At 47.3% G+C, this 288358-nt stretch overlaps 1 protein-coding gene across 1 annotated transcript; it reads right to left on the bottom strand.

Annotated features, from left to right (window-relative positions):
* Positions 1-83363: 83363 nt before the first annotated feature.
* Positions 83364-266613, bottom strand: LOC138529320 (phospholipase A2 inhibitor and Ly6/PLAUR domain-containing protein-like). Its single transcript, XM_069640824.1, has 5 exons — positions 266475-266613; positions 201078-201197; positions 151317-151466; positions 110274-110396; positions 83364-88223 (listed from the first exon to the last, which is right to left on the bottom strand). Exons 1-5 carry the CDS (start codon positions 266521-266523, stop codon positions 88102-88104), a joined length of 564 nt encoding a protein of 187 aa, XP_069496925.1. The 5' UTR covers positions 266524-266613; the 3' UTR covers positions 83364-88101.
* Positions 266614-288358: the final 21745 nt, after the last annotated feature.

Here is a 288358-nt window from a genome sequence, read left to right as displayed (position 1 = left end):
TGCAGCAGAGAAAAGATACATGAGGACCAGGAAAGAGCTGCCAGACTCTTGTCCACTCAAATGGCGCAGATGAGGAAGCCTGCACCATGGACCAGGATACCTGAGAACCCTCCAGCAAGAAAAAGCCATACAGAGGCATTCAGAGATGTAGTTATCACAAACTACAGGAAAACCTTAAGAATCAAGAGAAGCATGCATGAAGATAATAATGAACTAAACAACTACCTGGACAGCACAGCACATCTAGGAAACAACATTTGGTACCAGCACGTGAAAGAAGTTGGAAGACGAAATTCAGAAGGAGAATGCTTTGTTTGTGCACTTCTACCGTACAGCATGGGGAAATCCAATATCTTCGTGGCTGTAGAAATCGATGTGCTGACAGCACACTGTTTCTCACACATAGCAATGTGCAACACCAGAGGCCAGTTCATGGGAAATGATGCCTCATCGATATGGGCAACTGAAACAGCTTATCCCGATGAAGATGATTATGTCCAGGACATTAAGACGAGAAATAGAGCCCATACTAGGAATCACGTGATCAGGTACGAGAAACCTGAAGTTAAAGGAGCAGAAATAAGATGGGAAATAAACCCGAGACTGAATGTCCAAGGAAAAAATCCAGAAGAGGCTCAAATTTGGAAAAACAGAGGCCAAATGCAGATTTGGGGAACAGTGCTTTCACCAAACGGACGGGAAGAAGGAGAAGTGATCTGCCGAGCATGGATGGTCCTTGGAGCCTGCAAGGAAGCAATAGAAAACTCACAGAGACTGTGCAAACCACTATGGCCAAAGCTTACAAAATGACTGACATGGGTCAAAGACAGAGGAGGACCCTTGCAGATAGTACCACTAGAAAGCCCGAAATTGTGCTTCAGGAACAATGGCACAAGGAAGATGGGAGAGAATCAGAACTGCGGATGAATTTTTGAAGCTCCGGGAATGACTCATGGGACTGCAGTAATTATGGATCATTATTGGGCATGTGGATCCAAAGCATACAGCAGACTGCCGAAAAACTGGGGAGGCATATGCACAATAGTGAATGTCCACATTCCGTCACTACTGATCCCGAAAAGTGACCCAAATATTGACAGTTTCCCGAAAGCAGATGCCCACCTGAGGAAGAGGAGATCTGTGGAACTGATAACTTGAGTGAAGAGAGAAAATAATTTTTCTGCCAAATCAGAAGAAGCATTTCATGCAATCCCATATGAACACAGGCTGTTCAGCCTCACCTCATCAGTGTTTGCGACTCTTCATGCCAAGATTCCAAGTTGGAGCAAATACTAAATGGTTACAGATAACCAGATGGGAGTTACTGCAAACCATCAACACAGCAATAAAAGGATTCAATGCGATCAAGGAAGAGTTAAAAGCCATCCGACTGATGACTCTGCAGAACAGATATGTACTTGACATGACCACAGCTATGGATGGAGGAGTTTGTACAAAAATTGGAGAATCATGTTGCACATTTATACCTTCTCACGACGAAGAAAATGGAACTTTAACAGAGGCTATAGGTATGCTGACAAACATAAAGAACCAGATGATCAATGAAACCGACAAAGTTGATGATGACAGCTGGTTTGGATCGCTGTTTTCATGGGTTCCGCAATGGATGGCGGATGCATTCAAGTTCCTAGGAGCCCTGCTAGTGATGATATTACTAGGATTTTGTGTTATCAAAGAAAGTGAAGAAAGCCATAGGGATGAAGATCATGATTGATGTCAAACCATGATGGAAGCCAAGAGATCTAACTGATGATGAAATAAGAGACTTTGTGAAGGCCAGCGAGCATGTGCCAGAAGGTACGAAGTTTCTTTATCCCAGGAAACGCAGAGATTATGAAGTAAAATGGATCTATTGCAGCCCAAATGGACAATGACAGCTAATGACATGGAATAAAGAGGAACATGTAAGGACAGCAGAAAGCCTGAAAGGAGTGATAAAAATATGGACTCCAAAGAGACACTCCTTCAAACCATCATGTACAAACCCAGAAGATGAAGAAGAAATGAATACAGAAGAACCAAATAAGATGACTCCAAAAGGGGAAGCGGAAGTGGTCGATCTATCGACCTGAGGGGGGAGCGTAGAGGAGGTCCCAAATATAGCCTGCTCTCCAGTTACCTCTTTTGAAGTACCAGGAACGTTCACACTGAGATATGTGACATATGATGAGCAAATAAACCAGCAGAGAGCTGCAATAGGGCTCTGCCCAGTGCCTATCAGAAGAACAAAACCTATTGAAGTACCAATAACCAGACAACCATCGACAGTAAGTTATCCATTGAGAAAACCCTACCAGCAAATGAAATGAAATGAAATGAAGATTGCTTAAACATTGTCCCGGAAGGAAACTCAAAAGGCCTTAATTGAAGACGAATGGTGACGACACGAGGGCATGGACAGACTCACAGATGAAAGAAACGACAACCAAAAGATGACACACAGAGACGAAACGCCTTGAATAAGGATATCAGGAACTTAGAAGGAGAGACGATGTTGAAATAAAAAGAAGCTTAAGCCGTAAGCAGGATGTAGATATTCAACCAGCTAAACGCTTGTACATATGCTTGTAAACGCAAAAAAGATAAGAAAACAGTGCAGCTTGCTATGCTAAGTAGAAGAATAGAGCGGCAAGCGCCACCTATACATATCTACCTCAACGAAGCACACTATATAAGTGCGGGTACACTTTACAGAAAAGCAGAATTAACTCAGGTTACTAGGGGTCAAACAGGACAGGATTCGTATTCCAGCTAAAAACGAGAAGAGATGGCTGAATCGAAACTCAGCAAGAGCAGCTTGTGCCTGGGAAGCTCATGTCAGACCAAGAGAAGGAGCGAACAGTAGCTTCGCGGAATCGAAACTTAAGAACGGAACAGCCTATCTGAGGAAGGCCGAGATAAGGAGGCCCAGGCAGGTGGCAAGCTGAATAAGAATGTCATGCGCAAATAGAAAGAAAACTAGGCAGATTCACGGTGTGCTAGCACGTGACCAGCCGAGCGAGAAGAGACACAGTTTCACACCTATGCCTGGCTGTAACTTTTTGTGACAAGAAGATACAGTTTTGAGGCCGACCACAGCCAACTAATTGACACATAGCCACTAAAGTAATGATTGAATGAAGGGAGGCCGGGTGAATCTTGGGGCATCCTGCACCTGGTTGACCATTCTGCGTGCTGCTAATTAAAGTGGAGATTTATGCATGGGTTTGAAGCCAACCCAATCACAAAGGACCAAATAATCTAGGGTCCTATAGATAGTAAAACCAATGGAACATCGTACTTTTAGTGACGTCCACCATAGTCCTTTGTGAAGGGTTTAGACGCCCACCTGATAGTGTTTATTCAATCCCCACACTCCGTTACCATATACAGATATAGCACCTATATTTAAGTTACCTTTTTCCAACCAATAGACTTGCATGTTAACTTTTGAGTGTTACACATCAATGATGACGAGTTTTGGGTATAAATGTTACTGTTTGCATGAAGTTTGTGGGAGTTTGCATCACTGTTGATTTCCATGTTTCCCCGTTTTTTGTACTTGTCATTAAACAGACTCCCCTTTCCAAACCATTGAGTTGTTCTTACTGATTGGTGTTGGAGTAAGAAAACCTGCCCCCCCATCCATCTCAAGGGGCAGCTATCTCGTCTTAAAGTACTGCAGAGCAAAACCCCAACTCTCTGGGCCGGCCAGGGGTCTCTCTGTACAACGGGACACAGGTGATGGGTGGCTGGTGAGTCATTGTTTGCATGTGTTACATGTCACTCAGGGGGACACTTGTTGCTGTATGTTTGGGTGCATGGATGTGTTGCCTGCCCTCACATTGTTTTGCCTTTCTCTGCAGAGGCATTCTGCATTTGAATATGGTTGCTGCGATTGAAGGTGAAGCTGCTGCTGTATGCGTGTACAGGACACAGCATCAGGGCTTAGTGGTTTCCAGGCCTACAGAGGGGGACATCCATGGATTGCACAGTTCAGCTGGTGCAGGCACACAAGGCATAAGATGAGATGTGCATATTTCTTGCAGCGCACTTGCATTTTTCTGAATCTACATGACAGCTTTAATGCGACTGTGTTTTGTGAGCATAGTTTTGTTGGAAATGGGTTAGCCACTGAACCTGTTTGTTGTTGTGGAACACGCATACTGGGTCCAGGGCTGTCCTCACATGTCTTTGTAGTTTTCATCAATTTTTTACTATGCCTTCCTACTTGTGGTCTCATGTGTGTGGTTTGGTATCTACGTGCGCAACAGTTGTTGTCCATATTACGGTGGTCAGGGACTTTGTTGCTTGTGCTGTGTGCTTTTGGGAGTACTACATGGACACAGTTGGTTCAACCTGGTATGCCTGTGTTGGTGATTTGTGCACAGCCATACAGATTGGGGCACGATTCTCAGGGCTTTTACCTATGGGATTGCACCATTATTTGACACTTCTATGAATCAGGCCCTTGGGGTGTATCAACCACTTTTGCTCATTTACAAATTGGCTAATACTAGGTGGTCATTTTTATATGGGGTGTTAAGTCTCCCTATTGACAGTCTGTATATAACATGTGCAATCTTGCGCCCCTGCTCACAGCAACATGGATAGGTTTGAGCCTGCAGTGCCCGTAGTACAATAGAGTTTTGAGTGGCTGATTGGAATTAGTGAACATGTTGCTTTGTTTTTACTTGGTTATGTATTTTTGAAATTTGTAAATTTGTTTTGACTCCAGAATAATTTTACTCCTAACTTTACAAAGAGGGAGTGGTATTCTCCCACTTACAGTTGTAAGTCCTAGTGGGCCTCCAGTCACCCATGTGTCTCTCACATTCCAATCTGTGGTACATATCAGCAGTAAAACAGGCCGTGTTCTAGCCACAACCCAACCTCAGTGGTTTGCCCCGGTCACCAGTGTGCTTCGGCTGATCAATCTAATTGCTCTTTTATTTCCTCTCCACTATACACTTACTGCCACAGCCCTTTAATGGCACCACAAGGCACTAAGCAGTTGAGGAGGGTCATTAAATTGAAGATGGTTCGTATTCACAGCTTATTTCACCAGCCCCTAAACGGCCTCTGGTCATCAGTATATCGGAGATGCACACAAATCAGAATCACTCATAAACTGGCAAAGTTACAATTCACAACCTATTTCATCAGCACTAGGCCTCCAACGGGCCCCTGGCTGCCAGTATACCACAGGCAAATCCACTTTCAAGTCACTTACGAGTTTGTTCTTCATTTTATCATTCGATTCCTCAATCTTATAACATGAATGCATCTGTACTTCTGTCAAGTGGCGCATCAGAACCTTTGAGGCAGTACTCAAGGCATTTCAGGCATACTCTGAAGGCTCCTCCTCAGATTTCTTTCCAGCTCTGTACTTGGCGCTTGGTGCCACCTTGTGGAATGCCTCCCACCTGCACAGTGAGTCTGACTTGGGTGCCAGGCTACATTTCAGCACTCAGTATAACCATGGTATTTAGGCAACAGTCTTAGAGGCCCAATTTCTGCCACCATGTGTCAACTCTAGCCTCAAAATTCCAAGTACTGCATTTTTTTGCTGTCAATTAAATCCTTAAAGACAAGGGGTCCATGCATTGCATGTTACAGGATGATTTTACAAAATAACTTTGCTAAAAAACATAGCCATCAATAATTTCTGAAGACGACTATGAACAATTCTACTACTAACACTTTATGTCTCCACAGCTTCGAATCTTCACGTAGCAGGAAAAAGATGGGCTTGATAGAACATTGGACGAAGAGCAGGCAAATGAGTGCCACAGGAGAAGCAGGACTTGTGTGGTACATTGTGACACTATAACTGAATGGCAAGAGAAAAACAACCATATAAAATACTGCTACTGTTTGTCCATGCCTTTTCTAATCACAATTCTCTACAGTATTTAGGGTGGAGTGACCAGGACTACCGTAAAAAAAGGCCACAAATGCAGACAAATCAATGTTCCCCCAGGTCTGACGCTCTCCACATATGCATTGCAACCCATACCTGCAGCAACTATTCTGTTTTGGTGCTAGAACCTCTGTGCAGTCCAGCATAGACACAGCTGCATCTATAGTCTCCGGACAGAGTTTCAATGAAGTTATGTTATGCTGCTCTGCTTTTGTACAGTGCAAGATCGCCATCGTAAAAAAAGGAAATGTTGCAGAGTACCCCACTGGTGGGAGAGGTGAACGAGAGTTTAGCACAGGAACCTGGCTGCATTTAGTTGAGCCACGATCTGTATGGATGATTGTAATATTTTGGAATTCTTGGCCAGTGTGGCTGAAATAAAGGTTCATCCCACCATGAATGGGTCCAGGGCTTTAAGTGGGCTGGCGCTAGATGGGGGACCCCGACAGGCTCCAAAACATTTTCTGAGATGGGGTCATGCCGGAAATAAATAAGGCCACCTGCTAACCCAGCTCACCAACTTGCTAGATGCCGAGGCTTTTTTTCTAAAGCATGAAGCTCTAGCATGTAAGCGAGAGCTTCAGACTTTAGAAAAAAAAGCCTCTACTTTTGATTGAGTCGCTGACTCCCTGCCAGGAACCCCTTTCATTAAAGATGCAGGGCTAATGATCTCTGCATCTCTAATGAAAGAGGTCTCTGGCAGGGGGTCACGAGTGCGTCAGTCAGCCTTTACAAAAAAAGCCTTGCCTTTTCATTGTGTTGCTATCCTATGTTGGGCTCTCACTCACTCGTATGCATACACACGCAATTACGAACCGGAGCCTTGCCTGCTGTGAACTATCTTTATTCACTCCTACAATCATAACTAACCCTTTTCCCCCCTTGGCCCCTCCCCTTCCGCCCTCTTCCCACTTCCCTGTGTGTATCCGTTCTTAAAGGGGCTGTGACCCTTTTCAACCACGTACAACACCTCCCCCGTACTTTAACATGAAAGTCCAGTTACATCTGTTCGATGAGTCTCACTGGTCTCTTTATTGTCCTGAGTGGCCTCCCTGGGGATTCCCTGCTTTCACCATTCGTTTCCACCGGGGGTTCTGTTTTGTCTTCTCCGCTTAAATCTTCAGCTGCTATCTCTTGTGTCTCTGGCTCTTCGAGATATAGCCTCTTAAAGGCTTTCTGGGTGATGTCCCCTGGTTCTCCAGTCTCCGTGATCATGGGTCCCTTGATGGCTGTGATGACCCGAGGCTCTGGGCTGTAGCGCGTGTCTGTCTTCTTGCGTTGAGTTTGCCGGACTAGGATGGTTTTGTCCTACCTCTAGTTGGTGTTCCTTCGCTCTCCTCTTCTTGTCAGCCCACTGTTTGGCCTTTCGCTTCTTTTCGACGTCTCGTTCTCTGATGGTCGCATCCTCTTCTGGTGTGTAGTCTTCCCACCGTGGAATGCGTGTTCGGGGTTAGTATCTCACCATGAGTTCAGTGGGTGGCTTTCCCGTTGCATCATTTTGAGTGTTTCGATAGCTTCTGAGCATACTGCAGATAGCCTGCGAGTGAGGTGTCTGCTCCGCTGCAGCCTTCTGTCTGGTCAGTTTGATGGTGGCCATAAATCGTTCCACCATCCCGTTGACTTGGGGCCAGAGTGGTGTGATCTTCTGGTGGTGGAATCCTAAGTGATCCGCGAGCCTCACAAACTCTCGTCCTTGGAACGGGGATCCATTATCTGTCTTGACAATGTTGGGGATGCCCCACTCGCTGAACAGTTTGTCTACAATGGGTGCTGTTTCCGTGAATGGCGTCGAGGGTATTTGCTTAACGAATGGGAACCTCGAGTATTCGTCTATTATTACTAGTAGGTATCTCCCTTCTTCCAGGGGTCCGTAAAAGTCCATCGCAACTTTTTGCCAGGGCCTTGTTGGAAGTGTTGCTAGTTGGAGGGGGTTCGGTGTTGGCCCCTTTGCTGCTAGTTGGCATGGCCTGCAGTGCAACAGCATATCTTCAACTATCACGTCCATGTAAGGAAACCAGACGTAGTTTCTGAGAATTCGTTTTGTGTTGTCAATCCCCCTGTGAACCTTCATGGGCTAGTGTTACTAGAGTCTTCTTTAGGTCTCTCGGGGCTACCAATCTGTTTCCGCGCAGCAATATGCCTTGATCTGTAGCTATTAGTTCTTCGTGCACCTTGGCTAGCCGATCGAGCACTTTCTTATCTGCCACCTCCCCTCCGTTACCTCGTACTTGGCGCTCTCTCCATTTGTTGGAGCGGGTGAGGGAGATGGCAACTTTGATCGTTGGGTCGGTCTTGCTTCTCTCCTCAAATGTTGCCGTGAGATCGTTGGTGGCATGGCATTTGAGGACAGGTAGGAGATGAGTCAGAAGCCTCATGGGCTAGAGTGTTGTCCTTGTTCATCATGGGGTGCCTGGACAGGTAGTCCGCTGGGTTGGCTTCTCCCCCGGGTTTGTGGATAATCACGTAGTCATACTCTTGTAGTCTTATTCCCCAGCGTTCTATTCGGGGTGGCATTTTGGTTTTGGGGTTGCCAAAAATTGAGAGCAGTGCTTGATGGTCTGTCACAAGGGTAAACTTTCGTCTGATGATAAAGTTGTTGTATTTTTCGCAGGCCCATACTGCGGCTAGGCTTTCTCTCTCCGCTTGCGAGTAGGCCCTCCAGTGTGCGATAGAGCGCGGCTGGCGTATGCCACCACTGCATGTCGGGCGTTGTCTTTGGTGTCGGTCTGGGCCAGGATGGCACTGAGTCCCACTGGACTGGCATCTACCGTAATGATGGTGTGCCACTCTGGATGAAAATATGCCAGCTGGCGGTTGTTTGTGAGGCTTTCTTTGATGGTTGTGAACGCTGCTTTGCAGGGTGCATCCCAGACAAAAAGTTGGTCCTTCTTCAGGAGGGTGCGGAGCGGGTCGATGATCGTGGCATAGTTCGGGAGGTAGAATGCACAATATCCTGCCATTCCTAAAAAGGAGCGCAGTTCCGCCGCTGTCGTGGGGGCTTGGAGGTCGGTGATAGCCTTTATCTTGTCCGGGCCGGCTGTTATTCCTTTGTTGAAGAATATGTGCCCGAAGAATTTGAGACTGGTCTTGTTGATGTCACATTTTAGTTCATTTAGCGTCAACCCTGCTTCTTGGAGGGTCTTGCAGACAGTTATTAGGGCATTGTCGTGCTGTTCTTGATCCTTTCCAAAGATCAGAATGTCATCACTATAGTTTAGGGCATTCATTTCAGATGCTATGAGGCGTCTTATTGTCTCCTGGAAAATCTCTGCGGCCGATGATATGCCAAAGTTTAGTCTCTTGTACCTAAATAGTCCGTCATGGGTAGCGAAGCTGGTTATGGGTCTCGACTCTGGATCTAGGACAAGCTGATGGTAGCCCTGATTGAGATCCAATTTTGAAAAGTACCTTGCTTGATTTAACCTAATCAGCATGTCTTCCAGGCTTGGGCCTGGGTGCTTCTCTCTCATATCGCGGTGTTTGGGATGCGCATATCGACACATATGCGTAGGCGCCCGTTGTCTTTGGGCACTATCCCTATTGGGGATACCCATGGCGTTGGTCCTTCAGCCTTCTCTATAATGTCATTGAGGAGGAGGAGTTGAATCTCTTTTGATACTTGTTCTTGAAGGTGGAAGCCCACTTTGCGAGGGTGCTGTGGTACCGGCATGATGTTGTGATTGATTTGCAGCTTGATGGGTGAGTTCTTGAGCATTCCCACTCCCTCAAATAGTTTAGGGAACTGACGTTTGAGGTCTTCTTTTGCGAGAGGTCGGCCTGTTATTGCCATGATGGTTTCTTGTGTTGGGTGGTGTCCCTTTGTTATATCTGATCGGTCATATTATAGGTCAATCAGTGTCAGGGTGCTGGCTGTACGATAGCTGAGGAGACAGCGACCTACAGATGGGCTCCTGATGACGTGTATCGTGGATGTCACCGTGTGGTTGCAGTGCGTGAGGTCACATTGAAATTGTCCTTTTGATGTCATGGGTATAGCTGCTCCCCATTGGAAGATGTGTGTTCTGGATTCTCGAAGGGGGTACAGAGGGGCAATGTCATGGTATAGATCCTCATTCATGACATTTACTGTCACACCTGTGTCAACCACAAACTTGTTCCTGGTGTTCCTCATCTGTATCGTCACTTTGGGAGCTGAGGCGTCTTCGACGTCGATGCTGAGGAGCCGGACGTATTCCCTATCGTCGCCATCTTGCAAGTAATAGGTTTGTTCATCTTCCCTTGGTTGATGTCTTGGTGTGGAGCTGGTGTATGGGTCCAAGTCCTGTTCATGTGACGGCAAGGGGTCTCTCATGTACGTCGCTCCGTGTTCTGGTGCTTGTCCAAGTTCTCGTTGGTGACTGTCGTACAGTTCATGATCTCTCCTGTCTGGTTCAATCTGGAGACCTTCTAGTGCCCTTACGGTGTCCGGGCGTTGATAGGAGTTCATGGGGTATGTCGCATTTCTTTCGGCGGGGCGTTGTTATTGGTCCATGTGCGTCTCTGCTGCATGGCTGGCAGTTCATTGGTGAGTTGAGCTTCCCTCAGGGAGCTGTTCCTTGCACATCAGTTGGAAGTGGTTTTCCATTCCGCATCTTAGGCAGCGCTGGCCGATGGCAGGGCATGGTCCTCTGTGTGGGTATTCGAATTCACAGCGGTAGCATTGGCGGTTACCCTGGGACCGTTGAGCGGGATATTTGGGAGTCATTCTGTTTTGCGAAGTCGGATATCGGCTGTAAGGGCTCACTGCTGCGATGGTGTCTCCTTTTTTTGGGTTTTCAATAGCAGCGGCTTGGACATCCACTCTTTCGTACACTCTGGCCAAATCCAAGACTTCTTTTAGGGATAGAGGCTTTTTTAGGAGGTGCTTCCTAAACATGGAGGATATGCATCCTTCTATTAAGTGTAACCTTATTGCTTCATCATCATTAAAGTTGCCAAAGTCACACTTGGTTATCTTTCTTTGCAGGCGGATGACAAATTCCCCTATGGTCTCATAAGGTAGTTGGCCACATTGATTGAACGTGTATCGCTCATAGTCATGGTTGGGTGAGATGACAAGTTTCTCGTTGATGGCCTCTAAGAGTTTCGGATATGTGGTACGATCCTGTGGGGGAATCGTGCATATGATGTTTTTAATTTCTCTCCCTGCCACATTGGCGAAAATGCTGAGTATGTTGGGTGGTTCTTGTGTGCCGATGGCACATAGGAAGTCTTCAAATTCGTCCACCCACTCTTCCCATCACTGACCCTGATCGTGGTGTGGGTTCAGTGTGAATGGCGCGGGTCTCCTCATTAAGCTAGCGTGAGAGGAGGGTGCTCCTGGTAACGGTGGCTGGGCATTGGGGTCTGCTGCGTCCGGAGCCGACATGATGGCGCCGCTGGGGGTGCTTTAGTGGCTTAGGTGGCACGTGGGCGCTGGTCTTAACTGTGGCTTCAGGCACTGTGGTCGCTTGTTTAGTGCGCCAGGATGTGCCCTCTTTCCTAGGAAGCTTCAACTAGCTGGTTTCGTAGGGAGGGTCAGCCGTGAAGTTTGTCCTGGCCTTTGTTGTGCTCCTGTGGGGCAGTTGGGCCCTAGGGTTTGGCCTTTATTGGGAGTGTTCTGGCAATGTTTATTGTGCTGGATCACATTCAGGGAGGCATTGAATTAGACTTCAAATTTTTCCCGAAGTGTTATTCAAAACAATGTTTTAACACACAAAAACACTTATTGGGATCCACCTTTTCAGTGTGGAGGCTGATCCTTATTTTGGTACCATTTAATGGGTGACCTCAGAGGATGGATTTCACAGAAGATTCCTCATAATGTATGGGGGCTCCTGTCCTTATTGGTAGTGGTCTGGCAATGTTTATTGTGCACCACTTTTTTTTAATTTTTTTTTTTAGTGTCACTGAGTGGGAGACGCAGGGTTAACCTTGCTAGGCCGTGCGTCGCAGTTTTAATTCTATTTGTTTCCTTTGGAATGTCACGTTGTGGAAGACACAGGGTTTTTCTTGATCGTGGCTCCTTTCACTCCCAGCCCCCCGTCAGAGCTCCTTACTTGGAACAGTGCGACCGCAGCGGTCGGGTGATTTCTTTCGTCCTCTGCGGGTGGGCGGGAAGGAGCAGCTGGTCATCCGGGCCTGCAGTGCGGTCATGGGCGTCGCGGAGGCGGTCTTCTTCCTTCCTTCCTGGCGGCTCCGCGGTTGCTGGTTCTTCCTTCCAGGGCACGCGGGCCGCACAATCGATGTCGGGCTCTGTTGTAGGGCACGCGGGCCTCTACGCACTTGCAGGGCACCTGGGCCCCTCCTGAAGTGCTGGGCGCACGGGCCCTCCGGCATGGCACACGGGCCTCTGTTTAATCTCAGGGCACACAGGCCCACCTGAACTGCTGGGCACACAGGCCCTCCAGCAGGGCACACTGGCCTCTACTCAATCTCAGGGCGCGCAGGCCCACCTGAAAGTGCTGGGTGCATGGGCCCTCCGGCAGGGCACACGGGCCTCTGCTCAATGTCGGGCACACAGGCCCACCTGAAATGCTGCAGTGCATACGGGCCCACCGGCAGGGTACACGGGCCTCTGCTCAATATCAGGGCGCATGGCCCTCCTCTGCCGCCGTCACACGAAGGTTCGTGTTGGCCTTGTCACCAGTGTTGGGCTCTCACTCACTCGGATGCATAAACACGCAATTACGAGCCGGAGCCTTGCCTGCTGTGAACTATCTTTATTCACTCCTACAATCGTAACTAACCCTTTTTCCCCCTTGGTCCCTCCCCTTCCGCCCTCTTCCCGCTTCCCTGTGTGTGTCCGTTCTTAAAGGGGCTGTGTCCCTTTTTAACCACGTACAACACCCTACCCGAAGTGAAATGGGTGCGAGAGCAGGGGCTCAGCACTGCAATTAAAAGCCAAGGCAAAACTTACCTGACAGGAATGCTGGCAGTTAAGCCACAGTCCTATTGCAAAATTGATCTGGGGCTCTTACGGGGGAGTGGCCGGTGTCGGATTGGCCCCTTGGCCTTTTGGCCCGTGGCTGGGCCGAAATCGTCCCTGGGGATTGGGGCCGGTTTCTGGCCATGCCTGGGCCGGTTTGGAAGAACATTTTTTGAAAAAATAATATATATATATTTTTCAACATATATTTTTTTTTCTTCAAAAAGTCTTTCATCCTGCTTAGGTCGATAATTGAGTACCAACACAGGTTGGGTGATATTGTACGCATGTTCTATAGAAAAAGAGCTTTTTGATGGTTCTTAATCTTGAGTGTCGTTGTCTTGTCCTATTTCTCAACCGTCTTGCCTCTCGCTGTCTCGTCTGCCTGCTCCCTGCCCTGTGTCCTTCCCTAGTGTTCTCCCCTCCCTCTCCCTTCCACCTCTCTCCTCTCCCCTCCTACTCTATGGAGCTCTCTGTCTCTCCTACCTTGTCTAACTGCTTCTCTATTGACTATCCTGCCCTGCTCACTAAATCTGGTAGGAAGAAGTTTAAAAAGGACATCCTGGACTCCAACCCAGGCCTCCCTATCGCTGACACCTATACCAGTGCCTCCTCCAAGGAAACTCTCACCGACATCCTCTTTGTCGTTCCCTCGCCAGACCTAGGGACCCTGCATATGGTCTCTGTGCTCTCTCCTTTCTCTTCTTCTTCTATTAATGGTGGCACCCGGTTGGATGCCCTCCTGACCTCCTTCCATTCCTCTAAGGTCACCATTAATGTTTATGTAAATGGCACCGTCCTGGTCCAAGGCCCTCAGGCCAACGTTCACCTCTTCGATAGATGCTTCCCGCGCCTCATCAATTTCCTTTCTTCTCCTGCTGTCCCCTCTCCCCCCCACCCCACTCTCTCCCCTAGCCATTCCCTTACTGTGGCTACTATCTATCGTCCACATGGTCAGATGTCCTCCTTCCTCTCTGAGTGGGCGGACATCTCCTCTTCACTCCTGGCCTCGACCACTCAACTCCTCCCTCTTGGAGATTTACACATCCACCTGGATGCCTCCTGTCCTCCCTCTGGACTCTTTCGCGACCTCTGCGCCACCCTCTCACTCACTACTCTTCCCTCTGGCCTGACTCACTCTGCAGGGCACACTCTGGATGTTTTGATCTCCTCAGACCTTCCGCTTTCTATCCCTCTCACCACTCCTCTCTCCTGGAGTAATCACTTTCTCCTTTACTCCCATCTTACCCTCTCTGCCCCACAGGCCAAGCCACCTCCAGAACTGCCACCCACCTTCTCGGTCATCAGACCCATGAAGTGCGTATCAGTTGAGGCCTTCGCTATCACCCCCCACCCCCATTTGGCTGACTCTCACCCTGACACGGCCCTCTCCACGCACCACTCTGCTATATCTGATTCTCTTGATATTCTTGACCCTGTAATCCGCCTGAAGCCCAAAGCCAAGTGCAACTCCTGGTACTACTCGGACTTCGTCACCCTTAAACGCAAGTGCAGGGTGGCCGAGATGAAATGGTGGGCTTTGTGTACAACCTCTGACAAACTGGCCTGCTGCCTGCTCCAAAGGCAATACCGGCTCGATCTCCTCACCAAGAAGAGAGCTCATATCCAAGCCCGAGTCTCTGCGGCATCTAACAACTCAGCAGAACTCTTTAAAATCTGCAAGGAACTTGCGAATCCTCCCGCAGTCTCTACCTCTCCTGTCCCTTCCCAGGCCCTCTGCACAGCACTGGCTTCTCACTTCATATCTAAAACTCAGGACATCCTGTCCTCACTCTCCTCCTCTCCCCTCCCTCCCGCTACCCCTTGCTCTTCCTCTAGCCCTTCTGCAGCCACCTCTCCTCCCTCCTTCTCTGCCTTTCCCCTGTTCTCTGCAGACAAGGTTTCTAGACAAATCCTATATATCTATGAAAGTCTTGTCAAAACAGGTCCACACATGTTTCCCCAAAACCATCAAGGACCACATAGACTCCCTGGCTCCTGCCCTGGCTGACTTCTGTAACCACTCCTTAACCACTGGAGTCTTCCCATCCCCCCTGAAGCACTCCCTTGTGCACCCTCTTCTTAAGAAACCCTCTGCTTACCCCTTCTGCCCGGCTAACTATCGCCCAATCTCCATCACTCCCTTTCTGGGCAACCTCCTGAGAAACTGGCCATCTCCCAGCTTAATCTTCACACTGAATCTGTTGGTTGTCTTCATGACCATCAGTCTGGCTTCAGAACTGCCAGAAGCACAGAAACTGCTCTCCTGAACATTTGTGAAAGACCTGCTCTCCAACCTTGACTCTAAGACCCCCTGTGTTCTCATCTTGCTTGTTCTCTGTGCTAACCCGGGTGTCACCGGTCAGGCCCTGGTGTGGCTGACTTCTTTCCTCTCTGACCGAAACTCCCAGGTCCAACTTGGGTCATTCCTCTTCGCTAGCTTTTTCTCTACCTGTGCTGTCCCCCAGGGGTCTAACCTCTCTCACTGACTGTTCAACCAATACCTGGCACTCCTGCCCACCGCATTGCCGCTCTCTGCCCCAACTTTCAGTGCTATGCGGATGACACTCAGCTCATTTTCAGGCTACCTTCGGCAACCTACTCTCCATCTCTCATCTCTGACTGTATGTCTGCTATCCAGGAGTGGTGTGCCGCCAATGATCTCTGCCTTAATGTCAGTAAGACTGAGATTCTCCTCATCGGCACACCTGCTCCCTCCTTTCCTGTAGCTCTCTGGCCAGCCTCTCTGGGCCCTGTTCGTGCTCCCACCTGCGAGGCTACAAACCTTGGGGTCATCTTCGACTCCACACTCTCCTTCTCCCCTAATATCTCTGATGTCTCTAAGAAGTCACACTACCAGTTGAACCTCCTCAGAGGTATTCTTCCTTTCCTCTCCTTCCCCCAGAAGCTCACTGTCTCCAGAGCTCTGGTTCTCTCTAGGCTGGACTACTGCAACGTCCTCTTTTTAAATCTGCTGCCTCTACTCTCCGCCTTTTGCAACTCTTCCAGAACAGGACTGCGAGACTTGTCCTTGGTCTCAAGCCCAGGGATCGTATTTCCCCAGGACTGAAATCTCTGCACTGGCTCCCAGTGGCGGCGAGAATTAAGTTAAAACCCTATGCATTGTCCACAAGGCCATCTGGGGCATGGGACCTCAATACCTTCAACTCTCGCTTCCTAAATATCTTCCTTCTCAAGCTCTTCGTTCATCCGCCTCCAACTCCCTCAGGGTCAGTCACTTCTCCAAGCAACGAGTTGGTGGTAAATCTCTTTCTTCAGCTGGGGCCTCCCTCTGCAACAGCCTCCCTGCCTGCCTTAAACTTTAGGAGAACTATCTCCGGAACCTCAAAACCTTCCTCTTTGCTTCTGCTTTTTCTCCTCCTCTCCCCTGCTGACTTGCTGGCTGCAACCGGAACTGCACTGGTTACCTGGACACCCTCTGATCTCGGGCCCAGGTCCCTCCACCGCCAGTCTCACACGCCTGCACTGCATGCCTGGTAACCCCTGCAATTGGGGACTATTTATGTATCCCTACAGTCCCACCACCAGCACATGACACCTGATGTCTGCACTTACCTTTGCACTTACTACCTGATGGCCGTTTCTTTTACTTATTGTTATTATTCTATTCCCATGTACTACACTTCCCCTTCCTATGCACTTGCGCGATCTGAATGACACCTGGCCTAGTAGGATCGGTGTCTCTCCTCCCTTGCCTCGTCGCGCCTTGAAACACTTGTGTATAGGCGCGTTATAAATGCCATATCATATCATATATCATTTGATTAAGCGTAAGTGCTATACAATAACATATTATCATTTGGCCTTGGGCGGTGAAAGGTCGTGTTTCATCGCTTTCCGGGATGTCACTTTGGGGTGGGGTCAAATGACATCACTACTGGTGATGTCATTAGAGGTCAAGGTTCATGAGGCGAGGGGTGGGACACTTTTTTGAGGCGAGGGATGGGCCCCTTTTTTTGGGTGCCCGGGCCTATTTCTTGTCCCAGTCCGACCCTGGGAGTGGCCTAAGAAGGAGCATTCAGGTCAGGTAAGTGCTGCTTGAATTTAATTGAGCCGCTAACCCCCTGCCAGGCCACGCCCCCTATAAGCCCCAATTTAAGGCACTGATTGGGTCATTTGAGATGCATGCTATGTGTAACAGCACAGCTTCCTTGTGTAGGGTTTGGTTTTCCAAATATTATTCTCCCACATAATGTGAATGTGTCCACAGTTATATACGTGCTGGTCCAGGTACATATTCTGCACTGCATTGAGCAGTTGTCCAGCATTATTATGAGGTGGTCACTGGACGCACTGACAGTCCATCCAATGTCATGCTCCCAACCCCGCGGCAACATCCGGCTCAATCAAATGGTGTTATTCCTGCAGCCGCAGCACATCAGGGCCACTCCCCATAGACCATTTGAAAATCCAAACCAAATTGTTGGCACATCTGCCTGTGCTGTCACCCTCTTTCAATATCAGTGTTTATCAGGATATCAGGATTTTAGTGAAATCAGAAATAAAAATACCTAAACTTCAACTGCTATAAAACGATGAAATGTCTGAATAAGGCAAGAGTTGTTTAAAATGTGGAGCTTCTGTCATGTTCAACATTTAAAATTACAAAATGATACAATCGGACACCACTTGCCCTGTAAGATCTACTGTCTTTTCTGATTTGGAAACCAAACCTACAACCTCTCTCACTACTTTCAGACTAATCTCCCAGTCTGAAGTCAGCAAAGTGGTATCAAGAATGAAAGCCTTCTTGGAGCCAGCCATGTCCTGTCACTGCGATCAGAGACAACATCGTGGCCCTCCTTCCAACCCTAGCTTCCTTCCAAACCTAACTTCCTTGATGAATAGTTATTTTTAATCAGGATGCTTCACTCACCTTATTTCTAAAAGATTTGCGTTTCTCCACTCCTAAAAAAGCTAACATTTCCCTGACAACCATGCAAATATGCTACAACTGCTGGAGTACAGCGAGTCTCTCAATTTCCCTAATGACGACCATTCATGCAGGAAGCACATTTTTGTGAAAAGATCGCAGGAAAGGTATTTCCATAATGTTGCATACATTCCCGAAAGCCCACATAGTTCACTCTGAAATAGATACACAGTCTGCATGGATTGAAGAGTGTCAGTATCAGAGGACAGGAGGTACCCTAAACAAAACACACATAGCACAATGTCAGATGAGCCTTCATTCTGGACCGAGATTCAACAATATTCAACATTTCGTTCATATGTGCAAAGCATCAGTTGATTGTAGCGGGAGAGGGACACTTTCTACTTGACCCCCACATTCTGATAAGGAATCACCTACCCATTTGTTTTTAAATAAAAAAACCACACATGTATTACTCAAGCAATAACATCCCTTTATTTTATAGATTTTTTATAGATATTCCACCCCAAAGATCAAGAATATACCTTTTAATCGAATCTGCACCTCACCCACTTCCTCAGCGACTATATTCTGGCCAATAAAGACACCTTACCACACTTGATCCCAATAATGGACTAGAGTGTGAGCGCCCTGAGTCCTTTGGCTGTGTGGCGCAATGCAAGAAAATAATAGATAGATAGATAGATAGATAGATAGATAGATAGATAGATAGATAGATAGATAGACATTCAAATCATGCACCGGTCACTGCAATCTTTGATTGGTCAGCTTCACCACCTCAATGCAAAGGATGGCATACGGACCCCTTCACCCACTTTGATAATGTAACTAGGAATGCTATCCCCAACCATTTGTCATCTCTTCATAAGTGAAACAGGTCAGAGGACACCCACCTCCAAAATAATTGGGACACATATAGATTTTCCATTAGAATTGTCTTCATTGCAAAAGCTGCTTCTATTCGGAAAGTGAGGGGAACACTAATTTTGAACTTAGGAAAAAAGCATGAAGGAATTAGAGAAATCCTTCCAGCAACAGGGGATAAATGCATTCTGGCAGACTTGCGGAGACATACATCTGAATGTAACTTGCATGTCACAAATAAAGACAAAAGTGCAACATATCCCTTTGGTGAGATAAGAGGGAAAGTAACTTGCAGAGTATCTGAAACCCTGACATTATAAGGCATAAATCCCGTTTATAAGGAATTAGATAGAAAACTGAGCCGCCTGCAACGCCAAAATAGCAGAATTCTACACATCTCTATACACTTCAGATGTAAACCCGTGCCCCAGCAACCATTTGACATTTCTGAACAGACTTCCATCCCTGAAATGCCACTTCAACTGTCATGACTGACCCATCGAAAAAGATTTGATTCTTGCAGCCATAAAAGTGTTAGTTAAAGGTAGGGATCGAGGGCCTGATGGCCTTCTCTGTTCATTTTAATGTACATTCTGACATTCAGTGGTTGCATCCATTGAATTCTAGAAGAAAAGACGTGTATTGCTATGCGCCAACCCTCAGTGCACTCCCCAATTGTATTAGTGTAGCCGGTTGGCAGAGTCTAGGATAAACCCTACCACCTGCAGTAGTTTTCCTGGATGCTAATCTGTATAGGCGTTATCTACTTTTAAATTCAAAACTTTGAGGTTTCTCTGTTCAACACATTTTTACTTAATGTTTTTAAAGAAACAGGTTAGTCACACAAACTTTTTTTCAAGGAAAAAATATGGCCCTCTATGGGTCGTTTTTAATCAATTGAAACACCAAGTTATTGTGCATGTTTTCAAACGAAAAGGAAGTGCATTAGTGTCATGCAATTTTCATTACAGAAATTAAATTGTGAGGTAGAAAGGATAATTTTTACTCAAAACATAACATAAAACAACTGAGTTTTTCTTTACACACTTGACGTATGTTCACATTGTCCCCTTTTGGTCGTCGTAAATACCAAAACACAAACAAAAGTTCTTCTTGGTTAAACGTCACCAATCACAAATAGCACCAATTTTTTTACTGTGTTGCCAACGTGTTTCGGACCCTACACAGGTCCATGCTCAGGGCAACTGATACTTTTGGTTCCCAAATGTAGATATATCTGCACCTTCAGTCCCTAAAGTGAAATGCAAAAAAAATCCAACTATTAATGCTGCATTCAAACTCAACTACAACTATTAAAGTATAGATAATTACACACAACCCACCTCGTATTCAAACTGATGGGATCTCTACTTCCAGACTTAAGGCATACCTTGTAACAGGACATGGCTACGCACGTGCACCCTTATGTGCGTTAGATTCCACCTCACGCAGGCCCCCTCAGAAATAAATTTCTAAAGACAAGGCAGAGAAAGGTATTGAATAGTTGCTGTTTTAGGGAAATTCTAGGCACCTAGAAACGCCACTATGTAATTTGTATCCACAGTTTAAGAGTTATGTCTGTGGGAGACCAAAGTCTTATAGCTAACCGTCCTTCATAGATAAATAGCACATGTATAGTGGGTCAAGACATTAAACAAACCTTATGCATTCCCCAACGTGGTGATGTCTAATAAGTAACTGTTTGAGGTTAAATCAACCGGAAATGGTAGTGTCTAATACATAAGTATCTGAGGATAAATCAACCCTTACGTGGTCCACATGCCTGTGAGTGTGTGACATCTTAGTCACTAAACCACTGCAGCCGTAGCTGCTCTTCTAATATTAGGGACACAGGCTGCAGGGTTAGTGTGGCCAGTGTGGCGCGATAAGTATGCTGCTCTTACCTCTTCGTGGGAAACAGATTCGGTATAGGGAACGCCTTGCATTCGGCATGAGAGTAGCAAACTCTTCTTCGGATGTTGTGGTTATAATGCAGTCGCTATTGATCGCGTTTGCGCAGGACGAGCAACGCAGGCCGTGTGATCGGGCCGGTACGCCCCAGCGCATGCGCTCATGCGAAAACAGCAAACGTGTGTCAAGTGCGCATGCGTGTAAGCTCTTATTCATCTCTCTATCGGCTATCACTGTAATAAAGTGAAGTGCTGTGTTCATCTATGGGACAAATCCAATCTTTGCACAGCCGCATGCGAATGATCCTTATGTCTGGGTACATATAAGAAAAATGGGCAAAAACGATGGGGCAATTGTAATAAGGTGTAACCTAAGTTGAATAATTTTTAAACAACCATAATCTCTGTTCACACAATGAAGTCTTACTCATTTCGATAGCCCCATGCAGACCGCTGTTGCTCAATACAGATTGCCCATGCGACAAGCGCAGGAAGTCTTGATTCTATTAAAGACACAGAGGCGAGCATTATGCTTATCTTCTTTATTTACTGCTCAACAGTTTATCTTCTTTATTTACTGCTCAACAGCAATTCAAAACTTTACTATTTAAAACTGTTTTTTTTTAAGAAAGTGTGCCCAACAGGCTTAAAAATTGAAAATAAACAAAAACATGGTACAATGGAGCAATAGAACTCTCTATCCCAAGAGTCTTAGAGGCTCTGTAGTCCTTAGCCTCATTCCTGTCCACCAATGGGTGTCCCTTGGTAAGTATAAACCCCCGTGTCTCCAGGTCCTTTCCTCTTCTTTTTGTCTCTCGCTGTATAACTCTTGCAACTATTAGACCAATCCAACTTTAAACAACTTGAATCCTTTCTGCTACACTTTGTAGGATAGTTCCCTGACCTTCCTTCAATCCCTGTTACTTTTCTGCTCTTCTCCTGCGAATAAAGAGAAGATCATCATTGTTAGGGTTGGGAATTAGTCTTAAATCACTGATATCATGTAGTACAGTATTATTCACTAACATGACCTCTGTTAGGGTGGGATAATGCTCGCCTCTGTGTCTTTAATAGAATCAAGACTTCCTGCGCTTGTCGCATGGGCAATCTGTATTCTATTACAAGACCGGAGGCGAACATTATGCTTGTTCAAAGCTTTGCATCACTGTAGCTGCCATATTAGCCACCGGCTTGAAGTAAAATGTCCTAAAAACGGAGCCACTGGCCCAATCTGCAGCTTTCATGATCTCCTGCAGCAGAACTCCAGCTGCAAAAGCTCTGGAAGCCATCGCTCCTCTGGCTGAGTGCGCACCAAACATAGATATATCTATCCCAGCTGAACTCATTACCTCCTTTACCCATCTCACTATAGTGGCCGAGGCTACTGCCCTGTAAGGTCTCCTGCACGCGATAAGCAGCTGAGTCACTCCTACAGGCCTTACTGCTGCTATCACCGACTCATAACGCTTTATGCATTGCGCCACGCAGAGCTTGCTGTTGCCTGTAAAATACGGGTAAGTAATTATTCTGGAGTTAGTTTTAGTGCGCTGCGCTATGTTGAATGCTATCCCATCCGGATAGAATATTTTCTGATCTATTTCTAGTGCTTTCACATCAGAAATACGTCTGCATGATACTAAACATAGTAGCGTGGCCAACTTCCCCGATAATTGCTTCACTGACAGAAGTTCGTTCTCTGGCCACTGCTCTAACATGTGCAACACCCTCGTAACGTCCCAAAGAACTGCATACCTGGGTAGCGGAGGCCTACTGATCTTAATAACTTTGAGAAGTCTCACTACTGCTGGGTGCTCCCCTGCCGGTACCCCTTCAACCAGCTCGTGCCCTGCCGAAATGGCTGACCTATACACTCCAATTGTCCTGAAAGCTTTCCCCTCCGCGCTCAGGGACGCTAGGAAATTTATCTGATCTATAGGAACTGAAATGGGAGGAATACTCCTCTCCCTGCACCACAATTCCCAGGCTTGCCAAGCGGAATTATAGCTCCTGACTGTCGATGGGGCCCATGAAACTTTGATGAGCTCAATAGCCTCTTCTGAAAGTCCCAGCAAGGGCCACCTTTTCCGGAAATTCTGCAGGCCAGAAGCGTCAGACTCTGTTCCAAGATCAGAGGGTGAAGTGCTCCTGCTGGATCTAAGAGGAGATCCTCTCGGTGTGAGATCCTCTGAGGGAAATCTGTGGAAAGTTCCATCAGAATCGGAAACCAGGCTTGCGACCTCCACTCTGGAGTCACTATCACGAGGTCGGCCTTGTCTCTGCGAACCTTCGCTAGGACTCTGGCTATCATAGTGAAAGGAGGAAAAGCGTAGTGAACGTGAGGTCCCCACATCTGAAGGAACGCATCCGTTCCCAGCGCTTCCGGGTCTAGTCTCCAGCTGAAGTAGTTCTGCAGGTGTTTGTTTAGCCTTCAGGCAAACAGATCTGTATGTAACGGACCCCACCTGAGCTGCAATCTGCTAAACACTGAATCGTGCAGTCTCCAGTCGCTGGAGTCTACCAGATAGCGAGAATTCCAGTCTGCCACTGTATTCTTCGTTCCCGGAAGATATTCTGCTTTGATTGATATGTTCTTGCTGAGGCAGAAGTGCCAGAAGTCCTTGGCAATCTCCACTAGCATTCTGGATCTTGTTCCTCCTAGCTTGTTGATATATCTCACAGCGGATATGTTGTCCATGCGAAGCAGAATGCAGCATCTCGCCTTGCCCTTGGCGAAGGCTTTCACTGCGAAAGATCCCGCCAGAAGCTCTAAACAGTTGATATGTAGTTCAAACTCTTCCGGAGACCACTTCCCTCCGGTCTCTGTGTCCCCGCACCTGGCGCCCCAGCCTGACCTGCTGGTGTCTGATTCTATTATGAGCTCTGGACGGTCTCCGAAGATTGCTCTGCCGTTCCATGCCTCCATGTTGCTTAGCCACCTTCGGAGCTCTGTCCTGCTGTACCTCGTTTAACGGAACCTGATGATGATATCTCCAACCCTCTTGAAGATATTTGATTTTGAGCCTCTGAAGGGCCCGATTGTGTAGAGGCCTGGGAAAAATCGCCTGAATAGAGGCTGCCAGCAGACCCACTATCCTGTCTAGATTCCGAAGCGAAATAAGCTCCTTCCCCAGGGCTGTCCAGAGATCCTTCTTGATGGCTTTTATCTTGGAAGACGGGAGTGCTAGAGTGGCACTTCTCGTGTCTATGGTAAAGCCTAGGAATTCTAGTTTCTTGCATGGCGCTAGCTCTGACTTCTCTCCGTTGATCAAAAATCCTAGGCTGGAGATGAAGTCCGTTGCCCACCGGATTTGTGTCCGAAGTCTCTCTTTGCTCTCCGCCATGAAAAGGATATCGTCCAAATAAATGATCATCCTTATTCCCTGTTCTCTCAATGCGGTGGCTACAGGCCTCATCAGCTTGGTGAAAGCCCAAGGCGCCGACGCTAGCCCAAAGGGCAGGGTCTTGAACTGCCATACCTGCACTCTCCACTTGAAGCGTAGGAAACGCCGGAATAGTGGCGCTATGGGTATCGCAAGATATACGACCTTCAGATCTAGCCGAGCTAGCCAATCGTCCTTTCTCAGGTGGTCCGCTAGCAAGTGCATTCCCAACATTTTGAAATGTCTGTAGACCAGCCACCCGTTCAACTCCTTCAGGTTGATCACTGGTCTCACCTTTCCTTTGCGATGAACCAAAAACATGTTGCTCAGGAAGCTCTCTGAGTGCGGCTGTGCTTGCTCTATCACTTGTTTTCGCGCTAGCGCTTCTAATTCTGCATCTAAAAGTGCAACCTCCTCCTCTGAGCTTCGCATGCGCTGAGGAATTTGGGTCTGCCTGGGCTCCCCTACGAATTCTAGGTGAATACCCTGGGCTGTTTGAAGAACCCACTCTCTGCTGATACTTCGTGCCAATTGCTCATAAAAAGCGCCGTCCTTCCGCCCACCGGGGGATAACGCGCTGCGCTCTCTCTCACCTGTGGAACTATTCTGCTGCCTGAAGTATCCTCTTCCTTGGTGCCCTCTGAATCCTCTGCCTCTGCTCAGGAAGAACGCGTCCTGCTGACGGGACTCCCAGTACTGGGCCCTTGGCCCTTGAGGTCTCCTGTTGAAATTACTGCGGCCGGACGAGCGACCTCTGTTGCGGCCGTCCCCTGCAAAAACCCGGGTAGGGAAAACCTTCCTGATCGAGGCTTGAGCTTTTTTAAGCGCTGTGTACGTCCCTGCGAACTTGTTTATCTCTTTGACAAACGTGTTGCCAAACAGAAGGCCCTGTGCCCCTTCACCTGCCTCGTAAGAGGCCAAATCTCCTAACTTATTGTCTATTTTTAATAGTGTAGACCTACATCTCTATGCTGAGGTAGCTGTGTTTGCATTCCCTAGGAGACACACAGCGCGTTGCACCCATCCTGCCAGGACATATGGATCCACCGGCTCTCCGGTGTCTTTCGCTCTCTCCGTGAGATCCATAACTTTAGCTATGGGGCCCATCAAATCTAATAACTTATATTGACAGGACCGCCATGCACGGTCCATCCCCCTTCTGGTGTCCTTACCGGCCTTCGTGACGAAGGTCAACATTTTGGGATCAAGCTCCGGGGTCTCCGCTACCTTCCCTGTGAGCTCTGGCCTGGGACACTCCGACCTCAATCTGAACCTGGTCTCTTTTTCTAGAGGTTTCCGTATCTTCTGCACCATGTATAGTGCTACTTTAGGGGATGGCGTCCAGTCCGTGGATCTCGGATGCCTGATGGCTTCAGGTTCAAACATATCAGACATATCGTCCTCGGGGGTACTCTCCACCAAGCTGGCTGGTCCCTCAGTCTGTCTCTCTCCCTTCTTCTCCGTACCACTTCCTGACAGACTTCTTTCCTCCTCCTCTTGTTCGTCGTATTCATCTGAGGAGGTGGGCAAAACCCCTATATTTTTTGCCCCTGGGGTAGGGGGTACGAGGCTGGGCACTGCTGATCTGGAAAGGAACGCATCCTTTAGCCTATTAAAGGCATCAGCCGCCTCCTGGGGCTTCTCTCTCTTCCCCATGTCTAAGCCCGGGGGGGTAGAAGAGTGTTTCCTCTTCCGGGCCGCTTTACACCCCCTATGGTCATTCTGAAGAGGCTTGGTGGTGGAGGTCCCCTCACCTGGTTCTTCATCTTTGCCAGCTTTTGTGCCCAATAAATTCTCCAGGACTTGCAGCCCGTCCTGAATAGGCTGAACCCCTTGGGCTACTGCCCTGACAAGGGAATCTCCCAGAACTCTTTTAAAGCTCTGGGAGAGGTCGATCTCCTCCTCCTGCAGCTCTTGGTCCTGATCTGAGTACTCCTCCCAGTACTCTTCAGATCTGTCGCAGCCCATCTCTCTCTGAATAGGCCTCTATCAGGTGCTCTGACACGTGAGTTGTCTGTCTGCAAGCAGTAGTCACAGAACGTATAAAGTGTCTTTTTTCATAAAATATCGCGCTCGCTCGGGACTGGGTCTTTCCGACGGACTGAAATCTGCGCAGCGCTAAGGAGCTGTAAAACTGCGTAACATTTGAGGAATGAACGTTACGTGAGGAGAGACCATCCACGCATGCGCGGAACGCTCTGCCCGGCCCACTTCTGTGTCCACGTCTTCAGAGCGTTGCGAGAATTCGCACTCTTTTTCTGTCATGGAAGGAATGGGCTCCCAGCAGCGAGCAAGATCACTTGCGGGATGCCCATTCCTTCGTGAAACGCTCTGCCTGAGCAAACACCCGCTACCGGCTACACACACCGAACCGAAGTCAAACGCGTTCACACAGAGCCCAACGGTCCTAAAGTATTGCGCAGCGCGCGTTAAACAATCCATACCTGCGCGCTTCTAACATAATACAAGTCCCTACATAGAGCGGGAATCTAGTTATCACAACACGCTACTAACGTATACTTTGCAAAGCCTGAAATATTACTATAAATCAATGAAGAGAACTTAACTGTCGAGCCAGCAAAAAAGAAGAGGAAAGGACCTGGAGACACTGGGTTTATACTTACCAAGGGACACACATTGGTGGACAGGAATGAGGCTAAGGACTACAGAGCCTCTAAAACTCTTGGGATAGAGAGTTCTATTGCTCCATTGTACCATGTTTTTGTTTATTTTCAATTTTTAAGCCTGTTGGGCACACTTTCTTAAAAAAATAAAATTAAAAAAAGTTTTAAATAGTGAAGTTTTGAATTGCTGTTGAGCAGTAAATAAAGAAGATAAGCTGTTGAGCAGTAAATAAAGAAGGTAAGCATAATGCTTGCCTCCGGTCTTGTAATAGAATTGGGGATATTCAGTGGATAAGATTGTTAGTGATGTCAATACTGGGAGAAAGGCATCTCCGTACCCTATGTATTTTTAGACCAGTGAGGGGCAGAGTATTCCACTTGCGAGTCTTTTTAAAGTTCCAGCATGATGGATCCATATCTTTAACAGGGATTCTATTACGCAGATCATAGTCCAGGCAAGTGGGGAAGACGCAGACCAAGTCTGCTCGGGTCCCTATGTACCCCAGACACAACCAATACGTAATGGGAAAGTAAAACAATAGATCAATAACTTAAAGCCTCCATATAACCATCAATTAAATCACATCCTGTCGGTTTTGGAGTGTGCCTAAGGCATATCATGTCATGTGGTGACATATACCCCTGCTGTTCTTTCGCCATTGTCAATCTCGAATGCACTTGTTGGTTGGTGCACTCATTTCATTGATTCCTGCCGTCATATAAAGCCTGAACTCCCTCAGGACATTAGATGATGTTCACACTCTAGGTCTCTCAAGACTGAACAGGCCAACCTTCACATTGGACTCAAAACATTCAACTCAAATTAAGATATATCTTAACACAAATTAAGGTCCACATTGAAACAATTATTACCATATCAGACGTATCACATCAAATCAAAGTCTACATTCATGCCCCTAGGGCTAAGACAGTCAAGTAAGTCGATCCACATGATTTCCTTCTGCTGTAATGTTCTCACTATGTCGCCCCCTCTAGGGCTGAGCATGACTTGCTCCAATATCACGCATTTAATTTGTGCTACTGAGTGTCTGGCATCTGCAAAATGCATTGCCACTGGTGATCTCTGACTCTTCATTCTGATATTTGATTTATACTCTGTCCAACATATTTTTACTTTTCTAGTGGTCATACCTACTTAAAATAGGCCGCAGGGGCACTTTAAACCATAGATGACATTGGATGAATCGCATGTGCAGGAATGCTTAAGGGGAATAATTTTCCGAGTGTGTGGATGTCTAATGGTGTTCCCTTTTATTATATTGCTGCAATGTTGACAGTTCAGACATGGTATAGTTCCTTTGTGAGTAGGCGTTCCGGTAGTGGTAGTTATATCTTCTCTGATCAAACTGTTGCGTAATGATTTGTTGTTTCTGTAGGCAAATGTCGGAGTTTCCGGAAACATCCATTGAATTAACACCCAACTCACGGGGGATCCTTCCTAGATGCCTGCCTGATTGTTTTCACTAAACCAAACTAAACATCTCTCTAACATTAAAATCGACTGCCTTATCCCTCTTATGAAACGCACAAATAAAATCTTAGCAAAAATTTGGAAACCAAGATTAACTCATTTGGCTTCCACTGATCAGGCAGGTTTTGTGAAAGGCCAGCTCACGACCAATAATACCAGCACACACTGCAATCTTATGTGCCAATCTTAATCCTATGTAAACCCTGGCCATTGACATGGAGAAAGCCTTTGGCCAGGAGGAGAGGGGCTATCTCTTTGAGGTACTGAAGTTGATGGGCTTCGGGTCAGTATCCTAAACATGAACTGGAGCCATTTTAAGGATTCCACATCCAGTGCATCTGTGAATGTTACCTTATTCTGTGGTTCCCACTTAACCTAGGTCACAAGGCAGGGGTGCCATCTGTCACCCATCCTTTAAGTTTGAGTGTTAGAACCCATCAACATCAGTGATATTTCGATTGACGAGCATTCAAGGCTCTTTGGGTTGCCAAATATTTACAAACCTAAGTTACTGATCCAACAACCTCAATATCCACACTTATGTCTTAATACAAAAATACGGCTAAATCTCAGGCTACAGGGCTAACTGTTATACGGTGGAGGCTCTTCCTTTGAACACACACTGCAACCCATGCCAGGTCAGACACCTGGAAGTCTGACCTTATGGCCTACATAGGTGTCACGTTTTCTGAAAAGTACCGAATTTCTGACTATGAATCAAATCACATAGGAAGTCAAAGTTCTGATAGGTAGGCAGAGTCCATTCACCTCATCAACTCACGTTTCCCTATGGTGCAATCCCCTCTTTGGAATAGATTGAAACTATTAAGTGGGGACGGTAGATTACAAAAGGAATCTTATTTATCGATCACCTTTTACATCAGTCCTTGCCTTACTCTTTTACACAACTTCAATAACAATTTGACCTGCCAGGCGATTTATTCATACATTATCAATAATTGGGGAACGCTATCAAAAATATCCAAAAACAAGGTTATTTTAGGACCCCCTTCCTGGGATGCCTGATGCATTCAATGCAAGAATGGGAAAATATAAATGCCTTACACTGGTACAATTATATTCTACTACTGAGACACAGAAACACTTTGAAGTTGGAGATAGTCAGGGAATCTGGATGGGGCCACCCTCCAGATGCCGTACAATGGTATAACCTTTGGTCTGAAAGGTCTACCGCACTAAACTCAGCACCCCTATCTCAAGCAATGTTTTGGGTGGGATCCAAATGTCTCTGGACTCAGCAAAAACGGTGTCATTTGAGGTTAGTAAACAGCCACCTATGGAACTTCTCTAATACAGAGGTGGGGGGGACACTCATTCACAATCTGCACTGGAGGTTTAATATTAAATAATTCCTCTCCACGTTCTTGGTATTGCTAATTGCTGGTGCATCTGCAATTCCAGAAGAAACAAACAAGAAGCATTGTATATTACACACAGTATTACTCTTAGCAGCTGTCAAGATCATCGGCTCTAACTAGAAAAGTGCAAAAAAATCAGCATTGTGGAATTGAATCTTTCAAATATGAAACATTAAATATTTTAACTAATGTCAGGAACTCTCCACCATTGCACAGAGATGGGCAATGGGGGGGCATGTCAGCCTATTGTATTGATAGACATAACAAGTAATATAACAAGTATTATATTCCAGCGTTGCACTGCATACTTTTTGGATAGCACCACCGCTCCCATTTCGGTGACTCCGGGAACTAGCTAATAAACTTATTTTGAAAGAGGGGCTATAGCCACTGATGATATACTGCATTATTTGTTATTTTTATTATTGCAATTGACTACCATTGTTACTTCCTGTCTACTGATTTGTGTATTAACCATGATGGCGTGTATTCAATCTGCACTTGCACGTTCTGTAGGCCCGCCTCTTTCTTGTTCATCAGTTTTATTCTATTTGCCTTTTGTTCCAAAGTTCCCTCCCCGTTTGCCCCGTGGGCGCTTTGAAACACCATTTCTTGATGTATAAGAACCTTACAAAATCACAATGAATAAATCTTGTTTTCCTAAGGGTCCTTCCCCATTCCTGACTCCCCTTATCTTTTCCACTGCAGAGGTATGCCTAACTGTCTTACCTTCTGTCCCTTTTTAATTCCTCCTCCGCCCTTCCCCACTTTGGTAATATCTAAATTGGGGTCTAGAGATTACTACTTTACTGTTTGTCATGTAATATGCAAAACGTTTGTTCCTGGCTTTATGCAGGAAAAAAGCATCGTTAAATCATTGCTACTGTTTTTTGGTTTGTCGATTGTAGATTTGTGTTGGTAAGCATGTGTTATTATTATGTTGTTCCCTCCGCCTTTATTTATGTAAGTCACCTTCTCCTATTAAACATACAATAAAATGTGTAATAAAAAAGACGACCTATCCTCAACATGAGTCTCTAAACTGGTTTCACCATTCAGATGTAATCGTAGTGTTTTTACTCTAAAACAAAAACAGGATTGTCCTTTGTGGCAAGCTTAATCAGTCCAGCACCTAGCATCCAGCGAACCCCGTGCTGAATTGTGGAGTTGCAGAGATCCAGCAGCCTTGTGCTCGCTCCCAGGAAGGGAAGGGGCGGAGCCTATTGGCGGTCACGTGTTGTGTCACGTGACTTTTTTCCAGCTACAAAAGCCGGATACAGCCACCCTTGCGGCGTTAAGCCCGTCAGGGGTAAAGGCACCGGGCTGTTAAGCGGCTGTTACGCGGAGGTGAGCATAAGATCCATCAGGATTTCAGAAGACGAATACTGGTTCCCGGAGTCTGCTGTACGCCATCACACTTAGGAATCAGCTACGATACAGCATAAATACAATATGGTGACTACAATATTGAAGGAGGGGCCGCAGACTCGGCAAAAATCACTGCTACATAGAAGGAAACTACCACAGAGATCAAATAAGGAGGTAAGCCTGGAGGACGTGTCGGCAACGAATGATCTAACTGTGGACAATCTGGAAATTAGTCGACCACTAAAAGGTAAAATACCCTCTTTAGCCACATTGTCACAGATGGTAATGGGTTTCCCGCAGACGAAGACTGCGTACACGGGAAACGAAAGTAATGATGCCATCACAACTCCTCACAATATGCATCTAGATAAACTTGAGAGCCATATTGCTGAACCGGAAAAAGCTTTTTCGCCGTCGATATACATTGATGCCTATGAAACCCCACAAATCTCTCCCTTTGAACTAACTGACCACGATCTGTTGGGTATTAATATTCCAAATGTTCTATCTCAGAGCAATGACTCATTTCCTCCCCCCATAGTGGATTATAGAGGATCAGGCAAACAGTCCGCACCTTTTTTTCCAATGTTTCCTCTTGCTACAAAAAACATACCCATGCCTTCAATATCTTCCAATACTATGAAGGCAGTTGGCTCTAAACCAGCTAATAAAATCAAAGCGGGGGGAGGGGCGGGGGGTGTGTGTGTTGATTCTATGCCGACTGAATTGACGAATGTAATGCCATCTGAACCTACCACAGCGGCGGTGAAAGACCTTAGCCAACGAGCCTGCCTTGAGGCCGCGGGCACAAATAAAGCACATGCATTTCAGATGCAAAATTCACAGGACTCACTCAGAGGTAAGAAACCCACAGAAGTACCATCGACAGAACTTTCAGGTCGCGAAGCAAGGCTGGCGACAAGGCTAAAAGCCGATTTTATAGCAACCTATGAGCGTTTAAACGATAGCTTTCGACAACAGCAAACGGTACATTCATCCAGAAAAGAATCTGCGGGCAATAAATTAGCAGGAAATTCATCTTGGAATGCATCTTTCAGGTCTGAGGGATCCGTGTCAGCTGTAGAAAACTCAATACTTCAAAAATCGGATACAAACTTGGATTCGGTAGGCTTAAAGGATGTAGAGGCAAGAGCTGTTATGAGTAAATCCAAGTTGTCTGGTCGGATAAAGGAAAAAAGAGCTCCCCTTGGAGACAATCAAGATGTCTCCGAACAAGATAGGTCTGAACTCCCCTCTAAAAGCTCGCTATCTACAGCGGCCGGCATACAAATCCACAATAATGTGTTGGCCGCAACATCAATTGCCTTACTACCCTTTATGAAATTATATGAATCCTTGCATGACGCTGTGAGTGACCAATTAACGCTTTTAGCCTCCGTCAATGCAAAGATTTCATCATTAGAAACCTTCTCACAAGTAATAATGCATAGATTGGACCACGAAGCTGAAACATCACTAAAATGGCAAAGTAGATTGTGCGAACTAGCTCGACAGGCAAATGGTGATAATGCAGGCTTAATTGACGCAGTAATCGAATGTACAAAATGGATACGTCATAATAATCCAACGAATAACCAGACAGGTAGCGTAGGAGCTGACGATCCGCCTAGAGTACCATTATTGACTGAAGCATCAAATAGTAAGCCCGGCATGATCCCAAATCCTTGTTGTGAACGTGCAGGATTGTCTAATGGAAAAAAAGGCACCGTGTGTCCAGTCATTGAGCAAATGAATATGGAGAAAATCAGCCCTGACGTAAGTGATAAGGGCTTGAAGTCAAACAAAGCAAGCAAAAAGCAAACGTCGGGGATCCAGATCAATCCCTTGATCCAGACAGTAGCATCCGACAATACCAATAATGATGTCGTGATTGTAGCAGCAGCAGAGCCGGAGCTAGTACAAGGGGAACGGCTCCCAGGGCCTGATGTGGAAAGAGCTGTTCCAGGAAATCTATCTGAAATCCTCTCATTTGGAATCTTTAATAAATCAACAACAGCAGGGAAAGTGACCAAAATCCAACCCCTGGATAAAAAGAGAGGAGAAAGAAATATACAGACGCACTCTATCCAGAGGCAAGTTGCCAAACGCGCGCGCAAAACAAGCAGCAAAAAATTCATACGGAATTTATCAACACCGGCACGCCTGTCAATGTTTCAACGCCAGGCGACACAATCAAAGGAGTCCGATAATTCAACAAAAGAAACCGAATCAACGAGAGAACCAAAACGATGCTTGAAAAGAACAAGAGACTGTTCAGGTTGTAAGGATGATGAAACATCTGAATCATCTATTGACTTATGTGAATTTTCAACCTATTCAATTGATGATGACGATGAAAAAGAAGCAGCTGCCTCTACGGCGGATGAATTATCGGGTGACATGGGTAAGGCCAAAGAGTCTCAGTTCAGACCGGGCCCTCGAAAGGCCATTCCACCACAAGGAAGTGGGCAAACAAGCAAAAGCATCAAAAAGGTGCCTCAGCCTATTCCAATAAATACAGAAACAAAAGAGCAGAGCGGTAAATTGCCAGCTGTCTGTGCTCAGTCAAATGACATGTGCGGTAAATTTAATCCGAAATTAACAAGAGCACAAATTGAAAAGCTTGGCAGAAATTCTAATCTGAAAATCACAGAGTCGAATGCTCCATTTGAGAGAAACATCTGGAAAATACAAATCAAAAACATCCTATTAGAACAAAAAGAAGTAAACTTGAATCGTCGAAACATACTAAAACTATTACAGTGCATTCCAACTCTTCGAGCTACTAATTCAGATGATATAGCGGTAGTTGAGTATATGTCAGAAGACCATCTAGACTGGGTAAACTTACATCTGAATTCCAGAACGTTAAAGGAAGCCGTAAAGGAGGCTGCTGCTGACTTTTTGTTCTTCGGCTTCGAAATTATATGTGCTGATGACCAGGATGTAGAAAGATTTTCCAATTCTTCTACGGAACAAACAGAGAATGAAAATAGAAGAAAAGAACTGTGGGACCACATGAGGATAAAGCGATCATCGTGCCAAAGACATGTAAAGCAAACTGGACAGTAACTCAGTGGGGACGGAGTGGACATTAATAATCAATTAATATCATGAAACACACGAGGCTTTTCTCATCTTTTTGAAGGTAAATGGCAATTAACGGACAAAATTTCAATTATATGTTTACAAGAAACATGGTTACGTGAATGCCCAGTGTGCGATGGATACACTGTCCTTCTCAACCCGGCAGGAAAGAACTTGTTTGGCCGTCCTTTCTCTGGTCTGATAACCATGATAAGTAACAGTGAGGACTGGAAGATTCTATCAACTAAGACTCCAAACATGTTCGCACAAGTCACGACAATTCAAAACTCCAAGTCCTTAAATTCCAGGGACCAGGTGACTTTGATAGTGAACATCTATTGGAATCCAGCAATGATATCACAATTAAGATTCATTGCCGATGTTATGACTGCAATTGATGAGTGCTTACTCTCATACACCGACCCTGCAATTATAATATGTGGGGATTTCAATTATTCCTGGGTAAACAAACCTCTGATAAAAAGATCAACAACTGTATCGAGAAGTAATAATCATTTGCAGGACCGGGGAGAAAGATGGGCAAAGGAACTTGCCCTTAGAGATTGCTCTATGTTGAATGGCTGCACTCATGGTGATATCCCCCCAGGTTTTACCTGGAAGAGAGGAGACTCTAGGAAGACGCTCGATTATATATGGGTATCCAGGAACTTTTTAGATCAAATAACTACTCTCAAAGTCATCGAGACAGAAAAAAGCGACCATGACGCACTAATGCTGAAATGGCTGAAAGTTCAAAAAACAACCTTGATAAAATACCCAGAGAAGATCACTATAAATAATGGAGGAAATAGGCTACGTCTGAGTGCAACAAAGCTGGATAAGATAAAATCCAGTTTCGCAAACGAAACTGACACAACGGCAAGGATAAATTATACCTTGTTATTACATCAATACAAAATGAAGTCCAATAAACGAAAAGGGCATGACGTAGAAGTAAAACATACTTTTAATCCAACAATAAAACGAGAGAAGCAAAATCTTCGGAACGACATCAGGCTCTTAAGAAAGGATCCTAACCCCGGTAATATTATACAAATTCAAAAAAGAAAACAGCGTTACCGAAACTGGATGAAATCTTTCAACTTGAGTCGAGTCCAAGATCAAGCCGAACAGATGTTGAAACTTATTCTGCAAAAAGATAGCAGGCATATTTGGGAGATAATTAACACCGGCGGGATTAAACACACTTATGCAATGTCAAACGGTGTAAGTGGAGCAAGCTGGGTGATGCATTTCACTACCACATTTGATGATTGCAACTGTATTAAGGTCCCCCAACCAGTGCTCCCCGATGTAAGATGGAATGTGGCAGACACAGAGGAAGATATTAAACGGGCAATTCAGAAACTAAATTCTTCCAGAGCAGTCGGCCCCGATGGAATTTCGAACATGATGCTAAAAAACCACAGCTCTGTATGGGCGAACCTGATGAGTACCTTGTTTGAAAGAATTGCTCTGGAAAGAGTACTGCCTGATTCTTGGTGCAAGGCGGTGGTTGTTCCGATATTCAAAAAGGGTAATCGGGACGATCCAAATAACTATCGCCCGATTGCCCTTTTGGATACAATTGGGAAGGTATTTGGATCTTTTCTCCAGAAACGTCTTGCTCACTGGGCGGAAGAAGTTGCAGCGGTCGATCCACGTCAAACTGGATTCACAAAGGGCGTGGGCGTCGAGCTTAACTTGGTGCTTTTGAACTGTCTAAAACTAGACGCACTGAGGTGTAAGAGAAAAGTATACCTCGCCTTTATAGATCTGAGTCAGGCTTTTGACAGTATAAATCGTAACCTGCTGTGGAAAAAACTTTATGCCTGGAAATGTCCAAACGAGCTGTTGGCCCCGTTGATTGCGCTACATTCCAACACATCCATCAGAGTCCGGCTAAATGAGCAAGGTGACTTATCTGATGAGATACTGACAAAACGAGGAGTCAAACAGGGTTGCCCTCTAGCAGCCCAGCTATTTAAGCTCTTCATCTCTGACCTACCTCTTTCATTAAGTGATCTAAGAGTCTTTCCCCCGTTGGTGAATGGTCATGAAATAAGTTGGGCTGTCTATGCCGACGATATTGTGTTCATGGACTCTACTCCTATTGGACTGCAACGCCTACTGAATAAATTTCAGCAATATTGCATGCAAAATGACCTACGAATAAACACCAAAAAGTCAAAAATCATCCAGGTGGGCCAGAATAAATCAAAGAGACCAGGTAACTTTGAATGGAAGATAAAAAATGAACCTCTCGAGCTAAATAATAGTATAAGATACTTAGGTGTCTTGTTCAACACCTCAATTCGAGAATGGGAGTGGTCCCAAGACCTGGTGGCCCGGATGAAAATGTATGCACTACAAGGAGCCAAACTGCATGCAGCGTATGGAAAATTTACTTTAAAACCGGTTCTATCATTCTACCTTCAAAAGGTAATTCCCGCGATAACTTTTGGGAGTGAGACATGTTGGAATCTGCCAGAAGACCTATGGGACAAGCTCGAAGGTAGTTTTTGGCGTAAAGTGCTGAGATTACCAAACAGCTCATCAATTGTGGCAATACGATATGAACTATGTATTGAAGCTCTATATGGAACAGTTCTGTGGAAATCATTCTCCATGTTTAGGAAATTGCGGATGGATACGGTAGTAAAACCGTATGAAATATTACATTCGGCTTCTGAACACTCATCTGCCTTCTTATTAAAGGAGTGGGAGAGAAAACTACTTCTTGTATTAGAAGATGCTGGAGTTTCGGCAGAGACTGTAATACTTCGCCCACAAATTGCGAAGAAAAAAATCCGTCATCACAACTGGTTAAGAAACGAAGAATGCAGAAACAAATTGAAAACCGCCCTAAACCTTGGAAGTGCGCTAAATAAACTTGATGCAATTCCAAAATACCTGGCGAAATTCCCATCACAATACCACCGCAATATGTTCCTGCGGATGAGACTCAACCTATATAAAACTAGGGAGATACAGTTTCTGAGGAATGATCCATTGGTGCAGAGGACAGAATGTAGATTCTGCAAACTTGGCCAAGAATCGGTGAGACATCTAATATTGGACTGTGAATCCATTACAGAGCAACGTAGTCTGCATTTGGATCGCTTTGCTCCCCAGTCAGGAAACATGGATTCCTGGTGGTGTTACCTGATCTCAGGTTTTAACACTCAGTTAACCTGTGCAGTAATAAATTTTATGGATGCACTACACTTAAACAACTTGGAATGTAAGTAGTGACCTCAGTTAGTGAAAACTGAGGACTTGAGGTACAAATGTAACAAAAAGTTTTTCTTTCTTTTGTAATAAACTAATGTTAAAAAAAAAAAAAAAAAAAAAAAAAAACAGGATTGCTTAAAATCGATGCCTTATTTTAAATCTCACTAATGCGATATTCCACGAGACATAATATACTGGTGTACATGAGATCATTTGTAGGGTGGATCAAACCCACAGCTTCAAACTTCCTAAACAAATGTTTTAACTTCTGGCCCACGAAGCCTCCGCTTCCACTGGTGCATGCCTGATTGCCTATTAACCCACTTTCATCCCAAAACGCTTCTGCACAATGTGGACCAACCATGTCTGAGAATGACGAGGAGTCTCACCTAACCCTGTTCGGAAACAATAGAGTATTTCGCAGATGTATTGGCAGTATTTCAGATATATGTTAGTGTTTAGTGATGTTATATTGGAATTGCAACATACATTTCAAGTAATAAAACAGAGCGATATGTCCAAATGTCGTTTTCAAGTATGGAATAAATCAATGACCCCCAGCCAGACTGCACATACCACAAACGAGATAGCAAGCCATCCATATCACCTTCAGACCAGGGACATCATTTAAGGGTCACAAGGGGTCGCACCTCCGACCCCTGAGGTCTCCCTTGCTACCCCTAAAGTAAAATCTTTAAAAAATAATGTTTTTTTTTTTAAATGGAAGCTCCTGGGTTGGGGCCAGCAACATGTGGCTCTTTATTTTTGGAGTGGCTGGCTTTCTTGTTCAGGCCTCTTAAAAAAAACAGGAGGTTCCACAAGTGAGCTGTGACCCTAAATAAGAAAGAATAATAATAACAAATAATTTGTCTTTCTGGAATTCTATATAATATTTGATAGACTCATTAAAGGTTTATTTTAGGCAAACCTCAGGGGTGAGTCACTGTTTAAGTTTGTTCTTAAACACCTCAAATTCTCAATGCAGACAAAAACGTCCAAAAAGCATTTAGAGTAGAATAAGCATCCATTTCGGACTATGTACTTTGCTCTTTTCAAGTTGCAGTTATAGCATGGTTTTTTTTTTCTGCTGTTGTCTCTGTTATGATCATCACAAGACATTCCATCTCTGTGGTCTCGGTCACTTGACAAAATCCTTGTGCCTAAAAGCTTGTGTACAGTGTGGAAATGTTTGACCATAGCACATGAAGTGGCCCTTGATTTAATTGTGCCACAATGAATGCCTTGCTGTAATGTGTCTTTCTTTCCTATCTCTATGGCATGCTGTTTAGGATGTGTGTTTGCATGTACGAGGTAACGAGTGCCTAGAGTACGGGATACCATGTGAGGCCAACCTCTGAAGCCTGAAAAGTAGATCCACGCAGGCTTGACATGTGGCAAACTTTGTACCAGACCTGCAGATGAACTGGCCTGCTGTTAAATCTGTTACCAGTTTAATGGTATCCACTACAGAGTTTAATTTGCTTCCTGACTTTGAGAACATTCAGACATGCAATTGGTCATTTTACAATAGCCGGTAAGATTGCTATAGCCGGTAAGATAGCTCAGTGCGCTGAGCGCTCCCTGCAGCGATGTGTGTGTCTAATCGGCAGGTTGCAGGTTCGAATCCCGATAATGTCAACTTAGCCTTTCATCCTTCTGAGGTTTATAAATGAGCACCAACGCAGATTGGGTGATATTGTAAGTATATTTGTTCTATATAAAGTGTGTTATTGCTGTATAATAACACATCATTATCATTTGAATTTGGACATCTGCTTGCATTCACAGTAATTTGGGAATATGGGCCCATACACACTGATATTTACGATACATATGGTAATCCATTCATGTATGAAATGTATATCAAATTACAGTGATATCGTAACCATATTTTTCGTAGTGTACTTAGGAACAATGCTATTCGATGCCACTTCCCGTTTTGTCAATGGGTGAAATGTTGTGTTCCATCGCTTCCCGTAATGTCACTTTGGGGTGGGGTCAAATGACCTCACTTCCTGTGATGTCATCAGAGGTCAAGGGCCGTGTGATGTCTCTTCCACTACCGCTGGCATTTCGGTGAATTGACGTCCCTGCTTCAGAGGCAGTAAGTATAGGCTGGGATCGGAGAAAGAACCGCGACTGGTTTGAGCAATTTTAATTAAAAATGAACATGAACATATTTACTGAAAACAACAAGTTGAAAGGGGCCCCTAGGGGTCCCTCGCTTTATGGAAACAAGACAGGTCACCACACACGATAGATACGCTAGACACGAGGTTGTATTCCCAAAGCTAGGGTTTATTGCAAAGCAAATAGTCTCAGTTGGCCAACTCGGTCTCACGCCCCGCGACGTGTATCTCTAGATCTCGAGGGACGCAAGAGAGTGAATTACGTACATCAGTTACATATATGCAAAATGCATATCATACAATCATCTGTGACAGGTTTAACACCCCCCTTTATTGGGTTTCTTTGAACTCGGTTTGATGATGGACACTTTCGACGAATATGACACCTTCAAATATCTATTCTAATAACAATATGCAACCTTGCAAGTGTGGAGACATCTTTTCTTTGTTGAACAGAACACAGTGCTTCTGTTCTTGTAAGCGAGCTACATACGGGGGAAGAGTCACATTCCAGACCTTGCTATCTATGAGGTGCTATTCGTGTCCTGGGAACCGACACGGTCTACAGGGCTCGGAAAAGAGGGACCGTAAGAAGAGCATAATTCAAGCCTTTAGCTGCTTTATTCTAACATATTCTACCATATAACGAGACTGGCTGGCAGCTGTGAAAAGATTGAATGCCCTACGGCTCTGCTTCAAGGCTACATTCGGGAGGGAGACGGGCCTTCCTCTCCGGAGCTGCCTATGTTGTGTTTCAATGAACTCCTTATTAGCCTCGCGGCCTTGCGGCCTTGTCCTTTCACGTTCAGACAACAATGTTCGTTCAGACAACAATGTTAACAGTTGAGCAGAGTAAGCAGAAATGTGCTGCAAAGCAATTTGAACAGAAAGCAATGAGCAATTGTTAGAAAACAAAATGGCGATCCTTGTTACATCAAAATGGCCGCTCATTGGTCAAACTTGAAACCCTGTATTTCTTTCGTTATATACATGAGACGGTTGGCCTTTGGCCACCAAAATACGTTTGCCGTCAATCGTGAGAGATGTCCATTTTTCTAGACCGACATACCCTCTTTTTGGCCGCATGCCAAACGTCTCATTCATTCATTGTATCCTCCTCTGATGACGATAAGTCTGAAGCAGCTATGTCTGAATTTTGCATGCTATTATAAACATCATCATCGTCATTAATATCTATTGCCATTAATTCTCTCATTGTTTTCATGTCATTCGTGTCTCTATCATCCCGGCCATAGGCTTGTTTTCTTTTTGTTATCATATGCATACATCCCTTCGTACATCCCTCAGTTATCTCAGTGCAAACTATCGGTAGGCAGTGTATGCAACAACAGCACGTTATGAATATTCCAAACACTACTACTAATATCGCAATCAACTTCCATCCCCAAGAACGAAGTATTCCCCAAAACCAGGACCCTATTCCCCAGCCCCTTTCTCCAGTAGGGAGTTCGGATCTTAGGACATGCATTTTTTTTATTGCTTCAAAAATCGTAGGGGAGTAGTCATCTACGAATACGCAGCACGCTGATCCCACAATCTTGCAAATTCCCCCACGATCAACCAGGATTACATCAAGAGCCATTCTATTTTGTAGCATCATTAACCTAATTCCCTTTTCTTCCAATGTCATGTTGAATAGTATATCTGTCGTTATATTTATCGTATCCTTCAGTATTCTAGACAGCTGCCTTATGTTATAGGAGTTTACTATCTGGGACAGGAATGGTACGACGGCTTTTGCTACGTCCGTCGCCATCAAAACACCTTTGCTACTCCTTCGGTGTCTAGATCTGGATAGCCTGGTCATGTCTGCTGTTTCTAGGAGGAACACTCCCGGGAACAGTAGACCTAGGTAACATGTACCTCCCCAGTTTCTGGGCAACCAAGGATATGCTTTTTCTCCACATATACAATAGACAGGATCTCCCACATATACTGGTTCTATTTCCCATTTTAGTACCGCAGTATTCATGCATCCTGTAAATGTTCCAACTGAAAAGGAGCCTTTCTTTTATAGACAAAAAGGGACAGTTCTCGGGTTGTAATTCACCGTGTAGGAAGGGGGGATTGTATCTTTGTTCCCATCTGTCCTTACACAAAATGTCATTACAGATGTTTTAACTGGCGGGGACAATCTATCTTGTTTATTTTTCGCGTACTTTTAGACTTAGGTTCTGGGATCATCACTCGCGCTTTATGGAATATGGAACAACCCACAGGCCTCATGATTATTTCCTCAAACTCATTCATGTTTGTTCTATCTAATTGACCCGTACCACTCTTATTCCACTTCCCGTAAAACATTGCACTTAAAGATGCACTGCATGCAGAACTTAATGGTAATGGTTGTACATACCATCCTGTTCCTTTCCCCGCATGCTGCAGTAAATGGGCGCATACCCAACAATTATTTTTCTTTAGAATTGCATGCGTCATATTCATGATGAGTAATAGCGTATTGTTCCCATACCCTTCTCTGTGTCTCTCTTCCATTGGGGACAAGGTATAAGTAATCACCTGAACCGGGCTTTCAGTAGTGGACATATTAACTATTGTTAAGAACATTCCCAATGGGTGTATAGACTCCACATACCATAACACTAAGGCTGTCATTATTAGTGCTACTACACTCCTGAAGCACATGATTATTGTCAAAGCCAGCATACAATTTTTTTTACCATGAGTTTTCCCTAAGTTTACAGTCTTTATAACTAACTCATTCTCAGCAGTGGTGCAGGAGGAGGCTGAAACCGGTCCCGACATTTTTTTTTTTTCTCACCGTTCTTCTTCTTCCTGACAAATTTCGTCATGGATATCTCTCTTCGTTGCACTTGTCTGGATGTCAATGAGTTCAAAGGATTTGTCAATAGTTTAGTTTGCCAGCCCTTTGCAGCCTGGATTGCTTATTCGTCCTAGGCAAGATCACTTGTCCTCTCTCACACTGCTCAGAGGAATTCTGAACAGTTCTCTATTGCCTTTGTACCATGTGCGCCCAGCTTGTCCGCTCTGGTTCAGGACACATGTACTTTTTATGATCGCACCGAGGAGCCGCGAGTCTTGAATTGTCCGATTTACACAATTCTCACGCTTCTCTCCTCTACACCTCTAGTTCCTTCTCCGTCCATGAGCGGAACCAGAGGTCAGCATAAACACCAAAGAACTGTGGATCACTCTGTCTTTCGAGGCCACAAATCATATCGCCTCACTCCTGGTATCGTGTGATCCGTGAATAGTGCCGGTGCACTTCCAGACCCAGGCTCAGAGTTAGCCTGTGGCGCAATGGCAGATGCTGGTGTGCGCCGCGATAGTGATGTGGGTTCGGTCTTTAGCTCTGGCGCATTGGCAAGTGCTGGTGGGCGCCAAAGGGGTACACGTTTAGTGTTTGCTGTTATTTGTAATGCAGGTTTCGTGTCGGCCAACAGTGATGTAGATTCTGCTGGGCAACGTTGGGGCACTCTTTGCCCTCCCCCTTTTTTGGCAATCTTTTCAAGCTTTGTTTCGAGTTTCACCTCTCGCTCAGACAGATTTAGCGGCGGTGGACTGGCAGCCGTTTCTTTCGTTTCTGGGACCGCTATTTCTTTTCGGTCGTCCGGATTGGACAAGTCTTTCAGTGAAGATGGGATCTTTTTGGCATGGGTGGCATGGATCCACGCCTTCCTTCCATCCACCCTTATTGCCGTCTGCATTGCCAGAAGTACTTGATAGGGGCTGCGCCACCTCGGTGCTAACGACGATTTTCTCTCAAAGTTTTTAAGCAGCACCCAGTCTCCTGGCTCCAGCGCGGGCCCCGGACCAGTATATCTTACGGGTAGAACCTCCTGCACCTGCTGATGAATCAAACGCAATTTCTGCATTAAAAGGCCACAATAAGTGCTAAGTACAGGATGCTCCACTTCACTCAGTCGCTTTGGCTGAGGTGCGCACCAAACATTTGCCGGCCTCCCCATCACAATCTCATACGGGGAGAGCCCAGTTCTAGCCTGTACAGATATACGCATGCACAATAGCGCTAACGGTAATGCATCCACCCAACTCAACTTGCTTCCTGCACATATCTTGCTAATTTTTGACTTGAGGATTCCGTTGTGCCTCTCAACAAGACCGGCCGAACTCGGATGCCTCGAACTATGAAATCTCTTATCAATCTGAAGACCTGCACATATCTGTAATACCACTGCGCCCACAAAATGTGGATCGTTATCTGACCATATGACACAGTGGCAATTCCATCTTCTATCATACAGGGTACTTCCTCAGTCTGGAATGTCATCATTGTATTATTCAAATCAGTGGCAGTTTGTTTCGCAATTCCGTCTGCAAATGCGTTTCCCTCTCCCACTTTGCATGTTACCTTTTTATGTGCCTCGCATTTCACTATTACTAGGCGCTTTGGAAACGTGAGTGCAGACAGCAATTGTACAATCAAAGGGCCATGTTGAATTCTGGCCCCATGCGATGTCAAGAAACCCCTCTCAGCCCAGAGTCGACCAAAATTATGAACCACCCCAAAAGCATACTGACTATCAGTATAGATGTTCACGTTCAAATTTTCAGAAATCTCACAGGCTCTGGTCCATGCTATTATTTCTGCGGCTTGCGCCGAGTTGTAGGGGATTCTTTTGCTTTCTACAATGCTCTCCAGAGTAGTGATAGCGTATGCGGCAGTTGACGTGCCATCAGGTAGTTTAAAACAACAGCCGTCACAAAATAACTCTCCATCTGGCTCCTTTTGTGGGATATCACTTAAATCAACTCTCCCCTTTGTTTCTTCCTCAGTGACCATTAAGCAATCATGGAGTGGTGATTCGTTGTCACCAATTTCTACTGTGGGTAGTGGCATTAATTCTGCAGGATTCAAAGCGCTACACCTCATAATTTGGATATGGGGCGCGAACAAGATGTCTTCAGATCTTGTCAGTCTAGCAGAGGTGAGGTGTTGCATCAGTGTCCTATTTAATAGAACGTCTATGGAATGTGGCACCATCAGAATTAAAGTTTGCCCCAATACCATATCTTCCGTTTGTTTCACTGATGCAGCAGCTGCTGCAACAGATCGCAAACATCGTGGTCCAGCGCAGGAGAAAAATTGCCGCACAGCCTATTTCTTCCACCTTGTTCCTGTGTCAAACAGCCAGTGCACATCCTTCACTTTCGCATACAAACAGTCTAAAGATTTTCTCGTAATTTGGTGTGCCCAAAAGTGGAGCAGAACATAATGCAGTTTTCAATTGATCAAACGCTTTCTGACATTCTTCATTCCACTGCAAAGGTATCACCGCATCCTTCTTAGTTAATAGCACCATCGGCTTCACAATTAACGCAAAATTACCAATCCACTGCCGGCAATAAGAAGCCATGCCTATTATGGCGCTCACTCCTTTCTGTGTCTTTGGAATAGGCATACAAGAAATACTTTCTATGCGTTCTGGCGTTAGCCTTCTCCCTTCTTTCGAAAGTAGGTAGCCCAAATAAGCTACCTCCTTTCGATTATATTGAAACTTCTTCAAACTCGCTTTATGGCCATGTGCCGCTAGGTGTGACAGTAGTAATACGGTGCTCTTTTTACAAATCTCTTCTGTATCAGCAGCGATCAACAGATCATCTATGTATTGCAATAGTACACACCCCACTGGTAATTCTAGCTTGTCTAGCTGCTCTTTTAACGCTCTACTGTAAATACTCGGGCTTTCCGTATATCCTTGTGGAATGCACGGGAATGTAAATGATCGTCCCCCTAATGTGAAGGCGATCAAATATCTACTGTCCTTGTCCACCGAAATGCTAAAGAAACCATTTTTTAGATCAATTACACTAAAGTATTTTGCTGAGGCAGGTATCATTGTCAATATTGTAGTGACGTCTGGGACCAAAGGAAATTGTGGATCTACTACTTTGTTTACCGCGCGCAAATCAATTATGAAACGATAGGGTACTTCATTGCCTCCTTTCTTATACACTGGAAGAATCAGGCTGTTACATGTACTGCCTGTAATATCTTCAAATACCCCTAATGTCACCAAATCTGAAACAATACTTTTCAATCCTTTCTCTCCGTTAGCCGAAATTTTATACTGAGGAATTCGGGGCAGTGTAACTCCTTCTTTCAAAATGATCCTTACTGGCTCTATCTTCAAGCATCCTACATCGTTGTCATGCATTGCCCATATACAGGTTGGTACTTTTCTTAACTCTCCTGGCAAAGGTCCAGACATGAATTCTGACACAGGGGCATCTTGTGGCCAAATCGTCAGAAACACCCCGTCCGGCGTGCAATGTATAATCGCCCCTAGTTTTTTCAACAAATTCAATCCCAATAGGTTCTCCCCACAATTTTCTGTTAGGAGAAATGGACAATGTTCGGTGAATGGTCCTATGGTAACTGGGACTGGTTGGGACACTGGGTTAATGACCGGTGTACCTGCGAACCCTACGGAAACGTTCTTTTGCCCTGACAGTGGTATATCTGGAACCAAGTGATGGTCTATTGAACACTTTTGCGCTCCTGTATCTACAAGGAAGCAGTGCTCCTCATTCCCGACTCTCATTTCTACGTAGGGTCCTCTCTGATTCACGGGAATAGACACTGGTTCCGACCCCTGCCCTGGGCTGTCCTATTGGGGAAATAACACATCATCCGATGTGTAGTCACTACTATTACTGTAATACGTAATTGGCTGTGTATCGAAAATGTTCCCATTCTTTCCTCTATTTCCTCCACTCTGATTCCCATACTGTTGGTTTTGCTGACCCTGACTCTGGTTAGGAGCACTTTGGTTTTGGGCTTGGTTTTGATTACCTCCATTATTATTGTGCTGCTGCATACTATTCCTATTCGGTCCATTCGCTCCTTGGTGCCCTCTGTGCTGTCTTCGCTGGCCAGTTCCATTTCTATTCTGTAAATGTGGACATTGCGCTCGCCAGTTTCCTTCCTCCTTACAGTATGCACACTGATTTGGTCCCAATGGCCCCCCATGCATATTCAAATTACTCCTCCCTTGCGTGTTCCCTATTCCTCTATTGTGTCCTGCTACTTGCTTCAGTAACACCCTTGTTTTCAGTATGCATGCTTTCAAGTCTTCCCCCACCTGTTTTAACAATAATAATTCGTCCACCATCGCCTTTCGCCCCGGCGATGGTAACTGTTGCCGTTGATTATGTGGCCCTAGCATTTCCTTCCTATCTCTCCCGATATCCTTACCCCTATACCCAGGTGCAGTAAACATTTCAGCATAATCATTATCCAATTCATTTTTAAGTTCAAAAAGTCCATATACATGTTCCCTTACTTCTTCATCTCTTTCTCTACAGCGTGCTAATGCATTCAAATCTAACAATCGCTGCAGTGGTAATTTCCCAATTAACTGTTTCCATCTTTCCACCAAATATTCACCCATGCATTCCAACACTACCTGTCTTTTGTTGCTTCTTCGGAAGTCATACATCGAATCCAATGCTGCCGTCCCATCATTCCCGTCTATATACATCTCTGCCTGTTCCTGCAATTCCACCTTCCTTTCTTTGCTGATCGCACTGCGAGTTACCCTTGTGCGTCTATTTTGTTCAATCCCGCCTCTTGCCCCCGTGGGTTCAACTTCAACCCCTGGAGGGACGGACGGTACGAGTCTGTATCTAAGGCGGGAGGTGTGGATGGGACAATAGGAACGGGGAGTGTCTGCTGTGGGCCTGGTTGGCTAATAGAAAGTGTTATGTGCGCGGTCTGTAGCTGTGGGAGGGCTTGAGCTACGTGAGGGGCTTGAGCAATAGTTACTGACGTGTTTGGCCTCACGTCTGATCTTAGTCCTTGTTTTGTATGGATCAATAGGTTTTCCATTAATTCATCTGCTATATGCAATTCTCGTTGTGGGTATATTTTTTCTATGTTCAACTGGTCACGTCTACCTGACCTCCTTAGACGCTCAGTCCACTCCTCCTCCTCCTTTTCTTCCGCTACTTCATCTTTCGGTTTATGCCTGCGCGCATGCTTTGCTCTACTTCTAAATCGGAGCATTGCTTCCCTTCTCCAGTCCTTAACAGTCTCAAATGCTGTGGGACGCGCCTTCGTTCTTATCAACACCCTTTCTAGGTTATCGATTCTCGCTATTTCAAAACTACCATTTATCGGCCACTGATGGTCTTGTTGCTTTCTGGTTTGCCTATGCCAAGTCTCACAGAATATTATCGCTCCCACACCATACTTCTTATACATCTCATACGCCGGCGTTCCCCCAGGTGGTGCAATTTGGCCATCTTCCAAAGATTGTCTACCGCAGCGGAAAAACCCTGCTGGGGTGGACAATACCCCAGGCATGTTTCAACCTCCCCTTGGTTAATCAACCTTACCTAGGGCGTTTGATTTTGCAAAGTCAACTCTCAACCAATATCAGGGTTATTTTGAATCAGGGTATGACTCACCTGATAAATCAATTTGTCCTCCAGGACACAATTCGTCTGTATACTGACGCAACCAATGACGTCGTGTCTGCGTTTCTTGGCTTCTGCCTCGTTTCGGGACCCTCGCCTCCTTGTTCTCTGGCCAGATACGTCGATCAGGGATCAGATGTGTGCAGATCTGCAAAAGAATCTCTCATCACTTCTACAGGGCGCCCCGAACACCTCTTGATCCCGGCTCGATCGTCCCGTCCTCGCCGTTCTCCGCCTTTACTCTATTACAACGTACACGATGGAACAAGTGGTGGAGGGTCCCTATTCGGGCGCCATCTTGAAAGGGGCCCCTGAGGGTCCCTCGCGTTATGGAAACAAGGCAGTTCACCACACACGATAGATACGCCAGACACGAGGTTGTATTCCCAAAGCTAGGGTTTATTGGAAAGCAAATAGTCTCAGTTGGCCAACTCGGTCTCACGCCCCGCAACGTGTATCTCTAGACCTCTAGGGACGCAAGAGAGTGAATTACGTACATCAGTTACATATATACAAAATGCATATCATACAATCAGCTGTGATATGTTTAACACCCCCCTTTATTGGGTTTCTTTGAACTCGGTTTGATGATGGACACTTTCAACGAATATGACACCTTCAAATATCTATTCTAGTAACAATATGCAACCTTGCAAGTGTAGAGACATCTTTTCTTTGTTGAACAGAACACAGTGCGTCTGTTCTTGTAAGCGAGCTACATAGGGGGGAAGAGTCACATTCCAGACCTTGCTATCTATGAGGTGCTATTTGTGTCCTGGGAACCGACACGCTCTACAGGGCTCGGAAAAGGGGGGCTGTAAGAAGAACATAATTCAAGCATTTAGCTGCTTTATTCTAACATATTCTACCATATAACGAGACTGGCTGCAGCTGTGAAATGATTGAATGTCCTACGGCTCTGCTTCAAGGCTACATTCGGGAGGGAGCCGGGCATTCCTCTCCGGAGCTGCCTACGTTGTGTTTCAACGAACTCCTTATTAGCCTCGTGGCCTTGCGGCCTTGTCCTTTCCCGTTCAGACAACAATTTTAACAGTTGAGCAGAGTAAGCAGAAATGTGCTGCGAAGCAGTTTGAACAGAAAGCAATGAGCAATTGTTAGAAAACAAAATGGCGATCCTTGTTACATCAAAATGGCCGCTCATTGGTCAAACTTGAAACCCTGTATTTCTATCGTTATGTACATGAGACGGTTGGCCTTCGGCCACCAAAATACGTTTCCCGTCAATCGTGAGAGGTGTCCATTTTTCTAGACCGACAAAGTTGTGGACGAAATTAACGGATTTTCGAAAACTAGCCAGCTAATGCTTAGGAACATTGCTAGTGTATGTATAGTTTCCGTCCTGGCTTGGGACATAGATATAATTGATAGTCTTTTTGGACAATCGTCTTTCAGCTGTGAATCAAGGCCAGTTGTACTCATCATGCTTGACTTGTCAGCAGCTTCCCAATATGGTGGACCACAACATTTTAGCCAACACTCTGGTATCACCGCTAGCAATGACAACCTCCTCCCTCCTCCTTGGCATTGCAGTTTGCAAATATATACAGGAAGGTCACACACATTTTTGCTTTGGCTAGGGCAGACCTTCTAGAAGTGAGCGGCACAAGCAATGGAATGTTGGCTCCAAACTGCGTAAGCTTTAACGTTCGTAACAATTTGTAAGGAGGACTCATGCCCCACCAGCATAACCACTTTGCCTCCTAGGGGCCACTACATCTGTGGCATAACTGCACCATGCCTACAGTGCCATTAGCATTTTTGTAATACCCTACCAACCCTAGGCCCAATTTTGTGCATCTCACTAACTGAATTTGAACTAGAAATGACTGGTGCTCTGTAAAGAAGTTCGAACAGGTGGGATTGGTCAAGATAGAAAACTGGTATCACTGTGGAAAATGTTGTTTATAAAAAAATAAAACTGCATGTATGCATGTGGTAAATGTAATGTGTTTGTGTATACACTTGAATGAGTGCATGTGTGTATGCGATTTAGGGCCCGATTCATAGAATCGTGTGCAGAAAAGGCGCAAAGGCCGCACACCGAGAAGAAGTCTGCGCGAGCCGTGGCGCAGAGAAATCTTTGCGTGGCATGATTATTCATGGATTCCCAAAGGCATCAGTAGCTGTCGTGCAAGGAACAGCAGGCTGCGTAAGTAACGCCCCCAACACGCCCCACGCACAGTAAAAAGCAAGTGGTATGCCTAACACGGCGCAAGCATACAGCACCACCAGCTAAATCATGCGGAAGCACGCCGCTTTCCCATGTGCGCACCCCATAGAAAAGACATGCCCTCCCACGCAAAGCCAGCCCCTACACCAGCGTAATTGCACAAAAACACCCTGCGATCCCCGGCCGTACCGCAGCATAATAAAACACCCTGCGGTCCCCGGCCGTACTCCAACATCAATGCGCGAAAACATGCTGCGAACCCCGGGCACACCCCATAGAAAACACGTGCCCTCCAACACAAGTCCAGCCCCTACTCCAGCCAAATCACACAAAAACACCCCACGATCCCTGCCCGCACCCCAGCGCAATCGCGCAAACGCACCCCGTGATGCTGAGACGCACCACATCAAAAACGCGTGCCCTCCCACACAATTCCAGCCCCTACACCAGCCAAATCATGCCCCAACACCTCGCAATTCCCGGGCGCACCACAGCCAAATTGTGCATCTGCACCTCGCAATCCATGGCATGCAGCCCCCTCCAGAAGGGACACCCCAGCCGCCATCACCTGTGACCCCACCCTGCAGGCAGCGGCCTCAACATAGGATACCCCCAGTCCAACCCCCATCACTCGTGACCACACCCTGCAGGCAGCCCCCTCCACATAGGATACCCCAACCCCCAACACCCATGACTACACCCTGCAGGCAGCCCTCCACATGGTATACCCCAACCCACCATCACCAGTGAACACACCCTGCAGCCAGCCCCCTCCACATGGGATACCCCAACCCCCATCCCCTGTGACCACACCCTGCAGGCAGCCCCCTCCACATGGGATACCCCAACCCTCATCACCCGTTACCACACCCTGCAGGTAGCTCCCTCCACACAGGATACCTCAACCCCATTCACCTGTGACCACACCTTGCAGGCAGCCCCCTCCACATGGGATACCCCAACCCCCATCACCCTTGACCACACTCTGCAGGAAGCCCCCTCCAGATGGGATACACCCACTCCAACCCCCATCATCAGCGACCACAACCTGCAGGCAGCCCCCTCCACATGGGATACCCCAACCCCCATCACCCGTGACCACACCCTGCAGGCAGCCCCCTCCACATGGGATACCCCAACCCCCATCACCCGTGACCACACCCTGCAGCCAGCCCCCTCCACATGGGATACCCCAACCCCCATCCCGTGGCCACACCCTGCAGGCAGCCCGCTCCACATGGTGTACCCCAACCCCCTTCACCCATGACCACAACCTGCAGGCAGCCCCATCCACATGGGATACCCCAACCCCCATCACCCGTGACCACACCCTGCAGGAAGCCCCATCCACATGGGAAACCCCATCCCCCATCACCCGTGACCACACCCTGCAGGCATCCCCCTCCACATGGGATACCCCAACCCCCATCACCCGTGACTACACCCTGCAGGCAGTCCCCTCCACATGGGATACCCCAACCCCATCACACGTGACCACACCCTGCAGGCAGCCCCCTCCAGACGGGATACACCCACCCCAACCCCCATCACCTGTGACCAGACCCTGCAGGTAGCCCCCTCCACATGGGATACCCTAACCCCCAAGACCCGTGACCACACCCTGCAGGCAGCCCCCTCCAGATGGGACATCACCGGCATGATGTACTCTGACATAGTGAGACATCATCACTCCATCGATAGTGTGCCGTGCACATTGACTGCCTTGTTGTGATACCAGCCAGAATATCCACAGAAACATGTATCCTGGAAAAAGAAATTAATGCATTCACCCGGGCCACATCCATGAGTGCGGCAGCTGCTCAAACAGAATTGCTGTCTGCAACCATCTCCCAACATACACATGTAACAAGTTAATGTTAAAGTGTTTCCCAGTGAAAGAGGTTGACCAACACCAGAGACAATGATAACTGAACAAACACATGCTGGTGAATGGGAAAGCACTACACGTGTGTTACACAGCATCAAGAATATCATGAACATGTAAAACTCCCACAGTCAGCCCACCCACCTCCCTCACAAACACAGCGAGGACTAATACACAGTGATGCTACACATGTGAAAGGCAATGCCATCTTACTGTGCACACCCAAACTCCCACCGGTTAGCCACATGTGTATACTCACCCCGTAAATAAACACCAAACATGACACATGCATCTAAGGAACCACACACATGACTAGCAAAGGTCAGAATCAGGGCTACTAAATGGACTACCAAACCGGCACACTGCAAAAATAACTGTGACAAACAATGACCGTGAGAGAAAAAATAAAATATGTTTAACAGTAGTATCACTTTAATACAGACTGTAAATCAAATTTTAAAAAGTGTCCATGTAAAAATTAGTAATATAAAAATGCTTGTGCATAAAAATATTTACAATAAAATAAAAATGGCCATAATGCATGGTGAACCGGATCAATAAAATACACACTTAAAAACTATGTACAAAATAAACATGGAGGATAGTCCAGAGTCCACTCCAAAAAAAAATCATAAAATGAAACCTACACATAAATAACTATGTAAATAAATAATGTCCAAAATCCAAGCTCCATTAAAAAATTCAACAGAAACGTACATCTAAAAAACTATGTACAAAGGCAGCGGGCTTGTCCTCCTTGTCACCAATTTCACTCAATGTCTGGGCCAGGGCTTCATCGAGCACTGTGTCCACTTCCCCCCGGTGGGCTTCTGTTCTCCCTGGAGGGCTTGCAGGGACACCATCATGGACCTCTCAATACTCTCCCACTCCCTGCAAGTATCCTCGAGGATGGCAGCCCACCTCCTTGCCCAACGCAGGGCAATCAGCGCCCTGGTCATGGTGACTCTCGCCTCCAGAGCCTGCTGACTCTCTGCCCCGATTCGCTGCCCGTATCGCACGAACATGGAAGACATCCTCGATCTGAGGTCCACATTTGTGTCCTTCCTGATGCCGGATACCGGGCCCCTTGGGATGGTATGCCCTGAGTACATAAGCCTCCTCCTCAGAGCCTGGTGCTGCCATAGCGCCCGGTGCCTACTTCGTATGGACATCCTCTGGCCTGATGACACTACTCAGGGGTGACTGGCCCGTGCCGTGCTCCTGGGTGTCTGCTCTCCCTCCATTGCCATTGCTCCTATCGTAGCCTGGATCGGCATGGTGACCACCTCAGCTGATCCACTGCATAGCTCCCAACTCACATGCTTTTGGCAGGTGTCACCCGCCTTGTAAACATCTGACTCACCTGCCAAACCTCCTGCACGCCCATTCGTTTCAATGGGCCTCTCACCCACCAAAAATAAAATCGGGTGATTTCACCCGCCTTTACAACATAAATGGTTGAGAGCTATGCCACTGTCAACGCCCAACTCATGCTGCGATGTGAGCTCCACCAGACGGGCCGACATGGGTGTGACTAGTGCACAGGGGGCCCTGGTACTATCTGGGCCAGAAGGCACCCGGGAGTACGACTGGCGAAAAGAAGAGCAAGATGAGGAGAGGGTTGCATTAGTGGCCAGCCCACGTAGCGCATTCGAGACAAGGAATGCCACTAGCCAGTTCAGGAGATACCAGACGTCAGTGTGATGATGTGCAAGCACAAGAGTGCAAACATGCGCATCATCACAAATGACGCCGTTACGCTTCCCGATACCGACTAGTAGGGGTACCACTCTGTCCCGAATGGCAACAGCCGCAGGCACTGGGGAGTCGGTCCGGTTGGAAACAACCGACACCTGTGGATGAGTCTGGCCTGGGGCATGCTGGCAGGTGCTTATGCTGCAGGCGCTGATGCAAGGACAGAATTTTGCACAGGTACCTCCATGGTGACCTTCACAGCCTCATGCCCCTGGGTCAGGACTGCAGCAGTCACACCCACCTCACACCCACCTCATCACCCCGCCAGGCCCTATGGACTGAGCTAATACGGCCCCCTCCTCCTCATCCTCCCCGCCAACCTGATTGCCTCCTGAGCGTCTGCCACAATGGATGGCCCCTGTATCTGCTCACCTGTTCCCCCCCCCCCTGCTGCTTAACAGTCCATGTCCACCTTCGCCCTCTTGGACCTCCCCTCAGCAGCTGTGGCCGATTGTTGAGACGCAGCACCAGCCTCCTCGTTCCCGGATGATGTTGTATCCAGGGGCGTGACTGGGTCTTGCATCTCTGCCCGGTGGAGGCATCCCTGCTGCCTTGCGCCACAGCACTTTCTCTGCCCTCTTCTGCCAACGCACCTGCGGATAAGGAGACATAGAACACTAACATCAGGGTACCAGAAATATGCGCATGAAGTACACTGCTAAAGGGTACAACCATTATCAACCTCCACAACATACATACACATACATGTCTGTCCTTCACAACAGACAATCACATCCTGGGACATGGCACTGTCATAGGATGCTACACACACATGCATCATGTGTTCATACACATGACATGCACACACATCACTGGACAGTCCTCAAGCAGTGCACTGAGCAATCACATCAGACTCCCCTCAACAGCTATCACGCAACGTGACTAGGTCTCACATTGAAATGCACCCGTTACATCCATCCTGAGTGATGGCCAGTCAAAATGTCACATTTCAAACACATACACATGAACACCATGCATGCACATGAGGTTGACAACACCAACTCATCTGTCATGCTTCTCACATGTATAATAGACAAAAAATCAGGATGAAGAGATCTGACAGAAAACAGAGAACTTCTGTGTGTGTGTATTTATTTTGCATCAACACAGAAAGTTTAGGGTGACTAGACAATTTATTTTACAGTTCTTTCGATAAGCACGAAAGATAAGTGAAATATAAACAGACAAGGTTGGTTATGGATAGTGGTAACACAGATAGGTGTCAACCTCAGGATTATTGAGGTCAAAACTTCATTCGGATGCACATTTCCCACAGATGGAGGGGGTATAACAACCCTATAAAGCAGGGAAACATGCCCCTGAGACTTGCATTGGTCCAAGGCATAGTTTACACATGGTGCACACAACAATATTTACATATAACATACACGAGGGGGGATGGTATAGTTGTGTCACAGGGATCGACACAGGGTGTGTTTCGACCAAAAAAGGGGCTTAATTAACGCCTGTCTTTGTGCTGGCCTTCGTCAGGAGAGGCACCTGTCCGTTGAATCTGTGGATTAAACAGAACTGTAAGGTTCTCGGGTATTGATTGACTAAGTACTAAAAGTATTCAATACAGGCAAAGTGATGCCAAGGTGATACATCATGAGGTATATCTAGAGAACAGCTTGCCTACTACTGTGGTAGCAGAAGGTTGCAGTTTTGCTAATCCTTGGAAAATGCAGGATTGATGGTGCATAAATGGCACTTGGTGAGTCGGCTGTCGTTTTCTACGGGCCGGCGTCTCTCAGGGTCCCGCGGGAGTGGAATAGGCCAGGAATGGTCCCATATCTGAGAGGGGACAGAAGAAAGGGTACTGGATCCCAAACTGAGCGTGATGGACAGTATACCGTTGGTGATGGTGGTACAAATGTGCTCATAGGTGCTGGAAAAGACACACCTACTGACTGTTGTGGAGGCCATGTCCTAGAGGTATTAAGTGCACTATCAGTGCTGGTGTGTCCAGGATGGAACTCGGTACGTGATGGGTGGCCGGGGTCAGCGGTCAGCGGGTTGCTGAAGAACCTCCAGGGTGACAATGGTGCTCACGTGAGAGTAAAAAGCCTCAGGGCCCCACTGCCGGCAAGAGCAGCTGCTGCCATGGGAGGTGAACACAGCATGTGCAAACGCAGTGCTGGGCAATCGAGTGCTATTGTACGCTACGTGACGGTGCCTGGAATAAAAACGTTTGTTGGAGTGGAGAGAACATGGTGCACTAGTGTTGCGTCTAAAATGCTACCCAGTCCTCTAGCCGAGGGCATGGAGCGAAAACACAATGTGCTCCTAACGGTGACTTACCGCAGTTATCTCGCAGGTGCTTTGCTGGACGGGGACCTCTGAACGCTGTGGTTGCTTTGTGGACAGGCGGAGTGGCTGTGACTAAAAGGCTATCCTCAGGCTGGCAAACAGCCAATTGCGTGGAGCTAGGCGTGATGTCCAATGGAGTGGAAAAAAGCATGGCCACACAGGAAGATGGGCAATGTAGTCCCTATGGGCCAAATCATGTTAGCACAGCGCTGTGTGCTCCAAGCTGTGGGGTGGGTCAACGTGTACCCGTCCGGTTTGGGCAGCATACTGGAGTGATCAAGAAGTCTCCCACGGGGTCAAGGGGATGTGGCGCCCCTCTCGTGTTATTTACAATTTTTATCAAAAACAAACTGAGACAGAATCCACCCGGTCTACACAGCTCTAGTGCACTCAATAGTGGGACCTGCTGGCAGCAAGTGGTGTTTGTCAGATCCTGTCTGGCCCTGGTCCCTCACCGTGTGGATGCAGACATGCTGTGTTCATAGTGCTAGCGCATGGGCATGACATGTTTATAGATGGTGGTTTAAATTACGGGGCACCTCGTATGGGTGGGTGTCTGCGTACCGGCAATCTTGCATTTTCCAAGGATTACCAAAACAGCAACCTTCTGCTACCACAGTAGTACCCTTTCTTCTGTCCCCTCTAGATACACCTCATGATGTATCACCTTGGCATCACTTTGCCAGTATTGAATACTTTTAGTACTTAGTCAATCAATACCCGAGATCCTTACAGTTCTGTTTAATCCACAGATTCAACGGACAGCACCGCCACAGGTGCCTCTCCTGACGAAGGCCAGCACAAAGACAGGTGTTAATTAAGCCCCTTTTTGGCCGAAACACACCCTGTGTCGATCACTGTGACACAACTATACCATCCCCCCTCGTGTATGTTATATGTAAATATTGTTGTGTGCACCATGTGTAAACCATGTCTTGGACCAATGCAAGTCTCAGGCGCATGTTTCCCTGCTCTATACGGTTGTTATACCCCCTCCATCTGTGGGAAATGTGCATCCGAATGAAGTTTTGACCTCAATAATCCTGAGGTCGACACCTATCTGTGTTACCACTATCCATAACCAACCTTGTCCGTTTATATTTCACTTATCTTTCGTGCTTATCGAAAGAACTGTAAAATAAATTGTCTAGTCACCCGAAACTTTCTGTGTTGATGCAAAATAAATACACACACACAGAAGTTCTCTGTTTTCTGTCGGATCTCTTCATCCTGATTTTTTGTCTATTATACGTATACCCACCTGGGTAAATCAGGACCCCGTCAGGTGCCCTATATTATATACCTAACGCTTCTCACATGGACACATCTCAGACACATGTAACAAACCACATGCAGGTCGTGAAATGCTGCAGTGCAACACACAATGCAAATGTCAGAACATTGAAATCACACATGGTTCACTGAACACATGTAGAGCACTGTCTGGGACATGCACACGGACATCTGTACAAGAGGCATACTTGCTGTAAGCCCAAGGTGCACACTCACACCATACATGAACATGCACATGCACTGTGGAGCCCAGCAACACATGGACACTCACCTGACGACTCCAGACGTTGCTGCAAATCGCTGATCTGGGTGTGCAGCGCCGGGTAGAATTTCTCCAGGACCCGCATGTCGGTGGTGTTAATTCGGCCCCTGAGCCCCCCCTTTTTTGGCACCAGTCTGGAGGAAGCACAGGGCCTTGCTTTTGGTCCTGGGTTTGAGGTTCTTCCAGCGCTTGTGCACATGGTGGTAGTCACGGGATGCCACCCCCTCGGTGTTGATGGCAACCACGATCTGGCCCCAGATTAGCTTCCGTCCTTCCTTGCTGACTTGCGTTGAGGCGTTGAAGAGGGCATCATAATGCCCGAGGACATGCTCCACCACGATGACAACTTCCCTGACTGTGAAGTTGACAGCCCTCTGCCTCGTGGCATGGGGTTGCCACTCACCTCAGAAGATGTTGTGTGAGACATGGCAACCCCCGAGGCAGGTGTGTGTGGGCAAGGTGGTCCTGGGGCTGGGCTGTGGAGCAGTGGTGATGTTCTAGCATGTTTAGAGTCTTCTGAATCAGCTGAGGTGGTCACAGGGCCAAGGACAGAAGGCACTCAAATTACAGGGCAGCTGGGCAGCAGGCACACAGAGTGGGCAGGCAGCAGCAGATGGCTTGTAGGAGGCAGCTCAGGGCAGTAGGAAGCAGGTAAAAAGGCTTGTAGGCAGGAGCATGGGTCTTCCCTGTCTGTCGCGTGGGCAGCCGGAAACAGAGTGATAGTTACTTTGTTCGTTCGAAATCAGCGCATACACGTGGAATCAGAGGAAAGGGCCTCATCGTATAAGTTAGGTGACACTCGCTGGGGATTGGCATTCAGATTCGAGATAAAGGAGTGTGTAGGACAAAATTAAAACGCACGTGTGAATTGGAGTGGACGGACGAGTGGACTTCTGAAATTTTTGGGGTGCCACGCAATTTGTTCACTACTGTGACAGTGCAAACTTCTTATTTTGGTGGGGATTTACCTCTGTGCACATGCGCATGTTTTTTTCTATTTTTCTGAGGTTAACGGTGAGTAGCGTACGCATTATTCATACTCTGGGTGCCCCTGTGTATCATGTACATTATTAACATCACAGTAGCTGTCCTGAGCTTCACGTATGCATTTTTTTGTGTTACTGGGTGCAACAGCTTACCGCATTATACATTTTTCTTTTCATGGGAGCTACTAAGGGGTCGCATACCCACATCTTTGATATTTGGGGTGCTTGCATGTTACGCGTCCCATTCATTTTTTTACCGGGGTAATATTGAGCCTTGCTGGACCACACTAGTACATTTTATATCACGTACCCTGCCCTCTCACTCCAATTACCCAGGGCAATTGCTTGGTGTGCCTCCCATTGTACAAATCCATCTGTACCATGAGTGGGAAGGCCACAAGAGGGAAAGGTGGCAGAGGGGGCCAGGGACGTGCAGAGAGAGCTGTGCCCCACCCCAACAGGGTCAGGGAGCTGCAGGGTCATCTGCTCTCCCCACCAACCAGGGTCAGGCACCTGCAGATGCAGCTGCTGTCCCCAACCCCCAGGGTCAGGAAGCTACAGCGATAGCTGTAGTCATCCCAACCAAGGTACACGGACACGCAGGGGCAGATGCTGTCCGTGCGTCTAAGGGGAAGGGACGTCCACGCAAAACACCTGTCCCCAGCACCCAGGGTCAGGGAGCTGCAGGATCATCTGCTCTCCCCACCACCCAGGGTCAGGAAGCTGCAGGGGCAGCTGCTCTGTCCAAAACCCAGTGTCAGGGATCTGCAGCGATAGCTGTAGTCGTCCCAGCACAGGTACACAGACATGCATGGGCAGATGCTGTCCGTGCATCCAAGGGGAAGGGACGTACAGTTAAAGGTCCTTGCCTCAGCACCCAGGTACGGGGACCTGGAGGGGCAACTACTGTCCCAGCATCAGTGGGTGATGGCAGGTCCCAGGCCACTAGTGGTCCAGCATCTGAGTGGTCCCAGCCACACAGGGCTTTCACCACATGCCAAGAAGCAAAAGCGTGCAGAACAGGGAAAGTCTCAAACCGAAAGCACAGCACAGGAATACCGCCATGTCGAGGAAGAGGAGCTTCAATGATGAAGAACTCCAGATCCTCGCGGACTACTTGTCCGACAACCACCGTGACATGTGCATGCAGCCAGGTAGCACACATATGCCAGCTCAGCGTATGGTCCACTGGCAGCGAGTCACGGATGGCATCAACGACTTGGGGAATGAGAAGCACACTGCTCGTGAGGTCATGAAGCAGTGGAATGACCTCCACCGTCGCAAAAAATTGAAGCTGAGTGCCAACCTTGCATCTGCTCTGGTGACTGGAGGTGGGTCACCACAGGAGCTCACACCACATGCAGAGGCCATGAGCGAGTTGATTGTAGTGGATCAACTGCAAGGTGTGGGAGGCCTGCCGGATTACGAGGAAACGTCCGGTGAGCGATGAAGCGTGTGCATCCTGAATATGTGTATGTAGATAAAATAAATGGGTATGATTGTGTAGCACCTCTGCCGGCATTTGTATGACTGCCAGGGGTGAGCCATGTCATGGTGTACTGACCCGTGCTTGATGTACTGCAGAGTGCATACAACCCATGTGCTGCACATCTGTTGAACATGGCTTTGGGACAGTAGTTATCAACAACCGTCAGATACTAAAAGACATTTCCGGCATGCCAGCACAATGTGGCACCTGGGTATTTACATCAGTGATGTTAATGACTCAGCTATGCCAATCAAGTGATTGTGTCTGAAGCACATGCTACACATCATGCACTGCATGTAGTAGAAAGTCCATCCACACTTGTCCGTAGGTGATTTCATGCTACCCATATCTTCCATGAACACTGGCTGCAGGTGGGACATTGTGCCATGAGTGACATAGCATTTTACTACACTGTGCTAATCCCAGCCGCAGCTATGGCACTGACCCCCTTGTAAAATATTTGTCTGGAGTCATCCATGTTGACCTGCCACAATGAACACACACTCCACGGGTGAATGGCCCTGTCCCTCTTGTGTGTCACTGTCCCCTCTTCCTATCTCCTAGCGCATGTCATCACTCTCTCCACATCACACATCTTGGACTCCACACTCGGGGCATTTCCACATTGTGTGTACTCCCTGTGCCAGTGGTACACTGGTGTTAGATGTAATTGTAGTGGACTTGGCTGTGATTATGGGTGGACATGTTTTCATGTACCCTAATGATATGTTACATATCCACTTTTTGAGTCAGAATTAGCATATTTCCATCTACTGGTTGCTTACAGGATTTCGTACACAGATACATGTGTGTTGGCGATGTGTGCAGTGCTTACATGGTCAGGGACATGGGATGTAGTGGCAAGTCTGCATGCACCATGATCTGTGACCTTTTTGTACATAGTGTGTGTATGCAAATAATGGCATGGTAAACATGCATGTCAATGTGTTGCAGGACAGCATTGTGATACCGATATATGTAGTCGATGCAATTTTCATGAATCTTCATGTCTTTATATGTCCATGTGCAGGTGATGAGCCACTAGATGCAGGGGAGGAGGTTGAGGAGGAACGGGAGCCTGAGTGGGCACAGAGCACCAGTGGAGGACATATTGTGGCAGCCCATGAAAATCCACTGATGCTACAGGCCATCCGGGCAAGACTCAGTATGAGTCTGACTCCAATGAGACCAGTAGCTCTGGTGGTGAACCGGAAGTCCATTCCTCTATGCTGTTGGAGGTGAGTGCATCAAGTGTTGGAGCTGTTGTAGCCGTGCGTCTTCAGGGGGTCACGTCCCCTCACAGGGACAGTCAGTATTGTCACATCCGTCTGTGGTGGTTTTGGCTGCAGGGTCACACTCCACAGTATTGGTTTCTGGTCCTGGGACAGATGACTAAGGGAGGGATGCAGTCCTGCAGCCACAGAAAGCGGCATCACATCAAGGGCCATGCTGCCTTGGGTCAAGCAGGCGTGGGGCCTGCATACAAGGTGGACGTGTGTTGGCTGGGGATACAGTTTGGGAGCAGTCCATGTATACACAGGCTGCTTCCTATGTGATGTTGGCTCAGGGCATGGATATGATGTACAATTCCATGATCCCCCCAGAAACACAGGTAGAGCACCAGCTGCAGGCATTGCAGTCCACATGCCGTTCACACAGGCTGCACATGGAGGCCAGCAGCAGGCATCACTGCTTGCAGAGGGTAAGCCCAAGGAACGTCCTAAGGCAAGAGTTTCTGGCCCTCAGAGCTTGAATGAAAGTGCTATGGGCAGCACACAGTACCAACATCAGATGCAACTGTTGAGTCATACCATCTCGGAGGAAATCTGTGCATCCCGTGAAGTGTTGCATGAGGACATCGGAGGCTTCATATTGCAGATGCATTCACCTGTTTCCCGCCTGGCCGCTGCCACTGATGACCAGGCCAGGGCTGTACATGGTCAACCTCCCTTACCACTACCACCTTCAGATTCTACACAGGAAGGTGGCCACAGCAGCAACAGGCCTCACCATCCCAGATAGCCGTGCGGTCCATGAGCCCAAGGAGGGAATTGTTTTTTCAACTTTCACCATTGTGGGAGTTGACGTGCACCCTGCCCCTCCCACCCACTCCAGTCCAAGGTGGACATTTTTATTCTTTTAACTTTTTTTCACACCCCCCTGGCCAGATGTCAGCATATCATATTTTGTTTTGCCATTTCCTGGTTGTGTTCTTTGTTCATTTATGCATTCATTGCCCTTGAGGTGTGCCATTAACTCCTCATGGACAATACGTGCAGGCATGCATAGTGAAGTCATCTGGCATGTTTGCATGGGGGTGCACAGGATGGCATGTGCAATTAATTATAATTTTGTTGTTCTGTAGCATGTGTGCTGTGTCAATGGTAATGCACAATGGCTGTTTTAATATGTTCTCCCATGTCGTTCCAGTAATCCGTGATGTGGTGGTGACTGCTGCCGCGGGTGAGGTAGCCTGCACCATTCCGAGTCCACGCTCCTCATGCCCACCAGACACTGTCCTTCCTTTGTCAAATTAGGGAACACTCTTACTGGTGAAGGTCATGTGGGATTTACAACATACAGAGACAGTAATTTGGTAAGCTTTTGCACTGTTTTACATGTCGGGCATGCTTCATTGTTGGGCATCTTTTCTGCATGTGTCGGTTGTCTTATCTGTCCTTGGCATGCTCACATGGTAATTCGATTATAGCTCTTGTCACTGTGTGACCTACCTATGTTGATACCACAATGGGTGCACCGACTGTGCTGTGCACCAAGTCATTGTACATCTGGTAACCACGCCATGTACTCATTGATCTGTCATTTCCTTGTTCTTCAGTCTCTCTGTTACTCTCTCTCTCCCTCTCTCTGGTGTGGTACACTGTACTCATGTACAAATCTATATCATTGACCATTCCCCCTGTGTCACCTTGTGTTGCTCCTGCACCTGTGTTCTATGCATATTTTCTTTCCGTGATCAATTATGATCATGGATGTACATGTAGTTTGTGATGTTACTCGGCATTGCATTCCATTTAGGTAAAGCGTCTCCCGATGGTGTGTATCGTATTCAAGGCAGGTGAGTTCCACGTGTGTTCACGCTGCATCTACTTGTCTTTTGCTCAATCCCTATTGTTGGAGGGTGGCATTCATCACCCAGGGGTGCAGTGTAACACGTGCTATGGTACTCTCCAGGCTATGCTACTGCCTATTGCACCAACTCCATGCTTCTAATCCACACCCTGTGTAATACATTTGGGACAAGACCGCAAGTGTTATGCTTGACGTCAAAGCCAAGCACCACATCTGTCTGCCACTGATTGTCTGCCACTGGCTAGTCGTGGCAGACAGCATCGACTCATGGGAAATATGCATTGTGCACTGTGATTTGTGAGGCCTGCTTCCTCCCTATCTGCTAATGTTCATTCCTCAGTGCTGTCCCTCCATAGCCATTTCATCATGTAACTCTGACCTTCTTCAGGTGAGCCAGTTATTGATGGAGATATTTTTAAAGGGGATCTTTATCCTTAGCATGGGATAACCTCTGGGATACCCATCCTGCCGCCCTCTGTTTGGGGACTAATTTCCTTTATTTCCATGTACTACCCATGTGTTTCATCTTCTACACTTCCTTCTCTCTCCCTCTTCCCTGCTAAGCAATCCATCTGCTCTCTCACTCTCCCCATTCCTTTTGTCCTTGCTGCTTGATGAATGTCTGCTTGATGTACCTCAAGGTCTCACATATCCCTGTCAACCCCAGCAATTTGTGGGGCACTTGCCTCCATGACCTGGACTAGTGTCATCATCACTGCACTTGGGGAATGACCCGAGAGAGTTGCATCTCTCTGCACTTACCCGAGCATCCATTGACTGGTTGCACTTGAACCACCCCTAAACTTGTTACCCTCACCGAATACCACACCCCTCTAAACATCTGTGCACTTGCTCCTTCAGGTGGCACCATGCAGGTACGGTGTCTGTCTGTTCCACCCTGTCCTCGGTCCCTGCATGATGGCACATTGATGTACTTGTGAAAATATGATGAATCACTGTCCGACAGAGTCACTGTTACATCCATTGTTAATACTATAGTATAGTATGCAATTACTGTTCCGGTCCTGAATATTATGGATCTGTATGAGCGGGTGTTATTTCTACTTGTTCCAAGCATAGTTCAGCGCTTTGAGACACTTGTATTATGTATTGGCCATTTATTTGTCTCCTTTGACATTATTTACCATAGCACAGTCTGGTGCTAATTTTACATGACATATGGGACGGTTTATGTGACACACAGGCGATTTGGTGTCTAGTTTGGCATGGCGGTAGTGGAATACTCCCTCTTCTATGTGTTTCTTTTTGAAACACAAAATGAAATTAATTTTAGTTCAGATGCTCCCTGTCCTTCCTCTGGACTCTTTCGCGACCTCTGCGACTCTTTCTCACTCTCTATTCTCCCTTCTGGCCCGACTCACTCTGCAGGGCACACTCTGGATGTTCTTATCTCATCAAACCTTCCCCTTTCTATCCCTCTCACCACTCCTTTCTCCTGGAGAGATCACTTTCTCCTTTCTTCCCATCTCACCCTCTCTTCCCCCCAAGCTAAGCCAACTCCAGCACTGCCACCTACATTCTCTTTTATCCGACCCATGAAGCGTCTGTCAGTTGAGGCTTTTGACGCCACTTTCTCAACCCCCATCCCCCTCTGGCTGACTCACACCCTGACACTGCCCTTTCCATGCTCCACTCTGCTATATCTGATACCCTCGATTTTCTTGCCCCTGTCATGAGGATCCGCTTGAAGCCCAAAGCCAAGTGCAATTCCCGGTACGACTCAGACCTCGTCACCCTCAAACGCAAGTGCAGGGTTGCTGAGCGGAAATGGCATGCTTCTGGTGCATCCTCTGACAAACTGGCCTGCCGCCTGCTCCAAAGGCAGTACCGGCTCTCTGTACGCACCAAGAAGAGAGCTCACGTCCAAGCCCGCATCTCTGCAGCATCTAACAACTTGGCCAAACTCTTTAAAATCTGCAAGGAACTGGCAAATCCTGCTGCAGTCTCTACCTCTCCTCTCCTCTCCCAGGTCCTCTGCACGGCTCTGGATTCTCATTTCATCTCTAAAACGCAGGACATCCTGTCCTCTCTCTCTTCCTATCCCCCTCTCCCATCTACCCCCTGCTCTTCCTCTGGCCCCTCTTCAGCCGCCTCCCCTCCCTCCTTCTCTGCTTTTCCCCTGTTCTCCCCAGACGCGGTTGCTAGACAAGTCTGATCTATGAAAGTCTCATCAAAACAGGTTCATCCCTGTTCCTCCAAAACGATGAAGGACCACATTGATTCCCTGGCTCCTGCTTTGGCCGACTTCTGCAACCACTCCTTCACCACTGGAGTCTTCCAATCCCACCTGAAGCACTCCCTTGTGCACCATCTTCGTAAGAAACTCTCTGCTAACCTGTCCTGTCCGGCTAACTATCGCCCAATCTACATTACTACCTTCTTGGGCAAACTCCTGGAAAAGCTGACCATCTCCCAGCTTAATCTTCGCACTGAATCTGTTGGTTGTCTTCATGACCATCAGTCTGGCTTCAGAGCTGCCAGAAGTACGGAAACTGCTCTCCTGAACATCTGTGAAGACCTGCTCTTAAACCTTGATTCCAACACCCCTTGTGTCCTCATCTTGCTTGATCTCTCTTCTCCCTTTGACACGGTCAACCATGCCATCCTGCTCAACTGTCTCTGTGATAACCTGGGTATCACCGGTCAGGCCCTGGCGTGGCTGACTTCTTTCCTCTCCGATTGACCCTCTCAGGTCCAACCTGGGTCCTTCCTCTCCTCTATCTTTATCTCTACCTGTGGTGTCCCCAGGGGTCTAACCTCTCTCCCTGGCTGTTCAAACAATACATGGCACTTCTTGCCCACTGCATTGCCGCTCTCTGCCTCAACTTCCAGTGCTATGTGGATGACACTCAGCTCATTTTCAGGCTTCCTTCGGCCACCTCTTCTTCATCTCTGATCTCCGACTGCCTCTCTGCTATCCAGGAGTGGTGTGCCGCCAATGATCTCTGCCTTAATGCCAGTAAGATTGAAATTCTCCTCATCAGCACACCCGCTCCCTCCTTTCCGGTTTCTCTCTGGCCGGCCTCTCTTGGCCCTCTTCCTGGTCCCACTTGCGAGGCTAAAAACCTCGGGTTCATCTTCGACTCCATACTCTCCTTCTCACCTCACATCTCTGACGTCTCTAGGAAGTCACACTACCAGCTGCAGCTCCTTAGAGGTATTCTTCCTTTCCTCTCCTTCACCCAGAAGCTCACTGTCTCCAGAGCTCTGGTTCTCTCTAGGCTGGACTACTGCAACAGCCTCCTTCTAAATCTGCCCGCTTCTACTCTCCGCCCTCTGCAACTCATCCAGAACAGGACTGCAAGACTTATCCCTGGCCTCAAGCCCAGGGATCGTATCTCTCCAGGACTGAAATCTCTGTACTGGCTCCCAATGGCTACGAGGATTAAGTTCAAAACGCTCTGCATTGTCCACAAGGCCTTTTGAGGTGTGGGGCCTCAATACCTTCAACTCTCTCTTCCTAAATATCTTCCTTCTCGAGCTCTTCGCTCATCCGCCTCCAACTCCCTCAGAGTCAGTCGCTTCTCCAAGCAACGAGTTGGTGGTAGATCTCTTTCCTCAGCTGGGGCCTCCCTTTGGAACAGCCTCCCTGCCTCCCTAAAACTTGAGGAGAGCCATCTCTGGTTCCGGAAGTACCTCAAAACCTTCATCTTTGCTTCTGCTTTCTCTCCTCCTCCCCACTGCTGAATTTCTGGCTGAAACTGTACTGGTTACCTGGCCACCTTCTGATCTCAGGCCCAGGTCCCCTCCCCCGCCAGTTACACACTTGCACTGCCTCCCTGGCAAACACCTCACTTGGGGACTGTTTTCTGTATGCTTACAGTCCGCCACCAGCACTTGACACCTCCTGATGTCTGCACTTACCCTTGCACTTGCCACCAGCTGGCCCTACTTCTTTTATTGTTATTTATTCTATTGCCCCTTGTACTGCACCGTCCCCTTCCTACCACCCACTCTGCACTTTTCCTCTTCCCCCTTCCCCTGCACTTGCACGATCTGAATGACACTCGGCCTATAAGGATCGCTGTCTCTGTCTTCCCTCTGTTCCCCCTCACTTGCCGTGTCACGCCTTGAAACACTTGTGTATAGGCGCGTTATAAATGCCATATCATATCATATCATATCATCATAAGGGATGCACACAATGTTGCACTTCCAAGCACACATTCTCAGGGTGGTTTTGTGGGCACAGATGATTGTCCTTTTGTCTTCATTGAAAGGTACCTGGAATGTGCCAGGGATGTGTGCACTCCACAGGGGTTGGATTTTAGGTGAGAAATGTAGCCACAAGCTGGGTACGGGCAGCCTTGCCACGTGCCCTTTGACCTGCCATGCGCAGGCATTGTGCACGTGGTTGGGGATGTGAGGGCACCACCATGTCCACAGGTACGCCATGCCGTGTTGCAACATTGTGCAAGACACATGCTGCCACAATGATCCTGCACTTTAGTGGTGGTGTATATAGCAACTCACCACCAGAGTGGCTAAGGGAGCAGAAACGTGACTTCAGCAGTCCGAATGTGCGCTCCACTATGGCCCGAGTTGCAATATGGGCTGTGTTGTATTTTACCTGGGGGTGTGGTAGGGTTCTGTATTGGCGTCATCATGTAGGTGCTCAGAGGGTATTTTTGATGGTTTTGGACACGGCTGTCGGTCGTGGGACTTTATACTCACCTGTTTTTGCCTGTTGTCATGGTTGAGGTATCCTTATTGTAGGGTTTGACATACCAGTTTGAGTTTGTAGGCTACACTGTGTGTCTGTTTGTGCAGTTACGAGGAAAAATATGTAACTGATCTACTGGCCAGATCATCTCTGTTTTCCAATGAAGGTGAGAATTCTCCTCTCACAAACATTAGTAATTGGGACGAATTGTTCCAAATGAAGAAAAGGCTGATACGTACCGAACTCCACGGTACTGTCATGTTATAATATCTAAGAAATGGGGTATTACCACAAGGACTCGTTGTGAGAAACGAACCCAGATTATTCTTAGACAATAAGGAATTCATAGTGAGATGGAGTTACATCGCCAATAAGTGCGGCCGAGATTGGTTGATTTTAATTATAGATACTGTGAAGGAGATGACAGACAATCAGATGGTTGACCTGAACAAATTAGAAGAAGAGATCAAAAAATGGGTTCCTCTTGAGACTTTTACTAAGAGACTGGATGAAATCATAAAATAAATGAATGATTTCAAAGAATCCACAGTAAGGGATAGGATCAGACGGTTGAAAAACGATTTAGCTGATTATAAACATGAGAAGGCCTTCCGCTACACACAAGATGGTTATGTTCCTGATCAACAATATCATGGAGCTCAGCGACGTAACAAAAAGAGCGTTCGGTTTACCAACACTTCGTATAGCTCTAACAGTTCAGATGATGATGGTACCCAATATGATTCGAATTATAGATTCCAAAGACGTGGCACTGGGCGAGGCAGGGACAATAGTAATAACAGAAGGATAGCACAGAATTTTCATCCCACACAGCGTGGACGTGGTGGTTCTTCCGTTTTTTTAGACCGGGACATGTCAACTTGGGATTACAAACCACAGGTGACCAGGAGCAACACAGCCTATTAATCAATCTTTCATTCTATACACCTACAAAGGATGAGAAAGAAGTCCTAGAAAAGGGACTTGGTTTTGTTCCTACTGCCACCTATGACCGTTTTAATTCACATCTTGAAGTACAGAGTTTGTTTAGGAAAATTCACTTAAAACAGTACTTCAAAGACAATCCCTTTGATATGGAACAGGCGAATAGTGGTTTACATAACCCCTCATATTTTTGCCCACCTATCATGAGCCGTAGTCCTGAATTGGTAGTTTTTGAACAGAGAGTACTTTCTGAACTTGAATGTTTGGAGGCCTCATGGTTAACACAGACGTTTCAGAATTGTTCTAATTTACAATGCCAAGCCATCACTGCACTTAAAAACAACAAATCTGTTATAATTCAAAGTGCTGACAAAGGAGGGGCCATTGTCCTACGTGATAGGACTGATTATATTTCTGAATGTGATAGACAGTTGGCTGACACCACTTTTTACAGACCTTTGACCACGGACCCTACAGCGCGATTGAAATCCCTCATTACCAACAAAGTTGAAAAGGCAAAGGATAGGAAATGGATTACCAACAAAGAAGTAGATTTCTTGGTTAAAAAAGATCTGAGTGTACCTCAATTTTATATCATACCAAATGTACATAAAAGGCTGATTAATCCTCCAGGCAGGCCCATAGTGTCTGGTACCAATTCTTTGCTAGAACCTTTAGCGAAATTCACAGATTCCTTTTTGAAGGGTTATGTCAAAGAGATGAGCTCTTTTATACAGGACTCAATCAGTGTTATTAACCTCATTAAACACTTTCCATTCAACAGTAGGGAGGACTTTCTCGTTATGTTGGATATTGTATCATTATATACAAAAATTCCACAGGTAGCGATAATTGACATGATTGAAGAACTCTTGATTACAAAGAGAACACCAGGTATTACACCGAACTCTTTCATACTATGGTGTACTTCCCTTGCTCTTACCGAGAATTACTTAAAGTTCAATAATGATTTTTATCAGCAGATTCACGGGACGGCCATGGGCTCTGCTGTGGCACTGACCCTGGCTAATCTGTATCTTGATTTTGTGGAACAGCAAAGCATTTATAGTGAGGTGAACATCTTTCGACAACATCAGACCTTGTGGAAGAGGTATATCGATGATGTGCTGATGATCTGGCACGGAGATGAAGAACAGTTACTAGCTTTTTTGCCTGGCTTAATGGTATTAATCCATTTTTACAGTTCACCATTCATTATGACAGACATCATAGAGATTTGTTGGACCTTACTATTCTAGTAAATACTAACAACAACAGTTTGGAAGTGAAACCTTTCCACAAGACCACAGACCGTAATTCTCTTTTAAGATACGATAGCTTCCATCCAAAAACACTCTGAGACAACCTGCCCTTTGGGCAGTTTTTGAGATTGAAGCGAAATAGTACTGATCCTACGGTGTTTAAAGAGGAAGCTATGGTTCTCAGTCAGAATTTGATTCAAAGAGGTTATCCCTCCGATGTTGTCAAGCGGTCACTAAAAAGGGCCTTGTCTAAGGGAAGCAGTCCCACTTCAGCATTTCAGCTCCTATATGTGCTTTTAAACGGGGATGCAACCTGAAAGAACTTCTAACTAGGAATGACGTGAGTGAACAGGCTAGTTTGCAACTCACAATCACTGAGCAATGGAGCTTGGATAGACCCATTGGCCATGCTCCGTGTGGTATGTGCAAATGTTGCACGTCCACTACACGTAGCACGTGCGTGGACATCGGCTTACCTAAGCCGTAGCAACAAAAGATGTTCACCAATTGCAACACGAGTGGCGTTATATATGCAATCTGGTGCCCTTGTCCTAAATTGTACATTTGACAAACTGAGCGAAAAGTAAAGATAAGAATAAGCGAACATAAAAGTTGCATTAGAAACCACAATTTAACAGCCCCAATGGTTGGGAACTTTGAAGCATGCAAACACAATTGCGACGAGTTGAGGTGGTCAGTTTTAAAGAAAGTATGCACATTTAATGACTGTGATCCGGGGAGAAGCATGTTGTTGAGAGAAGAAATGGGGCTAATATTTCTAACCAAAAGTCATCGGATTGGCTTAAATGATCAGTTACATCTTGCCATATGATGAGATTTACTATAGCATAGCTCTCAACTCACCCGCTTTTGGCGGGTGTCACCCGCCTTGCAAAGGGCTGACTCACCCGCCAAGCCTCCTGCACGCCCATTCATTCCAATGGGTGTCTCACCCGCCAAAAACAAAATCGGGTGATTTCACCCGCCTTTGTGAGACAAATGGTTGAGAGGTATGCTATAGGTATTTAGGAAATTACTTTTATAATTACCTATGATCAGTACGATTTATGTGTAATGATTGGCATATGCCTTTGAGTGTAGATGTTGGATTATTTCAGTCATGTTGATTATATAGGATGTATTTAAGTTTAGTATCCGAATATATACTACTTTGGTCTTCCTCACAACATTGCGAATTTTACACATGTTTATATGGCTGTGCCATTTGCATTACGTTTTTGATTGCACTTTCCAATATGGCTGGCCCACTTTGATATGATAATCTGGTCGTACGTCTGTGTGACGCTTGTTCTGGACTATATGTAGACACTAACTGTCATTTTTTAGTCCGTCTGCTGTTTTACCGGATGTGCACACGCGAATTCGGCCGCGCATGCAGGTTCTGTGACTTCTGATGAGTAATGACTTCCGATGAGTATTGACTTCCGGGGTTTCCGAACGCCACAGAGAATATCTAATTTGCGGTTTAGAGGGCATGTCTTTACTAGTGCCGGTTTTGCTACGTTGCGCTGGAAGATTTACTTTTGCGTTATTTGTTGTTCGAAAGCCTTGCTGAAGAGTCCTTTGTACATTGTGGGTTGCGTGTGGCATATGAGGGGGTTAGGTTATGAGCACCCGATCGTATTTTGCAAATCACTGTTTTTCACGGAGTGGATGTTTAAAGCTTCTGTGATTTTTAATGGCTCCTTTGGCAAGCACACTCATGTCCGTTTATATTAATTTATGGCAGCTAAGTACTAACGCTGGCTGAGGCGCTGAATCCATTTAAGATTTTCCTACGTACTCAACATGTAGCATGGGAGTGTATATGTGCACAGTCCAGTCACTGTAAACAAGTAAGTACGAAGGTTATAAGTTCTGTTTCTCCACGCCTTCTTGTGGCAGAAATTAAGTTGTGGATAGGACTAGTGATGGGCATTTTGGTGTCTCAATAAGAGTACCTTTACATCTTGTGCTTTTCTCTTTTCTTGTTTTCGGGCATTAATGGGATGTACGGATGGAACAGCTCGTGGGAATAGAATGCCTAGTGTGGATGGAACGGCTGGTGTGGATGGAATTGATGAATCAACAAAGTGAATGGAATAGATAGAATCGGTAGAGTAGAAGGAATAAGTAGAATGAATAGAGTGAATAGAATAGATTAAATAAATGACATAGATGGAATGGATTGAGTAGACGAAGCAAAAAAATGGACGGAGTAGACTGAATGAATAGGGCAGAATAGAATAAGTGGAACCTGTTGAAACCGCCCACACGTTGTATTACAGTGCAACTGTTCCCTATGTTGTTGCCATATATCTGTATCCCCTATATATGCTATATACCTGTATCCCCATATATATCTGTATCCCCATATATACCTGTATCGACCCCTGTCGCTATATATCCGTATGTCGCTATGTATGTCCCCACCGTCCTGTTCATGTGCCTGGTCTCACCGCTCTTACAGATAACCATCTTATCACACCACTACGCTTACTCTCTACTATACACCATCATTCAACTAGAACACAGCTATACCCCGGATAATTCGGCCTAGCCGTTCACATACGAATACGACCCCATGAACACCTCATCACCCTAATAAAACACAGGTAGCTGAGCACATTCCAGCCTAGCTGTTCACATAGGCATTCCTCAGGCCTAACGCAGCCAGAAACCAGTCTGGGTGTCCACCCACCAGATTGCACACATCCAACTGATATCTTCAGCACCACACCTATCGCTCGGAAGAAGCTTTCATCCAACAACTACACCAGCTGCACACATACCAGGTGCACCCACGCACCATACAACACTATCTCTCTCTACTTACTCGAACTACGGTTCCCGAGGGCGTTCAACCTACCAGCGCTTTGAGGTCATACCAATGATATACAAAGCGCTATATAAATGCCAAGTAACATAACATAACAATGTCATGCTGGACTATATTCTGTGCAAATAGTGCGCACTCCATCATAGAAGGTTTTCAACTGACAATACATAGTAGCATGTAATGTGGGCACAGGCAGCATGACATTGTTTTACAGGACACCCCTGGGGCAAATCCCTATAAAAGGCATGGCAGCAGGGCCTGTGGTAGAAGGCAGTGTTAGGTAGGGCCCAGTCAGACTAGCAGTAGGTAAACAGAAGGAATTGGAGAAGCAGCTGAGATTGGAGAAAGTGGTGGAGACAGGAGACTGGAGGAGAAAGAATTCACCTTTAGGCCGAAGAAGGCTTAAAAAATCAATACAGTGAATGTTGTCATGAAAAAATGGAAGTTGAAATGAGGGCACATTAGAATTTTAGAATGCTTTTTGGCACACTGAAAAGTGAATATGCTCACTCACTGGTTAGAAGTTGCACAAAGCTTTGTCTTTGAAACCTTGCTCGCACAGTTAATTTTCAGCCCAGCACAGGCTGACTCTGCTTCAAACAGAGCCCTGATAAAGTCTGCAAATAATCAACGCGCACAGCTGCACTGATAACATTCCGGCAGTCTAGGGCGTCTTCTGTGATTGTATAATGTATAAGGAAACATTCATAAAGTGAGACACAGAGGGCAGGTAAATTTAAGATCGGAACTTCCTCTGGAGTTGCATTTTTAAATGTGCATTCATGTGTCAGGCTATGTGACTTCTATTAAACATTGATTGCTTTTACCTCATCAACATCGCAAGCTGAGCCTCAGTCGCTTCCTCGTTAATATTGTGAGAAAGATTTCACTTAGCTAAGAATTGGGAATCCGTTCAACCTTCTATATGATCCCAAAAATATCAAGATCCCAAATAACCCACCAGGATACCCAACAGTGTCAGGCATTTTTTTTTTCAGTTCAACTTTAAGACTGACGTCACACAAGTATAATGTTGCCGATTTACTGAATCCATTAACATAATAGAAGGTCATTAGATCAATGGGTGAAAGCATACCGTCATTGGGCTAGCCATAGTATAAATATATACTTCAGGAAGGCTCCCTAGCGATCATACAGAAAGTTCGATGGACAAAATGGATGGCGGGTAGGACACCCAATTCCTTCATCCTTTTTGTGCAGTTTCAGATTAAGCATACTTTTTTTCCAACAAATAGAAGGAACAGAAATTGGCTCGCAGTGTTGCACTATATAACAAATTTGCAAGTGGATGTCTATGAAGTAACATAGAGCTACACTGAAAACTATTCATATTAGGAGAACTTTGCGCTTTCGAAATGGTATATGGACAATGTGGTGTCGATATGGCAGGGGACAGAAGAGTAAGCCAATAATTCTATCAATTGGCACAACAAACAGAATAGACACGTTAAGCCCACCTATAATTAAATGGAGCAAATACAGCGGTTGTATGTATTTATTTTGTAGAGGTCGTTTTCAAAATTCACATTGCGCATAGACCTTCAACCAACAGGAGTTCCAAGAAGGATCCTTCTTGTTCTCTATCCCCCGCCTGTCTCCACTACCCTGCCTCACTCTGCGAGGGACCTCTCACCAACTACCATCCATGGCCTACACCAACTCCTCCTACTCACCAGCTGCTTTCTGTCTTTATCCACCCCAGTTACACCTGCCCCTCACCCACCTGTCCCCTAGCCTGCCCCACTCCCCTCACCCTACCTCCCTTTACTCTGCAGTCCATTTCCCCCTCCTCGATGCACACCCACTCCTTACTTACTGCTCCTCCTTCACCAGTTTTCATTTCCTTGTTTGAGAAATGGATGTTGCTCACTGGTTGCATGACAAACATCGATTGCGCAATCAAGTAAGTATACCGAGACCACCTGGAAATAACAATCTACCACAAAAGGAGGGCCTGCTGATGGTCAAATCCTTCCATAAAGCAACTGACAAAAACACAACCCTACATCATCACAGCGTTCATCTCAAACACACTGTATACAATTTACTCTTTTGGCAATTCCTTAGACAGAAATGGAACCGAGGTAGGTGTTAGCGCTGACTTCAAACTTTTGCTCCATATTGAAAGGATAATTTCCAGTAATTAATAGTTGTTCAAAGGAGTTAAATGTGTGCTAGCCAGACATGTTTCCTTATAGGCATAGCAGTGACATCAAGAACCAGGTAATGAGGATTGAAACGAGGCCAACAATACTGAAAGAAATGACCGTTACCAAAATCTATGGAATGAATCCACCCAAAGGGTACATAGCATGTATTAATCTAGAGTCTGCAACCTGTCCCAAATAAGCAAAGAAACGGAACTAGGACTTTCCAACCCCTGGATACAGAACCATTTTGCAAACTGTGACAGTAAGATGGTGATTATTTCCATAACATGCCCCTGCAATAAAGATGACGCAGGCAAAACAACAAGGAAGGTGGAAACCAAGGAAGGTGCAAAGGAGTTGCGTCAAACAGAAGATCTTGACAGCACCACTTGTTTCCGAAATAGTGGAAAATAATCACGACCACAACAGTTTCAGATGCGTCAAAACAAATGAAGCATTGACACAGGACAATCAGAAACCATTTACAAAAAGAGAGCAAGAGGTCATCTACTTAACATGTGCTCAATGAAAATACAGACGGCACAAGATCACATAAAGATAAATAACTTGAGAGACAAGTGTATTATGGCCCTTACTTGGGGAATATTTCACTTGGAGCGACTACAAGTTACAAAATCATTCAGTAAATGATTAGTGTACTCAGGTTGGCTATTTATGTGTAGCTCCACAGTAACAGTGGAGTCAAGATGACAAAATGCACACACTACATTGCCAATCTCACGTGCATTATGATGTCAGTATGTAACACACCAGCAAGGTATGAGGTCACTCTGTTTCCACATTATGTACCCTTTACCAGATAATAATGATGGACTCCTGCACAGTCACATTTTCCACACTTCTCCACAGGATTCCCACCAGTGTTTTGTGCTCGTGGGGCATTCCTTTCTAAAAGTATGTATTTTTTTTAACAGACCTCATAGCAGGAATAGAAGTCACCACAGAAAAACCTCAATTCTCTTCTGGAGCTCACGTATACAAAGGTATTGAAAGTGGGTGAACATGTTAGATATTTGCTATTTGGCAGAGTGAAAGATACGCCAATCTAGAATAGAGCACTATAATTATTATTTTTTCAGGCATGGGCCTTTGAAGAGTCATCACACATTTGTATTCTACAAATCAAATGATGTGACTTTTGAGAAGCTTCTCCAGCTAGAGTGAAAAGATCTAAGGTTCTGCATCTGAAGTAAGCTCATAAAATGTAAAGATAGAGTCACAACTAATACATGAGTCATCACTTATTGGTAAAATAAGACAGCAATGGATCCATTTACCTTTAATGAGGAGTGAATAGACTGTACTATTATGCATCCAGTGTCTGAAGTGCACTCATAAATTCATACAGAGAAGGATGAAACTATTTTTGAGAAAGGTAATACAAATTCTGCTCTATAATACTAAATCTAACATATGTAAGACATATAGGCATTTTGTATTTTGTTTTCTGTAAAAACAGATACAACCAGTGGTGGAAGTGTATGAAAAGAAGTAGTGGACCTATGTTCCCTACTGGCCTGCACCGCTCCCCACAAACCCCATCGTCACGCCCCCTCCCAATGCACAATACAAACCCCAAAACACATGTGCCTGCTGTTTAGGGGAAAGTTCAGTGCAGTGCACTGTAAGTGCAACTTTCAACTTCTTCCTACACTTTCATTTTAAAACGAAACCATTCCGGAACGGTTTCTTTTTAAAATAAAAGTATAGGAACCGTAAAACTTAATTAAAAGAAGTAGAGGAGCACCGCTCCCGACCGCTCCCGCCCACTTCGACCACTGGATACAACACAAAATATAGCATGTGTTTGTTGATACACATTTCTTGTATGATTCGTTTAAGGCAATGCAATAATGTTTTATTTAATAATTAAAGAGGATGTATTACAAGAAATTCTTCTCTGTGTGAATTGTGAGTAATTGGGCCATAGTGGAGGTGGTACAAGAGAGGGACCTAAACACATTCTTCCATAAACCATTAAGGGATTGTCCATTCCCACCCTGCACTTCAATAGTTGAAACCTAGTATCCAAGCTGTTGATTCTGCTTCTGAGTGTATTGCTTCCATCTTCACTTTTTAAGTTCCTCACTCCCATTAGGACCTCCTTCACTCTTGGCATCCTGAAAAGGGTGTTGGGAAAACCTGACATCTAGGCAGTCGCATTTGCTGGAGTAAAAGGAGTTTAAGCAAACGTTATAATGTTTTTAAGAGGACCTACAAAAGATTTACAAGGGGCAAAATGACCCACGAAGCCTGCACGTTTATTTTAATACAATAATTAATGTTCTAGAGGTTTTTCAGATCTTTAAACTTGTTCATATTATCAACCAACTTCACTACACATCCATAAAAGGTTCTGAAGTTTTAACTATGTACAATGAGTTTAAAAGTGCCCCTAAAAGGGCAAAATTATTTTGAAAAACACTACAGTGTTTTTAACACCATCATAAATGCAGTCTGAACTACTCAAAAATGTCTTAAAACATCACAAATGTTTTTTGGTATGATTTAACTAGCATGTTTTTCACTTACTTTTCTGTAAGCATTTTTCCCAGTGTTTGAATGTAAATCCATCCTTACGATCTTGTAAAACCATTTAACAAACATGCCCACCTTTTCAAAAGAACTAAGAAATGCATAATACTATATCTTTAGAATTCCCAAAACACTTTCCTTTAATTGTAGTATTTTGCCAATATACCTAAGAACTACTGTATTTAATTAAAAATCCCAATTTCAAAATACATCAATACATCCTAACTAACTCTTTAAACCAACACACATTTTTTAAAAAGAGAATAGTTTAACTGCCATTTTTAACTTGTTAAACCTCCTAAAATATAAAAGATGTGTTTAGCTAAATAGTCCTTACAAACACTTAAAACAAAGACCAAGTTTAAAAAAGGAGAATGTTTTAACTAACAATTACATTTTTTTAATCCTCTTAAAATTAGCTTTCAGCTTAAAAGTTGTAAATACTCTTAGAATTGAATTGTGTTTGCATGGTCTTTTCACAATTATTTATCACCCACTATTAGGCTGCAGTAAGCTGAAATAGACTGCTAGACTGTGATCTTTGAGGTGGTATTTTAGTCATGGATGATTATGATGCATAAGATTGATTCTTACTTACATTTTACTCAATGTACGCTTTAAAGCTTTAGCTTGATTCACATCGGAAACAGGTGTTTGTACAAGGGATTTGTGTTTGTTATTCTGTTTTTGGATTTTTTTTTATAATCTAGAATACATTTGGTGATTTACTAAATTATTAATTATTAACTTGTACTTCTGGAGAGCAAAGCATGTTAACTAATTCCAACATTTAAAAAATTTATGTTGCAGGTTTATGGACTTTTAAAGTAACACCTCAAACACGTTAATATTTGGAATTAATTGGTATTGCATAAGCAGACTGTAGTGAAATGTTAACCTTTCCAAATGTTTTACTTACATGTAATTGTTCATGCAGAAAAGCTGTTTGCACATGTTCCAAAATACACATGATTTCCAGGACAATTTGGGAATTTGGTCCAAGGGGGGAACATTCTTTCTTCCCTAAAGCAAAATCACAAGGGATTTATTCTCTTGAACTTCAGTACTAAGAATCCACTTCACTGTACATATGATGCAAATCAGTTGAACAACTTAAAAATAGGACAATTATTCCCTTATTAAGATAAAGTCAGATGCACTATTGTGATTAATACTGGTGGATCATTTTTCATAAGAGGTTCTGTTGTTAAATCTGCGACCCATACACCAATTCTACAGCCAACAATTAAGGGTTAAATACATCTCTGGGTGCAGATGTTTGTTCCTTAGGTTAAAGGCATGCTCTAGCACATACCTTTACTGAAAGCACAGACATATTCTACTCTGTGGGGCTTTTCCAATGTTTGCCTCCAGCTCTAGGGGGATAGTACCAATTTGGGGAATCTCAATGTGGAATGTGTACTCAGGATTAGGCTGTATTTATTGCAGATGCTGTTACCAGGACTAGTGCAAAGCAGTAAACACTTCATGACTTATAATTTGGCAGGTGTTAAACACAGGCATTATCACCAATGTTATAATAAGGCATAGAGGGCTCAAAGGAGTGATTATATTCTGTAGGTAGAGCGGGGGTTGTCTGTTCATCCCAATATTTGTATTACACATAGAAGAGGGTAAATGTCTAAAAAGGACACATGAGTGGACTGAGGCCACCTACAATTCATTTTAGAAATATGATTCCATCCCCATTAGGCGAGCCTGCAGAGCTGACCACTTCATCAGGGTTGCAAGCGGGGCTGTGATTATTATCCTCATGTAAACATTTTTAACTGTCATCTGCACATCTGCATTAGGAAGCCAAAATCCCATACTGCTCATGAATGGCTGCTCAGTATGTATTGCATACAAGAAACCAAAAACTGAAGGAAAATAAGCTGTTCAAAAGTAGCTATTGCATTTCTATGATGTCTTCTTGGTTGGACAGGTAGAACACATATTGTTAATGTGGATCAGTCAGGTCACTGGATGACAGGCTCTTTTGGGGTCTACCTTAACATCTTCAAAGCAGAACAGTTTACAGAGATCTCAAGTTGTCACTTGTCAGGTATTGGCTGTTCAATTGGGCCTGACTGTTAAGCTTATGTCACTTTACACTCTGGTGCTTGTAGACCCACATTTGCAGAGGGATAAACAACACTCCGAGTGCCATTCCGGAGTGTCAAATGTTCGAAGCTAAATATCAGCAAATGTAGAACATCAATTGTTGGTGCTGCATATTTGCAGCAACCCCACCCACTCCCCTGCACCAAATGCTGGAGTTCTACATTTGTAAAAGTGTGCCAACTTTCAACCCAACTCGCTCGAAACTCCAGGCAGAATCCTGCAGGCAGCTATGGCAATCACTCATGAACTCCAGAAATCTACACAATATCGAGGAGTCTCTCCCTCCAACTAACCATATTCCAACATGGGAAAGAGGCTCACAAAACAGGACAATTGACTGCATTTTTACATCTGAAGAAACGCTTATCCGGATCACATCCTTTGAAGTTATACGGACAGTGTCCAGTGACCACAATATCCTGAAAATCGTGTGGCCCACTAAGTGCTGCCCGTCTCTTCACATGCCTGAAGAAACAGAGACCACATTGCAAGGAAATCGCCTCAGACTAACGGCGGAAAGGATAAGAGAACTTTAAAAAAACTACGCCACGCAGCTCTCCAGGCAGGATGATGGTCTCACATCCTCCATGGACTTCCAACCACTTTTACTTCTGTATTACTCAAACTCACGGAAAACTAGAAGGGATACCCCTCGACCTCTCCATGAATAAGACAAGGAGTTGGTACAGAAGCGGCGAAACCTGAGGAAACTAAAGAGGCAGCCGCGAAGCATAAATTCTAGCAGTGCCAAGAAAACCTACCTGGACGAGCAAAAGAGATACAAATCGTGGTTGAGATTCCATCGGTGCTCTCCATACCAGCAAGACGCCGAAGAAATGCTTAGAAAATTGACAGACAAAAACCTTGGAGCATCTGGCAACTGATAAAAAACACTGGCAAAACTCAAACCCCAATTGCATTAAATTGTGTCGGTGAGGACACCTGGAAAACCAATTTTTCTGCCATTTTCCAGCCTCCCTCCGCGAAGGGCCCAGTCTTTGAAGAGACTCCCGCTGACATCAACTGGGAAGACTTCTCAGACATAAAAGACATCGAGACAGCCATAAAGAGACTGAAATCCTCCAGAGCTCCAGGCCCCGATGGAATCACTATCATCGATCTGAAAAACCATCCGGCGGAATGGGCTTCCTTTATCGGTCAAGTCTTCCAAAACTGTGGTCTCTCACAATCTATTCCAAAGTCCTGGACCTCCTCAGTGGTAGCCCCAATTTACAAAAAAGGTGACAGGGCGGCGCCGGGACTACCACCCCATTGCACTCTTAGACACGATTGGAAAGATCTATGGATCGTTACTTCAAAAGAACTTTCAAACATGGGAAAAAAACGCCCAGTGTAACCACCCCTTCCAAGCTGGCTTCGTGAAGAGCTCCGGTACCACAGGGAATATTATGATCCTCAGTGTCATAAAAAACAAAACCGTGGAAGGTGCAGGAAAGGTCTTCCTGGCATTCATAGACCTCACCCAGGCGTTCGACCAAATCGACAGGGAGAGGCTATGGTCGAAACTGGCCCACTGGAAATGTCCAAAAGCCCTACTCAAGCCAATCAAAGCCTTGCACACCGGGACTACAATGAGAGTCAAGCTGAACCAAAAGGCCTACTTTCTAAGGAGATACCAACCTATAGAGGAGTAAAGCAGGGCTGCCCTCTCGCCCCAGCTGTGTTTATTGCATTCCTAGTTGACTTTAAAGAGAGCGCCAGCCAAATAAGAACTAAAATTGGTCAAACAGCACTGGGACGCCTACTCTATGGGGATGACATTATCCGTCTCGACCAGACGGCAATTGGCCTCGAAAGACAACTGGACAACTTGGCCTCATATATAACAAAGAACGACCTGGAGATAAACAAGGAGAAAACGAAAATCTTGATCATGGAAAAAACTTCGAAAAGGAAGGGGAAGAACCCAAGCTGGCATATTGAAAATTCCTCTATCGAGGTCGTCAAAAACTTTAAATACCTGGGCGTGATGGTGGACAGCACTAAATGTGAAAGAACAATGCAAAACCATCTGTGGGAAAAGACGTGGAAACTAATGACAAAGGCCCTCGTATTAGACAGAAAATACGGTCGTTTCTCGCTGCTACCAGTTTTAAAATTTTACAAAGGAAAAGTTGTCCCGAGTCTGGTATATGGAGGTGAAGCAATGCCCACGATTCCATCAACTATATGGCAAAAACTAGACGGTTATTTTTGGCGGAAGATTCTCAAATTCCCTAACTCGACATCTATTTCGGCCATCCCAAGAGAACTGGGCGTACTCTCTTTGAAAGCAGTAAAATACGCCGGAGAAATGGCTCTCTACAGGAAAGTATTAATTTCTGAATCCCCCCCCTTGTACAACTTGATAAAAAAGTAAATGGAGAACGGAAACTGTAAGGCTTTAACAACATGGGTCACGAAACAAAAAGCTTGTTTGATGAACATCGCATGCTCGGAGGAGGTCCTGATCCAAAACCTAACAAAAATCAGACGCAAAATAGCCCAGGCAGATTGGATTGAGACACAAGCTTTAGCCGAGAAAAACAAACTATTGGCCCACTTACCTTCTCACGCTACTAAACTGCATTCTACCATCGAAATCGTGAGAAGGTTCCCGGACAAAGCTCTGCGTCTGATCTTCCTAAGGGCTAAATTAAACTTGCTGCCTGCAAATGAAATTCGGCCCATTAGGGGCCTATGGACAACAAACCACTTCCGCCTATGCAAAGACGAATTAGAAAAAGAATCGGTGAAACATCTCCTTTTGAGCAGCCCATCGACCTTCAAATGGAGAAGGGCCTTCCTTGGACCCCTATTTAAACCAAGTCTTCTGTTTGAAGAAGAGGTGTGGTGGAGTCGTCTTTTGAGTGGTTCTAAAACATCATGGTCTCTAGCAACCACAAAAATGTTAAGGGCAGCCTTGGATGAATGCTCTAAACAAGCCGCAGACAAAAACTTACCATGCCCATGATTTGTGAGAAAGGAAATTGTAACAGGATAGGCCCAAGGAACCAACTAAAGAAAAGAAAGCAACAGGTCTTAAAATAAGAAAGAAAAGAAGAAAGGAAGAAGAAACGGAATAAACCATTTAAGAACATTTTGCCAAATCATTGATTTGATAAATGCAAATAAATGAAAATAAAAATTAAAAAAAAACACAACCCAGTTGAAAGCTCGCCCATTGTCGGATCAAAGACAGCCTTTGATTGGAGGAGAATTCCTTCAAAAATAAGTGCACTGTTTGGTTGGTAACTGCAAAAAAATTGGTTTGTTAAAGTGATCACAGCAACAATTGGATACATTGCTAGTAACCGAGGATCCCTGTCTCTAAAGGTCGAGCAATACAGAGAGAGTGCTGTTATTTACCAACTCCAATACCATTGGAAAACATGTCTTAAAAGAAAACTTGCAAACACGCCCACCAACAAAGCACACACATTCCTCGCTAATACCACACTGATCAAAATCAGGGCCTAAGCATGAACTAAGACTAAACTACTGAAAAACGGGTCGTTGAGAGATTTTTGAAGTACTCACACTCCCTTCCCCTGGAAAAAAAAATAGCTTTAGCAAAAGAAGGTCCATGCAGAGACTGGAAGAAGGAAGAACGTCAAAGGGAGGCGAGTGCCCGTGTGTGAACATTTCTGCTTGTAGTTTAGCACATTTACTATGGAAACTGCACTCTGGTCAACTATAAGCAGACACATTTGCTATTTGTACTTAGTATAAAACGAAGGGATTTGCACAAGATCTGTAAAAAATGGCCTTCTCTGGCTTCAATGACATTGTATGACCAAATAACTTGATCTTCAGTAATAGGCTGAGAATTCTGCCATGAGAAAACATATGAAACTTCGGAGATTGTGAAGAGGATGGTAATTTTTATTTATGAAGCGCCTATACACAAGGCAAGTGTTTCAAAGCACTCAAGGAGGGCGGGAACAAGGGGAAAAGACAACAGTCGTTCAGAGCCCTTGAAATTCTGCAACGATAATAGTCTGCACAGGCAGAGTAAATGCATATACTACAGTTAACAGTTGATATAACAGCAAATAGGTCTGACGACGATGCTGCAGTTTTTCCAAGTGCAAATGATCTTCCAGCAAGGTGCATTCAGGTCATGCAAGTGCACAGGTGGTTACTGAGGGGGAGGTTTAGGAGGAGGTGACAAGTCCTGGGGGTGGGGGCGTCCAAGTGCACCAGTCAGTGGAGACTGGGGTAAGTGCAGAGAGAGCAACTGTCTTGGATAATTTCTCAAGTGCAGTGATGGTGAGGCGGGAGTGCCAGGGACCTGTGAGACTCTGAGGTGCACCAGGCGGCCAGTCGGCAAGCTGTATGGAAAAAGGAGGGAAGAGAGGGAAAGAGCAGAGGGATAGGTTAGCAGGGTAGAGGGCGAGAGAGGGAAGTGGAGAAGAAGAAAGTCTTGAGGAGTTTCCAAAAATTAAGGAGATCAGGCTCAAGACGGAGGGCGGCAGGGAGGATATTCCAGAGGGAGGCCCCTGCTGAGGATAAAGATCTCCCTCCAAATCTCTGCTTGGAGAACCGGCTCACTTGCAGAAGGTCGGAGGTAGATAAGCGAAGGGCTCGGGAGGGACAGTATTTAGGTAGGCATTGTTGCAGATGGGTAGGTCCCAGGCCCCAGAAAGCCTTGTGGACAACACAGAGGGTCTTAGCTTGATCCTTGCAGCCACGGGGCACCAGTGGAGGGATTTCAGCACTGGAGAGATGCAGTCCATGGTCTTGAGGCCAAGGATAAGTCTCACGGTTCTGTTCTGTATGAGTTGCAGAGGGTGAAGAGCCGAAGCAGGGAGGTTGAGGAAGAGGCCATTGTAATATTCCAGCCTAGAGAGAACCAGGGATCTGGAGACAGTGAGCAGCTGGGGGAAAGTGAGAAAAGGTAGAGTGCCCTCTAAGGAGGTGTAGCTGATAGTTGGACTTTTTTGAGATGTCCGAAATGTGAGAGGAAAAGGATAGAGTGGGTCGAAGATGACCCCAAGGTTTTTAGCTTTGCAGGTGGGTGCGGGCACAGGGCCAAGGGAGGCCGGCCAGAGCGAAATTGGGAAGGCGGGAGCAGGGGTCCCAATGCGAACAATCTCAGTCTTACTGGCATTGAGGCAAAGGTTGTGTGCAGCACACCTTGACTGAATCGCAGACATGCAGTCAGATATAAGGGAGGAAGAGGAGGCGGCTGAGGGGAGCTTGAAAGATAGTTGTGTGTCATCAGTATAACACTGGAAGTTAGAGGTGAACGTGGCAATCACACATGCCAAGGTAGCCATATAGACATTGAAGAACCAGGGGGGAAGGTTAGATCCCTGCGGAATGCTGGAGGTTGAGAAAGTGATAGTCGAGAGAAAGGCTCTGGGTTCCAGCTGGGTTGGGCGGTCGGAGAGAAAGGCAAACCATGCCAGAGCCTGATCTGTGATTCCCAGGGTGTCACAGAGGCGTACGATCAGGATGTTGTGGTTACCCATGTCAAAGGCAGAGGAGAATGAGGACAGAGGGAGTGTTAGTGTCAAGGTTTGAGAGCAGGTCTTCATGGGTGTTCAGAAGAGCAGTTTCAATGCCTCTGGATGCCCTAAGGCTAGATTGATGGTCATGGAAGCAACCAATAGATTCCGTATGGAGGGTCAGCTGAGAGATAGCCAACTTCTGCAGGGGTTTGCCCAGGAAAGGAGTGATAGAGATAGGCCGGTAGTTTGTTGGAATGGAGGGGTCGGCAGACAGTTTCTTGAGAAGAGGGCGCACAAGGGAGTACTTAAGAGCAGTTGGGAAAACTCCAGTGGAAAAGGAGAGATTGCAGAGATCAGCCAAGGCTGGGGCGAGGGAGTCAATATTGTCCATAATGGTTTTGGAGGGGCAGGGGTCCACCTGTTTGGATGAAGCCTTCATAGATCAGACTTGTCTGGCGACCTCATCAGGTGTGACGGGTAAGAGAGAATAGGCGGGAAGTTGAGGGGGGTCAAGGGAGGCTCCGGTGTTGGTGTATGCTATGGTGTGGGAGAGAAGAAGGAAAGGATGTCTTGGGTTTTTGTGATGAAGTGTGCAGCCAGGGCCGAGCAAAGGTCCTGGGTGGGTGTGACAGAAGAAGAGGTTGCTGCAGGATTGGCCAATTCCTTACAGACTTTGAAAAGTTCGGCAGTGTTGCTTGATGCCGCAGAGATGCGGCCTTGAATAAAGACTCCTTTCTTGTAGCGGATGCAGAGTCGATATTGCCTTTGAAGGAGGCGGCAGGCCAGTTTGTCAGATGGTCCGCCCGACAAATTCCATTTCCGCTCAGCTGCCCTACACTTGCGCTTAAGGGCAGCCAGATCAGAGTCGTACCAAGAGTTGCACTTTTTGGAAGGCTTCAGTCAGACCCTCATGACAGGGGCAAGAGTATGAAGAGTGTTGGAGATAGAGAGATTGAGTTTAGTGAGGGCTGTGTCAGGGTGGGAGTCAGCCGCAGGAATGGGAGGAGGACAGTAGGTGGAGGCAAAGGCGGCCACTGTCACTTTTTTCATAGGTCTGGTGACTTTAAAATCGAGTGGTCGTGCCGGGTGTGCCACTACAAGAGGAGAGCTTCAGGTGTGTTGAGAGAGGTACTGAGAGGGTTAGAGTGAAGGATGTCAGTAGAGATGAGAGCATCCAAAGTGTGGCCCGGAGTGTGCGGGGAGCGAGAGGGTAGGATAGAGAGCGAGAGAGAGTCGCATAGGTTGCAGAAAGGAGTCAGGAGAGTCCAGATGGATGTTGAGATCACCCATCAGGAGGAGTTGAGAGAAGGAAGAAAGTAGAGTGGAGGCCAGGTCAGCCCATTCTGAGTGGAAGAGAGTGGACTGTCCTGGTGGCCGACAGAAGGTGACCATAAGGAGATTTAGGAGAGAGTGAGAGCCTGCAGACTAGCCACTCGAAGGAGGAGTAGGCCTGAGTTGGTATGATGGACACAAGTATCCATTCTGGGAAGATCAGTGCCACTCCACGACCTGTCTTCTTTGGCCTGTGCGGATTTTGTAGCCTTCAGGGAGGAGTGTGTCAAAGCTTGTGACAGAGCTGTCCTTGAACCATGTCTCTGTGATGGCGAGCACATCAAGATCCATGAGTTCCAGGAGGTTGCAGATGTTTGACAGCCTAGCGAGTGTTGAGCGTGGCAATGTGGAGTAGCTTGCCATCTTTGCAGGTCTTCCACAGTGGGGCACAGGGGACAGTGGACCCCCCTCGAGGGTGGCAAGAGGGCCAAAGGGATAGTGGAGGATGGTGGAGGAGCCAAGGCCGACAAGGGAGCCGAGATGGTTGTGCAAGGCAAGGGTGCCTGTGCATAGGAGGAGGAAGGCACAGTGGGCAAGGGAGCCTGTGCAGAGGAGGAGGAAGGCACAGAGGGCAAGGGAGCCTGTGCAGAGGAGGAGGAAGGCACAGTGGGCAAGCGAGCCTGTGCAGAGGAGGAGGAAGGCACAGAGGGCAAGGGAACCTGTGCAGAGGAGGAGGAAGGCACAGTGGGCAAGGGAGTTTGTGCAGAGGAGGAAGTAGGCACGTAGGGCAAAGGAGCCTGGCCAGAGGGAGAGGTAAGGTTAGAGAGGCGAGGGAGGAGCCTGTCAAAGAGAAGAAGGTTAGGTTGAGGACCCTGAACCATGATGGTTCCATTGAAATAGACATTAATGATGACTCTGGAAATGGCAAAGAGGTCAAGAAGAACCTCCCAGAGAGTGCCATCATTAATGGGGGAAGAGGCGATAGGAGAGAGAAAGCCAACCATGTAGCGCATCCATAGTTCAGGTGCGTTAACGAAGACAAGGATGTCAGTGAGAGTCTCTCTGGCAGAAGCCGTGACATAGGTGTCTGCAATAGGAAGGTCTGGGTTTGAGCCCAGTATGTCCTTCTTAAGTTTAATTCGGCTAGATTTAGCGATAGGAGAGGGATAGGAGATAGCGAAGCAGTTGGAGAAGATAGGAGAACTAGATAGTGACATAACTAGCTTCAGTGGTGAGGAGGATAATTACCAGTCTGAATTATTGGAGCACAGGGAGGATGGGGGCATAAGTGAGGGGAGGGAGGCAGAGGGTAGTGCACACAGGTAAATTCAACTTTAGCAGGACTGAATGAAATCACAATGCGGCCACTGGGCACCGCTAAGTTAGATGTTTAGGAGGACAGAATGAAATCACAATGCAGCCACTGGGCACAGCTAAGGTCAAATGTTAGCAGACAGAATGAAATCACAATGCAGACACTGGGCACAGCTAAGTTCCAATGTTAGCGACAGAATTAAATCATATTGCAGCCACTGGGCACAGCTAAGTTCGATTTTTAGCAGGACAGAATGAAATCACAATGAAGCCACTGGGCAGACCTAAGTTCAAATGTTAGCAGACAGAATGAAATCACAATGCAAAGACTGGGCACAGATAAATTCAAATGTTAGCAGACAGAATACAATCACAATGCAGCCACTGGGCACAACTAAGTTCCAATGTTAGCAGACAGAACACAATCACAATGCAGACAGTGGGAACAGATAAGGATGGCATGTTGGGGTTGTCATAGGTGGTTTCTTCCAATCAAGGTAAGAGTGGATATTCTGCAGGAGGAATTCGGTGACAGCTGGCGAGAGGAGATAAGTCTCCAGTTAGGTGGCACCATTTGTGCATACCGTGGTAACGTCTGCCATTGAACTTGAGAAGTTCCCATACGCGCAGAAAGCTTCAGTGCTGCAGCCACGTAAAATGGTCATGGTACTAGCACTTGAGCCTGCACAGAGAATAGTGATAATAAATAATTATAATGATGCATACCTCCTGATAAACAGTATGAAAATATTGTTCATTATTACCGCAGACAATAGTTAGCACCGCTTTTGGCACTTAACTTGCAGAACTGATTTACAAACGTCCGAAGATGGAACTACTGATTGGACCATGTAGAGATTGGAAACATTGACCTGCAAGTTACACTTATACCTCTGAAGTGAGTCGCCAAGCTGCTAGCAGTCTAGCTTACAGTGATAGCAAGGACCCGGCTGATCCTTCAACCCCACACCACGGGCTCGATTTGCAAACATTTTTGTGGATACAAATGTATTTATGTGGTGACAAATGTACACATTGGGAGTGCCAAAAACAGTGCCTAATTCACCAACAGTGAATTCCGGCATGTATGGCTGGTTGCAGATGAACATAAATATGCATATGTGCAATCTGTGCACACACCGCACAAATGCAACTTAGTGGGTGGTAAGTGGATGAACCTTGTTTCATTTGAACAATTGGTGTGTTTGGTCGAGTGGCACCATAGCCTGGCAATCCAATTGAAGGACAGACCCGGTGGAACATTCAAATTCCCAAATCAATACCAAGGCACTTGTCCGTGTATCAATTTGCACCTGTTCTAACATTTCTACCCCAAAAGTGGTTAGCTTTAACTACAATTTGACACCACTTTCAGGTAAAAAAAAGTTTAAAAGTGCTTACCTTGGTCCCTTGTCATGTTACGTTGGCCTTCTAGGAATACAGCCTAGTGATTTGCTTGATTTGTGTGAGTCAGGTAAACTTAGCACACTAAGTGAAAAAGGGGGGAAATGCACCTGATGCATATTGGAATCCTTGTGAATCAACTCGCCTGTGCTATTTGGATGTGGTTGCTGGTATACATCGTGCATCCCAAAACGTGCACAGACAAAGTGCATTTTTTGTGAATCAGCCCCAAAGTGATATACTTATCATCGGCCCATGAAATGTTCATATCTACAATCAGATTGACCCTGGAGCTGGCTCCCTGCAGGAAGCTGTTAGCTGCCCTTCAATGTATCTGTCACATCTGTTCCAAATCATTTGCACATCTGACTCAAATGTGACCCTGGTGGGATCTGTTATCTCTAATCCACTGTGACCCCTTTCTCAGCACCACCGCTGTGATCCTGGAATATCCACCTAATGAGCCCTTGAAGTTCCCACCCTCCTGTCCACCCCCTTACCACATAGACACTGTCTATAGCACTGACCACAAACTGGATTGCCTCATGGACTGGTTAATAATTGAAGTCACAATTCCAAACTTCCATGGTCCTCATTGTTTTGTTGCAGATGGAGGAAAAGCGTGTCAGACCAAGCATGTTTCCATAGGTGCTCAGCCAAGAGGCTACTATACTAGGCTCTAATGTCTGCACCATTTGCAATTCGATCATATGCCCCCAAGGCATTCTTCTGTGTTCACTGCGCTCTTTGTAATTCGGTTATAACCCGTCAGATCCCACCCCCTCTAAGCTTAATTTGACCATATGTGCATTCTCTCTACGACCATGTTATCTGTTATGAATGTGATCTAATTATATGAAACGTTTGGTTCCTGCTACACGGAGCCCAATGAAGCCTGTCAGGATTTTGTCACTGTCCCACTCCTACCAGTAGTTCAGAAGGCAGCCCGACTTTTAACAGCCAATTTTCTATCTTCTCCCACCTTTCAGTGTCTGGGCTGTCATGTGACTGACAATGTCTTACATCTCCCAGACTTTCAACAATTAACCTGCGAAAGGTCTGACCAAAATCTAAAGGAACTTGCATATTACTTCAACCTCTCCACTCATGATCCCAACGTAGGACACAGATATTCCTTTTTATCACTGCTTTTTAATTCATTCAATTTATATCCAAAGAATTTCTTATTTCAGGCGTATATTTCAACACCCAATCTGCATAATCCCTATTTCAGGCCCTCTGTAAAGCACACAAAAATCAACCATTATTATTTAAGTACAATACTTTATGGAATCATGAAAAATAAAAGTACTCTTACTCCAAATCTGTTCTCAGAAAACCTGCATACTTGTATTACGGTTGGTATGAATTAATCGGTCTCCCATATTGCAAGCCCAATGACCAGAAGAGCTTTAATACTCTTTCCAGTAAATAAGAGACATGAAATACATACGAAATATCTGGTTCCCAATGGGTATGTTGTAGATCATCACTAGCGACAATGAAAAAGGCCTGAATAGCTCATCTTCGCCTGTTACCGATATGGGTCTCTGTCTATTGACCTTCCATGCCATTGCTCTCCTTAAAATTAACAGACCCTGATTGATAGCAATAAAAAATGCATTATTTATAGCCGATTTCCTATAACCATTCCCCACAATATGCACATACATACACCTATCAAAATGTCTGCATGTAAGGCACAGCAGTTTTAGTCAGTCCCTGCGGCTTTGCAGATATTGAACATATCACTACAACAATGGTTACTTATCAACAAACTCATGGAAGACACCTCCATTTACGTTGTGTAAATAAACCTGCATAATTGTCTGCATGTCAGCTGATATAGTTTTACAATAGACGGGGTAATTCATAGATTTCAGCGCAGAGGCAGCTCACGCAAGCAGCGCAGAGAGGGATCGTGCGCCTGCATGAGCCAGCCGTGTGCACTAAACAGCATTCTGGCACACCGCATATTCATGGAATTCCCAATGCAAAAAGAGCCCTGGGGCAGAGAACGTCCCGCAGCGCCAGTTACGCCCCCAATAATGCCCCTCGCGCAAGGAAAAGCTATCAAAATCCCCAATCCAGCACAAAGGGCTGCGCTAACCCTGGACCAGCTAACAGGGCCGCTACACAGCAAACACCGAGCGGGGAACGTGTATTCCTGGGGTGCGCTGGAATTATCACAAGCGGTAGGGCCTGCGTGAGCGGGGTATGTGTATTTGGGGTGTACGCGGGGAGTTTCACACGCGATAGGCCTTGGCCGAGCGGGGCACGTGTATTACTGGGGTTCGCAGGGAATATCACACGCGGTAGGCCCTGTGCGAGCAGGCTACGTGTATTTGGGGGGTTTGCAGGGAGTTTCACACACGGTAGGCCCTGTGCGAGCAGGCTACGTGTATTTGAGGGGTTCGCGGGGAGTTTCACACACGGTAGGGCCTGTGCGAGCGGGGTATGTGTATTCCTGGGGTGCTCTGGAATTATCATACGCGGTAGGCCCTGTGCGAACGGGGTACGTGTATTACTGGGGTTCGCGGGGAGTTTCACACGCAATAGACCTTGGCCGAGCGGGGCATGTGTATTACTGGGGTTTGCGGGGAGTCTCACACGCGGTAGGCCCTGTGCGAGCAGGCTACGTGTATTTGGGGGGTTCACGGGGAGTTTCACACGCGGTAGGCCCTGTGCGAGCAGGCTATGTGTATTTGGGGGGTTCGTGGGGAGTTTCACATGCGGTAGGCCCTGTGCGGGCGGGGTACGTGGATTTCGGGGGTGCGCAGGGAGTCCCACACGTGAATTGGCAATGTGGGTCCTCCCAGGTGTGCCCTCTACCCCCTCCACGGCCCCTGCAGGCAGCCCATCCACCATGGCCATGCCCCCCAGCCAGGCCACGTGTCACCTTGCACTAGTGATCACCAACTCATGTCCCCCTGCACCTCCACACCCCAGCAGTGAGGGGCACCTGCCAGCAGGCCCCCACTCATGTCCCACTCATGTTCCCCTGCACTCCCACCCCCCAGCAGTGAGGGCACCTGCCAGCAGGCTCCCACTCATGTTCCCCTGCACCCCCACCCCCAACAGTGAGGGGCACCTGCCAGCAGGCCCCCACACATGTCTCACTCATGTTCCCCTGCACCCCCACCCCCCAGCATTGAGGGGCACCTGCCAGTAAGCCTTCACTCATGTCCCACTCATGTTCCCCTGCACCCCCACCCCCCAGCAGTGAGGGGCACCTGCCAGGAGGCCCCCACTCATGTTCCACTCATGTTCCCCTGCACCTCCACCCCCCAGCAGTGAGGGGCACCTGCCAGCAGGCCCCCACTCATGTTCCCCTGCACCCCCACCCCCCAGCAGTGAGGGGCACCTGCCAGAAGGCCCCCACTCATGTTCCCCTGCACCCCCACCCCCCAGCAGTGAGGGGCACCTGCCAGCAGACTCCCACTCATGTCGCCCTGCACCCCCACCCCCCAGTAGTGAGGGGCACCTGCCAGCAGGCCCCCACTCATGTCCCACTCATGTTCCCCTGCACCCCCACCCCCCAGCAGTGAGGGGCACCTGCCAGCAGGCTCCCACTCATGTTCCCCTGCACCCCCACCCCCTAGCAGTGAGGGGCACCTGCTAGCAGGCCCCCACTCATGTCCCCCCTACATGACATGAAGATGCACAATCATGGCCCACTTCTACACCAAAATACCACAGCATGCCACCCCATTCTTGAGACACAGTGATTTCCTAATTCACCCCAAACTGACATGCCATCTAAAGACACAAACCAAAAGTCAACTATGTACATCAAAACATGTCCCTCACACACACACAATGTTTGGCATTGATTGTGTAAACCCACATTTTCACATGCATGAACCCAATGAGCGAATCACACACATGGGAGTAAAATATCAAAATGTATTACAGACAAAAATAAAGCCATGAAATGAAAGCATAAAAAAATAGCAAACATGAAATGAAAAGCATGTCCAAAAGATGAGTAAATGAAAAGTATAACCAATCCAAAGAAATCCAAAAGAAAAATAGTCCAAGCTCTCCCTCCACCAAAGCAAATCCAAAGGAAACGTAAAAAGAAAAATCCATCAATCCATGGTGAAATCCAAAGAAAAAGTTCAAATTAACCAATTGTACAACTATGTACAATCCATTGTCAAAAAGAAAAATTCATTAATCCATGTTCAAATCCAAATGAAAAGTTCAAATAAATCCATTGTCCAACTATGTACAATCCATTGTCAAGGGTCCATGAGCCCAACTAAAGAAATGAAACCTACCTAAGAAAATACCTAAGAAAAAAACTATATACAAATGTGTGGGGCATAGTCCAATCACCCCAAATCAAAGGAACACGAGCCAGGGCATCATTGAACTCCCGCTCAATGTCCTGGAGGCGGTCCTCTTCCATGGCCCGAGGGTTCGCAGGGATGATGACATGTTGACCTCCAAATCCCTGCGAATTGCCTCGAGGCACTCGGCGCGCCTCAGTGCCCTCTGCATGGAGTTCTCTGCCCTGACCATTGTGAGCCATGCCTCTTCCACTCGCTGCCGCTCCGCATCTATGGCGTGGCCCAACCGCTGCCACACGGAAGACACTTGTAATCCTGGGTCCTCCTGCCCTCTGGCCGATGCCTGCCCCTCCGATGTCGATGGCCCCGAGCCATCATGGCTCCCACCATGTTGCTGCTGCTGCTGTGCCTGTGCCCCTGCGCTTGCTGCCTGCACGTCCTCCTCTGGCTGGGGTGCAGTTGTCGTGGTGGCCACCCCTGCTGGACGTCCGACTCCCGACTGTGGCAGGGATGTGTCCTCCACCAGCCTGGCCACTGGGTCAGAGGCAGCTCCACAGGGTACCCAGGTGATACATGGGTGGGAAGATGGCATGGAGGACGACTGGCGCCTAGGGGGTTCAGGTGAGGAGGGAGTCGCAAGAAGGTCCATCACACGGAGGAATCCAGCACTGGTGACCCGTCCCAGTAGGTCAACGCGGTCAAAGAGGCATCCGAGATGACATGCAGTGTCTTCGCGAAAACACTACAGGTCACCTTGCATGCCCCGTTGACGCAACGCTATCCCAGCCAGGACAGGCTCAACCTGGTCCCGGATAGCCACGTCCGCAGGGAGAGGAAGGCCAGTTGTTGTGTGCTCATCCCCTCCCTGAAAACGGGTCTGGACGTAGGCATCCCTGCTGGTGTCGGATGATGCAGTCACAGGATCAGGGACAGGATTACACACAGGCACCTCCGCGGCGGCCTGTGCTGCCTCCTGTCCCTGCCCCTGCACTGCACCTCTAGCACCAGTGGAATCCCCACCTCCAGACCTTGTGTGTGTCCCTTCCACGGCCTCCTCCTCCACCAAACCCCCCACCAACCTGGATGACTCCATGCCATCTTCCTCCGTCGGACCCTGTGGGGTCTCAGCTGCCCCTACTGCTGCCGAGGAGTCCATCTCCGACCTCTGCCTCTTGGACCTACCCTCGGCAGCTGCGACCTGGGACGCGGCACCAGACTCCTCACTCCCCGACGAGATGACAATCTGGGAGGGGAGCCGGGCCTTGCGTCTCCAGCTGGTGGTGCGATCCCTGCCACTTTGCTCCACAGCACCCTCTCTGCCCTCTTCATCAGTTGATGATGCATACAGGGTGCGATAGAACACAGGCATCAGGGCACTGTACAATGGACTGTACAATGGACTGATACACACATGACAGTTGTACATGAGTGGCAGTGTCAAACTTCAGACATGGCATCACACTCCCCAACACACGTCATTTCAACTCACACACATGAGCAATTCAACAGCAATATTGCACCAGGCAGCACCATCCATACACAAACAACAGCACGAGCAGCCGAAGGTGAGCCTGACATCACATGAAACACGGGGAGTGCACAACACATGCACACACACCACAATACCTACATGCATGTGTACATCTCCACAAACTGTTGCAGTGATGACATCCCCATCCATGTCACATTTGGCAATCTGCCTTCTACATGTCAGTGTCACATGCATCCATGTTTCATCACAGTTGCACACTTGTCAAATACACACACATGCACATGTACACAGTGCAGATACATGCAGCAGGAACCACCATCCATGTGTGACACCACACCTGCATTTGGCCAGCATAATTACCAACACATACACCATCGATGTGTCTCACACATGAGAGGACTCACATGTGTCAGCCTCACACCCCTGTACATACACATCCATACATGGCCCTACAAAAACACATGTGCAACCTGCACACTACCATCACACCACAACACGCACAGCGTCCAATCAGTATGCATGTACACTTACCGCTCAACTCCAGACGGGTCTGACTCTCAAGGACCTGGACGTGGAGCGCTGGGCGTATGTGTTCCAGGACCCTCATTTGGTGGTCTGACAGCTGGCCCCGGCGCCACTTGGCATCTGCTGCCTTCAAGAGGTGCTGGGCCTTGTCGAGGGTCCTGGACCTGAAGTCCTCCCAGCGCTTCTTGACATGTTTGATGTTGCGGACTGCCACCCCCTCCTCGTTGATGGCAGTCACGATGTCCATCCAGATCCTCGTCCATCCTTCATAGTCGGCACGCAAACTTCCAAAGAGGGCATCATGCTGCCCCAGGACTTGCTCCAGCAGGACACCAACTTCCCTGGCACTGAAGCTGGTGGCCCTCTGCCTCTCTGGCTGGGGGTTGCCAGTGGTGTCAGATGGAGTTGTGCACGACATGGCAAGCCCAGAGGCAGATTTGGGTGGGCAACTGGGTCCTGGGGCTGGGCTTTGGAGCGATGGTATCCCAGTCGGGAGTCTTCAGTTCCAGCAGGGGTGGTCACAGCAACTGCACGCCTGGCTGACGTGCAGGCAGCAAATAGCAGGGCACGTGGGCAGCAGGCAGTCAGGCAGCAGCAGATGGCAGGTGTGAGCGTGCTCAGGGCTGTGGGTGGCAGGAAAATGGCCTTCAGGGCAGGAGCCTGGTCTTCCGTGTGTTTACGCGTGGCCAGCTTGATACGGAGTGATTTGGCACGTGAAAAAAGTGCACGTCAGCGTGAAATCTGAGGAAAGGCCCTTAGCGCGTAAGCGCGTCTGTGATGTTACGCGCGTGGGCGTTGCCCACAACACGGGTGCATAGTGAATCTGCACGTGAAGACACAGCACGTATGCAAATTCATTGGACCAAAGGCCCTTAGCGCATAAGCGCGTCTGTGACGTGACGCGCAAGGGCGTTTCCCTCAACACGGGTGCATGTTCATTGTACACGTGCAAAAACTGCACGTCCGAGTTTCATCTCGTGTAATTGGAGGAAAGGGCCTTACCGTGTACACGCGTAAGTGACGTTGTACGTGTGGGCCTGTTTAAAAGGTACGTGTAGGACACCATTTTCTTGTACATGCTTTTCATGGAGAGCGAGTGGGTGAATTTTGTACTTCTTGTCGGTTCACACGCGATAACTTCACAACGGTTCAAGTTCGTACTCCCTGTTACCTCTGACAGCGTTCAATTCTTCTTTTGGCCTTTTTCCTCAAACAGCGTTCAATTCTTCTTTTGTCCTGTTTCCTCAGACAGCGTACAATTCTTCTTTTGGCGGGAGTGTTGCCAACGCGCACACGCGCGTATTTTTCATGTTATTTTTCCAGGCATACGGTGAGTCGCGCACGTATTTACCAACTGTGCTTGCCCCGTGTGTCGCGTACCCCTTCAGAGGTCATTGTAGGCTGCATGTATTACGCGTACGCTTATGTTTGTGTTTCTGGGTGCCACAGCATAGTGCAAGTTCATTTTTCAACGCCCGTGCTCCACGAGGGGTGCGTGCACGTTCATTTTTGTTTTTGGGGTGCCTGTGCGTTGCGTGACCCGTCATCTTCCCCCAGGGGTCACAGACAGCCTTGCTAGAGCACTAGGGTACGAATTCCATCTAGTACCCTACCCCTTTCACCCCCAATTGCCCAGGACAATAGTTTACTGCAACTCCCATACACACAAGAACATCAGTGCCATGGTTGGGAGGCAACCAAGCGGTAAGGGAGGCAAAGGTGGCCGACCTCCAAAAGGTGGGCGTGGTGGGCGCGGTAGGGGACGTGGCCAGGATTTGCAGGGTGCCCTATAGACCCCGTGCGTGGAGGACCAATCAGGGACACCCATGCCCCCCCCCCATGGTTGTGGGAAACGTAGCTGACACCATCCCAGCTCAGCCCTTGTTGGACCGGCCCATTTTGGCACCTGAACCGGCACAGGATGACTCCCAGGCTGACTTCCAGGTCAACAAGTCTAAGCCACGTGTGGCGGTGCAAGTTGCTGTCACCAGGCCACATGGATCTGGGGCAGCAATGTCATCTACTGCCCCAAATGGGCAGGGTGTGGAGGCTGCAGGGGCAGCTGCAGCTCTATCCACCCCAGCTCTGAGTCTCCCAGCCGGGACAGTGTCAGTCCAGGTCCATCAAACCGACGTTGGCCCTGCCAACATCACCCTGCAGCCAATGCCTGCACAAAGACCTATGGTCATTGTGCATTCGCACACTCCTAGTACCCAGTCTACCTGCGCTTCTGCCCCTACTGACCAGAGCAGCGTAAGCCACTCAGGATCCGCACCACCTTTGAAAAAGAAGAAGAAGTGTGCTCTGGCACTACAGGCTGAGACCCCAGACATGGCTACACACTCTGGCACGTCAAGGAAGCTTAGCTTTAATGATGCCGAACCTGATGCACTTGTGGCCTATGTGTCAGCACATAGCCGCAAAATGGTGGTGACTGCAGGGTGCAAGACCACACCTGGTCAACGTAGGGCACACTGGCAGACCATCGCGGACATCATTAGTGCCCTTGGATTTGTGAGGTGCACAGCTGATGATTGCTACAAGCGGTGGAATGACCTAAAACGCAGAGCAAAGAACAAGCTGGCCTCAAATCATGCCTCTACTCTGGTGACTGGCGGTGGGTCTCCACCAGAGGACAACCAACTCACTGAACATGAGTCTGTTGCTGGAACCTTCGTCACAAAGGAACAGATCCAAGGAGTGGGAGACCTACCAGATTACGACGCATTGTCCGGTGAGTGCCCATGCATGTGTGTGTAATCCATGTGTATGTTGTTTGGGTGACGGGTTCTGATTGAGTGCCAGGTGAGGGTGTGTACTCCTGAGTGGTATGGGTCACCCATGTGCTTCCTCCGAAACATTCACCGGCCTTGGAGTTGGGTATGACAGTATCCCTTCTGCCCACAGTAGCCAATTAGTGCCACATTACTGCAGTTGCCCTTGAACTGTCATCTTGCAACAACATTGTTCTGATTTTTTCAGTCTTCATTCAGGCTGATCGTTTAAATTCTCCCATTTTTGCAACGCATTTATCGGCTCTAATGCCACATATGTGACATGCTTATGTCATTGATTACACCCCACATTGGCCCACATTTGTTACCTTGTTATGTGAATGATTAGACCATTGAGGCTGATTGAGTATTGGCCTGCTCACATACATTTTTGGTGCCTGTTTGAATGTTATGTTATGTTATTTTGCATTTATATAGCGTCTTATATACCATTGGTATGGTCTGAAGGCGCTGGTAGGTTGAACGCCTTTGGGAACCGAAGTTCAGATCAGTAGAGAGAGTAGAGAGAGTCAAAAGGTGCATGTGAGCACCGGGTATGTGTGCAGCACATGCGATATCCGTGTATTAGCTGCTTCTTAGCGGTAGGTGTGGTGGTTGAGAGATCAGGAGAATGTGTTCGTTCAGGCAGGTTTTATCCAGAACGGCTGCGGCTGCGTTAGGCCTGAGGAGAACGCCTGGCTGGAGGGAGTGAGACCAGCAGTGTCAACATCGAATGATGTGGAGTGAGTGGCGGATGTTGGTATGAGAACAGTTATACCGAATGGTGTCATAGTATCTCTGTGTTCTAGTTGAGTGGTGATGTAAAGGAGAGAGTAAGCGTGGTGGTGTGATATGAAGATTTGTGTGCTCTTTCAAACGTTCTCTGCATTCTAGACCATACTATGTATATCACGCAATTCTATGCTTTCAAGTCCGTACCGTGCACACCTATCCATTCTATGCACCCCAGTTTGGTCCAATACACTCTGGTCCGCCCTGCGAAGTGTAGTCAGCTCAGCGCATGCGCTCTTGTTTGCCTCACCACTGTCCATTTGTCCGCCCCACGCATGCCCTCTTGTCTGCCTCGCGCATGCACTCTTGACTGCCCCAGGCATGCACTCTTGATGGCCCCAGGCATGTACTCCTGACTGCTTCATGCTCTACGCATTCAGTAGCTCAACATACTCATCCATTCTACACACTCATTAGTACCGGATGCGTCAGTGCTCGTTCGTTCTACGTACTCGTCGTCTCTACGTGACGCGCCAGTTCACTCTGGGCACTCGATCGCTCCAGGCACTCATCTGCTCCATGCACTCATCCGCTCCATACACTCATCCGCTCCATACACTGATCCATTCCCTACTCATTTACTCCCTACACTCGTCCACTCCCTACACTCGTCTGGTCCATACCCTCATCCGCTTCCTACACTCATTCACTCCATACATTCGCCAGGTCTGTACAATCGTCCGTTCCGGCGATAAACACACTCTCTGCACTTCCACATTCATCAACTATCCAGACTCGATGGCTCTACATACTCATCCGCTCCAAATACTCATCTGTTCTACACACTCATCCTGTTTTCGCTCATCCGTTCTGCACATTCATCCGGTTTGTGCATTCTTGCGTTCTACTCGCTTCTCTGAAGTTTACGCACTCATCCGCGTTACGCACTCATCCCCTCTGAGCACTCACCCCCTCTGTGCACTCACCCCCTCTGCGCACTCACCCCCTCTGCGCACTCACCCCCTCTGCACACTCACCCCCTCTGCGCACCCATCCGCTCCAACTCACTCATCCGCTCCAACGCACTCATCTGCTCCATGGACTCATCCGCTCCAACGCACTCATCTGCTCCATACATTCATCCGCTCTGCACTTCTGAGTTCATCCGCTATCCGCACAATCATGCGCTTTACTTGCCTCTCCTGCGGAAACCTGCAGATATGACCTGGAGCCGTCACATGCTCTACAAACGTATCCGTTTCACATACTCATCTGTTCTACACACTCATTCGGTTTACAATCATCTGTTCTTCACATTCATCTATATTACGCACTCATCCGTGTTACACGCTCGTCCACTCTACATACCCGTCCGCTCTACACACTCATCAGTTCAACATGTTCATCCATTCTATACACTCATCCGATTTACTCATTCTTTTGATTTCCACACTTATTCGCTATATAGCTATCTGTTCTTCCACTCATGCATTCTTCGATTCGGCGCATTCATCTGTTCTACCGGCTTCATCAGTTCTAACTATATCATCCATGCCATTCACTTTGTTCATGGTACATGATAGTTGTTTCCTGTCATGTTGAAGTGACCAATCAATGATGTGTACATCTGCCTGCCATCACTGTATTATTGTACACTGGATGTGTTGCAGTGTGTGGCACATGCGTATTTTGTCACACTATGTAGCATTTTTCATCTCATCATGTCCATCTCACATGGATGGGTGACAGTACTCATTCACTGACATATGGCTGTACTTGTCAAATGTACCATGGCTATTCTACATGCCATCTGTGTGCTGGCATGTGTCATGTATGTGTATTGGACATGACACTCACAGGCTAATGTGTGATGCCAGTGCTACCCAGCATGCAGCAACTGTGTTGCTTTTCCATCTTGGTGTCCTCAGTGTCTGCTTTTTGCCTCCTCTTCCAACTCATTGACAGTGCATGCATGCCAGGGTTATAGTCATGTGGGACATGTGTAATTCATGTACTGGTTCTCTGGCTTGTAAGGCCTATGTGTGTGCTATGGTGCTCATGCCTATTTCCATTTGTTGTCTTTCATGTTTTTGCAGGTGATGACGCACTTGATGTTGTTGAGGTTGAGGAGATGGTGCAGACCCAGGAGGAATCTCAGGCACGACCAGGCACCAGTGGGGGCGTGGTGTGGTGGTGGGTGAAAACTCAATCTTACTGCAGACCATACTGTCCAGGGGTGTCTCTGGGTGCGGCTCCGCAGACCTCTTTGATTCAGGTGCTGAATCGGACGATGAAACATATGTGGCGTTGCAGGTGAGTGTTTCTGGCAGGGATGATGTTCTGGCCGATCCACCTGCACCGGGGGTAGACCCCTCTATGGGGATGTCAGTGTTGGTAACTCCGCCTTTGGTGGTTACGGATGCAGGGTCACACTCCACAACATCTGATCCTGTTCCTGGGCCAGCAGATCGGAGGGGGAATGCAGTTCTGCAGCCTCAGGCAGTGCCAGCACAGCAAGGTGCAGATCACCTTGCCCCACACAGGTGTGGTGCCCGCCAACGCGGTGGCCGTATGCCACCACGCAATACTGTATGGGAAAACTCCATTTACGTTATAGCCGCCCAACAGGGAGCATCGGTTGAAATGATGGCTCAGGCAATGGAGAGGGTGGCCACTTCCATTCTTCCCCCTGAAAGGCAGATGGAGCAACAACAGCAGGCAACAGACTCCATTTGCCAATCACACAGGGAAGACATGTTGGCGTCCAACAGGGACCGATGGGCGGCACTGGAGACTCTGTGCGAAGCCATATCTACAGAGTCACAGGGCCACAGGGAAGCCCTAAGGGTAGAACTCCATAACCTCAGGGAGACTCTGGATGAACTTGAGGCTTCCCGAAATTTAAGGTCAGAACAGCAGCTGGAGCAGCTCACACGTTCACTCTCAGCTGAGCTGCAGGCAACTCGGGAGGAGATCCGGGCATCACGGGAGGTCATGCGTGCAGAAATGCAGGCAACCCGTCAGGTGCTGCATGGGGATCTCCGTACTATCATCCTCCAGAACGAGACCTTCCACACCCGCATGCTTGCTACCATGGAGGACCATACCAGGGCTTTGCGTGGGCTGCCTCCGATAGCACCACCACCTCCTGATGCAGCAGCAGAGGGTGATGAGAGCGACAGCAGCACTTCTCCCACACTAGCATAGGCGTGCAGGCCATGAGCCCATTGAGGTATTTTTTTTCCGCAACATCCACGCAGGTGGGTGTTGGTGTGCACCCTGTCCTCGAACCTCCTGGGTGCCCCCCCGTCCCCCACTTGGCCATGTTTGATTATTTTATTTTTTTACAGTGTGTTGCCTTGTGTGGCTCCCGTGGGCATCCACTGTGTATTCTGGCTTGGCACATGCAGGCTTGTCCTGTGTTTGGGTTAGTTGCTTGGGTTCCTGACACACACACACACAGCCCTCCTGCTTCCCGTTTCCATGGGCTTGCAAAGGGTGTGACCAAGTGACAGTGACTTACACAGTGACATTGGGCTCCCATGAGCTGTGTGGGCAGTCTGTAGTCATAACTGTGTGGACATCCCTAGTGGGGTTTGTTTTTGTATTGAACAGTGCATGGTGTATTGATATGTGCTTGTGCATCCACGTCTTACTCCATATTCGCAGGTACCTTCTTCATGTCTTCACAAGGCTGTCTCCTTTGCAGATGCAGTTCATGTTGCATGCAGTACACTGACACATTTGCCTGACAGCAACACTCTGCAGTTGGAAGTGGTCGATGTGCTGGATTATTCAGGTTGTAAGACTTGCACTACTTTGAGTTTGTACTGTCATATTTTGACAATGTTTCATGCGTGTTGCTGTATTGTGTTGCTGGTAAGTATTTGGTCATGTGTGCCGTTTGTTATTGATTACTGGGAGCATATTGTCTGTGGACTCTTTCCATTTGGGAGAGTGTACTTTGTGACACTTGTGTCATGTGTTGTGCATTCCTTTGTTTGCTTTCACATTGCATGACATGCCATGGTGTGTTGGGTGGCGGAGATGGGGAGGGGTTGGGTGACATGGCGCTATTTTCATGTTGTAGTTTGCAAGGGGTTAGTCATTCATGCAGCATAAATGTGTGTCTTTTTGTGACACAGCATTGGTTGTCTATCGGTAGGTAGGGATGCACACAATGTAACACTTCCAGGTGACCAATCTCAGGCTGGTATGGTTGTGACAGTTGACTGTCCCTTATGTCATCATCATTGATTGTCAACTGGTATGTGCCAGGGCTGTGTGCACTCCACAGGGGTGTGATTCTAGGTGAAGTAATTAGCCACCAGCTGCGTATGGGCTGCCTCACCACGTGCCCTTCCCCTCCCATGCGCAGCAGCCGTGCATGTGGTTGGGGAAGTGGGGGCAGCACCATGTCCACCGACAGGCCCCGGCGGGTTGCAACGTTGTTCAGGACACATGCTGCCACTATGATCCTGCACACTACTGGGGGCGCGTATAGCAGCTGCCCACCAGAGCGGTCAAGGGAGCGGAAGCATGACTTGAGCACTCCGAATGTGCGCTCCACTATGCCCCGGGTTGCAATATGGGCTGTGTTGTATCTTACCTCGGGTGGTGTGGTGGGGTTCCGAATTGGTGTCATCATGTGGGTGCTCAGAGGGTAGGCACTGTCCCCTGGGGAGGTGATGATGGGTATCATTAGTGGGGTTGTGACATTACTCAGTATCTGACATGCATGCATGTGCAGCGGCATTTATACTCACCAATCAGCCATGTGCCGCCATGCTGCCCAGCTTCTAGGTCCCGGTTTAGGGTTGACATTCTGTAAATGAAACTGTCATGGGTGGACCCTGGATAGTTGGCATATACTGAGGTGATGATTCCCTTGGCATCACATACTACCTGCACATTGATGGAATGCCAGTGCTTGCGGTTTCTGTAGATGTGCTCAGTTGCCCTGGGAGGACGTAGAGCCACATGGGTGCAATCAATGGCACCTAGCACTTTGGGGAAGTGTGCCACCCTGTAAAAATCCTGGATGGCAGCCTGCCTTTCTGCAGGTGTTCTGGGCAGGTATATGTGCCTGCGGACTGATGGGCGTGCAGTCATGATGGCCAACACCTGGTGCAGGCAGCGTGACTGCGTGGCCTGTGACAGCCCCCCCACTATGGCACTTGTCCGCTGAAATGAACCAGTGGCCAAGAAGTGCAATACATTGAGCACCTTTTCCAAGGGGCTCAGTGCTTGGGAGCACAGGGTGGGTGATGTGAGGTCATCCTCCCACTCCCTCACCAGGTCGAGTATTATGTGAGGTGGAAACCTGTACCTTCCAATTGACCTGGTCATCCGTCATCTCAAAAAGGCTGGTCCTGGGTGTAAAAATTCTGGCCCTGACTATCCTCCTCCTCCTGCGGTGTCCCACGACCACTGCTGCGAGGAACGGTATATTCATCATAGCGTCTGAGCTTGTTTGTTGTTTGCGCGTACTTTTATGCTGCGCGGCTCCACGTATGCCTGCTTCTTGCTGGCGTACGTGTTTCCGGATTAGCGCGTCTTTTTTGGCGCATGCGTTTTCCTTGTTCGATTCCATGAATACGTGTTGTAGGCGCGCGTGTGGGCATTCCGCGCATTTGCCTCCTGAACTTCCCCCGTAACGCCCACATTTTCACGCTTTGTTCCCCATTCCACGTGTTACGCCCCGTGTTCCGCCTACTTTTGTTGTGGGCGCCGCACTATGTGCGCTTTCGCTGTGCACGTAGCGCACGCCGTTTGATGACCTGTGCGCCCGCGTGAGCCACGCAGAATTTTTGCGCACATCCCACAATTTACACGCGCACGGACTTCCATGAATCGATGTGCGCGGCTTTCACACGCTTGCACTGCGATTTTTGCACTTGTGCTGCGATTCGCACGCTTTCGCACGCTTGCGCAGAGATTTTCGGCGCACATAAATTCCATGAATCGGCCTGTGAATGTGTTGCAGTTGCGCTGTGTGATTGTTGCATGGATTCTTATACGTACATATTCGCTAGTTAATTCATTAAACCCATGTGGTTGCAATGTTTGTACAAATCTCATCCAAAATGATTCAAGTTGTTTGACTTTAGCCTAAGAATCCGTCCTCTGAGCATTCCCGGTATCATTTTTAACGCTTGAAATGTAGTCAAAGCTAAACTAGGTTTCACATTACTAATCCTAGTGTACAATATTTGTTTGATGACACACTCCAAAGGCCTCATTTAAAAAAGCGTGTTTCTATGGGAAAGCCCCATTCAAAAGGCCTTTGAAAATCATTTGTGAGGTTACATGCATACTTGAGGAAGTAAGTAGCAATTTGGAATACATAAACTGTAAAGTGATTCAAGTATACCTTTCTTTTCTGACTGGGACTGCAGAATTTTAGTACACGCTTTTGATTCTCTGTCCAACTTTATCATAGGGCAGTTTTTGTGAAAATATTATTAACATTTTTTTAAGATTGTTTCATGTTTGTACATATGTCATTCTTGTTTCTTGAGAACTTGCTGTTGCCTCCAGCATCAGTATTGGACTACTTGAAGCCAGAACTGTCCTTTAAATTGCTCAAAGTTTCATACCTTCCATCGTATGGGATGTTGGCATACAAACTTGCCACATCTAGTATGAGTAATGATGACTCCACAGTTAATATTGGTAATTGTTTCAACTTTCTACTGATTTCAGGAGCATCTTTGAAGTATGATGCTTCTTTGATTGTTAATTCTTGTGAAAGATAAATCAACATAAACAAAAATGGGTTCAAACATGGTTTACTTTGCGGACATAATGCATCTTCCACATTATTATTTTTAAATGTATGAATGGCTTGTGTAGGCATTATAGTAAAGGAGCGATTGGATTCGTTAGTTTGAGATACTTTGCAGTATTTTCACTGAAGAATTTCTTTTGTTGGCCCAAAGTTTGAAGTGTCCCATCTCGTTTCAGGTCATCCAGCAACCTTTGGTATTTATTATTTATGTATTCATTATGTTGCTTTATAGTTTACATTAAAACGTTTAGCAATACAAATGAGTAACTCGGTTCATGTGATCCTCAGATATGTTGCCTAGTTATTTAGTAGCCTCTCAAAGTCTCAAATAGAATTCCATAGTTCATACGTCAAAAACTAGTCCAACCTCCTGTCCAGAGATCACAGTCTCTTCCTCCTTGGCTCTTTTGTCAAGTGCCTTTACTAGTACTGATCTTAAAAAGGCAACCATGGCTAGCGTTAAAGATATTTTCGATCTGCTAAGCATCAGTTTCCACAATGAGTCTGCAATTATTTTCCTGTAGCCAGATAATAATTGACCAAAGAAACATATCCTTTGCTCTGAGAAATGCGTACATCGTGTAAAGAGATGCTTAAGAGATTCTTTTACATCCTCTTTTCTACAGAATCTACATAAAGGGCTTCGAGAATGTGATATGTCACGCACTGACAGGATTTCTCCTATGGGATTGAGATTAAAACATATTCTCATGAATGTTGTTCGTATACACAGATTCGGACATTTCAGTAAATATGGTTTTCTTGATTCGCCTGCCACATCCTGGTGGAGTTTCAGCTGGGCCACTTCGTCCAATGTGATAATCCAGTCTTTCCATAAGAGCTTTTTCTTAATTGTAGAGGGTGCAACCTTTTGTATTTTCATTACGAGTCCGGCGGTAACCGAGCCGGAAAAACCAGCAGGTTACCGTCGAACTCGTATTACCATTCCGCCTCTGTGATTCCCAGAATTACCATGACATTATGACCCGGCGACCTGGGAATTCCGGAAGCGGAATTGTGTAAGTCCCCATTCCCATGGAGTCCCATGGGACTCCATGGGTATGGGGACAATGGAAACACTGGTTCCGTCTATGACGGAGCCGGTGTTTCCATTTCCACCTGCAGGCGAGTGACACCTCCCGCCTGCAGGACTCGGAATCAGCCAGTCCGGAAAGAACGGTGGTGGCGGTTTTACCACCACCGTTCTTTCCGGACCGGCTGACTCATAATGAGGCCCATTGTCTCTTAATTTTTATTCTATTTCCAGTTCATGTTGTTGCTGATCACTAATCACAAAAAGCTATGCATAGGATTCTCTTACAACTGGTGATCTTAAAAGATTTGCAATTGCTCATGTACACAGAGAAGAAAAGTACATCTCTACGTGTCAGTTGTTCAATATCCAATAATGTAATAGAATGAGAGTTAGTTAACCATTCAATCCAGGCAAAAACAATTTATTTTATACACAGTTTGTTGTACATAAAATATGAAGAGCATTGGCAGCATATTGTGAGCAGCATTGAGTAGCGGCCCATATCCAGCAGCAAGAAAGATTCTGATGAAGAGACGTTTAGGTGATTTTCATTAACACTATTTATGTGTTAAAAGCTTGCAAGGGGCTGACCAGAGTTACCAAACGGAGAACTAAATATCTTCGGGGCAGGAGGCTTACAAGACAGATACTGATGAAACCATTCCAACAGTAGCATAACCACAAAGATGGTTGGGGGTGGAAATTATTTTGGCAACATCGATCATTTCTGCCCCATGTCTAGCCTGCCGCTTCCTGAAGTAAATACTGAGAATATAGTACCACTTTAGCTGAAGGCCCACAATAATCATTGTTATCTTCTTTAGTCTGAACGGTCATGCATCAGGCCTAAATATGGCACACAGACTGCCACTCTAAAGGTGGTAGATAGTATCCCTCTATATTATCTGTAGAGAGGGTATCTGTTTGTTGGCATTCAACATGGTTAACGGCACATTATGACATTGCTGTTGACATGAGAGGCGTTCGACATGGTCAACCGTGGATCAATCCATTCCACTCATGCATACGGGTATTGGGATTGTTATCCTGGAGTTCTTGAAAAATATTCTCCCTAGCAGATCTCCAGATGTTCTGACTAAGGGCCACTAGGTTACCCCTCACTGACCATATGTCATGGGTGGCTAGAGGTGCATCCTGTCACCCATAATGTCCATATTTATATGGAGCTGCCGAAGGATTTGGTTGCCAACCTTGTCAACCAGACGACATTCAGCTCTGTCTTCAAGTATCTTTGAAATGATATAACAATTTATCCTTGGTTTACCCAAATTAGTATTCAGTTCAGGTACTGGCAGGGTGTTCAGCTCTGGTTGTGCAGGAATTAGCCAAGTTGATCGTGAAAAATCGATCGAATGGCACATTTGACGGATTTCAGCCAGTACCATTAGATCAATTTTTCACAATACCGAACACGGAGAGTGGGGGTGGCAGGGGTGTGCCTCGCTCCCCATGTTTGGTATTTTGGGGTTTTGGTGGGCAGGGGTTCCCACCACTTCCTCAATATTGGAGGCGGGGGACGATTAGAAAAAAAATGAAAGAAAAAGAGACTCTGCTGCATCGGATCCGACCCGCGTTAGAGGGACGGAACTGACGCTGCAGGGTGCAGGAGAAGGGGCGGGTGGGGAGGTTTTTGTGGATGTGCTGGTGAATTGGGGGGACATGGGTTTGTGTTATTTGGCTGCGGTAAAAACATATTTGCATCGAAACTTACTATGGTCAAATCCACCGCGAATAATTCTACCATGGTCAAACAACCCAAATCCATTTTGCAGAGTACAGTGTCTAGCTTGGGTTAGTGTGCTCACTGGGACGTCTACAAATGTATACTACTAGATTCTGTCACTGTTTCCCTATTTTTCAAACTAAAGCTCTTATTGCTTCACCAGGTTAAGCCCTTCTTTACTGTTGGCATGTTTAGGTTGATACTTGTACTTGCTAATATCGATGGTCAGAAAGTTTTGCCAGCAGACATGTCTCAAGCATTTTCTTGGCTTCTAAGGAGGTCCTTTCTTCCCTCTTCACAGCTAGTGTTGGGCGTAAGGAAATATGATCCTGCCACAGCTTGATTGAAAGGAAGAGGGGGGGAGAGAGAGAGAGAAAGAGAGAGAAACAGAGAGAGAGAGAGGGAGAGACAGAGAGGGAGAGAGAGAGAGAGAGAGAGAGAGAGAGAGATTGTTGTGTTTGTCTCACACAAGAATTGTGACATTAGAAACAGGAGCTCTGGCACAGCCCTCCCTGGCTTTCAAAGGTGAACCTGACACACAACCGATTTTCCCCTAGCCCTATGCCTATTAGAGCCAATAGTGCTTGCAGTTCTGCACTGGCTTCTATTAGAGGTACGTATTCTTTTCAAACTCGGATACTTAGGGTCCGATTCATGGAATTTATTGCACGGTTCAAAGTGATTTTGCACTGCAGAAAAGTGACATTGCACTGCCAACACAATCCCTTTTTCATGGAACTGTGCAAAGTTCCCTCATGACACCCAAACACGCCTGGCCTCTAAGCTTAAAATGTTTGGAGGAAGGAGAGGCTGTGCTATGCAAATATTCAGAACATCGACAACTGAAACAAGACATCATGTTGACCTTGCGGATACATTCATTCAAAAGTAATGAAACAAAGGAACAGTAAGAGGAAAACTGTCCTGTGCTGAAAAGTGTACATTAAATATATATCCTTCCATTGTAAGAAGTCTAATAACAAAGGCAAAGTTCTCCCATGTGGGCACAAGATTTTCAACTTCCAGTAGGGAAAAACCCTAAATTGAGGTCTGCTTATGCTAATTCTCCCGACACGCCCTTATATTTCACTGTTAGAAGGTGCTAGCTGATGCCAGCATGACAAAGCATGGCGTTACCCAGGTAAACAGTGGGGCTGTTACATATGCTCTCTGCTCTGGAAGAGATTTTGATCAGGACTTTGGTGGATCTTTCTTTGCCCGATGTTTGTTAGTGATCAGCAGTTGATGAACCAAGAATGTTTGCCCCTGTCTATTGCACATTGCGTGCGGATGACTTGTAATGCCGACGTAGTTTTGCGCACATTCATCTCTCACAGGGATGCAAGGCTCTGTTGTGAAAAAGGACAGAATAAGGTGGGAGAATGTTTAAAAGTGTCAATTTTGCCATTAGAGTTATTTACGGTTGATACATGTTTTCTGCCTCTTATCTGTGGGTATTTGCGATGTCATGCTAACATGTCTACATATCTGCATGTTGTAGGGCATCAGGCTAATAATGGTGATGGAAAGGAAGTGTGTGTGTGTGTGTGTGTGTTGAATCTTGAGTACAGAGGTTGAAATTTCACAAGAGTTCCTTTACTTTAGTTTTTTTCTCTTTCCACATGACAGCCGTCAGCGGGAAAGGTAATTCATCATTTGAAATCATGTGTGCCACAATTACTGTAGAAACAGCTGATCTGCCACAGCTCTCCCTGCCTTTCCATTGTGACCGTGGCATGCTCCCCAGTGTGCCCAAGCCCTACCCCCATTAGAGCCACCCTTAGGTGTTTCAAATTAGACGCATTTCTTTAAACGCTTTGAGATTCATCATCAGCTAATTAATTGTTCTTTAGGTTATTTACCTATGTGTCATTTAATTGCCACAAGATTTAGAAACAGCATAATTTCGTAGAGCCACCCCAAAGGTCTCCCATACTTACTTAAGGTGTAGCGGACACACTGATTCTCTAGTCCAGTGCACTTCATGGTATTCATGCCAGAGTCACACGAATCAGGGCTTGCCCCAACGCATGCTGGGCACTCAAGCCCATTCTGGGTGGCACCTGGTGAGGGCATGAGGAACAAGATAATGCATGTTATTAAAGAAAAGGCCTTGCGGTCACAGTCTAAGAACATGCAGACTCACGATCGTCACACGACAGTGGCATAACACAAAATGTGGGGACCCCCCTGCGAGCCATGGTGTAACCCCCCCAACTCAAAAACAAATCATAGGTCGTGCCAAACTCTGGGCCGGCCTAGCTTGTCACGATTGCGCAATTCGCAGGAACGTGCTGCTGAAGGGGTATGCCGAACACTGCACTAGGAAAAGGATATTATGTTTTAATGCAATATACAGCACACTTTCTGAGAAAAAATGGCTATAAAGCCACAGTATTTGCAATTGCTTTGTAGAGTAACACCAATCCAAAACATGCAAGTTAACAACAGTGCACAGGAACACTAATGCTTTGCTATTAAAAATGCCAAGCCACAATGAAAACATATCCAACAGGCTGCACAATGTAGACCAGTGTAGACACGTAATAACATTACAGTAAAGCATGCCAGGCCACATTTAGACATACCTAGACTGGTCGCACCAAAATGCCAGTCGAAGCAATAACAGACATCAAGAAGAGAGCACACATTAAAACCTGTGTCTCCGCAGCCTCTAACAACATGGCCGAACTCTTTAAAATCTGCAAGGAACTGGTCAATCCTGTTGGGGTCTCTACCTCTCCTGTTCCCTCCCAGGTATCTGTACGTCTCTGGCCTCTCACTTCTCTGCTAAATCTCAGGACATCATGTCCTCTATCTCTTCTTCCTCTCCCTCTTCCTCTCTCGGCCCCCTTTTTCATTATCCTCCTTTTTACTCTTTCTCTCTGACAACACCTGATGAGGTTTCTAGACAAGTCCAATCTATGAAAGTGTCCTCCAAACAGGTGCCCCCCTGCTCCTCCAGAACCACCAAGGACCATATTGACACTCTTGCTCCAGCTTTGGCAGATTTCTGTAATCTCTCTTTCGCCACTGGAACATTCCCCTCTCCCCTTAATCACTCCCTTGTGCACCTACTCCTCAAGAAGCTGCCTGCTGATCCTACCTGCCCGGCAAACTATCACCCAAACCTCATCACCCTTTCCTGGGCAAACTCTTGGAAAAGCTTGCCATCACCCAGCTTACTCTCCACACTGAATCTGTTGGTTGTCTCCATGACCATCAGTCTGGCTTCAGAGCTGGCAGAGGAATGGAAACTGCTCTCCTGAACACCCGTGAAGATCTGCTCTCTAACCTTGATTCCAACATTCCTTCTGTCCTCATCCTCCTTCTTTCGACACCGTCAACCACGCCATCCTTATCAATTGACTCCGTGAGAACCTGGGCATCACGGATCAAGGCCTGGAGTGACTGACCTCCTTCCTCTTAGACCGACCCTTCCATCCCATGTCCAACTTCGAACTTGGTCCCATTCTCTCTGCCACCTGTCTCTAACTGTGGCGTTCTCCCAGTCTCTATCCTCTCACCCTGGTTTTTCAACCTTTACTTGGCCCCTTTGGCCCACATAATCTCTATCTTCTCCTCTAACTTTCAGTGTTATGCGGATGACTCCGCTTTCCTTCAGGCTCCCCTCAGCCTCCTCTCCTCTCTCGCTCATTCCTGACTGTCTATCCGCGATTCAGGATTGGTGTGCATCCAGCAATCTCTGCCTTAATGACAGTAAAACGGAGATCCTTCTCATTGGGACCCCTGCCCTTGCTTTCCCTCTTTCACTCTGGCTGCCCGCTTGGGCCTCTTCCTTTGCCTTCCTGCAAGGCAAAAAACCCTTGGTGTCATCTTCGACGCCACTCTCTCTTTCGCTCCTCACATCTCGAATGTCGCCAAGAAGTCCCACTACCAGCTGCTTCTCCTCAAAGGGACTCTTCCCTTTCTCACTTTCCACCAGAAGCACACTGTCTCCAGAGCCCTGGTTCTCTCTAGGCTGGACTACTTCAACAGCCTCTTTCTCAATCGGCCTTCCTCTACTCTCAGTCATCTGCAACTAATCCAGAACAGGACTGCACGATTTATCCTTGGCCTCAAGCCCAGGGATCCTATCTCTCCAGCCCTGAAATCTCTCCACTGGCTCCCGGTGGCTGCAAGGATCTAATTCAAGACCCTTTGCATTGTCCACAAGGCTTTTTGGGACTGGGACCAGCACTACAACCAATGCTCCCTTCCAAAATACCTTCCTTCTCGAGCCATTCGCTCAGCTACCTCCAACTCTCTAAGGGTTAGATGCTTATCCAGGCAGAGAATGGGGGGGTAGATATCTCTCCTCTGCTGGTGCCTCCCTCTGGAATGGCATTCCTGCCCCTCCCAATCTTGAGCCGGACCAACTGAAGTTTCGGAAGCAGCACAAAACGTTCCTCTTCTCTTCTGCTTTCTCTCTCCCCCTCCCCTGCTGACCTACCTGTCTGCTGTTCTGACTGGTTGCTTGGCTACCCTCAGAGTCACTCTGAGTCCAGGATCTTTCTTGATCGGTCACCCTTGCACTGACTCTGAGCCTACAATGCACTTAGGGGCTGTAACTGCAACCCTGTAGTCCCTTGTTCTTGCACTACCCATAGCCGCGCTGTCCTGGCTGCACTTAATCAGAGCATTGCCGCCCTGTTTCCCCTCCCCTCTCCCTTGCACTTCCCCCCTCCCTTTCTCCTTGCACTTCTCATTCTCACAATGACACAAGGCCTAGTGAGATCCTTTGTCTTGTCCTTCCTCTATCTTCTTTCCCTTGTCTTGTCGCACGTAGAAACACTTGTGTACAGGCGCGTTATAAATGACTTATATCATATCATATATTTTTATCATATCACAGATGCCCAGAAAAATATACAATGCTGCAGTAAGAAATGGCTAGACTGGCAACACCCAAATGCCAATCTAGCCAGGTAATGACTGCTTTATCAGAAATGCCCAGTTAAAAGAAAGTCATACCAAACTGAGGAATGACTAGACTGGCTGCACCAAAATGCCTCTCTAGCCACTAATACCACATATCATGCCTGTTTAGCCTGGACATGGGCAACCATTATGATTTATTGCACAATCTGCCCCCCACACATCCCCTCTCCCTCCCACCCTCGACCCCAACCTCCAAAATCCGCTCCTTGGCCCAGAATTACCTCCACGTCCCTCTTCCTTATCCCAGAGCTTACGTATGAGGCTCCTTGCCTCATAGGTAAGTACTGGGATGAGTAGGAGTGGGGCTAGGAGTAATGAAGATTACAGGTAGCTAAGTCAGGCATTACCTCCATGTACATCTACTTCATCCCAGTACTTGTGTATGAGCAAAGTGACTCATAGACAAGTACTGCCTCATACATAAGTACTGGAACGGAAGAATAGGGCTAGGAGTAATCAAGGCATTAAACACAAGTAGTGGCACAACACCATTGAGTTGACTGGGCTTCAGCACTCCCCCCCTGAAATTTTGGGCTATGTTGACTCGACCTGGCTGACCTTTGGAGCAGTTGCCAGACAGAACAGGACACAGATGTTAAACAACACCTGGGTTTTGCTGTTAACAGGAGCCCAGCAATTACCAACGTAAAGCATTTCACTGTTAGAACCTGAATTCAAATGCCACATTTTTTGAAATCGTGATGTGGGTTTAGTACTTGCATGCCAGGGGAGTGGTTGTATGTGTAGAGAGGGAACAGGAGACTTAAAGGAGAGGGTTAACTATTTGTAACATTGAAGCTGCACTTGAATAGTTTAATTAAAACGCGTAAAGATGTTAGATGCCCCCACACAAATAAGCTTGCCCCTCCCCACCGCCCGTGAAGTTAGCGCCTCTCCCAACATTTGAAGGGTTAGCCCCCCCCGAAATGTAGGTTTTGTTGTGCCCCTGTAAACAAGCACACACACCATTCACCATATACCCACCCAGCCATCTATACATTTAAGTGTGCACTCTTTCACCATACAGGCACACCCAGGGAGCCACCCATACATTTAAGTGGGCACTTTTTCACTGCACACGCACACCCAGCCACCCATACATTTAAGTGTGCACTCTTTCACCATACAGGCACACCCAGGCAGACACCCATACATTTAAGGGTGCACCCTTTCACTGTACACGCACACACGCACACCCAGCCACCCATATATTTGTGTGCACCCTTTCACCATACACTCACACAGGCAGCCACCTATACATTTATGTGTGCACCTTTTCACCATATACTCACACACACACGTCATGGGGTCGAGGGGAGTCCTATTACTTCAAAAAGAAATTGGGGCTCATTAAGGGTCCGGTGGTAACCGTGCCGGTGCTAACGGCGGGTTGCTGCCGGACCCGTAAAGAAATACTGGCGCCTGACTTCCTGGTGCCACCGGGCTATTCCAAGTCCGGCGCCCGAGAAGTCAGGCGCTAGTAATTTCATTAATCCCCATTCCGCGGAGTCCGAAAGTCTGAAAAGACTCCGCGGGAATAGGGACACAGAAGCACCAGCACCTTTAACAGTGCCGGTGCTTCCGTGATGGGTCTGCCTACTGTGGCCACTGTGCCCGGCAGGGTCAGACCTGAGAGGCACGGCAGCCCCAGGAGGCAGACCTGTAATATGCCGGTCCGGAAACAACGGTGCCAGTAAGCTTAGCTGCACCATTGTTTCCGGACCGACATGGTCAGAATGAGCCCCATTGTTTCTTTTTGAAGTCACTCTAACTTCATTAAGAAATTATTTCAGTTAAGGACCGAACCATAACAGAAATAATTTCTTTATGAAGGCAGAGTGACTTCAAAAATAAACTATTTCTTTTTGAAGTCACAGGGCTCAACCCACTCCATGACATGGAGGCCTCCACCCTAGGGTCTTCCATGTCATAGGGTGGGGGGAGCCCTCAGACTTCAAAAAGAAAGTTTCTTTTTGTAGTCACTCTGCCTTCATAAAGAAATTATTTCTGTTACAGAAATCATTTCTTTATAAATGCAGAGTGAATTCAAAATGAAACTTTTTTTTGGGAGAAAATAAAATTCTGTTTTTTTTTCAGGTGAGGCCCCCTCCAAGGACATGTGCTGACAGGGGCCCCCGCACCGCAGGGGTTGCGGGGGGGCCTTTTATGCCAGTGCCCCACGAGTGAAGTGGATGTATTACACCCTGCAATTTATTATCAAGCAACTCTCTAGCGTACCAGCTATAATGGTCAGGCAGCAAGTAGGATGTGGAGTTTGAAGTCGAATTACATTAGAATGTAGCTAGGCTCCCACCGGGTCTTTGACTGGACTCTTCCTACATACGTGTTCAAGTACATAACGCTTTTGGATAGACAGGGTGCCTAGACCAACCCTGGACTTGCCCAAGTAAAAACATTAAGCTAAAAACCTGCAGCTCTGCAGGAGGGCCCTCAGGGTGCAATGTACAATGTAACAAAAGAGGTCAACACATACAGATCAACACGAGAATATCAAGCAAAAGATGTTCATACATTTCATTAAGTCGTATTAAGCGAACAAGTTGGAGTCATTATTGAAGGATAAGGCCAGCACTGAGTTATTTCCCAAAGTAAATCCATATGCATAAAGTTGGGAAAGGGCATTATCCCAAGTGATAATTGCCTCTCTCAGGATCTATACAACTATTAGCACTTAGCTGTAAAATAAAATAGTGTATACAATTGTAGTCCGTGGCCCAATTTGCGCCCGGCTAGGCAGGGCTACATGTTTGTCCCCTAAGGGAAATATAGACATAAACACAGATACCAAGTTGCAGGTAAAACATAGTTTATTTAATGTGTTTGTTTATTTAATGTGTTTTGTAGGGTTTGAGCTTTGCTTCGGAAAAAGGATGTACCTGGAGTGAACCATCCATCCGACCATGGGACTGGATGGAATACGAGAAGAAAAGAAGTAACAGGGGACATAACCCTGCTCAAGAATGGGCTTGGTACAGGAGAGAACATTCTAAGAATAACCGTTGGGACAAGACCATTGGAAAACGAGAGAAGATAAAACGGAAGCATAATAACTCATCTCTGTAAGGCGACATGGCCTCGAGCACCCCACTGGTGCTAGAAACCTTGTTCAACTGGGGTATGTGTTTGGTGGCTGCTCAGCATCAGCTGCAAGCCCATCCTACATTACAGGAGCAATTAGGACAACTAGTGAGGGCTATCAGCCTTCCCAGGGGCCAGACCAGACTGGCCCATTGTGAAAGACCCCGGACCGCATACATGGAGTGGTCCGAGGTGAAAATGAGAGCCATCCAGTTCTTGTTGTGTCCGTTGGGTGGCTGAAATCAGCAGGCAACCTAGCCATGCTCTGTGTTGGTACGCCCCGAGGACAGGCAGAGCCTGCCCAGAAGATAAGTCACATGTGGGGGAGGGTCTACTTGTGTATACCAGTGTGTGGCATGCATGGTTTCATATTTTAATAACACTTATTAATCACAAGCAAGATGCTCATGGGTCTGAATAGAAACACCATAAAAAATTACAAATCTAAAGGATAGTCAACAGAGGAATACTTAACCAGCAAACTCTCTTCTATTCTCATTATTCGGGACCTTCCTACTCCTTTCAATACTGTTGACCGCTCCTATCTCCTCCTCACTCTCCAAGACCTTAGGTGTCTCAAATCTGCTCTGACCTGGAGTGCCTCATACCTGGAAGTTTGCTCCTTTAAAATCTAGTTAAATTCACAAACCTTTGACGCTGCCTCTTTCCCTGCAGTGTCACCCAGAGATCGTTCCTTGGACCTCTGCTCTTCACCCTCTATACCTCTGCCCCAGCTAGTCTTATCTCATCATTTAGCTTTCAATATCATCCTATTTCCTCTTGTACCTCAGCCATTTTAGAACAGATTACCAACTATATCAGTGAACTACGTCACTGGATGGCTCTCAGCTCGCTCAAGTTTAACTCTTTGAAAATAGAAATCCTCTTTTTCCCAGCTTCCAGTCCAATGCATTTCCCCCCTCCACTCCCCTTTCCTATCTACATCCTCCCTGACCTTCTTGCTCCCTCAACCTGGGCTTTCAATCTTGTGGCTATCTTTGACAGCGACTTCCTAGGCAACAATTCATCACTACCACCGCTTCTGCAGCTTGTATTAACATTTGGAAAATGTGTTAACCATTCTAAAAAAAACAAATCCCCACCCTCTTGCTCAGCAAATCCGACTAGTGCTCCTGTCTACTCCCTGACAAAATACCCCAACAGGGAGCAGCTTGGCCTAAGAGAGATGGGTGGCCATAGAATGCTGAATGCTTTAGGAGAGCTTGGAAACCTCAGAGTGGTGAATGGGCCGAAAAAGCTGAGAAACCTATGGGGACTGAGATGTGCAAGACGCCTGAGAGAGTCGATGGCAGAAACAAAAGGACTGGGTGGCCAAATATGCCAGCACGGAGAGAACTTGACCCAAGAAACCGAGTCAACCAGAGTGCAGGAATATCAGGCACAGACTGAGAGAGCGAACAGGGCTCCATACCCCCAAGCATGCAAACTTAGAACTAAATCCCTGAGACTGTTGAACTGAGTGGGCTGGAACTTTATCACTAGATGTGGGCGGGGCACAATATTCCATAGACAGTCATCCAGACTGAGCTGAACTCATCACTGAGACTGTCAAGAAGAATGAAATGGGCACTAGGTCCTTGAGGTTGTTGCAAAGGATTGTGCACGGCAGCATACCCCCAAGCCTGTGGTTTCTAGTCAAGAAGTTTGCTGGTGCTATGGACTGTGACTGTGTGTTTCGGTTTCAAGAAGTGTATTCAGTACCATAACCATGAGTCTGTGTTGTGGTGTTGCGAAGAGTACTCAACTTTGTAACAGTGAAATTAGACAGAGAACCAGAGTGACACATTGGTATCCCTATCATATACAGAATCATTGACACGTCATAGTTTATCCATATGTTTCAACTTTGATTTGATACTTCAGGGAATAGAAAATCCTTTTCCTTTTTGGCTCAGTAATCCTAAATCCAGCACCTGCCGATTCACCTGGCCTGGCATCCTATACTCCCGACCAAAAACCAGCACATGCTTTTGAGAGCCTCAGCATCATCCTTGAGAAAGATTTTTACACCGCAAATAGATGAAATTGTAAATCATGCTTTAAATTGACCTCGTCTGCAAGGATCCCTAAATTTCAAAAATATATACAAGAGGGAGCATACATCACCATTCTGAGCTTCAAAATCTGCAATGACCTACAAACGTCTTTCAGAATCGAAACAAACTTCAACAGACTCAAATGGAGTTTAGACTGGCCTACACTCTTAAGAGGTTTTTAAAATGTTGCTGTCAGAGAAATGAACCCTCCCTGATTCCGACCTTGCATTGTTCACTGGATATGCTACCTGATTAGAAAACCTACAATTCTTATCCTGAGCTGGTGGCACTTGCCCACATAGTGCGTTATACCCTATGCTTTGTTGAGATTGCTGTTATTTTTGATCACGCTGATCAAATATGAATGCACCTTCACATTATGTGCTCTATTTGTTTGCTTGCACTCCTGATTAGAAAACCTACAATTCTTATCCTGAGCTGGTGGCACTTGCCCACATAGTGCGTTATACCCTATGCTTTGTTGAGATTGCTGTTATTTTTGATCACGCTGATCAAATATGAATGTACCCTCACATTATGTGCTCTATTTGTTTGCTTGCACTCCTGATTAGAAAACCTACAATTCTTATCCTGAGCTGGTGGCACTTGCCCACATAGTGCGTTATACCCTATGCTTTGTTGAGATTGCTGTTATTTTTGATCACGCTGATCAAATATGATTGTACCTTCACATTATGTGCTCTATTTGTTTGCTTGCACTCCTGATTAGAAAACCTACAATTCTTATCCTGAGCTGGTGGCACTTGCCCACATAGTGCGTTATACCCTATGCTTTGTTGAGATTGCTGTTATTTTTGATCACGCTGATCAAATATGAATGCACCTTCACATTATGTGCTCTATTTGTTTGCTTGCACTCCTCTCACATGCTCAAGTCATCAGAACAACGTAGATTGTAATTTGGCACATGATAATAACTCAATAATATATGAGGTAGTAAAATAAATCGGGGACTGGCTGAGAGACGTGGCAGGGGACACCCCTAAGATTATTAAGCTTGGCACAATATCCCTGAGATGGTCAAAAAGAGAAAGGTGGGCATTAGATCCATGGAAGATAGCTGGGACCAGGATCACAGAGTAGGCACCATAGCTGTGGAGGTGAGCAGAGTACTATATAACTGAGGCAGCCAAGCATGGTGAGCTGGGAACTATATGCTTATGACAGTGAAAGTGCAATATAAACCATGCTATAAACTGACTGAGCTCAGCACTATAACCTGGGGTTGTCAAGAAGGGAGCTGAGTGCTATAATGCTGATACTATGCTTTGGTGTCAAGAAGTCTTCTGGGAGCTAAACCCATGAGACTTTCAAGATGCCTACTGGGTGCCATACCCTTGAAACAGAATCGTGATGTTATACAGAGAACCAGTGGGAAGACCAGTATCTCTGCTAGATAAGGATACCCTGGCACTTTTTTTTAATCATTGTCCTTTAACCTTTGATATGATATGATATGGCATTTATAACGCACCTGTACACAAGTGTCTATAGGTGTGACAAGACAAGGAGGGGGAAACAGAGGGAGGACAAAACAACAATCTTACTATGCCCTGCGTCATTCAGATTGTACACGTGCAGGGAAGAGGCAGGGGAGAAGTGGCGAGGGGGCAGCGGGAGAAGTGCAGGAAACTCAAAGTGCAACCAGCGTGTGACTAAATGCAGGTAACTCAATATGTGCAGCCAGCAGGTGGCTCATAAGTGCAGAGCGAGGGGACTGTAGGGTTGCAGATACACACGCGGCCTAGCGTTGCGAAGGGGTGCAGGCAACCTAAGTTGAGAGGGAGCACGCACAGCTTAAGTTGAGAGGGAGCGAAAGTAGCCTAGGAAGCATGGGAGTGCACGCAGCCTACATTGTGAGGGGGTGCACACAGCCTAAGATGCGAGGGAGCACACACAGCCTAAGTTGCAAGGGTATGCACGTGGCCTAAAATGCGAGGTAGTGCCATAGGCAGTGGAGAGAGGGAGTGTGGGGGGGGTGTGAGGACCAGTCATGGGAAGCAAAGCAAGTGCAAGAGTGAGAAGGGGCCCGAGGTTGGGGGGTGTTGCCGGGAGTGTAGCAAGGTAGCCCTCCCAGCACCTTCTTACCTTGTGGATGGAGAGAAGAGGGTGAGGTTGTCCGCACTCACTGTGTACGCCACCAACCCCTTCGCGGCCAAACACCTGCATCGCTCAACAGCGCAGCCTTGTCCTGTGAGGACTTTGCTGCAGAGGGTCTGTACATCAGTTCTTATAGGCACAGATGCATGGACGTAACAAGGTGTGCTACAGGTAATCGGGAAGCGTCTAAAGTGCAGCTACATTGCTCAACACTGTGGCCTTGTCCTGCAAGTGCTTTGCCACAGAGGGTCTGTACCTTGGTTCTTATAGGAACGGATGCGTGGATGTAGCAAAGTGTGCTACGTGTAATCGGGCAGCGTCTCCTGTGCACCTGCGTTGCTCAACACCGTGGCCTTGTCCTGTAAATTCTTTGCTGTAGAGGGTCCGCACCTCGGTTCCTATAGGCACGGATGCGTGGACGTAGCGAAGAATGCTAAGTGTTATCGGGCAACATCTCCTGCGCACCTGCATCGCTCAACACCGTGGCTTTGTCCTGTGAGGGCTTTGCCACAGAGGGTCCGTACCTCTGTTCTTATAGGCACGGATGCATGGAGATAGTGAAGCATGCTACGTGTAATCGGGCAGCGTCTCCTGCGCTCCTGCATCGCTCAACATGATGGCCTTGTCCTGCGAGGGCTTTGCCGCAGAGGGTCCGTACCTTGGTTCTTATAGGCAGAGATGCGTGGATGTAGCAAAGCATGCTACGTGTAATCGGGCAGCATTTCCTGCGCACCTGCATCATTCAACATCTCGTTTAGATAGCTTGGAGAAGAGACCATCATTATTATTTGTAGGAAACCCCATGGGACCTATGGGCTCTTTGACACTTACCCATCATGAAAATAATAATGTGTGACATATTCTCTTGGTTTTGCTAAAATGTGTGTCTGAGTTGGGCTGTAGAGAGCGGGTGTCGCATGGCAGCAACCGATGGGTTGTTTTTATTTTTTTTTTAAACAATTTTTATTATTTTTTTAACAACACTCCAAACTTAACCAACATGTAGGACATTTCCGTGTACTAGCTTCTTGTTACACATTACAGTCCTCCCCCCTCTCTCCCTGTTAACTCGAGCACCTACTTCAATGCTGCAAAATTAGTTTATTAGGGTTTGTCTCCTTCACTATTACCAGACGTATCACCTTCACTAGGTCCAACATGGGAGAGTCCCGACATCGTGGCCACCATTTATCTCCATGCTATCAGGGGTCCCGCTTCCTCTTCCCCTCCCCTGCTGACTGCTTCGTACCATGCCACGTCTCCGCCTCTGCCCATTTCAAGAGGTCATTCCACCACACCTCTAATCTAGGTCTTTGGGCTGCTTTCCAGCTCATGGCAATTCTCTGTTTGGCCAAGATGTAGGCCAGGTCTTTCAGTTTACTTATATTCTTTAGGTTACGTGGTATGGGGAATCCCCCCAGCATGCATGCCCATACTGAATCGACCCTTAGCTTGATCCCCTTTTGGAACAGGCGTTGTTTGACTTCCTCCCAGAATCTTCCCACCTCTGGGCACGCCCAGAACATGTGAATCATCCCAGCATCCACCTCCCCGCACTTGGGGCATTTCTGTGTCACTGTACTTTCGAACCTAGCAATTTTACTGGGGGTCATGTATGCCCTGTGGGTAACATATAACTGGATCTGTTGTAGCCTCGCATTCCGGGACACCTTCTTATGATACCTATGGGCTCTTTCTCATTGTCCATCCTGCATAGGTTCTCCCACCTCCTCCTCCCAGGCCCTCCTCAGTTGGAGCAACTCCTTGCCCACTCTGGACATCAATAGTTCGTAAATTCGGGATATTTCGTGCCCGCCCTTTGAGATATCGTACATCGTTTCGATGACCGTATCGGGTTGTTCTGCTAGTACTATCTTGGGCCACTTTTCTCCCACTCGTTTGATGATTCTGGTATATGTAATGTGTTGTCCTATGTGTGCTCCGGTTTCCTCCATTATCTTTTGGAAGTCGAATACCTCCCCCTCTTGCCATATGTCTCCCAGGGTTGCGAGGTCCACCGGTTCCCAGAATTTGCAGATCCCCTTTATCATTTGCTCGTCCTCTCCGCATAGCGCCACCAGTGGTACCTGCGGGGAGCATGGGGTCGGGTTTACCACTACTTGGCACGCTTTACGCCAAGTTTTCCAACCTAGTGCCAGCAATCTCGCACGTCCATGCATCTCTGATTTAGGCAGCCATATCAGTTCTTTTAAAAAGAATGGGACGCAGTCCCTACTTAGCAATTTGGCCTCTGCCGTTTCCTCTTCCGACAACCATCTGGCCACGTACTGGAGCTGCCCCGCTAAGTTGTACATCTCGAAATTCAGCAGGTTTATGCCCCCTCTATCATACGGGTTCTGCAATTTACATAGGGCCACCCTATTTCTGGTATTATGCCATATGAAGCCCCTGCATAAGCTCTGGAGTTTTGTGAAAAAGCGTTTGGGGAGCATGTATGGGATATTCGTGAAGAAGTGTAACAGCCTAGGCAGGACCACCATCTTGAGCAAGGCCGCCCTACCCACCATGGCCAGGGGGAGTTTCGCCCAGAACCCCATGCTGTTTTTGATGCATTCCACTGCCCTCTCCGTGTTGTATTTATATTCGTCTGCAATCGTATGGTATACATTAATCCCCAAGTATCTGATTGTGCTAGTCTGCCAGGGTATCTGCAGGATAGGTAGGTTCCCCTGTGGGACCCCCTACATCTCCCCAGGGGGAACATGCATGACTTTTTGGGGTTTACTGCTATGCCTGAGAGGGTCGCATAATGCTCTATCACTTCCAGAACATACCGCAAGTTTTCCTCTGGGAAACGCAGGTACAGCAACATATCATCAGCGTACAATGATATCAGGTGCGGTCCCCTCTTCGTGTGGACCCCTATCTCTCCATATTGCTGTCTAAGGCAGATCGCTAATGGTTCTAATGCCAGGATATATAGCATGGGGGAAGAGGGGCAGCCCTGTCTTGTGCCCCTGCTGAGTTGCCATTTATCTGAAATTATTGCACCCGTTTTGACCCTAGCTGTTGGGGAGCTGTATAGCATTTTCACCCACCTCAGATACCCTGGTCCCATCCCGTATTCTTTCAAGGCCGCCATCATCCAAGGCCATCTCACAGAGTTGAAGGCTTTTATTGCATCCAACGAGACTATTGCCATTTCGCTGAGGTCGCTCTCTGTCTGTTCTATGATATGGTGGAGTCTCCTGTGGTTGTCGGATATATTTCTTCACGGTACATAGCCAGTTTGGTCGGGGTGTATGAGTTTGTTAATTACCCTTTTAAGTATGTTTGCCAACACTGCCGTAAGAATTTTGCTATCTTGGTTTAACATAGATAGGGGTCTGTACGACCCGCATTCTGAGCTTGGCTTACTGGGTTTGAGGAGCAGAATAATCACTGCCTCCCTTAGGGATTCCGGCAATCTTCCCCTCTTGAACGCCTCGTTTAGCATAGCCAGCAGCAGTGGGAGCACTTCTTGTCTATACGTTTTGTAAAATTCGCAAGGGAGCCCGTCTGACCATGGGGCTTTGCTAGTGGGTAGGTGCAGTACCACTGTCTCTAGTTCCTCAGTCGTGATTGGGGCCCCCAGGGCCTCTCGTTCTTCCTCGTTTAATTTGGGTAATCCTATGTCTTCCAGTGTCTCCTGAATTTCCCGTTCTGTTACCTTCCCCGTGTCTTCATAGAGGCGTTTGTAGAACCTGAGGAACCCCTCGTTCACCCCCTACTGGGTCTTCCAGATCTGGCCTTCTTCTCCCGTTATCTCCCTGACTACTGGTCTTGGTGTCTCATTTTTATATAACCATGCTAGCAGCCTCCCCGGAGTATCCCCCCCTGCGTGTTGTCTTTCAATATATTTTTTATAGTTCAGTTTGCTTAGTCTTTCCCAGAGCCCCGCACTAGCTTGTTGTAGTTGGCACACTTGTTCGGCGTCCTCCTGTGAGGTGCCTCCCCTATGCATTATTTCTTCTAGTTTCTTCTCTGTCTCTTGTAGCTCTCGCTCTATGCCCCCTTGTAGCCCTTTGGATTTGGATATGGCCCCGCTCTCACTACCACCTTAAACTCCTCCCATAGGGTTTCCTCTGACTTCACACTCCCTGTGTTAGTATCAATACCCAATGATCTCCTCCCTTAGATCCTCTCGGAATGCCGAGTCCTGCAGGGCCTCCGCTCTAAGCCTCCATGTCAGGATTCTTGCTCTGGGGGGGTTGATGTCTCCAATCCAGGACCAGGGGGGAGTGGTCTGATAGTGTTCTTGCCTTATATTCTGAGCCCATCATTTCCCCTACGAGGTCTGAGGCGACAAACATATAGTCTAATCTCGTATACAGGCTGTGTGGGGCAGCGTAGTGTGAATAGTGCCTGTCATTGGGGTGTTGCTGTCTCCATATGTCCTCTAGCCCGAAGTCTCTCAGCAGGGCCTGTAGTGCTTTTGCGGCAGGGTGGGTTTATCTAATTTCGTATCTGACCTATCCATTTTAGGATATAGCGTGCAGTTGAAGTCCCCTCCCCATATAATCACGTCTCCCATGAGGGGGCTGATTTTGCTATGTAGTGTCCGGAAATAGGCTGCCATTTCATGGTTGGGGGAATACGTATTTATGATACTCAATTCTCTATTCTCTAACAACCCTCGCATCATTATCATCCTCCCATCTGGCTTCACCGTGGCCTGAAGCAGCTGAAATGGCATGTGAGGTGCCACCCAGTTGACCACCCCCCTAGCGTAAACTGAATATGTCGCTCCCATGGTGGTCCCTCTCCACTTTTTCTTGACCACCTCTAGTTTCTCTTTGGTGAGGTGGGTTTCTTGCAGTAATGCTATGTCCACTTTTTGCCTTCTTAGATACATCATTACTTTGTTTCTCTTAAGGTAACTATTAAGGCCTCTCACGTTCCACGTTACAATTCTAAGCCCTCCCATTGTCATCCGTATTTCATCCCTCCTCCCTCCCTCTTTGTTCCTCTCTCCAGCCTAGTTTGGCATGAGTTTGGGCTCGTTCCCCTCACCTTTTCAACAATAACTCCCCAACTACCCCTCCTGCCCCATGTTCCCCAACTATATTCACTGCACGCCTTCCCTCGCCTCCCTCCTCCCTACCCGTCACAACTGATGCCCAGCTCCATCCCTGGATCTCAGGCTCCCCCGCATTTGGCCCTATCTCGTGTGTGCCGAAATCAGGAACCCAGCAGGGTGTTACCAGTTTATCGGTAACCTACCTAATCTATTCTTGGGGGTGTGAGAGCATGTTCCATGAGACTCCTACAATTTTCCGCTATATCACCGAATTTGAGCATTTGTATTTATGCCGCCCGTGTTACGCATCTCCCAACTGTCTTTGCCCTGTCTTATATTCTAGTCCCAGTGTCTGAGTCTGTGGCACCATGGGTACCGCTGCCTCTATTTTACTTATCTGCGCCGTCTTCCTTCTGGATACCAGTTTCCGATGGCAGTTCTGTGTGTCCAGCCACTCTGACGCATCCTCTGGGGTGTCGAAGAACAGTGCTCTATTTCTGTGGTACACCTTCAGTTTAGCCGGGTATATTAGCATGTACTTGTAGTCTCCTTCCCCCAATCTTCTTTTCACTGCTCCATAGTTCATACGACGTCTTTATACCAACAGTGTGTAGTCCGGGTATGCTGTGATGTTCGCCAATGCCCTTTGTATCGTTCCTCCTTTCCAGAAGTGTTCTAGGATTTTTTCCCTGTCTCGATAGTTCAGGATTTTGGCGATTATTGGTCTCGGGGGGGCACCTGGCGGTGGCCTCCTTGTCAGGGCCCTGTGCGCTCGTTCCACCGCAAATCCTTGGGTTATCACCCCTCCTGTTATTTCTTGCAGCAGCATCATTTCAATATAATCCATGGGATTCGATCCCTCTGCTCCTTCTGGTAGTCCCACGATGCGCATGTTGTTTCTCCGGGCGCGTCCCTCCGCTTCTTCTGCCCTGTTTTCCAAATTGCTAACACGTTGTTCCAGGATGAGGATCTCCGATTTGTGAGGCGCACATGTAGCTGTGTTCGGGGCCATTTCCTTTTCCAGTTCGCCTGTACGGTCTGCTAGTATTCTGACATCTTGCCTGAGGAGATTCACCTCTTCCTGTACTGCGCCAACTTTAAGTTCCAGTGCCACCTTCAGTTCGACCATGGCCGATTCCAATTTGGTTTCCCACGCTAGTTTCAGGTCCGCAATCGCTTCCAGGATCTGCTGGTCTTTGCTCCCTGTGATGGTATATGGAGCGGGAGTCTTCTCCTTGCACCTAGCCCCTTCTCCCTTTTGCAGTGTTCTTGCATATTCTTCCAGAGTGGGTTGTTTGCTCTTTGCCTTGGTCTGTTTGTTCGCCATCTCGGTGTTGCCTTATGCTTCCCTGCGGGCACTCGGGAGTGTGGTCTTCGGCGCCTCCGGGCTAGTCCGTTCCCAACTCTGATGCTTAGGGAGAGCTGTGATGGAAGTCCTCGTATTCTGTTAGCGCTGTTTCACGAATGGGTTATGTCCTCCCACGTCCCTGGCTGCTGCTGTTGCTTATTGTCCTTATGTCCCGGCTCTTGTTGGGTCGTGGTGCTATCTGTGCACCCAAGGGCCTGTAGGCCTCTTTTGGTGCTATAGTAGATCTTCGTAAAGCCTGCGGTATGGGTTTGTGCTTTTATGTGGCCTGCGATGCCCCTACGGTTATCCTTTGGTGTGCTGCGTCGCCAAAGCCATCCACGCCGCTCCTGCAGCAGCCCCTGATGTTGTGGTATCCCTGACTTCAGTGCTTTCAGGTAGTGTGCACTTGGGGCACTCTGGATCTTATTTTGTCAGGCCATCTAACACAGTGGGCCTCATTACGACCCAGGCGCTAATGGGTTAACGGCGCTGTAAAAGGCTGCGGCGCCGTTAACCTATTAGCACCTAATTACGAGGTCCCTTTGCGGGACCAGACCTTAACGGCTGGTTTTATCAGCCGTTAAAGTGGGGACCCGCAAAGGGACCTTGGTGCTAAGTACGGTGCCGCAATTTGCGGCACCGTACTTAGCGCCTTCCCCATTCCCATTGAGCCCTATGGGGCAAAAATGGGAATGGGGAAGGGCCATGGCGGCATGGGGAATTACCGCCCCGCCAACCTCGGAATGGGGTGGTAATTCCCCATTCCGCCATGACGGACACCGGCATGGACCATGGTGCTAATAGCACCATGGTCCTCCGCCTGGGTCGTAATGAGGCCCAGTGTCCTTTATGGCTCCTTCCATGAATATCTATGTGGGTCGCCCCGCTAATCCGTTTGTAGCCACTGCCTGGGTTTGCTGGCAGTATTAGCCCAACATGGCCATTGTGCGTCCCTATGTGTTTTTCGCCACTCACATCCCCTCCATTGCGCCTTCCCGGGGAGACCAGAGGGTTCAGCCGTTAGGTGACTGCGTGGCGTCCCTCCTCACTGCAATCTGTTCTTATGTGGGTCATCAACTTCCTCCACACTGTGTGTTCGTGGATGAGCAGTTGTTCTTGTCAAATGTTCAAAGTCCCTGTAAGCTTCTATGTGTGAGAGATAAAGGATGCACTATGCCCACAGGCTTATGTCCCATTCACTGTCTTAGGCAGCGGCTTCTCTCCCCCAACAATGGCACCTCTCAACCATCCTGACGTATTGCAGTCATGCACGCACTTACGCTGGAAAGAGCTTTGTGTTGTCCACTACCATCTCAGTATAGCAGGGCTTGTCTGCTGGGCAGCCGAGGTCCCATTCTTAAAGGCCTCTAATATATATGTGGAGCGCCAGCTTCCCACTGTGCCTACTCTGCATCTGGGCTGTTCCTCGTTCGCATTCCGCGCATTGGTTCTCGCGCCCGGTATTCCAGTGACCGTGCACAGTCACCTGCCTTCCCGTGATCTTGCACTACGGCCGACCCCCACCTCCCATCCAGGATCGCTGTAGGACTATCGAACCGGTCGGGGCTCCTCCTCACAGTCTCCCTCGTCACCTGGATCCTCCGCTCTCTCTCCTTCCCGGAGCTTCACACGTGCAGCCTTCTCTGTCAGGCTGTCAGCGCAACAATGTATCCCGATCGTATCAGCGATCACAGCAGTTCAGTTCTCCCTGCTCTTGTCGTGCAGCCCGCAGCACGCTCACCAGCAACAATCCACAGCGCCCGGCTCTTCAGCCATCCCTCGGTGTCCTTTGTTCGATGTGACGGCCATTTTGTTGCCAGTATTCGGTCAATTGTCACAAACTGGCAAGTCGCAGCTCGAGTTCCGTCGTGCACACAGGGGTCCCAGTTTTTCACCGGGCATGCCTCACCTCTTCACACATGTAACGATACTCTTTGTGGAACAAAGTATGCCGTGTGAGCACAGTTTCTTGTCGGATCATCACGGATTCTCAGGAGCCACATGGAAGGGACATCCTACTCCATGGCACCTAAGCCACACCCCCTCACCAATGGGCTGTTCTTGTGTTTAGCCTAGAAGAAATTCTGGAGAAGTACATGCTGCAATGGAAGAGAGCAATCCCTCAATCTGTCTGGCAAGAATGCAGCCCCCCCAACTAGGCTTGAAGGTTTGGCCGTTTATGCTGCTTTGCAGTGCGCTGTAGCAGTTCTGGCTTGAAATTTTGGCAAAAGGCCATCAGTTGGCAAAAACGTGGTCATGGGCATTAGCATTTGCTTAAATCAACAGGTAGGCAATTTTTATTGGAACCGTGGCACATTGGGCAGGTCAGGACAGCATGAAGTCTTATTTTAGCACATCATCGCATTCTTCAATGACAGTTTTTGGCAGCTGAGACAGATTGACAGACCCAGAGGTACATGCAATAGACAAAAGTTAAGTATGCACCATATATTCTAAATGTACAGTAGTGTTACCTTCTTGTCAGTAGAGACAATACACTCATTTTGAGTATTAGGAATCTTTTTATTATTTCAAATGAAAAAAACAGTCTCTAGTAAAGAAAAACAGCTACAGTGCATTTAAGGCCCATATGCACCTCTTCAGGACTGGTTTCTTCAAAAACTGTTTCTCGTGGTTTAAATGGTTAGTGAGGCTCTGCTATTATGCAGCAAATAAGGCAATAGGAAATAAGAGGAATACAATGGAAAATGTCTGAAAATATTTTCCTGGCCTTCCTATGAATCAAAGTGTATTGGATTTAGTATGGATGTGTTGACTAATTATGAATTGCGCTGAGTTATGGCGAGTTACAGTCTGACAGTAGACTTTGAACTCTTTCTGTGCTTTCTGGAGTCTGTCTGCAGTTGCTGTTTTTATGGGTGGACCCACAACATAAAAACCTGTCCGTGCCGCGGAGCGGCCGAAGAGTTACGGTGAGATACAGTCTGGCAGTACACTGTGAACCCTTTCTGTGCTTTATGGAGTCTGTCTGCAGTTGCCATTATTGTGGGCAGACCCACAACATAAAAACCTGTTCGTGCCGCGGAGCGGGCGCAGAGTTACGGGGAGTTACAGTCTGGCAGTAGACTGTGAACCATTTCTGTGCTTTCTGGAGTTTGTCTGCAGTTGCCGTTATTGTGGGAGGACCCACAACATAAAAACCTGTCTGTGCCATGAAGCGGCCGCAGAGTTAGAGCGAGTTACGGCGAGTTATAGTCTGGCAGTAGACTGTGAACCCTTTCTGTGCTTTCTGGAGTCTGTCTGCAGTTGCTGTTATTTTGGGAGGACCCACAACATAAAAACCTGTTTGTGCCGTGGTTCGGCCGCGGAGTTACGGCGAGTTACAGTCTGGCACATCTTGCATGTCTGTAATCTCTGCCGGTAAAACATAACATCACGCAGCGATCTCTACTCGGCATGGATGAGGGCCTCCTTTTACGGAGTTCTAAACGCTGTGCAGAAGAGAGAGAGTGAGTGAACATGACAACGTTGCCGCCGGTCCTTGGGAGGTGTGAGAACGTTGGAATCCGGCTCAATGAAGAAAAGAGAGAGGCAGAAAAGAGAGAGGCACTGAATGAGTTGGTGCAAGATAGGACTTACAGTGATCAAGAGTCGCAGTGCCTGGTGCCTGGGTTTCTACCTCCTTCCTCCGGCCCCACAAACTTGTCAACTGTCCACCTAACTGCTCTACTTAGCCCCCTCTCACATGTTCAAGACATTGGGTTTCTTTTCTTATCTACACGTGGGGACACTTCTCTGATTCCACCCCCTGTACTGCCGGACGCAGGGGGTTCGTGCCCAGCGTACCAGGTGGGGTGAAGGGAGGGTCGAATCAGGAGAGTACAGAGGCTGAGACGAGTTTGCCTTTAGGGTCTGGGACCTCCGAACCTTCGCCGCACCTGGCTTTAGGTAGTGCCCAGCTGCCGGAGGCGGTTAGTGTGGGTGGCACTGCTGCCAACTTTCAAAACTGCAATGTTTTAGTGAAAGCCATGAGCCACACCTCCTCCCCCTCAGCAACCTCCCAGAGCATTTTACCGAATGGATTGCGGTCAGCAGAGGAGCCTTCTGTCCTAAGACATGAAACTTTAGGGGAAACCTCTGTCACGGCACACGACGATCACCAAGAGACTAATGGGGGAGAGATGAGAGTAACGGTCTCAGCGGCGTATTCGGCCCTGGAGCTTCCTGTGGTGGACGCAACGTGGGCTCAACAGATTATGGCTCTGCATCTGGAGAGGGAGTTAAGGATTTCCCAAATAATTCGAACTTGAACGCTGAGGTATCCATTGCACTCCATAAACAGGTGAAACCGGCAAAATCAATTAAAAGACCTTTAACACTGCAAAAAAAAAAAAGAACACGGGGAGTGTCAAAAACAAACTTCAAGGACAACGATCAATAAGGAAACCCATGAAAAACCCTAGGGGAAACCCCTCCTTGGGCAACGCATCGTTGAAAGAGACTGACCCACAGAATGTGAAGCAACAAATGAGGAGCTCAGATTTAGAGCAGCCTACTAAAAGAACGTATAGGAAAATTAAATCTAAAGGGCCACTCCTCTTGAAATGCCGGATAAACTATTTTTTTAAACAGAAGGTTAACACAGAAGAGCTATTCAAAGATTCAGTGCATGAACTTTCAGATGCAGAGCTCCTTGAAGGGGCGGGTGAGGACCAAGATATGATCTCCTCACCCTTGCCTAGGGCCTCGACCTTGGTACCAAACCCAACAATAACGGAGATATTGGGGCATGGGTTATTAGGGCAGTCCGGTGGCCCTCCTGAAGGATTGCTGGATTGCGAGCCCACCCCCCAAGCTTGGATCTACCAGTGGACAGCGCCCGGGAAGAAACCCCGGACAGGATAAAACTGCTAAACAGAGCAAGCAGCAGATGAAGGTGGGTGGGGGAGGTCAATCAATGGCTCCTCTAGTCCGCTAATGGAGGTGGTAAGAGTTACCTCCCTGCCCGTAAGGAGCAGGGATCCCAGTACTGATATTCGGATATTGGATATTGAGAGGCTCACTGAAATCGAGATGGCCAGGACCAAAACCACCAGGCCTCAGGCCTTGGTAATTACTACATCAGACCTCAAGGACCATTGCCAGGGAGAGGTGAGCTCCCTGTTAACACCATCTTTAGAGAAAGAGTTGATGAGGGAAAATGGTAAATTGATACCTGAGGACCACTTATTAGCAGGTAGCCTATCACGGAGAAATGGGAAATCATTACACCCTGTAACTCCTAATCACTCCATCAGACATCCAGGCCACCACCATAGAATGAGGCTATTTGTATCCAATGGGAACTCTCCTTGTTACAAATGCGCCAACTTTAGTCAGTGGTTTGATCCAAAAATATTGTTTTATTTTCACAAATATTTTTGTATTTTAATAGATCAATTTTCAGTAAAGTGCCCTTCTGTGGTAACATGTGTTTCGGCACACCTTTAGTGCCTTTCTCAAACCACGGCTAATTTAGACATGGATATTTTGAACATAAAATATAATCACATATTGCTAAACAACAGAAAAGAAAAATCACAAAAGAAATACATAATGAAACGTACATATGAGTTCATATTTGAAACATTATTACCACAGAAGGGCACTTCACTGAAAATTGATCTATTAAAATACAAAAATATTTGTGAAAATAAACAATATTTTTGGATCAAACCACTGACTAAAGTTGGCGAGGTGGGGGTTGGTACCTCTTTCTCTCCTCACAAATGTGACATAATTACTTGCTCATCAAACCATATCAACTGGTCGCTTAATGTGAAGGTCTGCATCAAACTCACCCCACTATCTTCATAGAATGAGGCTAGGTTCGAAGGCTCATGATGACCATACGTTCTCCCCTCGACTCAAAGACAGACGATCTAATGACACACTGGAGAACAAAACAAATGATCACTCCAAAAAACAAGACCTACTATCAATTATGTCTACAGTGACCATAGCATTGTCGCCTTTTTCAAAACTATATGAAGACATGAACGAAACAATGAAGGAAAACACGACCCTAATTGCCATGATGCACAATAAATTGATCTTTCTAGAGGGCTATATTAGAGCCCTGGATAAGTCGCAACATTTAGTGAGGCCACAACAATATCAAGTGGAAAGGGGTTGCCAGACAATGGAGGTCGACCCTTATCTCCCTAGACCACGGCTTGAGGAGGGAGGAACCTCTTGGAGTGATCATATTGACCTCACTACGGATGACCCCTAGATGAGTCCCTTAGAAAGAAAAACAAATACTTCAAATTTCGGATTTCCAACGTAAAGGAACGGAAGGGGAGGATACAGTCCCAGCAATTACATAGTCCCTCACTTTAAACCAAACCAGAGATTTGAATGAGCAGGCCTGCTCAAACTCCACAAGAGGAATAAGGGAAGTACTGGTTCCTAGTAAATCTAACGAGTTAAAACACATGAACTTGAACTCCTCGACCTTTCCGCCGCATTTGATTTGGTTAATCACCAGATCCTTTGCAGGCACCTCCACTCTGCTGCCAACTTCTCACCCTCAGCAGCGGCCTGGATCAAATCCTTCTTGAGCAACAGGTCCATGAGGGTCTTTGCACCTTCCGCTGCCGCAGGTCCCTCCCCTATTCATTGCAGCGTACCTCAGGGTTCTTGCGTGTCACCTACACTTTACAATATCTTTACGAAACCACTCTTTGATGTGCTTGATTATCTGGGTGTCTCCTACACCAACTATGCGGACGACACCCAGATACTCATTCCCATTTCAGGTGACTATCTTGCTGACACGAAGGCCCTCAATGACGTCTACCTGGTCATCCAAGCCTGGATGGCCCAGCACCAGCTATTTCTGAACGACGATAAGACGGAGCTCCTTATCCTGGGTACCGCACAACGCCTGAGAAAACTCGGGCCGTCTTATCAGTCATTCACCATAGACGGCAACTCCATACGAGTCTCGAAAGACACCAAAACACTAGGCTTCTACCTGGACTCCACTCTATCCTTGTCGAGACAAACTAATGCAGTCAGGTCTGCCTCTGCCTACACGTGCAAACTCATCTCAGCTTGCAGACCATTCCTCACCACCCACAATAGCGTCACACTTGCGAGAACACTTATCATGGCTAAAATTGATTATTGCAGTGCTCTATACCTAGGCACCAGCCAAGAGAACCTATCCAAACTCTAAACCACCCAGAACAATGCAATTCGAATGGCCCTGAACATCCCTCGCAACCACCACATCTCAGAAGCCAGAACTAGCCTTAAGTGGTTACCTGTGAAGCAGATAATTTCCCTTAAAACCCTTGCCCTCACGCACAAATGCCTAGCCAACAAGGCCCCGATCTATCTCTGCAGTCGGCTTCGCGCAACTCCACTGCCCGACCACTAAGAACTGCACAGACTCATTGCCTAACAATCCCTAGGTTTAAGCTGCAAAAAGCTGGAGGCACTAGCTTCCCTGTCCTAGCCTTAAACTATGGAACACCCTCCCTGCTACTATCAGAGCCGAAGACTCCTTCAACACCTTCAAGACTAAAACCAAATCTTGGCTCTTTGGCCAGCAATAGACACGATCGACATCTGTCCTACTTACTCAGCCCGCTTGTCCCCCGACACCATTTCCGGCCTGCTACCTATGCCAACTATTTTAGCTCACCCTGGGATACATCCTCTGCGGATCCTAGGGGCACTGTAACCATGTAATATATATGTATAATAATATATATATTGTAATATATGCAATTAGTAAGATTGTTACTATGCTAGTATTGTTAAACCTCTGAATGTAATCTATTCTCCTGTATGTATGTTCTTTTCTTGCAACCCTGTATAAATTGCGCCCTGATGCCCCCGGGCCTGATGGCTTGCGCGTTATAAATAAACAAATACAAATACAAATACAATGAGAGTGAAAACAAATAATACTCGATTTTCACCAAAAACAGTGGGAGAATGGGATCCGAGGATACTTCCAAAAAAAGGGGCCTAAACGCGGAGCAAGCGATAGTGAGCTCAAGGTTGACTGTCGAATATCAAGATGCCAAGACCGTAACTTTAGCAACACAAAGCAGGTCTCACAAAGACAGAATAGTCCTACAAGTCACATCTTTGGATTCAATGTAGCTCAGGGACACTGCAACCCTTTAACACAGAACTCAAGTGATCGGACTGAAGAATCTATTGACCTGATGGAGCTATTGCAATACTTAATAGAAAACTCAGAGTTGGATCTCCCTTCAGCGAAAGAGAAGGTTCAAGGTAACATGAACCCAGCTCCGGTGAAGAACAATGAGATGTCTCCTGTAAAAACTCTAAGTCCACGCTTCATGACCTTGTCAGACAAAAGGAGAAGGATCATAGAAACTGTTGCTCATAGTATTACAAGACCTCTGTCTCCCCGAATACCTAAAAAGCAAAGAAGAGTCTTAATTGCACTGAGCGCAGTGAGTGAAAAAAACAAGAAAAATAACCAACAAGGAAACACTAGTGAAACACTTGGTAATCGAATTACGGTCGTTACATCGGCTAGGAAGAAGAGGAACTCCAGTAAACAACGAGCTGTAAACGACCGTATTGAAGAAAAAAAGGGAAGATCTAATTCGCCCCAGAGGAGGAAATATTCAATGAACTCCGATTGTTTAAACCTGCAAAGTTCAAAACAAGAAAGTAAACGAACATTGAAGATCGAAAGCCTGCTAGGTAAAGGAGAAAAGCTAATCCTTAACAGAAAGACGGTAATGCAAATCCTTCATTGTATACCGTCTCAACGTCAAGTGTCTATGGACGATTTGAAGATCGTGGAATTTGGAATTAAACACTGTCTAGACATGGTTTTCCTACATATTCCATCCTCAATTGTGAAGGGAATGATGATTGATGCCACAGATAATTTGCAGATTCTCGGCTTTGACCTAACTTCGGGCAAGCACCCAAAAAGTCGATGATCACCCTCTAAAAAAAATGAACGATCTGATCCCAAAGGTGTATCTACGATTGACCTACCATCATTAGTGAGGATACCAGAAAAACCTTATCATCGAAATATGTTGATCCGCTGGATACTTGGAGGGTCCATAGTAGCCCGCTAACAACCTTTAAGGTTAAATTCGATGTAGGCATTCCACAAGGTGATCCCACAACAGCCCGGGCTGAACAAGCTACCTGTCCATCACGGGCCAAAGAGGAACACTGGTCCTGGATCGCGGAAGCATTAGCTGGGAATCAAGAATAGCCATCCATGACAGGGACCAAAAAGCTCAAGGACGCAGGGGAGCAATTATCTGTCCAGCGATAATCTACAATGCAGGATTTCAAACTGGTATCATGGAATACCAGAGGATTAAAGCACCTAACAAGAGCAAGTGATGTTAACTTGGGCACCTACGATGATGTATTATGTTTCTAAGAAACTTGGCTGCTGGGTTTGCCCTATTTGGACGGTTACAAAGTATTCACTACCCCGGCTGCAAAAGGAGATAAAGGTTGTCCATTCTCTGGCTTACTGATAGCCTTAAAAGCAGGTTCAGTGACCTTACAGAAAATTATTTTCGTTGACCTGCATTGTCTCTCGATTTTGGTGAATTACGTCATCGAGATTGACAGCATTAACACAAGAACATTGGGTAACATGGTTATTGTAACCTGTTACTGGACTCCTCATATTACAACAAATAAAAGTTTAATTGAGTGAATCACCAAGACAATAGAAAACACTTGGGCAACCTACAACGTCACTCATATGGTGCTCTGCGGAGACCTGAATGCAATATGCCAGTCGTCACTTACGAACGAGAGTGCAAAACCAACAAACACCTTAGCAATTGAACAAGGACGGCTTTTGTCGGAAGCCATGCGGCCATGCGACATGCACCGGCTGAAAGTGAAAGAGTTAAGTGGTGTCATCAAAATCCCAACTTGTAAAGAGGGTCCCAGACGGCGGACCTGGACCACATATTTGTTTCACGTGAACTGTTATTAACCCTGAAAGGATACACAGTCTCTAGAACATCGAACAGCGATCACAACCTGCTTACTATGACACTAGCTCTACCTTCGAAACCAGCGGCCAAAGACATGATGACAGAAGTTAGGGTGAACAATGTCAGAAACCGCTTGAGCTTAAAATCCAAAGATATTATAAGTTTAACAAAGAACTATACAAGTGGCCCAGAAGGTGGGGAAACCAACAACTCTTTGATAGATTACAGACCACTTTTAGATCCGTTTAATAGTATGAAGTGTGGGTCCAATAAGTTGGTGAGATCAGGGCCTCATTCATACGCCTAAAACGAGCTGCCTCAGTCTCAGACCAGCAAGAGGTTAAAAAAGAAGCAGATAAAGCATGAAAATGCCTAAAAGCCTGGATTACCACTCGAAGACATATGCTGTTGCAGCAAGATGCAGAACAAATGTTGAGAACTTTGAGTGGGAAAAAATCAAAAGACTTGTGGGCCCTAATAAAACAAACACCAAACTCCAATGAAGATGTGCAACAAAACCCTGTAAATTAATCAACTTCGAAAGAACACTTCACAAAACTTTACAAGGGAGAAACCTAGTTGGTCCAATCAGGTACATCGGTGTGCAAAGGGAAGATGTGGTCATTTGAATATGACGAGGAAGATATTGTGGCAAAAATCATGAAACTAAATCTGTCTAGAGCTCCGGGCCTGTACGGGCTCACGAACATAATGCTGAAAGAATTCCCAAAAGAATGGGCTCACTTTATCCATGCTGTATTAAACAATGTTTCCACACAAAGGACAATCCCTGATTCATGGAAAATGGCAACAATAGTGCCAATTTTCAAGAAGGGGGACAAGGAAGACCCAAGAAGTTACATACCAATAGCATTACTGGATGTGATCAGTAACATTTTTGGGTCTTTTCCTTTGGAGAAATTAAATAACTGGACTAGGGAGTCCGACTCAATCGACCCATTTCAAACTGGGTTTGTGAAATCTATTGGAACATCGGCAAACATCATGTCATTGAACCTCCTCAAAAACAAATCCCATCAAGGCAAAGGAAAGATCTTCATTGCATTTGTAGATCTTATGCAAGCCTTCGACCGAGTGGATCGAAATTTGCTATGGGCAAAATTGGAGGAGAGGAGATGTCAGGATGAAGTGATGAAGCCGCTAATCTCTTTGCACACTGATACAGAGATAAAAGTCCACTTAAATCGTGCTGGTCTGTTATCCTCCAGATTCTTAACATCTGAAGGAGTAAAACAGGGGTATTTGTTGGCCCCTTTGATTTATAACTTCTTCATCTCGAGCATACAGTGCTACGAACCCCAGCTGAGAGCCTTCCCTCCCACCATCGAGGACGTGAAAGTGCCTAGATTGTTATATGCTGACGATCTTGTTTTGATTGACCAGACCAAAATAGGATTGCAACGGCCGCTGCATAGTCTACAGAGATGTGAACCAGAACAAGCTGGAGATAAATCAAGCCAAAACCAAAATAATGTCATTCCAACAAGGTAATTTAAAGAAAGAACCTCTTACATGGACCTTGGGTCCCAACAAAATTGAAAAAGTGGAGACATTTAAATACCCAGGGGTCATCATTAACAACAGTTTGGTGGAGACCCCTCAACAAGAAGCACTGATTGGGAAAGCAAGAACTGTAGCGATTCAGGCAAAATTGTTGTATAAAAAATATGGTCGCTTTTCTCTGATGGCGGCAATTCAAATTTTACAAAGAAAAGGTCATGCCCAGACTTACTTATGGCGTGGAAGCAACACCAGATATGCCACAGAAATGTTGGTCTAGACTCGAATCCATTGTCTGGAAAAAAATCCTGAACCTGCCAAGTACAACTCCAATCTCGGTAATCCGTAAAGAACTAGGTCTCTCCTCATTGCAAGCAGCAATGAAATGAAAATAATTGGCTTTGTTTAGGAAAATATCACATCCAGCTACTGCAAAGATACTGAAACTTGTGAATCACGAGACACTAAAAGAAGCTTGCCCAATGTTGATAAAATGGGCGGATCGCAATAGAAAGAAATTGATGGAATTAGTCTGCCCAGAAGAAGATCTTAAAATCAATCCGATGAGAGTGAAAAAGAAACTCTTTAAACTGGACTGAAGCCTCACAGAAGAGAAGGCGGGGGCTTACAAACTTGTTGGGGAATTACCACCCAACATTAGAAAACTTAACCAGCCCCGGGCTTACCTCGTAAAATTCCCAAATAGAACATATAGGGAAACTTTCATGAGGATGCAGCTAAACCAGATCTTGACAAATAAGTTTGAGGCAATCCGCAGAGTCAGCCCAACAGACGAATGTAGATTCTGCCAAATTCCGGGACAGGTGGAAACTATAAGACATGTAATGACATCGTGTCTGGGGTTGAGAGCGGAGTATGAACTCTTTTTTTACACCATTGTTGCGAAACCTTAGTACACTTGATACAGAGAGCAGATGGTCGGCCTTGATCAAAGGTGACAATACAACTTGGGTCATTGCTGTGGTCTCTTTCATAACAAAGATATTCCCACCTGAAGGATAAATAATGCATGGGATAGTAGTTCTTGATGGATGAGCAGGGCTTCCCTCAAAAAGAGTTTAACAAAGGTGGCTCCCTTTCGGAAGGATGCTCATGTTGGGGTGTTCACACATTATGAAATTTTAATGCGTGTGTGGTGACTAATGCCCTACTATGATGAATTTAGGGGAAAGGAAAGTTACGAGAAAGATCTAAAGAATCATAGACTCAAAGATAAAAAGACTTAAGGACTCAGAAGGGATTGTAATGAAACAATATGATATGGAAATTAAGAATTTTTGGGGGAAGGGATTATTGAGTTTATTGTAAAAATTGCAACACAATTATATCAATTAAATACAAAATAAAAAAAATATGATTTGTAAATGGATATGTAGATGATTTACAGCAGCATGAGCAGGGATGATGTTTTTCTTATGCAATAACCATCAAGATGATCCAGTTTGTTAAGATACATATCTTTGATGTAGCGTAAGTGGACCGAATAACACAGCTTTCTAAGGACTACTACGTCATCACTTTTGCTGGGAATGGCAGTTCTTGTGATTGTAGTCAGAATAAGAAAGAATGGTGATGTAATCATCAGAACTTGTCAATGAATGTACACTACAGTATGATTTCATGATGTTACATATTTGTAGTTTTGGAAACAGATTTTAAAGAGTTCCCATGCATGGTATCAAGAACGAACAGCAGTAGACATATTTGAATGCAATGTCATAAGCAGCAGAGCCACAAAGCCCTAAGATTGGTTGGCACTCAAGTGGTAAGGTCCATCAGGCTGTATGATTAGAAAGCCACAGGCTTCCAGAGAGAGGATGCTCTTCTGAAAGCTTTAGAAAGTTATCTCTGGGGATATAGTGGTATGTGATTAGGCACATATTTTCAGGATGCACCACCAACGGAAGCAGGAATTGAAGGAAATAAAGTTATGGAGGGGTTTGCATTTGACTAGGTTTGATAGAAAGGTACAAGCAATTAAATGGATGCTAAATTAACAACATCTTCAAGGATGAAACACTTTCAGAATCGTATTAGATTGTGATGTAATGAGTAACAACCTTGAGTGTAAAGTGGCCTTCTTGTAGGCAGGACAACTATAACACTGTGTTAAATCTGGATTGGGGATGTTACTTTGTCAGCTATTATGACAGCTTTATTTCGTTAAAATGCAAGATAATCAGTCTTTGTTGTTTGTTAATATTCAATTAGAGTGCTTATGGATTTCTGTCTTCGACAATCATGGTGCTGCGAATTTGGTTCACAGCTGAGACAACAACATCTTTCTTGGACCGCTCCACTCCAATTGTCCCTCCAATCACCCAGGTATTGACTTTGAGATGTTAAAGATCTTTTGAAATCTCTGTGGGGTTTTGGAGGTGGGTCACCTGTAGCATTGGCGTCTTTTCTTGGCTTATGTGATAACCGTATTTCTTCTGGCAATAGGAGCAGATGCAATCTGGGGGTGGTAATCGATCAGAAATTAAGTGAATTTAAGGTCAGTTCTGGAAAATGTTAAAATGTGCGCACAAAACTACAGAAACAGTTTATACTGAAACACATTGGGCCTCATCACGAACTCGGCAGTAACCCTTAAATCCAGCGGTAGCGCTATTACCGCCAGATTTAAGGGTACGCCGAATCAGGGCCTCGGCGGATTTCAATCCAGCTCTGAGCTGTTGTGAAATCCGGCGAGAATTTGCGCTCATACCGCCGGCGGGAAATCCGCCGGCGGTATGAGCGCGAAATTTCCCCATTGAGCCCAATGGGGAATGGGGCATTCCCGAATGGGCTCAATGCGGAATGGGGACTTCCAAGTCCGCCCAACTCTTGATCCCACGCTATTAGCGCCGGGGCTATGGCCGTCGCGCTAATAGCCCCCGCGCTAATAGCGCCGCCCCTACCGCCGAGGTCGTGATGGGGCCCAATGTGTATAGGAGCATTATAAATACCCAATAAATACAATACATCTTTTTTGAAGTAACTGGGAAAAGTAACTGTAAATCGGATTTGGAATTGGCCGTCTTCGTGTGTGATTGACATCTCTTTCCGCCATGGGCCACGTAGATAAGTGGAGTTTTCTTTGTTGCAAGAGAGAGAACGGGGACATTATATTCAAGAGAATGCATCATTGGCACGTCAGCTCATTTTATGTATGCACATCAAAGCACTGATACTTGCAAGTATTTACAGAAATGGAATTTCACAACTCAGGGAAATATGTATAAAGAGTTCCCTGCGAAGATATCTTTGGTTGGAATAAAAAGTATACATTTGAAAAGAGTGCTTGAATTTAAAAAAAAAGGGAAAATATATCCGAAACAGTGGAAAGTGTATCTTGATTAGTATCTCGGAGACTTTACGTGACTTAGCAAGTCTCGAGTTAAAGGGTTAAAAGATTCTAATAATAAAATTGAAAACTATAAACCCATTTAATACAGCTACCAGGGTTCGCAGCAGATGGGGCTGGTAATTTAGTGACAGTGTGTGTTCTTGGAACGCAAAGAGATAGTAGGTTTTCCGAATTTTAGAGAAGAATCAGAAAGCTGTATAAAAGAATTGCATGCAGGTATCCATTGTTGTAATCAATCTTGGACAGACATCAATCAAGTAAAGCGTATCATTCTGAAGGCAGAAATGTGTCAGCGCATCTTGGAATGTAGTGATTGGCCAACACACGAGCCAGCCATAGGTACAGAGTTAGTTAAAATCATAAATAATCTAATGCTTGGATACCTGGAGTTTGTCCTCAAAATCAGATTGTTTGTTTGTTTGTTTTATTATTTATATTGCGCACCAAACCCGGGGGTATTCGGTCGCGAAAGCAAAATGAGGGTTGTTAAGCTTGAGTTACAGATTGGACACGAATAAGTACAGATAAGGTTACAGTGCTGTATACATGAAACAACAGGCAGAGCGAAAAGGTATATACAGTAATTAACAGGAATAAGTGTGAGGCACATACATAAAGCAAAGCAGTGAGGACTGATATATACAATAGATCCAAGGAGGGATGCCGGTGAGGTAGGGTCAGACGTCCTGTTCCTTTAGCCAGTGAATGAGACTAAATCTGAATTGTACGTAGGGTAGATCTTCCCTTAAAGCAGGGGGGAGGGAGTTATATTGTGCTGGTTTAACAGGGAAGCTACTCCCACCGGATTTAGTGAGCTTAAATCTGGGTACTAACAAGAGGTTAGAATTGGCTTTTCTTAGGGGGTGAGAGGCTGTTTGTCTAGTGAATCTGTCTATGAGGTATTGTGGGGCTACGTGGTTAAGGCATTTATTTGTCAAAGATGCAGTTTTAAGGAGAATTTTATCTTTTGTGGAAAGCCAATTGACGGATCTCCTAAGGTCAGATATATGGGCATTTTTGGGGAGACTTAGGGCAGCTTTCAGGGCATTGTTTTGAAGAGTCTGAATTTTGGATGTAATGTATTTGTTGCTGCCTATATATAAGGCATTACAATAATCTAATTTGGACAGGATTAGTGCTCTTGCTAAGGTGACGCAGTTATTGGGTGAAAGGAAGGGCTTGGCTCCTCTAATTAGCTTGCAGGAGTAGGAAGTGGCTGAAGCCATGGCATTTACTTGTTTACCAAAGGTGAGCGTGGAGTCTATGTAGAAGCCAAGCGTTTTAACTACCTTGGCCACAGTAATGTTATTGTTGTCAATTACGAAGGAGGCATAGTTAGGACCTAGTTTTTTAATGTTGGATGGTGTGCCAAGAATGAGGAATTCGGTTTTGTCATCAAGATTGAGTTCAAATTAACAACTGTAAACAAAATAGGGGCAGGCCATTGAAAAGTAGTCTTTGCCCAACACCTAGGCATCAACAAGCCGGCCGGGATACACTCCATTAGTTAGATTCAGAAAAGAGGAAAAAGTGCAAATGCATTAAGTACATTACAAATGATATCAAAGTGTAAATACAATAAATAAAATCTGTATACCAGCACAGAGGGGACCTCAAAGGTTACCTCGCTCAGTTCAATGCTGTAAAAGACTACCAGAAGTACAATGTGAGTGCCCAAATCTCAGGCATTTCTTGGATGCCTCCTTTTCCAGGCTCGATATAGGTAGTTCGCCAAAGAGTGGACTGCCAGACTGTTACCAGACGAGCAACATAGATCCACAGATTGTACTGTGGTCCTAATATTTCTTGCTAAGAACAGAGGCTTAAAGAAACGTCACCTTAGATCCAAATACAAGAAATGAATCCCACATTCCCTCCGTTTCACACAGGTGTGGCACATAGGTGGGTAGCTATTAGAATAAACAGTGGTTTCGGCTATTTCACTCTCAGGGCTTTGTAGCCACTACAAAATAACATAAGATGGGCTATTGTTTCAATAACTCCATAACAGGCAAGTACAGTCACATGTCTCACCCCAGCTTCTGATAAAAATATCTTCATTAAGGACACCAAATCTTAGCTTAAAAAATATCATACGTGTCAGTGGTTGATCAATCTCATCCAAATACTTCTGAAATCCTGTTTCAATTTTTACTAAAAGATCATCTGGGCCAGTTCACAATGAACTGCAGGCCTCCAGTCATTTCCTCCGTCAGTGTTCGAAGGCCGCCTATTTTTACCCTAGCACCATATGATTGGTCATTTGAATGTGAGTTAAGCCACACAGAGCTTGTATTCAAATCAAAAAGCACCTTCTTCACATGTTCCAACCATGGCAGTGACCTTCCCCCTTGCAGGCTCACAATATGGGAAAGCACTTCCCTGTACCTCAAGAAGACAAGTGAGCTCCAGATCCTCACCCAATAAAGTACGGGGGGCTTCAGATTCCAGTCTGCCAGGGATTGGCAGCAAATGCTCCGGTCCAGGATTGGTCTTCAGTGCTTCCTGTTGATCGTGTTGGTGGTGGATATGTTGGTGGTGTGCTTCATGGTGGAGGCAGACCGCAGAGGTTCAGGGAGAGTTGCAGCCATACATTGAACTGCATGCGTGGGAGACTGTTGGGGGCAGTCTGGGGTGGTATGGGAGGTTAGGGGGCTGGTGGGTGGTGTCTGGACTTGAGGGGGCTGCCTGGGGTGGTGTCGAAGGTTAAGGGAGCTGGTGGGTGGTGTCTGGTTTTGAGGGGGATGCCTGGGGTAGTGTCAGAGGTGAAGGGTGATACATGGGGTGGTGTCAGTGGTGAGGGCAGTGTGGGGAGGTGATTGTACTATTGGGCGGCTGCCTGGGGTGCTGTCAGATGTGTAGGGGCTGGTGGGTGGTGCCTGGACTTGACAGGGCTGCCTGGGGAGGTGTCGGAGCTGAAGGGGCTGGTGGGTGGTGTTTGTTATTTGTTATTTGTTTGTTATTTGTAAGTTTATTTGTTAATGCGCGCCAAACCCATGGGTAGCCGGGCGCAACAGTTTACATGAAGACTTAAGCTTGTTACAATATTTGGCAAGAGCATATACAACACAGAGGCAAAAAGGAGCAAATATATGTGAGACTATATATATGCATATAAAACACAAAGGCACAAAGCAAATATCTACAAGAATATATACAAACATATTACCAGACGCAGGGCATGTCTTGTGGTGTCCAGGCAATGGGTAGGTCGTGGCTAGGTAGGAAGCTAGGTGTAAATTATGTGTCATTGGCGCGCAGCCAGTTGATTATCTTGTGCCTGAATTTTGAGTACGGTTGTTCCGTTCTGAGGTCAAGTGGTAAGTTGTTCCAGCAGTGAGCAGCTTTGACAGGAAAGCTATTTCCTCCCGCGGTGGAACGTTTAAACCTTGGAATCTCTAGTTTGGAGGTGTAGACAGATCTTGTGGGTCGCGTGGAGGTTTTCCTGTTGATTTGTTCCATGAGATATGGGGGGGCTAGGTTGTTTAGACATTTGGATGTAAGAGAGGCTGTTTTGAGTAGGATTCTGTCAGTTATTTTTAACCAGTTAACCTCTTTCCTGGAGTTAGTAATGTGCTCTCTGTAGGGGATGTTTAGTGCTGCTCTTAGGGCGTTGTTCTGTAATCTTTGAAGTTTATCAGTGATATATTTATTAGTTCCAGAGTACAGGGCATTACAGCAATCTAGCCTAGACATGATGAGGGCGCTGGCTAATGTAATGCAGCTGGCACTAGAAAGGTAGGGTCTAGCTGCACAGATGAGTTTGCAGGTGTAGGTAGTGGAAGAGGCGAGGGAGTTAGCCTGTTTCTTGAAAGTGAGGGAGGAATCCAGATAGAATCCAAAGGTTTTAACCACAGACATTACCTTGATAGGGTTGTTATCAATGCTGAAGGATGTGTAGTTTGGGCATAGTTTTTGGATATTGGCTTCAGAGCCTAAGATTAGTAGTTCCGTTTTATCGTCATTCAGGCAGAGGCCGTGTGCGGCCATCCATGCCTGAATGAGCATGTATATTTTGTTCACCAAGGCTGAGTCTGTCTCGTAGTCGCCCGAAAGGGGTATGAGGATCTGGGTGTCATCTGCGTAGTCCGTGTAGCTGACACCCAATCTGTCCAACTTGTCAAACAAAGGCTTGGTGAAGATATACATAGTGGGGGAGACACAGGATCCTTGTGGGACACCACAGGTTATTTTGATAGGGTCAGCTGAGTTGGTAGTGGAGAAGACTTGCATGGTGCGATTAGCTAAGAAGGATTGGACCCAGGCTATAGCATCTCCGGTGAAGTTGGTGGCGGATTTTAGGTGGTTGCATAAGACTGCATGGTCCACCAAGTCAAACGCAGCCGACAAGTCCAGTAGGAGGAGCAAGGCTGTTATCCCGTTATCCTTAAGTTCCTAAATTTGTGTCTTGAGGTCTAGCAGAGCTGTTTCCGTGCCATGGAGAGGATGGCTGCCTGGGGTAGTGTCAGCGGTGAAGGGTGCTGCCTGGTGTGGTGTCAGTGGTGAGAGCAGTGTGGGGAGGTGAGTGTACTGTCAGGGAGCTGCCTAGGGTAGTGTCGGAGGTGAAGAGGGCTGCGTGAGGTAGTGTCGAAGGTGAAGGGGCTGGTGAGTGGTGTCTGGACTTGAGAGAGCTGCCTGGGGTGGTGTCAGAGGTGAAGGTGGCTGCCTGGGGTAGTGACAGATGTGAAGGGGGCTGGTGGGTGGTGTCTGGACTTGAGAGGGCTGTCCGAGGTGTGTCGGAGGTGAAGGGGGCTGCATGGGGTAGTGTTGAAGGTGAAGGGGGCTGGTGGGACGTGGCTAGAATTGAGGGGACTGCCTGGGGTGGTTTCAGAGGTGAAGGGTGCTGTCTTTGAGGAAGGGGGCTGGTGGGTGCTGTCTGGACTTGAGGGGGCTGAATGGCGTGGTGTCGGAGTTGAAGAGCGCTGGTGGGTGGTGTCTGGACTTGAGGGGGCTGCTTGGGGTGGTGTCAAAGGTGTAGGGGTTGCCTGGGGTAGTGTCGGAGGTGATGGGGGCTGGTGACTGTTGTCTAGACTGGAAGGGTTGATGTGCAGTAGGGGTATATGCCTTCAGATAGGGTGCCTGGAGTGTAGGGGGGGTTGACTTGCAGTTTCGGAAGGGTGCCTTAACATGCAAGGGAGCCTCCCTGTTTTCGTTGGGAGTGCCGCCTTAGCTAACGAGGGAGCCCACACATTTTCATTGGGGGCTGCAGCCTCGAATTACATGGAGGATCTTGTGTTTTTTCAGGGATGCTGCCTTAGCTTACCAGGGAGCCTGCGTGTTTCGTTGGGGGTCCGGCCTCGACTTACGAGGTAACTTTTGTGTTTTCACAGGGGTGCCACCTTGGTTTACGAGGGAGCCTGCATGTTTTCATTGTGGCTGCAGTCTCGACTTACGAGGCAGCTCTCGCGTTTTCGCAGGTGTGCTGCCTTGTCTTAGGAGGGAGCCCCTGCGTTTCATTGGGGGTGCAGTCACGATTTACGAGGTAGCTCTCGTGTTTTTGCTGGATTGCTGCATGCTTATGAGGGGGCCTGTGCATTTTTGCAGTGGTGCTGGATGGGTGCTCAGGGGTGGATGCTTGGGTTTTGCTTTGCATGGGGGCGTTTTGTGGGCATTCCTAGCGCAGCTCCATTCTCTTTGCGTGTCTGCTGGAATTGCGTGTTTGGATCCATGGATACATTGAGTGCGCAGATTTACTAAAAAGCGCAGGCTCGCACAGTATCCTTCTCAGCACGCAGTCCTTGTGTGATTTCTGGGTGAATTTCCATGAATCAGGCCCAAAGTCTCTTCTTCTTTATCTGCAGGTGCTAGGACACGTTGTGCAGCTTTAATTGTCTCTATGAGGAGCACAGATCTCTTGCCTTGCTCCGGCGATATCCTGCTGCCCATTTTCCTCTCTCACTCACCGTCCGCGCATCCTGCTGAGTCGCGCAAGATCCCGGGCTCTTGCGACACTCGCTTGCCACAGGCAGGCTTGTCATATTATGTTATATCAAGTTATACTGTAAGTAATTTGCGAAACAGACAGTAAGGAACACAGTGTGCACGGACATGGCACCTCGGTGCCTCGCACCGGGTCGGTGCACTCCTTTTACTTCCTGCTATGGCACACACAGCTTCACTGTGCACCCTGTGCGCTTCGTTTGGTCTCTCCTTTTTTTATTCTTCTTCACCGTAGGCCCAAGTTTGTCTTAGGCCTCGCCCCTTTTCTATTTTTTTTTTTTTTGTTTTTTGCGTGCTCCGATCTGGAGCACTTTTGAAAGAACAAAGAAAGATACAAACAAACACGCTGCTGATGCGCCCCGGGATGTTGGCTGGTGCATTTGCACTCTTCTCCACTTGCGGGCACATGATGATCTGCGGCCCCTTCAGGCCTTCTCTCATTGGGAGCAATCATCAGGGCTGTTGGTGCTGCCCCGAGTCGAGGTTGCGCTCGAAGACCCACAACTCCATCAGTGTGCTCTCCCTCCAGGCCACTTCCCACATGCAGTCCCACCACCTTGGGGCTAGAGCGTATGTGCCCCGACTCGCAGCACCTCAGGCAGCCGCCGGCCAGGCAGCACCACCATTCTGCTTCACCGCTGCGGCCCGGCATTCGCAGGCTACGTCCCCTCCTTTCAGCTGTTCACACGGCAGGGTGCAGGCACACACTGACCCTGGCCGGATGAGCACCTTCTTCAATGAGGGCCGCGGCCAGGGCAAGAGCATGCACCACTCCATCCACACAGCGATTGCTGCCGCTTGTTCGTGGTACACAGGGCAGTGCGATCCCGCCCCCTTTCATCACGGCTGAAACCATCTCTTCTCTTTGCATGGCCACCGCCGCCTCCTCCTCAAATGCGGCCGATACAGCGGTCCATCTCGCGGGCACCAGGCGGCCCGTGGCAACACAAAGCACAGGCCCTGAGCCACCCGCAGAGCGGCCGATGCCGCTTCTTCGCCCTTCTTTTGCGGCCACCACCACCTCACATCCACTCGAAACAAAACAAACGGGCTGCCAGCGGAGCGGGCCACAGCTGATGTCGGGATCACCCGACAGGAACCATAGAGCGGCATCCATGCAGCTAATACCAGGCAGGGTTCACCCTACTGACTCCGGATCACCGAAGTAGGACATGTGGGCTGGGGGCACCTCGCTCACCGCAGCCCCTGCTCTGGGGGCACCCATGCCGGGGATGCACCAATCGCTATGGTAACATGGCAGACACCATCAGATGGGACGGTGTTGCCCAGTAGGGGCACCATCCACGTGCAGGGCCCCGCCATTGGGCCTGCTGCACTCAGTGTAGCACTAGCATGGTGCTCCAAATAACCACACCGGAGTCAGTTCTTTGTTATACTAACGAGCCGGAAGCGGCTCGTACCTTTTATTGGGTTGGTCACATGGCAAATACCATGTGACCATTACACACATCCTGGGAGCAACCAAGCTCCCAGGAGGGGGTGACATGCAACAAGCACCAAGGCTTGAATAACACACCCTGAAGGATATCCACAGTCAATTAAATTTCTTGAAATGCACATATATCTAAATCTATATTTTCTTGCTAAGCTAACATTACTCTTTGCATTGGGCTCCTCTTTGGCTTTGTCTGGCATCGCCCAGTATGTGATGCAGCCCCTAAAGTCCCCTGTCCCTGGAATTTTTGTAAAGAGCAAGCGTTCTTTATTCCATGGCAGATTTTCTTTTCAGCAGGTTAAACCTGTTCGTGTTTCGAGCATCTTATATTCAGTGTGCAAACAATTTTACAAATGTAATATCCACGCACCGGTATTATGGGCTCAGTTGCTAACTTCAACAACAACAATAACTTGGGGCAGAACTGTCTGCTAATGGTGCCACAGCCATCATTAAAGGCTGTTTCTTTCCTCTGGCTGGTGAACTCAGACTGCCCATATCCATGGGTGTTGTTTCTAAATAATAGCCCAGTTTCAGAGGTGTAGAATCTAAATTTTGAAGAGCTTGCCCATTCCCAAAAATGTTTTAGTTACTCGAATATGTGTGATAGAGCAAACCACTTGGGGTCTTACCACAAATGAAAACACTCTAGAGGGTCGGGTGTCCAGTGAAAGGGTCGAATACATTGTTTCGAACTGCAATAGTTTTGAATCAAAAGCACCGGAAAAAAAGTTTGAATGCTTTTTTTAAAATGTTTTTTTTTCCTTCGTTTAGGAAAAAATATTAGTTTTTCCCCAAAAAACAGGGGTTTTCAGGTGGACCCCCAAACATTTTTTGTTTTAAAAAACATCAATTCAAATTTTTTTTCTCGATCCTTTTCATTCGAAACTATTGCATTCAATCCTTTTGTATTCGATCCGTTCACTATAAAGCAGAGGGTCGCATTACGAGTTTGGCGGTGGAGTAAAAAAGTGACGGTAATTCCTTTACCACCACTTTATTGGGCAGTAACGGATATACTGAAATGTTTACTGTACCGCTGAATTCCGAGTTTGGAGGGGAAGTGGAGGATTAACCTCCAGCAAATGCATGGTGTATGAGTACGGGAGTGTGGGAGCAGCAGAACAGAGTATATGGGGGCTGGCACCAGTACAATTCTATAAAATGTCCCGAGAGCTGAAAGGGGTGGGTCTATTATTGTCTGTGTATGACCTTCAGAAGCAGGGACAAAGTACAGTTTTAGTATTTAAGTGGTAAACTCATCAATTTAGTCTGTAAATACTGCCACAGTGTGCAGACTACACTACAATTCTTTATCCCGAACATTGATGAAAACGCTAGAAAAGTCTCTCCTGCAACTTCTTCTATTAGTTTCTTGTCTTCTTGTTTCCATATTTATTCTTATTACTTTTGTCCTCCTTCCAAAATCAATTTCTGCATGCATGATATGAGGTCGAATGTCGATGTCTGTTCTCTCAGACCTTTTAGTTTTCTTCCTTCCGATAGTAGCTAAAGAGTATGCGCTACAGAAAACTCGTATTCAGGTGTATCTTGCTGCGTGGACCGTGGAAATTCAAACTCAAATCAGACATGCAGAAACAGATTTACGGGATGCACACCAAAAACAACAGATAACGCTCAAATTATTATTTGTTATCAATTGAGAAACTGATGTTCTCAAAATTGGTGTCATGAAATAGAACGTTATGAAATGAGTAATTCATGCTCTGTTGGTAGATGATAACATTCACTTAATACTAACATCACCAATTTGAATTAGAATTGCCCTGAGGAAATGCCAAATGCTCGAAACACATGCAGGCAGGCGGACAAATGAGATGAATAAATATACATTTCTATAATACAATGATGTGGTTGTGCTTTAGGATAACTATTAAGATTGGATATAAGTGTTAATGATCTAAGCAAGGCGCTGTTTGTATATTGCAAGTATATTTGCATGTGTTAGGTTTTACATTTTAAAGGTGTTGAGAGGAGAAGCCATTACTTGGATATAGACAGTGAATTGCAGTTGGAAATATAGTATACCCAGCGCTGATAAGATTATATCAAAACTCGCCAGATTCAAGATTTTGTTAAAGATTAATAAAAAAGATTAATAATACATACCGGAGGGAATCTGAGGGGTGCAGCCATCTTGCTTGCAGCAGCTGGTGCCACTTTTGATTGACAGCGATCCAGTGGTCACAGAGTACATAGAATTGCATGACTTGGATTCGCCACAACGGATTTGGTAGTTGCCGGCAATAAACTTTCCTCCTGAAATAAAAAAAAAATATATATAAGAACCTGGTGATCATTTAATCATGCTGCCACCGCAAAGCCCTGGGCACCGGCATTCACCAACTGTCATACTACACATCCCGGTTTCACCATGTAACCAAAGTGTGTGGTCCTGGGCAAATCGTTTAATCGCACTGCGTCTTATCTGCAGCTACGTAATTGATTCACTTCATAGCTTATGTTAATACATTATGCTATTATAAAAAAAAAGCCTAATGACTATAGAATTGCTGCATATATAACATGGGTATTTGCACCACAAAGTTATTTGCCACCTGTCTTATTTATGGCAACTTATTCTAAAGTCACTTCCGTGGTGCCTCCAAGTAAAAAAGATGATGCTCCTTGCAATGTTATTTTCTGTGAAGTCACTTCTGTTGGTGTAATCCATGCAAATTAAGAGGTTTGCATGTGTGGTATGTGTTATGACTTGGCTAGACTGGCATTTGGGTGCAGCCAGTCTAGCCCTTTCTTACTGTGCATCTTGTCCGGGACAGCATTGTTGCTGTGTGCTCCTGCTTGGCCTGGCTGCCTGTAAAACAGCGGTCTGGAATAGGACAAAGACAGCATGGTGGCTGTATGCTTCTGCTCTGCACCCTGCATGCACAAAAGGGGCATAGCAAGAGCACGCTCTGTGTCCCACTCCAGGCCGTTGGCTGAACTGCAGGCCCAATAAGGGGCAGAGACAGATGCAGAGCAGGAGCGCACAGCTCCATATCCCACTGTTGTCGAAATGTTGCAGGGAGGGGGTATGGAGTCAAGTCATCATATGGGGGCAAGTACGATTGTGTGTCAGTTTAACATTCATTTTCTACAGTGTTTTCGGGGGAAGTAGGAGGACTTTTTTCGTGGCTCACACCCCCACTCTTGCAATGCTGGATACTCCCCTGTCAATATGGTATTTATTTTTTTATGACATTTGTTATACGCCACACCCTGTGGTATCACGGCGTAGGTTCAAGAAATCTTACATCTCTGGTTACCGTCAAGGAAGAAGGTTAGTTACATACAAGATACACCATTTACCCTCTAGAGGCATGACGTAGTTCGATGCTATAGTGTATGGGTAGTAATAGCGCACATCTTCCTATGACAGGAGGTGAAATGCATGTGAACTAGGGTTTTGCACATGCTCTGTTGTGTCTTTCTATTCCGTTGACCGACGCCTGGCACTGCCGGAGAAGCTCAAAAATCTTTCACTTAATTGGTAATTGGATAAGGCTTGCTTTCCATTGTTTGACCATAGAAAGGCTGGTTTCTTCCTTCTTACAAAGCAAACTCAGACGTGTTTTGATCATGCTCTTGAAATATTGGCGAATGAAGCGATATGTCATTAGGATGTTCAATTTAGGGCAAAAGTTCATCACACCTTGGCAAGAGAACAACAGCAGGTTACACCAGATCAATGGCATCTCTACAGCAATGACAACCCTTGAAGAACTCAAAAAGTGATGATATGATTTCAGGGCAAAAGTCTGTTCCAAATACCTTGCTACGAATGAACAGAGCAAATACACTGGAGTTGGTCTGGCCTGTGATGCACACCCATATAGCAGATAATCCTGGCAATCATAACACTGCCTCTGATTGCACTTATTGTCTTTTCACACCTCATCCCGCCCCCACCCCTCTTTTACTAGTCTGAATGATTCAAGTACTGTGATTGACATTTTATTCGTCTCTCCCCTGTCTTTGTCCCCTGGAAAACCAAGGTACCTGTACAATGAGGCGGTAGTGTTCCAGTAATGCACAATGATTTAGTCTCAAATGCCCTCCATATTGCCAGCAATTCCTGTGTCTGGACCAAATCCATTTCACTTGTACATTTATTCTTTGGTCAGAAAGCAAAGGTAGCAGTTCCTCTTATTTCTGGATTTAGGATTTATTTTTCATTGAGAATACACTTTAGTACAATCTTTATTTACAGTATAAACACATTCAGAGGTTGTATGCAGCTCCTGCCAGCAATGAAGGCTTATGAAACAAGAAAACATTCATCCACATATTATATCAAGGTGCATTCCAGCATCCGGAGATTGAAAGATGATTTAAAGGAGAAGACGAAGCTGCATAGAAGGTACGAGCCGAGGGCATGAAAGGGGCGAGGGGTAGGGTCAGGGGTTGAGAGGCCCATTGGAGATGCTACTGGACATGTATTTATTTATTTATTCAAATGCTTGAACAGCACTGGCCCTACCCAGAGGGTCTCGGACGACTTAGAAAGTTCAACGGTTGAAAAGGTGGGAGGTGAAACAGAAGTTGCTAATGTTTTCAGGATAGGATTGAACGATTAAGATGGACAAGTGGTAGCAGGGGAAATGGAGGCAAGGAGTTATGTGTGGGGAAACAGGTATGTTTTCAGGCTGTTTCTGAAAGAGGCGAAGGAGGGAGCAGTGCGGATGTGAAGAGCTAGAGTGTGCCATGTCCTGGGTACCTAGTGGGTACATTCTTTTGTTGTTTTTTGCATGTTAGTTTGCAGAGTGGAATGTGTAGGAGTTGCTGGCTTGTCTTGTCTGGTGTTTTTGTTATGATGGGTGTGAGTCTGTCGTGCAGGTAAAATATGGTTTTGTGGTGGATTGCTTTGAAGACAATGCAGAGTCATTTGAAGTCAATTCTTTGGGGTACATGAGCCATTGAAGCCGGGCAGGAGATGGGGTGATGTGTGAATGTTTGGAAAGGTGAATGATGAGTCGCGTTTTGTGTGGCTTGCAGGGGGCAAAGATGCCTCTGTGGAAACCAGTGAGGAGAGCATTTTCGTAGTCCAGCTTGGAGAGAACTAGTGCTTGAACTGCAGTGTAGAAGTGATCAGGAGAAAAGATGTGTCTAATTGTGCGTAGTAGGCTTAGTTGTAGATAGCATGTTTTGTTGACAGCAGCTGTGTGGTGTGTTAAAGAAAGGTGGGGGTTGATGGTGAAGCCAAGAGATTTGACAGGTGTGGACAGGGATTTGTGTGGGTTTTCCATGGCCAGTTCTTCGAGCCAGGGGGTGAGTTCAGTTTGTGTCTGGTTGGGGGGTACATGAAGAGGTAATTCGTTTTGGAAGGGTTGAGTCTGAGGTAGTGGGTCGCCATCCTGGTAGTAATAGAATAGAGACAGCTTTTGAGGACGTGGAGTTGTGAAGGGGATGCAATTTGCGTTGCCTGCTTATTGGTGGAAATTGACGTTGTGTTTGCTAAGGGTCTGGCTAAGGGACTCAACATATAGGTTAAAGATGAGTGGAAACAGGAAGGAGCATTGCGGGCCCTGTACTTGACCGGGGTGGCGTCAGATTGTAAAGGGAGCATGGATACAAAGTGTGTCCTGTTAATATAGAACAGGGTAGTCCAACTCCAGGCCTCGAGGGCTGGAATCCTGATGGGTTTTTAGAATAATCTTCATTAATATTGATGCAAAAGATTTGTAGACATTTAGAATCATTGTATGCACATTTATGTCATGAATTTTAATGTGGGGTAACCTGAAATTCTGACATGTTTCCGGCCCTCGAGGCCTGGAGTTGGACAACCCTGGCATAGAAGGAGGTGAACCATTTGTGGATGGTGCCTGAGAGGATACGATGTTGAGGTCAATGGTGTTTAAGGCTGTAGAGAGATTAAGCAGTACAAGTGGTTCTGTGTGTCCTTTGTGAGGTTGTTGTTTGTGGAGGTCATCAAGGATGCGAAGTGTAGCTGTCTCAGTGCTGTGTCCTGGTCGAAAGCTGGATTGGAAGGAATTGAGTAGGTTGTTTGTGGTGATGTGTTGTTGAAGTTCGGTAGTGATGAAGCATTCCATGATTCTGCTGAGGAATGCCAGGATAGTGACAGAGCAGTCATTTTCAGGGAGTATGGGGTCGAGAGACCGTTTTTTGAGGACGGGTGAGATTTGTCCTGTTTTGAGTGCAGAGCGGATAGTACCATGTTAGAGACAGGAGTTGAGCCAGTGGAGAGTTAAGGTGGTGATGCAATTGGATGTGGTGTGAGGTGGGCATGCATCCTCCAGGAAGTGTGTACGCTTTTATTTTGGTAGTAATGAAGGTGAGGGTGTCTGTGACATTTGCATGGAAGGTGCCCCATGTTGTGAAATGTGTTGGACTGAGGGTGGGAGTGGGAGAGCAGAGCGGAGGGCTTGCCTGATATTGTGTATTTTGGAGTTGAAGCAATGGGTGGGGGTGTGGAAGGTGTGGATGGTGGTTTATGGAGGTCTTTCACAATTTTAAATAGTTCCTGTGTATGAATGGTGGTGGATTGGACTTCTTGGAGGTAATTAGTTGCTTTGGCATTGTGTATGGCTGTATTGTATTTGCTGTGATAGTGTTTGAGGGATCTTCTGGTGTTGGGGCATGGGTTATTTTGCCAGGTTCTTTCTGGGTGTCTGGCTTCCCGCTTGACAGAAAGGGGGGCGCTGTTGAACCATGGTTTTTGGTGGTCATTAGTATCTTTAGGGGGCACTAAAAATAAATAATCATTCAACGTAAAGATGAACAAAGTTCATCTTGATATAATCATACTTCTCAATGGAATGTTCTTAAATCGAAGAGCTTTTTTTCATATGATCCTTGTCTTAGTAAGTCTGAAAACCACAGCACAATATGTGGGTTGTTTTGGGAATTTCATAAGCCTTAGAGGTATCTATTTTACCACCCTCCATCTGTTGAAGCGAGCATGTCATACTGAGGACCAGCAGTAGCAGATCAGTCTAGAAACTGCATCCTACAACAAGTCCTATACATTCCTCCATTCCTCTCCAGAAGTTAAGAAGCCTATTGCACTGCTAATACATGTGAAATAATTTTGCGCTAGGAAGTCCATATTCCCAGCAGGAATCATTTGTTTTCAATCCTGTTACCAATTTTACAGGGGAACGATATGTCCTAAATGTGTCCTCTGTTGCATCATCAACAATTTTGAGTCATGATAATACATCTACACATTTTTCAAAATGCTGTCCATTGATTCTCTGACAGGTCAAAACGCAACACTATTCCCCCACATCCGCATCAGCAGGATCAGGTCTTCCTCCTTCTGCAGTGATAGTTGTCTATGGACATGCTAACCTTCGGTTATCCTCAGTGTCGGACTCATGATCCTTTGTGCTACATTCTAAGCTATCAGTTGCTCAGGATATCTGTCCAAGCAGCATACCCGGACTTCTCAATACCATCAATTTTCCTTGATCTGTTAGTTGATTCTTTGCCAAATCAAGTCCAATGACAAAGATCCCTCTTCCATGTACATCTCTCAGTGCCTCATGTCCCCTGGGAATGGTCAACAGTGTCATGTCCTCTAAGCTTAATTCCCTAGCAGCAGTGCTTTTGCGTGTATGAAGGTGTCTTCCCCAAAGGATCACACAACCGTTGTTCCCCCAGCTTTTTGAGTACAAGATCATGGCTAGAGCTCAGCCACAGGCCTTTTCTTTTACACACAATGCTTGGGATCGAACCCTTAGACCCACTAAATCCATCTTCATTAAAGCCCAGTTGGGTATCTCACAGTCAATTAATATGATTTTAATAGATGTGTTATTTACTCTTTATCTCAGTTTATCGAATTGCTGTATATCATTTAAAATTGTTATATTGATATAGATGGAAAAGTATTGTATTTTGATACTGTATAAGAGTTTCTTTTAACCAAATATACAATTAAAAATGATATCAGAGTATACCACTGCTTCCCTTCTTGCAGCCTGGTGCAAGACAGCATCCCCATGGTAAAGCCTCATGTCGGGCAAATGAAATCCCCTTTTTCCAGTGGCAGACACATCTACGACAAATGTATTTGATGTTTCTTCCTTTCCCCACAGATTGCCCTTTTTCTAAAATGCTATTTCTTCCTGCCTGGATATGGGACCAGGCTGCACCTTCAACTTATATAGTACTTGAGTAAAAAACATAATTGTGAAACTATTCACCTGCACTAAAATGATAGTTTGATTTCATCGCAGCATCCACCATCATCCCGGAGACAGTAATCAATAAGTCCAAGTTGGCCATTAAATTCCCTTTTGCTTCACTGAAAAAAGCATACCCAAATACTCAAAGCTTTCCAGCTTCCACCTCATAGCCCACTCTTGTAGATGACTCTGACAGTATAATTTAAAGAGAGGAAGCATCTCACTTTAGGATTGTTTTTTAATAGTCTAACATGCTACCAAACTCAATCACTGTCTCAAAGAGTGCAGGGTGAGTGATCTCTGGGTTGATAGCAAAACATAAGCATATTGTTCTCCTATAAAACAACTTTATATGATCTCTCTACAATTGCGACACCCTGCATCCTCAGGTTGTTTCAGAAATCTTCAGTCAGAACTTCCAACGTCATGTTGAAAAGTAGAGATGAGAGAGGAGTCATGTTGTGTCCCATGTTACATTTGAAAAACTGGGGAGCCAGACCCATTATTTGTACATAGACCTCTGGTGCCATGTCAAGCACCTTGATCGTGTTGATAGCCTCTTCCAATTTCATAATAAGCTAGCATTTTGAAGAGAAAGTTCCATCTCACCTGATCAAAAGCCTTTTTATGTCAAGAGATAAAGCTACTGTAGATGCGTCCCTGTGTGACGTGAATGCCTGTTTGTAAGCAGCCTTTTCAGGGACATCATTTTAAAAAAATGCCAGGGGTAGCGGAAGTGACATCACACACCTGGTGACATCACACGAGGAGGCATCACATGACCTTTTGACCCCATTGACATTATAGGAAGTGCCATCACTGAGGTAAATACAATCTACAATTTGTGTAAAATAGATACAATAATAAACGATTCCTAGAGCAAATAGTCTTGCTGTGATGTGCCGGGGTGCAGACATTATTACAAAGAGTCACACAGAACTGAGTCATCATAAGCCAAGGCACTGCTTGTACATGCCATTAATTTGAGCCTCATGTAGCTACTTACTGCCAGTGAATCCAGCTGTTTTGTCTCAGACCAGATAGCCAACGTAGTCAAGGTATTTGTTCATATGTTCAAATACTGTTACCATATGATAAGTGCAGCTTCAAATGCCATTGTACGCCAGCTAAAATCATTATAATATATGTACCGCCTCACTTGCCAAGGTACTGGGACCATAATCTAAGTGCAGCCCCTTTCGGCAAAGTAGGGTTTACGCATTATAGCCTCACATGCCAGGTACAGCTTTATATGCCCAGGTATCTCCACTATATGCAAAGGGCAGCCTCAATGGCCAGATAGTCAGTCAGTCTTTCTGTTTCTGAGCATTATTCTCCAACCTAATAGAACTCCACTTATCAACCTCAGAAATACAGGCATGCCTGCATCTTGCAGGTTTTCCTGCAAGGTGCGGGCATGGCCCATGTTAGAGGAAAGTGCTTATCCCGATAGCTACGCCAGATACACCCTCATAATCCAGATACAAGTGCAGGTTCAAATCCCCAATTAATACCTTATATTGGCTAATGCATCATATGTTTGGTATGATTATATGCATGGTAGTTTCATATGCTCAGGTGCAGCCATCATACACCATTTGCAGCCTCATGCCCATGTAGATCCCATCCCACCACAACAACCACATGCTTGGCCGTGCTACCATGAAAGACATTGGGGGTCATTCTGAGTCGGGCGGTAGGGCATACCGGGCACCGGTAACGAGACCGGTGTCGGTAATCCCCTACCGCCCGATTCCGAGGTCCTCTAACGGGACCCGTATGGTACGTTTGGTCGGACTAAACGTACCTTACGGGTCCCGTTAGGGGACCAAGGCGCAAATTCGCGAGCCCGTTATTTGCGCCCTCCCCATTCGCATTGAGCCCATTCCCATTGAGAGCACGGGCAATTCTCAGTCGCACTACGCCCAACAGTGCAATATAGACATGTGTTGCAAGTAATTGAAGAGAGATGTGGTTATAAGTCCAATGGATTTGTTTGCAAAGTAGCCTGACACGTGTTTCGAGTCTAAACCGACTCTTCATCCGAGGCTGTAAATGGGAGATTCGTTGTTGCTGTGGATTATGTGGTGCTTCTCTTTTTCAGCTCAGTCATTCTCACTGAACTGTTGCTTCTTTGGAGTGCAGTCAATTTTTCGTACTCATATACGTTGTTTCTTTCCATACATATATATATATTACATGGACGCAGTAGCGTCCATGTAGTTATGGTTAAGTTGGTGTTTCCATAGGAAGAGCATTGTTTGGGTGGCTTATAACTTTGCTCCCTCTGGACGAATCCTCACCAAACTTTGCAAAAAAAGTATATAGCCCACTCTAAATTTTTTTGCAAAGTTTGGAGAGGTTTGGTCCACGGGGGGGCAAAGTTATAGGGGGGGTCCCAAAACTTTTGTTTTTTCCCATAGACATAATGGGAAATAACTTTGCGCACGCCTACAGCCGAAACCGCTGGACGGATTTACACCAAATGTGCGGCAGGAGCGGGGGCTTGGTCCCGAAAGTGTGCTTTTGCAAATTTGGTGTAAATCCGTCCAGTAGTTTTTTTTTTAAATGACCAAAATGTAAGACAAGAAATTAGTGATATCTCCATTCGCTCCGCGGACGGACTTCCCGGTCCGCTCCGCGGACAGTGCCCTGATTGGCTGAGCGGCTTGCATGATGTCTGCGGACATGCGACGTGTTCGGTGATTGGACAGCGTGGTGCGTGAAGCGCGTCAGATTTTCTGTGGCGCCCGACATCTTGCATTCGCCGACGACCGTGGACAGCGTGGTGAAACTTGGATTAAAAATTGTATTTAGTGGAGTGTGTTGGTGTTTAAGAGTGTTTGGGGAGGGTGGGGGTGTATGAGATAGGTTCAATGTTCTGTTTTTTTTATGTGCTAGACACTTTTGTTGTGTTCGATTTGTCTGCGGACAACACGGCTGTTCTGAAATTTTCTATATAAACTAAATGGTGGGGTGTTCTGAGGACAGCGTATGTGTCTGTTTTGTTCGCAAGCAAGCTAAAATTGAGTTAAGAACACCCGCGGTGTCCTTAAATGTTCGTAAATAAACAAAATGGGGGTGTCCTGAGGACGCTGTCCGTATTGTACTCTGGCAAGTTGAATGTGTTCTAAGAACACTCGCGGTGTCCTGAAATGCTCTGATTACTTACCGTAATCTTCATTACTCCTAGTTCTACTCTTCCTCGTCACAGTACTGACGACCCTCCTCACCCTCCCTGCGGGGAAGGTCCCATGCTCCGGCTTGGTAATATGAAACTGAGTGATGTGGATGTGGGGGAGGAGTTATAGGAATTTAAAGAAATAGAAGAAGGTCCTGTGTCGGAGGCAGGGACCTCATGAATTAAGTACTGGGACGAGGAAGAGTGGACGTGGAGGTAATGTTTGCAATTAAACAAAATGGGGGTGTTCTGAGAACGCTGTTCGTATTGTTCGTTGTCAGGATGAAAAAGTTCTAAGAACCCTCCTTATATCCATTGACATTACAATTTCCTATGGGCCTTACCCAACTTTTTGTCCACTAAACAAACGATAAATCAGGCTGCTGTGCGCCGACATTATGTGATAATCCTATCACTTGCCCCATCGACCTGGCTGACCTGCTTTTGCGACACTAAATCATATCTCCCGCCCCTAAGCCTGACATTATCAAAGCATTCATATTCCCCGTCTCTCTCCGTGACGTTACAGGGTGCGTAGCCAAACGCGCCCAGTCGTCTCCAGTCCTATGCGACTTTACGCAGAACCCGGAAAACAACACAGATCATCTCACAACACAGCGCGCCACAATTCGGAATATGAAACTGTGATTTAAAAGCAAACAGCAAGATTGTACATTTTGTAAAGTACTTTTATTTGACATCAAATGTTTAGAGAATATTCAGCGATTTGCATTTGTCTTTGCTGTCGATCCGCAAAAGTTCATCTTGAGTCACGTGCTGTTCCTTTGCAGTACACAGGGTGTTGGTTTATGATAAAAGAAGCACTATGGTCGCACTGATAATCGGAAGGCTGTTCCAACAACGAGGCATTAGACCACCATAATGGTAGGTATGTTGCTTCTAGCCGCTAGTACCGCGTAAGGGCATATTGGTCCTTGGCGATTGCCCCAAAAATGGTGAGGGTCATGAAGTTGTTTAGAAGTAGCTGCACCTGGCAGTTAAAAAATCTGTCGGCCGGGGTCTGAAAATCGTGGCATTGACAGTACGGAAGGATGTACCTGTTTTAAAAACATAAATTAGTCTCACAAGCCGATCGTCATTAAAAATATTCATTTTATTTATTAGGACGTGAAACTATTTGCTAGCGAGGATAGTGCAACGGAGTATGTTAACTTATTCCCACTAACCCACCCTCTCTCCTCTGCCTTTTTCAGAGCCGTCTGAGCGCCAGGGGACCACTTCGGCGGTGATAGTGCGCGGTGCAAAACAATATGCCACATTGAACAAACAAGTACAATTTAACCGGGCTTTAACGCCACGCTATTGTTATTATATTCCGCTATAAAATAATCTAAAGGGTTACTTACACAATATTGGCATTTTCCATTGTCTAAGCGTAATGCAGTCCCTAAATACGACTCCGTCTGTGCCAACGATCTTTCTCATAGTGATATAATATATAAAAGCGGTTTAGTTTCAGAAATTTCATCCTTATCGTCTCTTACGTTTTTGCACCCCTCCTTCAAAAGAAGTCTTTTGGCACGATCCCTGTCTGTCAAGGTCAAAAAACAATAGAACCTTATAGTGCGAGTCGTGGGCCACTCCGGCCCGCGAGCAAAAAATGGAAGCAGCTGACCTTCACTGTGAACGAGCATAAATTCTTACTTTGCAACATTCTGTGTAAAGCCATCCGTGAGAAATTGCTTTTTACACTCCATCTTTGTATATTGTCTGCGTGCTAATGAAAAAAGTTTGTTAAAGGGAGTTTATGGTTAACTTGCGCTACTAAAAACCTATGAAATTCAGTAAAAGAACTTTGTTAACGAGACGTTATGGTTAAGGTGCGCTACTAAAAACCTATGAAATTCAGTAAAAAAACGTTGTTAACGGGACGTTATGGTTAAGTTGCGCAACTAAAAACCTATGAAATTCAGTGAAAAAACTGTGTTAAAGGGACGTTATGGTTCCAAGTAAAACCGAAAAACCCCTGAAATTGGCCAGTTATGGTAAGCTAAGCAACCATAACTCGCGTCACCACCGTGCACTGCTAAGCCTAACACCCAGGACATCAAAGATGACATCACAAATGTCATTGGTTCTCAGACGAGCACTTCATCTGGTGACTGCAAGCAGGCTTTATTAGTGTAGGGGAGTGCATTGTAGATTATATGAGGATATTTGTATAGGCTGCATTGTGTCGTGGTGTTTATGGCTAGCTAGTAGACTCTTGGTTGCATGGCCTAAAGTCATGCACCCAAAAGTCTGTCCACTGGTGGAAGTACTGTAAAAGTATGCCTACTAAAGTGTACAGGGCCTTAGGTAGCTGGATTATTGAATTATAGAGTGTGCTGACTGGTTGTATGTACTGGAATACTATGTGTACAGAAGTGGATAGGGTTTCAAGGGGATGCTTTATGTGTTTGGGTTGTGGCCACTGGGAAGATTCTTCGGTAGTTTACTGTAATATGATGTATTGGTTGCAGGCAGTTAGTAGAGATTTGGGTGCAGAGATTATGTATTAAAGAGTCTGGCCATTGGCTGGAAGTACTGTAATAGTATGTGAACTGAAGTGGATAAGGCGTTAGGTGGCTGTGTTATGTTTGTGGGTTGTTATAAGTGGGCATTTGTTTGACTGCATGGTTGTATTATGCTGCAGTGGTTGTGGCCCTGGCCTCAATCAACCACCGCAGCATAATACAGCCATGCAGTCAACTTTGTGATACTAATAAATGGATTGCACAAATATGTGTACAGAATGCTATTTGCAGATTACAAAGAAGTCTGACACCAATAATTGTATACTTCCTGTTTGTATTGTTGAGGGTCTATGCCATTCTTTTACATGGTATGTGCAATTGTAGGAGAAATCGATTTTTCATTCTCTTTGATAAAAGAAAACATAACATGTTATGGTAGGTACTTTGTAATGTCGTATTGCATTGCATAGCAGACATTTGTATACTTTGTGGACCCTCATAGTTAGTACTTCACAAGTACTATGCTTTAAACAAGTGTACCGTGCAATGTGCTCAGTTTCTGTGTTTGTTTGCATAGCCGGTCAAGTGGCACAGCGAGTAGAGCACTCGCTTTGACATCCGTGCAGAGCTTGCTAACTCAGGATCGAATACCGGCAGGGCCAAACTCAGCCTTTAATCCTCCCGAGGTCGATAAATGAGCACCACACACCGTGGATAATAATATGCAGCGCTCAGATACCTGAGGGTTCGTAGCACTATATAAATGCTAAATTATTATTTATTATTATTAATCATTGGGTCTGTGGGAAAAGAATCTGTGCAGGATAAAAAAAAAAACTTTTATTTGTTGTTATATTGCTGGTTTAGTGACCTGTGCACTGTTTACAGCCATGTTTAAGGTGCACTGTTTTCAGTAAGAGGAATTGAAATGGTGTATGAATTTCCTTTTGGAAGTGGTGCTAATATGGTTGCAGTTAGATACCAGTTGGTGTATTCTAACTGTTTACGGTGTAAGATTTTCCTTTTGGAAGTGGTCGTACTATGGTTGCAGTTAGATACCAGTTGGTGTATTCTAACTGTTTATCTGTTTGCTCTTTTTAGCAGTATTTCTTTATGTGTTTGGTTGCTGTTGATGTTTTCTAAGTTCCTTGGTATTGCACAGTAATATTTCAGAATCGTGGGGCAGTTAGATACCTGTTGGTGTATTCTAACTGTTGATAGTTTGGAAATTGTTGAGGGTTTGTTTGTTGCACTGTGGTTGCTGAAGTTTGATTTTGGCAGTTTGATTGCTGGAAGTTATATTGAAGTACTGTGGTTGCTGTTAAATACCAGTTGACGTATTCTAACTGTTTACAGTTTTTCAGTTTTGCACGGTATGTTTTCAAGCAGGTTCATTCTTGTTGGTACATTTACATTTTTCACTATTGTGAAGTGCCTTTGCAGCACTATGGGTGTAGTTCATTTATTTGAGTATGTCTTGCATTGGCATGGGCATTGTTACAGAGCTGTTGCCTTAATCTACCAGTTGGTGGTTTCAGAGTTTATTGAGGACATTTTGTAGACCCTCATACTCAGTACTTCTCTTTTAAAGTACTATGTGGAAAACAATATTAGTGTGTCTTTAGTACAGTTGTTGTTTCTGTGACTATAATTATTGGGTCATTGGGGAAGAATTGTATAGCAGTGCAACTGATGTCTTTGCTGGACAGTTGCTGTATGGTAAGTTGTTTCCTTTTGCAATTACATATGTGATGGTGGGTATTTTTGTAGATTAGTGAGTACATTTTGGTTTCAAGAATATTAAGTAGGCATTTGCAAGATTTGCTGGTAATCTCTGCTTCAGAGTAATGGAAGCATCATTGCATTCAAATCATCCACATTTCTTTTTAATATATGCAGAATAGTAACCTGCACTGCTTGTGGCGCATGGGTGGTATATTATGCCTACTGTTGTGAAGGTTTGCTTGCCAAGTTATACTTGCCCATGTGTGATGCTAGTAAGCTTGCAGTTGTTTTTGGTACCATCTGCATTGTATCGGAAAAGCATTATTATTACCTATTGGCTATGTGATTGTATTTGAAAGGTGGAACGATTGTCAGAATTGCAAGTACATATTATGCTATGGTTTGCATTTCGTACGAGTTGCTGAAATGGAATGGATTCACAGTTAGGTATAGATTCATACACAAAGCGCTCATTAGGGACGTGTTCCTGCATCACATGGCTCCAGAGAGTGTTTCCACCTGTATGAAATGTGGAAGATATCATGTATAGGTATGTTTCTGGTTTCCAGTACTTGCAGTAAGTACATAAGAAATTCTTGTGGATCATCTTGTGTGTTTAGAGTGAATCTCACCATTCATGCACATTAGTACAATTCCTGCCTTATTCCAGAAACACTGTAAGTGTTGTCAGGATTGTTTGTTGCATTTCTGTGAAGGAGTAACATTTGCAAACACAACTGGTCTGCGCCATTTAAGTAAATGTTTTCAAGAATTGGTGGCAATTGGAATAGAACATTAATTGCTACATTTGCATAGCAATTTACACCCATTGTATTGGAAAATTTGAATTCACCAGACAGTTCTGTGTCTGATTCATTTGATGGAAGTCCACGTGGTTTCTTAAAAGAGGTAGTTTTGTTTTGTTTGTGCAGTTTGGTATGCATTTGACTTTTCAGTACATCCTTCCGTGGTTGTGGTAATTGATGGAGTACCAGCTCCTTTTAATTTCTTTGGTGGTACGGTTGAGAGATCTTGTATTAGCTTTGTTTGCAGTAGTTTTCTTTTACAAAGTTTGTCTTTATGAGGAAAAGGGTACATTTTGAGATGGGGTGTTTAGAGGGCACGTGGTCTATTGTACTCTACGATGCAAGGAGTGTCAGCGTTGACTTTACGTGCATCAGAATTGACTAGAAATAGTCCTTGAAGTGTACATAGGCGTGACAGTGCTATGTAATTCATGCCTTCTTTAAAAACTGTGCTGCCAATATCGATCAATGCTACATCTAGGGTTAGACCATGCGATTTATGAATAGCGACTGTGTATGTAAGAGACAGATATGTCATTGAAAAGAAGGAATCGGGCTGTTGAGCATCCTATTCTTTTAACTTCTGAGAGTTTGTGAAAGTGAACATTGACAAACTGAATGCTGTTGTCACGTGGGTATGTCTGGAAGCCAACAACTGTACCAAGTGCTCCATTAAATAATCCTTGCTCCACGTCAAGGTTACGATTTAGCATCACTCTACAGTTTAAACACAATGTTAACATTTTCTTTAAGCCAGCTGTGTTAGAGATAGAGGGCCTCATTACAAGTACATCGGTCCGGAGTTAACGCCGCCGGTAAAACCATACCGGCACCGTTTCCACGTCCGCCCAATCATGACCCACGGCCCCGGAAATAGCACCTCCCCCAACCGCCACCGCAGAGTTAAGGGTCCCGTAAAGTCCACCTTCACGGAAACCCCTCCGTTACTTGCAATACGAAACACCGCAAGCATCACAACTAGTGCAGACACGGAAACACCGCCAGACAAATGGCGTTAAAACCATGATCACGGTGGCGGTACCGCCGCCACCGCGAACATGACGTTAAACAGTGCCTGCTGAACTGAATCAGGGCCCAGGTGCACCAAATCAGCCCAGCTGGACCCAGCAGCACACTGGGAGCCTACAAATGGGCCACACCCAGCCCAACACAACACAGAACCATGCAGGCAGCAGCTCTAGTAGCACTTGGACTGGGCCTACTCAACCAACAGGCAGCACTGCACATGATGGCAGTAATGGTGCAGAGGAGGAGGCGGAGGTGGAGGAGGAACCCTGGACCTATGGCAAACCCCATTGTCCGGCCGGCACAACCCCACAGGCAGCCTGCAATACCACGCATCAGGGCCTCACCCTGGAACCTTACCCCAGGACAGATCCACACACTATACCGGCTGGACCGTCCAACAATCCTGTACATCACTGCCATGATTGAGGACAACATCAGCAGCCACATAGACACCCCCACCACCATCCCCCGCCTCCCTCCTGAAGGTTGTGTCTGTGCTGCATTTCCTTGGGACTGGCACCTATCAACACACGGTCAGTGAGCTGCATGGCATATCACAACCCTGTTTTTCAAAAATCCTGGTACAGGTACTGGATTCCCTGTTGCGCCATGTGTCTGAACACATAGCCCTACCCCGTACCCTCCACGAGGTCATTGCCACCAAGTTGGCCTTCCATGCCATAGCAGGCATGCCAAATTGCATAGGTGCAGTTGACTGCACCCACATTGAGCTGACAGTACCACGTGCAATTGAGATGGTGTTCCGCAATAGTAAACAGTATCACTCGTTGAATGTACAGATGGTATGTGATGCCACGCTACTGATTACACACTGCTGCGCACGTTTCCCAGGCTCAACCCACGACTCAATGGTACTGCGGAATTCCACGTTGCCATGGTACATGGAACGCTATGCTGGACAAACCACATGGCTATTAGGTGAGTACAGCTGACAATGCTCCAACCCTGTTGAAGTGGTGTGTGTGTCTCCAGGCCAATGAGCAATGTGAGTGTGCCGCTGTGACCGCACATGCATCACCCCCCCTGCCATCAATCAAATAGACAGCGGATCCCAAACATCACAAAGGAAGACATGACAGGTCAACACAGTGTGCCCGTACACACCCTGCCACATGACACACACGGCAGATACTGGCACTGTCCCATACACCTTGTGCCACTGCAAACACCCACCCACAAATGGAACACTGCCTTCCCAATGCACATGATGCCTGTAAATGAGACGTCCTGCATTAACTACTTCATTACAGTGGAGTGACTCTTCCATGTGTGCACATCACTGCACTATGCCATACTCACAATCAAATGTCACCCGCAGGGCAGAGTACACATGCACGTAAATGTGTAGGTCAATATCCATTTGGCTACATCCACTGTGATGGCCAATAAACACTTCCAACCACTGCATGGCACACATGCATGAATGAACAATGATACAAGATAGCACAGCATCAGATGAAGACATGATACCACAAACACTGACATGTCCCCCCATCTACATCCCATGTAGGTGATGCTGGATATGCACTCACGCCATGGATGATGACACCTGTACGGAGACCAAGGAACAGGCATGAAGAGGCGTACAATAGGGCACATGTCCACACACGTGGAATGATTGAGAGGACATTCGGACTGCTAAAGGCTCTTTGAGCAGATCTGGCGGATCACTGCTGTACAGCCTAGTGAAGACGGGTAAAATCACGCTCGTATGTGCCATGATGCAAAATCTCTGCCTGCGCAGGAACATCCCAATGCCCCCAGACGCAGATGAAGAAGATGGGGATGGAGATGGAGATGGGGATGGGGATGGGATGGCACCACCTCCCCCTGGGGGTCCACATGATGGCCAAAGAGCACGGGATGAACTGATTCGCATTTACTTTTGAGACACAGCACATTCACAGCAATGCATGGACATGGTGATGACAATAAATGATTTGTTGTACTGCAAATGAAATGATAGATGTCCACACATGTATGTTTTGATTTCAAATGATAATATATTGATGAATTAACAACAGGGAAGGAGGTGCAATGGTTAGGGAAGCTGTACACCCGTGCCCACCCAACACCCAAACGTACCCACCCGCACCCAGGCCCCAATGTTCAAACACCCAAAACAACCTCCCCCACCACCCAAACCTACCCACCCCCACCCAGGCCCCAATGTTCAAACACCCAAAACAACCTCCCCCACCACCCAAACGTACCCAACCCTCACACCCTTCAAGTCCATGTGTGTCCTGCAGTGCCCCACACACATGCCATCACTTCCGTGTGTGCTTCTGTGCATCCTTGCCCGAGAGCCCCGTTAGCCGACTCGAGCGCCTCCTTGGACTGGCAGTAGTGGAGCTGGATGGGGTGGTGGTATTGGATGGCACAGAATCAGGTATAGATGGCATACGTGCAATATTTGCCTGTTGCCCAATCAACATGGACTCTATGAGCCTGGAGGTGTTGTCATTACCCTCACGCACATTGTGTGCCAGGGTGACAATAGTGCTGGCAAAGCGTCCAATGGACCTTGATAGGCGACGCACTGACGTGCTGTAGCACTCCCTCTGCAGCCTAGATTTCTCGAGCTGCCTCTCCACCAGCTGAGTGAGGCTAGCCTGCTGCTCCTCCATCCACTGCATCCGGGAATTAAGCTCTGCCATAGATGGGGTGGGTGACCTCATGGGACTACGGAGTGATGTGGGGCTAAACTCCAGCTCCCAGGTCATCAAATGTGGGCATCTCCCCCTGTGGCCCAGTATCAGAGTGCTCTGCTGGGGCACTGTTGTCACTACAGGCCACCTCCTCTGCAGTGCAGCTGCCTTCTGTGTTGGTTTGGGTGGCATGATGGGTTCCCGTGGCACCTGTGGTGCCTCAGGCAGCGTGGAGATGCTGGGGATGTCGGTGGTGGTGGCCGGCACATTTGTTGCAGTTGGTACTGGGGGCAGAGATGCCGAACTGCTGGCAGCATCCTCTTGTGTAGGGGCGGTGGCTTGTACACGTGCCGGTGCAGATTGCCTGGCCTGTTGTGTGGTATCACTGTCACTTGATACGGCTGTGGGGACACAGAGGACATGCAATTAGTGTTGTGGTGGTGGCTGATGGGTGCATCACATGCATCATACAGGTTGATCATTCAATAGTGTTAGTTATATGCATCTGATTGTTAGGGTATGCATTGTTGTGATATTGGTTGCCATACGGATCATGATGGGTCCTTTGGCCCAGTCATGCACTGCTTTGGGGGGGGGGGGTTGTTAATGGGTCCTTTGGCCCAGTCATGCACTGCTTTGGAGGGGGGTGTTAATGGGTCCTTTGGCCCAGTCATGCACTGCTTTGGGGGGGGGGGGTTGTTAATGGGTCCTTTGGCCCAGTCATGCACTGCTTTGGAGGGGGTTGTTAATGGGTCCTTTGGCCCATTCATGCACTGCTTTGGGGGGGGGGGTTTAATTGGTCCTTTGGCCCAGTCATGCACTGCTTTGGGGGATGGGGGGGTTGTTAATGGGTCCTTTGGCCCAGTCATGCACTGCTTTGGGGGCGGGAGGGTTGTTAATGGGTCCTTTGGCCCAGTCATGCACTGCTTTGGGGGGAGTGGGGGTTGATAATGGGTTCTTTGGCCCAGTCATGCCATCAACATATTCTCATGTGGCATTCATGTTTCACCACTTACCAGCATCTCCAGGTGGGCTCACTCCTGTCTCAGCCTCCCGATCCCATGGATGCCCTCAAGGTGGAGGACACTGCTGCAACGCTCCTCCCATTATTGCAGCCTCAGTGGGGAAGGGGGTCCTCCACCTGTCCCACTGCTGCGTTGGCGGTGTGTGGAGATCAGGTTCCGAACCCTCAGCCTGAGGTCGTCCCACCACTTGTGGCAGTCCTTGACGCTCCTCACATTCACGCCCACAGCGGTACACTTACATGCTGCTTCCGCCCACACTTCCTTCCTCCGCTGCTGTGTGGCACGCCATTGATCGGCACCGAACAGCATCTCTGCATGCTCCACTACATGCTCCACCAGAACAGTTAGCTCCACCTTACTAAAACGCTGTTTGCGCTGCCACTGAGCTGGAATCCTGGCAGACATGCTGGTGGTCCCTTTTGCCTTCTCACAGTGTGGATTCTGCTTGTGCTGACTCTGGATGGCAATGGATTGTGCTTTATATGATGGCCGCCTCTCTGTTTCCTGTTTTGGCGATCATGGTATTTCCGGGTCCGTGACCATGGCGACAGAGGCGGACACGGGTTTTGCGCTACTTGTGGCAGCGCTATGTCCATTTCCGTGACTTTTTCAGTGATGGCAGTAACAATGTTTCCACGTCCGTGTGGTGCGCGTGACCGACAGCACGTAATCGGACGGTCTTTCCACAACCTTGCGGACCCGGAAACTTTGTTACCGCCGTCACAGAATCACAGCGGTCCTAACCTGACAGGTTGTAATGAGGCCCAGAGTTTTCTAAGGTATTTAGTCGTGCTGTGGCTTGTTGACACATAGGTAGTGTGATACCATGCATGTCCAGTTTGTCTGTGGAGTAAATTTGCACTAGTGGTTGCATTCCTTTTTCAGCATTGTTTCATTGAATTGTGCGGAGCTTGCAAGAGTTGCCATTCAGGACATACATTTTACATTTTTGTGTGCTAATTGTTCCATGAGATCAGTAGCACATGTGTTATGGCCGTATAGCTCATGGATGTGTCTGATATTTAATAGACTGTGCTTCCTTAGATAGTACACCAATATGAATGATTTTCAAAATGTTGGCATAGGTGAGGTCTGCAGACTGACGCATGTTTTCAGTTAGTTCTTTGTATTGGAAATGTTGCCAGAGATTTACATTTCATATGCTGCCAACAGTTTTATGGCACTGTTTGTGTCCTAAGGTTTTAAAAATAGGTTCACCTTTCACTGGTGTTAATCTCTGAAAACAATAACATGTTTTCCGCCAAAGAGTTCTTTGTAGTCTCTTTTGAGGATCTTGTGCAATCTGAGGTGAATCAAAGCCAACATTAGGTTGGATACCATGCTCACCTCATCTAATAGCAACATTTTCATTTATTTTAAAACTCTATGTAGCTCCATAGCAGCTTCTGCTGAAAGTTTGTAGTAGTCTAATTTGTTTTGGTGTGCTACTGGAAGGAGTAGCGATCGGTGTAGAGTGACACCACCTATGTTGTAGGCAGCTAAACCTGTGGGGGCAGTTACAACAGCTGAAAGCTCGTTGTTTTTCAATTGTTGGAGGAACTTGCTGATGGTTTTTTTAAAGAATGTTTTGCCTGAACCAGCTTGACCACTTACATACAGCAATATAGGCTTATAGTCTTGACAGTTACAAGTTTTAGTTTCGTGCTGCACACCATGTTCAATTTCTTTAGTTACTTCTAGGAAAATGCTACGCTGCTCATTGTTTAATTGTGATTTCAGTAGAGCACAGTCTTCTGTAGATTGCTCATACTGACACATGGGGCCTCATTACGAGTTTGGCGGTAGCCGTGCCTGCGAGACAGGCACAGCTACCAACCAAAATCGCATCCAGGTCCAGCACCGGCAAATGGGCAAGTACCGGGCCATTACGAGTCTGGCAGACCTGGTAATTTCCCATTCGCGGGTGCCAGTATTAAAGTGCTCGCCATCCCCATTCTGCCCCATAGGGCTAAATGGGGTTGGGGAGCATAGATGCACCGGCACTGTTGATAACGGTGCATCCGCGAGTTGTACTCGCGGGTGCCTGACAACCCACCAGGTCAGACCTGGCGGGCTGTCAAGCATCCGTGAGTAAAACTCGTAGTTTGGTGGTACAGTAATAATGGTGTTGGTAAGCTTACCAGCACCATTATCACCGTACCGCCAAACTCATAATGACCCCCCATGGTGTTTTCTACTTCAGTCATGGCTAATTCTGCCTCATTTGCTATGAGTGGCTGTTCAAGTGGTTCTTGGCTTCCTGTTAGAGAAGGTTGACTGCTCTCAGGATTGTCTATATTTAGTTGTGCCTGGATTTCTTCTTCATGTTGGCGTCCATTGTCCAACATGTTTTTGTACTGCATAACATGTAAATCTGTTATAGTGCTTTCACTTGCATTGAAAGCATTGTCATAGGAGGCATGGGTGTCTAATAAATCTTCTTCTTTTCTCCATGGTTTAAAAAGGTGCAGTAGGGCCATGTAGTACAGTTCTTTATGTTGAGGAGTTTTTAATGATAGCGTCATATGATTAATCAGGCTGCATTTGGTAAGTTTAACTAGGCTGCCCTCACAACCTTTGACTATGTATTTCCTTTTTTTCTCATCTGGTTTAATATTATTTTTGTATGAGAGGTGTTGGGCTATGTGGTCCAAAGCACTACTCCTGTTTGGGTAGTATGTGTTCAATACGTTGTTTTACAAAATGTCCTGGCTGCTGGGATCGTTTTTGGCTATTGTTTCTATATCTTGGTATATGATTTGAGAACTCTTTTTATGCATGCAGCAGGACCAAGGCTTAGCCAGACTATGTTTTCAGATTTCCCATACAAGGTGGGGCCGTTTAAACTGTCTGCAGCTTCATAGGAACCACATTCTCTATGGGAGAGCATTTTTATGCTGAAGCTCTACTATTTCTATGATAGTGTTTTGTCAGATGATATGATGTCATCCAAGAGGTCTTAAAGCTTTGTTTTCTGTGCTTCGGTTAAGTAGGCTGTGACATATTGTGCAAATGCAGTGGAATTGTCTGCAATGTACTGCACATCTGTATTTGCATTCCATATGAGGGCAATGATTGCATTGTAATCATTGATGTACTTTTATGTTTCTGTTCTTTTTATGCAGTATGTGTTCTTAGATGATTTGCCTTTCACACTGTGTCTAGCTGAAGACATGAAGCTGTTGACTTGTCCTGTTGCTATAACTGATCTAGGGAAACCAAAGCGGCATTTGGTGTAGTATTTCCCTCTGTTTTTATTTTTGCGCCAACAATACTTGCCACACTTGTGTCTTTGAAACTGCAAAATGTGTGCATGTGTGCATGTAGGTTGCTATGTGTTCTTTCTGAAGGGATTTTGCAAGTGACATATTTGTGAATGAACTGCAAAACAGTGGCATCACTGTCCTGACCAAATTTAGGAGCATCTTTATCCACAAAAGCATGTGGATGTGTGGTGCTCCTCTGGCTTGATATTCTTTTCTCCAAAAGAATAGTTCCAGGTCTCTAAGGGGAGGAACTGTTTTATTACAAATGAAGTGCAGCATGGCAATAAAGCGATGATGGAAGTGCCTCGATACATTTACAGGATCAAGAGAGCAGAGTGCTCCTGATGTTTTTAACTTTATACCTGCTTTGTTTTAATTTCCTATGCGTAGGAAGTCGTGCAAGTCCTCCAATGCGTAACCTGCACAACTTAAAGTGACAAACCATGTGGGTGGGCCAAGGTTGCGTAGCATACACCATACATCTGCGTGACATTGGAACCAGTATTCTTTCGTACCACGCATGTTTGCCAAGAGATTTGTAATACTGGACTGTAAAACTTCATCTTTCTCTTGCACCTTTTGAAGTAGCTGCGTAGCAAACATGTTTTGAAAATTGGAACCTCTTTTCAATTTGTGTACAACTCCGTAACATAGAGTTGCTAGTTCACTTTCAAACAGGAGGTGGAATATGTATTCAACTTTTTGTCTGAATCTCGGGTCTTCAGAATGCATTCGTAAAGAGCGGTATTCTGATGCTGTTATTTGTGTGCACCTTTGATGGTACCTTCCACCTTTTCCAGTAGGAAAAAGTAGAGGAAAAGCTCATGCTTCTACACTTTTTTCCCATATTTTGATTGGAGATCCTTTGGCATGTCACATTTGATATGCTTCTAGTGTATTGTCTATGGTGTCCTTGGAGTGCAGTGTGTGAATTGTGTAGTGGTCTAAAATATTGGAGGCTGCAGTAGGATCTAGAAGTTCAAATTGTCCAGTTGCTGAGGAATCCTGAATTATTTTGGTGGTTTCCCTCAGGTTTTCTTCAATGTTTATTTCTTTGTAGTATTCATTGTTGTCTTTAAGATATTGCAGGGACCTTGTTTAAGTGTACTAGTTGCTGCCAAATTTGTTTGTCTTTTGTAGGTACACCATTCACTAGGATAATCAAAGATTGATCTATTGGCCATTGTACTCCTAGAGTGTCTACATTTTCTTTGAGATCTAATGGCAAATAAACTACTTTGCCACAAATGCCTTTCAGTAATTCAGAGGGAGGAAACTATGTTGTTTTTGGTTGAAGGTGTATTATCGCTTGAAATGGGTGTACTGTTCGGATTATAATGCTCTCATATAAGTTAAGCTGTTGGAGCGGTTTTGGCAGTGGGAATATTTCTAAGTTATTACTGATAGCCTGTGAAGGCATTTTGCTATTGCCAAGTTTTGCAGTGCAGTATGTGCACTGTATTGAGGGGTTAGTAATTTGGTATTTGCTTTATTCTTTAAAGTAGAAAGCTAATTGGAACCATTGGGATTCCTCATTGTCTTCTATTTTGTGCATTATATCTACGGTTTTGGTGCTCTTTGTATAAAAAGTTCTGTGGCAACACACACATACTTGGTTTGGTACTTCAGCAGATGTGTGCTTAAACTTTGCTATTTTTTTTTGTATGTGTGTAATAGAAGGTTGACATCGGCAAGGGTGTCGCTGTTCTTTTCTAAAGTTACTGGATTTTGATAGTACTCTTCAGTTCTAAAATATTTGCTTTGGATATGGTCTATTTCTTCGAGCAGTTATTTGTCTGTACCATGTAACGTACTTTAATTGAAAAGTCTTGCTGTTTTTGCTTTGTTCTAAAAAGTCAAATCTTGCTGTTTTTGCTTTGTTCTAAAAAATCAACCGCCTTTGACTATCACTGTTCTTTCTGCTTGTTACTCCCATATCGTCATCCTGATGCACAGTGCTTCCTAAAACCCTTTGCTAACATCCAATTCCAAGATTTAAAAGTCAAATCTTGCTGTTTTTGCTTTGTTCTAAAAAGTCAAATCTTGCTGTTTTTGCTTTGTTTTAAAAAGTCAAATCTTGCTGTTTTTGCTTTGTGCTAAAAAGTCAAATCTTGCTGTGTTTGCTTTGTGCTAAAAAGTCAAATCTTGCTGCCCATTGTGAAATTCTCTGTATTTTGCTTGTATACTGTTTCTTCTCAGTAAGTTGCCAGCCCAGTGACCTCACCACTCTCTTTTGTTACACACCTACCTGCTTTAGCCCCCCCCAGTATCTCCATCCTCTCCTTGCTTCCACCCCAATGGCGTTTTCTGTTTCTCCTATCTTTTCCAACTGCTTCTCCATTAACTATCCTTCCCGCCTCACTAAGTCTACTAGGAAGAAGTTCAAAAAGGATATCTTGGCCACTAACCATGGTCTTCCTATCGCCGACACCTACTCCAATGCTTCCGCCAGACAGACCCTCACGGACATCCTCTTTGTCGTTCCTTCGCCAGATCTATGGACTCCTCATATGGTCTCTGTGCTCTGCCATATCTCCTCCTCTCCCATTAATGGTGGCACTCTCTGGGAAGTTCTCATGGCTTCCTTCGACTCCTCTAAAGTCATCATTAATGTCTACCTAAATGGCACTGTCATGGTCCAAGACCCTCAGGCCAATCTCCTCCTCTTTGATAGGTGCTTCCCTCGCCTCATCAATCTCCTCTCATCTCCTGCTGTCCCCTCCTCTCCCCCTTGGCTACCTTGCTCTCTCTCTCTCCTCCTCCTCCTTTGCCCCTCCTAGGGCTCTTTCTCCTCCGCAGTGCGTACCTCTGATCTGCACCCCTTACTGGAAGGTCTTTAAGGCTGGCCACCTTCTTCATATTGCCACTCTCAACTCTCGCTCTGCTGTCAAACACTCCTCTGATATCTGCCACCTCCTTGAAAAACTAGACCTTGATGTCGTGGTCTTACTGAGACATGGTTCACGGCCAGCTCTGTCATGAGCTTTGACACTCTCCTCCCTGATGGCTACAAGATACTCTCAGCACCCAGATCCTCCTGGTCCGGTGGGGGGGGGGGTGGCTCTGATCTTTCCTGAGTGAATTCCTGCCTCTATCATTCCCACTCAGACCTACCCCTCTTTTGAATGCCTTGTCTGTAGGCTATCTCTCTCGCCTACCCATTCTCTTACTGTGGTTACCATCTACCGGCCTCCTGGTCAAATCACCTAATTTCTCTAAGAGTGGGCAGACCTCTCCTCCTCTCTCCTGGCCTCTACCACTCAACTCCTCCTCGGGGACCTCAATATACATTTAGACTCTCCTTGCTCACCCTCTGTACTCTTTCGTGACCTCTGAGACTCCCTCTCCCTGTCCATCCTCCCATCTGGCTCTGCTCACTCTGCAGGGCACACACTCAATGTCTTGATCTCCTTTGACCTCCCCCTCTCCATCCCTCAGACCACTCCTCTCTCCTGGAGCGATCACTCCCTCCCCTCCTCTCCTCTCCTCTCATCTCTCCCTCTCTTCCCCTCAAACCAAGCCTACCCCAACACTGCCACCTACCTTCTCGGACATCCAGCCCATGAAGCGTGTGTCAGTTGAGGCTTTTGCCGCCACTTTCTCTCCCCCCTCCACCTTTTGCTGTCTCACATCCTGACACAGCCCTGTCTCTGCTCTACTCTTCAATTTCTGATACACTTGATGCTCTTGCCCCTGTCATGAGAGTCCATTTGAAGTCCAAAGCCAAGTGCAATTCCTGGTCTGACGCTGACCTAGCTACACTTAAACGTAAGTATAGGGCGGCTGAGAGGAAATGGAGGACTTCCTGTTCATCCTCTGACAAACTGGCCCGTCACCTGCTACAAAGGCAATACCGACTCTCTGTCCTCACCAAGAAAAGAGTCCACATTCACGCTCGTGTCTCTGCGGCATCTAACAACTCAGCCAAACTCTTTAAAATCTGCAAGGAGCTGGCCAACCCTGCTGCAGTCTCTACCCCTCCTGTTGCCTCCCAGGCTCTTTGAAATGCCCTTGCCTCTCACTTAATTTAAAAAACCCAGGACATCCTGTCCACCCTCTCCAACCACACCCTCCACTCCCCTCTCCATCTGTGCTTGCTGACCCTCCTTTAGCCACCCCCCACCATTCTTGTCGTCTTTTCCTCTTTTCTCCCCTGACGGGGTCGCTAGACAAGTCCGATCTATGAATGCCTCGTCAAAACAGGTTCATCCCTGTTCCTCTAAAACCATCAAGGACCACATTGACACCCTCGCTCCGGCCCTTGCTGATTTTTGCAACCACTCCTTTGTCTCGGGATCCTTTCCCTCCCCTCTGAAGCATTCGTTTGTGCATCCTCTTCTCAAGAAACCCACAGCTGATCCTTCTTGTCCAGTTAACTATCGCCCAATTTCCATTACTCCCTTTCTGGGCAAACTTCTGGAAAAGTTGGCCATCTCTCAGCTTAACCTTCATTCCAATTCTCCATGACCACCACCAGTCTGGCTTCAGAGCTGCCAGAAGCACGGAAACTGCTCTCCTGAACATCCGTGAAGATCTAAAGTATGACTTTCTACTAAATATCTGCCACGGTGGACTCATCCGTACAAACTCTCACCACGGTTCATTGGGCCCTATCCTATCACTGACAAGGTTAATCCTGTGGCATTCCGTCTAAAACTACCTTCTGCTCTTAATTGAGTGCATCCTGTTTTTCATGCCTCTCTTTTAAGAAGTGCAGATCAGTCTCGGAATTCTCGACCCGTTTCTCTTCCAACCCATCCTCACAGAGAGCCTGAATACAAGGTTTTGCAATTAAGAGATTCCCGATACCACAAGGGTCAGTTGGAGTACCTTGTTTATTGGAAAAGGTTTTCCCATGCTGAAGATTCATGGGAACCGATTTCGCACATACATGCCCCTGTCCTTCTTAGAAAATGTCATAGGGCACATCCAGGCAAGCCGGGGGGCTTGCGTCTGGGAAGAGGGCATACTGTCATGCGCCGTCTTTATAACTGGCGCCTGTGGCCCTGTGTATGCTTACACTCTTCCTGATTCTTCCTGACTTCCGTTACGTTCAGGACTTACGTGCATCCAACGGTCTAGTCTTTCTCCGCGTGGATGTAGGTAGCACTATTTCAACCACACCCTTTCTTGCACTCCTTGCGTTGCAACCTCTACGGTCAGCTGTTCCCGTGCTGCCGCTGTTGCCATTCGCTTTACTTTTTGCTTAGCCTTTGCGCTTGGCCTATTTTCTATATTCTTTCTCATTCCTTCCCCTCTTTCTTCCTCCACCGTTCGCTCTTTGGGCCGTTCGGTGCCCTTTTCCTTCTGCCCCTCTGGGCATACTCTCTTGACTCCTCCACTTTTTCCTTTCCTTGGCTCTAGTTTCTGGCGTTTCTTCCGAGTTTCTTGCTTGCTCAATTTACCTTTTGCACGATACCTACCTTCCTCGCCTTTCCTCGGGTTTCGAGTGCCTTCCCCTCACATTGGGTCGAATCCATCACGAGCCCAAGTTCCACAAGGAGTCCTGCCGTGACCTTCCACCCACTGGGTTTTTTCTGCCGCGTTTGGCTTTTTTCCCGTTTTGGTCCCTCCTGGGAAAGAGGTCACAAGGTGGTGCTTTCTAACGGCCTTCATTGTGGCTTCCTCCCGTATGAGACTCAAGCTTCAAACAAAAAAGAAAAAGGATTATAGAGCACGCCGATCTCTCAGCCCGCTAGAAGAAGAAGACACTGGGCCTCATTACGACCCTGGTGGAAATCGGAAAACGATGGCGGAAATGCAATACCGCCATCGAATAGCGCTTGGTGCGACTATGACCCGTCACCGCAAAGTACGAAGCCATTAGCGACACCGTAGTGAACGCCAACGCTAACTGCACCAAGTACGCGCGCGCGCTCCATGCCAAACCGTAAATACCACCATGGCGCAAGGGTACGCGAATTCCGACCCTAGCGGACATGTACCTAACGCCATCAAGCATGGTGGAAAGTACCATTCCGCCATGGTGAGAAGTACGGCATCGCGAATCAACCGTAAACGGCCCCACTGAGTGCCTGTACACCGCTCCCTGCCCACAAAGTGCAACTCCCCGTAGGTGCAATGAAGTCACAATGCAACCAGTGAAATGTACAAGTCACCCATGCATGCCAACGAACAAAAGAATCACAAGAGGGGCCAATGGGAGCTGCAGGGCAGAGATGGCACGAATACAGAAGCCATTCCAATGGACATGACCACAGTCCCCCCCCCAGAAACGCACGCAAACACAGGCACCTGTGACCAGCAATATTCCGAAAATCACATCATTCCACCAGTCCAGCTGGCTGACCGGCATCTGTTACACAAAACCCAATCCCCCGCCCCTGAGCATGACAACATTCAAACAGTCATATTGGCAGCCCCCATCCCTGACCTCACTGGGCTCCATAGGCAAACGCGCCCAGCACAGTACCACGCAACTAAACTCCGAAGCTGGAACCCAATGCAGATCTCCTCACAATACATCGCTCCCCAAATAGGAATATGCCACATCACTCGCAAAGAAGAACGCTACACGGCCCATATCAGAATAGAAATTTAATGCACATCAAAATCACCAAGCCCATACAGCCATTAGTCCATGAACTCCAAAACACATATCACCATTGTGGGCTGCATCCGCAAGGAATGACCAGCTACTACTTGTGTGACGCCCTGTTCCATCATGGTACACAGAGCCACATTCACGTACGAAAAGGCAACATGGAAGCACACAGAACCGCAGGGCCGTCCCAATGGGGAGGCACTAGTCCAGCTGAAAGGCCGAAATGTTGCTCCGAGCCACTAGTACTGAGTAAGGGCATGTGGCCCATTGGCGATCGTCCCATAAGATCGTAATGCTGCTCCACTGATTAACACGAAGCAGCAGGTGTCGGGAGTAAAAGCCATCTGCAGGAGTGGCATACAGATGGCAGTGGCAAAAGGGGAGGAGATACCTGTCAACCAAAAGAAAAGAAAAAGAACAGAATGGCCATCAGAACTACATTCGAACAACTCACTTCAATGATCACACTAAATCCACAGCCATATGCATGCTAGCCCACTCCAAAGGATCATCACCACCCCAAAACCACTTGCGACTCATAACCATCTATATCGAGGTGTAAACACCATCACAAACGAGTGTACCTGTGCATGCGTCTGTCAAAACAGATTCCATCAGATGGGAATGTTAACGTGCATGGACACAAGTGTCTGAAGGCGCGTCGAGACAGGGAGGGCTCAACAAGGCCTGATAGACGATGGTCCCACTATGGCAGCCCTGCATCACATAGCGCAGGGGAGGCGGATAGATTCCAAGAAGCCCTGTACATGGCAAACCCTGTATCAAATCACCTGCCCATGCATCCATTCATCATTCCCTCATCCCGGTATAAAAACGCCTGAATATTTACTCACATAACATTAGAAATTTCCATTGAGTCTGTGCGTTATGCAGCCTGCAAAATCCACAGTGCCCCAGCCCGTAATTCCAGTGTTGTGAAGTAACATGTATTTGGGAACGTCCGGCCTCATCGCCCACGTCGCTATTGCGCATCCCAAACTATTCATATCAATCATTGCATCCTCGCCATGGCCCCTGTCTCAAGGACATTGAACAATAGAACGTTATATTTGCAGTCAGACCTGTGGGCATCTCCTCGCCGCTAGCTGAAAACCGAAAGCGCCGCCCTTCGAATTCCTCATTTGCAACATCACGTCGAAAAGGCATCTGTGGCCGTTTGAAATCACAAATTAATCCATCTAGTGCGGCTGTGTGTGAAAATGGCAACTGCCTTCGCCCACTAATGGGACGCCCCGCCCGTCGTTGCAACTCGGTACAGTGATGCATGAGGGCCCACCGTTACTCGAGTACTACGTTCCACTGACCCATCACAAGTCTGTTCGCGACTGCAAAGATTGTATGTGAAACAATGGGACCATAGCCGAATGTACATATCAACAAATGTTACACGGCCATCGGGTACAAATACATGATTGCAATAGCAAGATGCCATTCCTCGAATTGCAGCGTTGTGTGCGGGACGTGCTCGCCCAAAGGGGAGAGCAGCTTGCACAGGTGGAATGAATCACCACAGGTGGAGGCCATACAGCCTGAAAACACATAAATTGCACACCCAGTCTCCTCCCACAACCACACCCACTCCGAAATGCTACCGGCAGGACTCGCGATGTTGGCCCTGGGGGACCTGATAGCACTGCAAGTACTCCAACTCCAAGAAGAAGACGAACACCAACTACAACCGGCCGCACGGAGGAGACGCAGGAGGAGGAGGAGGCCAAGGCAGGGCCAGCAAGGGCCGCCAGCACAGCCACTACCACCACGCAGGCAGCCCGCAATCCCACGCCTCCGAGCACATCCGTTCAACCTCACTGATGAGCAGATCCACACCCTCTACCGTTTGGACCGGGACACCATAGCCGCCATTGTGGACATGACACACGCTGACCTTGTCAGCATGATAGATAGCCCAACCGCCATCCCACCCCTACTGAAGGTGGTGTCTGTACTCCACTTCCTGGCCACAGGCACCTACCAGCACACAGTCGGACAGTTGCATGGCATTTCTCAGCCACTGTTCTCACGGACACTATTGCAAGTGCTCGATGCCCTCCTGCAGCACGCAGACGACTACATCTCTCTACCACGCTCGGAGCAGGAAATTACCAACACAAAAGTGGGATTCCATGCACTTGCCGGCATACCGGGTTGCATTGGTGCCATCGACTGCACCCATGTGGAATTGGTCGTCCCACATGCCATGGAGGCCCAGTACCGCAACCGAAAACAATTTCATTCCCTGAATGTACAAATGGCGTGTGACTCCAACAGGATCATTACACATTGTTGTGCCAGATTCCCTGGATCAACCCATGATTCTATGGTCTTGAGGAACTCTACTATACCACGCTACATGGAGCGACACGCAGGGAACAGATCCTGGCTACTCGGTGAGTCTCATTTCATGCATGATGATGTGGGGTATGTGATGCGGCAATGACCTGGCAGGAAGGGGGGGGGGTGTGCGTACGTAGCAATGGCATTCCACATCATACGTTTATCGTCCACATACAGGTGATGCTGGGTATCCACTGAAGAGATGGCTCCTCACACCAGTCCGGAACCCACGGGACCAGCATGAGGAGGACTACAACCATGCCCACTCACGTACCCGTGTAGTCATTGAACAGGCATTCGGCCTACTGAAGACTCGTTTCCGCTGCCTCAGCAGGTCTGGCGGGGCACTCCTGTACCGCCATGAGAAGGTTGCAAAGATGGTCATGGCATGTGTCATGCTCCACAACATGTGCGTACGTAGAAATGTGCCCATGCCCCCTGACGCAGAACTGCAAGCACCTGATGATGGTCATGATGAGGGTGGGGATGTGGCAGCACCTCAAGGAGTCTGCGAGGCACCGGAGGGCCGTGACATTCGTCAGCATCTCATTGATGCATGCTTCTAGCACTCACGCCTGGTGGCTGATACATGGACACGGGACTCGTGGCACTGTGTGTGTCTGGTACATGCACAATATGGACTGTACGCCTATGATGGCCTAGTACACAAAGATCATTGTCCACACATCTCATTGGTTGATCGTGCACTGTTTATGGCATATGTGATATCATGTTGAACACCCTATCGACCCGCCACCCAAGTGAGCCCAACACACCCCCTCCACCCTCCTACCTCCCCCCCGAACACCAGTGTCCAAAGATGCTCATTGTCAGTGGGCTGTCGCTATTGCAAGCCCCCTCTGCGGGTATCAGGGGCACCCCTGCCTGTGGAGCGCAGGTTCCTCCCAGATCTACGTTGGGGGCTGCCCTGGACGGAACTTGCAACGGATGATGTCTCTGCCTGCTCACGTCCATGCATGTCCCTAAGGGTTTGTGAGAGCTCAGTGAGCACACGGCGCACTGCGGCAAGTTCGGCACATACGTCTTTGGACGTCGCATGCAGTTCCCCCCTCAGGCTCTCGGTGCTTCTCTCCATTTGGACTCTCAGGCTCTCGGTGCTACTCTCCATTTGTGCCCTTAGTGTCTCTGTACTTCTCTCCATTTCTGCCCTGAGTGTCTCAGTTGATGTTTCTATGTCTGCCTTAGTGCGCCCACATTCATCAGCATGGTCCTTGAGGAGCGTGGCCAGTTGCTGCTGTTGCACGATTAACTGGTCGAGGGACTGTTGCCTCTGCTGGGCCATGGCCATTTGCGGGGGTGTCACAGAGGGGCTGTTGACCTCATGTTGCCTTGCCACAGGGCTTGTGGGGGATGGCCAGTCGTCGTCTTGTGGGTGCCCCTGCGTGGTATCCTCATGTTGTACGGGATGGGACAGACAGGGGGAATGGGACAGGTCATGGATGGATCTGACTTCGACATCCCCGTCTTCTGTGTCGGAGCATGCTGCCATCAATGGGGTGTCACCTATGGTGCTGCTGCCACCAGAGGCAGTGCCTTCTGTGGCATCCGTTGGGGGGACCTGTGGTGGTGGTGTTGTGGGCATGCTGGCTGCTGGGGTGCCTGTTGATGTTCCCTCCTCTGTGCTGCCACCTGATTTGTGCTGCTGCCGTGTCTCGATGCGTGCAGCTGAGGTGGAGGGTCTTTGGCCGTTGGTCTTGGCCCTCTTTGCAGGTGTGCTGGTAGGGGTGTCCTGATGCTCGTCTTTTGGATCGGACCCTGTGGTGGAGTAAAGGAGGGCGAGGGTTATTAATGGGTCTGTGGGTATTGGAATGGCATTGTATCACATGCATTGGGGTGGTACCTGAGGGTGATTTGGGTCGGGGCCTTGGAGGTGCTTTCATTTGTGTGTGGAGTGAGGGTGCAGTTGTTTGGCAGCCTGCAGTTAGGGTGTGCCTGCTGCACGTGTAGTGGGTGTTTTAGGGGTTTTTAATTATTGATGTATTTATTGTGAGTTTTAAAGTGCGCTATCAGGGCGATGTGTGTGGACGTTCTCCTGGACATGTGTTTCTGTTGCACTATGTGGACACATGGTACTTCACATGATTGGACATTGTGGATTTAGCATTGTTTTATCTGGCCCACCTACCTGAATCTTCGGATGTCTGCACTCCTTTCTCCATCCCTCCGACTCCCTCTATGCTCTCCATTCCGATGGTGGAGGCACAGATTTCTTCCCAGGGGGGTCAACTTGATGGGTGATTCAGGACCTCCCCCGGTGGCTGTGGCAATGTTGCGGTTGGCAGAGAGTATGCTGCGGACGCGTATCCGCAGGTCGTCCCATCGCTTTCTGCATTGCTGTGGGTTGCGGGGTGCGGTCCCCACCGCACTTACCCGCTGTGCCACCAGAGCCCATATGGCCTTCTTGTTCGCAAGTGCCGTCCTGGTCATTTGCGTGGAGAAGACGACGGCAGCATTCTCCTGGAGGGTCTCTGTTAGCACGGTGAGTTCCTCACGGGAGAAGTGGACCTGCCGCTTGCGGTCGCACGCTTTCTTCGCTACTTTTCCCATTTTTCTTGGTTTCGCTAGGGTGGATGACGGGTTGGGGTGTGTCTCGGGGTAGTGTTTTTAGTGGTTGTGTGGTTTTTGTGGTTTTATAGGTGTACGGCGGGATGTTTCCCGTTCCGGGCCCATGTTTTTACTTCCGTTTCCATATATTTACGGTCACCGTACTTTCCGGTAGGCGCACACTGCGGTGTCCGCTGTGATGGGTGGCGGTATTGCACCTAGGGCGCCGTACGGCGGCGGTGTGGGCCGTTTTGGGGTCATTTCCGCCATCGCGGACTTTGCACTTCCGCCATGCCGTGGTGCTCGTGCCCGATGGGTCGGAATGGGCCGCACTTTGCTCCTTCGTGCAATGGCGGAAACGCTATTTACGCTGTGGCGGTCCGGTCAGTCACTTTCCGCCAGGGTCGTAATGAGGGCCACTGACAAGAAGGAGACGCAGGAGAAGGAGGGTAAGGGGACATTTCAAGTAATCCGGACAAGAAGGTTGACATCCTTTCCCTCCTGGGCATCTTCTTCGTCACACGATCAGCCTTAAAGTTATATGCACAATACTTGGTATTGGCCCTCATTACGACCCTGGCGGAAAGTGACTGACCGGACCGCCACAGCGTAAATAGCGTTTCCGCCATTGCACGAAGGAGCAAAGTGCGGCCCATTCCGACCCATCGGGCACGAGCACCACGGCATGGCGGAAGTGCAAAGTCCGCGATGGCGGAAATGACCCCAAAACGGCCCACACCGCCGCCGTACGGCGCCCTAGGTGCAATACCGCCACCCATCACAGCGGACACCGCAGTGTGCGCCTACCGGAAAGTACGGTGACCGTAAATATACGGAAACGGAAGTAAAAACATGGGCCCGGAACGGGAAACATCCCGCCGTACACCTATAAAACCACAAAAACCACACAACCACTAAAAACACTACCCTGAGACACACCCCAACCCGTCATCCACCCTAGCGAAACCAAGAAAAATGGGAAAAGTAGCGAAGAAAGCGTGCGACTGCAAGCGGCAGGTCCACTTCTCCCGTGAGGAACTCACCGTGCTAACAGAGACCCTCCAGGAGAATGCTGCCGTCGTCTTCTCCACGCAAATGACCAGGACGGCACTTGCGAACAAGAAGGCCATATGGGCTCTGGTGGCACAGCGGGTAAGTGCGGTGGGGACCGCACCCCGCAACCCACAGCAATGCAGAAAGCGATGGGACGACCTGCGGATACGCGTCCGCAGCATACTCTCTGCCAACCGCAACATTGCCACAGCCACCGGGGGAGGTCCTGAATCACCCATCAAGTTGACCCCCTGGGAAGAAATCTGTGCCTCCACCATCGGAATGGAGAGCATAGAGGGAGTCGGAGGGATGGAGAAAGGAGTGCAGACATCCGAAGATTCAGGTAGGTGGGCCAGATAAAACAATGCTAAATCCACAATGTCCAATCATGTGAAGTACCATGTGTCCACATAGTGCAACAGAAACACATGTCCAGGAGAACGTCCACATACATCGCCCTGATAGCGCACTTTAAAACTCACAATAAATACATAAATAATTAAAAACCCCTAAAACACCCACTACACGTGCAGCAGGCACACCCTAACTGCAGGCTGCCAAACAACTGCACCCTCACTCCACACACAAATGAAAGCACCTCCAAGGCCCCGACCCAAATCACCCTCAGGTACCACCCCAATGCATGTGATACAATGCCATTCCAATACCCACAGACCCATTAATAACCCTCGCCCTCCTTTACTCCACCACAGGGTCCGATCCAAAAGACGAGCATCAGGACACCCCTACCAGCACACCTGCAAAGAGGGCCAAGACCAACGGCCAAAGACCCTCCACCTCAGCTGCACGCATCGAGACACGGCAGCAGCACAAATCAGGTGGCAGCACAGAGGAGGGAACATCAACAGGCACCCCAGCAGCCAGCATGCCCACAACACCACCACCACAGGTCCCCCCAACGGATGCCACAGAAGGCACTGCCTCTGGTGGCAGCAGCACCATAGGTGACACCCCATTGATGGCAGCATGCTCCGACACAGAAGACGGGGATGTCGAAGTCAGATCCATCCATGACCTGTCCCATTCCCCCTGTCTGTCCCATCCCGTACAACATGAGGATACCACGCAGGGGCACCCACAAGACGACGACTGGCCATCCCCCACAAGCCCTGTGGCAAGGCAACATGAGGTCAACAGCCCCTCTCTGACACCCCCGCAAATGGCCATGGCCCAGCAGAGGCAACAGTCCCTCGACCAGTTAATCGTGCAACAGCAGCAACTGGCCACGCTCCTCAAGGACCATGCCGATGAATGTGGGCGCACTAAGGCAGACATAGAAACATCAATTGAGACACTCAGGGCAGAAATGGAGAGAAGTACAGAGACACTAAGGGCACAAATGGAGAGTAGCACCGAGAGCCTGAGAGTCCAAATGGAGAGAAGCACCGAGAGCCTGAGGGGGGAACTGCATGCGACGTCCAAAGACGTATGTGCCGAACTTGCCGCAGTGCGCCATGTGCTCACTGAGCTCTCACAAACCCTTAGGGACATGCATGGACGTGAGCAGGCAGAGACATCATCCGTTGCAAGTTCCGTCCAGGGCAGCCCCCAACGTAGATCTGGGAGGAACCTGCGCTCCACAGGCAGGGGTGCCCCTGATACCCGCAGAGGGGGCTTGCAATAGCGACAGCCCACTGACAATGAGCATCTTTGGACACTGGTGTTCGGGGGGGAGGTAGGAGGGTGGAGGGGGTGTGTTGGGCTCACTTGGGTGGCGGGTCGATAGGGTGTTCAACATGATATCACATATGCCATAAACAGTGCACGATCAACCAATGAGATGTGTGGACAATGATCTTTGTGTACTAGGCCATCATAGGCGTACAGTCCATATTGTGCATGTACCAGACACACACAGTGCCACAAGTCCCGTGTCCATGTATCAGCCACCAGGCGTGAGTGCTAGAAGCATGCATCAATGAGATGCTGACGAATGTCACGGCCCTCCGGTGCCTCGCAGACTCCTTGAGGTGCTGCCACATCCCCACCCTCATCATGACCATCATCAGGTGCTTGCAGTTCTGCGTCAGGGGGCATGGGCACATTTCTACGTACGCACATGTTGTGGAGCATGACACATGCCATGACCATCTTTGCAACCTTCTCATGGCGGTACAGGAGTGCCCCGCCAGACCTGCTGAGGCAGCGGAAACGAGTCTTCAGTAGGCCGAATGCCTGTTCAATGACTACACGGGTACGTGAGTGGGCATGGTTGTAGTCCTCCTCATGCTGGTCCCGTGGGTTCCGGACCGGTGTGAGGAGCCATCTCTTCAGTGGATACCCAGCATCACCTGTATGTGGACGATAAACGTATGATGTGGAATGCCATTGCTACGTACGCACACCCCCCCCCTTCCTGCCAGGTCATTGCCGCATCACATACCCCACATCATCATGCATGAAATGAGACTCACCGAGTAGCCAGGATCTGTTCCCTGCGTGTCGCTCCATGTAGCGTGGTATAGTAGAGTTCCTCAAGACCATAGAATCATGGGTTGATCCAGGGAATCTGGCACAACAATGTGTAATGATCCTGTTGGAGTCACACGCCATTTGTACATTCAGGGAATGAAATTGTTTTCGGTTGCGGTACTGGGCCTCCATGGCATGTGGGACGACCAATTCCACATGGGTGCAGTCGATGGCACCAATGCAACCCGGTATGCCGGCAAGTGCATGGAATCCCACTTTTGTGTTGGTAATTTCCTGCTCCGAGCGTGGTAGAGAGATGTAGTCGTCTGCGTGCTGCAGGAGGGCATCGAGCACTTGCAATAGTGTCCGTGAGAACAGTGGCTGAGAAATGCCATGCAACTGTCCGACTGTGTGCTGGTAGGTGCCTGTGGCCAGGAAGTGGAGTACAGACACCACCTTCAGTAGGGGTGGGATGGCGGTTGGGCTATCTATCATGCTGACAAGGTCAGCGTGTGTCATGTCCACAATGGCGGCTATGGTGTCCCGGTCCAAACGGTAGAGGGTGTGGATCTGCTCATCAGTGAGGTTGAACGGATGTGCTCGGAGGCGTGGGATTGCGGGCTGCCTGCGTGGTGGTAGTGGCTGTGCTGGCGGCCCTTGCTGGCCCTGCCTTGGCCTCCTCCTCCTCCTGCGTCTCCTCCGTGCGGCCGGTTGTAGTTGGTGTTCGTCTTCTTCTTGGATTTGGAGTACTTGCAGTGCTATCAGGTCCCCCAGGGCCAACATCGCGAGTCCTGCCGGTAGCATTTCGGAGTGGGTGTGGTTGTGGGAGGAGACTGGGTGTGCAATTTATGTGTTTTCAGGCTGTATGGCCTCCACCTGTGGTGATTCATTCCACCTGTGCAAGCTGCTCTCCGCTTTGGGCGAGCACGTCCCGCACACAACGCTGCAATTCGAGGAATGGCATCTTGCTATTGCAATCATGTATTTGTACCCAATGGCCGTGTAACATTTGTTGATATGTACATTCGGCTATGGTCCCATTGTTTCACATACAATCTTTGCAGTCGCGAACAGACTTGTGATGGGTCAGTGGAACGTAGTACTCGAGTAACGGTGGGCCCTCATGCATCACTGTACCGAGTTGCAACGACGGGCGGGGCGTCCCATTAGTGGGCGAAGGCAGTTGCCATTTTCACACACAGCCGCACTAGATGGATTAATTTGTGATTTCAAACGGCCACAGATGCCTTTTCGACGTGATGTTGCAAATGAGGAATTCGAAGGGCGGCGCTTTCGGTTTTCAGCTAGCGGCGAGGAGATGCCCACAGGTCTGACTGCAAATATAACGTTCTATTGTTCAATGTCCTTGAGACAGGGGCCATGGCGAGGATGCAATGATTGATATGAATAGTTTGGGATGCGCAATAGCGACGTGGGCGATGAGGCCGGACGTTCCCAAATACATGTTACTTCACAACACTGGAATTACGGGCTGGGGCACTGTGGATTTTGCAGGCTGCATAACGCACAGACTCAATGGAAATTTCTAATGTTATGTGAGTAAATATTCAGGCGTTTTTATACCGGGATGAGGGAATGATGAATGGATGCATGGGCAGGTGATTTGATACAGGGTTTGCCATGTACAGGGCTTCTTGGAATCTATCCGCCTCCCCTGCGCTATGTGATGCAGGGCTGCCATAGTGGGACCATCGTCTATCTGGCCTTGTTGAGCCCTCCCTATCTCGACGCGCCTTCAGACACTTGTGTCCATGCACGTTAACATTCCCATCTGATGGAATCTGTTTTGACAGACGCATGCACAGGTACACTCGTTTGTGATGGTGTTTACACCTCGATATAGATGGTTATGAGTCGCAAGTGGTTTTGGGGTGGTGATGATCCTTTGAAGTGGGCTAGCATGCATATGGCTGTGGATTTAGTGTGATCATTGAAGTGAGTTGTTCGAATGTAGTTCTGATGGCCATTCTGTTCTTTTTCTTTTCTTTTGGTTGACAGGTATCTCCTCCCCTTTTGCCACTGCCATCTGTATGCCACTCCTGCAGATGGCTTTTACTCCCGACACCTGCTGCTTCGTGTTAATCAGTGGAGCAGCATTACGATCTTATGGGACGATCGCCAATGGGCCACATGCCCTTACGCAGTACTAGTGGCTCGGAGCAACATTTCGGCCTTTCAGCTGGACTAGTGCCTCCCCATTGGGACGGCCCTGCGGTTCTGTGCGCTTCCATGTTGCCTTTTCGTACGTGAATGTGGCTCTGTGTACCATGATGGAACAGGGCGTCACACAAGTAGTAGCTGGTCATTCCTTGCGGATGCAGCCCACAATGGTGATATGTGTTTTGGAGTTCATGGACTAATGGCTGTATGGGCTTGGTGATTTTGTTGTGCATTAAATTTCTATTCTGATATGGGCCGTGAAGCGTTCTTCTTTGCGAGTGATGTGGCATATTCCTATTTGGGGAGCGATGTATTGTGAGGAGATCTGCATTGGGTTCCAGCTTCGGAGTTTAGTTGCGTGGTACTGTGCTGGGCACGTTTGCCTACAGAGCCCAGTGAGGTCAGGGATGGGGGCTGCCAATATGACTGTTTGAATGTTGTCATGCTCAGGGGCGGGGGATTGGGTTTTGTGTAACAGATGCCGGTCAGCCAGGTGGACTGGTGGAATGATGTGATTTTCGGAATATTGCTGGTCACAGGTGCCTGTGTTTGCGTGCGTTTCTGGGGGGGGGACTGTGGTCATGTCCATTGGAATGGCTTCTGTATTCGTGCCATCTGTGCCCTGCAGCTCCCATTGGCCCCTCTTGTGATTCTTTTGTTCGTTGGCATGCATGGGTGACTTGTACATTTCACTGGTTGCATTGTGACTTCATTGCACCTACGGGGAGTTGTACTTTGTGGGCAGGGAGCGGTGTACAGGCACTCAGTGGGGCCGTTTACGGTTGATTCGCGATGCCGTACTTCTCACCATGGCGGAATGGTACTTTCCGCCATGCTTGATGGCGTTAGGTACATGTCCGCTAGGGTCGGAATTCGCGTACCCTTGCGCCATGGTGGTATTTACGGTTTGGCATGGCGCGCGCGCGCGTACTTGGTGCAGTTAGCGTTGGCGTTCACTACGGTGTCGCTAATGGCTTCGTACTTTGCGGTGACGGGTCATAGTCGCACCGAGCGCTATTCGATGGCGGTATTGCATTTCCGCCGTTTTCCGATTTCCGCCAGGGTCGTAATGAGGCCCATTGTCTGTTTTTCTACTGTTATTATGTAATTTGGGTTGACTAACTTGGCAACAATATATTTTAGCCATCTTCGTCACAGTGCCAGCCTTAAAGCTACATGTACAATGCTTTGTATTATCTGGCTTTTCAGTATTTTTATATGTTAGGTTGGCTAACTTGGAAGCAATATATATAAACTACATCTGAGGAGGGAGCAGGAGGAATTTTCAAAAGGTTTGGATATGGTAAAGCGGGTTGATACTGCGTTCTCTTGTGATGATCATCCCTAATCCCACAGGGGGATTCCTTCCCTATGTGATCCTTCCTCAGTGTACCACCCCCCGGGGGACTATTGTACTTTGGACGCACCGACTTTGCCCCAGGGGAAAGCTCTCCCTAGGGAAGAAGGCACGACATCCTCAGATTCATCACACTTGCCACAGTAGAGTTTTTTTCACAGGGTCTGCGCTGTGAGAAAAACATTGGTCCTTTTTTTTAATGAAACAATTTTATTTAATTTTCGGATCAGGACACATCTTCCAGGAAGGTATCAAGATGTGCATGATACAAGAAGTATAGACAATGAGCAAATCATATAAACACAATTCGGGGTCTGGATTGTTCATATAGGGTGAGTTTCTCAAGGCATTGTGAAATGAAGTGATATGAAGTGACCAGGGTGCTCCTCCCCCCAGTGGTAACTTTATTGAGCAGCTCTGAGTTCACAGGAAGCCTCTGAGGATATGCCTGTGTGTACTCAATAAACGGGAGCCAGACATTGACATGGTCAAAATAACGATCCACAGACAGTGCCGGGATTTTTTCAGCTGCCAGTGCATCCCATATCCTGCCCATCACATCTGTTTGAGTGGACCTTAGACCCCCTTCCAAATCCTCGCACTAGTTATACTCCCTACTACCGATAGGTGTGTGATCAATGTTTCCCAGTCCCCAGAGCTATGGCATGATCCCTCACTTGTGTCCCCAAGGAGTATCACGGCCAGGTTCACAGGTACCTCTGCCACCAGGCAGATCTATCGACGATAAAGCCAGTCTGATCGGCATCAATTAGGGAGGGTAAGACCCCTAAAAGTCGGTTGGCGAGGATTTTAGAATACATTTTTGCAACAATATTCATAACAGAAATGGACATATAACAGTTGCAGCTGTTGGGCTCTTTGCTTGGCTTCAAGATCAACGTGGCCATGGATTCACCCATAGAGGGTGTGACAGACCCAGTAGCAATAAATGAGTTAAATAGTCAAGTTAACTATGGGGAGAGTTGGGCTTGGTATATTTTATAGAATCAAGAAATAAAACCATCTGGACCGGTGTTTTATCTTTTAGTGTCTTAATGGGCGTTTGAACCTCAGCCAGTTGGATGGGTTTGTCCAGCAATGCTCTAATCGGGGGCAAAATTATTGGTATGGCAGATCCCGCAATAAAGTCCCTCTGCATTTCCTGGTCTAAGGATACACCTGATATAACTGAAGTATAGTGTCGGTGAATCAGCTCAGTTTTCCGGTCCTCATCATATATCTTCGACTCTGTGTCGTCAATTAGCAATGGGATGTTATTCTGGTCTTCATTTTAGCTAGTGTGTATGCAAGGATCCTGTTGGCCTTGTTTACCCTGGTGTAGTAAAACTGTTTCGTTTTCAAAATCACCCGGGAGGTTCTCCCCACCATGAGCGCCTCCAGGTTTGCCCTGGCCATCCTCTGGGCTCATCACGCCCCATGGGAACCATGTATTCTATATTTGCGTTCCTTGACTGTAAACTCCCTTTCAAGGCCCTCTTTTAATAGGGTTCAACAAATCGTATGGGCTGTCATTTTATGGATTTGTTCACCCTGCACCGCTGCCTTCATGGAGTCCCAGACAATAGATAGAGATTGCTCCCCCTGATGGTGATCCTGGAAGTAGTTGGTAATTGTGTCCCTAATATGTTGGCAGAGCACCTGATCTGATAGTATTGGGTCGTATAGCCTCCAGGATGAGATCTGCGGCCGAGCTGTAACTGACCCTACCAGTGTCATCACGACTGGGGATTGATAAGAGAGTATTTTGGCACCTATGTGGGCTTTGGGAATACATAATAATAAAGAACCTGTTGTCAACAGGAGATCAATCCTTGAGTGTCCCTGGTACACATGTGGTACACATGTGAAAAGTGGGTAAACTTCTTTGCCTCCCCATTCCTGACTCTCCAAATGTGAACAACCCCCAGATCCCTCAACAACGCTATGTAGGCTAATGCGTTATTAAAATCAGTACTCATTGGTGAACGATATTATCCATTTCTGGGTTGGGCACTAGGTTAAAATCCACCCCAATAATTAAGTGCCCCTGATAGGGAGAATTCTCAAAAATGTGCGAATTCCTCTCTACCTTAGAGACCCCCAGCTCTTTTGATGAACTTTGGGACTTTTTACTTTCAATCCAAGGGGCCTCATTACGACCCAGGCGGACTTCGCGGTGCTAAATGCACCGCGAAGCATGGCGGAAAGCCGCCGATAGCGCCATGGGGGTTGGCGGATTTACCGCCCCATTCCGACCTCGGCGGAGCGGTAAATCCCCAATCCCCATTCTGCCCTTCCCCATTCCCATTTTTGCCCCATAGGGTATAATGGGAGTGGGGAAGGAGTTAATTACGCCACCGTAAAATACGGTGGCGTAATTAACAACGAGGTCCCGTAGCGCCATGGTTTTCTCCGGCTGGTAAAACCAGGCGGAGAAAACCTCCATGGCGCTACGGGAACTCGTAGTATGGCGGAGAGGTACGCCATGCACTACGCTGGCGTAATACCCTCTCCGCCAGGGTCCTAATGAGGCCCAATGTGTTTTTTGTGTTTCTTTTGGTTTTTGGAGTCTGACAAACTCCATAGGCATCTTTTTACATTGTGACGCACAGCACTTTCAGATTTCCCAGAGGTTTAAATGCCTTCTCTTTGGTAAACTACTGTTTCCCAGAGCAGTAAAGTGTAATTGACTTTACTTACATTTGTAACTTTCTAGACCCAGCACACACTATCTTACAATAGGGTTCTGGAGGGGTTACTTAGTATCCCCTGTGTCTAGCTTCTCATGGAACAATTTTATCTCACTGTTTCTACAATTAATGGCTGGTGGCAGTGGTTTACTTTTTACTACCATTGTGGATTTTTACCGTGGGCTGCATTCACAGCTGCAGTAAAGCACCCATGGGTGCCCAATTTGACAAAATGGCACGGTCTTCTTTTGTCGCCATTTCTTTGTGGCTTGGAAGGCAGAGTCGGCCACTGGATGAAGGAATCCGAAGAAGAACTTGGAAGAGATGCCTGCTACAACTCCTGGACTTTTGGTTTGCCCGGTGAAGCCCTGCTGTGTTCTGATGCTCCATATTTGCCTCGACTACAGAAGCACTGTAAGGACGACTACTCCCCTTGAGTTGATGGGACCAATCAACTCCAAAGTTAACTTGTCTGGACATCCTCTCAGAGCTGGCTGTACTTCCTTGCTGCTGCAGGAACCGAAGTACCAGGGAGAGGAACACCAGATTGGAGTGCATCACTTTTAAGTCAGACCCGAGCTGCTGGAAGATCCAGGAAGCAGGACTGACCAAGCCTGAGCCACCTCAACAGATTGCTGGACCCCAGATGCGAGGAAAGTCCGAAGTGGTATCCGAGAACCGCAATGGTGCTATTTGCTATAGTCCCGAGGAGCTGAAACACCAAAGTACCACTGATTTGAAGATTGCCGTTGCTGTCGCTGACCGTCCCATTGCAGTGCAGGAGTCTCCAGAAGTCCTCCCATGACTGAGGCCCAGGAACAACAGGATCTGCAGAGCTGCACAGGAATAGAAGCCAGCTGGAACAATTTCTTCTAACGAAAGGTCCTGTACCGTTGTGTAGCCTTACTTGTTCTCAGTTGAGACTGGTCTGGGTTGCTTCTGTAGAGTTGCTTGCATTTTCTACTACTCACAAGCCTAACAGCTTGTGGCCCTATATTGATTTTTCCTTTCTACAAAGACTTCTAAAACATTGTGCAAGAACTTTTACTTACCTGCAAGAAGTGCTTCAGTTCCCCTTGACTTTTGCCCAATTAGTATTGGGCTGGCCTGGCTCCCTGAAGGACTCTTCTCTTCTCTGACATTGTATTGCATCTATCCTTCCAGGAAAGGGTTAACTTACTTTGCATTGGGGGGTTGAAAAGTACTTACCTGCTTCAGAATATTTGTGTGATCTCTTGGTTTATTCTGATAACCCTTTTCTTTGAGACCACTCTCAGTATTGCTCTAAATGTACCAGTGATATATTAATGTCCACAGTGTCCTAGTTATTTAAGTCACCTGAAGGTGTAGGAAGTGTCTGTGTGCCATTCCAAATGGGTATTTGCTGATTTAGAGAAACTAAAAGGTGTATTTTGGACTGTATTTGTGTGTTACTGTTAAATTGCCCCTTCTGAAAAAGGCCTGTTCAAACTGACTGGTAAATAAATTAATAATTGTTTAATCAAGAAACCTTGAGTCTAAGAGTTTAATTGAATACTTGTCACTGTGACTCTCTGTGTAACTACCCTACTGCTCAAATTGACCCCTCTTGAGATAAGCCTGGCTGCTCAACCACACTACCAACCTTTGTTGTACAGACATATACCAATGGTTGGGTTCCTATTGCCAGGAGGAAAAGGCTGTTGTAGTGCACCCAAAGGGTACTGCGCAAAATCTTGCCTTACACTGGTGGCAGCGGTGGGATGTATTTTAGAGTTGTTACACTAAGTATTTGCTTTGCCTTTGTTCAACTAAAACCCTCACAAAGCTAGGCTCCACCAGAACAGCAATTGTAACATGCCAAATATGGATAACTTCAGTAAGGAAGCCCTGATCATTTTAACAGTAGATCAACTGAAAGAAATATGCACGGTCAGGAATCTCCCTGTTAAAGGAAAGAAAATTAATTCATATCAAGATTGCTGAATCATCAAAGTCTGGGTAGTAGGCCTGTCACACCAACTAACCCAGGAAATGTGGAAATTGATAATGAGGATGATAATTCAGAGTCTAACTCTAATGTCTTAGAAGAGTCAGAGGAAGGAGAGGAGTCTCAGCAAGGGAGCCCTTCTTTACCTCACCAGGCCCTTTTGCCTCAAACTGTATCCAGTGGGACCCCACAGGGTCCATCACTGAGTCCAGAATATGTGCCTCTTGAGAAAATTAGACCTGAATTGGAATTTAAAAGGTTAGAAGCGTGAGCTGAAGCCAAACATCAGGACATCAAACTCAGGGAGTTAGCAATGCAGCATGCTCTTGAAATGAAGACATTCCTCATTACACGGAAGGCGGTAACCATGCCGCTATCAGCGCCATGGTTGCCGCCAGTATTTTACCAAGTCCGCCATGGTGAATGGCGGAATTACCGCCCCATTCCAAGGTGTGCGGGGGCGGTAATTCCCCATTCACCATGGCACTTCCCCATTCCCATTTTTGCCCCCATAGGGCTCAATGGAAATGGGGAAGGCAGTAATTACAGTACCGCATATTGCGGTACCGTAATTACCTTCAGAGTCCCTTTGCGGGTCCCGTACTTAACAGCTGGTCCGGCTGGCTGTCCGGCAAGGACAGCCACCTGCTGGGTGATTGGCAAATAGGCTGGAATGAATGGGATGAATGGGAGAAACCTGCATAAATGGAGGGGCGTTTTGGCTTGAAAGGCAGAGTCGACCACTGGACGAAGGAATCCGAAGAATAACTTGGAAGAGACGCCTGCTGTAACTCCTGAACCGTTGGTTTACCCTATGAAGCCCTGCTGCTGTGCTGAAGCTCTGTATTCGCCTCGACTGGAGAAGCCCTGTAATGACGACTACTCCCCTTGAGTTGGTGGGACCAATCAACTCCAAAGTGAACTTCTCTGGACATCCTCTCAGAGCTGGCTGTACTTCCTTGCTGCTGCAGGAACCGAAGTGCCAGGGAGAGGAACACCAGATTAGAGTGCGTCACTTTTAAGTTGGACCCGAGCTGCTGGAAGATCCTCCGGACTCCCAGAAATCAGGACTGACCAAGCCTGAGCCACCTCAACAGAGTGCTGGACCCCAGATTGCGAGGGAAGTCCAAAGTGGTATCTGAGAACCCCGGTGGTGCTATTTGCTATAGATGCTTGGAGCTGAAACACTGAAGTACCACTGATTTATAGATTTCTGGTTGCTCTCGCTGACTGTCCCAATGCAGTGCAGGAGTCCCCAGAAGTCCTCCCTCTTGTCCCCATGACTGAGGCCCAGGAACAACAGGACCTGCAGAGCTGCACAGGAACAGAACCCAGCTGGAACAGTTTCTTCTAACCAAAGGTACTGTATAGTCTAAGAGAACTTACCTCTTGTTGTGTAGCATTACTTGTTCTCAGTTAAGACTGGTCTGGGTTGCTTCTGTAGAGTTGCTTGCATCTTCTACTACTCACAAGCCTAACAGCTTGTGGCCCTACATTGATTCTTCCTTTCTACAAAGACTTCTAAAACATTGTGCAAGAACTTTTACTTACCTGCAAGAAGTGCTTCAGCTCCCCTTGACTTTTGCCCAATTGACATTGGCCTGGCCTGGCTCCCTGAATGATTCTTTTCTACTCTGACATTGTGTTGCACCTATCCTTCCAGGAAGGGGTCAGCTTACTTTGCAATGGGGGTTCAAAAGTACTTACCTGCTTCAGAATATCTGTGTGATCTCTTGTTTTATTCCAATAACCCTTTTCTTTGACACCACTCTCAGTATTGCTCTAAATGTACCAGTGATATATTAATGTCCACTGTGTCCTAATTATTTAAGTCACCTGAGGGTGTAGGAAGTGTCTGTGTGCCATCCTAAATGGGTATTTGCTGATTTAGAGAAACTAAGAGGTATATTTTGGAGTGTATTTGTGTATTAATGTTATATTGCCCCTTCTGAAGAAGGCGTATTCAAACTGACTGTTAAATAAATTAATATTTGTTTAATCAAGAAACCGTGAGCGTAAATGTTTAATTGAATACTTATCACTGTGAATTTCTGTGTAACTACCCTACTGCTCACATTGACCCCTCTTGAGATAAGCCTGGCTACTCAACCACGCTAACAACCTGTTTAGTACAGACTTATACCAAAGGTTGAGTTCCTATTGCCAGGAGAACAAGTTTTTTGTAGTGAACCCAAAGGGTACTGCTCCAAATTTTGCCTAACCGCCCCTCTGCGAAAAAAGCTATATGTGGCAGGACCGAGGACAGCTAGAGATCTTGTTTTTCGTTAGGCACATAGAGTGAAACCAGGGTGAGGTTATGCCCCATTAGTTTGCCCTTGACGCAAACATATCTATGTTGAGGATCAAGCAGGATTTTAGATTTAGTGAAGGGAATACCCATAGCTATCAGGATTGCTACTCCCTTCTTCTGCTTTTGCCCTGCAGAAGCGAACAATTGAAGGGGAAAATGCTTGTTCTGAAGCCTATGTTCATCCTCCAGGAGTAAGTGAGCTTCCTGTAGAAACACCAGGGTGGCAGCAAGGTCCTTGATGTGTAGCAGGGCCCCCCCTCCTCTTCATGGGCGAATTCAGACCCTGGACATTCCAAGTGAATATTTGAAGGGCGTCTAATCCCAGACCTTTAAGTGTCATCATATTGACCTTGTGTTAATGCTAGGACCTGGGTGTCATCCCTTGAACCTCTTGGAGAGACTCACAGACCCCCAAAAAAGGTCGATCCTATGACCTGGACTTGTTTACCCCATAGACCCCTTAGAGTCCCCCAACGTGGCAGGAACAAATCCAGCATGATGAGAAGTATCTGCAATGGTGGGGGCCTCAGTACATCAAAAACTGTGAACAGGTCCTGTGCGCCTCGTCAATAAATCCAGAAATACTCTGACAACAATGAGGGAGTTCAAGACTTTTTCTTTGTGCCTGGACCTCTGGGTCTCCGAGCCTTCCCAATTCTCTCTCAGGAGCTCCCCTCTAAGGAGCGGGACAAGCTTTCTTTGCTGGAAGCAGAGGGTGATGAGGCCCCAGTTAGAGCCGGCGAGATTAGTTGCTCTCCCTCCTGTAAAGACTTAACAACTCACTTGTGGCCTTCATAGGAGAACCTAAGGGCGGCAGGAAATGCCCATCTATAGGGGATTTGTTTGGCCCTGAGCCATTCCTTCACATGTTTGAGTAATTTGCTCTCCAATAGAGTAGTAGTTGCAAGGGGTGTTTTCCTCCAAGTGTTTTTCCAAGTTTTTGACAAAAGAATTGTGTCCAGATCTTAAAAGTAAGTTTGTCAATACAAAGAAAAATAGTGCTAGCAAATAGTTAACTTCTAGTAAATCTTCCGTGCTTCCAGGCAAGATTGTGGTCCTTCATCAAAAATCGTCTAAAGCTCTTTTCATCTAGTGCTACTGAAACCCAATTCTGCCATTTGCCATGCATATGTCGCAGTTTTTTCAATCTGTTGTATCTGTTACAATGGTCTGCTCATAACAACTATTTTAAATTAAAAATAGTCAATGAATTCACCAACTTACTCTTAATAAAGCCCCCATTCTTATGTGACAATCGCTCTGTTTGGAGGCTCTTCGCGTGATCTGTGGATTTTTGGCAGACAACACAATAGTGGCATTGTTAAGTATGTTGGAACATTTTTGTGCGCTCTGTGTCTAGTGAAGCATTCAAGAACGCAGCCCAAATTACTCTTGCATCCATGTCAGGGTCAGATTAAGTAATTGAATATTGGTCTCTTGTGCATTGAATGATCTGTGGCTGTTTCATATGGAATTGTGGGTTATGTGGTCCCACTTCCAGAAGTAGTCAATTGCCAGAAGCCAAGTATTTAAAAAAAAAAGAGTATACACATGAGAATCCACTATTGGAGCAATTGGTGAAAGGCCTGAGAGGTGGCAGAGTATGGTCCTAATAAGAAGAGAAAAGTTCTGAATACGTTTTGCAATGTACAAAATGGAATCATAAATGCAAGGTGTATGCCTCCATTTTGTGCATTGGCTCCATTGAAGCCCTTTGCCCTTCGAAGGTGCAGGAGGGGCTCAAAGCAGAGTTTGCATCTCTGCTTTGCTTTCCTCCTCTGTCTTGGAAGAGCACCACGTTTTACGCCTGACATTTTCATGCATTTGTAAAACCAATGGATTCATCTGGAATCCACGTAACATTTGCACAGGCTAATGAACAACCTTATCCACCTTTCCTGACTCAGCAGAGTTAAACCTTGGCTGTTTTATGTGCGGAAAATGCATTAAAGCACACACTACTTGAAAAGGATTTTTGAATGGGCGTCAACTTGTAGTTATTTGATCAAAAGAGTTTTACTGATAGATTAGGGAATGTTTGACAAGGCCACACTTACCTTCTGTTGTTTCGGCATATACACCAGTGCAGGTATCAAAGACAGAAGCACACACCGTCACTGTTCCCTTGCAGAGCAGGCCGGTCCTATTTTGACATGTCTGGCAAGATAGCGCATTTCCTGAAGGAGAAGGAAGGAAGAAAACCATAATGTAGGCCTTGCTTCTCGGTGGAGATATTTCCTCCCTGCCACTCTCATCGTCCTCCCAACCCCCACTCATGCACAGTTCAGTGATGCTGAGAAGAGGTGCTGTTCAGGGTAATAGCGGGTTATCTTCCAGTGACATTTTGCGGGCAGCGTTATCACTGCGTTCAAAAACAAGTCTGGCAACGGCACTAGTTTTGTGGTCTGCAGTTGTTTAATGCATTTTACATTTATAGGCACGACGCAGTAAATACATAGGCCCTACATAACGAGTATTTCCAGACCATTTAGTGGTACTTAACATTAGTAACATGCACAGCAAAAAGTAATTATGCTCACGGTGGTGTAGGGATGTCTTATTACCATGTCTATTACTCTGCAGACCCAGTAGTGAGTGGATCTAAGCTTGTTTTTTTCTTAGTGTTTTTGTGGGGGATTTGTTAGTCTTTAGTGGGCACCCACAACACTGACCTTCACGTGAAGTTATCTACTGTTGGACCATCCCATCTCGCTCCCATATTCCCCAGAATGCACCTCAAACAGCGTGTTTCTGACATCAGGGGGAGAGATGGCAGTTCTGAGGCCTATCTCCGAAATATCCCCTATTCATGTATATTACTCTGCACACCAAGAAGTAATTGAAGCTTCACTGGTCTCTTTCATTTTGCTTTGGGAGGGGGCTCCTATTTATTAGTGGGGACCCATAGCACATTCTTCAAGGCAAGCTATACTATTCCTCAACCCTACCCCATTGTCCTATAATCCCAGGTGGGCCTCTCAGTTGGTGAATGGCTGAAAACATCTGGCGATGATGTGCCTGTCCCGAGGCCCACCCTGAGATGTAGCTACAGGTTCTGCTTGTTACTCCCAGAGGTGCGCTAGGTTTCACTGCACTAGTCTTTTTCTTTGAGTTTTTGGGGGGGATTGTTAATCCTTACTTGGCACCCAGAGCACAACACACAAGGGAAGCTATCCTCAGCTCCCACCCAACCTGCTCCCCTAATCCCAAGTGACCCTCTCAGGTACGTAATGGCTGAAAGCATCTCATGTCCAGGCAGCCTTGCTAAACCTTAAACAGCTGGTGAAGGGCAAAGGTAAAGGGTTGTGCCTGATTGCTCTGGTGCCCAAACTATGTCCTGCAGACTCCAGGCCAGACAACAGACCAGCCAAATACCAGCTAAGGGACGTTGCCTCATTGTGACTGTGCTCCGAGTTTCCCCCATTGTATTTTGCACATTGTGATTGTGTTCCCAGTTGCCCCATTTTATTCTGCACATTGTGATTGTGCTCCTAGTTGCCTCCATTGCATTTTGCACACTGTGATTATGCTCCTAGCTGCTCCCATAGTATTTCACATATTAAGATTGTGCTCCTAGTTGCTTCCATTGTATTTTGCACATTGTGATTGTGTTTCCAGTTGCCCCCATTGGATTCTGCACATTGTGATTGTGCTCCTAGTTGTCTCCATTGCATTTTGCATACTGTGATTATGCTCCTAGCTGCTCCCATTGTATTAAGCATATTATGATTGTGCTCCTAGTTGCCCCCATTGTATTTTGAACATTGTGATTGTGCTCCTATTTGCCCCCATTTTATTGTACACATTGATTAAGTTCCTAATGTCCCCAATGTATTTTGAACATTGTGGTTATGCTCCTAGCTACTTCCATAGTATTCTACACACTGTGATAGGAGCTCCCATTTGCTCCCATTTATTTATGTATGTATTTATTTATTTATTTATTTATTCATTGGACAGGCATAATGGGGGTCATTACGACCCGGGCGCAAAGGGATACCAGGCACTGGTAATGACACCGGTGGCAGTAATTCCTTTGCGTCCTATTCCGAGGTCCCTTTGCGGGTCCTTTCCTTAATGCCTGCTTTTAGCCTGCTTTTAGCAGGCATTAAGGACGGGACCCGCAAAGGGATACCGGGGTCAATAACGGTACCGCAATTTGCGGTACCCTTATCGTCGCCTTCCTCCTTCCCATTGAGCCCTATGGGGGCTCAAATAGGAATGGGGAATGGCTTTTAAAATGGGGACTTACCGGTCCCGCAAAGGGCAGAATGGACCGGTAAGTCCCCATGCCGCCACGTCGGTGGCGGTACCAGTATTGGTGCTAGTCATGGCGCTAATAGCGCCATGACTAGCACCAACCTCGGAATGAGGGCCAATGTGTTTATACAACAAGACATTGGGCCTCATTCCGAGTTTGGAGGTAGGCATGGTGCTATTAGCACCATGGCTGCCTCCAAACCCGGGTCCGGTCTGGCTGAATGGGGACTTACCGGGCCATTCCAACCTTGGAGGACCCGGTAAGTCCCCATTCAGAAGACCATTCCCCATTCCCATTGAGCCCCCATAGGGCTCAATGGGAATGGGGAAGGCGCTAATAATGGGCCCACAAATAGCGGGCCCGTTATTAGCACCCTGGTCCCTTAGCAGGACCCACTAAGGATGTGTGGTCTGACCACACGGGGGGTCATTCCGAGTTGGGCGGTAGCCATGGTGCTGTAAGCACCATGGCTGCCTCCCAAATCGGATCTGGGTCCGGTCTGGCAGAATGGGGACTTACCGGGTCATTCTGACCGTGGAGGACCCGATAAATCACCATTCTGTAGACCATTCCCCATTCCCATTTGAGCCCCAATAGGGCTCAATGGGAATGGGGAAGGCGCTAATTACGGGCCCGCAAATAGCAGGCCCGTTATTAGCGCGACCCACAAAAGACGTGTGGTCAGACCACACGTCCTTTGAGGTTCCCACTAAGGGACCTCGGAATTAGGCGGTAAGGGTTTACCGGCACCGGCATCCTTACTAGTGCCGGTAACCCTTACTGCCCACCTCGGAATGACCCCCACGTCCTTTGCGGGTCCCGCTAAGGGACCTCGGAATTGGGCGGTAAGGGTTTACCGGCAGCGACATCAATACCGGTGACCGTTAACCCTTTCCGCCCAACTCAGAATGAGGCGCATTGTTTCAAAGCGACACAAGGCAGAGGGAAGGGAACATGGTAGAAAACGAAACAATGGAAATACCTATGAATACATAGAGCCTCATTACATGGTAGGAGGTAACCATGCCGCTATTAGCGGCATGGCTACTCCCTTACCGCATACCGGGTCCGGGTAGGCGGTATGGGGACTTACCAGGTCATTCTGACCCTGGATGACCCGGTAAGTCCCCATGCCAAATACCATTCCCCATTCCCATTCGAGCCCCCATAGGGCTCAAAGGGAATGGGGAAGGAGCTAATAACGGTACCGCAATTTGCGGTACTGTTATTAGCTCTGAGGTCCCTTAGCGGGCCCCGTCCTTAATGCCTGGTCAGACCAGGCGTTAAGGACACGATCCGCTGATGGACCTCGTAGTAGGGCGCTAAGGGATTACCGGCACCGGTAATCCCTTAGCACCTACTGTGTAATGAGGCCCATAGAAAGAAACAGCGGTCCTAGTAGGCCTTGTGTTATTCAGAATGTGCAAGTGTAGTGAAAAAAAAAGGTGAAAAGGGGCGATCGGGTGAGGGTAAGTGCTATTAGGGTCCTTTAGGCGGAGGAAGTGCCAGACGTGCCCGTTTGGGAAGGCAGCAGGTAAGTGCGTGGGCAGAGACATCCCAAGTGAAGAAGGAGGTCTACCGTCCAACAGGTAAGGGCGGGCAGAGGCGAAACGACCCAACAGGTGGGTGTGGGCTCAGTGGGCAGTGCAGGGGGGTAGCTATGGGCAATTGAGCAGAAGGCCAGGACCCTAATTGACTCTTGAGGGGCCAGGCTGTCAATCCCAGCGAAAGAGGGGATGGTTAGCATGGGAAGGGGAAAGGAGGAGGAGAAGAGAAAGGTTTTGAGTTGTTTGTGGAACCTGAGATGGTCCGGTTCAAGATGGAGAGAAAGAGGGAGACTGTTCCATAGGAGGGAGCCAGCAGAGGAGAGAGATCTGCCCCCAACTCTCTGCTTGGAGAAGCGTCTGATCAGCAGAGAGTTGGAGCTAGAAGATCGAAGGGATCTGCAAGGAGAATACTTAGTAAGAGAGAGTTGCAGGTAGCATGGTCCCAGGCCCCAGACAGCCTTGTGGATGTTGCAGAGGGTCTTGGGAGCCAGTGGAGAGATTTTAGTGCTGGAGAGATACGGTCCCAGGGCTTTGGGCCAAGGATAAGTCTTGCAGCTCTATTCTGGATTAGTTAAAGAGGGTGGAGTGAAGAAAGAGGCAGGTTAAGGAAGAGTCTGTTACAGTAGTCTATCGTGGAGAGTACCACAGTTCTAGAGACATTGAGCTTCTGGGGGAAGGTGAGTAAATGAAGAATACCTCTGAGGAGGTGAAGTTGAAAGTGGTCCTTCTTGGCAAGGTCCAATATGTAAGGAGTAAAGGAGAGAGAGGAGTTGAAGAGGACCCGGAGTTTTCTGGCCTCAGTGGAAGGAGAGGGACGTGAGCCCATAGAGGGCGGCCAGAGTGGAAGAGGGAAACAGGGAGCGAGTGTCCTGATAGGCAGGATCTCGGTCTTATTGGCATTAAGACAGAGATCATTGCTGGTGCACCAAGACTGAATAGCTGGCAGAGGAGGAAGAGGAGGAGGAGGAGGAGGAAGAGGGGAGGTTGAAGATGAGATGTGTGTCATCTGTGTAACAATTAAAATGAGGAGAGAAGGCAGAGATCAGGTGAGCAAGAGGTGCTAGAAAGATGTTAAAAAGCCAAGGTAAGAGGATAGTGCCCTGGGGAACACCACAGGTAGAGAGAGTGGTTGAGGAGGAGAAGGAGCCCAGGAGCACCTGGGAAGGGCGGTCAGTAAGGAAAGAGGTCAGCCAATCCAGTGCCCGGTCTGAGATACCAGGTGTATCTTGGAGCTGCTTTATGAGGATAGAATGGTGGACTGTATCAAAAGCAGAAGAGAGGTCAGCGAGAATGAGAACAGCAGGAGAGTTAGAGTCAAGATTTGCAAGAAATTCTTCACAGGTGTTCAGGAGAGCAGTTTTCGTGCCTCTGGATGCTCAGAATCCAGATTGATGGTCATTTAAACAACCAGTGAACTCAGTGGGTTAGGTCAGTTAGGGGATGCCCAACTTCTCTAGAGGTTTCCCAAGGAAGGGTGTAGTAGAGATAGGGCAGTAGTTGTCCGGACACAAGGGGGCAACGGAAGGCTTTTTTAGGAGGGGGTGCACGAGGGAGTGCTTCAAAGAGGAAGGGAAAGAGCCAGATGCTAGGGAGTGGTTGCAGAAGTCAGCCAGAGTTGGAGCGAGGGAGGAGATGTTATCCTTGATGGTTCCTGTTTGGATGAGACCTTCATAGAGTGTACAACTCTAGAGATCTCATCCATTGTGATAGGTGAGAAGGAGGAAAGAGTGGGTGGGGATGGAAGAGAGCCCAAGGAAGGCAAGGGAACCGGGGGAGGAATAGAGGGAGGGGACAAAGAGAGAGCTGTCACAATGACCTGAGTTTTAGAGGAGAAATGGGTGGCCAGTGCAATACAGAGGGCCTGAGAAGGAAGACTCCAGGTGGAGCCTGCGGATGGATTGGCTAGTTCCTTGCAGATTTTGAAGAATTCAGCTGTATTGTTAGAGGCTCCAGGGATACAGGCCTGGATGTGAGCCTTCTTCTTGGAGTGGATAGAGAGACTGTATTGCCTTTGGAGTAGGTGACAGGCCAGTTTGTCAGGGGATGAACCCAAGGTCTGCCACTTCCATTCAGCTACTCTGCACTTCCATTTCAGAGCGACTAGATCGAAGTCATACCAGCTATTACGCTTGGAGGCAGGTTTCAGGCAGATCCTCAAGATAGGGCCAAGAATGTCTAAATGTCTAGATTGTTAGTGATAGCTAGATGAAGATTGGCAAGGACAGAGTCAGTGGGATGGACAGAGTCAGTGGGAGAGTCAAGAGAAGTGTAAGGAGGAGGGATGAAGGTGGAGGAAAACGTAGCAGCTGACACCAGTTTCATTGGACGGAGGACCGTGAAGGAGGCTAGCAGTGCTGGTGGAGGCTCGGTCAGGGGGCAGAGAGGTCCCAGATGAGAAGAGAGGAGAGAGTGGTCAGACAAGGAGAAAGGGGTAGTGAGAGGGTTGGGGAGTGGGTGATCAGCATGGATGAAGGCATCAAGAGTGTTTCTGGTAGAGTGGGTAGGGCCAGAGGGGAGAATAGTGAGGGAAAGAGAGGTACAGAGATCGTAGAAGAGAGAAGAGGCAGAGACAGTTGAGTCAAGGTGGATGTTGAAGTCTCCAAGGAGGAGGAGTGTAGAGGTAGAGGTCTGAAGGGAGGAGGTGAAGTCAGCCCATTCGGAGAGGAAGACAGATACAGGGTCAGGAGGCCTGTAGAAAGCGGCATGCGTGTGAGATAGAGTCGGTGAGACACCAAGCTTGCAGACAAGGCTTTCAAAGGAAGAGTAGGGCTGGGTGGGTATGATAGAGGTAGGGACCCACTCAGGGAAAATCGTGGCTATTCCCCCACCAGGTTGGTTGGGCTGAGGCTTGGAGAGGATTGTGTAGCCATCAGGGAGAAGGGCCTCAAAAGCAGTGAGTGAGCTGGCATTGAACCACATCGCGGTGAGAGCGAGGTTCAAATTATTATCCCACAACTGGCCTGGTTTAACTTTCCATCCTTCTGAGTGGATGAATTGAATATCATTTATTGGGACAGCAATAACACTATTTATTACAGTGGTTAGAAGCTGAAGGAATCCAGCTTGAAGTGTTATGTCAGAAAACACATTGGGCCTCATTACGAATCAGGCGTTAAGGGGTTAACGCCGCCGTAAACAGCGCCGACCGTTAACGCCTGATTCCGAGGTCCCTTAGCGCCATGGTGAGTTTAACGCCTGCTTTTTGCAGGCGTTAAAATCCATGGCGCTAAGGGACCATGGTGCTAATTATGCCACCGTAATTTACGGTGGCGTAATTAGCGCCTTCCCCACTCCCATTATGCCCTATGGGGCAAAAATGGGAATGGGGAAGGGTAAAATGGGAAATGGGGATTTACCGCCCCACTCACCTTGGAATGGGGCGGTAAATCCGCCATCCACCATGGTGTAAACGTAGTTTACACCATGGTGGTAAGGGTACGACCCAGGCGGTAACTTACCGCCTTGGTCATAATGGGGCCCATTATTAACACCGGGTCTGTGGCTCACTGGACTAGGGCATCCACTACAGGTGCCTGTGATTGACCTTGTGGTTGCATGTTCCAATCCCAGCAGGTTATGTGATCCTTCCGTGGTTGGTCGCTACAATAAGGGTTAGTAAGTTGGATAACAATACACATCTGTTATCTGTCAAGATGCCCCTGTAGGGGTCAATGTGTGCTCTACAAATACACCTGTTATGTTATATCATTATTCTTAATTTTACAATGCACTTTTGCCCATCAGTACAGATTTACCAACAGTTTTGACCCAATGAAAGGGTAGTTCTAAATCTATTTCTCAAGCACATATTGGTAAGCCGTCCACCATACCATGGACAGATTTCCCAAAAAGAATATGAAAAAGCCGATTGTTCCGTAAGGTGCCATAATTACATTATTGTGGCTGCGATGAACAACGCAAAACAGAAATAAACAAATACGGCTATACCAGTTCAAATATGACCAAAAAAAGGCAAAAGAAATATTGTTGATGTTACAAGTCAAAGTACAGCTGATGAAAATACACACACATTCTTCTTTGTGTCATTTTTTCAAGAAATTACCATAATAAAGAAGGGTATGAACCATAAACATATTTGCCATTTTAGTCTCCCTCTCATTTTTGAAAGTAAGACACACTTCTCAAGTGTCTCATTTTACAAGGGGGGGTCATATATGTGTTCCTCCAACTATACTTTACTCTTCTTTAATAAAGTCCACTGATCAAAGTAAGCTCAATATGAAATGCTCATTTTTGTTCTTACTTTCATGCTAGTGTGTGGTATGCCCAGTGCGTGGCATGCACAGTGTGTGGATTGTCCAGTGTGTCGTGTAGTCAATGTGTACTATGCCTAGTGCGCAGTAAGCCCAGTGTTTGGTAAGCCCAGCGTATGGTATTCGCAGTGTATAGTGTGCCCAATGTGTGGTATGCCTAGTGCATGGAATGCCCAGTGTGTGGTAAACCCAGTATATGTATGCCCATTGTGAAGTATGCTTATCCCAGCATACTGGAATAAGCGAGCAACTTTGCATCAGGGAAAGGAGCTAAAGAAGTGAGCTATGGCGTGTTTCTATAGTGCCGCATGTCATGTCCTCCCACTTCTAAGTTACGTAGCAATGGAAAGTTGTCCCTATCCAGACCTGAATCTGTGACTGAAAATCCCATACAGATTACAAAGTGAGGAATGTCAATCTCAGCTCTATGCTACATCCAATATGGATGACTTTGCATCCATTTTGCATCTCAAAGGGAGTGTGACAAGAGATAACTCGGCCAAAGAATAATGCTACCAGAGGTGTATACATACCACACTGATATCATAGGTGCCTACTCTCCCCAAACACTGTTTACAAGTGTGTGGATGCCTCAGTTAAATTAATACAACTTCCATCATTGCTTAATGACTGGTTTAATGGAAACATATCGTGTACCATTGTTAAGTGAAAGTAATTACTAAGTGCTAATTTATTTCGTAGCAATCACATTGCGGCGGTAAAAAAAGGATACATGTCTGTTGAGGGTTAAAGGGTATATGAGGGTAGGTAAGGGTTGCAGAGGTTGTGGAGGGGGTGCGGAGGACCCAAATTAAAAAAAAACCTGGCAAGGTAATTTCAGTGCAAGTTCGTGCAAGCAAGCCATTGCTTTGCGCTGCGAGATAAGGAGATGGACGCAGATGGATAACGTGCTGCACTCACGAGTATGACAAAGCTGTAGGGCAGCCTGTTGTATTGGTAGCTGTTGACTTGTATTACTGATACAGCACTCTGTTTAGATAAAGGGAGACTGCCGAGCATGCGCTTATGTTATAAAGTGTAATCCTTCTGCTGTGCTGGAAACCTGGGTTATGGAGAAAAGGCTGCGTACTAAGACAATAGTGGACATTAACTGCAGGGAGAAGCAAAAAGTGTCTGGCTGAAAAGTGGAGTGTCTGGCGGCTGGCGGTGAGCTGGTATCGCTATTGGTTTGAAATGAATGGGCACGTTGTGGCTGGCAGCACTGATTCATCTGTGCAAGGCTGGGATGGGCCAGGCATTTAAGGAGGCTGATCTCAGCTGCGGCTTTTCATTTATGCGGCCAAGGGCACCCCTTTATTAAATACAATGTTGAAAGAGTGGTGACAATTGGGAATTTAGTTTTAAGATATGGATACCTTTTATTTAAAAGCAAGTTTTTGGGAATGCATTTGAATTAGGAATTTTTGTTTTAGGGACAAGTATCTTTTTGTTTGATAGGCAAGGTTCGGGCATGGTGACAATTATCAATTTTGTTTTAGTGGCATGTATATCATTTGCTGAAACACATTGGGCCTCATTCCGAGTACGGCGCTAACCAATGGCGCTATTAACGCCTTGGTTGACGCCGTACCCGTGCCGGCAGCGCCTTGGTGGATGGCGGAATTACCGCCCCATTCCAAGGTTGGCGGTGCGGTAATTCCCCATTCACCAAGGCTCTTCCCCATTCCCAAATGAGCCCCCATAGGGCTCAATGGGAATGGGGAAGATGCAAATAACGGTGACCGTTCATTACGGTCACCGTTATTGGCTTGGAGGCCCCTTTGCGCCCTCAACTTTAACACCTGCTCAAAGCAGGCGTTAAGGGCGAGGACGCAAAGGGAACTCGGAGTATGGCGGTAAGGGATTACCGCCACCGGTCTCGTTACCGGTGGCCGCTATCCCTTACCGCCATACTCGGAATGAGGCCCATTTTCATAAGAGAAGTCAGGGTGAACAGGAAAATCAAGGCACCCCAATTACTTTAAATTACTGTGTTGTATTTTCCCGCTAGGAGAGAGGGGAAATATTTTGAATTCTTCCAAGCTCCCCCTTGTGTCAATCTATTTGGGAGTCAATTAAAATAACATGCAGTCAAATATGCTAAGGGTCTACACAGTTTTACCCCCAACCCACTAATGGAAAAGAGCCCATTATGAAAGGGAATGGGTTAATCAAATAGATCCCTACGCTGTCATTTTGTTGTACAATCTACTTACTTTTGGAATTTTCTGGGCTCTGCACTCATGGAGACTGGGCAGGGCTTCACTCTTAGGGAAAAACAAGATTCTGGCCAGCACTCAGTCAATGGAATTCCACAGCAATCCTCCCTCTGTGGTTCCAGGGAAGTCTCACAGCCTCGGCTTTTAGTCTCCCCAGCAATAGAAAGCTCTAGCCCTCTTCCAATATTTCCACCCAGATGAAATTTCTGCAGATTACCATTGGTGATTTTTGGCAGCTGTCCCCTCTTCCATAGTGCAAGACCTTTTTACTCTCTAAGACCCTCCCATGGAAAGTGAACATTAGGCAAAGCTAACTTATGATCTAGCAACCAGGATTGGACATTTACTTGTCTCTCCAACCCCAACGTCCAGACCCTCTCTAAGGAAAGGATTGTCACAAAAGTCTAGAACTGAAATATTGCAACACCCCGTTGAGATTCATTTTTTTTCTTTTGTCCAATGTTAGCCAAAAAGTACCGGCATGGCAAAAGTTTGTAATTAACTAATACATATATATATATATATATAAGTTACAAAACCATTATATTAAAAAAAGACAGTCACAAGGGGGCACGGATGGGGTGGTGTTCAAACAGTTAGGATGCATGCTGAGCAGTTGAAAATATATATTTATATGTAGTTATGGTTAAGTTGCTGTTTCCATAGGAAGAACACTTTTTGGACGGCTTATAACTTAGCTTCCCCTGGATGAATCCTCACCAAACTTTTGCAAAAAAAGTATATGGGCCACTCTGAATTTTCAAAGTTTGGAGATGTTTGGGCCAGGGGGGGGCAAAGTTATAGGGGGGGTCCCAAAACTTATTTTTTTCCCATAGACTGAATTGGGGAAAAACTTTGCGCACGGCTACAGGTGAAACTGCTGGATGGATTATGACGAAATCTGCGGCAGGTACAGGGGCTTGGTCCAGAAAGCGTGCTTTTGTAAATTTGGTCACCATCCGTGCAGTATGTTTCTTTATAATTAACAAAAAGTAGGTCGGAAATAATTAGTGATATCTATGTCCGCTCCGCGGTCACACTTCCCTGTTCGGTCGACGAACAAGATACCGATTGGCTAAGGGGCTGGCATCATGACCGCGGACACGCGATGTCTCTGCCCATTGGCTGCTGCAAGACGTGTTCTGCATCAGATGGTTTGGATGCGCCCGACATCTTGGATCCGCGGAAAACGGAGCAACAACCAGTGTACACATGCTTTTTTCATGAAACTATTTTGCTGTGTCACAGAGCACTGGGAAAGGTTCAGACAGTAAGACATGGGTCACCAATGCATTTGTTCTTCGGTCGTCATGATGTAATTTCTATGGACACCTTGTATACACTGTAAATGTGGGGTGTAATAACGATAGCACTTCAGTCCATGTAGTGGACAGGAAATTTGTAACTGTTGAAAGCAAACGCGTATTGGTAGGCAACATTGAAATTGACAACATGCCGTGAATGCATTATTTTTTCCAATGGCTATTATTATATTCATATATTATATATGGGTGGCACTGCTACGGCGGTTGTGGCCAGGGGCTAAAGTCTTAAGATATGGGTGATGAATGCATTTGTTCTGGGGGTCGGTCGTCATGATGTAATTTCTATGGACATCTTGTACGCACAGTACACTAAACCTACTTAATGACGTATGTTCTATGGCCTCCTTGTAAGCACAGAAAATGAGCGGTCCAATAAGGCCAGTATTTCAGCCCGTGCAGTGCACGGGGGAGTTGTTACTTTTGTAAGGACACGTGTCGTGTTAGGGAACATTGAAATTGACAACATGCCGTGAATGCATTATTTTTTCCAATGGCTATTATTCTTCAACTTGATTTTTATTGGCATTTCATACACCAACAATGAAAGTGTCAACAGGACAGAACTCCCCCCTCTCCTTGCTTGATTCAGGAAATAACCCCCCCAATGATGTCACCAATAAGTTCCAGGCATCCAAACAAGGGCTGAGACCCATACCCCTAAACGATAGATCCTTGAAGCCAGACCTCTTGATACATCTTATATGTCCGATTCCTCTTGCGGGTCTATAATTCCCAACAATGTCATAGATTTTGGGCACTTAGTTGTTATACTCATTAGTACGCCGCCATAGATGGCACATGCTACGGTGGTTGTGGCCAGGGCCTAGAGACTTGGATGCATTGCCATCGGCCGAAGGCCAAAGGCCTTACTTCCAAGACTGTAGGCCCTGGCCACAACCACCGCTGCATGTGCCACCCATGCATACACCCGTAGTGTTGCATTTTGATTGGCAAGTTGTGGGGAGTGCGTGCAGTGTTGGCTGCATGGCCTTAGGCCATGCACCCAAGAACAAAGTGGTAAGTATTAGACGTGGAAGACACTGCACACCCATCCCATGTAAGATCCACAGACATACAGCTAGGAGTGAAGCCTCTGGACAGACGCACTGAAGGATAACACACCTACAGAATAACCCCCACTACCACACATCACTGAGGTGGTTGTGGGGAGACACTGCACAATAATACACTTATACCTACTTAATGACGTATGTCCTATGGTCTCCTTGTACGCACAGAAAATGAGGGATTCAATAAGGCCAGTATTTCAGCCTATGCAGTGCACGGGGGACTTGTTACATTTGTAAGGACACGTGTGGTGTTAGGGAACATTGTAATTGACAATATGGCATGAATGCATTATTTTTTCAAATGGCTATTATTATATTCATTAGTACGCTGCCATGGGTGGCACATGCTACGGTGGTTGTGGCCAGGGCCTAGAGTCTGGGATGCATGGCTGTTGGCCGAGGGCCAAAGGCCTTACTTCCAAGACAGTAGGCCCTGGCCACAACTACCGCCGCATGTGCCACCCATGCATACACCCCTAGTGTTGCGTTTTGATTGGCAAGTTGTGGGGAGTGCGTGCAGTCTTGGGTGCAAGGCCATGCAACCAAGAACAAAGTGGTAAGTGCTGGACTTGGAAGACACTGCACACCCATCCCATGTAAGATCTACAGACATACAGCTAGGAGGGAAGCCTCTGGGCAGAGGTGCTGAAGGATAACACACCTATAGAATAACCCCCACTACCACACATCACTGAGGCAGTTGTGAGAAGACCCTGCACTCTTGGGTGCATGGCTAAAGCCCATGCACGCAAGAATGAAGTCATAAGCAGTGGAGTTACAAGTCAATATGGGTGTGGTGGAATGTGCTAGTTGTGTTAATGCCCTAGTCTCTTAACTTCATTTCTGTAGACAATGGTCTGAAAAGTAAATTTATAAGCAGCTAATTTACAAGGACCATGGTTTCCATATGCAGCGATGGTTGTGGATAGGAACTATACTCATTGTACCTTGGTTGTAAGGCGTAGGTGGTAGGTTACTCACCGAAGATGGAACGGCAGCCTACAGGCACTGCAGCATATTAGTACCATAGCTTAGACATGTAGATTCCCATGTGCAGAAAATGCCTACCAATATACTTACTCCTTACTTTGTTCTGATTCCACATTCTTTTTTTCAATTGACTATCATACTTGGCGGAAGTATCACTTTTTCCATTTCTGTGATTAAAGAAAAAGGTGTGCTAGTGTTTGCTTTTTTGCAAAATTTACTACATTGCATAATAGACAGTGAACTTTTTTTTTACCCTCATATTTAGTTTACAAACCAGTGTACTGTGCATTGCGCTCAGTTTCTGTGTTTGCTTTTCTAATCCTTGGGTCTGTGCAAAAAAATCCTTGTCGGATTAAAAAAAAACTTAATTTCATATGGTACTAACTACTTCATTTTTTCCTTTCAGTGTTTTCTTCATCTTTCTGATCAATTTTTTGTTTGTTGCCTTCCTGGCCATTTTTAACAACAGTTAGATACCTGTAGGCGTATTCTAACTGTGCATTTGTTCCTACAGATTTGTGATACTCATTCATTTGTGTCGTTGTCATATCCTGTTTCCTTTATCTTTCCCATTAATGTTTTCTTTGTTGCCTTCTTGCCGATTTTTAACAACAGTTAGATACCTATAGGTGTATTCTACCTGTGCATTTGTTCCCACAGATTTGTGATACCTCATTCATTTGTGTCGTTGTCATATCCTGTTTCCTTTATCTTTCCCATTAATGTTTTCTTTGTTGCCTTCTTGCTGATTTTTATCAACAGTTAGATACCTATAGGCGTATGCTACCTGTGCATTTGTTTCCAATGATCTGTGATAATCATTTATTTGTGTCATTCTTCCATCCTGTTGGATAGTTAGATACATGTGGGCGTATTCTAACTGTTTGTAGTGTTTCACATAATTTGTTGACAATTTTGAAGTACACATTATTTCGTAAATTTTGGCTTCTCGAACATTAAATACGCATTTGTTGGGTTAGCTGGCAACCTCTGCTTTAGAGTATTGGTGCTATTATTACATTCAAAACATCCAGAATTCTTTTTAATGTATGCAGTGTAGTGACCTGCATTGGTTGTAGCTCCTGCATGGTAGATTATTCCTACTGTTGTAAAGGTTTTCTTTCCAAGAGACACTTGACCGTGTGTGAATCCAGTCAGTTTGCAGTTGTTTTTGGTGCCATCTGCATTATAACGTAGAATCATAAGTATTAAGTAGATACCATGTGATTGTATCAGTAAGGTAGATCGATTGTCTGAAATGCAAATACTACATAATCTGCCATGGTTTGCATTTTGTACAAGTTGCTGAAATGAAATGCTCTCACTATTTGGTATGAAAACATGCACAAATCGCTCATTTGGGATTTCTTCCTGTATCACTTTGTTACAGAGAGTGCATGTATGTTTCCACATGTATGAAATTTGGAAGATTTCATTTACAGGTATGCTTTTGTTTTCCAATACTAATAGTATGTACATTAGAAATTCTTGTGGATCTTCTTGTGAGTTCATAGTGAATCTCACCATTCCAGCACAGTCGTCCAATTGTTGCCTTACTCCATGAACACTGTATGTGTTGTCAGGATTGCTTGTTGCATTTCTATGCAGCACTAACATTTGCAAACACAATTGGTCTGTACTGTGCAGGTAAATATTGTTAACAATTGGTGGCAATTGAAATAGAATATTCATTGCTACATTTGCATAGGAACTTACCCCACTTTCATTTGTAAATTTGAATGGGCCAGCAAGTTCTGTATCTGAGTGCATTTTTCAGTTTTTCTGTTGCTTCTTTGCCGACGTGCCTGGTTTACATTCCCTAATAGGTTCTTCTATGTTTGCGGCAATTGATGAAACTTTAGCTTCTTTTCTGTTCTTTGTGGAATTTGCTGTTGCATTATGTTGCATTTCTGTTTCATTTACTTTTCTTTTACCACATTTCACTTTATCTGGAACAGGGTATTGTTTCAGATGAGGAGTGTACAGTGAACGCAATCTATTGTATTCTAGAATGCAAGGAGTATCAGCTTTGACTTTACTTGAATCAAAGTTTATTAGCAATAGACCGTCAAGTGTATGTAAGCATGATAATGTTACGTAGCTCATGCCTTCCTTAAACACTGTCTTTCCTATATCTATCAATGCTTTCTCTAGGGTAAGACCTTGGGATTTATGAATGGTAACTGCATATGCAAGAGTTAGAGAAAATTGCTCCCTACGTACATACATGTCTTTGAAGAGAAGGAATTGAGCAAATGAGCGCCCTATCCTTTTCACTTCTGAAACTTCATCAAAGTGAATATTTACAAACTGAATGTTGCTATCACATGGGTATGATTGAAAGCCAACAACTGTGCCCAGTGCTCCATTAACTAGCCCTTGCTCTACGTCAAGGTTACGTTTAAGCATTACTCTACAATTTAATGATAATTTCAATATTTTTTCCAACCCAGCTGTGTTGGAGATTGAATTTTCTAAACTATTTAGTCTTGTTGTGGCTTGCTCAGACATGGGTACTGTCATACCATTTACGTCTAGTTTGTCTGTGGCGCTAATTTCAATTATTGGTTGCATTTCTTTCTTTAACATTGTTTCATTGAATTTGAAACAGATTGCAAGAGTTGGCATTAAGGCCATACAATTGATATTTTTGTGCGCTATTTGTTCCATAACATCAGTTGCACATGCATTATCGCCATAAAGTGCATGTATATGCCGGTTTTTCAATAGAGCTTGTGCTTCTTGCGATAATACACCAACTCTAATACTTTTTAAGATGTTGGCATAAGTGAGATCTGCAGATTGCCACATGTTCTCAGTTAATTCTCTGTATTGGAAATGTTGCCAAAGGTTAACATTACCTATTCTACCAACTGTTTTCCGGCAGAGTTTGTGGCCTAAGGTTTTAAAAATCGGTTCACCTTTTACTGGTGTCAATTGTAGAAGATCTCCGAAAATGATAATGTGTTTCCTTGCAAAGAGTTCTTCGTTATTACTTTTAAGTACTTCTTGCAATCTGACATGAATCAAAGCCAACATTAGGTTGGAGACCATGCTCACTTCATCTATTAGTAGCATTTTCATTTGTTTCAATACTCTACATAATTCCATTGCAGCTTCTGCAGAAAGTTTGTAGTAGTCTAATTTATTTTGACGCTCTACTGGAAGCAGTAGTAATCGGTGTAAAGTCACACCGCCTATGTTGTAGGCAGCTAAACCTGTGGGGGCTGTTACAACAGCTGACAGATTGTTGTTTGTCAATTGTGAATGAACTTGCTGATAATTTTGATTAAGAATGTTTTCCCTGATCCAGCTTCACCACTGACGCACAGCAGTATAGGTTTGTAATTTTGGCAGGTACATTCTTTATTTTCATGTTGTACACCATGTACAATTTGTTTTGTTACGTCTTCAAAAATGGTGTGCTGATCGTTGTTAAGTTTTGCTTGTTGTACAGTTAAGTCTTCTGTATCTTCTTGATACTGATACATGGTGTTTTCTACTTCTGCCATAGCTACTTCAGCCTCATTTGCTATTAGTGGTTGTCCTAATGGTTCTTGACTTCCTGTTAGAGAAGTTTGACTACTGTCGGAAGAGACTTTATCTAGTTGGGCCTGAATTTCTTCTTCCTGTTGCTGCTCATTGTGTAACATTGTTTTGTACTGCGTACAGTTCACATCGGTGATAGTGCTTTCATTTGCATTGAAAGCATCTTCATAGCACTCATAATTATCGAGTATGTCTTCCTCTTTTCTCCATGGTTTGAAAAGTTGTAAAAGAGACATGTAATATAGTTCTTTCTATTGAGGAGTTTTTAATGGCAATTTCACATGATTAATTAAGCTTTGTTTGTTAAGTTTCACTAAGCTCCCTTCACAATCGGTCACTCTATATCTACGTTTGCTTTCATCGGGTTTTACATTATTTTTGTATGCAAAGTTTTGAGCTATGTGGTATAGACACATGCTTTCCAGAGTGGTACTCCTGTTCGGATAGTATGTGCCCAGTAAATTGTTTTTTAGAATGTTTTGGCTGTTGGGATAATTTCTGGCAATTGTTTCTATGTCCTCATATGATTTTAGCACTCTTTTTCTAGATTTTGCAGGACCAAGTAGTATTTTGTCTTTGTTTTTGTATTTACGGCGACAATATTTGCCACATTTGTGTCTTTGAAACATCTGCCCATGCAGCTCACTACGTATCTTTTGTGAAGGGATTTCACATGTGACATATTTTTGGATAAACTGTAAAACAGTGCTATCACTGTCATGGCCACATTTCGGTGCACCTTTGATCCATAACAGCATGTGAATATGTGGTGCTCCTCTCGCTTGATATTATTTTCTCCAAAAGAAGTGTTGCACTTCTCCAAGGGGAGGAACAGTTTTATTGCAAATAAAGTGTAGCATTGCAATGAAACTATGATGGAAATATATTGAGACATTAACTGGATCTAGAGAGCAAAGTTCTCCAGGTGTTAATATATCTATGTTGTTTTTGTTGCTGTTTGCTATGCGTAGGAACTCATGTAAACCTTCCCATGCATATTCTGCACAACTTAGCATAACAAACCATGTTGGTGGTCCAAGGTTTCTGATCATGCAACGCACGTCTCCGTGCCGTCTGAACCAGTACTCCTTTGTACCACGCATGTTTGCAAACAAATTTGTTATACTTGATTGTAAAACCTCATCTTTTTCTTGTACTTTTTGTATTAACTGCGTAGCTGACATATTTTGAAAGTGCGTTCCAGATTTAAGAATGTGTGCAACTCCATAACATAGTGTTGCTAATTCACTTTCACAGAGTAGGTGGAATATGTATTCCACATTTTGTCTAAATCTGGGATCTTGCGAATACATTCGTAACGAGCGGTATTCTGATGCCCCAATCTGAGTGGGTCTATCATCGTATCTCCCACCTTTGCCAGTAGGAAATAGCAGTGGAAAAGCATGTGCTTCTATACTTTTTTCCCAAATACTCATTGGTGACCCTTTGGTTTGTCACATTTGGTAAGTTTCTAGTGCATCATCTATGCTTTCATTGGAATGCAATGGATGAATTGTGTAATGGTCCAAAAGAGTGGATACTGTAGCTGGATCCAGAAGTTTGAATTGTCCAGTTTCTGATGGCTCTTGAATTATTTCAGTTGTTTGCCATAAGCTTTCATCAATATTTATTTCCTTGTAGTACTCATTATTGTCTTTTATATATTGCAATGCTTGTCTAACTTTGTGTAAGTCCACTAATTGTTGCCAAATGTCTTTGTCCTTTGTTGGTACTCCATTTACCAAGACTATTAAAGAATGCTCTATTGAACGTTCCACTCCTAAAGTGTGTACATTTTCTGTTAGATCTAATGGCAAGTAAACTACTTTGCCACGAATGCCTTTCACCAATTCAGAGGAAGGTAATTTTGCTGTTTTTGGATGAAGGCGTATAATTGCTTGAAATGGGTGAACTGTTTGAATTATTATGCTCTCATACAAATTGAGCTGTTGCAGGATTTTTGGTAATGGAAACAATTCCAAATTATTTGTAATAGCACATGAAGGAGTGTGGTTAATTCTGCAGTACAGTAACTGCAACATATTAGGCGTTCAGTTATTTCATATTTGTTTTCAGCTAAAAGGTACAAAGCTAATTCAAACCATTTAGAGTCTTCATTGTTTTCTATTTTGTATGCTATGTCCATATTTTTTGTGTTCCTTTTGTAAAACGTTCTACGGCAACACACACACACATGGTTTGGTACTTCAGCCGATGACCTTTTAAATTTTATTCTTTCTTTTCTGTATGTGTGTAGTAGAAGGTTGCTATGTGCAGAATTGTCGTTACTATGTTCTAAAACTGTTGCATTTTCTACGTGGCTCTCACTTCCAAAATACTTTTTCTGAATACGGTCCATTTCTTCTTGTAAGTATTTGGGTGTACCATGCAGGAGAGTGGTATTTAAATTGCCTAATTCTGAAGCTGGACTTTTTGCATAGTATATTTTATACACTAAATTTATTTCTTACATTGGAATGATGTACTGATATTCTTTTGATATCATGGAAGATACTTTTGCAAATATGCCCAGAAATGCAGGCTAATGAATGTCCTTTTAGTCCTGTGTCTTTCCGCACTGCACAAATATCCATATTTTGCAGCACTTTCATTTTACTTTTGTCTTTACCTTTTACATATTGATTGAGGAACTGACGTAAAGATTTGAAATCTTGGTTTGGAATGGCACACATTGATGTGCACAGCCATTTGTATGCTGGACGGTGTGGTTCTGCTGAATCGAGAGGTAATTCTGAGTTTTCAGGAGATAGTTTTGTAAGCAGTGTTTCTTGTTCCATGACGGTAGTATTGATTTTCTCATACCCTCGTCCACTGCTATGGATGGCAATTGTGTTTGTTTGATCTTGTTTGTATGCTTCTTCATTAAAATATGGCTCTGTGGTTGTTCTGTGACTCCATTCACCACCACAAACATGCAAGAAATTATTTTTGTTCACATTCCGTTTATTGCTGAGTTTCTTTTGTAGTTTGGTACTTAGTTTTGTTAGTGCTTTCATCCTATTTAACACTAATATGAACAACTTCCTTTTGAGAAGGATTGCACTGTCCATGAGTGCTTGTAGAATTAACTTTCTACGGTACGTTTTAAAGGGTGAGGGTGATTTTGGTCCTCTTCTTAGGAGATTCTGAAGGACACTGTGGCGAAACATTTTTGCTAAAATACTTTTTTTACTATGGGTTCTTCTTACATTATCAGGATTATTAGGAACATTGTTAGCTGTACTGGCTGCCGTTTCTTTGACAACATTTCTGTGTTTTGTGACACTTTTTGATGGAGGAGGTACAGTGTCGGTAGTTGCGACTTCCTTTATTATGTTACCCAACTGCATTAGCTGGTTTGTACCAAGATTCTCTACACACTCTACAACAGGTGGATGCGTACATTGGGCACCTTTGTTTGTCCTTGCTCTAATTCTGCGTTCCTTTCTACAGAGTTGCTTTTTGGTGTCTGCTGAGAAACAAAATATACTTTGGTCTGCTGTCCAATGTATGTGTGCAGTGTGCATAAGTCTGATGGGGAAGCTCTTTGTCATGGTGTCTCAACGTACAGTGAACTCTAACAATCATTTGGTAAGGCTTCTTTACTGTTTGTATACTACTACAATGTGCTTCAGATGAGAGTACAAAGTGGCCTACTTGTGACGAGAACCATTATTAATAACCGAAATGCCAAAAACATGCTACAGCAACTTCTTTTCACAATCTAACCTTCTAAGGATTACCTATGTTATTTCAGTACCAAACACACAGGGATTTGTCAGCCATTCTGCCTGTTATTCTTTGTTCAATAAATGGATATTTGTAGGTAGAATGGTTTACAAATCAATGCTTGCTTTGGTGCCCAAAATAAACAAATAACCCATACAGCCTCTCTTACGAGTAGTTACAATATAAAGGTTGTACGGTACTTACTTTTTTGTGCAAGATGACCAGGTTTCTTCAGATATGTCGTTTGCAGTGTAGATGCTGTTGATTCTCAGGAGAGTTGTCTTCACTGCGAATTAAAAAAACAAAATCAATTACTTTGTGTGTTTGCAGCAGTGATGATACTGCAGGCATTACTTGTGCTTCTTTCATCAGAGGATTGAACTTTCATATTTCAACCGAGTGCACGTGCACATTTAACTTCACTCTGTGCTTTCTTTGCATAGTCCTTGCAATATGGTACTTGTAAGTCCTTCAAAATAACTAAATCTTTTAAGGGTATGGAAATGTCTTGTTCTTTTCAAAGTGTACTATTCATAGGAGAGAGGTGTGTAAGTGATAGGGCAGAGTACTAGATGGGGAAACATTTTGTACTTGTTAATGAAAAGCACGATGTTGAAAAATCGGGAGACCCTCAGAAGGAAATGTCAACACTACAATCGGGAGCGCTTACTGTTCTCATACGATCACATTGCAAGTAGCATTACTGTAGGCCGTACAGAGTACAGAACTCTGACATTTTCAAATAAAAAGTTGAGGTCTGTCCTAAATAGGCATGCTTGCAACGTATGTACAGGTTATGCGGAAGACAGTAAGCAGTCGTGTGATTTGTGCATGACAAATTGGCAATCGTGCACTTTAAAGGGGGAGCGTTGTTATGTCTTCCCTATGGACATTTAGCTGCATTATTTTGTCTAATTTAAAATATTAGGGCTTCCACATGTTCTCTGATTAAAATATACATACCTGTACTCTATACTGATGCATGTGCGCATGTATGGAGCTGTACGTAGAAATTCGCAATCCTTGCACAGTAGCTTGTGAAGTAGGTGCTTTGCAATGGTATGCGACTTCCATTCAGAATCATCAACAGTAATTTTGAAGTGCGCAATGTTGATGACGGAGTTAAAATTAGCGATGTTCTATGTGATTGGTGGATGATTGTGCGACCGCTTAGTTGTATCCAATGAGGGACTCGCTTTGGTACCGCTGTAGAAAGGGTGGAAGGACTGGGTAAGAGTTATGTGCCACATGTAGGCAGTGCTTGTCCGCTGGTAGGGCGTGTCACATACATGTTTCTACAGCAAATCCTGCATGGAAAGGCGACTGTGGGCATCAACCAGTCAGATGTTCACATTACTCTTTTGTGTGGAAAGACGGTGCGCACACTGAAGATGGCTGAGGTGGAGAGGGTCAGGGTTTTGATGCTTGGAGACATTTTTGTGCAAGGCTTACAACACTATGCTGGGTGTAGGCATGAGGCACACCATTTCAATGTGCGAGGAGTGGAGGTGGTGTGGACTGCTGACACTGATGCCAATGCTGCGGCAATTCTGCAAGTTTGTAGAGACATGCGTAGAATGACCACTCCTCATGTGGTAATTTTACACTACGGCGCTTGCCATTTGGGATACCTGACTTCACGTACTTTGTTGGCAGATTTAGCACAGTTGGTTGAAGCACTCATGGCCATCTTCCCAACAATCGAACAACACTTCTGTTTTCTGTCCAGATCACAGCATCGGGAGGTGTATCATCAATCGCGGCATGCGTGCATTCGTGCTACAAGTTGGTATATTTTTTTGCAGCCACGAAAACATTGCTCCAAGCAATGTGCATTACTTTGAAGGAGATGGTGTTGCGCTATCTTCTTTGGGAAATGCATTTAAAGAAGGTTCTGTAATGTTTGCAAGAGTAAAGCAAGGATAGAAAATACATAAAATACCAGATGTCTGTACGGTATCTGGCCAAAAATAAAAAAAAACGGCTCTTTTCAGAGCCTACCTTAAAGGGGAAAAAGGGGAATAGTACTTTAATGTACCGTTGTCACGCTCCGATCCTGTACATGTCCGCGAAACATGGCGATAGTTAGCAGCCAGCACATATCACAACCGGGGATTCAAGGGTGGAGCTGCATGTAAATGCGAATGAGCGGCGCTAGGGATTGGCAGATAAAGTTCAGTAGGTGTGTTCTGACCGACGTACTTTAGTAAGACCGTCTTCTCCCTCACAGGAGACCACACAGCCATGGCTTTCCATGCTCGAAAACAGATTGTCTGGATTTTGGGAGACTCATGGATACATTGGTTGAAGGTGCATGCAGAAAGCTGCAGTTTATCTACAAATCTCGGATTTCCACATGCGGAAGTGCACTGGCATGGCATGCGTGGCATGAGATGGCTGGACTTGGTACCTCTTTGTGTTACTTTACTGACAGAGCGTCCTTCAGATATACTGGTCATTCATTGTGGAGGAAACAGTTTAGGTCATGTATCTGGAATTTCTTTGCAATATGGCTGCATTCTTCTGCGTTTGGTCCACAAATGGAGAGAGCGAGACGCAATGTGAATAAGGCTGTGTGTGCATTTCTAAGATATGTTGGCATGTCCTCTTTCCACAATGAAAACATTTTGTTTCACAGCACTTTCATTTTCCGCAGAGATGGAGTCCACTTCGCATATGCTGGCAATCAGATTTTTCTTCGCAATGTACAAAATGCATTGCGACCTCTTTTGCAATCACACTAACCTATCTGACAATCTGTTTTCCCCAATCCACTGTTTTTGACCCACACAACACACCACTGAAAGGCTCTTTTCAGAGCCGCCACTTACTCTAAACGTACACTTTATTGTGTTTGCTCTGCTTGCACCCTCCCTTTTTTCCTCTATGACTGTCTGCAAACTTTTTCAGAACTCTGCAGGGGTCTACGGCCGTCACTTCATAATTCTATTGTTATACTGAGAAAGGCGGCTCTGAAAAGAGTCTTTTCTGTAATTTTTGTTGTGTTTACGTTCATTGCTTAACAGCACACAACACACTAGGAGAAGAAGCGAAAGGAGGGTAAGGAAGGGACACCAGCCACGGGGATAAAAAAGGGCAACTGAACAGAGAAAGATTTAGGGTGACCTTTATTTAGGTAAGGAGCAGATCTTCTGGTGCTCGGTGACTGCAGCCTCAAAAGCACTTTGAAAACTCTCCCCCCTGCAGAGTACTACGTCACAATACGTGCACACTACTGTCACCTTCGAAAGGTAAGGGTCAACAGCATTGCGAATGGCTTGTGAGGCAGCTGGAGGAAGTCGCTCCCCCACAGGAGTGTCTCTGGATAGGACTGGATACCGAGGATGCTGTGGAGGAACTCAAATGACTACGCTCTTCACATGGCACCACCTTGCGAATGTCCGCAGTGTGGACCGAAGTGAGGTGTCGCTTCATGGTTGTCGTACCAAAACTGTACGCTCCAAATCTCCCGCGACTCAACACCACCTCGCACTGGTTACACTTCACCAGGTTCGCACATGCTTTTGGTACATTCCCATAAACGGAAAACAACCGCCACACCCACGACTCCCACCGAGTGCTCCTAGTGCAGAGTTCCTCCACTTCATTCTCTTCCTCCTCTTCTTCCTCAATCTCTACATCCTCACCCATATATTTCTCTGCAGGCCCTTGGTTAGGTGGTGGTGGTGGCGGGTTTGGGGGTGGTGCAAAGGTTAATGACCCAACAGCAGCCATGGAAGCCATACCGATTAGTTTCCTTTTGGTCACTACAGCAGTAAAGGCAACACACCTCAATCTGCTATAGCTAAAAGGACAATGAAGATGCGCTCTGGGGTGGGGCCTTTTGTAGGGGTGCAGGGGTGTGCCTTGTGACTGTCTTCATCCCTACAAAACGGTACACAAATTTTACACAGCAAGTCCTGAGGTGGCCTACTGTTTGGGATGTGTGAAATTACATTTTTACACTCTACAATACTTTGCCTTGTGTCTACAAGGTAATTTGTATTGTTGCGGAAGCACACCAACCGCAGAAATTAGTCCCCACGCTCAGCGTAGGTGCGGTCACATGATGATGTCCTCAACACATCGGCCCCAGTAATGAAAGTCTCCTGGACAGCAAATGCAAAGAATCAAACGTGCGCATGCGCACAAGTGTCCTGCGGAAAGTGTTCGGGTTCTCAAACTACTTCAAAGTGCAACACAAATGAGACGGACAGTTAGGAACAGGCGCGATGTTCGCAATACTTATGTTTCTACTGCGCATGTGCACGCATGCTATGTTCACTGTACGGACAGTTCCTGTGTCCTTAGGACAACTCCATTTTGTTTGCCTACGAACTTGCCGGCAACCGTGCCTGTTCTACAGCCGGCACCATTTTGGCTGCGCCCGATACAGACCGCTATACTGTCCTTCACACACACCCATTTTCCTCATTTACACCCATACCGGACATCTGGTGTGTTCTACGAACATGTATTATCTCGTTTCCAAGCGGTACGCCGAGGTAGTATATCCTTTGGACACCCCTTTCTGTTTATGTACGCACAATTTCAACAGATGGTGCAGTCACACATCACATCCGTCTTACTTGACATTACACAACACCCACATTCCAGTCCTTGCGGATAGGTCGAACAGTCGCACTGCTTGCGAACATTTTACGTCTTTTTTAAAAAAAATTCTACACACAAACTTTTTCTCTACAACTACTGTACAAAGACATTTCAAACACACACACACACATCAATCTAAAGAGGTAGCAGGGAAGCGGACACTGAAACAAATATGGGGGAATTAGGATTCAACACGGGCTGGTTATGAGGAGAAGATTTGTGAGGGGAAGAAGGGATGGATATTTCGTCAAAACGTCTATTTTCCTGTTCAAGGTTTGGGGATGGTTCACTAGGGAATGGAGAAGCAGGGCAGGTGCAGGTGGGGCAATGATAACAAACCTTTCCTCTCACACAGTCCTCCACAAACTCCCGTAAACTTTGAAAATTGGCGTTCAATATGTTCATTTTCTCCTCTACCCTCTTTATCTTGTCTTCTTCTGTCTCGTTTGTCGCCCTTTCGTATTTCTTTTCCTGGTTTGTTCAATAAAAAAAATATATAATTTGAATGCCTCTAAAATACTGGTCACTATTTTCCATATGCAGAGCAATGTGTACCATTATTGTCGCTGTCTTCAGACATTTCCCCATGCGGGAAATACTCCTCCAGCCACTCCAAAGTACTAGCCATTTCTGAGTCAAAGCAACGGAAAGAAATTATTATTTATGCACCACGTACCAAAAGAAAACGCATAGAAAAAAATGATCTGCACTCACTCTTTTGCTGTAATCTCCCTTCGTCCTACTGCGTCCGTCCACTGTCGTTCCAGGCTGTCGAGTTTCTGTGAAGTGATTACGCTGGAGGCATCCTTTTTTTTTATGCTACCATCCACTTCATTCTACATGCTTATTAAATTTGTTGTTTTCTTTTCCCAGCTTCAGGTTTCCATATTTACTTATTACTACTTATAATATCTTTATGTCCTTCTTCTACGTTGCACACTTTTTGTGTAAGACAATAGTACATTTTCAACTACCCCCCGCCTCTTTGGGTAATGTTGATCCTGTCCAGCCCCGTCCGCAAACAGGCGCTCAGTCCGTACCTTTCCAATTTCAATACGAGGGGGTTCTGTATGTTCCATGTTAAATGTATGTCAAGTACATAGATTCTACTACATATCTCTCAAAATCACAGGATTACAGTGTATATTCTGCTCACCAACTTCATTGCCACAATTTCATGCTTACCTTCCACCTTCCAAAAACCTACGCAATTTCCTACAAAAAAACTTTGTTAAGGGGACGTTATGGTTAAGTTGCCCTAACAAAAACCTGTACACGTCACTAAAAAAAACTTTCCACCTCCCTTTTATGCTTCAAATTAAAACCGAAAAACCCCTGAAATTCGCCAGTCATGGTAAACTACGCCCCCAACCCTGCCACCACCCCTGTGCACTGCTAACACTAACACCCAGACCATGAAAGGTGTCATCTCAAATGTCAATGCTGACATCAATGACGACATCATTTGTTTAGCCCCTTTCTTTTCCTTCCCTGGCATACATTTATACGTACAATCAGTGAAAAGATTTCACTAAAGAAATGTTATACTTCACAGTGCAACCAAACACCACTGCACAAACCCCCATTATAGTAAGCTAAGCAACCATAACTCGCACCATCCACATGCATTGCTAAGACTAACACCCAGGACATCAAAGATGAGATCACAAATATCATTGATGACATCACTGATGACATCACATGTGAAAATAATATTCCTAAAAAGTCCCTACCTACAAGGGGTTCTTTCTATTATGTTGGTAGCAAGATGTCAGGGGTGATTGTGTAATGTTACACATGTAATAACAAGCTCACAAATCTAGACTTAATACACACTTGTGCTACTACAAACAATACATATGACGACCCAATGCATACAAATGAGCGGCACATACAGGGAAACTGAAGTAAGGTAGAAAGAACTAGCAGCATCCGACAGTTTATCTTCCTGTATACAAATTAATTGTGTGTTTGACGCCTGCTATTGCCCCATGCATGTGCATCATGAGCTAACACCAGACCCTAAGGAAAGTACTATAAGAACACACGACAAGGGCAACGTTTTGCTATACAACCCCTTTTCAATTTTCATATTGTGCTGGTCAGTGAATAAAACCACCTAGTCTACATTTTTCAATGCACCAAAATAAGTGTGGCACACATGTGATGTCATCAGCGATGTATATATGTATATATATATATATATATCTTCCGCTTCAGCTAATCATGGGGATTTGATAAAATGGCAGCCGTGTTTGCACCATGTTGCACAGGCGCATGTCCATTTTTTGCTGCTATTACAAAAATTATAATAGTTATGAACATGCAATTTAATCTCGATATACCAAATTTTATGATACATCAGCGCGCCAATTCTAAAATTCTGGATATTTTTGGGGCAGCCAGAAGCGAAATTCAGGTGATAACATGATTTCCAAAAATCGGATCTGGAGCAAATTTACATCCGAATATCCAGCTTGTTACTCGCTATTGAATGACCTAACCTGTCGGCCTCATAGGCTGGTAATAGATTGGCATGGACTGAAGGTAACATCTTGAGGGCCTGTCATAAATTGTGGTATGAGCTTAACAAGGCAGAGGGTGTCTTGTCACAATGGTCCCCCAATGAGATCGAGCAGTGGTTGGAGGCAAGACAATCATAAAGTCTGCAAAAAGGTTTCTCCGCCATTAAGACCCTGACATTTACATGGCAAAAAGAGTTCTCAGAAGACACTGCAAGGTTTAAAGAATGCTGTTTTTTCCGCCTCCTTTCTGAAACATGAGACTGCCAGGCTAAAGAACCAATACAGAAACTGGGCGAGGAGGCGGAAATTAGAAGGCTGGTTTTGAAACTGGCAAAAGATGATGGAGGCATTGATGAGTATCAATGTGGGAGATATGTGCAAGAAAGTCTGTTAATCAGTCAATGCTGTATCCTATAAGGGAAAGTGTCTGGGTTGAGTTTGTAGAGCCCAAAATGTTTAGCAAACTTGATTCATTTGCACCCGGCCTGGCAGTTAGCTCCCCATTAGCCGATGAAGCTTAACATCAGCAACAGTTTTGTACATTTCAGGAAACTCAAACACTCTAGAGCCCCAGGCCGAAATAGTTTGTTAGCGGTGGTCATTAAGGGGGATGTTGATTTATGGGCTGGTGTACTGTGCCCTTTGTTCACAAAAGTTTGTTGACCAGAGCTATCCCGACTCCTGAGAGAAGTCAATCTTGGTCCCAGCAGGGGCGTTGCTAGGGGGGGCTATGGGGGCTATGGGGGCTATAGCCCCTGATCTTTTGGTTGTAGCCCCGGATAGAATCTCAGGAGCTACAGCCAAAAGACTAGCTAGCCCCCAGTCCCAACAGTTCCGACAACAGCATAGCCCCGGGTCTTTTCCAGACCTAGCAACTCCCCTGGGTCCCAGTATATAAAGCTGCAGACCTTCCGGTTCCAAAAAACTACAGGCTGTTATCCCTCCTTGGTATTACAAGTAAAGTGTTCTCGCTGTACATTTTGGAGCATCCATATGCCTAGGTTAATTCAAACAATATACTGCACAGTTTTCAGACTGGCTTCAGACCTTAGTCCAGCACCATGTATAACATCATGGTGCTGGACACCATTATAACTCAGGCAAAGACCAGCTCTAGTACCTCAGTCTACATTGCATTTGTGGATTGCACGTCCGCCTTTGACCAGGTTGATGGCAGCATTCTGTGGACCAAGATGCAGACTTGGGGGTGTCTGGGATGGCTCCCTGAGGGCATTGCTGCCCTACACACAGACAATTTGGCTCAGATTCGATTTGGTTACACAGGTCAGCTATCTAAGGAGATGCGTATTAGCAGGGGGGGGTGAGACAGGGATATACGCTAACGCCCTTACTTTTTAACATCCACATAGCAGACCTATTAGGCAGGTTGTTGGCTAAAGCAGGATGTACGCCTAAGATTGGCACCATCCCTGTTGGCGGAATGCTCTAGGCTGTTGACCTAGTTATATTTGACCATCTTTTCACTGGGATAAAGGCCATGCTGACTGAACTAGGGGTATATGCAAATGAAAATTGTCTTCTGATAAATGTATCCAAAACCAAAGTAATGTTGGATGTGCCCAAAACGATTAATCAAGCAAAGATAAGGACGTCTGTGGGCACTGTCAAATATACTGACACCTATCTATACAAAAGTTATGACGATGTATCACAATAAGAAAGGTAATAAAAATATATATTAAAAAATAATTCAAAATAATAAACATTCATAATATTCATATTAGGGGTGTACCTAACTTTGGCTTCAAGTAAATATTCGGCCAAATTCCGGCTGAAAGAAATCTATTTGGCTATGGCCGAATAGTTTCTTACTATTCGGCTCTTTCCGAATACTTTGACATACATTTCTACGTGAGCTGCAAAGAAGTTTTGAAACTCGACCGCAGCAACTTTGCAACTGGATAGAGAATGCAATGCATATGATTCCAAAGGCAGTTGTAAATTGCAATATCAGTTTTGTTCATTGCAACCTAGTCCTTTTGCATTTGTGAAGCATCCTACTTTGACTGGCACTAGTTTTGAATATGCAACAACCTTCTGTACATGTGGTCCCTTCATTTTGGTTAAAAATGCTTTTTTCTGTCTTTTACACTTTAAATAAAGATGCTGCATTAATTACAATGAAGAGAAATAAAAGTATAGAAAGCATTTAATACAGTGCTTTATTTGTTTTTTTAATAAGTATTTTCTTTCAAGTTAGGAACATGATTTATTAAATAAAGCAACTATTCGGCTTTATGTTCGGCTTTCGGTATTCGGCCGAATACTAAATATGCTATTCGGTACAACCTTAATTCATATACCACGGGATATGATGTTTACATCCTATTGCCTCTTTTTTAATGTAATAGAGTTCTTCACAACCATATCTACATAGACTCAATGTGGGCACATTTCTAGCACAACAATGTTTTGTCAAACCTAATTTGACATGAATGTATAATGTGCTGTCGACACGTTGTGTTTTGGTCAGCTCTGGGTTTATTAACAAAAGGCTCTTTCTAGTGGGGCCCTTCATCAGGAAGAGACAATGGGCCTCATTATGAGGTTGGAGGTAGCCATGCCATTTATGCCGGCATGGCTACCCCCAAACTCGGGTCCGGCACCGGGTCCCACGAAATGCACAGGTAGCACTACCGGTGCCGTTGTTGCCTTACCGCCACAGACGTAATGAGGCCCAATGTATTACAATCAATGTCCTCCGATGTGTTTTTTAGAAAATCACATGTTGTATTGGTGATCTCATATTGGCATTTAATCGATGTCCATCAAAAATATCTGTGCCAGAGAATCCAACTCATAGGTCTGATGGTTGATGTGCCATGCATTTTTTATTTGTAATTTGGCCAGTCCAGGGTTTTTATTTTGTCTTGCTAAGATGTGGCGTGTGGCATAGGTAACTGCGGCCCGACACACACATTACTGTTACTGGGTAAATATGGCTGTATCTGGACCCTGATTGAAAGTAGATATTTGGGGCTGTGTCTGGGCACATAAGACTGTAATGTGCAGGTTAGACTGTGCTGTGGCATGTAAGTCTGTACCTTGCATCCGTCGGCAGTACCTCTGGATTGTGAAGGCTGCGTGGAGCTTGACTATGGCATATTATGACTGATGTCCTAGTATTTCATACAAGCAATTTACATTAGTAATGTTTGTATTTCATTAGTCTTACATGTATTGTTGTATTTTTCCTGAAATGATCTCATTATGGTCAAAGGTCATGTGACAATACTTTCTGTAATGCCATTTGTTCATTGGGCATGTGATGTAATTTCCTGTGTATATCAAGGAGGGATCTCAAATGGTGTTTGATTGCCTTACACACCTAATTTTGGTGAACATCTTACTGCTCTTTCATTCTTGTAAATATGTCACCCCAAGGTATAGGAGATGAGCAAAGCATGTAGCATCTGTTTTTCCAAAGGCTTACTCTCCAAATCACATTAAAACATTACGAACTGTCTTGTCGAAACAATCTATGCTACACTTTCTCCAACGTTTTTTTTTAAATGTGCTCCCCTTGTGCCGATTAGTGTCAAAAATGGTATCCAGTCATTATATCGAAAGGAAAGAACATTGTTGGGGAAACAATATTTCTTTCTCCCACTATTTAGCATTTTCTCCACATATTCTGGTACTGGAGTTTGTTGTATATAAATATACCAGAACTAGAATACGTTTAGATTGTTGATAAGTAAATCTGCGTTCACAAAGTTGCTTGTTCTCGAAGAGTAGGCACATCCTGACTGCAAGCCATGTATATATGAATAATTATCTTCTTGACTTTTAATAAACTGGAAGGAAACAAAATGCATTGTTCTTATAATGTAATCATAGTTCCCGGTAACATACCTCTGCATGAAGTCATTGTTTAACCCGTCGACTGCCTAGACTGAGCATTGCATGTTCTCTATACTGCCTACACAGTGCTTGAATTGTGACATACATGTTCATAACACATTTACAGCAAATCACATTCAGCGCTGCGGGGAAATACATTCATCTGTTGTTAAAAGACAGAAGTAATATTGCCTTTAATCTGAAAGGAACTGTGACAAGAGCTGAATGATTCTATCCATGCAAATTGCTACTTTATTTCCTTTGTAATTCTTTGGATAGACAATGCTCTGCCATCTACATCATGTACACACATACACAGACACATATATATATATATATATATGAATACAAACAAACATTGCCTACAGCACTCAACTATGCACACAAACAAGTTGTCCGGAACACTGCAAAAACACATTGATGATATCAGCTGCCCCAGATCTACACTGCTCATGCGTACCACCATACCACTCCATTTGAGCTCATATATGCTGACCCCAGGTGAATGCTTTACATGCACATCACTGCAGCACCACAGGCCCAAAGGCATACACAACACACCACACCAGCACTGCATACACTGCCCAAAGAACTGCAAATACATGTACCATCTGTGGAGCTTAATGGCAGCCCCAGAATCAAATGAACTGTACAGAGCCATGTTGGGCCTACGAGTGCATAAATCCTGTTTGTAATTGGAAAACCCACTGTGGACTGGCAGACCAAAAGGCCAGCATGGGAATTTCAACACTGCCAAATACACCAACAGTGTTGTCAGAAACAGGAAGACTAAAATAAAGTGTGCCATGTGTGTGAATGACAAAGAACTAAAATTAGAGCCCATGGAAATGTGGGCCTTCTGCAGATTGAAAACCAGGAATATGGAATATGAGACTACACCGCAGAAGGGAATTCAAATGCACACTCTTGCCTGACAGACAAAAAGGCAGTATTTCCCTTACAACTGTCAAATATCGCAATGTTGTATTCAGAGCAAGAAAAATACAAACACTAAATGGGCCTTGTATTTGAGTGACTAGGCCAAAGACCTGAAATTACTTTCCATCACATGTGCCTTTCTTACACAGAGAGCAAAGAATAAAGAGTAACTTTGCAAAAATAAAAACAGTTACCATGGAAAGGTGTGCATTTGCAGCTTAGAAGAATGAGCAGATGGGAAAATGAATCTGCATTGTCAGAGTCATGTGAATATATATCAGAATGTAAAGATGAACATTGAAGGCATGATGCAAGATATTAAAATGCCTTGTGTGTAAAATACATTGTAACATGTAAAAACACCAGCTTTCTGTGCATGAAGAAATGCTGTGTTTAACCCAGAAATACATGTTCTCATGACATTCACAGACCCAGGACTGCATATCTCCCACTAGCTTCTATCTATGTAAAACATTGTTGTGAAGCCACAGTGGTGAACAGGAAGGAATTTATGGTGGGTTGGAGCCTGCAAATGGGTGAATAATGACAACCTTTAATGGGTTAACCTCTATATAATACTTGAAATTTTAACTCAAATTTGTGGTCCCTCTCCCAGAGCTGATAAAATTTTACAGAAACCAGAAGGTGCTTTATGAGCCTGGAGGTGGGGATTGCCACTCTGCTCTTGAAGATAAGGATACAAATGGCAATAAGCTCTGGGAGAAAGAATGTAAATGACTTTATGGATGGCTTTAGTCAAAAGGCCGGATGCCAGGCCAGGACACAGATATTGGGAACAAGAATTTGCCAGTTAATTGAAGGGAAAATATGCATGTCAAATATTGTCACATAGAAGTGTATGCAAGATCATATTTTTGTTTATTTCCTCAGGAACCATAAATTGTACAATAATGGGACACATATCACTGTAAAGCTTAGGAACAGACATATCTGTTGATGTAACTCTCCTAAGAATTTGAACTTGAGAACTAAAGCTACAACCTAAAATATGTTTCTAGCTCCCCAGAAAATGTCACGAAGGCGAGATTCGGGTGACCATAGCTTAATAGATTAGATATCTGTATAGGAAATTTTGTGTTGATTACTGTTATATTCGGTGAATAAATCAGGAAAAACTCTGATACGAACCTGCATTGTGCTGCGATGAGAAATGTTCTATTAGGTCTGGCATGGGCAGACAGTTTCAGGCATATATATATATGTATATGAGTGTGTATATGTATATATAAATATGTATTTATATATATATATATATATTCAAGGAGAGATCTTTAGTTGCTTAGACGTTAAGGTGAGATCTTGATGCACCAAATCCCCTGTAATTCAGCTAAAGCCACCATAACTTCATGCCACCTGTTGTGCAGCCTATGAGCACAATAATAACATGACAGATCACACTGATAAAAGTGAGATTCTTCATTGTATTCTGACGAAGGAAGAAGGTTTTTATATATATAAAAAGTATTTTGCTTTTAAAAACCTGTTGTGCTCCAACACTGCTCACATTGCCTCATGCGCAGGGAGATAACAAAAATACAGAGCGCTGCATGTGTGAAATTGTTTTTGCACATGGAAAAGTATTGCATATCATTTAAAGTAAACTTCCTACAAAGTACAGTGCCAATCTTGGGATCTTGTCATGTTTGAATGTGCTACATGCTATTAAATGTGAACATTGTGAAAAGTATTTTGACTGTACATGTTGTGGGGTTAAAGAGTCTGTGGTATGTGTTATACTAAACCTTCTTTTCAATTTAGGTAAAAAGGGGAGTTTTGGGAAGAAAATCCACAGAGTGAGGTGTCGTGATTTTTGTGATTTTGTACAAATATACATTTTCCTATTCATTAATAAATATATATTCTCTGTACACAGGTCTGGTGCTTGGTTTACCTTTTTCTAAAGGTTGAGGGACCTATGTAGGTCTATATGAGTCACAGACAGGGCTATATTGAACATATAAGGAATATTGGTGTGGCACTTTTGACTGGGGAGGCAAAGAATGTCCTCTATTTGATTGTTGCTGCATACATGTCTCCAACACATCCTCAGCACTGCACACACTTCCTTTGATTAGTAGAGATGTGACCTTGCAATTTGGGTTCTAATGCCCCTTTTGGGTGTGGGAGCAAGCGTGATTTGCATATGGTCTATTCCCTTATGTAATGGTAATTACCACCAGTGGTGGGACATTTTAAATGTGGCAAGTGCACTGCTTGTTGCTTGTGCATCCACAACTAATTTGAAGGAAATTGACCTTAATGGAAAAAATTGGGTATTCCGCACCTTTACCAATTGCGGATCATCTTGGGTTATTTATGGAATAAAATGCCCTTGTAACTTGATTTACATTGGTAAAACTAAAAGATGCATTAGACAACGCATCTGCGAACATAAATCTTGTCTGAAGAACAAAGTACCTAATAAACCGTTAGTTGCACATTACAAAATAAAAAAACACAAACATAAGGACATCTTATGGTTTGTGTTACAAACAATCCCGGCAACTGAAAGAGGAGGGAATAGGGAAATGTTATTGAGCCTGAGAGAACAAAGGTGGATCTATTCCCTTAATACTTCTAAAACAGGTTTAAACTCAGCGGTAGAGTGGAATTCTCTTATCACCCTAAGATAGTGAATGCCCCAGAGTATGGAGAGAATCTGTGGGGTACCCTTTTTGGTACCTCACTGTTGCGAGTGGCTCCCCACTGTAGGACTATAGGTTGATGCACAACTAGGATGGATTTTTTTCCCGCACTTTTTCCTGCATTTTTTCCTGCTGCCTGGTTCCCAAAAAATAGGGGCTCCACCTATCCCTGCATGCTGGGTATGCTATAAACTGGTAAGGCACAGGCGGCAAGGAAGTGATCTAGTTGCATTTTTTGCATTTTTCCACCACGGTGTACATGTGGCACAGAGAGACCTGGGATTGTTGCTGTTTTTTCCGTTGTTTTCTCCATCGTTGTTGTGTGCCCTCGGTTTGTCGAGCAAAATAATGCTGCCCATTTAAAAGCACTGAGGAGCAATGTTCGCGTCAATGTCACGTGAACGCGGTTAGCCATTATAAAATAAGAAAACTTTTACGTACATCTGAACACGACAGTTTGGACACGTTCGTGCAGTTTCGCCGGCTTTGAAGGAAAAGAGTAAGGTAAGCCAGACTTGTTAAGTTTTGCGAGACTACAGGCTCGCGTATGTATTTACACGCGGCTGATGACAAAGGTAATGCCACGTTCGCTGGTTTATCTCGCCGGGGAAAGTGTTTACAGTCGGTCTTGTAAATACTGAGGTGACCTTGTGGGAAACACAGTGCATGTGGTGTTTAGGGTGCTTTCTTCAGAATATGGAGAGTATTGTGACTCATCTGCCCCTTTTGTGTTATGTTTCCATAGGCAATCGGGGACCACGCATTGAGAAAACCCGACGTTTTCCGTGTGATGGCTGTTTTCTAACTGTGGAGCTGTGCAGCACCCTGGAGTGCCGCCCGCGCATCGAACGGAATTAAATTTGGTTACGTGTCCGCCATACCCAGCAGAAACAAAGTAAGCCATTGTGCTATTGTCTATCTAGTGTAACCCTTTTTCCCGAAAAACTGTCTTCGAATAGGCTCGAAGCAGGGCTCACAAATCTAAAAAAGAAAAAGTTTTAAATAAAAAAATAAAAAATAAAAAATAGCGCAATAACACAAGCAAATAATATAAAAAATTAAACAACTTATGCAGCTAATGCAAAGATAGTATGGGATCTACACTAACGGGTGCTATCTAGAATAAGGACTATACCAGGAGCATTTTGAGAGTGTTCTGGACAATATGAATAAAATTAACATGTACTAAAAGAATGTTGGGTTCCTTATGTCAAATAGGTTTCCCACACAGCAAAGAAATAATATAAACCAGAGCCGATCCGTGACATCTGGGAAGTAGGATCTAAGACCTGCTATAACTAGGTTCTTCCTCTTAAAAAGCTCAAGTCCAACCAGGATGCAAGTAAAGGCGAGTGTGATCGATAGATCTAAATTATTGTGATAAAATTATTGTGACTAAAATTATTGTGAAAAATTTGAGTAATTGTAAGAGATTATGAGAATACGATGCATTAAAAAGAGTAAATGAACAAAATTGTGTGTTTAGAAGGGAACCATTGTTTTTATGATGTGATTAGCGTGTAAATGTATTCTTGTTTGTTTTTAGATTTTCCTGTTACGGGGGATTTGAAATAGAGATGTTCACCAACTAAAAAGAAATTGTCTGTCCTGAAGAAGGCCTCAAAAAGTATTGGTTGCAAAGACACTAGAGATAGTGTTTCATCTCCTAGAATGGCCGAAACATTTCGACACCTGACAATAGACAATAGACTAGCTAAAGAATTTAGTCTTGTATCTATAAACTACTGAAGTGTTTAAAGTGGTTGTTCATTAAGACAACAAAACCCCATATGAAATATTGTTTTTTAAGAAATGAGCGAGAAGATATGTTGATGTACCACGAGTAATGTGTGTTATATTAATTTGTTATTTCTCTTTTTTAACTTTTCTAAAGTGGTCTTAATACTTAATAAATTGATATGGACATATTGAAAAATTGTGATTTTTAGTGTATATTAATTGAGTCGAATGGTTCCCTGTCTATTGCACAAAATATGAGAGAAGTTTTGCACATATTTGGCTCACTAATTTTGAAGGTGAAAGCCATGCTCACAATAAACCTGTAGATCTTTTTGCCAGCACTGGTCGGACATCAGAGTGGGGTAGCCAGTTTTCTCAATTTTGTATTTTTCCAAGCATTGGAAATGCCAGCAGTTTGGGCTTTTGTGTGGGAATGGGAAAGGCAGTTGCCAGGTACTGCCATCATGGTTTTAACGGGCCATAGATGGTAGCAGGTGCAAAATGGTGTGAGTACATGGGCATCGAATAATAGTTCCAGGCAAAGGGTTACCGTGAATTAACCGAACAAAAATGACATTCGGTTTTCACTCCCCCTAACATTTCTGATAACACGCTTCCTCACACCCCCTTAATTACCTGTGGGCAGCACACCTCCTTGTGTGCTGCTGTGTCCTGCATCTCTCTGCAATGCCGGTTCCCTTCACTTCCATGCAAGGGGACCAGCGCCGCAGGGCCCACTTTTTTTCTATTATATCGGGAGCAGGGGATACCCCTCAACCCCCAATGCCTTTATAGTAAACAAGGCTGCGGAGGACACCCGTGCAACCCCCGCTCTGTCTGGTTAAAACATTATTATTACACCAGTAGTGCGTTTACAGTGCAATAAGTCATGAACTCTCAGAAGACTGCTTTGAAAAAACACTGGCAGGTCACCTAATAGCCCATACAAAATATTATGGTCTGGAAAATCATTGCACCAGAGCAATGCCAGAGGCAATGATTAATTGAAATACATCTAGCTATCAGCATGAGTGGGATGGGTATACCTAGACATGGGTCCTGAGCTTGCTGTGTCTGGCAACCTCAAGCAACACCTCAAAGGGGCATCGTGGAATATGGCTCTCTTTTGTTAAGTGCAAGAATGTAAGTCCAGATGTCACAGACACGCTGAAATGCAGGAACTCCTGATTCCAACCTCAGAGAGCCCTAGCCACTAAACTCGATAGAGGCACAAAGGACTTTCGGGAAACAAGCTGCGCATTTCAGGTACAAACGTCCCCATGTTCATGTGAAAGGCTCTGAATGGAAATGACCTTTGGAGAGCAAGATATGTATTAAGAGCAAATCTTGAAAGGCAAACATAACTCAATTATAGTCAAATCAAAAAAAGATAAGCATTTTCATATCAGCCGGTAGGCATTTTCCCTTTACTCAGTGGCTCGCATTTAGGCAGCTCAATGACAAAGGCACTATGGGGTTGATTCATGGAATTAATGTGCGCCGAAAATTCCCGGTGCCAAAACGTGCGAATCGCAGGAAAAGTGCGAAAATCGCAGTGCAAGTGCGAAAATCGCAGGAAAACCAGCGCACAGCGATTCATGGAAGTCTGTGCACGAGAAAAACATTGGATGTGCGCTAAAAATGTTTGCCGCGCACGCCGGCGCACATGTCATCCAACAGCGTGCGCCACGGCCACTGCGAAATCGCACATAGCGCGGCGCACATCACAAAAGTAGGCGGAACACGGGGCGTAACACTCGGAATGGGGAACAACGCGTGAAAATATGGGCGTCACGGGGGAGTACAGGAGGCAAGTGCGCAGAACGCCCACACGCTCGCCTACAACCCGTATTCATGGAATCGAATAGGGCAAACCAGCGCACGGTGAAAGACGCGCACAGGGCCAAACAAGTACGCCACAAGAAAGCAGGCGGTAGTGCCCCTGCGACTGAAAAAAATGTGCGCCAAAATGTGCGCTAACAAAAAGCACCCATATACAGCCATGATGAATGGGCCATACCGTGGCTCTCTAGGACAAATGAGGTGCAAAGGGGCACCGACAAACACGGACACCCGCTGTGTGAAAAATAGCGTGCATGCGTGTTCCTGGGTGCGTGGGAAGTTCCACACGCGATTAGCCTGGGTACGTGTACTTCGGGGTGCGCGGGAAGTTCCACACGCGATTAGCCAGGGTACGTGTACTACGGGGTGCGCGGAAGATTCACACGCGATTTCTGCAGGGTACGTGTATTTCGGTGGTGCCGGGGAATGCTACACATGATTTGGCCATGTGGGTCCTCCCAGGTGTTCCCTCTACACCCTCCACGGCCCCTGCAGGCAGCCCACACCACAGGGTACTACCCTGCACCCCTGCTCATGTCCCACAGGCAACCCATCCACCATGGTCATGCCCACCAGCCAACCCACATGTCACCTTGCACTACTGATCACCAACACATGTCTCCCACCACCCCCACCCCCCAGCCACCAGGGGCAGCCTCCACCAGGCCCCCACTCATGTCTCCCACCACCCCACCCCCCAGCAGTGCAGGGGCAGCCTCCACCAGGCCCCCACTCATGTCTCCCATCACCCCCACCCCCCAGCCACCAGGGGCAGCCTCCACCAGGCCCCCACTCATGTCTCCCTGCACCCCCACCCCCCAGCAGTGCAGGGGCAGCCCCCACCAGGCCCCCACTCATGTCTACCACCACCCCCACCCCCGAGCCACCAGGGGCAGCCTCTACCAGGCCCCCACTCATGTCTCCCACCACCCCCACCCCCCAGCCACCAGGGGCAGCCTCCACCAGGCCCCCACCCATGTCTCCCACCACCCCCACCCCCCAGCCAGCAGGGGCAGCCTCCACCAGGCCCCCACTCATGTCCCCTATTATCCCCACACCCCAGCAGTGCAGGGGCAGCCTCCACCAGGCCCCCACTCATGTCTACCACCACCCCCACCCCCCAGCCACCAGGGGCAGCCTCCACCAGGCCCCCACTCATGTTTCCCATCACCCCCACCCCCCAGCCACCAGGGGCAGCCTCCACCAGGCCCCCACTCATGTCCCCTATTACCCCACCCCCCAGCAGTGCAGGGGCAGCCTCCACCAGGCCCCCACTCATGTCTCCCACCACCCCCACCCCCCAGCCACCAGGGGCAGCCTCCACCAGGCCCCCACCCATGTCTCCCACCACCCCCACCCCCCAGCCACCAGGGGCAGCCTCCACCAGGCCCCCACTCATGTCTCCCACCACCCCGGCCCCACAGCAGTGCAGGGGCAGCCTCCACCAGGCCCCCACTCATGTCCCCTATTACCCCCACCCCCCAGCAGTGCAGGGGCAGCCTCCACCAGGCCCCCACTTATGTCCCCATGCACCCCCATCCCCCAGCAGTGCAGGGGCAGCCTCCACCAGGCCCCCACTCATGTCTCCCATCACCCCACCCCCCAGCCACCAGGAGCAGCCTCCACCAGGCCCCCACTCATGTCCCATATTACCCCCACCCCCCAGCAGTGCAGGGGCAGCCTCCACCAGGCCCCCACTCATGTCTACCACCACCCCCACCCCCCAGCCACCAGGGGCAGCCTCCACCAGGCCCCCACTCATGTCTCCCATCACCCCCACCCCCCAGCCAGCAGGGGCAGCCTCCACGAGGCCCCCACTTATGTCCCCTATTACCCCCACCCCCCAGCAGTGCAGGGGCAGCCTCCACCAGGCCCCCACTCATGTCTACCACCACCCCCACCCCCCAACCACCAGGGGCAGCCTCCACCAGGCCCCCACTCATGTCTCCCTGCACCCCCACCCCCCAGCAGTGCAGGGGCAGCCTCCACCAGGCCCCCACCCATGTCTCCCACCACCCCCACCCCCCAGCCAGCAGGGGCAGCATCCACCAGGCCCCCACTCATGTCCCCTATTATCCCCACACCCCAGCAGTGCAGGGGCAGCCTCCACCAGGCCCCCACTCATGTCTACCACCACCCCCACCCCCCAGCCACCAGGGGCAGCCTCCACCAGGCCCCCACTCATGTTTCCCATCACCCCCACCCCCCAGCCACCAGGGGCAGCCTCCACCAGGCCCCCACTCATGTCCCCTATTACCCCCACCGCCCAGAAGTGCAGGGGCAGCCTCCACCAGGCCCCCACTCATGTCTCCCACCACCCCCACCCCCCAGCCACCAGGGGCAGCCTCCACCAGGCCCCCACCCATGTCTCCCACCACCCCCACCCCCCAGCCACCAGGGGCAGCCTCCACCAGGCCCCCACTCATGTCTCCCACCACCCCGGCCCCACAGCAGTGCAGGGGCAGCCTCCACCAGGCCCCCACTCATGTCCCCTATTACCCCCACCCCCCAGCAGTGCAGGGGCAGCCTCCACCAGGCCCCCACTCATGTCCCCATGCACCCCCACCCCCCAGCAGTGCAGGGGCAGCCTCCACCAGGCCCCCACTCATGACTCCCATCACCCCACCCCCCAGCCACCAGGAGCAGCCTCCACCAGGCCCCCACTCATGTCCCATATTACCCCAACCCCCCAGCAGTGCAGGGGCAGCCTCCACCAGGCCCCCACTCATGTCTACCACCACCCCCACCCCCCAGCCACCAGGGGCAGCCTCCACCAGGCCCCCACTCATGTCTCCCATCACCCCCACCCCCCAGCCAGCAGGGGCAGCCTCCACGAGGCCCCCACTTATGTACCCTATTACCCCCACCCCCCAGCAGTGCAGGGGCAGCCTCCACCAGGCCCCCACTCATGTCTACCACCACCCCCACCCCCCAGCCACCAGGGGCAGCCTCCACCAGGCCCCCACTCATGTCTCCCTGCACCCCCACCCCCCAGCAGTGCAGGGGCAGCCTCCACCAGGCCCCCACCCATGTCTACCACCACCCCCACCCCCCAGCAGTGCAGGGGCAGCCTCCACCAGGCCCCCACTCATGTCCCCTATTACCCCCACCACCCAGCAGTGCAGGGGCAGCCTCCACCAGGCACCCACTCATGTCTCCCACCACCCCCACCCCCCAGCCACCAGGGGCAGCCTCCACCAGGCCCCCACTCATGTCTCCCACCACCCCCACTCCCCAGCCACCAGGGGCAGCCTCCACCAGGCCCCCACCCATGTCTCCCACCACCCCCACCACCCAGCCACCAGGGGCAGCCTCCACCAGGCCCCCACCCCCCAGCAGTGCAGGGGCAGCCTCCACCAGGCCCCCACTCATGTCTCCCATCACCCCCACCCCCCAGCCACCAGGGGCAGCCTCCACCAGGCCCCCACTCATGTCTCCCTGCACCCCCACCCCCCAGCAGTGCAGGGGCAGCCTCCACCAGGCCCCCACTCATGTCTACCACCACCCCCACCCCCCAGCCACCAGGGGCAGCCTCCACCAGGCCCCCACTCATGTCTCCCACCACCCCCACCCCCCAGCAGTGCAGGGGCAGCCTCCACCAGGCCCCCACTCATGTCTCCCATCACCCCCAGCCAAAAGGGGCAGCCTCCACCAGGCCCCCACTCATGTCACATATTACCCCCACCCCCCAGCAGTGCAGGGGCAGCCTCCACCAGGCCCCCACTCATGTCCAACTCATGTCTCCCACCACCCCCACCCCCCAGCCACCAGGGGCAGCCTCCACCAGGCCCCCACTCATGTCTCCCTGCACCCCCACCGCCCAGCAGTGCAGGGGCAGCCTCCACCAGACCCCACCCATGTCTACCACCACCCCCACCCCCAGCAGTGCAGGGGCAGCCTCCACCAGGCCTCCACTCATGTCTCCCACCACCCCCACCCCCCAGCCACCAGGGGCAGCCTCCACCAGGCCCCCACTCATGTCTCCCACCACCCCCACCCCCCAGCCACCAGGGGCAGCCTCCACCAGGCCCCCACTCATGTCTCCCACCACCCCCACCCCCCAGCCACCAGGGGCAGCCTCCACCAGGCCCCCACTCATGTCTCCCATCACCCCCACCCCCCAGCCACCAGGGGCAGCCTCCATCAGGCCCCCACTCATGTCCCCTATTACCCCACCCCCCAGCAGTGCAGGGGCAGCCTCCACCAGCCCCCCACTCATGTCTACCACCACCCCCACCCCCAGCCACCAGGGGCAGCCTCCACCAGGCCCCCACTTATGTCTCCCACCACCCCCACCCCCCAGCAGTGCAGGGGCAGCCTCCACCAGGCCCCCACCCATGTCTCCCACCACCCCCACCCCCCAGCAGTGCAGGGGCAGCCTCCACCAGGCCCCCACTCATGTCTACCACCAGCCCCACCCCCCAGCAGTGCAGGGGCAGCCTCCACCAGGCCCCCACTCATGTCCCCTATTACCCCCACCCCCAGCAGTGCAGGGGCAGCCTCCAACAGGCCCCCACTCATGTCCAACTCATGTCTCCCACCACCCCCACCCCCCAGCCACCAGGGGCAGCCTCCACCAGGCCCCCACTCATGTCTCCCTGCACCCCCACCCCCCTGCCGTGCAGGGGCAGCCTCCACCAGGCCCCCACCCATGTCTACCACCACCCCCACCCCCCAGCAGTGCAGGGGCAGCCTCCACCAGGCCCCCACTCATGTCTCCCATCACCCCCACCTCTCAGCCACCAGGGGCAGCCTCAACCAGGCCCCCACTCATGTCTCCCTGCACCCCCACCACCCAGCAGTGCAGGGGCAGCCCCCACCAGGCCCCCACTCATGTCTACCACCACCCCCACCCCCCAGCCACCAGGGGCAGCCTCCACCAGGCCCCCACACATGTCTCCCACCACCCCCACCCCCCAGCCACCAGGGGCAGCCTCCACCAGGCCCCCACCCATGTCTCCCACCACCCCACCCCCCAGCCACCAGGGGCAGCCTCCACCAGGCCCCCACTCATGTCTCCCACCCCCCCACCCCCCAGCAGTGCAGGGGCAGCCCCCACCAGGCCCCCACTCATGTCTACCACCACCCCCACCCCCCAGCCACCAGTGGCAGCCTCCACCAGGCCCCCACTCATGTCTCCCACCACCCCCACCCCCCAGCCACCAGGGGCAGCCTCCACCAGGCCCCCACCAATGTCTCCCACCACCCCCACCCCCCAGCCACCAGGGGCAGCCTCCACCAGGCCCCCACTCATGTCTCCCACCACCCCACCCCCCAGCAGTGCAGGGGCAGCCTCCACCAGGCCCCCACTCAAGGTTCCTATTACCCCCACCCCCCAGCAGTGCAGGGGCAGCCTCCACCAGGCCCCCACTCATGTCCCCATGCACCCCCACCCCCCAGCAGTGCAGGGGCAGCCTCCACCAGGCCCCCACTCATGTCTCCCATCACCCCCACCCCCAGCCACCAGGGGCAGCCTCCACCAGGCCCCCACTCATGTCCCCTATTACCCCCACCCCCAGCAGTGCAGGGGCAGCCTCCACCAGGCCCCCACTCATGTCTACCACCACCCCCACCCCCCAGGGGCAGCCTCCACCAGGCCCCCACTCATGTCTCCCACCACCCCCACCCCCCAGCAGTGCAGGGGCAGCCTCCACCAGGCCCCCACTCATGTCCCCCTGCACCCCCACGCCCCAGCCTTGCGATTTGCCTGGGTATGTGTACTTCGGGGTGCGCGGGAAGTTCCACACGCGATTGGCCTGTGTACGTGTACTTCGGGGTGCGCAGGAAGTTCCACACGCGATTGGCCTGGGTACGTGTACTTCGGGGTGCGCGGGAAGTTCCACACGCGATTAGCCTGGGTACGTGTACTACGGGGTGCGTGTGAACTTCCACACGCGACTGGGCCTGTGAGAGCGGGGTACATGTATTCCAGGGGTGGGCGGGAATATTTACCCGCGACTGGGCCTGGGAGAGCGTGCTACGTGTATTCCTGGGGTGGGCGGGAAGATTCACACGTCCGCCTACGACGTGCCGAAAAATAAATGGTCTAATCCTGAGACACGTATGCCAGCATGAAGCAGGCGTACGTCGACCCGCGCAGCATAAAAGTGCGCGCAAACAACAAACAAGCTCATAGCCAGGATGAATATACCATTCCTAGCAGCAGTGGCCGTGGGTTACCAAAGGAGGAGGAGGAGGATAGTGAGGGCCCGAATTTTCACTCCCAGAACCAGCCTTTTTGGGATGCCTGATGACCAGGTGTATGGGAGGTACAGGTTTCCCCCACACATAATACTGGACCTGGTCAGTGAGTGGGAGGATGACCTCACATCACCCACCCTGTGCTCCCAAGCACTCAGCCCCCTGGAGAAGGTCCTCAATGTACTGCACTTCTTGGCCACAGGATCATTTCAGCGGACAAGTGCCATAGTGGGTGGGGTGTCACAGGCCATGCAGTCACGCTGCCTACACCAGGTCTTGAACATCATCACTGCACGCCCATCAGTCCGTAGGCACATATACCTGCCCAGGACACCTGCAGAAAGGCAGGCTGCCACCCTCGATTTCTACAGTGTGGCACAATTCCCAAAGGTTCTAGGTGCCATTGACTGCACCCATGTGGCACTACGTCCCCCCAGGGCATCTGAGCACATCTATAGGAACCGCAAGCACTGGCATTCCATCAACGTGCAGGTAGTATGTAATGCTAAGGGAATCATCACCTCAGTATATGCCAACTATCCAGGGTCCACCCACGACAGCTTCATTTACCGAATGTCTACCCTAAACCGGGACCTAGAAGCTGGGCGGCATGGCGATACATGGCTGCTTTGTGAGTATGAATGCCACTGCACATGCATGCATGTCAGATGCAGAGTTATGTCACTACCCCACTAATGATACCCATCACCTCCTCACCAGGGGACAGTGCCTACCCTCTGAGCACCCACATGATGACGCCAATTCGGAACCCCATCACGCCTCCAGAGGTAAGATACAACACAGCCCATATTGCAACCCGGGGCATAGTGGAGCGCACATTCCGAGTGCTCAAGTCACGCTGTCGCTCCCTTGACCGTTCTGGCGGGCAGCTGTTATATGCGCCCCCAGTAGTGTGCAGGATCATAGTGGCAGCATGTGTCCTGCACAATGTTGCAACACGCGGGGCCTGGCTGTGGACATGGTGGTTCCCCCACATCCCCAACCACATACACGGCTGCTGCGCATGGGAGGGGAGAGGGCACGGGGTGAGGCAGCCCGTACGCAGCTGGTGGCTAATTACTTCACATAGAAATCACACCCCAGTGGAGTGCACACAGGCCTGGCACATAACATCTGATAAGCAATGATGACTCGACCTGACAATTAAGACGAACAAAGGGACTGTCAACTGTCAGAACCATAGCAGCCTGAGATTGTTCATGTGGAAGTGTCACAATGTGTGCATCCCTACCTACACAAACACCACCAATGCAGTGTCATGAAAAGACACTTCCATGCTGCAGAAATGAATACCCACTTGCAAAATACTACATGAAAACAGTGCCATGTCACCCACCCCCTCCCCGGCACGGCCACACAACACACCATGGCATGTCATGCAATGTGAGAGGAAAGAAATTAATCCCCACAACATGCCCCAACTGTCAGCAGCTACAGTGTCCCTAATGGAAACATGTCCACATATGAAATGCTCACAGTAATGCACGACCTACAACCCACATTACCAAATACTTACCAAGAATACCAATCACTTACACAACCTCCAACCTACCTTAAACATGACATTACAGACTTAAAAATTAGCTAGCCTCACCACCTGATGATGACAGCCCTCCGAACACTTCCAAGTATACAGTGTTAGCGCCACGCAAGAGTGTAGGTGCACTGCTTACAACATGGACTCCAGTTCCAAGGTGGACCGCATTGTGAAGACATGAGGAATGGACCTGCAAATATGGAGGATGAGATGGATGCAGAGGCACATAGCAATATACCACGCAGTGTACAATACAACAACAATATGCACTATGAATGTATACACAGTATTGACTACAGACTGCCCACACAGCTCATGGGAGTCCAATGTCACCATGTACGTCAATGTCACTTGGGCACACCCTTTGCAAGCCCATGGAAACGGGAAGCAGGAGGGGTGTGTGTGACAAAAACCCAAGCATCTGAACCAAATCCATGACAAGCCTGCATGTGCCCAGCCACAATGCAGCATATGCCCACGGGAGCCACACAAGGCAAAACACTGTCCCAAAAAAAATAAAAATAAATAAAAATAAAAATCAAAAATGGCCATTAATGGGCCCGGGGGGGGGGGTAGCGGAGGCCACCCAGGAGGTCCGAGGACAGGGTGCACACCAAAACCCACCTGTGTGGATCTTGCGAAAAAAAACACCTCCATGGGCTCATGGCCTACACGGCTACCCTATTGTGGGAGTATCACTGCTGTCGCTATCCTCACCCTCTGCAGCTGCATCAGGAGGTGGTGGCACTATGGGAGGCAGCCCACGCAAAGCCCTAGTCTGTTCCTCCATGGCTCCAAGCATGTGGGTGTGGTAGGTCTCATTCTGGAGGATAAGTGTGCGGAGGTCCCCATGCAACAACTCACAGGATGCCCGGACCTCCGCCCTAGTTGCCTGCATCTCAGCTGAGAGCGTACGGGTGAGACGCTCCAGCTGCTGTTCTGTCCTTCGGTTTGTTGAAGCCTCAAGCTCAACAAGAGTCGTCCTGAGGTGAAGGAGTTCCAGCCTCAGGGCTTCCCTGTGGCCCTGGGACTCTATGGAGATGGCTTCCTGCAGAGTCGCCAGTGCCGCCCGCCTGTCCCTGTCGGACGCCAACATGTCCTCCCTGTGTGACTGGCAGATGGAGTCGGTTGCCTGCTGTAGTCGCTCCATCAGCCTTTCGGGGGGGACAATGGAAGTGGCCACCCTATCCATGGCCTGAGCCATCATCTCTGATGATGCTGCCTGTTGGGTTGCCATACCGTAAATGGATTGCTCCCATGCGGTATTGCCAGGTGGCGTACGGCCACCACGTCGGCAGGCACCACACCTGTCTGGGGCAAGGCGAACTGCGCCTTTCTGTGCCGGCACTGCCTGAGGCTGCAGGACTGCATTTCCCCTCTGATCTGCTGGCCCAGGAACAGGATCAGATGTCGCGGAGTGTGACCCTGCATCCGTAACCACCAAAGGCGTACCTGCCAACACTGACATCCCCATTGAGGGTTCTAACCGTGGTGCAGGTGGGTCGGACAGAACAGAATCCCTCCCAGGAACACTCACCTGCGACGGCACGTAGGTCTCATCATCCGAATCGACACCTGAATACAGCTCGGGGGAGGTGCTGCCAGAGACACCCCTTGAGAGCACGACCTGCAGCAGTTGTGGGTTCTCACCCACCACTACACCACGTCCCTCACTGGTGGTCGGTCGGCCCTCAGACCCCTCCTGGGTCTGCACCATCTCCACAACCCCAGCAGTATCAAGTGTGTCTTCCCCTGCAAAGACATAAAAGAAAACAAATGGAAACAGGCATTAGCACTATGGCACACAATTAGGGCTGAGAGGGTACAGAAACAGTACTTGATTGACACATGTCCCACATGACTAAAACACTCCCATGCATGCACCGTCACTGCATGTGATGGGGAGGCAGATGGCACACATTGATGACACCAAGATGGAAGATGAACACATTTGCTGCATGCTGCCTAGCAGTGGCATCACACATTGGCCAGTGATTGGCAGGTCAAATACACATGCCATCACACAGATGGCATGTACCCTAGCCATGAAGTGAAGAGGGAGAGGAGGTCACCAATTGTTCATTCAGTCCAGTTTGCTCATATAATTGATTATTTTCATTGTAATGGTTCAAATGTTTAACCTGCAGCTGCCAGTCAAAAATGGTCCTATAGCACAGGGACATGTCTAAACTAATCATGTCCAGGAAACTGAGCCAGTCCACTGTACCATAGCCATGTCAGACATGTGACAATAGGACTGAGAAATCCCGAGTAAAAGTGGTGGTATACAAACAATCTGCCTGAATAAACAGAGGTAAATAAGCAACAGTGTTGTGGCAAGATGACACTCCAAGGGCAACTGGCATGGTGTTGGGCTGGATGTCTAATGTTGGCCGAAGGGATGCTGCTATACCCAAATGCTGGTGCCAAGAATGTATAGGAAGAGGCACATGGGTGAGCCGAACCACTCAGGCACACACACCCTCCCCTGGCACCCAAACAGAAGCCGTCCCACACACACCATGCACATGGATGACACACACATGCATGTGCACTCACCGGACAATGCCTCGTAATCTGCCAGTTCTCCCACGCCTTGGATCTGTTCCTCTGTGACGTAGGTCCCAGCAACCTGCTCATGTGGAGTGAGTTCTATGTCGTCTGCTGGAGACCTACCTCCAGTCACTAGAGTTGCGGCATAACTTGAGGCCAGCTTATTCTTTGCCCTGCGCTTCAGGTCATTCCAGCGCTTGTAGCATTCATTAGCTGTGCGCCTCACGATTCCAAGGGCACTTATGATGTCCGCAATGGTCTGCCAGTGTGCCTGACGTTGTGCAGGTGTGGTCTTGGATCCTGCAACAATCACCATTTTGCGGTCATGTGCGGACACATACTCTACAAGTGCATTCAGTTCGGCCTCATTGAAGCTGGGCTTCCTTGACGGGCCGGACTGTGTAGCCGTGTCTGGGGCATCAGCCTCTACTGGACGAGTACTCTTCCTTTTCCGCTTGGAAGGTGGTGGGGATCCTGAGTGTCCTAAGCCGCTCTGGACACTAGGGGCAGGAGCGTGGGATTGCACACTCAGCATGGGAGTTGGTGCAGGCATTAGCTCAAGTGTGATGGTCTCAGGGGGAATGTCAGCATGATGGACTTGGACTGACACTGTCCTGGATGGGTGTGTGAGAGGTGGGGTGTGTTAGGGAGAATTCTCTGTTTAGGCTGAATTTCCTAACCTAGTGAGTCCCCCAGCAGCTTTGCTGGATTTCTGGAGTTTGTTTTTTTCCATCCTGCCAAAAGTGGGGCTCTTTTCTCCCGCTCTTGGACATGTATGTGTGTAATTCCTTTGAATGTCAATGTGTTCTATGGGCTATGGGGTCTTTTACTCCATAGGGTCTCATATGTTTTTCTATGTGTGTTACACCGCACCCTACGTGCCGTAACACGGGGGTGTCCTAGCGGACCTCCACCATAGACTCCATACCCGGGGACTGACTACTGTCTCACCGGGCATGTAAAGTCACCATTGGCTTTACTAGACCTAAATGTACTAACAGAACTAGTACAAACCATCTTATTGTGGACGTACTAGTAGGAGTAATTCGATTACTCCTGGATCTGTTATTCGAGGGGGCACTGTCCCGTCCCCCCTCGTCGAGTTTTGGCTGGTGGCAGTGGAAACTACTTGTTATGTTCGACCCCGAACATAACCCTATGGGATTCGTCCCATTGTTGGAGATTGCTACTTTTTCTCGTTAATCTCTAACGTACCACCGATCTACTTATCTTAAATAAGTTTATCGGATGGTATTTTCTGCCAGAACTCGGTTTGTAAAATGGCGTCTGTGTTTGTCTCTTTAACTCCTAAACCAAAGGTCGAGCACTTTGTTCCACTTTTGGCGGGCTCTGTACAGAGACCCTCCAAAGTGGTGCCATTCTGTCTGGGTTACCACAGGGGTGTGGGAGGGGGTTTAGGCACCCTGGACCGAGTTGCCCTGCCAACTCCGGTCGCACTCTTGAGTGATTGGCCCAAGTGGTGAGCCCCCCGCTCACCACTTAGCATGTGTTGACAGCTAGGCTGAATGAATGGGGGTTTTCTGCATAAAAGCAGGACTTTTGGGACTGGATCTTCAGAAGTCGCCACAGGACCTAAGAATCCGACGAGGGTAACGCTGAGCCGACCTGCAATGACGACACCTCCGGTGGAGCCCTGCTGAGCCGACTCACCACTTCCCGACGACAGAGGAGATCTCCCTGCCGGAGAGTCTCTTCCCCTGACTGGTGGGAACAACCAGTCCCCTTTGCTTTTTATTCGCCTCAGGACGCAGTGGTCGAATTGCCCGTGCAGTGCACCTCGGCAACCGGATAGCCACCACCCCTGTACCGCGATCAAAAGGTGGTGCCTTGTGACGGAGCACTCCGCGGCTGGTCTCTTCCCTGGTGGTGCACCGGACTTCACTTTTCTTCGACGACGAGATCATCTCTACTCTTGGCAAAGACCCGACGTGCATCCACCACCAGGAACAACTGCCCCCGCCGGAGCTGCCCTCCACAGCAAGGTACCGTGTCCGCCTGGTTTCCCTTTCGATCGGTTCGAGTGAGGTGTCTTAATCCTCTCCTTTCCGTTGGGTCGCCTCCAAGCTTTTCTCATTTATTGTTCTGAACTGGTTCAATCTGCCGATAACAATTTGCTACAAAGACTTGAATGCATCTCCACTAGAGACTTTTTGGGACATATCGCCTTGCCTCTCTCCGAGTGGGCCTGGCCTCTGAACTTTACAATCTATTGTGGTTCTTGCCTTCCTGCCTGGCATTTTACCCGCGAAGTATTGAACTGTGGTGATTTCGTAACCTGCCTATCTTTTTCTCTCCCGTCCTAACTAATATTAGAGTGCCATCTAGGTTGAGGTATACACCTCTGTCTGTAAATAAGTGGTGCCGGTAGAACCTAGACTTGTCGAAATATTGCTAGGGGGATTGATCGTTTCTTCTTCGTAGAGTAATTGTGTTTGATTTGTTTGCAGTGAAAGTGCCATAGTGTTTTTGATAGATATTTAGTTATAAATAAATACCTTAATATCTTTACACTAAGCCTCGTTGCGTGTTTGCTTGTCTTGCTGTGAAGAATTGCCCTATTTTGTATACTCCACATACTGTTCAACTCTTCTTGAGGGAAGTCTGACTGCTCAGCCACAGCTACCAAGTGAATATGTGTGGTACAGACTGCTACCAAGTGGGTTCACCGCCAAACACCTGTAGTCCTAAATCTTTTGCAGTGGTCCCAGAGGGAACTGCACAGGTTTCCGCCTAACAGGGTGGATGGAGCCGCAGCTGCCCCTGCAGCCTCCCCAGCCTGCCTACGCGGGGCAGCAGATGACCTAGCTGCCCATGATCCACGTGGCCTGATGACACCAACGTTCACCGGCGCACGTGGCCTAGACCTGCTGACCTGGAAGTCAGCCATGGAGTCACCCTGTGCCAGGTCTGGTTCCACAGTGGGCTGGTCCAACAAGGGCTGAGCATGGATGGTGTTAGCCACGGTAACCTCAACCAGGGGGGGGGGCATGGGTGTCCCTGACTGCTCCTCCACACATGGGGGGCTAGGGGCACCCTGCAAGTCACGGCCACGTCCCCTACTGGATCCACCACGGCCACCACTTGGGGCTCGGCCACCTTTGCCACCCTTACGGCTTGGTCGCCTCCCAGCCATGGCACTGATGTTATTGTGCATATGGGAGTCGATGTGAACTATTGTCCTGGGCAATTGGGGGTCAAAGGGGTTGGGTACCAGATCGTAATCGTACCCTAGTGCTCTAGCAAGGCTGCATGTCACCCCTGGGGAAAGATGACGGGTCATGCAACGTACAGGCACCCCAAAAAAGCGAAGTAAGGTGCACGCAACCCCTCCTAGACAACGTGTGTGGAAAAATAAACCTGCACTACGCTGTGGCACCCAGGAACACAAGAATGAACGTATGCATGTCACACGCAGCCTAGATTGACCTCTGAAGGGGTACGCGACACACGGGGCAAGCACAGATGTTAAATACGTGTGCGACTCACCGTCTGCCAGGAACAAAAGCGTGAAAAAAAAGCGCGTGTGCGCGTTGGCAACACCTCCGCCAAAAGAAGAATTGTATGCTGTCTGAGGAGACAGGACAATAGTAGAAGGGAACGCTGTTTGAGGAAACAGGCCCAGGAAAAAGAGGAATAGAGAAAAAGCTGTCAGAGGTAACAGGGAGTACGAACTGGAAACGCTGTGAAGTAAATCGCGTGTGAACCGACAAGAAGTACAGATTTCACCCACTCGCTCTCCACGAAAAGCACGTACAAGGAAATGGCGTTCTACACGTACCTTTTATACACACGTCACAGATGCGCATACGCGATGAGGCCATTTCCACCAATTACGCGCTTTGACACTCGGACGTGTATCTCTTCATTTTTACATGCGCCATTCTCTACGGCCATGCACGTGACGTCACAGCTGCGCATGGTGGTCTTTGGGCCAATGAAATCGTATATGCGAGCACACGTGGTAAAACTGCACGTCCGAGTGTCATCGCATGTAATCGGAGGGAAGTGAGCGTACACGCGATTGGCCTGGGTACGTGTATTTCTGGGGTGCGCAGGAAGTTCCACACGCGATTGGTGGAAATCCACGTGTGCTCTGTCATCACGTGTAATGAAGGAAACACCAGCGCGCCTCACGTCACAGACGCGCTCACGCGCTAAGGGCCTTTGGTCCAATGAAATCACATATGCGTGCTGACGTGCATACGCGCTAAGGGCCTTTCCTCGATTTACACGCAGACGTGCAGGATTTTCACGTGCCAAATCACTCCGTATCAAGCTGGCCACGCGGAAGCACACGGAAGACCACGCTCCTGCCCACAAGGCCGAATTACTGCCCCCCAGAGCCCTGAGCACGCTCCCACCTGCCATCTGCTGCTGCCCACGTGCCCTGCCATTTGCTGCCTGCACATCAGCCAGGGGTGCTGTTGCTGTGACCACCCCTGCTGGAACCGAAGACTCCCGACTGCGATTCCATCGCTCCACAGCCCAGCCCCAGGACCCAGTTGCCCACCCACTCCTGCCTCTGGGGTTGTCATGTCGGGCACTGCAACATCTGGCACCACTGACAACCCCCGGCCAGTGAGGCAGAGGGGCACCAGCTTCAGTGCCAGGGAAGTTGGTGTCCTGGTGGAGCAAGTCCTGGGGCAGTATGATGCCCTCTATGGAAGGGTGCGCGCCGACAAGGAAGGACGGACTCGGATCTGGACATCGTGACTGCCATCAACGCGGAGGGGGTGGCAGTCCGCGACTTCCAACATGTCAAGAAGCGCTGGGAGAACTTCAGGTCCAGGACCCTGAGCAAGGCCTGGCGCCTCTTGAAGGCAGCGGATGCTAAGGGGCGCCGGGGCCACTTGTCGGAAGATCAGATGAGGGTCCTGGAACGCATATCCCCAGCGATCCACGTCCAGGTCCTTGAGAGGCAGACCCGCCTGGAGACAAGCGGTAAGTGTACATGCATCATGATTGTAAGCTGTGCGTGTGGTGATGTGCCAGTAGTGTGCCGGTTGCACATCTGTTTGTATGGGGCCGAGTATGGGTGGGGGTGTACAGGACCGTGAGGCTAACACATGCGAGGGCTGTCATGTGTGAGACATGGATGGTGCTTGGGTGTGTCGGCTTGCATGCCAAATGCAGTTGCGTGGGCACACATGATTGGATGAATGTGTATGTAAGTGGGCATGTTCGTGATGTCACACATGTATGTTGTTTTCAGCTGCATGTATCAGCACTGTGTACATGTGCATGTGTGTGTATTTGACAAGGGTGCAACAGTGAGGCAACATGGATGCATGTGACAGCGGGATGTGGAAGCCTGATTGGCAGATGTGACATGGATGCCCATCGGAACACTGCAACAGTTGGCTGAGGTGTACACATGCATGCAAGTGTGGTGGTGTGCATGCATGTGTAGTGCACTCCCTGTGTTGCATGTGATGTCTGGCTCACCTTTGCCTGCTCATGCTGTTGTATGTGTATGGATGGTGCTGGCAGTTGCAATGTGGCTGTGGTATGGCTCATGTGTGCAAGTTGAAATGACATGTGTGTTGCCGATTGTGATGCCATGTCTGAGGTTTGCCAATGCCACTCATGTGCAACTGTCATGTGTGTATGTGTCCATTGTACAGTGCCCTGATGCCTGTGTTTTATTTCTCCCTGTCTGCAGCGTCAACTGATGAAGAGGGCGGAGAAGGTGCTGTGGAGCACAGCGGCGGGGATCGCACCGACAGCCGGAGACGCAAGGCCCGGCTCCCCTCCCAGGTTGTGATCTCATCGGGGAGTGAGGAGTCCGGTGCCGCGTCCCAGGCCGCAGCTGCCGGGGGGAGGTCCAAGAGGCGGAGGTCAGAGTTGGACTCCTCGGTAGCAGAAGGGGCAGCTGGGACCCCACAGGGCCCAACGACGGCACAGAGTCATCCAGGTTGGTGGGGGGTTTGGTGGAGGAGGAGGGCGTGCAAGCAACAGAGACGGGGTCTGGAGGTGGGGATTCCACTGGTGCTAGTGGTGCAGTGCAGGACCAGGGACAGGAGGCAGCACAGGTCGCCGCGGAGGTGCCTGTGTGCAGTCCCGTCCCTGATCCTGTCACTGCATCATCTTGCACCAGCAGGGATGCCTACGTCCAGACCCGTTTTCAGGCAGGGGATGAGCTTACAACAACTGGCCTTCCTCTGCCTGCGGACGTGGCTATCCGGGTCCGGGTTGAGCCTGTCCTGACTGGTGTGGCGTTGCATCAACGGGCCATGCAAGGTGACCTGCAGTCTTTTCATGAGGAGACTGCACGTCATCTCGAATGGCTCATTGACCGTGTCGGCCTACTGGGACAGGTCACCCAGGCCGGATTCCTCCGTTTGATGGGGCTTGCTACGACCCCCTCCTCAACTGAACCCCCTATGCGCCAGTCGTCCTCCGTGCCATCTTCCCACCCATCAGTCACCTGGGTGCCCTGTGGAGCTGCCTCTGACGGTGCAGCCAGGCTGGTGGAGGAGGCATCCCTGCCACAGTCGGGAGTCGGACGTCCAGCAGGGGTGGCCACATCAACAACTGCACCCCAGCCAGCGGAGGATGTGCAGGCAGCAGGAGGCAGTGCACGGGCAGAGGCGCAGCAACAGCAACGTGGTGGGAGCCATGATGGCTCGGGGCCTTCCACATCGGAGGGGCAGGCATCGGCCTGAGGGCAGGAGGGCCCAGGACGGGAAGTGTCTTCCATGTGGCAGCGGTTGGGCCACGCCATAGATGCGGAGCGGCAGCGGGCGGAAGAGGCACAGCTCACAATGGTCAGGGCGGAGAACTCCATGCAGAGGGCCCTGAGGCGTGCCGAGTGCCTCGAGGCAATCCGCAGGGAGTTTGGGGGGAACATGTGGACGGCCCTGCGGACCCTCGGGGCCATGGAGGAGGAGCGCCTCTGGGACATTGAGCAGGAGTTCGATGATGCCCTGGCCCGGAACATCCCGAAGTGAGCCGTCGGACTAGCCCGCTGCCCTTGTAAATAGTTATATAGTTGGTGTTAGATTTCCTTTGGTTTAGCATTTTTTTTGGACCTTTTGGACAATGGGCCACATTTTTGTATATAGTTATTTTTTTAAGGTAGTGTTATTAGATAGGTTTCATTTATTCGGTTGGGATCATGGACCCTGGATTGTTTATCTGTACATAGTTGACTTTTGGATTTTCAATTTTTATTATGATTTCGCCATGGAGCAATGGTTTTCGATTTTAATTTTCCATTGGATTTACTTTTGTGGACTGGGACTTTGGACACCTTTCCTTTGCATTATGATTTGTGGTTTAGCATTATTTCACGGACCTGCTGTTTTTTTTTTTTTTTAATTTCTATTATTGTTTGTTTATTTTTTATTCAATTTATGTTGTTTTTAATACATATTTTTTTCTGCAAAGTTCAATGTGTAGTATCATCTCATTGGTTTCATGCATATCATGATATGGGTTTTGACATTCACTGACACCCATTGGGTGTATGTGAAGGACATGTGTTCATTTCCAAACTTGCAATTGGGCTTCTATCATGTTTTTGCCATTTCTAAGTGGGTGGATGCAATACTCGGGTGGGTGTTTGCCATTTGGAGGCTGACCATAAGGGCCAGGGATCTACATTGTGGTGACATGTTGACTGGGAAACATGGGTAGGGGCCTGGTGGGGGCTGCCCCTGCACTGCTGGGGGGTGGGGGTGGTGGTAGACATGGGTGGGGGCCTGGTGGAGGCTGCCCCTGCACTGCTGGGGGACGGGGGTGGTGGTAGACATGGGTGGGGGCCTGGTGGAGGCTGCCCCTGCACTGCTGGGGGGCGGGGGTGGTGGTAGACATGGGTGGGGGCCTGGTGGAGGCTGCCCCTGGTGGCTGGGGGTGGTGGGAGACATGAGTGGGGGCCTGGTGGAGGCTGCCCCTGGTGGCTGGGGGGTGGGGGTGATAGGGGACATGAGTGGGGGCCTGGTGGAGGCTGCCCCTGCACTGCTGGGGGGTGGGGTAATAGGGGACATGAGTGGGGGCCTGGTGGAGGCTGCCCCTGGTGGCTGGGGGGTGGGGGTGATAGGGGACATGAGTGGGGGCCTGGTGGAGGCTGCCCCTGCACTGCTGAGGGGTGGGGGTAATAGGGGACATGAGTGGGGGCCTGGTGGAGGTTGCCCCTGCACTGCTGGGGGGTGGGGGTAATAGGGGACATGAGTGGGGGCCTGGTGGAGGCTGCCCCTGGTGGCTGGGGGGTGGGGGTGATAGGGGACATGAGTGGGGGCCTGGTGGATGCTGCCCCAGCACTGCTGGGGGGTGGTGGGAGACATGAGTGGGGGCCTGGTGGGCTGCCCCTGCACTTCTGGCGGGTGGGGGTAATAGGGGACATGAGTGGGGGCCTGGTGGAGGCTGCCCTGCACTGCTGGGGGGTGGGGGTAATAGGGGACATGAGTGGGGGCCTGGTGGAGGCTGCCCCTGCACTGCTGGGGGGGGGCGTGGGTGGTGGTAGACATGGGTGGGGTCCTGGTGGAGGCTGCCCCTGGTGGCTGAGGGGTGGGGGTTGTGGGAGACATGAGTGGGGGCCTGGTGGAGGCTGCCCCTGGTGGCTGGGGGGTGGGGGTGGTGGGAGACATGAGTGGGGGCCTGGTGGAGGCTGTCCCTGCACTGCTGGGGGGTGGAGGTGGTGGTAGACATGAGTGGGGGCCTGGTGGGGGCTGCCCCTGCACTGCTGGGGGGTGGGGGCATTAGGGGACATGAGTGGGGGCCTGGTGGAGGCTGCCCCTGCACTGCTGGGGGGTGGGGGTGGTGGTAGACATGGGTGGGGGCCTGGTGGAGGCTGCCCCTGCACTGCTGGAGGGCGGGGGTGGTGGGAGACATGAGTGGGGGCCTGGTGGGGGCTGCCCCTGCACTGCTGGAGGGGTGGGGGTAATAGGGGACATGAGTGGGGGCCTGGTGGAGGCTGCTCCTGCACTGCTGGGGGGCGGGGGTGGTGGTAGACATGGGTGGGGGCCTGGTGGAGGCTGCCCCTGCACTGCTGGGGGGTCGGGGTTGTGGGAGACATGTGTGGGGGCCTGGTGGGGGCTGCCCCTGCACTGCTGGGGGATGGGGGTAATAGGGGACATGAGTGGGGGCCTGGTGGGGGCTGCCCCTGCACTGCTGGGGGATGGGGGTAATAGGGGACATGAGTGGGGGCCTGGTGGAGGCTCCCCCTGCACTGCTGGGGGGCGGGGGTGGTGGTAGACATGGGTGGGGGCCTGGTGGAGGCTGCCCCTGGTGGCTGCGTAGTGGTGGTGATAGGGGACATGAGTGGGGGCCTGGTGGAGGCTGCCCCTGGTGGCTGGGGGGTGGGGGTGATAGGGGACATGAGTGGGGGCCTGGTGGAGGCTGCCCCTGCACTGCTGGGGGGTGGGGTGGTGGGAGACATGAGTAGGGGCCTGGTGGGGGCTGCCCCTGCACTGCTGGGGGGTGGGGGTAATAGGGGACATGAGTGGGGGCCTGGTGGAGGCTGCCCCTGGTGGCTGGGGGGTGGGGGTGGTGGGAGACATAAGTGGGGGCCTGGTGGAGGCTGCCCCTGGTGGCTGGGGGGTGGGGGTGATAGGGGACATGAGTGGGGGCCTGGTGGGGGCTGGCCCTGCACTGCTGGGGGGTGGGGATAATAAGGGACATGAGTGGGGGCCTGGTGGAGGCTGCCCCTGCACTGCTGGGGGGTGAGGGTGCAGGGAGACATGAGTGGGGGGCTGGTGGAGGCTGCCCCTGGTGGCTGGGGGGTGGGGTGGTGGGAGACATGGGTGGGGGCCTGGTGGAGGCTGTCCCTGCACTGCTGGGGGGTGGGGGTGGTGGTAGACATGAGTGGGGGCCTGGTGGGGGCTGCCCCTGCACTGCTGGGGGGTGGGGGTAATAGGGGACATGAGTGGGGGCCTGGTGGAGGCTGCCCCTGCACTGCTGGGGGGCGGGGGTGGTGGTAGACATGGGTGGGGGGCTGGTGGAGGCTGCCCCTGCACTGCTGGGGGGCGGGGGTGGTGGGAGACATGAGTGGGGGCCTGGTGGGGGCTTCCCCTGCACTGCTGGGGGGGTGGGGGTAATAGGGGACATGAGTGGGGGCCTGGTGGAGGCTGTTCCTGGACTGCTGGGGGGCGGGGGTGGTGGTAGACATGGGTGGGGGCCTGGTGGAGGCTGCCCCTGCACTGCTGGGGGGTGGGGGTTGTGGGAGACATGAGTGGGGGCCTGGTGGGGGCTGCCCCTGCACTGCTGGGGGGTGGGGGTAATAGGGGACATGAGTGGGGCCTGGTGGGGGCTGCCCCTGCACTGCTGGGGGGTGGGGGTAATAGGGGACATGAGTGGGGGCCTGGTGGAGGCTGCCCCTGCACTGCTGGGGGGCGGGTGTGGTGGTAGACATGGGTGGGGGCCTGGTGGAGGCTGCCCCTGGTGGCTGGGGGGCGGGGGTGATAGGGGACATGAGTGGGGGCCTGGTGGAGGCTGCCCCTGGTGGCTGGGGGGTGGGGGTGATAGGGGACATGAGTGGGGGCCTGGTGGAGGCTGCCCCTGCACTGCTGGGGGGTGGGGGTGGGGGTGGTGAGAGACATGAGTAGGGGCCTGGTGGGGGCTGCCCCTGCACTGCTGGGGGGTGGGGGTAATAGGGGACATGAGTGGGGGCCTGGTGGAGGCTGCCCCTGCACTGCTGGGGGGTGGGGGTAATTGGGGACATGAGTGGGGGCCTGGTGGAGGCTGCCCCTGGTGACTGGGGGGTGGGGGTGGTGGGAGACATGAGTGGGGGCCTGGTGGAGGCTGCCCCTGGTGGCTGGGGGTGATAGGGGACATGAGTGGGGGCCTCGTGGGGGCTGGCCCTGAACTGCTGGGGGGTGGGGGTAATAGGGGACATGAGTGGGTGCCTGGTGGAGGCTGCCCCTGCACTGCTGGGGTGTGGGGGTGCAGGGAGACATGAGTGGGGGCCTGGTGGAGGCTGCCCCCTGGTGGCTGGGGGGTGGGGTGGTGGGAGACAATAGTGGGGGCCTGGTGGAGGCTGCCCCTGGTGGCTGGGGGGTGGGGGTGGTGGGAGACATGAGTGGGGGCCTGGTGGAGGCTGCCCCTGGTGGCTGGGGGGTGGGGGTGATAGGGGACATGAGTGGGGTCCTGGTGGAGGCTACCCCTGGTGGCTGGGGGGTGGGGGTGGTGGGAGACATGAGTGGGGGCCTGGTGGAGGCTGCCCCTGCACTGCTGGGGGGTGGGGGTAATAGGGGACATGAGTGGGGGCCTGGTGGAGGCTGCCTCTGGTGGCTGGGTGGTGGGGGTGATAGGGGACATGAGTGGGGGCCTGGTGGAGGCTGCCCCTGCACTGCTGGGGGGTGGGGGTGGTGGGAGACATGAGTGGGGCCTGGTGGGGGCTGCACCTGCACTGCTGGGGGGTGGGGGTGATAGGGGACATGAGTTGGGGCCTGGTGGAGGCTGCCCCTGCACTGCTGGGGGGTGGGGGTAATAGGGGACATGAGTGGGGGCCTGGTGGAGGCTACCCCTGGTGGCTGGGGAGTGGGGGTGGTGGGAGACATGAGTGGGGGCCTGGTGGAGGCTGCCCCTGCACTGCTGGGGGGCGGGGGTGGTGGTAGACATGGGCGGGGGCCTGGTGGAGGCTGCCCCTGGTGGCTGGGGGTGCAGGGGGACATGCGTTGGTGGGGAGTAGTGCAAGGTGACATGTGGGTTGGCTGGGGGGCATGGCCATGGCCATGGTGGATGGGGTGCCTGCAGGACATGTGCACGGTTTGCCCCTGTGGTGTGGGCCACCTGCAGGGGCCGTGGAGGGTGTAGAGGGAACACCTGGGAGGACCCACACATGCAATTCACGTGTGGTGCTCCCCGCGCACCCCTGTAATACATGTACCCTGCTGGAATCGCGTGTGATACTTCCCGTGCACCCCTGAAATACACATACCCTGCTGATTTTGCGTGTGATACTTCCCGCGCACCCCTGAAATACACGTACCCTGCTGCTTTTGCGTGTGATACTTCCCGCGCACCCCTGTAATACACGTACCCTGATAGAATCGCGTGTGATACTTCCCGCGCACCCCTGAAATACACGTACCCTGCTGATTTTGCGTGTGATACTTCCCGCGCACCCCTGAAATACACGTACCCTGCTGCTTTTGCGTGTTATACTTCCTGCGCACCTCTGTAATACACGTACCCTGATGGAATCATGTGTGATACTTCCCGCGCACCCCTGAAATACACGTACCCTGCTGCTTTTGCGTGTGATACTTCCCGCGCACCCCTGAAATACATGTACCTTGCTGATTTTGCGTGTGATACTTCCCGCGCACCCCTGATGCACACGTACACAGGACAATCGCGTGTGGAACTTCCCGCGAACCACTGAAATACACGTTCCCCGCTTGGCGTTTGCTGTTTGCCATCCCTGTGAACTGGTCCAGGGTTAGCGCAGCCCTTTGCGATTATTTGGGGATTTTGAAGGCTTTTCCTTGCGCGAGGGCGTTCTTGGGGGCGTAACTGGCGCTGCTGCAGGGTCGCTGCGCCACACTGCGCCACGGCTGGTTTTGGATGCGAAAATCCATGAATACGCTGTGCGCGGAAATCGATTATAGCGCACGCGGCTGGCGCAGACATTCGCATGGGCACACTGTGCGCCAGTCGCGTGCGCCACTTTTGTGCGAATTTCTATGAATTACCTTGTCAATATATATATATATATATATATATATATATATATATATACCTTCAAGTGCCCATGCTTGCTCTCATGTTTCTCACACCTTTGATGTCCCTCTGAGGACATCCCTATAACTAGTCACACACAGACATGTGCATGGGGTGGTCTGACCGCAGAATTGCAAAATGAAAATAAACAAATGCAAGACTCCCAGAATGTATACATCTGCAGCTGTCTATAATGTTCCTTAAAGTGTTTTTATGGATTCACTAAATGTGACCTCCAGGGGGTGATGGATGAACATGAGGAATGCCCAAGGAGGCTGAACATGAGGAAATACGAAAATAGTGAAAATACGAAGAAGAAAATAACATGATATAACATGAAAGAGGTAGCAAAAAGGTGCTAAGGAAGGCAGCAGTAGAGCAAAAGGAGGAGAAGAGAGGTGGAAGGGGGAAAGAGTTGGAAGAAATGAAAGAAGGAAAAAGGGCAATGGAAACGAAGAGAAAGGAAGATGTAGGTAGAAATCGTGACATAAACGAAAAGAGCAAGAAAGGGAAAAGGTAGATGGATGGAAAGATGATAATGGAGATATATGGATAGCACAAAAAAAAGAACAGGCATTGGCAATGCCAACAATATGGGCTTTTGTGTGGCGTGGGACAGTTATTTGCCAGGTACTGACGTAGTGTTATTAACTAGCCATTGATGGTAGCAGGTGCAGAATTTCCTGGGCATCTAATAGCAGTGCCTAGCAAATACCTAATACTTATACATAAGCAAAAACTGTTGGCTTTGCCGATGCTTGTTTTTAACAGGACTTTAGTGAAGGGCGCACATAGTGCTTATGAATCGAGTGGCTGAAGGAAGACCTGCTTAAGACATTTTTATTACACCAGTAGCCGGTTTACAGTCCCCCTTCGTCGATTAATGAAGTTCGTGCTTGCTTGGCACGTCATTGCGAGCCGTCGAGGCCTTGCCCGAGACTCCGAGCAGAACTTGGACGTGGCTTGCGTTTAGGACTGGGAAGGGGGTGAAACACCAAAAATGGGGAAGAACTTGCAAAAAAGTGGGCGTTCAGAGGGATGGCCTGTAGGCAGAACCTCGCACGCCCACTATTGCGTGGCACGAGACGTATTCATGGATTCGATCGCGCAATGTCTCGGCTGGGAAATTGCCACGCAAGTCCTTCATACGATCTGCCACTCGAAGGCAGGCGTAACTAAACTTGGGCTTCGGATTTTCAGCATGTAGGTGGGCTTGCATGTTGGATTTCGGGGGGTGTGTGTACTCAATTGGGGTTCCGATGTAACTTAGGGGTGCGCGTAAGTAATGTAGTGGGGTGCAGGAAAATTTTACGTGGGTACGCATGCAGATTTCCAGAGTTACGATTTTTTATACGCATGTTGTCGGGGGGCCCGATACAGTCACGGGGGACCCCCGCGCAGTGTCCCCGAGTCGCAGGCCTGCTTACAAGGGACCCCATGCACTGTTTGAAGGGTGTGTGTATTCACACCCAGGGGAGCGCACAAAGGTAGCTTTTCTGGCTGTTCGAACTTGTGGGCGTGTCGGGGGCGTTCAGGGCGCAACTTGCGAATACTGTTACTTTGCGCTGTCAATTCCATGAATACGAGTGGCGCGCATTTTTCTTCCAGGGTGCAGGCTTGCGTAGTATCCTTCTTGGCACTCAGCGCTTGCAGGATTTCTCGCCCATTTCCATGAATTGGCCCCTAAGTCTCAGAAGACTGCTTTTAAAAAACACTGGCAGGTATTTCGAGTGCAAAGTTTGATTGTAAGCCTTGTTTAAAAAGAGCTGTTTCCATTAGCAGGTGATTTGGGCGTGGAGGGGCAGGATCTGGGTGGGAATGTCAGTAGGGATTAGCATGAACATGAGCGGTCAATGTGTGGACAAACAACGAAACAACACTTACAAGGTGTGTGCCCCTCCTCATATGCTATTGTGCCCTATCTGTACTCTAATGCAATAGTTACGGCTTATAGGTGGCGCAAGCTCCACCAGTAGCCCAAGAAAAGGGAGAAGGAATGATGGAAACATGTCCCCCAAACTTACATCAACAGAGGGATAAATGTGCTCTACAGATGGAATATTGCACATACACGTACAGGATTGTTTTAAGCAAGCACCTCTGGTGTAAAGATTCAGTCTTGTGGAAGGTAATCAATGCAGGTGCACAGAGAGACATTAAAAAAGGGTTACCTTTTTAACTGAATCCACCTCAAAGTTCAAGTAATTTGTGCAATTACACAAAAACAAGTGGTTGAATTACAGAAATGTTGCACTGGTGAATTTACAGTTTTGCACAGTATTAGCACTAGGGCAACATTTCCCTTAATCAAACAACAAACGGCCAAATTGCAAACAAATTGCATTGGTGCAATTGTAATAGTCACTAGCGCAAAAAAGTACCATAATGCAAAAGAACATATTCTTCCCATGCATTTGTGTACAAAGGCAAAGGATTACTACAAGGGCAAACATTACCATGGTGGAAAAATGCATTGAGCTAATAATTTTTGTCACTGGACCATGCCTGCCCTAGTGCTAATTGCTCTTGCACTGGTGCAATATTTCCATAGCACTGCCCATAGTCTTCCAATGCCTTTTTTGCATCAGGGAAACGTTTGCCCCAGTGCTACTGGGGAAGGCAATTAGCACTACAAGAAAGTTCGCCCTAGTGCTAAAATGCACTGAAAGAGTCTTTTCTTGCACTAGGGCAATTTGCGTACTGTAAACAGTGTTCTTGCATTGGTGCAATATTTCTGGAATAAAGCCCTTGGTGCTCAGAAGCAACTAAAGGAATTTTAACTCAGAGACCATTAGATGTATTTTAACTCTTAACAAGTGATATGACCATATTTTCACACAAAGTCACAAAAACAAAATGCTTTTAGAGAGCATACTCTCCCTTGCGCTGTGATTGTCTGTCCCCTCCCCAAACATTTTGCACCAAAGATTGATATAAATTGACATTTTGTGGCAATCGACAGTTGACACATCAGAGGTCATTTCCTTTTGACATAGCAGCTGGCATGCCTAATGGGACTTAGGGTTATACCAATTAAATACTATAAGATAACCCAATATTTCATACAATGCCGCACAATTCTGTAGCATGCCATATCATGACCAAAAGAACACGAGGGGAGAGTCACCTTACCTTCAGGCAGGAAAGCTGCCATGAGGCAGGCAGCTATGAGGACAGCCATGCATGACCAAAAGAACACGAGGAGAGAGTAAGCTTACCTTCAGGCAGGAGAGCTGCCATGAGGCAGGCTGCTATGGGGACAGCCATGCATGACCAAAGGAACATGAAGGGAGAGTAACCTTACCTGCAGGCAGGAGAGCTGCCATGAGGCAGGCAGCTATGAGGACAGCCATGCTATTTATGAGGAGAAGTTGATTTTGCAGTTTGGTCACTGGCAATAGCGACTTATAACTGCCTTGTAATCATATCTTAATGGCAATCCATGGCCAGTGGGAGTGGCTGCCAGAAACCTTTTAAGGTGAGTGTGTACAGAAGGAGAGACTGGGTGTGGAGAAAGCTTTAAGCCTGCCTCACTGGAGAATGTGCACCTTGCCAAAATGATTGTGATGTATGCATTCGTTGCCAGGGAAAACAAACTTAGTTTAATCAAGCAGACTAGTTTCTTTCAGTAGAATTTCATTTCTGTGAAACATAGTTCACATATTTTTTGGAGTAGAGCAGTACAATCAATGTTCCCTCTAAGCTGTGCTCATGTGCGCTTGCCCAACTTCCCTCTGGGTGCCACTCAGATGAGTTTTAGCAACACACACAGACAAATCCCACCATCCCAAGAATTAATAAGGCACAACCCACAGTAGTTACCTGACATTTGCTTTCTCTCTAAATAATGCTAACTTACATAAATTAGTCTCGTAATTCTGGTATAGCCTATCTACATTAACACACTGCACAAGCATGACCTTCACAACATAAAACCCCTAAAAACAGAATATACCCTAAAGAGGTTAAAAACAAATAATAAAATCTATCTCCATGAACAGAATATTTACCTAGAACACATTAACCAAATAACCGTCCTTCCAAACCCACCACTCCTGAATTGACTATAGCACACTTTTACTTATGGCTCTAACTTCTGCCGCAGGCCACATTTGGCTGTTACCGGACAACCTTGAATCTTCCTACCTGGGCTCTGCAAAAGGGCCTCAGACTTATACCTTCATCCACATGTTCTATGTTTGTTTCAATATGAATACTATTCAAGCACCAGCATTTCTGTTGGACACATTGCAGTATCATTTGCTTGGCATGCAGGTAATTATGGTATGGAATATGCCTGGCACTACCCATCCATAACATTAGGACAATGCATATTCAGACAACTACAATGCCTTTCAAATAATCTGCATTCTTTCAAAGTTCCATTGGGCATAGACTGTATCAAATTATATGGCACCTATCTGCTCTACAAAAATGTTTTTACTTTGCACTTGTACAATCCTACCCAACAATATTAGGGTGGGAGATGTTGCACACAATCTTCTATGGACTGCAAAACAAATGTTTGTATTCAGATTCATGACATTTTCTTAAACTGCCTATAATATCACGGTGGTGAGGCTTTAAATGTTTTCTGCTAGCAAAGTATTGTGGGTATGCAAATACCCTAGTGACTGCTTTACTTGTGCAATCTCTCACATTTCACAGAGCCTTGTCAACTAGGATTGGAGGCTAGCAGAGGAGCCGGTGTGGATTGGGAGGCCGGGGGGGAGAGGGGAGGGTTTAATGAAGGCCACAGGATAACGCTTGGTGGTGATGAACAAATCAGAACAGAAACTTTCAAAATCCAAGTCCAATATTTGGGTAGTACAGTACAATGAATGAAATGGGTTGTTTATTTCAATTAAAAGATTCTAGTAATAGTCAAGGAAACTGCAAATTCTGTTTCTTCCGATAATCAACTGATGAGGGCTTTTCAATATAATAATTTGTTTTCTGTTTAGTGCCCCTACCATCTGCATGTACCTTGTTTAACTGGTAACAGTGTATTGCAGAAGTGGGGCCCCTAGTTTCGGGAGAAGGCACTCAATCTGTTCAAAGGGGTTCCATAAAACAACTAATTGGGGCTCTTGTTGAATTTTGTCTAGTCTGTGGTAATAGTTGGTGAATCTACAGACTGTATTATTTGCCCTGTCATTTAATTTCCACCGTCCACGTAAGGATTACAAGCAGGGCTCTGATTACGAGTGAAAAAATAATACGCTTTTTTACTAGGAATCAGTTATGCTTATTAAAAGATGATCTTTCCCTTAAAGTTCCTCTTGAGATCAGACAGTAATAGTATTAGAGTTTCTTCCCATGTCACTGCTCTGCTGCAGACTGATTCTTAAATATTAGTAGAACCTCATGTGTAGAGGTAGATTTCTATGTATTCATCGTTTCCTGTATTTTATTGGGATTTTATTTGTACTCCTTATTTGTTTGGCACATTATCCTGTTTTTGCGTGGTAAAAAATGACTGTTAATTGTGCCTCTTAGCTGTAAGGCAGGATGTGAGTATGTGATGTTGCTGCTCTGTTCACAGGTATCTGCAAAAGGGGCTCAGACTTTTACCTTCATCCACATGTTCTATGTTTGTTTCAATATGAATACTATTCAAGCACCAGCATTTCTGTTGGACACATTGCAGTATCATTTGCTTGGCATGCAAGTAATTATGGTATGGAATATGCCTGGCACTACCCATCCATAACATTAGGATAATGCATATTCAGACAACTACAATGCCTTTCAAATAATCTGCCTTCTTTCAAAGTTCCATTGGGCATAGAATGTATCAAATTGTATGGCACCTATCTGCTATATAAAAATGTTTTTACTTTGCACTTGTACAATCCTACCCAACAATTTTAGGGTGGGAGATGTTGCACACAATCTTGTATGGACTGCAAAACAAATCTTTGTATTCAGATTCATTACATTTTCTTAAACTGCCTATAATATCATGGTGAGGCTTTAGATGTTTTCTGCTAGCAAAGTATTGTGGGTATGCAAATACCCTAGTGACTGCTTTACTTGTGCAATCTCTCACATTTCACAGAGCCCTGTCAACTAGGATTGGAGGCTAGCAGAGGAGCCGGTGTGGATTGGGAGGCCGGGGGGTGGAGGGGTTTAATGAAGGCCACAGGACAACACTTGGTGGTGATGAACAAATCAGAATAGAAACTTTCAAAATCCAAGTCCAATATTTGGGTAGTACAGTACAATGCATGAAATGGGTTGTTTATTTCAATTAAAGGATTCTAGTAATAGTCAAGGAAACTGCAAATTCTGTTTCTTTCGATAATCAGCTGATGAGGGCTTTTCAATATAATAATTTGTTTTCTGTTTAGTGCCCCTACTGTTGTGTACGTAGTACATGAGGTGCGCATGCGCGGCCCTGCAGGCCGGCGCATGCGCACTGAAATAATAAAGGCGGGGCCCGGGCAGTTCGCGCCGGAGCACCGGAACAACCAGACGTCTCCGGCGTGCGTTCTTGTGCGCCCGCCCGCGCTAGTGCTCAGACCCTGGGGGGCCCGCACGCCATCACAGGGCTTACCCAGGTCACCACACTGGCGACGAGGAGGTACGGATGATTTCCCTGCTCCGACAGCCTCGGAGAGACGGAAAGCTCTTCCGTATTACGGACCCGCGGAGTGCCGGCAGCCATTTTGTTTTCGCTCGCTCCTCTCCTCACACACAGCTGCAGTGGTTGCGGCCCGAGAGGGTGCTCGTGCGCCACCTGCCAGCTGTGTTTTGGGAAAACTACTCAATTTTTGGAACTCCCACAGTCCTGCAGGTGCAGGACTGTGGCATCAAAGAAGAAAGAAGTGGGTTTGTACACCCCAGCACTACCACAAGCCCAGGACAAGCCACCCATCATTCTAGGAAAAGACAACTGTGAGTACGTGACGCAGAAATGGGCGAAGAGACTGATGATGAGGGTGCCATAGCCCCAATTCCGCGCAGATCTCGCAGCTCCCTGGCCCCCATGCCTGAATTCGATACAACTGGCCCCCCTTCCAAACTGGGCCCGAAGTGGCTGCTGTGGGTCAAGAGGCTAGATATGTTCTTCAGGGCATCTGGGGTGGACGATGATGACACCAAAATCGCAACTATGATCTACTCGGCAGGCGCGGAAGTCCACAAGATCTACGATTCCCTCGTCATCCCTGTAGTCACGTATGACGCAGTCAAGCAGGCACTCAAAGACCATTTTCTCCCCATGGCAATTGTGGATTTTGATAGATTTGTCATGGGTGCCGAAAGCCAACTAGACGACGAGCCTCTAGACAAATTCTGTGCCCGTTTGAGGCACCTGGCGACCTCCTGCAGATGGGTCGATGAGGAAGAAATGGTCCGCAACCAGCTATTGCAGGGGTGCAGATCCGGCAAACTTAGAAGGCAAGTACTGAGAGAGCCTGGTCTGACCCTCCAGCAAATTTTGGACCTGGGAAGGGCACATGAGCTGGCAGAAGCCAGAGGTGCGAGAATGGACGCTGCCACGCGACCGAAGAATGATGAAGACGGATTTGCTGTGGGACGTTCAGCAGCGGGAAGGTCGAAATGGGTGCCGAGAAGGCCTGATGGCCCCCCCACACCAGGCAACGCCTCATCTTGCTCCTACTGTGGATATGATCTCCCCCACGGAGGTGAATGCCCAGCTAAGTCGAGAACGTGCGGCCGGTGCACTATGCAAGGATGTGCCGGGCTGCCGCCCCTGTAGCGGCAGGAAGAGGACCGGAGAGAGTTGGACGTGGAGGCGCTCGCAGAGTGAGAGGCATCTCATTGATCGATCAGGGTCTGCAGGACCTGGACATCGCAGAAGAGGAGGAGGAGGAGGAAGAGATTTTCTTCATTTCCAGCATTGTGAAAGGTCCTGGCACGAGACGCCAACCCACATGCACTGTTAACATCAATGACGTCCCCACCCCCATTCTCACAGACACTGGGGCGTCAGTCTGTGTGCTGGCCACCAAACATTACGAGGCCCTGCCAGGCCCACCGGAGCTGTCTGCGTCCATGGCGCGAATATATGCTTTCGGAGGGGAAACACCTCTACCCATCCAAGGTGTGTTTGTAGCCCCAGTTTCTCATGGACAGAACACTATCAAAGCAAGGTTCTTTGTCACCAGCGTCAGCCCGCATTCCCTGTTGAGCTGTGCGGCATCAGAAGCACTCGACATTGTCCACTTCTCGTTTGGAGTATACCATGCCGATCTGAAAAGCATGCTACACAGATTTGATACTCTCTTCAAGGGCATTGGAAAACTGAAAGCAGAGCCCATACGCTTACATATCGACAAGTCCGTGAGGCCGACGGCCCTCAAACATCGCCGGATTCCTTTTCACTTAAGAGCCCAGGTGGAGGAGGAATTGCAGCAGCTGGTCGACCGAGACATCATTGAAAGAGTGGAAGGCCCCACTTCTTGGGTTTCGCCTATCGTAGTGGCCCCAAAGCCGAAGCAACCGGGGGCAGTATGCATTTGCGTGGACATGAGGCTCCCAAATGCCGCCATCAAAAGGGAGCGTCACCTCACACCCACTCTAGATGACATCGTCGGAGAACTCCAAGGTGCCAAAGTCTTCTCTAAACTGGACCTCAGGTCTGGGTATCACCAGTTAGAGTTACACCCCGAGTCGAGGTACATTACGACATTTACTACTCATGAGGGGCTGTATCAGTACAAAAGACTAAACTTTGGAATCTCGTCCGCAGCGGAGGTTTTCCAAAACGCCATCAGAGGAGCCCTGTCCGGACTGAAAGGAGTCATAAACATGTCCGAAGACATCTTGTTCTTTGCCAGGTCGGAAGTAGAACATCTTAAACGGCTAGAGAACACTTTTGAGAGACTACAGGCGGTGGGTTTAACCCTGCACCAAGAAAAGTGCGAATTCCTAAAGGATCTTTGGGTTCACCTTCCATGCTGGGGGCATATCCCCGGATCCTGGAAATGTCAAGGACATTAGAGATGCACCTCCACCCACATCACCGGCCGAAGTACGGAGCTTCTTAGGGATGGTCAACTACTGCGGCCGTTTTATCAAGGACTTGGCCTCTCTGTCGAAACCACTGAGGGCACTCACCAGGAACGACGTAGCCTGGCAGTGGACTGAGAAGGAACAACGATCCTTCAGGACCATCAAAGAAGCCCTGTCAGAGCAGGAAACAATGGCCTATTTCAATCCCAGCCGGGAATCGGAGATTGTGGTCGATGCCAGCCAGGTGGGACTGGGGGCGGTCCTCATGCAGGCAGACGAGCTAGGAATCATGAGGCCCATAGCATATGCCAGCAAAGCCCTCACCGACACGGAGAGGAGATATTCCCAGATAGAAAGGGAGGCCCTTGCCATCCTGTAGGGGTGCAAACACTTCAGAATTTACATCCTCGGCAAACCTGTCGTCGTGATAACGGACCATAAACCCCTGATTCCTATTTTGTCAGGAACATCATCCAAGCCGCCACCCCGCATCGAGAGATGGATGCTATCCCTCATGGAATACGGCGTCAAGCTAGTATACCGCCCAGGTACACATAACCCAGCCGATTATCTTTCGCGTCACCCAAGCACGAGGGACACCCAGAGTCCCGTGGAGATGACCGACACTGGGGACGCCGTACACCTCGTCATTGAATCGGCCCTGCCCGTGGCCTTATCGAGACAGGACATTGCGGACGACTCGAACTCAGACGAGGCGTTCCTGAGGGTGAAAAGGGCGGTGGCCACAGGAGAGTGGCGGGACATCCTTTTGAACAACGCCAGGAGGAACCCGGATGTGCAAAGGGACCTGCAACTGATGTGGAAAGCTCGACACAAGCTCTCGGTGTCCACGGACGGTCTGTTACTGCGAGGGCACCAGATCGTGATCTCCAGGTCACTGGTCATGAGGGTCCTCCATTTGGCCCACACAGGGCACCAAGGCATGGCCAAGATGAAGGCACGCCTCAGGCTGAAGGTCTGGTTTCCCGATCTGGAGCACAGGGTGACCGAGTTTGTGAGGACCTGCATTCCCTGCCAAGCTACGAGTCCTGTGGAAAGGGGCCCACCCGTTCAGGCCATGGAGCGGAGTGACGTACCATGGGGAACGGTGCACACAGACTTCGGCTCGACCGGAAGGGGCCTATATTTCCTGGTGGTCACGGACCGGAGGTGGAGCTCGTAGAATACACCGCCAGTGATCACACCATCCTAGCAATGGACAACATTTTCGCCACCCATGGGTTCCCCTTTGAGATCTGCTCAGACAATGGAGCGCCGTTCAAAGGACAGCGTTTTGCTAGGTATTGCGAAGAACGAGGTATAAAGCACCGGAAGGTAACCCCGCTATGGCCAAGGGCCAATGGAGAGGTTGAGCGATTCATGCGGACACTGAACAAGATTTTTCGAATTTCTGTCAATGGAGGGGAGGACCTACGACACAATCTAATTGACTTTCTTCGTGAATACCGGTCCACCCCACATCGATCCACCGGAATCGCACCCGCCGAGGCGCTGTTCAAGCGAATACCCAGAGGGCTGATACCCGAAGCGGGAGACAGACACCCAGGAGTGATCGATAGCGCACGGGTGACAGCAGAAAGAGCAGCGAGAAACGAGAACGAAACAACAAGGCGGAGGCTGCCAGAAAGAGAGATAGCGGTAGGAGACACCGTCCTAGTCCGGAACAGGAAACCGGAAGGAAAACTCTCGATGACTTACGAAACCCAACCAATGGGAGACACTCATGTCAAAGGGTCAATGGTCACAGCTGCGAATGCGCGGGGTACAGTAACCAGAAACGTATCCTTCTTCAAGCGCATAGGACCTGTGGCAGCGGAAGAAGAAACTAATCCTAACCAAGGACAAACAGCGGAGGCGCCGCATGGAGGCAGTGAACCGCTAGAGGACCCCGGGGGACCAGAGAACCCCGAGGGAGGTTCACCCAGGTAACCGCGCAGGGAAGGACGTCGTCCGCCGCAAAGATTCCAGGATTTCAACATGGACTCAGCGGCATGAGTAACAAGCCCTGTTAAGTACAGTTTGATTTGAGCCACGTTGGCTCCACTGTTCAATGTGTTTGTTGTTTGGGGGGAAAAGGAGGGATGTTGTGTACGTAGTACACGAGGTGCGCATGCGCGGCCCTGCAGGCCGGCGCATGCGCACTGAAATAATAAAGGCGGGACCCGGGCAGTTCGCGCCGGAGCACCGGAACAACCAGACGTCTCCGGCGTGCGTTCTTGCGCGCCCGCCCGCGTGTGCTAGTGCTCAGACCCTGGGGGGCCCGCACGCCATCACAGGGCTTACCCAGGTCACCACACCTACCATCCGCATGCACCTTGTTTAACTGGTAACAGTGTATTGCAGAAGTGGGGCCCCTAGTTTCTGGAGAAGGCACTCAATCTGTTCAAAGGGATTCCATAAAACAACTCATTGGGGCTCTTGTTGAATTTTGTCTAGTCTGTGGTAATATTTGGTGAAACTACGGCTGTATTATATTCCCTGTCATTTAATTTCCACCGTCCACGTAAGGATTACAAGCAGGGTTCTGATTACGAGTGAAAAAATAATGCACTTTTTTACTAGGAATATGTTATGCTTATTAAAAGATGTTCTTTCCCTTAAAGTTCCTCTTGAGATCAGACAGTAATAATATTAGAGTTTCTTCCCATGTCACTGCTCTGCTGCAGACTGATTCTTAAATATTAGTAGAACTTCATGGGTAGAGGTAGACTTCTATGTATTCATTTTTTCCTGTATTTTATTGGGATTTTGTTTGTACTCCTTTTTTGTTTGGCACATTTTCCTGTTTTTGCGTAGTAAAAAATGACTGTTATGTGTGCCTCTTAGCTGTAAGGCCGGATGTGAGTATGTGATGTTGCTGCTCTGTTCACAGGGCAATTTAATGTTTATGGTAAGCAAAGGCACATGAATTCTGATTAACATACTCTATGGTGCAGTTATTGTGATGCAATTATCACCCTGACACACATTCTAAGTAGTATGTTCTCCTGGCCACCAAATTACTTAAAGTGCCATGTGAACACTGTCTGGTAAGAATTGGTGTAATAACACTGTGTGAGACTACACAACACTTATCTGCTTGGTATTCGGTAACCCACCTTTTGGTATAGGTCTGTACTACACAAGTTGGTAGTGTGACTGAGCAGCCAGGCCTATCTCAAGAGGGGTAAATGTGAGCTGTAGAGCTGTAGCAATGAAATTCGTAAATACAGGTAACCAAGTAACACTTACAGTCAAGGTTTCAGTTATAAATAATTATTTATTTAGTTAACATCAATATTTAAGCAAGTGTTCGTTAATAAAGGCAATTTATGTAACAAGGTAAATATACTTTAAAATAATTTTCAGTATCAGCACTAGTTTAGTGCATAGTCTTTATATATGCTTTTTACACACTTCCTACATCCTGAGGTGACTTCATTCACAAGGGCTGTAATGGCATTTATATATCACACTGAATACACTTTGCAGATTCTGAGGTTGCAGAGAGGAAAGGTTTAATGAAGGGAAAAGGTTAAACAGGTTCTCAGTATAGATGAGGACGCTTAAATCTTCCAATGAGATCTAGACAAGCCTTTACCAGCAATAACAGTCTAAAACAAGTTACCACTTATGAGGGACAGAAATATCAAAGTCAATGGACTAGAAGAGTCGGCAGGGAGCCAGGACAGACAAAGTCAATTGGATCACAGTCTATGGAGCTGAGGCACTTCTTAGATAAATAAAGACTAGCGCAAAGTTAAAGAGTTGGTAGCAATCACGTGTAGGGTCAGAAGCTGTGAAGCCTGTCAAAAGCAGAGTTGAAATCAACTCTAAGGTAAGCTAATATAATTCCCAACTGAGAAGAACACAGCTAAAAATGCACTGAGGTAAGTACCCCAAGTCTAAACAGTACATCTGGTTAGAAAAAGAGTGGTCCATCTGGATTCAGTGATGCAGACCCTGGGTTCCTGAGCCTCAGTCATGGAAACAAGAGCAGCACGTCTGGAGGGCTCCTACAGCGGCAATATGGAGGTCGTCGGCAGCTACATGCTCTTTTCGGTTCAGTTGTACTTCGAGGTTTCAGCCCTCAGTAAACAGCACTGTTGCATATCTCGGATACCGGTTGGGCTTCCTTCACTCCTTAGGTCCTGCACTCTGGTGAGAGGACTCGAGCTTGTCTCGTCCTGCTTCTTGAGGGTCCTTAGGAGATTCCTGGAGCTTCTGGACAGATTTCAGACATTGCACTCCACTACGGATTTCTTGACCCCTGGCACTCAGTTCTTGCAGCAGTGAAGAAGTACACCGAATCTGGGAAGATGGTCCAGTGGAGTTCGTCTCATCATTAGTTGGTCCCACTAACCCAAGGGAAGAAGTCGTCCCTTACGGAGTTCGTGTGTCGAATTGAAAAGGAGCTTCAGCACAGCAGCAGGGCTTCACTGAGCAATTTAAAGGTCCAGGGGGATGCAGCAAGCTTTGTTCGTGGTTTCTTCATCAGGCGCTTCTCCCGGTGGTCGACTCTGCCTCTAGTCCCAAAACCGTGGCCTTTTAAGCGGGTTTCTCCATTTCATGCACAGCCTGGGCTGTAAACCACACAGCAGGGTGGCTGTCCTAAATGGAAAGCCACCAAGCCAATCAGGACTGGTTGCATTCAGTCATTTCCAGAGAAAAAGGACAGGGGAGTTTCGGGAACCTTTCTCGCATCCTGCCTCTGCTGCCTTTCCAGACACACTGGAGCAAGAGGCAGGCTTCAGGGCTAAAGCCCGCCAAAGACAAAATGAACGAAGGGCTCAAACCATGCTCAACACACAGAGTAAAACTTAAGAATGACCTCACAAACAGAAAATAGCAAAAAAAGAAGACTGGGACCATTTTTACAGAAACGGTTACCTATGGGTGCTGTACAGCAGCTGAGGATTCAGCCTTCGGTAGAAAAGCACAATGTTAGAAACATTAAATCACTGTCACCAGCCATTTAAAGTAGTGAGTGTAACATAAAAAATGTTACATGAGAATGTCGGATAAGGGGCTACTAGGCAACTCCCCAGCAATCCACATAAAATGGGGTGTGCTGGACCTACAAAGAGAAAAGGTAAGTAAAGTCAAATTCACTTTACTATTCTTGGGAGCAGTAGTTCACACAAGAAAAGTTATTGAAACCTTATGAGAAATCGAAAGGCTGTCTCTGTGACACTGCACTGACGTTCCTGTGTGTCCACATACAAAAAGTAGATGCCTATGGAGTTTGTCAGACTTCAAAAAACAGAGGAAACACATAATTCAAATCATGTCAAAACACATTAAAGAGTGAGATTAAGGTCTCACTCACTTCAGGGTTAAAATTAAAAAGTTCTAAAGTCCAGAAAAAGAGCTGGGGGTCACTAAGGTTGAAGGGAATTAGCACAGAAATGAGAATTCTCCCTAACAAACTCCAATTTGCAAGTATTGTGTCTGAATATTTTGCTAGCCACATCAGTTTTAAGAAATATTTGTTTTTTGTACTGCATTTGAGGTTTTTTCTAATGGCATACAACACAATCTGTGTCGTCTCTGAGCATTGTCAACAAATGAATAGCCACAGCTAAACCTATTTCTTATTGAGCATATGTTGGGGTGGTCAGGAAGGGTCTCCATGACTATGAGGGGTCAGGTTGGGCTTGCCGTATTGATGACTTGGGGTGGAAGTGAACTGGGCGCAATGTTGCAATGCCATCTGTATAGAGTATAGCTGATTATGGATGGGATATGTTACTTTTAGTGTCTAGAGTTGATACATATTAGATTTGCACGCACGTAGTAAGGTACAATGTTATAACTGCAATTATAACATGAACACAATCCTTACACGGGGTGATCTGAGGTACCTGGAAACTGGGAGACGGAAAGGGCGTCAATGTGCATGCAGAGTGGGTCCTGTCCTGAAACTCTGCAGTAAAGAGGAAATAATCCATATAAGACATACACACTGAGAAACTCAGGAGGATAGCTCAGGGGCAACACACTAGCCTTGGAAGCAAGACGACGCAGAGCAACACAGGTTCAATCCCCGGGTCTGTGCTTGGAAACGTACAGGTATTAAGCACATTATAAATAACTAATTATAATGGGCCTCATTACGACCCAGGCGGTAAGTTACCGCCTGGGCCGTGACTTTACCACCATGGCGTAAACTACGTTTACGCCATGGTGGTTGGCGGACTTACCGCCCCATTCCGAGGTTGGCGGGGCGGTAAGTCCCCAATCCCCATTTACCCTTCCCCATTCCCATTTTTGCCCCATAGGGCATAATGGGAGTGGGGAAGGCGTTAATTACGCCACCGTAAATTACGGTGGCGTAATTAACCCCATGGTCCCTTAGCGCCATGGCGCTAAGGGTCCTCGTACTCAGGCGGTAAGGGTCGGCGCTGTTTACGCCGGCGTAAACCCCTTACCGCCTGAGTCGTAATGAGGCCCAATGAAAGGAGTTTATCTGCATGTAGTGGGGTTTGTGAGTATATCCGGACTTTGCAGTTAACAGTTGCACAATCCATTTTAAAGTAACTGGGAGATTCTGTTTTTTGGGGCTTGCAGGGTTGACAGAAGAAGAATGAGTCTTCCAGTAAACTGGTTTAACAGTTCTGCAAGGAACAGATGAAATCTTGCTCATTGCATTGAAGTCACGCAGAGGGTATTACCCATTTGTTTGGACCGGCAATAAAGATAGGGCCCGAGGCCAGGGTCTCCGGTGTTCAATTGTTTTCACAGGGTGAAACTAGAGGCTGTATGTGTTGGAGTAGTGGTTGCATAAATTAGAATGTCTTTAGAGGAGCCAGGAGTCTGGGGCGGATGAGATTGCAATTGGTTGTTCAAAGAGAGCCTGTTTGTTCAGCCCTTCCTCATATTTCTAAGATATCGGAGCGGACCATGTGCAATCACCCTTAAGGTTCAAAGGCTCTAGGCCAGTTGTTACTAAGTAATGAATTATGTTACATGGGAATGTTTCGTTTTAACATGATGTCACGACCTACCACAGACCAATCCCCAGCAAAGGTGGATTTCAAATATGATCTGAATGTGGCAGCAAAGATTGTCGATGACCAATGAAAACGAATGAAATTGGAAAAGATGGAACTTCTATGTAAATGTTTGTCCAATCATGTTTGAGGTGTGGGTGGTAATAAAATATATGGAAGTGTTTTAACTGTTGCTAAAGTGTATAAAAAAAATTAAATTGATGTAGTTCGTTGATACTTGAGTTGATCTGGTCCCACGGAACTATCCAACTGCTTGCTGGATAATTGGATAATTTGTACAATAAACCTTGCTTTACGTACAAAACGTGCACACATTCCTCAGGTGGTGTCTCCGGTTTGGGCTGAGGTAATTAGGGGTCTGCACCGACACAACAGATACAACGTTTTTTTTGTTGTCCATACCGATATTTTTCTCATCATAGGAGTACTTTTCCTAGGTACTGTTGCAGACATTGAAGTCTGGTTGATGAGGTCTCTTTCTAATCACACAAAATATAGTTCTGTTTTTAGCCTATATCCTTGGGAAAAGTGCTGTCAGTTGCACCTTTTGCACTGATTTGTAAATAATTGCAATGGTGGGGGAAATTCCCTTCAAAACCATCTTCAGAGAAAATAGTTCTCTAACTGCGCATGCTCACAAAGTGACTTACAGGGTTTCTCAGTTGCGCACATGGAAAATAATATGCGCACGGAACCCAACCATTTCCGCACTTAGACAAAAATAATTAGAGGGAACATTGATTACAATCCAATGGCCCTATAGTTTACACAATTTCGGCTTGAATGTACTTCCTGTTATCGCCATTTTGTTTTTCTGAAGCCACCACAAGTGTAATGTGTATGCCAATCTTGCTATGACTGGAGACCCAAACTACACCTCACTGACAATGCTCAATGAAGTTGAAACAAGTCTGAGGATATTTGTTGTTTCACACACAAGGGTTGTGCTTTAGCAGTTCTGGCTGCACTGCCCCTTTTAGTGTGGGACCAAGACCGATTTTCATATGGTATTTCCTGCTCTATAATGCACATTGATGACAATTGATGGTCTGCAGGGTTGCCCAGAGCAAAGCCAGAGGTTATGATTAATTCAAAATATTCCAGCCATCACCTTTTTTTTTTTGCAGAAGTGCTAACTGGGCATACTGGAATTTGAAACTATTATGCTTACTGGATATAATTTTAACTGGTTTTACTGATAACTATGAATGTGGCCATTCTGTACTAAGTGAACATAATGATTTCTGGAACTGCTGTTGTAACAGGAATAATAGAATCTGGCCTTTCTGAGCTAACTGGGCAAAATCAAATGCGGCATTGTTGTCCCATTCGGGCATAATGGAATCTGGCTGCACTGTGCTGACTGGGCATAGCCCTACCTAGCAATTCTTAGATAATTAGACGTAAAATAATCTGAACTGGTCTGATAAAGGGGCATCGTGGAATATGGCTCTCCTTTGTTAAGTGCAAGAATGTAAGTCCAGATTTCACAGACCAGCTGAAATGCAGGAACTCCTGATTCCAACCTTAGAGAGCCCTAGCCACTAAACTCGATAAAGGCACAAAGGACTTTCAGTCAACAAGCTGCGCATTTCAGGTACAAACGTCCTCATGTTCATGTGAAATGCTCTGAATGGAAATTAAGATATTTGTCAAGAGCAAATCTTGAAATGCAAACATAACTCAATTACAGTCAAATCAAAACAAGATAAGCATTTTCATATCAGCAATCAGACATTTTCCATTTACATGGCGACCCGCATTTAGGCAGCACAATGACAAAGGCACTATATCTATATATATATATATATAAACCTTCAAGTGCCCATGCTCTCATGTTTCTCAATCCATCGATGCCCCTCTGTGGCCATCCCTGGAACTAGTCACACACAGACATTTGCATGGGGAGGTCTATCCAGCAGAATTGCAAAATGAAAATAAACAAATGCAAGACTCACATAATGTATACTTCTGCAGCTGTCTATAAAGTTCCTTAAAGTGTATTTATGGTTTCACTAAAGGTGACCTCGAGGGGGTGATGGATGAACACTAGGAAATAAGAATATAGAGGGGATAAAGGAAAAGTGAGAATACGAAGGGGAAAATACCATGAAAGAGGGAGCAGAAAAAGTGCTAAGGAAGGCAGCAGTAGAGCAAAAGGAGGAGAAGAGAGGTGGAAGGGGGAAGAGTTGGAAGAAAAGAAAGAAGGAAAAAGGGAGATGGAAAAAAAGAGAAAAGGAGATGGAGGAAGAAAACGTGACATAAACAAAAAGAGCAAGAAAGGGAAAAAGTAGATGGATGGAAAGATAAAAATGGAGATACATGTATAGCTCAAAAGAAAGAACACGCATTGGCAATGCCAACAGTTTGGGCTTTTGTGTAGGTATGGGACAGTTATTTGACAGGTACTAACTAGACATTGGTGGTAGCAGGCGCAGAATTACCTGGGCATCTAATAGTAGTGCCTGGCAAATGCCTAATTCTTATACATGTTAATGTTAATGTTAAAGAATATTTTTACCGTGCAGTGGTGCCCTGGCGCTCCGAGAAGGGAAGGGAGGGGTGAGTTAGTGGGAATAAGCTGGAAAAGTGCAAGAGAGCAGTGATGTGCTGTTGGCCGCCTCAACCCCATTAACACTGTTGGCTGGGCTTGGGGTGTTTTCCAGTTGGTAGCCGACGTGTGCTGTTGTGCGAGTCTCTGTGTGGTTTCTTTTGTTGTTGCAGTATAGTGAAGTTTGTGCGGATTGTTGTTTTATAGGCTTGTGGTTGTGTTTGGTTAGAGTTTGGGAGGTGTATGCAGAGGGGTGAAATTGTTACTGGATTGGTTAATTGGCATTGCTGTCTGGAAGCGAGGTGCTAAACTTCCATATTCTCTCCAGGTGGGGTGCACAAGCATTTCAGTACCTCCATCCAGATCTGGGCCTCGCCGACACCCAGAGTGCCTTCCACACTCGATGCTCACCCACAATCATACCCGGTCCAAGTTCAGCCCTGGCCACCTCCGGAAAACCTGTCTTTATGTGAGGCAAGCAGGTGTTTGTGAATCGCTCCAAATCTGGCCCAGATAGCATTCCCAATCCAGTCAGTATGCAGCATCGGCCAACCAACGCTAATCCATCCACATGTGGCAGTGGTCGGCATTCACCGTCTTATCCATCTGCTCACGCAGGCTACATGAGCAAAAAGTGTTGGCTTTGCCGATGTTTTTTTTTAACAGGACTTTAGTGACCAGCATGCATAGTGCTTATGAATCGAGTGGCTGAAAGAAGACCTGCTTAAGACATTTTTATTACACCAGTAGCAGGTTTACATCTCCCTTCGTCGATTCATGGAACTGAATGTGCATTACTTTCCCTGGACGTGTTGTCATGCGCCGCCAGTGGAAGCGCTGACATCAGTGGAAGATTCAGTAACACTGTGTCTTGGTCTATCTATCCTTACGGTCTAGCGTTCCCCCAACATGGCCGCCGTATCTATTTAGGTGGGCGGAGACTCAGGCTCTTTGCATTGTATCTGTCTTTTGGGGAATTCAGCTGCTTTGACTCTGCTGCTGGTTGGAGTTCGAGTTTTCTGTGCCTACATTGGCTTTGGACCTTTTCCGCTCCGGTTCTCTGCCGGAGTTCCCCTTTGTTGCCTGTCCTTGCTCCTGCCTAGCTCTCTCTAGCCTTTTTTTGTTCGCTTCTTCACTGCTTTCTCTGTTTTCCTATCCGTTCTGTTTACTTTGCTTCTATAGTTCCATGGGTTCATCCCTATCTTATTTCATACGGTTTCTGGCTGTCCTTCACTCAGCCCGCTACCCTTTCTTAGGATATCGGGTTTGTGTATTCTTCACAGCGTCCTGTTCGGTATTTCACTCTGTTTACCTTTCGGTGTTCTTGCAGGTTTGAAGTATTTCTGCCTCGCCCCCGTCTGGGTAGCTTTTTTCTTCACTTACTTACCTTTGGGTAATTCTGTCTAATTCTCCTTCAGCCTCTCCTTTCCGCACTCGCACATCCTGTGCTCTCTGCTACTCTGTCATTTTGCATTTCCGATGCATACATCACTCTGTGAAGGCAGTCCCCTGCGCTTCACCTAGCAGTACCTGCTGACAACACCTTTCAGTGAAGGTAGTTCTCTGTGCCTCACCTTGTAGTACCATCTCACTGTACCCAGCATTGGTCTCAAGGATCCTGAGCAGCTTCCCTGATACAGCCTTTGGAAGAACCTGCCTTTCTCTGAATTCATACTGGTTAAAAATCTGTCATTTCGACAGGGAATAGAGACTGTCCTAATTGGTCATATCCTTCCAGCTAAATACTTGACTTTGAAGCATAAGACTTCCAGGGTTTTTTGGTATCAAGGAGGCTTTTTCCCTGGATCTGGGGGCTTGGTCCTCGGAGTTCCCCTCAACTTGTTGTACTTAGCAGGCCAAGGCGGCCTCCGAGCTCGCCCCTACCTGCATCAGAAGAAGCCTAAGGAACCCCGGAATTCTCGATGGAAGATTGAGTCAGAAGCCCAAGACAGCTCTGTGGAAGACACAGGTGAGGATGGAATTACGGGAGTTTGCGCTGGCTCGGCACGTCTGTGCGAGCCGTCGAGGGTCTTGCGCCAGACTGTGGGCGTGGCTTGCTTAGAGGGCTGGGAAGGGGGCGGAACACCAAAAATGGGGAAGAACTTGCGAAAAAGTGGGCGTTCTGAGGGTCGGCCTGCAGCCAGTCCCTCGCATGCCAACTATTGAGCATCATGAGAGGTATTCATGGATTCGATCATGCAACATCTCGGCTGGGAAATGGCCACGCAAGTCGTTCATACGATCCGCCACCCGAAGGCAGGCGTAAGTACATTTGAACTTTTTTTTTTTTTTCAGCACGCAGGTCGGCTTGCATGTTGGATTTTGGGGTGTGTGTACTCAATCGGGGTTCCGATGTAACTTGGGCGTGCGCGTAAGCACTGTAGCGGTGTGCAGGAACGTTTTACGTGGGTTCGCAGGCAGATTTGCAGAGGTACGATTTTGTATACCATGTTGTCGGAGTGCCGGATACAGTTACTGGGAAGCCTGTGCAGGGTCCCCTAGTCACAGGCTTGTTTACGGGGGACCCCATGCATTGTTTGAAGGGTGTGTCTATTCACACCTGGGGAAAGGTAGCTGTTCTGGCTGTTCGTGCTTTGCGTGTGGGCGTGTCGGGGACGTTCCGGGCGCTACTTGCGAACACAGTTACTTTGTGCATTTTTCTTTCTGTGGGCAGGACTGCTCAGTGTCCTTCTTGGTGCGCAGCGCTTGCAGGATTTCAGCGCCCATTTCCATGAATCGCCCCCTAAGTCTCAGAAGACTGCTTTTAAAAAACACTTGCAGGCTTTTTGAGTACAAAGTTTGATTGTAAGGCTTGCTTAAAGAAAGCTCAAAGAGTTTCCATGAGCAGGTGTTTTGGGGCGGGAGGTGCAGGATCTGGGTGGGAATGGCAATAGGGATTAGCATGACCATGAGCGGTCTGTAACGCTCACCTGATTCCCGTAGAGGCGCCGGTCTTGACTGGGCGTATACCGTATCTTCAAAGGTGATGTGTAACACACGGCTGGCTCTTTGGGCTGGACCTCTGTGCACTGTATGTCTGGCTCGAAGGGTAAGATGTCTGCAGATAGAAAATGTGGGATTAATGAACTGGGTTATTGAATGTCTCTCTCTTCTTCCCTTTCTCTTCTCCTGTAGAACCCCAAAGGTTAACGCTCTCACCTTAGGTAAGTGAACGCCGTGCTCTCCATCTGCCTCGAGGCAGGGTGCTGTAACCAGTTTCTTCACTGGATAAGGGGAGCAGGCCTCTTGACTTCAGAGGACTGCTGTCCGTCGTTTACTGCACGAACGGTAAGTTTTGAGTAATTCTAATGTCTTTAAAGTCTTTAGTAATGATGTCTCTTGTTTTGCAGGGTTCCGGCGATGGCGGATGACGGGCTGAAGTGAGTTGAAGATGGAGCCCGTGTGATGAATAGAAGCGCCTGTTGCCTGCTTCACGATGCGCTCTAACTGTCTTTTTATTTTGCAGGTACAAGTTCTGGGCGGCTGCAGGGTGCCGGAATACCCACTGGGTTAGATGTGGAAAGGAGTAATGGCACGTGAGTATTAAAGTTCCCCAATGTCTTTAAACGCACCTTGTTTTGTCTTTCAGATGCGGGATGCAGCGCCGAAGGCCTCCGGAGCGTGCGAAGAGTTGGTAAGCTTTTGTCTTTCAGATGCCGGAATGCAGTGTGAAGACCTCCGGAGCGCACGAAGAGTAGGTAAGCCTTTGTCTTTCAGATGCCGGAATGCAGCGCGAGGCGTTGGTGACAGCCGATGGACCAGGTAAGTGAAGAGCTGTCACTGAAGACCGTAATGCTAACCTGTTCTTTCTTGTCTTTATAGGTGTTGCTGAAGACTGGATTCAGGATGGTAAGCCTTTTTCCTTAGGCCCAGGATCAGATGCAGAAGACACGATGAGCGTTCTGCTGCTGAGGATGCAGAATAACGCAAAGCAAGATTCATCCATCGGGTGTGGTTTAAATAGCCTCCTGTAGTGCTTAGGTGTCTCCTTCCACAGCCACGCCTAGGTAAGAAAAGAGTTCCTGCTTTCCAGAAGAGTTCCAGTGTTCTGAATCTAGGGAGTGGCTCCTGCCCCACCCAACAGGAAAAGTAGTTCCAAACATAAGAGGATCAGAGACTCAACTGGCAGGCAAGTAAGCAGCATGGTCTGCTGCAGGTAAGTCCACCCAAGCATTATGAGCCCGGCGCTTCCAGCGCTGGGACTGGGCATATTTATGAGCCTGGTGCTACTGGCGCCAGGACTGGGTCCAAAAGGTCCCAATTGGGACTGGTTGGCACTCGGAACCTGGGTTATGGATCTGCTTCCAAGGGAGTTGGGAAAACCCTGACCTTTTGGAAGCAGAGATCATGACAGTACCGCCCCCTCAAGGCCCCTCCCAAACCGGGCTTCTCCGGGGGTTTTGGCTTGTCAGGAAATGTTCGGTGAAATCTTTTGATTAGGCGAGGAGCGTGGACATATTCAACAGGTTCCCAGGATCTCTCTTGGGGGCCGTAGCCTTTCCAGTCAATTAGGTAGAATAGTTTAGATTTGGAGATCTTGGAGTCCAGAATGCTTTTGACTTCAAACTCGAGTTCTCCATCAACTAGGATAGGTTTTGGAGATTTGGTTAGTCGGGTTTGAGGTTGCACGGGTTTTAATAGAGAGACGTGGAAGACCGGATGTATCTTCATGTGCGGGGGCAAGTCCAACTTGACCGCTACTGGGTTTACTATGGTAGTGATGGAATAGGGACCAAGGTATCTTGGGTTGAATGTGCGTGGCCCTTTTAGAGGTAGATATTTGGTGGATAACCAGACTTGATCCCCTACTTGATATTGAGGGGCTTCCTTCCGATGTTGATCTGCTCCTTTCTTGTATTGTTCTTTAGCCCTTTGAAGGTGAGAAACAGCTTCCTTAAAGGCTTGGGTGATTGTAGAATGCAGGTAGTCTACCGCTGGTGTTTCAAGATCTTGGAGGGGATCCAACTCCGAGGTTCGAGGGTGACTGCCGTACAAAAGAAAAAACGGGGTTTTCCCAGTTCCCGAATGGACAGAGTTATTGTAGGCATATTCGGCTATCCAAAGGATGTCTTTCCAAGTTTTTTCAGTTTGTTGCAGCATGCAGCGTAAATACTGTTCCAGAGTTTGATTGGTCCTCTCGGTTTGTCCGTCGGTCTGAGGGTGGTGACTGGTCGATAGTCTCACATCAATTTGAGCCGACCGACAGCAACTTCGCCAAAAATGAGAAATAAATTGACTACCTCGATCCAAAATTAGAACCGAAGGAAAACCGTGCAGTCGGACGATGTTTTCGAGAAATTCTCGGGCCAGAGTTGCTGCTGTTGGCAAGCCTTTGAGCGGAATGAAATGCGCCATCTTGGAGAATAAGTCCACGATTACTAGAATCGTATTGTATCCGGAGCATGGAGGTAGATCGGTGATGAAGTCCATAGAAAGCGTATGCCAAGGGCGAGGTGGGATGTCAATAGGGCGTAAGAGGCCTGCTGGTCTTTCCTTTTGACTCTTGTTTTGGGCGCATACTCCACAGGACATTATAAAGTCTCTGATATCTTTTTTCCAAGACGGCCACCAGAAGTAGCGCTTGATCTTTTCTGAGGTCTTGGCCATACCGGGATGTCCTTCCATTAAAGAATCGTGATAACAAGAGATTACTTTTTTCTGTAAATCTGTGCTGGGTAGGTATAATCGTTCTTGGAAATACAATAAGTTGTCCTTTACTGCAAAGTCCTTTCCCTGCAGATGCCAATTCTGTATGTCTGCTGGAGTTACAAGTTGCCTGGCTTTATCCTTAACTTCCTCTATGGATTCTGTGGCGATTACACCCAGAATTCTTTGTTCAGGAATGATTGGTACAGGTTTAGGGTTGATCAAGTGTTCTTCCACTCCCATCCGAGAAAGGGCATCAGCTTTACCGTTTTTTGTACCAGGTCGATAGGTAATTATGAAGTCAAACTCGGCAAAGAATAATGCCCAACGGAGTTGTCTAGAGGATTGGGCTTTTGCGGTTTTCAAATATTGCAGGTTTCGGTGATCCGTAATCACAGTAACGGTGTGTCGGGCCCCCAGCAGATAATGCCGCCAAGCCTTAAAGGCAGACTTGATAGCCAGAAGTTCCTTGTCAGTAATCGTGTAATTGATTTCAGGAGGAGAGAATTTGCGGGACCAAAATGCCACGGGATGCAACTGATTGGTTACCGGGTCCTTTTGTGATAGAACTGCCCCCGTGGCAAGGCTTGAAGCATCAGTTTCCACGATGTAGGGGAGTTCGGGGCGAGGGTGTTTTAAGATTGGTGCAGAGATAAATTTAGTCTTCAAATCCTGGAAAGCTTGTTCCGCCTCGGTAGACCATTCAAAACGTTTGTTTTTCTTTAACAAGGCAGTGATGGGCTGGACTATTCGAGAGAATTCGGGGATAAACCTGCAGTAAAAGTTAGCGAAGCCTAACATGCGTTGCACACCTTTTACGGAGGATGGTGATGGCCATTTGAGAACTGCATCGACCTTCTTTGAATCCATACGCACTCCGCCAGGTGATAATATGAATCCCAAGAATTCAACTTCAGTCACGTTGAAAACACATTTTTCCAACTTAGCGAAAAGTTTGTGTTGACGCAATCTTTCGAGGACCATTTTCACGTGTTT

Source organism: Ambystoma mexicanum, chromosome 1q (genome assembly GCF_040938575.1).
Source record: "Ambystoma mexicanum isolate Mex_15411 chromosome 1q, UKY_AmexF1_1, whole genome shotgun sequence".
NCBI classification, from domain to species: Eukaryota; Metazoa; Chordata; class Amphibia; order Caudata; family Ambystomatidae; genus Ambystoma; species Ambystoma mexicanum.
The sequence above is the reverse complement of the archived record's forward strand: the minus strand, read 5'-3'. Positions and strand labels throughout refer to the sequence as shown.

Excerpts from the sequence above, each read along its gene's own strand:
- LOC138529320 (XM_069640824.1), bottom strand. The coding sequence starts at position 266,523 with ATGGCTGTCCTCATAGCTGCCTGCCTCATGGCAGCTCTCCTGCCTGCA. Across the intron at positions 201,198-266,474 it reads GGCAGCTCTCCTGCCTGCAG|GAAATGCGCTATCTTGCCAG; the intron begins GTAAGGTTACTC and ends CTTCTCCTTCAG. Across the intron at positions 110,397-151,316 it reads CACCCCTCAGATTCCCTCCG|GTGCCACCCAGAATGGGCTT; the intron begins GTATGTATTATT and ends TGCCCTCACCAG.